This window comes from Diceros bicornis, chromosome 4 (genome assembly GCF_020826845.1).
Source record: "Diceros bicornis minor isolate mBicDic1 chromosome 4, mDicBic1.mat.cur, whole genome shotgun sequence".
Classification (NCBI taxonomy): Eukaryota; Metazoa; Chordata; class Mammalia; order Perissodactyla; family Rhinocerotidae; genus Diceros; species Diceros bicornis.
This window is the reverse complement of record NC_080743.1, coordinates 71,474,666-71,763,023: the sequence shown is the minus strand read 5'-3', so window position 1 is coordinate 71,763,023 and position 288,358 is coordinate 71,474,666. Positions and strand designations below refer to the sequence as shown.

Here is a 288,358-nt window from a genome sequence, read left to right as displayed (position 1 = left end):
TCAGATCTATGTTTTAGAAAGATCACTGTATTGGTGGCATGGAGGTTGGTTGGATGAGAGACTTAAGGGCTGGGAGAACATTAGGAGTCTGTTGCAACCATTCCAGGGAGAAAGGAACTAGGGTAGGGGATGGAAAGCAGGGTTCTGGCTGGGGGTGGGGAGAGGTTCTGGAGGTTGAGGTATCAGAGCTGGAGCTGAGTTTGACTCTAGGGTCAGATTAGGGGAGGCCAGTGCCTATCCAAGGCAGGTTTCAGGAAAGTTTTGCCTCAGGGTGGGGGACTTTCCCAGAAGACCTCTGGAAGACTCTTTCAACCCTTTAACCGATTCTGATATAGCTGTGGCATTCTTCGGTTTGCTCAGAAGGCAGAAGCTCTAAAAATAGAAAGCCTTATTATTACCGATTAAATTTCTTTCCACCTACAGAATTTTCTGAAAGTAATAAGGAGAGGAAGCCTGAGTCTGTGCTGAAGTGTTCAGGGAGCAGAGATGTATTGAAAGGTGATGAGAGAAGAGGGAGGGCATAGAGAATATGAGGCCAGGCAGGTGAGGAGGGGGTTCGAGTAGTGAGCACACTGATGGGTAAGGGGACCTTTCACCCCACACCGACGTTCCAAGGGAGGTGCTCACGATGGGATAGTAAAACAATAGGCTTCCTATCGAGGCCATTGCCTCAGCTGTGGGAGGACAGAGGCCATGGATGCAGCGACTTTGCCTCAGTGTCTCCCTCAGGGCAATGCATGCACGCTCCCCATAATTCTGACAGCTGTGCAGCTTCTAGTCCCTTCACTCTTTGCCTCCCCATGCATTTCATGCTCACAAAAATCCACTTGCAAGGCTGACTACAGCTTGACAGTTTCTGAGGAGAGCACCCATGGTGACTAAGGGTCTATAAAGTCATATGAAGAGAAGAGTCTGAAGAAGAGAAGAAATGGAAAATACTATGTACATTTTAATTTTTTAAAAAATTGTGATCCCCAAGTTGAACCAGCATTGGGTCCTGCAACCTGGATTCACCCTTGTAGCTCTGTCTTAGAATAATTTAGAATGGCTTTAATGCCTCTTTCTTATGACATGAAAAGCCCAAGTCACTTTCTGTGTGTTTCTTGCATCTTCTCCTCTCCAGTGTGACTTAGTTCATCGTCCTGGGTACCCTCTTCGGTTGTTCCCTGCAGGGAAGTGCTCATCACCATGGAACGCTTCGCAGGCAGGCTGGAAACCTGGCTCTTCTCCTAACTGGCTTGGGCTACTGACCTCTTCAGTGGAATTATTCCAAAATGCCATTTGTTCATAGGTAAAAAATGATTGAATAACAGCATTTTCGCATGGTTTGTCATAATAATTCCTCTGAGTTTCCTCTTCTGCAAAATGGAGATAATAAAGGAGTTGCTGTTTAATGGGTATAGAGTTTCAGTTTGGCAAGATGAAAAGAGTTCTGGCAATCGGTTGCACAACGATGAGAATGTACTGTTAAAAAACAAAATTCAGCTGAGCAAATTTTAAAGATCTTATTGGCTTATTCAGTGATTCATGAGTCAGGCAGCATCCAGTCTAGCAGATAGAAAGGAGCTGTGAGGAGCTGTACAGGATGAAAGACTTTTATAGGGAGAAGGGAGCAGGAACAAGGAAGCCATAGTAGGGAAAAAGCAGAGTGGTTGTTGCAAGGTTACTTTCCCTGTAGGGGATGTAGGGGTTTACAAGACGGATTACCTAACTAATGCTGGTCAGGAGATTCCTGATTGGCTAGTTTAAGATTCCATTTCTGGGAGAGCCGAAACTGTAATGAAGTCTGGGTTTGATGACAGGGGCCTTAGCATAAGCGACTCCATTTTGTGCCTGTTGCCTTATTTTTAACAGTACTTAACACTACTGGACTGTACAGTTAAAAATGGTTAAGGTGGTAAATTTTATGTGTATTTTACCACAATTAAAAAAAAGCAGATAATGAAGTCTATCTCACCTGAGTGTGAATGAAGATGGACTAAGATGATGTGTGTAGAGTGCTTTGCACAGTTCCTGGCATGTGGTAAATGTTAGCTTTTAACACAATAAATGTTAGCTTTTATTAATAGTATTATGTTAATAGTTTGTTGTTCCCCAAACTGGCATTCTCTTCCCCAGGCTACAATCAAGTTGTCCTTCTAATAGTTAAAGAATGAGAAAGCTACAGGGGATCATCACCCAGCGGAATCTCCAATATGTTCCTTATTGACACTGCTTTCCCTTAAGCTGGAATCTGCATCTCTTTATAATACTAACAGCTAACACTCATCTTCGCAGAAATGAGCTCATGGCAGCCACACAAAACCCTAGAGAATGGGTATAATTATTGTCATCACTTGCCTGAAGTCACACAGCTAGTCACTGACAGTCCAGATAAGGCCGTTTGTTCCAGAGTCCACAATTTTGACCCAGCCCACCATTGCTTTAGTCTCTAGCTTAGAACCACTTTCAATAATTGGTTCCTCCTTAGCTGTGGCCAACAAAATCTGTAGGCCTTATTTTCCTGTAACGTCAGCCATCTGTCTCAGGTTTGTAGGATGTTTTGTATGAATTTCAGATGTAAGAAGGGCCCACCTGGAGGGACGCTCACATTGGGAGAACTCCAGAGCCCTTCCAGAGGTGGGTCCTTACTCCTAAGACTACTCTGTTCAAACGTGCCTCCTCTCAGAGCTCTGCAGTTGACTCTCTTAGCCCAGAAGTTCTATTTATTTAATTTTGCATGTTTCTTCACTCGCTAATTAATTAAAGTAATATATGCACAGAGTAATAAATACTCAAGCAATATGGAACAATAGAAAATGAAAAGTAAGAATGTTCCTTCCCCCTCCCTCTCTTATGCCTGTGTTTAATTATTTCTGATTCCTAGTTCTTATGGTGTTTATTTCCCAACTTTAATCATCTAAATACTAATCTAAATGTCTTTTCCCAGTTTTTCAACTTTAAATAGTGTTTATTGATTTCTCACTGTAAAAGAGGGAGGATATAACTCATTTGCAATAACTGTTTCCCTCCTCCTAATTTTGCTCTTTTGTTGTTCTTTACGTACATAATTTTGAAAAATATATTTCAACTTGTATTTTTAAAAGATCATATTCCTAGAGCCAGCCCTATTGGCCTAGCAGTTAAGTTTGGCATGCTCTGCTTTGGCAGCCTGGGTTTGGTTCTCGGGCGCGGAACCACACCACTCGCCTGTCAGTAGCCGTGCTGTGGCAGTGGCTCACATAGAAGAACCAGAAGAACTTACAGCTATATACAACTATATACTGGGGCTTTGGGGGGGAAAAAGGAAGAAAAAAAAAAAAGGAGGAAGATTGGCAACAGATGTTAGCTTAGGGCAAATCTTCCCTGGCAAAACAAAAAAAGATCATATTCCTCAATATCTCAACTTCAGACAGCACTTCCTGATTCTGCACTGTAAAATAAGGAATTTTGTAAATCTGTAAAAAACTTGCACTCCATGTTCTAACTTCTGTGAGCTGTTTTATCACTTTACATTGCTGGTTTAAAATATTTACATTCTGTTCTGTAACTACCATTAGGTCCTCTGCATTTTGTTTATATGTTGACTTCATAGATTGAAAACCAATGAGTATTTACTTGATGATTATGGAATTATTATTCTCTTCAGAACCAAGTAGTGTGATTAGACACATAGAAAAGATGCAATTCTATTGTTGAAGTAATTAAACAGAAGGCCATTAGACTGAGGTGGCTCTAACGCCTTGGTAGCCTTATGTAAGCAAACCGAAACCTAAGCCAGAGTCAACTTCTGTAAATGCACTTGCATCTAAGAAAATGAAATTTAAGAACAATCAATCACAACAGACAACTGGGCTTTCCCAAATAAGGCAATCTTTTAAGCTTTAGCACATCAAATCGTGTGCTTGCTTTGCTTCCGTGTCTGCTCTATAAAAGCCTGCCCCCTAATTCCTGTTCATTAGGAGCCTCTAACCACTTTTGGTTTGGCCCTGCAGGATTGGAACCAATGTTGGCTCAAATAAACTCTTCAAAAATTTAATGCGCCTCAGTTTATCTTTTTAACACTACGTTGTTAAAACTTCTCCATTCAAAGGAGAATGCTCCCAGAATCAATGTCAGATGAATTCTGTTTTCATACATTTTGTCTGTGCTCAGAATTGTGATACATTTTCATTTTTGTATATTTGGACTGTGACTTTCTTATACAGCTCTTTGCTAATTTTATTTTTCCTGATATTCCTAACTACTTTTCTTCCTTCTTGTTCACAAAACCATGCTATTCTTTTACCTTATCAATAAGATCATCCAGCTTTTAATGCCAATTACTTGTTACAGGAAATTTCTTTAACATTTTTTAAAAAATTTAATTTAAAATTTTTTCAGCGTTGAACTGGACCTGAAACGTAACTGAAAGTGGAAGTTATGAACACTCCCAATGATAGGTGAGAACATCCAGGAACCCAGCCAAAGTTGTTCTAGGTTTCCCGAATCATAGAAAAACCATGAAATTCCACGTGGCCTTTTGGAGAAAGAATCAGATCCAGGTTCATGTTCTCATTTGCACAAACAACTTATTTGCTCTGTGCCTCAGAATTTTCCTCCATAAAACAATGATGGCCACCATTGATTGAGCATGTACTGAGTGCTAAGCACAGCATTCTAAATGCTTTATACACATTACGTTAGTCCATCTCCAAAATAACCTCATGAGCTAGGTCCAATCATCGTTGCAGTTTCAGACACAAGGAGCTGAGATTTGGCAAGACTAAGTAATTTGCTCAAGGTGGTGAGTAGCAGAGCCAAGACTTGAACCCAGGTGGCCTGACTCCAAAATCCACGCTCTCCTCAGCTACGTTATATTGTTTCTGCTAAAGAAATTCTCAGCTCCTTTTCCACAATAAATGTCAATGATTCTTTTGGTTTTAATTATTGAGGTAACATTGATTTATAACATTGTATAAATTTCAGTGTACGTCCTTATATTTCGCCTTCAACACCAAAAGTCTAGTTGCCATTCGTCACCAAACACATGTGCTCCTTTACCCCTTTCGCCTTTCCCCACCCCCTCTCCTCCTACCGGTAACCACCAATTTGTTGTCTGTATCTATGTGTTTGTTTGTTTGTTTATCTTCCCTAAATGTCAATGATTCTGTGAGCTTTTACTCTATTAAGTATTGATAGTTACTACTTTCAGAGCCATGAATGTTGAGGGAGGGTCCTTGACTCTTGAAGATATTCTTCTCAAAGAGCTCTGTCCTCTTTTTCTATTGTGCTTGGTTATTTTCTAGGCCCTCTAGAGAACTGTCATTTTAGGACTTCAGTTCATTTCACTTCCGGGTTATTTCCACTCTTTCTGGGTCCCATGTTCTCCTCTCTCTTAGATTTCTGTTTCATTTAGCCGGAGTATAGTTTCAAATGATCGTTACAGAAGGGTGCATAGGAGGTCAACTGTCTGGGTCTTTGTGTGTCTCAAAATCTCCCCTACTCCTACTCCCTTGATTGGTTTGGCTAGAATTGTAGGTTTAAGATAATTTTTCCTCTCTGCTTTGACCTCTAGCATACAGTTTTAGTGATGACAATTGGATATGTGTTGCTTTATAGGTAACCAGTTGTATATTTTCCTAAATGTTTAGGATCATTTTTATCCTTGGCATTTCTACACTTTAGCTAGGATATATTTGGGTAGTGGACCTAGTTTGTATTTTTTGTAAGCTCCAGGCATTTGTCTTCTTTTCTTTCAGTCCTTTATTATTTTCTCCATTCCATTTTCTCTGTACTCATTTTCTGGAATGCTTATTAAATGGATGGTCCACTTACTGGATTGATCTTCTAAGTCTCTTAACTTTTCTCTGATATTTTCCATCTCTTTGTCTTTTTTGAATTTATGATCTGGAGGATTTCTTTGAATTTGTCTTCCAGTTGCTCCACTGACCTTTCCTCTTTAGCAATTATGTATTTAATTTCCAAAAACTCTGTCTTGCTCTCGGACTGTTTTACTTTTACAGCCACTGTTTTAGATTTATGGATATAATATCTTCCTGAATCTCTCTGAGGACACTTATTAGAATTATTCTAAAAATTCTCTTCTATTTTGCTTTCTCTGGGGTCAGTGTATTATTTATTCATCTAGATTCTTTTTTGGGGGGAGGAAGATTAGCCCTCAGCTAACTGTTGCCAATCCTCCTCTTTTTGCTGAGGAAGATTGGCCCTGGGCTAACATCCATGCCTGTCTTCCTCTACTTTATATGGGACTCTGCCATAGCATGGCTTGATAAGCGGTGCATAGGTCCGCACCTGGGATCCGAACCTGCGAACCCCGGGTTACTGAAGCAGAGTGCGTGAAATTAACCGTTATGCCACTAGGCTGACCCCCTCATCTAGATTCTTTTGTCATGCTGATTTTTCTCAAATATCTAGTGATCCTTGGAAGTCCACTCATATTTTTCGAATGAAAGAGTAAGTTTATTAATTTCTGAAGCCAGTACAAATTTTCTTTGTGGGCGTAGAGTCTTGTTTGCTTACCAGGTCTCTTTCCTAAATGGAAGACAATTAAGGTAGTAGACATAGTGCCTGCCCTCATGCTACTTACAGTCTTAGGATGCAAACATCATATACATAATGGAATAAATAAATATAAAATTTTGATAAGATTTGATGAGAAATAACAGGGCTTTATGGGGGAGTACAGAGCCTTCCAAGCAGAGGGAATAGCATATTTAAAGGCCCTGGGGCAGGAAAGGGTGTGGCATGTGTTAGGCATTGAAAGGAGAGCTGTGTGTCTATGACACAGTGATCAAGGGCAAGAGTACACGAATTAGGGTAAAGAAGTAGCCAGGTGCCAGGTCATGGGGATCTTGAAGATCAAGTTATGATAAGTGAGGTTATTTCTCAGTGCAATGATAAGTCATTAAAGGATTTTAAGCATGGGAGTAATAGAATCAAATTTACATTTTTAAAAACCCATTCTGGCTATTACGTAGCTAATGGAATGGAGGGGGTCAAGTGGAAGCAGGGAAAGAAATTAGGAGGTTTTTGTAGTAGTCCAGGCAAAAGAAGATGGTAGACCAAGGTGGATACATTGAGATGAAGAGAAGAACTGACAGAATTGGGTGGTAGATGAGATATAAGGGGGCAAGGGGGAAAGCAGTTTCATGGATGACTCTTACATTCTGGCATGAGCAATATGGTGGATAGAGATGCCGTTTGGGAATGGAAGATCCAGAATAAAAGCAGATTTAGAGGGAAGATCATGAGTTTTGTTGGGTTATGTCAGGTGTGAAATGGTTGTGAGATATCCAAGTGTAGACGTCTAGTAGACCAATGAATAATTGGATCTGGAGAGAATTGTGCCAAGGAGGCCAAAAGATCCTGCTTCAAGAAGGGAAGAAAATAGTCAGTAGCATTCAATGCTGTCATACTGTCAAATAAACAGTAGCTGAGACATATTAATTAAAATTTGAAACAGAGATTTTTGATGACCTTGGAAAGAGTGGTCTTATTAGAGTGATGGTTGTGGAGGCCAGACTATGTGGGTTGAGAAGCAAGTGGAAAGAGAGCAAAGGGATAAGGGTGGAGATGGGGGAGGGTTGCTCACACAGCACCTTCAAGAAGTATTGGCTGTGAAAGGGAAGAGAGGGCAGCAGCTCAAGGGAAGTGTAGCATAATATGGGTTTCCACATCAAAATCACTCATTAGATTGTGAGCTCTAGAAGGGCAGGGACCCTTTTATACTTCTTTCTGTCCTCTGGGCCCGCACTATAGCTGAAATACGGTAGTTGATCAAACCATGTTCATTGAATCTATTGGCATATACAAAGCCTTAGCAAAGAGAGCCATTCTACTGTTCCATGGCAGGTAGAGCTGGCTCAATGCTTAGCCCCCAAAGCTGTTGCTGAGAATGATCACAGGTCCAGATAATCACAGACTGTTGACAGCCCATGACTTGTGTAAGTTGTCCTTGTCAGCCTGGCCTCTTGAGGGTTAAGCTGCTGAAGGTTCCACTTAGGAAAGACTGAAAGGATCCAGTAGGCCTGCTGGTTAACCCCAGAGTTGAATGGTCCTCTCAAGGTAAGAACAGCTGTAGACCTTCCTTACTTTCACCGAGTACCTGATCAGAGAAGGTAAGTATATTTCCTAAGGTCATATGTGTTGTAAATAGCAGAGTTAGGATTCGAACCCAGGGCTTCCCATTTCACAGGACATACACTTTACTCTATAAAGGCATATGGAAAATCAGCGGGATAGAAGAGGAATGAGATGGGCCTTAATGGTCCAAGAAACTTGATGCTGCGTGTTTTCTTTTCGAGGGACATGAAAAGCAGATGGTAATTAAATGATCATGGGTGGGAGGGGAATGGAGGCGTGGGGGAGGGGTAGCTGAAGAGATTGATTCATTGATGGGATGAGACGGTCTAATGTAATTCAGGTGAGGGGGCCCCTGAGGCGCCGCATCAAAGGGATGCTTTTAAAATCTTGGTTTCCAGCTCCAACCTTATGGATTTTTCAGGAGGGTGAGGATTCCATGCTTTTTTTTGTTTGTTTTGTTGTTTTCAGCTACTTGCCTTATGAAATAAAATGTATAGAGGAAAGGGGCTGTGATTGGTGATATACCAGTAGCAAAAACAAACAATTCAAAAGAATAGAGAATATTTTTGTTTAAAATTTTAAAAACATTTTAATTATTTTTCTCATTGTAAATGTAATAGGTAATAGGAAAAGGTAACAGAACTTGTAAAATATTAAGAGGTTTGCAGAAGAAAATAAAAAACAACTCAAAATCCCATGACCCGGAGTTAATCATTGTTCGAATTTTGCTGTATTCCAGTCTAAAGACTATTTTTTAAAAAATCCAAAGCTCTTTTAAATTCACATAAAATATTTAAAGGAATTGTAGGCAGTTCCTCCTTTTCCCTGTAGGCATGTTTGATCTTACACTAATGGAGGAAGGGAAGAGACTAGTTTTTCTTAAAAATACATAAAAGGAATATTCTTAGCCATCCATGGCTACACTCTAGTGGACCCCACCTCCTGGTAGCAGGGAGCTCTTTCAGCTTCTAAATCTAAACCCTCCTCTTTTTTTATACCCACCTCCTTTAGTCCTGACAAAAGTAGGAACATCTATGTATTCAGTAAACACAAAAGATAGCCACACTCAACTTGCCTTTGAGGCAGGAGATAAAAAAGGAAACAAAGGTTAAGTAGAAGACATTTAGGGACTTCTGGAAGAGGAATCACTTTTAATAACACAATCATAAAAAATGTTTGTGAACAGGTGTTCTTTTCTTCAAGAAAACCCAAAGATCTCACGGCTGGCTGGGGGCAAGCTGGGCCCACAACCCAAGATGGTGGACTCTCTGGCAGAAGCTAATGTGGATAAAGTACCCAATCCAGTGTCTGGAACATAAATGGATTCATTAGGCATGAATCCCCTTTCATGCCCGTCTAATGTGTTTTCCATTGCACCGGCAGCCTTCTATGACATGCGGCGCATCCTTGGATGGACAGGTAGTATTTTGAAAGAGTAATGAAGTTTGATGATGTGGAAATCAGCATTGACGTTGACCTATTCACAGTGTACAAACTTTCTGGTTCTTCATGTTGGTAAGACTCATGGGGAACATCATCGACCAAGAGGCCATGCCAAACTGAGTTATAAGAGGATTTCTTAAAGTCATCCATTGGTAAGTACAGAAAAACTCTAATTTTTTTTTTTGAAATTCACAGTGTGGTTTTATCGAGATTTTTGTACACGCTTATATCTTTAAAAAATATTGGGGCTACCACCTTGAGTACACGGGGGGATCCTAAATTGCACTAGCAGCAGAAAATCTGGAGATGCTCAAAATACCCTCCAGCTAGCAGGGCCCAGCCTGGAGAGGCTACCCTGAGAGGCAGGAACCACCAATACTGTTTGTTCATTCTCTTTGGTACTTACTCTGTGTTTATCCACGTTTGCATTTTCCTCCACCCCCATCCTGTGTGCATCCCCACCCTCCCCCTTTTCCCATCTGCAGGCTCCCTGTTCTTGTCAAAAGCTGCTCCTCTTCTCCAGATCATGTAATGCCCGTTACCATAGCACCCGGGTACTTCTCATTATTAAGACAATCTCTTTATTAGTAAGCCCGCTCCTCCCAGGAAGCCGGGCGCTTCGAAGCCCATTTGACAAAATGATGAACCTGTGTCACGGGAGGCTTAGGGGTTTGTCAGGGGGGCAGGACAGACAGGCCCAGAGAGCCTGGACCTCACGTCCCGCTCCTGGATCGCACCTCACTGCTCAGAATGAGACTCTCACAGCAACATTTCATTTTGTTGCCTTTTCCTTTCATCATGCACTCATAATAATTATACATGTTATCACACTTCACATTTTACAAAAGGCTTTCAAATACATCCCTTCTTTCAATCCTCACAATATCCCTGTGAACTAAGTATTTTGTGCTCATTTTAAAGGCTGAGGAAACTGGAAACTGACATTCAGAGGGGTCTGACTGTTCAAGGTCATACAGACACTCAGGGGCAAAGCTAGGACTCAAAATCAGACCCTCCGCTGTCTCTATAGCCACTTCTCTTATCATAGACAAACAGATAGATAGGCACACAGATAGACAGACAAATAATTCTATGCCTTTTTGCAGAATGGGTGCTCAATAATTATTTGTTGGTTTAATGGACTAAATGTGTCTACTTTTGAATCAAATGTGATGTTACTGACCCACTATCACTGGCTTTGAATTGCTTTCCCAGTAGAGGAATTCTTTTTCTTTTCTTTCTTTCTTTTTTTTTTTTTGGAGCACCTACTATGAACAATGCATTGTTGGAAGTGTCAGGGGAGTACAGCGTGTCCTATCTCACCCATGTTCTTAGACAGTGAAGGATGTATGAGATATGTATTATGCACACAAATCTATAATCCAGCGCAGAGTGTGATAAATGCCATTCATCCATTCATCAACTATTTGTTGTCTACCAACGATGGCCCGGGATTCAATGATGGATAAAAGAGATATGGGCCTTGCCCTCGTGGAGCTTTCTAACTGTGGAGGGAGGCAGGTGTTAAACAAACAGTTATACCATTATTTAATTATAATTGTGATATGCACTGGAAAGGAAGAATGGATGTACAATACTAACATAGAAATGGAGGTTCTGACCTTGGTTGGGGTGGAAGGATGGAGGCGTGGCATGGAAAGGAAGAGACTTCCATCCAAAGAGGTGAGATGATGTGCCTCTTTTCCCCCCAGATGGAAACTGAGGTCCCTCCCTCATCACAACTGGCCAAGCCCTTAGTGGAGGCTGAGGAAACTCATGAATTAAAAAGGTGAAAGAAAAGGGCGTGAAGGATGCGTTTTTAGTAGCATCAAGTTCAATGATATCAGTCTGTGGGTATGCTTCACGTCGAGAACACCCAAACGTCACATGGCTAAGCTGGTTGTGGATCAGAACAGAGAGGTACTCAATGCTGGAGTATGGGAGTGGAAGTTTCAAGAGCAGGGAGAGAGAGAAAGATACAGAGAAACATAGAGAAGAGAGGGGGGCGGAGAGTGAGATAGAAAGAGAGACTACTTAGCCAGGGAGGAAAGGGAAGAGGTGGCATGTAGGATGCCCGAGAAGGATAAGCAAGGATTCAGCTAAAAGGGATGGGTATTGGGGAAGTTGGTGTTCCAGAGGGTGAAGCAGCTTGAGCAAAAGCAGGGAACAAAGGAGCATGCAAGGTATGTTTAGGGAAAGAGTTTTCTGGAGACTGGAATGTGCTCAGTCAAGGGGAGGGCTGAAGGGCTTGGAGAAGTGGGATGGGACCTGGTGTAGATACCTCTGTGGGCAAAGGGGAGCCATTAAGAGTATTTGGTTCGAGGAGTCACATCAGAGTTACGCATTAGGAAGATTAATGTGTCAGGAGTGCACAGGATGGATGGACAGGGAGGGAGGAGGGGTGGCAGCTGCTCCTCACATTGCTGCTCCTCTACCTCACTCACAGGGTCTTCCTGGTCCACCACTGGCAAACTGATCAATAAATGGAAGTTTTAAAACAGTTCTCTGCCCATCCTGCAATGGAAAAAGGGTGATTAATTTTTAGCACTAAGCGTGATTGCTTTTCTTAGTTACCAGGCATGACTGATCCCTCGCTGAAGTATAGAGAGGGTAGATTCCTGTCTCTCGAACAGTTGGGGTAATAATGGATGTTCAAGAACTACTTGTTGGATTAATTGAATTTCCTCCCTCTTTTGCTTTAGCTTTTGGTGGCCTGAAGTCCTTGGAATCTATTTTCTCCACCGGGATGTCTAGGGGAAGTCCTCTCTGTCGCTGTTGCCTTCTCCATCTCTGGTTTCAGAGCCCTTCCCCGCTTGGCTGGCTGAAGCTGCAAAGGATCTAGACCCAACACGTCAGTGCAGGGCCAAGGTGGGAGGAGGGCAACGCCAGCCTCACATATAGGCTTTGATTTGGCGTCAGAAAGGCTCCAGTCCCTAAATATCTGTGCCCCAGCCTGCTGATGTGTCTGAAATTCCACCTTGCCAGTCGCTGATGTTTGGGCAATTTCAGAAATAGTGTTGCCTACTAACAGCTGCTCATGGGTGAAGTCACAGGCAGCCAGAAAAGCCTTCCTCTCAGCATGCCATTGCATCAGGAAACTGCTTCTGGATCTGCCGCTTTTCCCCCACCAACCCTTCAAATTCTCCAGCTCGGTCTCTCTATCTGGAGATCTTCTGGGACTGCTTTTGTCAGGCTGTGCCTCTTCACCTGGCCCTCTGTATACTAAATGTTTTGAACTATTTTTTGTCTCTTGGGCCTACTTTCTCCCAACTAAGTCTTTCCAAGGCCTGTAGCTGCAGGTCAGCACCACCTCACTCCCAACTCACCCCTACACTCAATCTATTTTCCAGAACCTTCATCTGACCAGAGCCTGGGCTTCCTGCTTGCCAGGGAGAGAGGTTTGGACAGTTCAAGGGTTGCATCTCCAAGGTGAAGTGAAGTATAATGGGACGAGCACCGAATTTAGAGTCAAAAACATTGGCCCCTAAGCTTAGTGACTGTGATTTTAGGAAATCAGTTAGGCTATAAAAAGGCATTAATGCTGGCTTTACGGAGCAACCCAGAGGTGCCAATGAATGATCTCCACCACTGTAACATGGCATATATACCCAATTAAGATTTGGCCTTCATCAGATACCATTCTGTAAGGCTGTAATTCTCAAATTTCTCTGTTCGTAGGAATCGCTTGTGTGGCTTGTTAAAGATGCACATGTCCAGGCACTCTGCAGCCCCAAAGATTCTGATTTAGAGCTTGAGGCAGAAATCTCTGTGTTTAACAAGCCTCCCAGGCGAGTCTGATGCAGATGGTACCTGGACCCTTTGAGCAACCCGGCTGCAGGGGGTATGTCTTCCTCTATCTCCCACAGAACAGATACCGCTAATTCTCAGCATCTCATTGTTTATACCAGCCACAATGGGGCTAGTCCCTCTTCTCAGGCTAATACAATACACTAAGCACAGAGAATCCTCAAACTCTGTCTGGTATTGCTAAACATTCTGACTTTAAGATCTTCCTTGTGCCCTGCCCCACACCTCCACCCTCTACCCCAAATCAACGATTTCTCTATCTTGAACTATTTCTATTCATTTTTGCTACTGGACAGAGTTACCTGAATGCTGTTGGTTAATACGTCTCTTACTCATTTCCATCTTGAAGCTAAATGCTTTCTTTTGGGATTAGCTGCCTGGAAATAGAGGCACTTACACAGTGTGTGGCTTTTGGCAGTAAGAGAACTGTGTCTCAGTTGAACAGTAACTCAAAAGGCCATCCATGTTACAGAGAAAATCATTACAGCAAGATAAATTATGTCCTAATAGCCAACATCCTTTCTGACTGCAGCCCCCTTGGATTTTGCTTTTAACAATATTTCATAGCTGTTTATAAATAAGCTACAAAAGCAAGTTGTAGACTACCAGGTGTTATACACATGGGAAATTTCATTACTACTGCTTATATAATCGCAAGACCTTCCTACGATATAAATGCCTGAGAACAGAACGAGGTCAGTTTTGCCTAAGTCCTCCTTTGTGGCATCTACACGCTTAGCTCAGTGGATCTTTGGAGTGGACAAAATAGTGGTTTGTATTGCCATACAAAGCCCATGACCAGGAGCTCTTAAATGAAAACCCAGTCAAATATAACAGACACTTGCCCTTATGTAAATATAGCTCTACAAGTGCTGGGGCCTTAGGGCTGTGCTGAGGTTAATGGTGAGGTTTCTGACGTCCCTATCTGCCCCACCCTGCTCAGCTGCCAGCAATGATAATCTGCCTCCTGCAGTCACTGGAGGGTATATTTAGAGTCTTCTCCCCAAGAGTAAGTGGGATCTGAAAATAGATTGCTTGGCTTGTGTGCGATTGGGTGGCAGCCTCCAAATCTATACCTGAATATATGTAGCCAGTAGCCAGTTCAATCCGTGTCTGTTTAATAGAATCCAAGTAACAGTGGCCTGATCTTGGAGGCTGGGCTCTCCTCCAGTGTTTCTCCTCCCTCTCAGGGACTTGAACAGGCCTTCCTGAGGTCTAGGGCTGACATCCACCTCTTTGGCTGGGACTCCTTGGATCTGGACCCAGCCTGGATTAGAGTGCCCCATATTTGCACTGCTGGCCTCTCTCTGGAAGGGACCAGATGTTTCCCTCGGGTCTCAGCCGTATTCTTCTCTCAGCATGATCACTGCTGTTCTGTATTCTGAGAGCTCCCATGTGTTTGCAGCTGTGGTTGAGTTGTTTACAACAGGGAGGGTTTTATGATCATCCTTTGACTGGGAACCAAGAGATGGAGACATCTATGTAACTGTTCCTTCTACCTTGAAAATGTTGTGACAACGTTATTTAGTTTGGAGTTAAGGGTGGTTATAAGTTACCCTTAAACTCGTAGATTATAGCTCCATGAGAGCAGAAATAAAGCCTGTCCTGTTCATAGTTGTAATCTCAGCATCCGTTCAATAAGCATTTGTCAAACGCTTACTGTGTACAAAGCAAAATGCTAGATTCTTTGATAATATAAAGATGACTATGAGGTTGTCCCTATACTCAAGAAGATTTCAGTTTAACAACTAGTTATGATATGAAAGGAAATTAAACTGTAATAAATATTAAGTAAGTTTTTTTGGAGAACGGTGGAAGTACTAACTATTTGTAAGCGAAGACTGACAGAAGAAATGGTCTTTAGGTAGTGCCTTTGATGAGTAAGATTTTGACGGCAGAGGGGGCAGGGTGTGAGCATGTCATGCTGAGAACACAATGCCAGCAAACCTCAAGTCAGTATATGCTAAGTCTACACAGCAGATGGCCTCAGCCACCACGTCTCCTGCTAAACAAGAGCTTCTTGAGTTCTTAAGCCCCAATTGTGTATAGTAGCAGATGGGCAAAGTGGATCTTTTTGGTTCCTTGGAATTACCCTGGGAAGTGGTTTCTCATTTTCGGCTTATGGGTCCTTCTTATCTTCTTATTATAGAAAGGTTCTCTTAAGTCAATAGTTCCAAATTCATCTGCACATTAGAATCACTTGGGGTTCTTTTAACAGTTCCGAAACCCAGACCACATCCCCAGACCAACTGGAGGTGGAGAAAGGCATCTGTAATTTTTGAAGCTTCCCGAGTGATTCTAATGCACAGACAAATTGGGAACCACTCCCTTAAGGCAAACTTAACTCAGTCAGCTGGCTTCACTAGTGACTGGAGCAATTAGCATGATACAAACACGACTGGTTGCTAAGCCATGGATGACACCTCGTAGATATAGCATTATGCTTTTGGACATATTTCAGGCCTTGTAGAAATGGCCCAGTTTTTGATGATAGCTGAGACAGTTCTAATTTAAAGTTAATCAGCACTCTTTCTGAATTAGGCACCTCATTTCTGTCCTCAGAGGATCTCAGTCACCAAGACTGATGTATTGTACTAACGCCAGTGGTGAGACTATCCACACATGAATTTGTGATTCCCGGAAAGGAGCCCATGAAAATGAAATTTGGGCTGTAAAAACTGTTGGAACCTAGGAACATTCACTTTCTCATGTCCAGTGCCCTGGAGCTGACGTCAGAAATCTCAGCATAATCAACAAACTTTTATTCATTCATTAATCATGCATTTACTGGATTTCCACTATGTGTTAGACTCTGTTGTAGAGGCTGTTGGGGCTACAAAAGTGACTCAGGTCCAGTTGCCAGTAATTTAGGGTTTGCTGTCTAATAAGATGGGTTTTCAGATGCATTCATGATAATAATACAAGGAGGCATGTGTTGAGTGACACAAGAGTGGTCCCAACCACTATGGGAATCTAGGAGAGAGAGAGAGTGGATCAACCAGAGGACACCCAAAAGGCCCCATGAGAATGGCCTTGAGGAACGGGTAGCATTTGAACAGAGATCATAAAGAGAGGAAGGCTGTTCTGAGCAGAGGAGCAGAATGAAGACATACATGTAGATGGATTACTGGGGTGGCACCATTAGAAAATGGCAAGTCATCTGAATTTGACTAGCCTGTGAAGGGAGAAAGCCAAGGACGGAGATTTCCAGCAGTACACAGTTGACATGGCACGTTGAACACAGAATCATGGTGAGACAGTGGAAGCATGAAACTCTTGAAGGCCAGATCATCTAAAGGGGAGACCTGAACATTTTACTCCCTAGCTTCTTGAATGCACTGAGCTCATTCCCTCCTCAGAGCTATTAGACCTCGTGTTCCCTCTGTCTGGTACACCCTTTCCCCACCCCCTCCTTTCTCGCCCAGCCTGAATCCTCCTCATCCTTTAGATCCGAGTATAACTGTCATTTCCTCAAAGAAGTCTGCCCTGACCTTTCAATTTAAATTAGATTCCCTTGCTATAGTCTCTCATCTCATCCAATTATTTTCCTTCATAGCACTTTTCACGGCTTATAATGATATATTTATGTCTGTGACTATTTGTTTGATATCCATCTCCTCCATCAGACTGCATAAGCTCCATGAGGTCAGGGACTTTATATATCTTGTCCCTTAGTGTCTCCCCAGTGATTGACAGACAAACAGCTCTCAATAAATGTTGGTTGAAAAATAATTGAATGAATGACTGACAGCAAAGAGAAAAAACAATATATAGACACCCCCACACACACACATATAATAGAAACATGTCGTTAATAAGAGAAAGATTGTGGTCTGGTAAAAGACACATTGGCTAGGAGTCAGAGTTGGCCTGGTTTTTAAATCCATTTCTGTCACTTCTCAGTTGTGAGACCATGTCCGAAATCCAATTTGTTAGAGTAGCTATCTTTCCTTCTTTGACTTCACAGCCTTGGTCTCAAATTCCTCATTTATAAAATTGGGATAATATAGTCTGCCCTATTTAACTTTAATATTTGGGAAAACACATTGAAACTTTATATACTGTTATGTAGGTAAAGTACTACACAAATATAAAAATCATAATCCTTATCATCAATGTGGAGATATTTGCATCTAAATTTTATACCGAAGGTCTGTTGGCAATTGTCAAAAAAATGACTTTGGTTTTTCATTCGTGTTTGTTGCAAAATATTATTTTCTATCGCTATTAGTCAAAAGCAAAAAAAAAAAAAAAAAAACCCTGGTAAAGCTATATCCTTTCATTACCAGTGTGAATATAAGCTATTATGCTGAGTCTGTGTCAAACATACTGGTGAAAGCACATGCCCTTTTCATTTACTCAAAGGGACTAATGGCTTTAATAAAGCAGAACATATCATTTAAGAGGAATAGAAAATTAGATTTGACAAGAAGTAAGCTCAGAATTCTTATGAATGAATCAGCTAATTCCGACTGTGGACATTGAGCATTTGGTCTTTCATTTGACATCCTAAGGAGAATTCAGTAACAGCTGGAGACACTGGAGTGACTGAAATCAGTGGGAGTGTCTGGGAAGGGCTTAGGTTAGGATAATGTTGTTTTATCAGTAATGGTCTTAAATAAGACATGGTGGTGCCAAGTAAAAAACGTGGATTAAAAAGAAAAGCCACATATATTTCTTGTACTTTAGGCAAAGTTTATGGCTTGTTATGGGGTGTTAGACCATATGGAAGCTATCTTGAGGAAAGCATGCTGGGATGTTTTTGGTATAAGCATATCAAGCATTTTTTAATGCAAAATTATTTATTGAGCACCTACTGTGTGTTCTAGCATTTATGTGGGAAAACAGTTTATATAGGGAAATATGTGGGAGAAGGTAAATGGTCATGAACAATGAAGCAGAAGTTGGTATGAACATATCGTGCTCCCACAGTGAACAAAATAGCCGGACCAGAAGGGACCAGCAGAGAAAGGGAAGAAAGAACAACAAAAAAATATGACTTTGTTGTATTTCTATAGAACTTGCCAGTAAAACAAACAAACAAAAACCCAAAACAAAACACATACGCAACCCTCATCACATTTCACATCTCATCATCCACAAAACAAAAGCAAAGCCCAGAAACCTCAGTGAGGTCAGCAGCTTGGGCGTTCTCCCCAGAGAGTAAATGAGCCTGCCCCAGGTCACACAGCTGGAGAGTGGTGGAGCGTGTGTACCCTGGGCCTTGTGATTACTGTCCCAGAGCACTTTCCTCTACATAGAACTCAAAAGGTGGGTTGAGATATGGTGCTGAGGCCTTTCCACACCAGGCTAGGGAAATTGGTCTTTACTCTGTGAGGAAAAGAAGTAGGCAATGTACCCAAGTCAGCAAAAAAGGAAGAAGGTAGAGTCTACCACAAACAGCCAACAGATCATTCTTGACCTTGACCATGGGCGAGGCTCTAGAGAGAACTTTCTACAGGATGGCTTTTGAGTACTTGGAAGAACGCTTGCCAGCACTGGTTCACCCAAAAGCCAATTGTGTTGGGATAACTTGTTTCCTTCTCTGACAGGTGTATGATAGAAAACTAGTTTGCACTTCAGTAAGACACTTGCTTCAGATACCTCTGCGGAGAAGATGGACAATTATGGAATGGGTGGTGAATTAATTTGCATTAAATTTTAAAGTTGAAGGGGATTTTAGAACTCATTCAGCCCTGCTCTACCATTTTACAAATAAGAAAAAGGAAACAAGGGGTAATGTGACTTGCTTAAGTTACGTCATCATCATCATCATAAAAATAGCTTACACATATTGAGCATTTACTACGTGTCTGGCATATTCTAAGTGATTAACATGCATTGATTCATTTAATCCTCACAACGAACATATGTGGTAACGGAGGCCCTGGGAGATTCAGCAACTTGCCAATATCATGAGGCTGGAAGCAATGGAACTGGGATTTGTATCCAGCAAGGCTGGCTTCCTTTTTTTTGTGTGAGGAAGATCAGCCCTGAGCTAACATCCATGCTAATCCTCCTCTTTTTGCTGAGGAAGACTGGCTCTGAGCTAACATCTATTGCCAATCCTCCTCCTTTTTTTTTTTTTTTCCCCAAAGCCCCCGTAGATAGTTATATGTCATAGTTGCACATCCTTCTAGTTGCTGTATGTGGGACACGGCCTCAGCATGACCGGAGAAGCGGGGCGTCAGGGAGTGCACGGGATCCGAACCCGGGCCGCCAGTAGCGGAGCGCGTCCAATTAACCGCTAAGCCACGGGGTCGGCCCCAAGGCTGGCTTCTGAGTTGGTGCTTTCTCTACAGATGTAGCCTCTCCAGGACATATAACTAGTAAACGGGAGAGCAAAGTGTCCATGGCACTAATGAATGGAGTTTCTGGTGATATCTGCAAGATGTTGTCTTTGCTACGTCCTTTTCAACATATTTATCAATGAATTGATAAAATATGGAAAGCAGATCATCAGATCTTCAGAAATCATGAAATGGGGGGAGGAATAAGAAATACGCTGGACGATAGAAGCAGGATCCCCAAAGATCTGAGATGATGAATGAATCCAAATGTTTTTATTTCAGAGGAATATAGGAAGATTTTGCATGTTGGCCCCCAAACCAATTGCCCAAGAATGGGATGGAGAATGTGTATAAAAGAGAATACAATTTGGGGGAGGGGAGAATTTGTCAAGTCAGTTCTGCATGAATTAACATGTGGGGCTGCCCAGAAGCTAAGGCAAGTAAGCAAATGGTCCTCCTGTATTCCCGCACTGCCCGGGCCCGTGATGGTTCTCACCCAATGCTCTGAGACGGGCACCCACCCAAGGGAGCTCCAGGTACTCCAAGGCTCTTCACAGTGGTGGCCTGGACCTTTCTTCCTCCTTCCTGACCTGCTTTTGCACTGACCCCCATCTTTGTCCCCTCCTCCCTTATTCTTAGTTTTTGTTCTGGGTTTTCCTAGCGTTTGAATCTTGATGTTTTCCCTTGGGACCCTGATTTAACTCACCTTTCTGGCTCTCTCTGTGCCGTGCTGCAGCAGGAGAAAACCTCTCATCCTTGTTCCAGCTCCTCAGAGCTCAGCCCCTGACACTGACCCCTGATGGGTGTGCTGACAGAACCCGCATTGCCCTGCCAACACATCCATCTTGAGGAGAAGATTTGGACCGTATCTGGAATATTGCATCCAAGTCTGGCCAACCCCCTTCCCCACCGTGAGGGTATCTATGTCAATTGAAGTACTTTCATGGACAAAAGATAGCTTGTGAATAGACTTGAACAGTTGGTGATATGTGGAATGAGTGAAAGAGGCAAGAGAGCTTAGAGAAGGTAGATGACGGGCATGGGAGATTTGTCTCTGAATTTGCAGGAGGTCCCACTGCAAATGACCTCACAGGCTTCTCTTATGTGGCTCCAAGGAGTACCCTAGAGCCTGTGGGCAGAAGCTGCAGAGAGGAGGCAGATTTCAGTGCAACAAGAAACTTTCTCATGATAAGAACCGTCTAGAAAGGGAATGGGATAGTAGTGGGCTCACCATTATTGGAGGTGTTCAAGTATAGGTTGAGCAGTGGCTTGTCAGGAAAGTGTATGATAGACCCAAACATCAAAGGGGTACTTAGACTCTGATCTGTGGGTTGGTTCCACCCAAGGATGTCTCTGGTCAGTGAGGACTTAGTGGTGCTTTTGGAACAGGTGGCGCAATGACAGTGGTATATAAGGAGAATTCATCCCCCCAGTGAAACATCAGAGAATGACCACCATGTCCAGCCAACAGGTCCTTCCTACCTGTCTGTCTTCCATGTGAGTGAGCTCTGGCTTCCAACTACACTTGCCAAGCTTCCATTGTTAGAGCACAAATGCTTCCAGCCCCAAAGCAGGAGAGGCCCACCCCAAATCTAAGGGCCGCTCTCTTTTAGTTTCCGTAGCTGGGGATCAAGTCTCACACTTTTGCAATCTTGTGCTTATGAAAGAGCTCTGTTCTCTCTTGGCCCCTACCCCCACCTCCTTTCCCAGATCAAATACCAAGTGCTTTGGATAGACAGAAGCCGGAGTGGGAAAATGCATTTTAATAAAACCCCATTGATTTTTGTGGGTGCAAGTCAAGGAAAAGCTACCTAAAGCGTCTTCCACCCCCTGCCACCTCCCCCCGACTCTCCTGACCTGCTCTGGGGCGGTCAGACATCGATTGGTTTCCTAGATAATAGATCGTGCCACCGGTAGGGACCTCTGGGGGCGAGCAGGGAGCTGAAAGAGTCGCACGCAGCAGCCCAGCCCTGAGTTAATCAAACTAGCAACAGGATCTCAAGCGGCTGCGACGGCGGTGGCAAGAGTAACAGTGGCGGCGGCGGCGGCGGCGGCATTATGCGTGATTACTGACAGGCACCAGCTGCTGCCGCCACAGCCGGCTCCGACGCACTATGTGGACTCTCAGATCTAGAGGCAGATTCCTGACTAATCCCAGAGGGCTGGGCCAGCCTGAGCTCCCCGGGCTGCTAGGAAGCGATGACCACTCTTGTTAGCCCAAGTTGAAGGAAGCCCGGCTGCGCTTTGAGCCGGGAGAGGCCGTGATATTTAGAAGACGCACGAGAGAGGAATATGAACTGAAGAGTAAACATGTATGGAAATTATTCTCACTTCATGAAGTTTCCCACAGGCTTTGGCGGTAAGTATTTCACTTGGGCTTCACTGCGTGGACCTGTCTGGAGAGGCGGAGGGGAGATCGGGAAATATGGATAACTGGATTAGTACTGAATTAGAAGGAAGGCATATATGTTTACATGCACATACAGTGTGTTTTCATGTGAATGTGTGTATGTGCGTGCATGAGAGAGAGGAAGAGGGAGAGAGAGAGGCACAGAGAGAGAGAAGGGTCCGTAGGTGAGGATATGTGCGTATCAGAAGGAGTGAACAAATGAGAGGATATGGGGATATTCTAAGGAGAGTGTGTAATCAACATGCTTGAGAATGTGTCTGAGACAAAGATAGAATAAGAGCATTGTTATCACCAGTGTGTTTGCGTGGGTGTGAAAAGTGGGAGAGTTGAAGGGAAATTACTATGATGTACCTATGATCCAACTTACAATGAGAAAAAATATAATTAAAAGGTTTTGCCTAGGTATTAAGGGTCCCTGGGATACTTCATAACAAGAGCATGATGGTTTTATTTAAAAGCAGATTTCCCTGTAATTGGATTTTTAAAAAGAAAACATAGCACTTTAATTTGCCACCATGTTTTCCTTCCTCTGTTTTCTCCCCTTTTGATTTGCTAATAGCCTCTTGTCCCCTCCCCTGCTGCTGCCCCCAATTCCATTGCAAAGGTCTCACTTGCACTTTGACGGTCAGGATCTAGGTGTAGGGGGTCTCGGCTCTTATAACAGAGAACTGCAAGGTGAAGATCCAAGTCACCAAGCCAGGCAGGGTAGCCGGGTCACACTTCGCAGGAGCTACCTTGACACCCAGGCATATGTGACCCAAGGATCCCTGGATTCAGTGACAGAAGCAGCATAGTTGCCCAGCTTTGAGTAAATGGAACCAACAGCTGACCAACTGGCCTCTCGCTTGTCAGCTGGTGGCATGTAGATCGTGTTCTTGGGAGCCGAAGGGGAGCTTTTGCCCTGCGGATGCTGGCAGGCAGGACAAAGCAGAAATTCTTGTTAGGTCTTGAGAACTGAAATGTCCCTGATCTCCTGACCTCCTTTGTGGACAGACAGGCGATTCATCTGAAGGCTTGGGAGCAAAGCTTGCCTACTTTGCTGGGCAGAACCCTCCATGAGGCATGGTGGGACATTGCAAGGTGGATGTGGTCCCTGGCTGGGAGGCATTGGGCCAGGGGGCTTGCTCATTCATTCAGGGTGCACTGGGTAGTTTTTACGAGCCAAGCATGGTGTTAGGTGTTGGGAATATAGATGTGAATGAGACAGTCTCTGCCACTTGGACCAGAGTAGGCTTATTACACAGACACGTTATAATACTGTGTGGTGTGTGCCATATCAGATGTACAAGGAGGTTATTGCTTGGACACAGTGGGTAGGGGGCCATGATGTGTTCCTGAAAGAGGTAATGTTTAAGTTTTTGGGGCCAGTCTTGTGACATGACCCAGTGAGAGTGTTGGCCAAGGCTGTGACCTGGACATCTGATCTCCAGTTTATAGTTGGGTCCTGGGTGTGAAAAGCTTTCTCAGCTCCCATCTTGGTCCCATTCACAGCTGAGAAGTGCCTTTTCCTTTTCCCTGTGATTCAGTTGTCTGAGGAGCATGCTGATCCACGAGATTCTCAGGACCCCTGAGGTCTGTGAGGTTATGGCTTCATGACTGCCAAGGAGACCCTCTGTGACACTTGGGGTGAATAAAAGGGTTGAAGGCAGAAAGATTTAGGGAGAGAACTAAGATAAAGATTGAAGAAAGAAGGTCTAGTCCAAAATTCAATGGAGGCTGCCTGCTGGCATCTTGAAATGTGAGCATCAAAGAGCTCAAAGAGCATCTTACCCATCTCATTTTATAAACATGTAAACTGAGGCCTCAAGGAAGGCAGGCACTAGTCCAAGTTTATGTGGGGTTGAGTGAGAGAGCCCCTCCAGAAAAGCCCTTGACTCAAACTTATAACAGTGTTCCTTCAATCTGATAGAGTGAAAAAAGCATGAAAGACAGAGAGAGAGAGAGACAGAGAGAGAGAGACAGAGAGAGGGAACTGAGTTTGGTTCCTAGCTTTTCACTTATTAGCTGTGTGACCTTGGGCAAGATATTGAACCTCTCTGAGCCTCAGTGTCTTATCTCTAAAATGGAGTTTATAATCCCATCCTCAGATTATTGTTGTGAGAATTAGATGCACTAGTACATGAAAAAGCAGCTACCATGATGTTGTCCATATCTTTGCTACTTAATAAAAGTTAATATTTTCATCCCCTCTGTTTTGCTTAAGTACTAATATGCAAATTAATTTAAAAGTCAAACATTACTGGGCCAGCCCCAGTGGCCTAGTGGTTAAGTTCAGCACGCTCCGCTTTGGCGGCCCGGGTTCGGTTCCCGGGCTCAGATCTGCACTGCTCTGTTAGCAACCATGTTTTGCTGGCAGTCCACATACTAAAAAATAGAGGAAGATTGGCATGGATGTTAGCTCAGGGTAAATCTTCCTCAGCAAAAAAAAAAAAAAAAAAAATTCAACGTTACTGTAGAATAATGAATTAGGAATCTGGTGAAATAAAATTAAATCCACAAGACCCACATACATTGCTCGTTCAGATTTTCATAATTGCAGGGGCTCCGGTTTATTTAGTGAAATTACATTTCAGATAAAAGGAAATACAACAGTGCAGCCATGGAAGAAAGTGGGCTGCTATAATAGGGGGAACGGGAGAGGAGAGGACCATTTAGGTTGTTTAAATGACTCCCTCGACCGCTACTTTTCCTTGTCATTCCTGAGGGAGGAGAACAATTATTTTGTTTAGTTCTGTTGATTTTTTCCATTTTGTTTGCATGTACCAGTTAAGTGGCTGCTGAAACATTGAACCAAAGACATGGCCCCCAGCTGCCGGGAGGTCTGTCTGAGAAGTTGCCGTGGTGAGGGAGGGAGGGAGGGAGGCAGGACTTGCCCGCAGGTACAGGAGAAACATGAGGATTGGAGTGGGTGTCACCTGCAGCCTCTGCCAGCCTTTGCCCCAACACGGAGAGTTGCACTGCACATATTAAATGATTTGATGAGTCCCCCCTGCCCTTTTATTTATTAGCAAATGGAGCCACAGGGGGCTCCTGTGATTTGCCTGAGGATCTCTAGGGAAGCAATGTCACCCTTGGGAAATAACACCTGGGATTTGTGTCTGGGGCTGTGTGTACCAGATGTCAGACTATCATCCGATCAGTGAACACGAGACTAGGCAAACTGGCCAAAGGGTGGTGACCACCTGAGTTGCAGTGGCCCCCCAAAGGTGCCCACTCTCCCAGCTGCGGACTCTGCCATATGATGAGGAGAGGACCCTTCTCTTCTCCTTCCCTGCCAAGTCCTGGCTTTGCCAGCTGCTCAGTAAGAGATTTGCTTGCCTGGATGAGACAGTTGCTGCCTCTAAGAAGATGGCAAAACAAAGCCTGTAATCCCCCCATCCAATTGTGCAGTAATCCTCAGAGTGAGAAGGAGATCGGAGAGAGGGGACTTCTCTCATTTCATCTAATGAGCATGCTGTAGCACTTACTAAGTGCCAGCTAACATTGTAAGCACTTTACCGATATCAACTTATTTAATTGTCATGACGACCTTCTGAGTAGGTACTGTTACCATCATCATCATATTCCTTTTATAGATGAAGAATCTGAGGTACTGTGAGGTGAAGTAACTTGTTTAAGATCCCATAGCTAGAGAATGGCACAGCCAAGGATTTGAACCCAGGTAGTCTGGCTCCAGATTCCATGCTCTGCTGAGCTGCTTCTCGTGGCTTCTGTGGGCCACAGAGTCCTCTCCAGGAAGCCTTGAGGGAGTGACGATCCCTAATCCAGCCTCGGCACTGCCCAGTGGTTGCAGACACCATGGACTGGCCATTGAGGAATAAAACACAGAATAGATTAGCAGTCACTCAGGAGCAGTAGTGACCTCTGAAGAATTAATTGGTGGCTTCTCCTGGGGGCCTACTGATTTGCAAGAGTCCTACCCAACCGACCCTGACCATTTATATAGAATACTCTGCTTTTCACCTAAGAATAGCCATAGAGGAGGGATTGAGTTGGAAGTGCTTGTGTGTGTGTGTGCATACGTGTGTGTGCCTGTTTGTATGTATGGGAGGTAATATGAGGATGTGGGAGGAGGGTGTGTGTGTTTGTGTGTGTGTGTGTGTATTTTTATGCCAGAACATAATTTTCCCCTCCACAGATGTGTGGGTGGCTAGCAGGGTCCTATCATGGGCGTAAGTGGTTAGGGTTTATGTAGGAAGGAGTAACTGTTTATGAGATTTAGGAAGGAACATATTTAGTATAAACTATTTTTTGAAACATTTACAATCTCACCAAGAGATAGCTGAATAGCAACTGGGGGAAGAAATTGTGCACAGAGTAATCTAAATTCTCCACCTCTTCCTTCCCCTCATTATGTAGCTTCTGTATCTGCAGAGAACTTAGCCACCAGAACTGGGTGGCTGGGATGCCAGGGGCTCCGAGAGGAAGCTGCTATTTTCTCTTCTTATTTGAAAGTAGAAGACACAGAGGCCCAGGGAATGTAAGAAGTTTATTTTCTAGAATGTCTAGGTTTCGATGGCTCTCATGAGATTGACCCAAATTCTGGCTCAGTGATCTTCACAAAAGAGAGAAAATAATAACTAACATTTATTAGGACCTGCTATGTGCCAAACTCTCTTCCAAGGGTGTTACATGCACCATCTCATTTAATGTTCTCAAGGGCCCCTGGAGATAAGGCACTATTCTTATTACCATCCCCATTTTACAGACAGGAGTGTCGAGCCACAGGGAGGTTGAGTAACCTGCTCAAGATCTCCCAGTTGGTAAGGAGTGGACCCGGGATCCCAATCCTGGCAGATGCCAGGGCTGTTGTGCTTAAGCCTGGCACTGTGCGTGCTGCTTGCTGGGGGCGTGGGGCGGAGAGGAGGTGGGGTGTAGGGATGGAATCCCAGATTTGCCTCACATGGGTGAGTTATGTGTAAGAACAACAACTAATATATTCAGTTCTTACTCTGTGCTCTTCACAACTTAGGGATCATAATGCAGTTTTTTTTCTTTTGAACATGCGTAATTGCAGCAAATGAGTATAGTGACTGCGAGTAGGGGGCAGGGAACTGGGCCCTTGAAGGTGTTAATACAACAAAGGTCAAAATTTTTCTGGGTGGACCTCACTTTATTCTTTTCCTCTTAAGAGCCAGATAATAAACGTTTTAGTCTTTGCTGGCTATAGGATCTCTGTCACAACTGCTCAAATCTCCTGTCGTAGAGCGAAAGCAGCTGTGGTCAGTGCATCAACTAATGCACAGGGATGTGCTGTGTCCCAGTAAGTTTGCCGAGGCCTGGGCAATCGTTCTGGAGAAGTTTTATTACCATTTCTGATTGTTTGCCGGTTAGCAGTGATTTCCAACACTAGCTCTAAACAGCTCTTCCTTCCCCAGCTTTCCCATCACAGAGCTGAATCTTCAAAGCTAGACGGAGAGGCCTGCAGGTCCTCTGTTACAGATGGGGACTCTTGAAAAAGGAGGTGTGCCTTTCGCAGGACCTGTAGTTGTTTGTGGTCTTCAAACTAGGTTCCCCTGAGCCCCCTAGGGTGGGGGGGCCCTGGGGGTGGCAGGAGGAGGAGAGGGAGGCTAAGCTACAAACAGTCGTCCCCCTAGCCTTTGGTAAAGTAACTCAGTAACTACCAACCACATAGGGTCAGGGTTAACATTCCATAGTGTAGGGATTAAATAAAATAAAGCCTGGAAAACTGTAAACACACAACAAAAATTAGTTCCCCTTTCCCATTTCAGAAAAATTGGAGATGATAGTAATAAATTCAGCTAGAATTTTGTGTGTAGATTTTTCTTAGAGGAGGTATGCCTGTCCTTAAAGTGTCAGACTATGCACCATGAGATGCTGACAAAGTGACGTAAGTAAGACATGGATTCTGCACCAGTTCCAGAAAATTATGTTTTAACAAATCATTCCAGGGCAGGTGCTCATGAGATCCAGCAGAAAGAGAGCTGTGACCTGGGACCTCCCACCCCCATAATCTTCAGGAGTTCCTGTCCCCAGACCAGTAACCTCTATGAATCATGATCCCCTGAGTTTCCTCGATTGCAAATTAAATGACCTGGAGCCCCTTGCTCCCTTTATCAGATACTGTAACTGGGAAAAGGTGAGGGAGACAGCAAGAGTTTCTAGTTTCAAGACCAATCTCAAACTCCTGATGTGATTTCAGAATTCAACATCTGAACTTAAAAAATGGAAAGGCGCGTGATCTTTAATTCAAAAAGCATTTATAAGAAGTCAGAGGAGTGGCAAAGAAAGTGCTTAATAAATATATTGGGATGTTTCTTCTAGGCTGGTAGTCTGGGTTTCATTTCTGTTTCTCAGCATCTCCTTTGTCCCTCCTTTTGCTGGTCACTAGTGTCATGAGGAAGTAGTCTCTTGGAGGGTTTGGGGCTCATGGTACCTGTGTTTTCTCAGCCCCAGTGATGCTGGGAGCAGAGCAAAGGTTAGAGATCACCAGCAGGGAAAGACTATCCTAGACTGCTCTGGGAATGCCCATCAATCAGTCATTGAGCACACATTGGCTAAGCATTTGGCTTGTGCAAGGGTTGTGCAGGATACCAAGAATTAAGACCAGTCCCTGGCCCTGAAGGAAGGTATAAACTAGTTGTAAGCTCTGAAGTCTGCAGAACATTTAGAGATGAATTTTTTCTGGAAATGTTTCTTGAGGCTGAGGTTAAGTGAATGAATCCAAGGACTTTAGGTATTCAGAACCTGAGAACGAATAATGCTGTGTGCATTATCCAGTGGTAACATTGCGCTAGGAATGTAGTTCACTATATTTTAAGATGACTGCAGCTTTTAGAAGACAGTCCATATTTAGAGGCTACGGAGAGCATATCTGCACAAGAAGTCCAGAGAGACAGAAAAAGAGATTGAGATCCTGGATTCAAGAGTTGGGTGTGAACAGAATTAGTGTTCAAGGACTTCAGGAACAAGGGGTGAGGTGGGGGCACTCAGCAAACGCCTGAAACACTCAATGGCATTTGTCTTGGTGAACCGACTGGTACAGGGTGTACCAGTATATAGAAGTGGTTTAAAGAGACAGACAGCCATTCCTTGTTAGTGGATCCCCTGCTCCAGGATCCTCTGGTGCCTCTTATGTGTTAGGGATGGCATAATGTCCATCTGTACTGGCAAGGTTCATAATTTGGTCCTGGGTGGGAAAGGTAGTGTGCAAGCAAAACACCATTAATTATGTGCAGAAAGGTTGACAGAAATTGTGCCAGACCAAACTCAGTCTCTAGGTTTATAATAATTCACACGTACTTGAAAAGGCCGCTTTATCGTTCTGAACCTCAGTTTTCTAATCTGTCTAATGGGGATAATTCCTGCCCTACCGACTACTCTGAGTCAGTTTGAAGCGTGAATGGAATAGAGAGTGGCATCCAGGAAGGACCACTGTACCCACAGTCCCTAGCACAGGGCCTGGCACATAGTAGGCATTCAACAGATATTTTTTCACTGACTGAACCCAAAACTGATATGGAAATAAATAGCGTATAATTATAGAGAGTTTTATGAATTTAAGGAAGTTTGTAGTGGATGAAGTAAGCTTGGACCTGGGAGCCAGAAGACCCAGTGTTTTTGTCCTGACTGTGTGGCCTTGAGCAAGTCATGCAACCTCTCTGGGATTATTTTCTCTTCTCTAAAATGAAGTGGTTCTTCAAGTCCTGTAAGTCTGGTTTCTAACCCCAAGCAATATGGCCTTATTAATTTATGGCATAATTAATTTGGAATGGTGATTAAATTGGTCATGGTATGATCTTGTTTATATTTGCTCATTCACCAAAAAAATAACCAGAAAAAGGTTGTTAAGCAAATAAGGTTGTAGAAGTGTTGAGCCTATTTAAGTTACATCTGTTTTCAAGCAATTTAAAAAGCATAGTGGAGCATCATTAGCATATTAACGGGGTGTTAATTACAAAAGAGTCTTTTAAAGCAGATTTTATAAAGTCCCCACTTAATAACCATTAGCTTGTGGTACTTGAAACACAAACTCTTCACGTGTATTACTTAGAAGTAATAAAAATGTAATTTAAAAGTAATCTGCCAACTTGTCACGAATTTAGACTGATTTTTCTCTCAATTGATCCAAATGAGTGAGGTTTTGCTATAATTATATATAATGCTGGTAATAATGAGGCTGATTATCAATCTTTGCCTGCTTTTCACTACCTCCATCACTACAGATTTTAGGGGAGGGGGCGGGGGTGGAAGGAGATGGGAGGAATGGAGGGGGGAGTAGAGAAGAGGGAGAGAAAGGAAGGGATGCCACTCTCCCCCTCCCCCCATCCAAGCACTAGAAGAAGCAACCGCCACCCCGCCACCCCTACGCTGAACAGCCAGCCAGCCCTCCTTTTTGGACTGCACGAAGCAGGAGGAAGTGCCCTGTGCGGGCTCTGAAAGGCTGGCCGGCTGGGCTGGTCGGGGCTGCACGTAGGAGTCAGCCCATCCGTGGGCTGCTGCATCTTTGTGTCCTCACATTCCTGCTGGGAGGCTAAGGGGGCTGAACCTGCGGGCGGAAGGAGAGTCTCTTCTCCCAGACGCTCTCCACTTCCATCACTGTTCCTCTCTTGTCCTCATTGAGAAAGCCAGAAAGGGCTTTGGCGGCAGAGAAGGCTTCCCATCAAAACATGCGGCTTCTACTTCTGCCTCCTACTCCCTGACAGTTCAGCATCTTTTGGCTTCCATATCTATTAAAATGTAGAGTTCTGTGCCTATAAGATACCTTCCTGTCCAATCTCAGGGTGGCTGTGCAGCTCTGATGTTTATGTGAAAGTGCTGATAGCAATTTAAATGTAAGATGCATATTAGCAAATCCCTGAGTGCCTCTTCTGTGGAAGGAAGAGGGAGGAAAAGGTTGGGCTGAGCTGGGAGCTCGGGATGGGGAGTATCCTGGTCAGAAAGTGCCAGGGTCAAAATCCTGAGAGAGGCCACGAGTTGAGTTGGGAAAGACAGGAGGAGGGGCAGAAATTGGGCTGGGGAGCCATGAAGGAAGAGCTGTCCTGACTAAGAGCTCTACAGAGTTGCACAGCAGTATAGTACCTGGTGGGGCTGGGATTAAAATCCAGATCTGCTGCTTTTTGCCTAGATTCAAGTGCCACTTGTATAATTTACTAGCCATGTTCCCTTGGGCAAGTTGCTTACTTTCTCTGTTCCCCAGTTTTTGCATTTGTACAATAGGGCTAAGAGTACTAACCTCAAAAGTGTTTGTAGGTATGATAATATATGTAAAGTGTTTAGAACCATGTCTGGCTCATGGCAATTGCTCAATAAATATTATCTGTTGTTGTTATTGTTACTCAGAGGAGGAGGTGACATTAAAGTGTCAGTTAAATGCCTTCGTATGGCAAGCCCCTGCCTACCTCCCTTAGCAGCCTGTCTGCATATTACGAGCCAAGCAGGGAAAGGATGTGTGAATAAGTTTCTCTTAGACTAGGAAGAACAAGCCAGGTGTCTGAATATTCTATGATTCTTAAGCTTATGTACCACATCCCTCCATTGGAGAAAAGGAGCCAGGCTTGAGTGTGCGATTGTGCCACCCACCCTGGGAGAGAGGAGAATGGGACAGGGCCCTGTGATGCTCCCTGGACTTCCAATGGAGGGTCCTGACTCTGAAACATAGCCAGTCTTTACCTCTGTCCCCTTCCCCATGGCTGGGTATTAGCTATTATCAATGATTCATTACAAGTTTCCATTCCACCGTGAAGAGGGTTGCTAATGGGATAGCCAACTCTCCACCCTGGCACAGCAGCAGAGGGGTGGAAACGCCAAGCCATTTGCTCCCTTGTCTAGCCAGTCAGGAAGACTCATGTTTGACATTTTACTTCCATTGGCTGAGGATGAGGTTGCTAAGCAACTTCCTCACCTTGGTAAGAATTCTGTAGTTCTAAGCACCCAGGCTTCTCTTTCTCAAGAAGTCTCCCTCAGCACACAGACACACACACAATTCGCTATTCAGAGATTTCAGTGATTTCGGTTTTGGTAAACATCAGGGGCATAGATTTCTTATGCAAATAATTTCTATTGATGAACTCTGCATACAGTTATATACATTAATTAACAAAAAATTATCCCATTCATTGATTGGTCAACAAATATTTTTTGAGCATCTACCACGTTCCAGGCACAGTGCTAGGCACCATGATGATAATCGTTAACAGCAAGGGAGTGAAATAAAAAATACATGACAACCAGTAGGGCATCAGGCATTAAGTCAGTATGGAGCATCTATTTGTGCCTGGCTGCATTATGGGGAGATCTGGGGGGTCCTGGGGGAATGATTGGGGTGGCTGGGATGATGGAGGAGGCACTCTGGGCTCAGAGCAGGGGCTATTGACTAACCAATTCAGAAAATTCAATATTATAAACAACTTACAGTGTATCGCAATGCCTATCCTTAACAGCATTTAGTATTGGCCTGGCTTGGGCTAAACCCGTTACGTACATAATCTTCTACAATGGCGTTCAAGCCAGACGAGGCCCCTCCCTCATAACATTTACAATATAGTCAATAATTGCAGCTGCTACCACTGGGCCAGTGGTCCCAGGTGCTCCCAGCAGTCCCCCGAGGTAGACGTGTACATCTCCACTTAAGAGTGAGGCAACTGCGGTTCAGAGAGGTCAAGTTCCTTGCTCAAGTTTACATGACTGGAAAGCAGTGGAGCCTCGAATCTAGGCTAGGACTTCTTGGCTTCAGAATCTTGTGTTCTGCGTAGACCACACGCCTGCCACCGTAGTGCCCTGAGGACTTTAGAAATCAGTGTAGTGTATGCACCCTGCAGGTTGCGTACTGGCTTTGGTTCCTGGTGACACTCAGCATCGCAGCCTGCGATTTGGAATCCCCAACAGCCTGAAAGTCTAACATGGTCCGGTTGATGATGACAGGGGCTTCTGGCAAGTGGTCCAGACTCAGACCATTCCAGACCACTGCCACCTGCGCTTCCTTCTTCTCGACGTCGGTGAGCCATAGCCTGCCTCGATGTTCAAGGAAGAGCTCTGGAAGGGGTCTTGGAGGCCACCGAGTGCTGGCTCCTTACTGGGGAGCATGAGGCCCAGGAATAAAAAAGAGTTTTCTTAGGTATATTGCCAGGAGAGAAGAGAAGCTCCTGAGAATGTCCACTAGCCGTTTCCCACAGAATAAGTTGATTTTTATAAAAATCATTGCCTGAGCAAAGAGAATGAATTCTACAGAGTACAGAATTTGTGCATTTCCCAGGCGTCTGGCAGTGGGCATGATAAGAGTGGCTAAAGAGAATCAAGAAAGTGTAGGTCAGGGAGCCAGCAAGGCCGATGGGATGCACAGGCTGGGGAGAATTGGGCTGAAGGGACCAGAGAGAAGCGTTAGAGAAAAACTTGACTTTGGATTTGGACTAAATACCAGGTTTCTGGAAAACTTGTGGTTCCTTTTGGTACTGGCTCCAGTTTCCAAGTAGCTATGAAAAAAAAGGAGCAGGAGAGAAAGAGGCTGATGAAAATGTTGCGGACAGGTACGCTTTAGTGTCTGTTTGTGAGAATGGATTCATTTTCCAGTGAGAAACACTTTGTCATTAAAGGCATTGTTTTCCACCTTTTCTGAAAGCAAAGCTATTTATTTCTAAGAACCACTCGGTCATTGTGAGAGGCAAAGAACCAAAATGCATGTGTGTAAGATGTATTTGTCTTTTTGAGTTTTATTTTTTTAAAAAAGTAGTTATAAAGTAGCCCACCTCTTCTGGGTCATTGACTTAGCAGAAATAAACCACATTTTTAAGACCCTTGCAAACCAAACTTTAACTCACTATTTCATTCTATCTCAACCATGTACCATTCTCATCACTGAGGAGTCAAGGCATATTCTGATTGTCTTAATTTTTATTATTATTAATAATAATAAAAACCGTGTACTTTTAGTTTCAAATCTCTCTCACATCATCTTATTTAATTCTTGAAACAACTTGTGAACTCTCCACAGTCCGTATTTATATATTTTGGTGCAGGTCGATGTTTCTCTTAAACATTATTCCTTTGCATACTATTTTCATGATGGTCTACATATCCAGTGTCCTTGTACTTAGACTGTTTCTTAGGTCAATTTACTCTTTTTTTTGAAAATTTAAATAGCTATTTTTAGGAAGATAGTTTTATCTTCCTAAAATGGAAGCTCGGTCACTTGCTAACAACAGAAGGAAACAGTAAAAATAAATATAAAACTATTAATATTTTTAAAAAGTTTGCCTCTATATCACTTAAAGTACCACCTAAAATGTCGCTTACCCCCATGTCTTACACTTTGGGGGCTCCTCGGTGGATGAATGTGTGAAGCAAAATCTTGTTCCTGTCTGTCCCATAGCTCTGGGCCTGGTGCCGGGCACTGGGCCTCGCCCTGGGGTTACAGAAATGAAAGGCACAGTCTCTCTGTGTAAGGCAGAATAAAAAGGAGAGTTGCAGGGCCCTTCGGTCTGTTTTTGGAAAGCCGAAGCTGGAAGGGAAAGTCGGTATCCTTCAGATGGCTTGGCTGTGGAGCAGGACAGCTGCTGTCCCAGTGGAGTTCACGGCTCTGTATCCAGCAAGTGGGGGCTGGCTCCTACCTCACCTGTCACATGTTGTCTTAGTAACAAGCTCAAGGTATACATTGGCCTCTTTAAATGTCACAGCCTTCCGGGGCCTCAGAAGAGTCTAAAATTGTTCTTTCCAATCAGTGGCCGTCTGGGAAGATTTTTGGCTTTTCTGGCTCAAGGTCTTGGAAACTGCCCTCCTCTCTTTCCTTCAGATGAACTTTCAGCGTGAGATCACTTCATAATTGAGTCATCTTGTACTTTGTGATGTGATGGCTCTCCAAATCATCTTTGCTGTCCTTGACAGCGCACACAGGGGACAGCGTGGGCTTCAGATTGACAGTTTGAGTCTAGGCTCTGCCATTTGCTACCTGGGCAGTGCCAGCTACCGTGCTAGGAGTGAGGAAACAAAACCTGACACTATTTTTTCCCCTCTCGGTTTAGTGGAAAAGACAGGGAAATAAACAAATATAGTAACACAGTATGGTAAGTGCTAAGATACAAGTAAATGCAGGCTGTTGTTAGAAAAGATAAGGGCATCAAACCAGACCGGGAACACCAGGGAAGGCTTCCTGGAGGAGGTAACACTTGAGTTAGACCTTGAAGGATGAATAAGAACTTGCTAGACAATGGAGGTGGGAGCAAGTCATCCTGGAGAGCAGCATGGGGGTGAGACTGAGACTAAGTTTTCTCAACTGTAAAAGGCTGAAATGGTCCTCACAGGCTTATTGTCAGGATAAAATGAGTTAATGTATGGAAATTGCCTGATGCTATTCAGGACATGTAGTAAGTGTCTAGCCTGTTCATTTGAACCCCTTCCTCATTCATCTGTGGACTCACAGCATGTGGTTCATCCTTAGTTGTGGTACTTAGAACACGATGATTGGGATTTATCTGTTTATGAGACAATTGTCCCTGATGGACTGAAACTCTCTAGGTAGGATGACTAGAAAGTCACAGCTTCCTTGGATATGGGAGTGACTGTTCTCTCCGCAGTAGACCTCAACTAAACTAGCAGAAGCTCCAAAGAAAACCCCAGGTTGACATTTTTCCAGCAGGATGTTTATGTTTAAGAATAGTCCCACAGTGAAAACACCAACTTGAAAAGATATCTGCACCCCCATTTTCATTGCAGCATTATTTACAATAGGCAAGATATGGAAGTAAGCTGAGCGTCCATCGGTGGATGAATGCGTAAAGAAAATGTGGTATATATATATATGTGTGTGTGTGTGTGTGTGTGTGTGTATGATGGAATATTATTCAGCTATAAAAAAGATGAAATCTTGCCATTTGTGACAACATGGATGGACCTAGAGTGCATTTTGCTAAGTGAAATAACTCACACGGAGAAAAACAAATACCGTATGATCTCACCTACATGTGGAATATAAAAAAAAAAAAAGGTCCAATTCATATATACAGAGAACAGATTGGTGGTTGCCAGAGGTGGGAGGAAGGTGGGAGGTGGATGAAATGTGTGAAGGGTGTCAAAGGTATAAAATTCCAGTTATAAAATAAATAAGTCCTGGGGATGTAATGTACAGCATGGTGACAATAATTAATAATACTGTACAGCATATTTGAAAGTTGCTAAGAGAGTAGATCTTAAAAGTTCTCATCACAAGAAAAAAGATTGTAACTATATGTGGTGATGGGTGTTAACTAGACTTATTGTGGTAACCATTACACAATATATACAAATATCAAATCATTGTGTTGTATACCTGAAACTAATGTAATGTTATATGTCAATTATATCCCCATAAAAAAAAGAATAGTTCCACGGGTATATTTCTGATGCTTCCTGCTTCCCTCTGGAATTTGAAGGGAAAACATCTCTCCCTGCATCCTACTCCTAACACCACACTTAGTGCCCACTACTGTCTCCCAAAGGCTTAGGACCATACTCTGCATGTAGTAGGCACTTGAGATATTCCTTGGATGAACAGTGAACCACACAGCGACCCAGCACCGTGCTTCCAGGTGGACTGCCCTATTGATTTTCATCTCTGCTTTGCTGCTGCAGATCCTGAGGTTTATAGCTCCTCCCTTCGAGAGAGAATGTTTCATGCTGGGCTCCTGAGGTGACAGTGGGGCATCCTCCTCCTCTTTCATCTTGAGTTGCAACTGACTATAAGAGATCTTGGGCTCAATCTATCTGGGAAAAATGGTACCAGATGACCATCCGTCCAGAGCCCATTCCACGGACACTTGTGGCCACAGCTCCTTATCCCTGGAAGCAGAAACAGTCTGCACAGGCCTGTCTACACTTGCCTTCCCGGGCCTCGGTGGCCATTAAGCCATGCCCAGCCGCCCTGAGTCTTCTTCCCTGAGGGCTGATAAATCTTGTGCTGTAGAGACAGGCAGGATAAGACCCTTATGGGCATAAGGCTGCGAAAGATACAGGCGGTCAAGAGTATGACAACAGCTTCTGCCTTCCCCGTCATCATTATGGACTGTGACCCCCGAGAGGAGGAACTGTGTTCTCTTTGGCTCTGAATCCCCAGCAACTGGCACGGTACCTGCACCTTAATAAACGCTCATTGCATGTGAGTGAGTAAATTTCTCCTGATTTGCAGGCTCAGCCCTGCCCCAATTCTCAGAGCCTTATGAGTCTGAGGCAGGGAATTCCGGAGCAGCCTGGGCACGTGCTCACTCCACCCCCGCCCCCTGGGGCTTTGATGTTGACTCGCCTTCCTTGTCTGGCTAGCCCAGGCCCAGAGGCTTGTAGGCTGTGCCCCTTGTGCCCCTGGCTGTTGATCTGATGAAGTCAGAGGTGGATTCCAGGCAGGGCACCAGAGAATGAAAACTTCAATGAGTATTTCTGTCCTAGAGCAGGCCCTCTCCCCTCTCTGTTCTTTGCTTGCCTTTATTCTACCAGCGCAGTGTGGGTGTGAGCACCTTGGGTTCACAGGTATGCAGGTGTGGCTGGAAAAAGGGTAAGGATATAGGAAACAAAAGTGGGGCCTCTGTCCTCACAGGTGCTCCATCACCCATGCTCTTCTTCTCCTTACAGGCTCCCCCGGCCACTCTGGCTCCACGTCCATGAGCCCATCGGCAGCCTTGTCCACAGGGAAGCCAATGGACAGCCACTCCAGCTACATGGACACCCCAGTGAGTGCCCCACGGACTCTGAGTGCGGTGGGGACCCCTCTCAATGCCCTGGGTTCTCCCTATCGAGTCATCACTTCTGCCATGGGCCCACCCTCAGGAGCGCTGGCAGCCCCTCCAGGAATCAATTTGGTTGCCCCACCCAGCTCTCAGGTAGGTGTCCTTCCTCTCCAAGGACTTTCCAGGCATCTTAAACAGTTTCACCCAGGATGTTCCTGGAGTGGAGCCAGTACTCAGCAGGTGCTTAATGTGTGCTTCCTGAAGGGACTGGGTTGTCTCTGCAGATTTCTCTCCTGGTGGGCCTTCATTAAGTGTGTCCTCAGGCAGGGCAGACCCAGAGAACTGATGACACCTCATGGTCCAGGAGACTGTGGCCAAAAGGGAGCCACCCTCGTGGTTATAATGGTTCAGCCCTGGCTGTGATTTCAACATCTCTCAGGGATGTTTGTCATTCATGGGGTGGGCCCCTTTATTCTTCTCAATTCAATACTGAGTATTTTTCAAGTCAGTGAAATGCCCGGTGCTCTACTACATCCTACAGGGGATACCAAAATGATCAAGATATAGTTTTTGCTCTCCAGGAGCTTACAGTTGAGAGGGGAAATAGGCAGGTATGGCACATGGATAAATCTAGAACAAGGCAGTCTGTGTTACGTACATATTATCTCTGAGATAGAGGCAAAGACTGTGGGAATTCAGGAAGGAAACCTCACCTTAATTCCTAGTGCCTTCTGCTACAACAGAGGAGAGGAGGTGTGTGCATGGTACACACTGCATAGCTGCTCTGAGGAAACCAGAGGATGGCCACATGCCTTTTACTTCCTTCTAGCAACATCACACTGAGATCATCAAACTTCCTTTCTTGTAGTGGTCAGATATTGCTGTAATAATGCTGCATAACAAATAATCCCCAAATTGTCATGGTTTACAAAAATACACTTTTTTCCCTCACTCACAAGTTTATGTGTTGGCTAGGATGGTTCTGATTCCAATAGTGGGTGAGCAGGGCTAGGCTACAGGCTGAGTTCAGGTCTGTTCCTTGTGTCCCAGACTAAAGGTGCAGCATCTAGTTGGGGCGTGCTTTTTTCATGGTATCTCAGAGTGCAAAAGTACAAACCAAATCAGGAAAGTACACTCAAGTCTCTGCTCACATCATGTCCTCTAATATCCCATCGGCTTTAAGAAAACCATATGGCTGACTCCAACACTGGTGGGGCAGGGAAATAGGCTCTTCCTATTCTAGTGGGAGGTCCTACAAAGACACAATGTAAACAATGGGAAGAATTAGGAAGAGTGAAGAATTAGGAACAATAATCTCATCTACCACACCCTACTCTCTCACTGTATTTGTGTCTCAGTATTGGGCCACAGTCTCTCCTGCCCCAACCATCAGCACATCTAGAAGCAGAATTAGTAGGTGCTGAAGCCTCCTTTGAATTTTTAGTTTTGGAGAAGAGGCAGGACTCCCACTGTGTTAGCATTTCTTACTACTACAGAGAGAACTTCAGAGATCATCCCTAGAGTCCCTTCCAAGACACTTCATCTGCTCAGGGTCTGAAAGAAAAGCCATGTGGAATCATAGAATTTTAGAGCCAGTAAGGACTTCAGAAATGTACTGACCCATGGATTAGAGAATCTGGAGAAGACTTTAGAGATCATCTAGTGTAGGGATTACAAGAGCCAGGGGCCAGGTAGGTAACAGAGGTGAGTGAATGAGGGAGCATGTAAATCAATAGGATTGGTGGGGTCTGCAGGGAGTTGCGCCCTTCCCTTGAAGCCATTCAAATTCAAAGACTTTAAAGCACTCCACAGGCCAAGGAAAGTACTTCTGTGGGTCACATTTGGCGAGCCCGTTAACCCCAACTTGTAATCTAATGTTTCTTACCTGTAGGAATTTTTTCAGAGTACACATTTCTCCCCCATCCCATATTTTAGCCCTTGTACAGGTTATAAAAGCCCCACACGGGATTCTAATTGCCCCACCCCTGCCCAGCTGAGAATCACTAATTCTGTCCAAATCCTTCATCCTATAAATGAAGTAGCTAGGCTCAGTGAGCTTAAGTGACATGTCCAACTTCACACAGCCAGTCAGCAACAGGGCCAGGGTTGGACCCCAAGAGTCCTGACCCCTACTCTGTCGTGACGCTGTATTCACCTACTGCTATAATGTATGCTGACTTAATCAGTGACACCACGATCTTCCTGTTGGTTGCCAAGGATTGAAAGATGGATAATCAGTTTGGAATTGTCCCCTCTTCAATTTTTTCAAAGAGTTTGAGAAGGATAGGTAGTAAATCTTCTTTGAATGTTTAGTAGAACTCACCAGAGAAGCTGTCTGGTCCTGGACTTTTGTTTTTGGGAGGTTTTTGATTACTGTTTCAATCTCTTTACTAGTGACTGGTCTATTCAGATTCTCTATTTCTTCTTGATTCCGTTTTGGGAGACTGTATGATTCTAACACTTTATCCATTTCTTGTAGGTTACCCAATTTGTTGGCTTTTCATGGTATTCTCTTATAATCCTTTGTATTTCTGTGACATCCATTGTAATTTCTCCTCTTTCATTTCTGATTTTATTTATTTGAGCCTTTTCTCTTTTTCTTAGTGAGTCTAGCTAAGAGTTTATCAATTTTGTTTATCTTTTCAAAGATCCAGCTCTTAGTTTTATTGATCTTTTCTATTGTCTTTTTAGTCTCTTTTTCATTGACTTCTGCCCTGGTTTTTATTATTTCTTTCCTTCTGCTGACTTTGGGGTTCATTTGTTCTTCTTTTCTAGTTCTTTTAGGTGTAGTATAGATTGTTTATTTGAGATTTTTCTTATTTCTTGAGGTAGGCCTTTATTGCTGTCTACTTCCCTCTTAGTACCACTTTTGCTGCATCCCTTAGATTTTGGTATGTTGTGTTTTCATATTTATTTGTCTCCATGTATTTTTTTTTTATTTCTCCTTTGATTTCTTCATTGATCCAATAGTTTTTTGGTAGCATGCTGTTTAGTCTCCACATATTTGTGACTTTTCCAGCTTTCTTCTTATAGTTGATTTTTAGTTTCATATCATTATGGTCAAAGAGGATGCTTGACATGAATTCAATCTTCTTAAATTTATTGAGACTTGTTTTGTTTCCCAACATGTGGTCTATCTTTGAGAATGTTCCCTGTGCACTTGAGAAGAATGTGTATTCTGTTGCTTTGGGATGGAATGTTCCATATATATCTATTAAGTCCATCTGGTCTAGTGTTTCATTTAAGTCCAGTGTTTCCTTGTTGACTTTCTGTCTGGATGATCTGTCCATTGACATAAATGCGATATTAAAGTCCCCTACTATTATAGTGTTGCTGTCAATTTCTCCCTTTAGTTCTGTTAATAGTTGCTTTATATACTTTGGTGCTCCCATGTTAGGTGCATATATATTAAACAATGTTATATCTTCTTGAGGATTGTCCCCTTTATCATTATATAATGTACATCTTTGTTTTTTGTTATCTTTTTTGGCTTGAATTCTATTTTGTCTGGTATAAGTATGGCTACACCTGCTTTCTTTTGGTTGCCATTGATACCAAAACCAGACAAGAACAACATAAAAAAAGAAAATTACAGGCCAATATTGCTAATGAACATAGATGCAAAAATCCTCAACAAAATATTAACAAATTAAATACAACAATACATTAAAAGGATCATACACCACGATCAAGTGGTGGGATTTATTCCAGGGATGCAAGGATGATTCAATATCTGCAAATCAATCAATATGATACATCACATTTACAAAATGAAGAATAAAAATCACATGATCATCTCAATAGATGCAGAGAAAGCATTTGACAAGATTCAACATTTATTTATGATAAAAACTCTCAATAAAATGGGGTATAGAAGGAAATTACTTCAACATAACAAAGGCTATATATGACAAACCCAAAGCCAACATCATACTCAATGGTGAAAAGCTGAAAGCTATTCCTCTAAGAACCAAAACAAGACGAGGATGCCCACTCTTACCACTCTTATTCAACATAGTATTGGAAGTCCAAGCCAGAGAAATTAGGCAAGAAAAAGAAATAAAAGCTATCCAAATTGGAGAGGAAGAAGTGAAACTGTCACTATTTGCAGATGACATGATTTTATATATAGAAAACCCTAAAGAATGCACAAAAAAACTATTCAGAATAATAAACAAATAGAGTAAAGTTGCAGGGTGCAAAATCAACATACAAAAATCAGTTGCATTCTATATACTAACAACAAACCAGCAGAAAGAGAAATCAAGAATATAATCCTATTTACAATCACAACAAAAAGAATAAAATACCCAGGAATAAATTTAACCAAGGAGGTGAAAGACTTTTACCCTGAAAACTATAAGACATTGTTGAAAGAAATTGAAGGCACAAAGAAATGGAAAGATATTCTGTGCTCTTGGATTGGAAGAATTAACATAGTTAAAATGTCCATATTACCTAAAGCAATCTACAGATTCAGTGCAATCTCTTTCAAAATCCCAATGACATTTTTCATGGAAATAGAACAAAGAATCCTAAAATTTATATGGAACAACAAAAGACCCCTGAATAGCTAAAGGAAACCTGCGAAAAAAGAACAAAGCTAGAGGTATCACTCCATGATTTCAAAATATACTACGAAGCTATAGTAATCAAAACACCCTGGTACTGGCAGAAAAACAGACACACAGACCAATGGAACAGAATCGAGAGCCCAGAAATAAACCACATCTTTATGGACAGCTAATTTTTGACAAAGGAGCCAAGAACATACAATGGAGAAAGGAAAGTCTCTTCAATAAATGGTTTCGGGAAAACTGGACAGCCCACATGCAAAAGAATGAAAGTAGACCACCATTTTACACCACACACAAAAATTAACTCAAAATGGATTAAAGACTTGAATGTGAGACCTAAAGTCATAAAACTCCTAGAGGAAAACATAGGCAGTACACTCTTTGACATTGGCTTAACAGTATCTTTTTGAATATGTCTCCTCAGACAAGGGTAACAAAAGAAATAACAAACAAATGGGACTACATCAAACTAAAAGTTTTTTGCACAGCAAAAGAAACCAACAATGAAATGAAAAGACAACCTACCAATTGGGAGAAGATATTTACAAATCGTATATCCAATAAAGGATTAATACCCAAAATATGTAAAGAACTCATACAACTCAACAACAGCAAAAACCCAAACAATCTGATTTAAAAATGGGTAGAGGATCTGAACAGATATTTTTAAAATTAATTTTTATTTTATTTTTATTTTTTATTTTTATTGAGGTAACATTGGTTTATAACATTATATACGTTTCAGGTGTACATCATTATATTTCTACTTCTGTGTAGATTACATCATGTTCACCACCCAAAGACTAATTACCATCCATCATCATACACATGTGCTTAGTCACCCCTTGCCCTCCTCCGTGCCTTCTTCCCCTCTGGTAACCACCAATCTACTCTCTGTATCTATGTGTTTGTTTGTTGTTGTTGTTGTTTTTATCTTCTATTTATGAGTGAGATCATATGGTATTTGACTTTCTCCCTCTGACTTATTTTGCTTATCATAATACCCTCAAGGTCCATCCATGTTGTCACAAATGTCAAGATTTAATCTTTTTTATGGCTGAGTAGTATTCCACTGTGTATATATACCACATCTTCTTTATCTGTTCTTCCCTTGACGGGCACTTAGGTTGTTTCCAAGTCCTGGCTATTGTGAATAACGCTGCATTGAACATAAGGGTGCATATATCTTTACGCATTCGTGTTTTCATGTTCTTTGGTAAATATCCAGCAATGGAATACCTGGATCATATGGTAGTTCTATTCTTAATTTTTTGAGGAATCTCCATACTGTTTTCTATAGTGGCTGCACCAGTTTGCATTCCCACCAGTGGTGTATGAGAGTTCCCTTCTCTCCGCATGAATGGATATTTTTCCAAAGAAGATACACAGATGGCCAACAAGCACATGAAAAGATGTTCAACGTTACTAATTATTAGGGAAATACAAATCAAAACCACAATGAGATATCACCTCATACCCATCAGAATGGTTATTATTAAAAAGACCAGAAATAACAAGTGTCGGTGAGGATGTGGAGAAAAGGGAACCCTCATACATTGCTGGTAGGAATGTAAATTGGCACAGCCACTATGAAAACCAGTATGTGGATTTCTCAAAAAATTAAAAATAGAGCTACCATATGATCCAGCAATTCCACTTCTGAGTATTTATCCAAAGAACATGAAAACACTAATTTGAAAAGATGTTCATTGCAGCATTATTCACAATAGCCAAAACTTGGAAACAACCTAAGACCCCATTGACACATGAATGGATAAAGAAAATGTGGTATATACATACAATGGAATGCTACTCAGCCGTAAAAAAGATGAAATCTTGTCATTTGAAACAATGTGGCTGGACCTTGAGAGTGTTATGCTAAGCAAAATAAATCAGATGGAGAAAGACAAATACCATGTGATTTCACTCATATGTGGAAGATAAACAAACGAACAAACACACATAGATACAGAGAACAGATTGGTGGTTACCAGTGGGGAACGGAGATGGGGGAGGGCAAAAGGCGTAAAGGGGCACATGTGAATGGTGACACATGGCAATTAGACGTTTGGTGGTGAACATGATGTAGTCTATACAGAAGGTGAAATATAATGATGTGTACCTGAAATGTATATAATGTTATAAACCAATGTTACCTCAATAAAAAAAGATAATAATGTTCAATATCAAAAGCATTGTTTAATATGTTTCTGGAAGTACCAGCAAATGTTATTACATAAGAAAATAAAATTGGATGTATAAATTTGAAGAAAAAAAAAGAGAGGGCTGGCCTGGTGGCATAGTGGTTGGGTTCGTGCACTCCGCTTCAGCAGCCCAGGGTTCGTGGGTTTGGATCCTGGGTGTGGACCTACTCACTGCTCATCAAGCCATGCTGTGGCGGTGTCCCACATACAAAATAGAGGAAGATGGGCACAGATGTTAGCTCAGGGCCAATCTTCCTCACCAAAAAACAACAAAAAAAAGAGGAATAATAAGTGCTCTTAAGGAGTCTTGTGGGGGATGTGGCACTTTATGCAGATCAATTGCAATGCAGTGTTGTATGTGCTATCTTAGATGTAGGGGCAGAACTGAAGGGAGCATAGGAAGGGGACCTGTGAACTCCTTGTCATATGTTGCAGGAGGGTGTGCACCATTCAGAGGAGTGGGGACTGGACGGCGGTGGGGATGGACATGTATTTATGCCATTCTCATCCCCTGTAATCAGCAGAACTGGTGATACCCTACCCTTCAGAATGTGGGACCCTAAAGAGGTTTGTTTATTCATTTTCTTTCATGTGAATGGATTCCAGGAAGGCAGGCCAAAGCCAATAGGTGAGGGACGGAAAGACATGTTGACGTTCTGGGACAAAAGTAAAATTTTGCAAAGGGCGTTCACACTCATTCAAATAATTATTTATGAGGACCTACTATGTATCAGGCACTATTTGACACCATCCTAGGTTCTGGAGATAAACTCTGAATAACGTGGCTAAAAAATAAAAGTCTTGACTCTCATGGCAATTACACTGTAGCAGGCAAAACAGATAAAAATCAAACGAACAAGCAGGATAGTTTCAAATAGCAATCATTATATCTATGAAGAAATAAAACAGAGTGAGGTGATAGACCGTGGCAGGGCTGTGGGTGGGGAGTGGGCAAGCCATCGTCCCTCCAAGGCTGCTTTTAGCAACCACGCTCCGGTCTGATTGAGCCAAACCTGGCCAATAAATCCAGCTTCATAGCCGTGTGAGTGGTAGGGCCGCTATTCCTGGACCGTATGTCTGTACAGAGGGATTGGGGTTGAAAGGTCAGCTGAAAGCTTTGGTCCTGGCCAACTGGGCTGTGTGCAGAGGCCGTGGCCAAGTTTGGCTTTGGGAGCTATATTAAGATTGCCAAGCGCTGGTGAAGCTCAGCTGCCTCAGACACTGAGCAGTTCTGTGGGCTCCGGAACCACACAGCAGCGAAACTTTGCCTGCTTAACCAGATGACACAGGACAAAAGTCCTCTGTGTTAGCCACGGTGAGTTGGACTCTGAATAATCTGGACAGACTATTCCCATGCATCCTGCCGTCCTCGCCCAGGATTGGGTCTGAGAGGGACTTGTACAGGAGGCATGCTCCTTCCGTGACCTGGGTCTTGGGTAAGTAGGATTTGGGGGAGAGGGGAGGCGGGAGGTGGTCTTGTGGGAGCAGCAGGCAGGATCTCCTATTCCACACGCTGTCATTCCGGTGTTTGAGTTTCTCTTTTTGCTTTTGTTGGGTTTTCAATCTTGAGGAGTAAAGGAGAGCTGAACTGATACTATGGAGCCAGGGACTGTGTCCCGTTTTCCAAACCATTTTAACTTATTTCTACCTCAGTTCCTTTTTCTCTGTTGTAGGGTAACAAATATTCACCCCGATTACCTTACAGGGACTTTTACGAATATCAAAGGAGATGTGGATTCGAAAAATCACTTCTTAAGCACTTACAATGCCCTACGGCAGTGAAGGTGGTATTATTATTATTACACCTAGGTGATATATTTTGCACCTAGGTGACATGTATTATACACCTAGGTGACCATTGATTCAGGTGTACTCTGTTGCTGAAAGGTTGTAGAGAAGTCCATTTCAACAAGCATTCATCGAACCAGGCTCTGGAGATAAAAAAAAAAAAAGTATACAACTAAGTCACGCCCTGGGGGGTATCCAAGAGAAGTGAGCAATTTCCAAAGACACCAAATATGTAATTGGGAAGATATTTATGCAGCTTTCAGATAAAACGACCTAGGCCACATTTTCCTGATGGTGTGTGTGTGTGCGTGTGTGTGTGATGCTGTCTATTTGTAAGTGTGATGTTTGCTGGCGGGACTCTGCAGCAGGCCCTACAAGTCTTGGGAACCCTTCTGCCTCTTTGTCCCCTCCTGAACCCTGTTGCCTGCCCTGGGTTCTGTCCCTGATCATTCCTGCTCACATGTTGATTGATAACATTATTATCCCTTCAGATGTTTGCATTTTTACAGAGAATACTTAGATAATAAAAATTGCAAATGTTAGAGGTGGAATAGACCTTAAAGACCATCTTGTTTAATGATTGAAAAAAAACCTAAGCCGTGAAGTGTTTTCTTCGAGTGAACGCATGTTTGGAAGCCTAATATACAAGTCAAATCAGAACAGGGCAGGCGGTGTGAAGCCTTCTTGTTCCGCCTCCCCACTCCCCTGCCACACACGCACTCTGAGTTTGAAAACCACTGATCTGGTCTTCAGATGAGGAAGCAGAGTCGCTAAGGGAAGTAATTTAGTCAGGATCACACAGCAAGGAAGCGCCAGACCAGAACCCAGGGCTCCTCTCTCCCCGGTTGGAGGTCCAGGCTCCCCAGTCCTTACGACGAAGACCCTCGCTACATTAAAGGAGTGCCCTATGAGGAGTCCACTCCCCGGAGAAGGAGAGCCTGCTAACAGCCTGGCCGGCCAGCCACGAATCTGCCTTTGGTGGAATAATTTGGGCAGAAAGCAGCTCAGAGATGTGGGACCCGATGCTCTGTGACGGCTCCAGGGCGTGCAGGAAGCATTCGGTTCCTGGCTGAGTCTGCAAATGGAAGAAAGGCCAGCCAAGTGTGTTTCTACCCTGTTCTCAGGGTGCAGCGAGCCGCCTGGTGAATCCCTGCTCTAAAGTGCTCACTTCAGCAGAGCTGCTTCTAATGGAACAAGACAGCCAGGGCTGGGGGACTCGGGACCAGGCAGCTAATGGGTTTGCACTCTGGTGGCTGCCTTAGATCTCGTCTACCATTGCTCTGAGTCCCCACAAACCCCAGGCCAGCAAAGAGGCTGACGGAGAAGAGAGCCTCATCTTGCCTGTCTCAACCACTCCCTCTCACTGCCATCTGGATTCGTGAAGAGGGGAGTGTGGGAGAGGGGCTGCTAGCTCAGGCCTGGGAGAGAGTGCCCAGAAGTAAGGCTCCTCCAGGGGCTCCTCGCAAGAAGGTGGCAGGAAGCTGTTGGGGCAGGGGAGGTCTGAGGCTCTCCTGTCTCACAAGACAGGAGCCTTCATTATGTCGTGAAGGAGGAATGATGACCTGGGATCCAGGAGCCCGGGCTTCTAGCTCCAACCTGTTGGACCTGGGAAGGCACCTAACCTGGTACCTGCACAGGTGCCATAGCCTTGGGAGTCTCCCTCCTCTAGTCTTTGCTCATGCTACTGCCTCATTTACTTCACTGAGGCAGAGTTGCGAGGGCAGTATTCCTCGGCTCAAAACCTCTAGCGGCTCCTCATTGACTCTCACATTAAATCCACTCTCCTTAGCCAGGTGATCAAGCCTCGGGCTCAGAGCCCGTCTCCCAGCCTTGTCTCCCATCCATCCGCCGGACACGAACACCTGGGCTTCCTTGCAGGCTTTTGTTCTCAAAGCCTTTTGCCCGTCACTGGCCCATCCAAATCTTATGCATTTTTGAAGGCTGTCCAGTCCCAGCTCAAATACCACCTCCTTCAGGAAGTCTTCCCTAATCTCAATTGCTTGTGGTCTTTCCTTCCTAAACTGTCACACCCACTTAATCTCATTGATGGCCAGTTCCTTGAGGCAGTGCCTGCATCTTCCTTTTTGTGTCCCAATAGTATTTCTGAAAAAAAAAAGAATGAATAAACCACTTTAAGGCTCAATTTCCTCATTTGAAAAATAGGAAGACCTCATAGGGTTGTTGTGTGAATTAAAAGAGTCAGTTAGCATGGAGTAAGCTTTCCATAGATGGTAGCACTGACAGTAGCTGTAACAGTAGTTACTGTTCTGTGGTCGTGGCAGGCCTGAGGTGAGGGCGCTGGTCCTGCTGGAGACAGGAGTGGGAGGGGAAGGTGCGTGAGGGTCCCCTGAGCCCCAGGTGATGGTGGCCTCCTCCTTATTCCCATGACCTTTCTTGTCCATCTCAGGATTTGGGGACAGAGTCATTGTCAGCTAGAGGGCTCTTTCTTTGGGGTCATCTGACTAAAACGCTTCCATTCCATGGGGTGGATCTAAGAGCTAATGTCTGCTTCATTGAGGCACTCAGGAAAAGTTGTTGCCTAGAATTCACACTGACAGAAATTCCTTCACCTGTTTCTTAAAAATCAGTACGCATCTAAATATATCACGTCTTGAAATAATAATAACCTAGTATTATGACAACATCAAATAACTTTCTGACACTCTCCCTCCCCTGCTGAGAAATGGAATCATTTAACCCCCTTGGTGAAGGTGGCCTCATTTACCGCAGAATTCCGAGCATATAGTAGAATCTTGGCTTATAATAAACACTCAAAATTCTTGTCTGAATTAACCAGATTTTATTGGAATGATAATAGCTTTAATTTACGGAGCACCTACTGTGTGCCAGGCACTGGGGTGGGCATCTTACATTATGATCTCATCTAATCCTCCCAGTGACTCTGTAAATGAGGTATTACTATGCTCATTTTACAGATAAGGAAACTGAGGGTCAAAGGAGATAAATAACTTCTTTGAAGTCACGCAGGCGGTAAGGGCAGACCGGGAGTCAATCCCAGGCCTGGGTGGCTCCAAAGCGATGTTTCTTCTGCTATGCCAGTGAGTCTTAACCCTGACTGCACATTAGCGTTACCTGGTAAACTTAAAGAAATGCCAGTGCCAATGGCCTTCAGACCCATTGATTCAGAATTTCTGGGTGTGGGACTCAGGCATTAGTTTTTTTCAAACCTCCCAGGTGTATATCCGGGGTTGAGAACCACTGAAATACACCAAAACAAAACAAAATACTGGATATAAGATCTAGATGTATTGTCTTAGCCTTATACATAACAGACGGAGGAGGAGGAGAAGGAGGAGAAGGAGAGAGAGAATTCTTCCATCACATATGTGTTTTCATCCCTTGTACAAATCAATTTTTAAAAATTCCTGGTGACTTTGATTTCAAAGCAAGGTGCTGAAGGCTGTGTCTTTTGTCTTTGCATCCCTCACAGCATTTAACCCAGAACCTCTGCCCACCTGCTGTGCTCAATAAATATTTGCTTAGTGAATTGAAAAGCTAGTAAATTTAGAAGGAACCTAACTCAGGCTCTGTTGTATTTTATGTTTTATTGATCATTCCTTCTGTCCCAAAGGCCTTGAAAGAGAAGAAAATCTTACCTTTGGTTCAGTTTGAGAATTACGGTCGCTTCGGTTAGGCAATATGATTCGAAATTCACATAGACCATCCAGAAGTCAGTGGACTCTTCCCTAAACCCCCAGCTATTCACCAGGCTCCTCTACTGCACACTTAAACACATGCATACTCTGTACCACTTTTGATTGAATTTACTTGTAAACTTTTTAAATTTTTGTGCGTGTTCTGACTCCTCAATGAGATTGTGCATTTTTGAAGAAGGAGAGACAGATCTTCTAGATTTTATATCTCACTTCGCAGGCCTAGAATGTTGACCTGTACCCATGGGCACTCAGAAATGCTGCTGATTGGATGACTGGCTCATATTTATTTAACTTTTCTTTGATGAATGCCAAACCTATAGCAGCAGCTTCTCAGTCATCGCTCCAAGAGCACTGGGAGACGTGGGGTTGGTGGTGGTGAGGAGCTAATGTTAACTTGTGATGAGGGGTGAGAAAAGGGATATACAAGGCTCATATATTAGGCCATTCAAATCTACCAGCTCCCTACCATGTGCCGGGCCCACATCAGGCAGTGGGAAGACAAAGCAGACAGTCTCTGGCTCTCCAGATTTTATAATTTCCTGGGAAGATAATTTGTTCCTTACAGACAAGTTCAAAAACGTGATCTGGGGCTTTCTACCTAATTTTTGGTGCTATTGCAATGATTTGGGCGTCTGGTTTAGCATCTGCAGTGGGCTCACTGAGATGACCGCTACATATATCTTTTCCTCCATCTAACTGTGAACTCCTTAAGAGCAAGCATTTATATTTACCTTTGTCCCCCAGAGCCTGGCACAGTGCCTGGCATGGTGAGCGCTTGCTGAACGTCTGTTGATTCATTAAATGAATGGATTTGCATTTTTTGCTTGGCTCTCTCGGAGTCTAAGTCTTTCGCCTGAGGCCATAGCTCCTCCTGGAGCACTGCCCAACAGGCAGTCGGTAGTTAATAAAAAATTTAAAAACACAGCTGACTTGTCCTAAGTGTGCAATCCAGTGTGGATTTCTAGCTCAAATAAAACACATGCGTAAAAAGAATACAAGCAGAGAGCTCTGATGGAGATGTGTTGTGATTTTCGGTTTAGGTTTTGGCTTCTAGAAATGATTCAGCTCCTCTGTGCCACTTTTTTCCTCCCTTAAACTCATATCCCCATTGGCGGTTTCAGATACTCTGTACTTAGAAACTACTTCTTGAAATAGAACTTGTTTTTTCTCAAGGATGCCCTTGTTGCTTTTGTCTCAGGGATTGAGTTTACCCTGGCTCTGTGTTTTATTGTATTTTTTTGTCTTGCAGCTAAATGTGGTCAACAGTGTCAGCATTTCAGAGGACATCAAGCCTTTACCAGGGCTTCCTGGGATTGGAAGCATGAACTACCCGTCCACCAGCCCCGGATCTCTGGTTAAACACATCTGTGCCATTTGTGGGGACAGATCCTCAGGTATGTACAGAAGCAGACGCCCCTCCCAAGTGCCCCATGCAACGAGGGTCCCAGAGAAGGCGCCTGCTCCACTGCCCTCCCGGCCACTTTATATCCAATGAAAGAAAAAGGGCCCTTTAGGATGGTCCAGCTTGGGTTCAGGCTATAAGCGTTCATAGCCTGCAGTCTTGATGAATTTAAAGTATGATTTCACTTTTGAAGATTAGATTTATAGGAAACATTTCAGAAGCTCCTCTCTGGAGTTGCTGTGTTGCATGTGTATCTCAGATAGGGAAGCTCTTGTGATTAGCAAGTTATCTCCAAGTAAAATTTCTTTAATTTAAAAATTTTTTTATAATTCTAAAAATAATGTACCAATGTAGAAAATTTGAAAGAACTAGAAAAGTACACACACAAAAAAAAAACCCTAAAAAGGTTATCTATAGTGTTCCCAACAAAGATAAACCCTTTAATATTTTAGCATATTTCCTTCTACAGCACTCTAGGTTTTTAACATGTTTTCATGGATGGAAATAAATGTGTTTTCACTGATTTCATCTTCTCCAATCCTCTTCCACTTTTGCCCAAATTATTTCTTTCCTGACTTCTTTCCCTTTCTCCATCATTCCTGCTCCCCACTTCCCATCCCACGAATTTTGATGACATGTGAATCTCTGATGTGATGAATGAGAAGATGGGGAAGTTTCTTTTCTATAGCTGTCCATGATGGCTGACTGAATATTTCCTCATCTTCCTATGGTCACCAAAGGCTACAACAAAATGTCACTCCATTGCAAGTTCCCGGTGCCTGGAACGAACTTAGCTACATGGCTGATGTTTGCTTGCTCTCACAAAGTTGTTGTCAAGTCATGCAGACTTGACCATTGCCATAGTAACAGAGTGCCAACCAGACCCTGGCAGAGAGTTTTCTCTGCTATGGTTTAGCTGAAAGTCTGGGAGGTTCATTCATATATTGAAGAGCCACGGGAATGGCAAATTGGTCCCATGTTTCTCAAAGACAAATACTTCAGAGCTGAGAGCATTAGGTTCTTTGAGCCCAAGATAAAATAGCGTGTTTATTATTGCTGTGAGTTCAGTAAATTAGTATAGTCAACTGATTAGGCACAGACTGACTTTTCATCAGGTGGGCTTTCTCTAGCTACTATTTCATCTTAGGGTGGCTTCCTCTGAAATGTAAGGTCCTGGGATGCGGATATTTACATTTGCTAGTTCTCAGGGACTTAAAATTCACTTTAATATCAGCCTAAATACAACAGAATTGGAAAGCTATGTTGGATCTGTAGCTAAATGCCATCACATATTATACTCAAGAATCAGGCATAAATATGTTTTGAGTTATCTATTACCTTGTATTTTTCAAGCCTCATAATTCCAATCAATTGAGCATAGCTGCCTGTTGTGCTGTAGTGAGATTTCTCTTTAGAAAGAGTATTGTGATTGATCTAATGATGCCTGTGTGGGGATGGGTGTCGTCGCTCTCCTGACACAAATTAGCCATCCCCGGCTGGGTCAATGAAAACTGAATGTGGGAAACGGGTAATAGGGGCAATGAAACATGTAACAGATTATTCTGGATCAAGCAAAACCACCTTCCATCAGATCTTTATGTTATATCTCAAGATTGCATATCATATTATGCTATAAAGATTATATACCAATTTATTTCTCCAACAGGCAACAGCATTTAAAAAATTCATAATTTAGGATCCTGTTCATAGTTTATGATGAAGGATAATACTTTTTAAGTAGGGTTCCTAACTCCTTGGGCCTCAATTAGGGGGAAATATTAGTGAAGCTGAGGTTCTTTTCCTGCTAGATAATACATAACGAGTATAAATATTTTTATATATTATATATACTAATGTCTTGAATGGAGGCATTGTGTTTGCCTAACTAAACACAAGAGTTGCCTTGATAAAATAAATATAAACAAAAACTTAGGCCAGGAATTTTCTAATAATGCTCTCTGTAATTAGTGGGTCCAGAGAATCGCTTCCAGAGGGAAGACACCAGGAAAGGCACGTTTACTCTGCCTTCGTTTGGTTCCTGTGATCAAGCCTGCATTCTCTGCTAGTTATTTTTTGCTTTCTGTCCCAGTGCCCAAGTGATGAGCCAATTTCTCTGGAGGAGAGCCAAGTGGTTCTTTTAAATGAATGTTCCCAATAATCCCAAGAACAACCTATGGAATGTTCTTTTCTTGTGACCAGGAAAGCACTATGGTGTGTACAGTTGTGAAGGCTGCAAAGGGTTCTTCAAGAGAACCATAAGGAAAGACCTCATCTACACGTGTCGGGATAATAAAGACTGCCTCATTGACAAGCGTCAGCGCAACCGCTGCCAGTACTGTCGCTATCAAAAGTGCCTTGTCATGGGCATGAAGAGAGAAGGTGAGGCTCTCCACTACCCCTCCCTACTCTCAAAGGAGAGCAGTTTGTATATAAATAGCAGTGGGAGACAAATTCGGGGTGTAGGAAAAAGCCCTGCTAGGCTAGACTATGTGGGGAGAAGTCTGAAGTGGAGGCTGGGATGACTTTGTATACCATGATTTCTCAAGTAGTGCAATTGAATGCTCCTTGCCTTAGGAAATGTGTGCTTCAGGGCAAAGGGAGCAAGAGCATTTTCCTCCTCCACATTCACCCATTGTCTTCTGGAGCTCAGATGATGGTCCCAAACTGGACCCTCTCCCTTGCTCTTTAGTAGTCAGGCAACAAGGCTCAGAGCAGAGGTTTCAGGGTCCTGGTGTGCTGCCTTACAAATAGAATGTCAGACTGACCTTATGGGTGGAGCCAACTTCTCCCCTCTCATCCTGAGTCTCACTCTAGGGAAACCTGCTGGTTTGATTCCTCTCTCTGGGCTTTTATAAGCTTGATCTGCTACAAATCCTCTGAGATTGCTGTATTCCATGGTCTTTGGGGATTACTGGCATTACTAATAATCAGACTTAGCCTTCTTATTCAGAGAGACCATCATTGTGCATTTTTAAACCATTACATCTTTCAGTTTACAGTATGGTTAGCTGGATTGCTGTAGAGTAAAAAAAAATCTGAAAGTGCTTTCTGTTCATTTATAAGACCAAAAAGTCTTTCCATTAAATAACACAAATACGTTGAATTGGGCACTTAATTAACTAGTGAACTCAAGCAGGTACATGGTGAATCTTAACTAAAATTTCAGAGTGAAAAAGTCCCTCCTCTCTCTCTAGGAAACGGAAACAAGGAATGTAGTCAGTCCCAGGCAGCTCTTCATTCTTAAAGAACTTCTTTTCTGTGAGGAAGGAGTAGGCTGACTGAAAGGACCAATGAAAGAACAGGTTCTTTGAGTCCCTGCTAAATGTGAACACTACCAAGAAGGACAAAAAATGATATTATTGGAATCTTAGCATGTCCAAGATGGAGGTGGCCCCTCAGAATCATTTAATCAACCCTAACCAGTCTATGGCTGAGGAAACAGGCTTGCAGAGGGGAAGTGACTTTTCCTTGGAGAGGTGAAGGCTCCAAAGGCAGGTGATGAGACCACATCTTCTTACTTCCAGATCAGAGCTCATCTCGAGGCTCCTCTTCTGCCAGGGTGTGAAGGAGCTCTGGGACTAAGGATGGCCCTCACTCTGATATCTGACAAGAATCTCAGATTGACAGACCCAAAGTTGGACTCCTGATAATCTGCCCTCCCCAGCCTGTTCATTGCACAGTCTTCCCCATTTTAGGAAATGGCCGTTTTTCAGTTGCTCGGACCAGAAACCATTGGACTCTATTTCCTTCAAATATCACATTGAATGGGTGGGGAAATCTTGTCTCTCCCTCAAAATGTGTCTAGAACATTTCCATGTCTCATTACCTTTACTGCTACCACCATAGTCCAAGCCACCATTATCTTTTGTAATAATCCAAATAGGCTCCTAAGAAGTCTCCCTGTTCCACTTTGTCTCCTTACAGTTTCTCCTTGACAGAGCAAACAGAGTGAGGCTTTGAACAAGTGGGTAAGGTCAAGCCCTTCCTCCACCAATATCCTCCAATGCCTTCCCCTCTTACTCAGAAAGAAGGCGAAGTCCTGGTTATGATTTCAAGGTTGTAATGGTTTGGCTGCCCAGGTCTCTCTGCTCCAGCCCTTCCTGGTCTCTTTGCTTGGCCACCAGGGGTACTCCCACCTGAGGGCCTGTGCACTTCTGTCTGCCTGGGATGCCCTCTTCGTAGATATCTGCATAGCTCACTTCTTCTCATCCTTCAGACCTTTACTCAATTGTTAACTTCTTGGTAAAGCCTTGCCTGACTACACTGTCTAAAATTACATCAGCCACCCGCCGCATTTCCTAGTCTCTTTCACACAGCACTTATCATTATCTAACATATTTATTTTGTTTACTATCTGTCGCCAAAAAGGCAGGATTATTTTCCGCTCTTTCTTTTCCACTGCCCTATCACCAGTGACTAGCACATAGTAGGTGTTTAATAAATGTTGGATGAATAGATGAGTGGTTTAAACTGCATATTGGAATCAAAAGTTTCAGTAATTCAGGCGCTCCTAAAAATGACTCATTCACTCACTCATTCATTCGTTCATTCGTCAAGTATGAATTGAGTGCCTACTTTATGCTCTTGGCGTAATTGCTGTAGAGGGGTGGATGATCTTATTGATCGGAACAAGCAATGTGAATAATCACAGAGACTGTCTTCTCTTCCCCAGGATAGCATTGATACCCTTTGTAGCTTCCACCGCCATGATAGTCAAAACATCAAATTAATGACTCCAAAGTATGTTTCCCATCAGCAAGAGCATGATTGCTGCAGGGGTCGTTTTTCCCTCCCAGGACAGATGATTTAAGTTTCAGATTGACTTGGAAAAAGAGTAATTATCCTTAAGCACATGAGACTGAATTAAAGGAAGGTGAAACACTTCAGTCAGAGAAGCAGTTATTTCTACTTCTTTACAGTCTAATCCTATGTCTCAAAACTCAATCTAGAACTTAAGTGGTCTCACTTATCTGTGAAATCTGCTGCCCCCCTCCACTTCCTGCCAAAATAAGCTTATAAATACAGAGAATAGATTGGTGGTTGCCAGAGTTGGGGGTGGGAAGGTGGGGGGAGGTGGACAAAATGGGTCCAAGGGGTCAAAAGTACAAACTTTCAGTTATAAAATAAAAAAGTCATGGGGATGTAATGAACAGCATGGTGACTGTAGTTAATAATATTGTATTGTATATTTGAAAGTTGCTAAGAGGGTAGATCTTAAAGGTTCTCATCACAAGAAAAAAAAATTCCAACTATATATGGTGATGGATGTTATCTAGACTTATTGCGGTGATTATTTTACAATATATACAAATATAGAATCATTATGTTGTACACCTGAAACTAATATGATGTTATATGTCAATTATACCTCAATAAAAAACAAAAAACTCAACCTGAATATCCCTCAGCTCAGGTCAGAATGGTCCACAGGTTAAATGATGGGAAGGAAGTGTTGTTCTTCCATTAAAAAAAAACAAGTCAAACAGGGACATGCGAATTGTAAGAGCCTGGGTAGTCCTTCTTGTAAATCTAGCATTGTTCTGATTCTTTAATGGAAAACTGGGTCCAGTTTTGACTCCTGCCTTTGTGGAGAAATAAGAACGATGAAAAGCTGAGAAGTAAAAATTAGGAGGGGGAAAGGGGCTCTTAGAGAAATTTCTAAATGAATTGGCACTACTTCCCCTGACAAAGAGAAAGGCAAAGAAGTGAATCAATTCCTCATCTCACAATACGAAGGGCTACTTTCAAAAGGCTACAGGACAGCCTTTCCTTCACCACTGTCTTTCCTGGCCTTGATTTACAGAATTTGGGGCTCAGTTTGGACACCTTCTTGAGGACAAGAATAATAAAATTATGGAACAGATAACTGAGAGATACTATGCAATTTTAGAGAGTTGGACAGGTAGAAGGAGATGAAGTTGGGGTGGGCTCAGAATTCACCTGCCTGGGGCCAGGGGCCAGGACCGTTCGCCTTTTCAGGATACATAATAGTGAAGCTGGAATGGACATTCGCCATTCTCTGGTGTAACACTGTTGTTTCCTGAAAGAAGAAACAGAGGTTCTGAGAGACTAGAGACCTGCCTAAGCTCACGCGGCAAGCTAATGGCAGGCTGGTATAGGACTGGCACTCTCTGACTTCCAGGCCATCAAACAATCCTCAGGGGTTCTGGGGAAGTCTATTTCCATGATTTCTGGTCATGTAATGTAGTTTGGATAGTTAGAGAATGGATTATTTTTGAGGCAATTTGTGGGCAGCATTTGATTTTCCTGTGTGTTTATTAATCCAATTAGCCCAGGGTCTTGGAGGCAGTACAGAGGGCTTAGAAGTGGGCTCGTGAGGCCGTCAGCCTGGGTCTAGATACTGGCTCCGCCACTGCCTAGTTCTGCGACTTCAGGCAGGTTACCTAACTTCTCTGTGGCTGCTAGTACTTCAGAGGGTTATTATGAGGATTAAGTGAAATATAATCTATATAAAGTGTGGAGCATAATTCCTGACACAGAGAAAGAGCTCCATAAAATTTGGCTATTGTAGTATGTGCACAATAAATATACGTTGGATTAATGGATAAAATCCTGTTGTAAGACAGGAGTTTGTTGCTATTCTAAATCACCCAATATCTCCTGAATGTACCCTGATATATGTAGTAGCAGTAGCTCAGAATGTGCCAGATAGATTTCCTCTAACAACAGATACATGACTCTTCATTCAGGACAGAAAGATTTATGGCACAAAAAGGAGAAGTGAATAGCAAAAGATCACTCAATTAATGGCAAAATTGGAATTAGAATCTAATTCCCTGAAGCCAAGGTTATTTTCTTTGAAACTTGAAGGTTATTTTCTTTGAGTATGACAAATCTGTAGAGGACATCAGTTGAGGACCACAAAAGGAATTTAACTTAGGTTGCTTTTCCCCACCTTTTAGCATAAGACAAACAGAAGCCCATTAACCTGCTTAAAAAAAAATTAATACAAGAAGCATTCAACTTTAACCAGTAAATCCAACTGATGATAAAAATACATGTGATAGTTTCTGTATGCTGACAGTGAATGAAGGCTGACAGAGCAGAGAGGAAGAAAGGATGAGAGAGGAAGAGAAATAAGGAGAGGGAGGAAGAGGCCAAAAAGTGAGATAGAGAGAGGACCAGAGAGAAGCCCAAGAGCATAAAGAGAGACAAAGGGAAGGGAAAAATAACTACCTTTCTTTGAACTTCTTATAATTATTTCACTTAATCCTCACAAAAACGATCTTAGCTAGGTATTGTAATCCCCACTTTACATATAGGGAAACTGAGGCTTAGTAGGCTAAATAATATATCCAATGTCATTGAGCTAGGAAGTGCTACCATTTTGAAAAAGATTTTCTTGACTCCAAGGTATGTGTTTTTTGCTCTTCTCTCTCCTACTTTCTCCTCTCTCTTCTGTTTCTTCTTTTTCTCACTCCCCTGCTTAATTCTCTCTTCCCTTTTCCCCGTTACTCCTTCCTTCCTATTGTCACTCTGTTCCAACTACTGAATATCATTCTCATTCTGAGGCTTCTTGGTGTATCTCTACCAGAGACTTTGGAGTCTAAGTGGTGTTTTGCCATCATACCCTTCTCTGACCTACCTTGAGAGATCAATGACATTTCTTGCCTGACAAACTAGATGCCAAGCATCCGGTTCCAGTTCCTCCTGCAGGATTTGTGGCTCCTTGTCCCCTCAGAGAGGAAGATGTGCTTTTGATAGTGGATGGTGGGGAAGAAGGGAGAGAAGCAGAGAGGTAGAAACTGCTGGTGGAGTAGCTGTCACTGAGTTCCAGGTTAGCCACCTGCTTAAAGCATACTTTTCTTGATTCTTGGGATTTAAAAAAATGTGTGCCATTATTGAATTTTGCTTATTGCTACTGGGAATAAGAAAATGGAAACCATAGCTTTCTAGATGATGGAAACTAACCCATCAGAGACTGTTCTCTCAAGGCAGAGGACAGAATTGGGGAATGGATCTGCCTGAAATCCCAATGTACAGATCCAGAGGGTTCTGAGAGTTGGAATGAACTTTGATGAAAACTCTAAATTTTGGGAGCCTGAGAAAATTCCAGCCTACACCTTTGCCTATATCCCCTTCCCCACCCCCCAAATCAGCTGCTGTTTCTGAAATGTCATCTAAGTGACATTCCTCCACCCCTTCACTTACTAAATACCCGCATGGCTCCCTGAAGGTCTTCCCTGACAAGTCAGATCAGGTGATGTTGTGTTCAGGCTGGTGTACTAGGGGCAGACCTAATGGGACGTGAATACCAAGGATGATGCATAGGATCTGACAGAGGGAGTTTTTAAAGTAATGTGCTTGCTACTTAACCATTGCATGCTCACAGTTTATTAGAGGTAGCCAGTAGAGGGAGGATATGGGAAACTGCAGGGACAGTAAGACTCATTAAAAGAGGGCAGAATCAGAGGTTATTAAAGCTTAAAATGCAAACTTCTTAGAGTGGTCACCATAAGGAGCTGGAAAGAATATGGACTAAAGAAGGCATAGCTCTGCACAGGCATAAGCAATTAGCTTTGCTTTCTTTGTTTCATCTGTCAACATTACAACATCCTTGATTCAGTACCATGATGATGCCCATTTCACAGATGAGGAAATGAAGGCTTAGGTAGGGAACTAACTTTCCCACCTTATTCCTGGGCACACGATAACTCTGCGTGTACTTCTGCATGCCAGCTGTGCAAGAAGAAAGGCAGAGGAGCCGGGAGCGGGCCGAGAGTGAGGCGGAATGTGCCAGTAGTGGCCATGAAGATATGCCTGTAGAGAGGATTCTAGAAGCTGAACTTGCTGTTGAACCAAAGACAGAATCCTATGGTGACATGAACATGGAGAACTCGGTATGTGGTCTTAGACCTCCATCCATCCCATTTCTTAGATGGGGCTGGATATGGGAAAGGGGTGTATTAGAGTCCTGGAATCTGTCCATCATGATACTTTGTTCCTTTTTTAGACGAATGACCCTGTCACCAATATATGCCATGCCGCTGATAAGCAGCTTTTCACTCTTGTTGAATGGGCCAAGCGCATTCCCCACTTCTCTGACCTCACCTTGGAGGACCAGGTCATTCTGCTCCGGGCAGGTAAAGGATATTGGGGATCCTTTCTTCTTGGGACAATCTCTTGGGCTGCCATTTTGAAATTACCTTTGGGATCCTAAAACAAGTGACCTGATGGAGCTGTAACCCATCCAAGCTGTGCCCCATGTTGCTGACAGGATAACCCTATTCAGGGTTGTTCTTTTTTATATTATTTGTGGGCTCTTAAATTTGGATGGCCCTCCCAATAATCTTTCATTCCCAAATGAAACATTGTTTGTTAATGGAGGGGTGAGACTCTTTTCATGCAAATTTTACCACCACTTTATAATTTGCATTTAAATTTCAAAGACAGTTAAATCATTTTTATTGAGGACAGTCTGAAGCAGTGTCTCATTATTGTTATGAAATTGGAAAACAGAGATATTGTCATTTCACAGGTGAAGTAAGTGAAGCCAAAGATTTTTGCTTGAGCTTTACTAGACAGATTCCCGGGTTCCTTCCTATTTTAAGATTCTAGGTGCCATATTCTCTCTTGCCTCCCATTTCTGGGACACTGTGCAGATGACATATGCCATATCTCCTCTTTGTCACTGAGCCAGCAGGGAAATTTCTGAAGATTGGCTGAGCATTGGGAACCAGTCCACTTATTTCAGCCATGTTAGGTAATGAGCAATCACTGAGTGTTGACTGAAAGCTACAAACTGTGCTGGGTGCTACTAGACAACGTCAAAGAAACAAAACTAGGTTGTCAGGTCCTGGGGGCTGAGACTGAGAGGTATACTCGCTTTATCTATCATGGCAGCTAACATAGTGACTATTACCTGTTAAGTGTTCAATCCATATTTGTTGATTTACTGGGGAAAAAAAGAGTCCTTGTCCTCAAGCTGCCATTCTGGGTTGCACTGGGGAGACTGTAGGGGATGTGCATAGCCACAAGTCAGGGGATCCCAGTCTTATCCTTTGTTTCTTCACTAATTAGCTGTGTTGTCTGGAACTAGTTTTTAACCTCCCTGGATTTCTGATTTTGCTTTCATTACATGGGGATAATAATAGATGCCTTGGATGATTACCAATGAAACAAGAATGTGGTGGGTTTTCACTCAAGGTCTCCTTCTTATCCTTGCAGGGTGGAATGAATTGCTGATTGCCTCCTTCTCCCACCGCTCAGTTTCTGTGCAGGACGGCATTCTTCTGGCCACGGGTTTACACGTCCACCGGAGCAGTGCCCATAGTGCTGGGGTTGGCTCCATCTTTGACAGGTGGCTCTCTCTTGCTTCCAGTGCTTGTGTGTGTGTGTATATATACACATGTGTGTATACATGTATGCATGTATATGAGTGTACCTGTGGGTAGTCCTGGTATATAGGATGGGCGGCTCAAACAGCTGCACGTGGCAAGAAGCAGAGACCGTAAGGCACATGAGAACATAAACCTGGGGAATGAGAGAGGGTTTAGAAGAAAGGTTGATACAATGAGGTAGAGCCAGTCAGAGGCCAGCATAGTTGCTGGGCAGCTGGGAGAACCTATTATCCCTATGGATTTCCAAAGAAAAGATTGGATCATTGACACTACCTAGTAAGTTGGGAGTGGGGAGGTTGAACTGTTTATCCTAGGGGGCCAAGACCTGGATGAGGGTCCAGAATCTGACTTTAGGAGTCCAGGAAAGGTGAGCTGAAGTTTTTGCTGGATCCTGCCCCAGGATCTCTGGGGGAGGTCTGCAGCAGGAGCAGACCTACCTCAGTCAGGCAGTGACAGCCTCAGTCTGGGATTCTGTGCCTTAAATGGTGCTAAAGGAAAATTAAGCCATGTGACTTAAGAAGATGAATGAAATGAGTAGAGATGAATGCCTTGGGGGTGAGAGGATGGAGAACTGGGAGAGAGGAAGGTAAGGTTGAAAGTAGTCTCTCTGTCCAATTCCAGGGCCCTGTGGCCCCTTTCTAGCTCCATCATAAATGACCTTCCAGGGCCATGTGCATGTCTACCTAAGATGTCTCTACTTCTTCCCTGCCCTTTTCCACATGTTCCACACCATGGTCTTTGGTTGGATGAGCCCTCCTCATGGTTCCTGAAGATTTCTACCCTGTCACTGAATGCTGTTCTCTGTTGTGCTCCTCCAGACATGCGGTGCCCTCATCCTGTTTTGCCTGTTGCATTTCTGCTAATTTAAAAATCCTCTAGGCTGCCTTTCCAGCCCCTACTCAGAGTTGCCTGCCTCCTCCTCGGTGGTGATCCCTTGGGCTTTGCTTATGGCCGTTATTGGCTTTGTGTTGCTGTGTCTTGTTTCCATGTCTGTTTCGTCAATTAAACTGTGAGCTCCTTGAGATCAGGGACTGCATCTTATTCATCTCTGTGCCCCTAGTATCTGGTATATACCCCTCATCTGGAGTGGGTATATAATAAATATTGTTTGCATTCATTTTATCAGCCCTTGGCCTAGTACTCATGATTTTCTCATCACCTGCCGTTGTTTCCTATGAACAGAGTTCTGACTGAGCTGGTCTCCAAAATGAAAGACATGCAGATGGATAAGTCGGAGCTGGGGTGCCTGCGAGCCATCGTGCTGTTTAACCCAGGTGACTGCGTAGTGGTTAGCCCTCCTCCACATTCGTCCTCCAGCGCTCCGACGTTCTCTGGTCCTCCAGCTCACCTGAGACAGAGGAGGCAGGGCCAGGAAACCTGTCCTGGGGGAGGGCAGAGAGTCAGCTCCTCATGGCATCTACTTCTGGAGCCATCTTTTTTTTTTTTTTGTGAGGAAGATCAGCCCTGAGCTAACATCTGTGCTAATCCTCCTCTTTTTGCTGAGGAAGACCGCCTCTGAGCTAACATCTATTGCCAATCCTCCTCCTTTTTCTTCCCCCAAAGCCCCAGTAGATAGCTGTGTGTCATAGTTGCACATCCTTCTAGTTGCTGTATGTGGGACGCGGCCGCAGCATGGCCGGAGAAACGGTGTGTCGGTGTGCGCCCGGGGTCCGAACCTCGGGCCGCCAGTAGCTGAGTGCGTGCACTTTGCTAAGCCACGGGGCCGGCCCTGGAACCATCTTGAAAAGTGTCTTGAATGGGCGTGGAGTGTGCATGTTTGGGGGCAAATTGGGAAGACAAGAGATGACAGTGGTCTAGGGTATTGGTGAAGGAGGTGGTAGAAAGTGGTCAGATTATGCATACATTTTTAGGCAAAGCCAATGGATTTGCTGATGGATTAGATATAGGGAATGAAAGAAAGAGAGGGACTAAATACAATTCTCAGGGTTTTTGGTTTGGTTTTGCTGGAAATTGGAAAAATGGAGTTTTCATTTACTGAGCTGGAGGTTCTAAGGGTGGGTGAGTAGGAATCAAGGCTTTGTCTTTAGACATTAAAATCTGAGACGGATCGTAGACATCCAAGAGTAGCTGCCCAAGAAACAATTGTTTATATTAGCCTGGAGTTCAGAGGAGAGGCCAGGACCAGAGATGTAGATTTGAGAGCTGTCAGCCTGTACCTGGCATTTAAGGCTCTGAGACTGGTGTGAGATCATCCAGGGAGAAAGTAAAGATAGGACAGAGAAGAGGGCTGAGCGCTGGGACATGCCAACACTCAGAGGTTGCGGAGAAAAGGAAGAGCCAGCAAAGGATCCTGAGGACGGACGGTGAGTGACATAGGCAGAGAACCAGCAGAGTGGTGTCCTGGGAGCCCAGGGAAGAAAAACATTTCAAGAAGGAGGACGTGATCAGCTTTGTCAAATGCTGCTCTGGGTCAAGAAAGATGAGTATTCAGAATTACATAGTAATTCATGCACATGCTTCATATCCAGGATTAAGTGATTAGTTAATTGATGCAGAACATGGGTCAACATGGGTCTATCAGGTTTTTGTACCACATCTCATCACTCAGTCCATGCTTAGTGCATAGTAGGCACTCAATTCGTGTGAAGGTAATATTTCTAGAATGGCCTGGATAAAATAAAACTCTCCTCCTTGGAGTCAGTGGTAGGTACCTTTGCCCCAAGAGTTTGGTGGGTAGGTTGGGCACAGAAAGGAGAGCTAGTGGGCACAAAGGACCGGCTTTGTGTATTTCACAATTGTTCCCCATCCAGCATGTCTTTAGTAATTCTAGGGGAGGTGGCCAGAATGAATGGGGACCGCATCTGTGGAAGGGTATCCCCCTGGGATGTGTCACGAAAGGTTAAATCAGTCATCTTTTTCAGATGCCAAGGGTCTGTCCAACCCCTCTGAGGTAGAGACTCTGAGAGAGAAGGTTTATGCCACCCTCGAGGCCTACACCAAGCAGAAGTATCCGGAACAACCAGGCAGGTGAGGGAGTGCTGGAGGAATGGTAATAACAGCAGCAACACTTCTTACTCACCATAATGAATGGCGATGGGCAGCAGGCACTGTCTAGATTTTTCCAAATGTTATTTAATCTTCTTAACAAGCTGAAAGCCACTAAAACATTCGCTCCAGGAAACCAGAGGTCTTGTCTGTCTTGTTTACTGTTCACCACTCTAGCATCAGAGCCTAAAGCTGTGCCTGACAAATAGTATACATTTTTAAATGTTGAATGAATGAGCAAATGGATGAATGAATGGAGGTATCATTATTTCCAATTTCTAACGAAGCACTGAGGCTCAGAAAGGGTACGGAACTTGCCCAAGGTTATAGAGCCAGTGCGCCGTGGAGCTGGGATGTGAACCCAGGTCTGTCTGATTTCAAAGAGCTTGTTCTTGCCAAGACTTGCCAGACTGCACTGCTCTCTGCTCTGCCCCTGTGGAAGCCCCCCTACAGTAGAAGGTATAGGTTTTGGCAGTCAGGAGAGGGGCCTGCTGGCCCCCAGGGTGACATCTGTGTGACCTCTGGCAAGGTACTCAGTCTGGGTCTGGGCTCTTCGTCTGAAGAGAAAGACATTGGTCAGAAGATCTCTGAGACCATTTACTAGTATAGGTATTCCTCAGATGTTACAAAAATACTTTTCTCAAATGTTTCACTCAAAGCACAGCTAAATCAAAGTTTTCCGCCTCTGCTAATTCTAGTTAAAAAGAGAGAATATGATCCTCAAATCTCACAGAAAACTGAAAATGAAACTTGAAAAAACTACTTGAAAGACATTAGTTTTGTTTTTAGGATTAATTTTATATGCTCCTAGTTCTCACTAATGACTTTCATTCCTTTGTGAAGTCTAATTTCCATTCAACCATTTTTCCTGGATCATAAGCCAATGTCTAGTAATTGTCCAGAAGAGGAGGAGTTTTGTGTTTTATCAGAGGCTATGAATACATCCGCGTGGGTGGTCTCAGCCTTTGGTACAATGAATGGGCAGGCCTGAGTATTAGGGAAATTAAGCTCTGGTCACAGACCTCCCAAATGTCGGTAGCTGAACACACTAGAAGTTTATTTCTTGCTCACAAATCAGTCCTGGGAGGGCAGTCAGTTCAGAGAGGTGACTCTCTTCCCCACCATCACTCAGGGACCCAGGCTCCTTCCTTCTTGGGGCTCCATCATGTGCAGAGCCACATTGCATTTTGCGTCCAGATGATGGAGGGGAGAGAGGTGGAGAAGTACAGAGGTGAGGCTCTATGGGCAAGACCTGGACCTGGAAAGGTCCCCCATCCCTTCGTGTACTTCCATTGGTTAGAACTTAGTCACATGGCCCAGCCAGCCACAAAGGAGACTGAGAAGGTAGGCATCTGTATGCCAGGGAAGAAGTGGATACCTGGCAGTCTTTTCTACACCTGCAATAGTTGAGATTGAAAGAGCCCTACCCAACAGGTCAGGGCTTGGCTGCCAGCAGCAGCTCAGCCTCTGGCCTATGGGAGCTAACTGAAAGCCCCGTGGTGGATGATGTCAACCGAATCTCCCAGCTCTAAGGCAACATTAGCATGTTTTCTTTGAGCACATATTGTGTGTAGCGCATTAGGAATAAGAAGGCTCATAGTCATCCTTCTCCTGGAATTGGCTCTAGGTGGTGCTGTTTATCTCTTTAAAAACAAAACTTTCTTTGTCCTTATTATTAAAGCAGAGCATGCTTTGGTAAGAAATAAGGAAAATATTTTGAAAAAATAAAGCAGGTAATAAAAATTTATTATAATTTTTTGGGGTATATTTCTTTCCAGTATCCTTGTATATCAATGTATGTATACATAGAAATATGTATTTAGAGATATGAAATCGTATGGTTTGGTGTATTATTTTTCTACCTTAGCCATTTTAGACATTTTGCTAGATTATTGAAATGCATGAAATTATCATTTTCAATGATTTTGTAATATTTCACAAGGTGGATGTATCTTAATGCATTTAGTCATTGCCCTGTGATTGACAGATTGTTTCTAATGAATATCACTTCAAAACTTTGGAACTTGCCCATTTTCCTAGGAAGCGGATGCCAGGGGCCTGGGCCGTCTCCAGACACTAGGGCAAGATGCCAACACTTGTTGCCTGGACCAGGGCAGAGCCTGGGAGTTCCGGGAGGGAGTGCAGGGGCTGGGCCGCCTACATGTCCCTTGAGTGCGTCCAGCACAGCCTAGACAGAGGGTGACCACCCTAGGGTACAGCAGGGATGCCACTTGGCTCAACCAGGTACGTGAGTGTGCTGAAGGTTGACCACCTCCGGTTTGCAGAAACCCGTTGAAGGGGATCCTGGCATGGCCGGGTCAAGGCGGTGTTCTCGGTGGTGGAGTGCTGCCACTCCGTGGAGACTTTTCAGAAGTACACCTCACAGGGGCCGAGTTCTGCTTTCTCCAGCCAGAAGACGGAGATCACCGGAGGGTGCAGAGCTCGAACGCACATTCTCTCTCTCACGGGGCAGGCGCCTTCAAAGGCTTGGGTCCTCCTCGCCGCAAAGCACGTGTGAGCTAGGAATGCGATGGCCGTCCCCAGGGCTCTGGCTATTCAGGGGTGTGTTTATTTTTATGGTCCTGATCTCAGTTCTTAAATCAAGGCCAGACAGCAGGGAGAGTAATATTGTAGTGTATTTAGCTTTTTACTTATGGTAAAACTTTGGCATTTTTAGAGTATACAAAATACATTTTCAGAGTTAACCTCAGCCTAGCTTTGCACTTTATAGAGATGACATTTCCTCTGCCTAATTCCATAAAACTCTTCACGGCAGAGCCACGACTAGGAGGTCAGACTCCTAACTCAATCGAACTGCCTCTTTGCTGCACAGTGATACCAGTCAGATGCGCTCAGAGGCTTTATAATCGAAATTTTTTGAAGTTTTGTGTTGGTATTGGTATAGACTTTTAATTTTTCCATGTAGGGAAATAATTTGTACCTTTCTAAATGGTGCCACTTTATTTTTCTTATATTGCCCTATTTCCTTAAAACTTCCTGTGGCATGAATATAGAAATATACGCATTTTCAAGGAGTATTAAAATTCAAATTTGAATTTTCATGAAATTATGAACCTTCTCATGAAATAATGTGATGCCCAGTGAAGGTCCAGCCCCACTAGGAGTGTCTGATTTAAGTCCACAGCGACTAATGTGGTTTTGGTCTTTGTACTTTTTGGAAGTTGTGAGTAGAGTTCCTTGATTTCCAGTTATCACTAATAACCTTAAAAATAGGCTTCATTGGCAAAAGAGATTTTGAGATGAAGAAAGGCCACAGAAGCAGGTTGAAAAATGTAACAGATGGAGGGGCCTAAAAACAATGTGCAGATGGGAGACAATTCTTCCACACAGTGGCCCCTCTCCCCTTGGAGAACCTCACAACCAAGGTCCTTAATTATAGAAAAGTGTGTGTGAGTGTGTGTGCAAGTACATGTGTGCGAGGGCATGTGAGACTGTAGGAGAATGTGCGTGTAGGTGTATATATGTGTGTGTGTGTGCAAGCTCAAGTGTGTGAGTGTGTATAACAGTGTGAGTGAATGTGTGTGCACAGGTGTGTGTGTGGAAGAGTGGTGAGGATGTGTACACGTGTTTATGAGGCATGTGTGATGTGTGAGTGTGTATAAGAATGTGTGAGTGAGTATAGGTGTGTGGGAGAGTGTGTATGTGTGTGTGCATGTGTACGTGTGACAGTGGTGAAGGTGTGTGTGTGCGTGCACACGCACGCATGGAGGAGGCATGTGTGAGTGTGTGTGAGAGTGTATGAGCAAGTGTGTATGCACGAGTGTGTGTGTTGCCTCCCCAAGGAGACCACGGGCTCCTCAGGGGCAGAGACTACCATTTTCTCTCTCCTTCTCTTCTAACCTAAAGGTAAGCACAGACTAAGAGCTGGTCATACAAACTGGGGACAAAACTTTGGTAACTGAGGCAAATGGAGGTCTTATTGCATGAGGTGCTGTGGTGTGAGGAAAAGCATAGTCTGCTGAGGAGAGAAGAACGCTAGTCCTGAGAGCTCATCTTGTATCCCAGAAGGAGTGGGATGCTCGGCGCACAGTAGGTCCTCCAGCTAACTTCATCTGAGGGTGACAGCTACCATGGGTGTCTGTGTGCCTGCTCTGGTCTCAGTGCTTCGGCAAATCTTCACAGAGAACGTGAGGAGCCCCAGCTGGCTACGGGTGGAGACGTGAGTCCACAGCAGCAGCTTGCTCTCCTCTGGCCCACCATGAGTGGGGGACATGCCACAGAATTCAAAAGATTTTCCAGAGGTCACAGGGTCCAACTTCCGCCTTTATCATTAACGAGCCCTCTGGTCCATTTCTGAAGCTCCCTAGGATTAGAGATTCTCCGACTCCCTCAGTCTCCCCTTCTAGGCTCTCTGGTCTATCACAGATTGGTCGAGAAGACCAAACGCACTGCCTGCTGCCAGCAGCTGCCTGGTGCGTCCCAGTCCCCAGTTCCTAATGCCTCCTCGCTTCCCTGCAGGTTTGCCAAGTTGCTGCTGCGCCTACCAGCCCTGCGCTCCATCGGCTTGAAGTGCCTGGAGCACCTCTTCTTCTTCAAGCTCATCGGGGACACGCCCATCGACACCTTCCTCATGGAGATGCTGGAGACCCCGCTACAGATCCCCTGAGCCCCACCAGCCACAGCCCCCCCCCCCAGGATGGCCCCTGGGCAGGTGTGTGTGGACCCCGACCCTGCACACGTTCCTCCACCTCCCACCCTGACCCCCTTCCTGTTCCCAAAATGTGATGCTTATAATAAAGAAACCTTTCTACACGTGAGACTTTTATAGGTGGAGTTTTGTATAGGCGTTAAGGGTAACCCTTCTTTGCTATCTAAGGGGCTGGGGATCTTTCTGGAAGTTCTTGGGAAAACTAACCCAGCCTCTGTACATATAATTGGTTTAAATTATTTTTTCACTTGCCATGGAAAGCAAACCAACGAATAATAAAATAATATATCTGATATTGGCACCGCTTGGAGCACAGGATGTGTTATTGTGCTGCAGTCAAGTTATCTCAGATGTGGGAGGAGATGTATTGTGGGTTGCAGGTGGGTGATGGGGCTGTGGTCCTGAGGGCCGCCCCTGGAGAGATTGGGAAGAAACTTTGTCTTCAGAGTCAGCTTACTTTTTGTTTTTTTCCTTCTCAGAACAATAAGCACAAACAGCCTTGTCCTGATTGGGGGCAACTGAGTATAAGGCCAAGAGAAGATGTTCTCTTGATGGGGGAAGGTTCTTGGGTCCTGGGAGTTGGTGCGCTGTGGTAACACAGGAATAGACTTTCTGTCATTAACCAGCAACAACAGCAAAAAGACCAGAGTACACTGTTGATTTTCCGTCATTATCTAGCACTATGCAGCCTGTTCTTAAAAGGGAAAGAGAGAACACCTCTCCCAGCTTTTAGCCTAGGATCATCTAGTGGTCTTGGAGCCCCACTGTTTGCTGGACAGTGAGCTCCTTGAGGGTAGGAACTGTGTCTAACTGATGCCACAGCCAGCCTATACAGCCCATCTTCTTCAAGTCACCTTCCTGCCATCTGCAGGAGCATCCGTGCTATGATTTACATGGTACCCCCCAAGATTGTAGAGTGTACAACCTGAAAAACTGCACATGGCAGTCCTGCTTACCTTCTCCATATCACCAGAACCTGACCTGGGGCCTGGCATGCAGTAGGCACCCAGGAAATTTGTGTTGTTGAATTGGGTTCCACACAACTGGAAAGAATTCCCTAAAGGGCATTGTGGATGGCAGTTGGCTCACTCCCCATCAATAACGTCCTCTCAGAAAATCCCAGGGCTAACTCTCCAGTCCAACTACATCCATCAGTGATCATACAATTTTGAAAAAATTAAAATTGCTTTATTCTTGGGAAAAGTTTAGCGATCCCTTAGCTCGGACATTAAGCAATGAAATTAAAATCTTAATTATGCTGTTTTTTTCCGTTTTCTTTTTTGTCTATATTTTATTGTGAACCATGATGAAAATGATTGGGGTGGGGGAAAACTAAAATTGAATCGTAGGCTCCCTGACCTTGTCCCTCCTCCAGCAAAACTCAGTGGACACATTCAGCTGCCTTACGGGTAACAAGGGGCTTCCAGGGAAATGTACAGGCCCCATCATTTGTGGTAAAGTGAGTCCTATTCCAGTCTTTGATCCCTTCCTCACTGAACCCTGACTCTTGCCTGGAGCAAAACACAGGCTGATGGAGGCCCAGCAGGGAATCTGCATGTCCATCAGGTGTGTCTCCTGGAACTGTTGTCACAGACCCACAGTGATCTCGGCAGGAGCTGGGCAGGCATCTCTTCCCAGGCTGGTCCCATGACATTTGGGGCCCCAAGGCCACCTCCTTCCTGACCCAGTCCCCCTCACACCCCAGGATGAGCAACTGAGTGGATGTTAATCTTCCTCAAGGCTTGGCTCCACAGCAGCCACGAGAAGCTTCAGAAGAGAGAGACCCTTCCTGGTTTGGCTCACCTCACCAATAAGAGGAGTCAGCTCACAGAGAGAATAGGCTGTCCTGTTAGTGCTGGGTACTGTTTTCTGAGTCCTGCAACCCCATACCACCCAGGCTGACTTACACAGATCACAGCATTGAGGGAGCCAGCCTTATGGTCCCTGGGGTTCTCGGGGAGCTGGGGCCCAAGGCTCTGGGTGAAAAGAGTCTGAATCCGGACACAGCTAGAGCCTGGCTCCTAGATCTACCAGCTGTTAGACCTGTGTTTGGGGAAAGCTGCTTTACCTCTCTGGCTCTTATTTCCTTCCCTTATATATAAACATCGGTAATAATACCCACCTTATAAGGATGAAAAGATAAACAGATGCATAAAGCTAGTGTAAGAGCGTGTGCTTTGGCACAAGACATGCTGGAGTTTCAGTCCTGACTTGGACATTCGTGATGGACTTAAGTCTCACACAGCCTCAATTAGCTGATCTGTAAAATGGGATAATTATATTATTTGTCCTAGAATTCTTGTAAGGACTATATAAGATCACGTGTGTAAAGCTTTTATCACAGTATCTGGCATAGAAGATGGGCAAAAATATCAATTTATTTTCTTCTTGAGAAAGTAGTTAAAAGAAAGTAAAAAGAAAGTCTTGAGATTGTAGTTAAATCTTAATCTTGGGTTTTTGAGATTACCAGAACATTCTATTCTACAGCCTGGCCTGGACCACCCAACATATTTAATAAGGAATCAAAAAGTTCTGGTTTCTAGGTTTGGTTTAACTCTTTCATTCCTGTTTGTATCTCCATCAGTGAAATGGGAATAAGCCACCCCACTTACCTCGCGGGGCTGACAACGCACAGTGCACGGGAGAGTCTTGTGTGAGCTGCGAACACTAAGCAAGTTAAAGGGGTTTGAAACCATAGAGCCTGTGTTCTGAGTCGCAAGGTGGAAACTAGTTTAGAAAGGTGCCGTGGTTACAGACGACAGCTCTGGAGTCGGCCCAGCCTGACTCGATTGAAATTCCATCTCTGATCACTGAGTGACCTTGGGCAAGTGAATTAACCTCTCAGAGATTAGTTTTCAACTTTATAAACTGTGAATAATAATAGTACCTGTTCACAGGGGTTGTTGAGAGAATTAAATGAGATGATCTATGAAAGATACACAGCACATGGTGAGCTCTCAATTAATTTTAATCATAGCATCTATTATTATTTATCCAAATATTTTCTACAGGATTCCTGTTCTGAAAAGAAAACCCTAGACCCCATGGAAATCCCCCGCCCCACACCTAACTTCTCTCCTCCGCACCCTTATTCTTCAGCCTGATAGGTCCCCAGAGGTTAGCCTCCATCCTCCGTATTTACACTTCATCAGTGAAATATGGTCCCTTACTTTCCTCAGACGTTTGGTGTGGAAATTAGTGAGATAATGTTATGACAGCACTTTGTACACTATTAGGGATTATTAGAAAGATATCATTTGCACAGTAAACATTTTTTGGCCTTGACTACTCTTGTTCATATCATTCAGTGAAACCAACCAAATCACACTTGATTTTAATTTTATGTTACTTCCTGGCTCAAAAACTTTCAATGACTTCCTTTTGTCTATAAGCCATGGTTCTCATCAGGCGGCAATTTTGCTCTGCATCCCCTACCCCTTGCCTCCGGAAGGTTTAGTAATGTCTGAAGAGATTGTCACAACTGGGGAGATCCACTGGGTAGAGGCCTGGGATGCTACTAAACATCTACAATGCACAGGGCGGCCCCCCACCACAAAGAAGCGTCAAGCCCCAAATGTCACCTGTGCTGAGATTGAGAAACTCCGCTATAAAGCACCACTAATGGGACAGAAAATCAAATGGGATTTCCTATAGTTTTGGAATTTTGGCTAAAGCCCCAAAGTGAGGTCAGGAGGTCCCCTCACACTCTGAAGAGGAACTACTAGATACATCCACGTAGAACTTGTTAAGATAGATGAGCTAATTCTGTGACTTTTACCTAATACTCCTTCTTGAGCCTGTACTCATAGAAGATTGAAATTAAAGAAAAAAGTTCCTGAGAATAAGAGGTACTTGGGGGCAGTGCTATGGCTTTACCCCACCCCTCCAGGGAGTCCAGGAGGAGGCAGGGACCCCATACCCAAGCCAACTGGGGGTGGTGCACAACAGAACCCCTCACTGAGACTGGACTGGGTCTGTACAAGAACGGGAGGCTGGTACCTCACTCCTGGCTGGATGCTTGCTCAGTGGCAGAAGCACAGAGCCACCCTGATGGGAGTGAGGGGCTGCTGGAAAGGCTGGGGATACCTGTGAACAGAGAGAGCAATGCCTTCCTCTCGCCTAGAGAACTCTGAAGACAGGAGTCCATCCTGAGGGTGACAGTGGGGCAGGGAGAGAGGGCAGCAGTGCCTGCCCCACCTCCTGCACTTGGTCTGGTCAGGATGTGGCATTTTCTGTGGGCCAAGTGAATTCCCTGGAAAGCAGTCATGCTTAGAATATCCTGAAGGTACCAAGCCCAAGGCAATGGCCTTTCAAGGCCAGGGGACCCCAGCAGCAAAAGGCTGTGGGTTGAACTACTGTGGGCAGCGACTATGGGGTCAAACAGAGGTTGATATCGTATCAAACACGAGCTCAACAGAGCACGCATTGCCCACACGTGGTTACCATGCAGCGTAACGTTCCCCATGGGGCTCCTGAAGAACACTCTATGCCCTAATGAGAGGCATCTGGTGGGTACCCGCCACGGGAAGGCATTGTTAGCACTACATTCTTAAGACCTTTCCCTTTTCTTCCCATCCTTCCTCCAGGGCCCCAGCTCCCTGGTGGAGAGAGGGAAGGAAGGCACAAAAGATGAAGGGGGAGAAGGTGGAGGAGGAGTGGAAGCATTGCCCGCGTCTTCCTCCCATTGCAGGTCCCTGGGCCAGCCGTCAGGCCCGACAGGAAGAGGCTCTGAGTTCCATGTGAGACTGAAGTGCGGGTTCGACTGGACTTTTCAACTACTAAAACGAGAGATTCGGAGCTTTGCCTTGAGGCCCCGTCAACAGGTAAGGAGCGGAGATACCACAGAGCAGGTCTAGGGGCTGTGGCTGGAAGAAAAGAGAGCCTTTTCCTGTCTGTATGGCTAGGACCCCAAGAAAAACTTGCCACCTGTCTCTTTCTCACACACCTCACGGCACGCTCACCCCCTGATGGTTTAGCCATTTCTCCAACACGCTGCTGCCTCTGTCTTTGCTCAGGCTGTCCCCTCTGCCAGGCACGACTTCTGCACCAGCTGCACCTAACCAGGTCCTACTCATCGGTAAGGCTAGCTCCAATACCGTATCCCTGTGGAGCTTTCCCTGATCTCTCCAACTTTGTAATTTTATCAGGATTTTGTGCCTCCATTTTGAACACATCTACACTGTGCTTCGCATTATTGACTGGTTCTATATACTATCAACTTTACTTGTAAGCTCCTTAGACCAGAGCTCATGTGTGACTCAACTGTGTAGCCACAGCAGCTCTGAGCAGAGCGCCCAGCCTGAAGCTGGCATTCAATAAATGTTCAGCAGGATTGGTACCTTTGGTTTCATTCCCATCAACAGACGGCAGCCCGTGCCAAGAGTACAGTCCCATAGCAAGCCCAGGAGCCTCCCCATTGGAGCCATGAGCCAGAAAAGCAGCCTTGGATGGACTGTTAACAGAAGGTGTAAATGATCTTCACTGTCAGCCCAGTCACTCTTGATGGGCACAGTGGGCAGTGGCTAACTTAGTGGAGGCATGTTCTTTGCCTTCAGGGCACTTATAATGGAGACAAGTAGAAGGTGCAGGATCAAAGGATAAGAAGAAATGATATGTCGATAGCACTTCAGAGTTTACAAAGCACATAAAGGTCTGTGATGGTAATCTGGCCTCGGAGAAGGAGGCAAGGGCGCTCTTATTACCTCCACTTTAAAGATGAAGAAACTGAGACTCCAGGGATTCGGTGACTTGCCCCAGGACACACATGGTGAGTAGTGGGAGGAACTTGGCCACTATCACTGCCGATGCAGAGCCAGTGCCACTAAGATCCAAGACCCCCAGTCCTATATCCTCAGCTAACTTTATATTCGGTGCCCAAGAAATATCATAGAATGAGGGACTGGTATGTACAAGTGGCAAATATAAAATAATAAGGAAGGGTGTTTTTTAACAAATGTGGAACTTGGGCAAACAAATCACATTTAGCTTTGAAATCTTCTTCAAGACTTTTGCTGCAATGATATTTCCTTTGGATAGTTCTCTTGTACATTTGTCTTCAGAGCTGGTTTAGACGCCACCTGAGAAAAATTATCTCATAGTTCTATATTAAAAACTCATTAAATAACCATAACTACAATAACTACCTCCTGACCCAGATTCACACTCACCCCCTTTACCCAGAACCCACTCTACACCGGGCCCTGGGCTCAGTATTGATACCCCCAGTTTTATTTCATCTTTTATTTAATATATTTGGCTCTGAATGATTTTTGGCTTTTTCCAAAAATCACATCTCCCCTCTGTGAATGAGAATTTGCCACCAGTGATGTAATTCAAAAGACTGGGGCTCAGGTCTGGAGGATCCTTCCCCCAAATGATGTCAAGGCTTCAGGCAATAGATAACAATGCCTTCCCTCTAGGAGAACGACTGGGACCCCTGATGTGGGAGTTACTTAGAGCGTTACTGGGAGGGGCTGAGTGGGGAATGGAATGGAAAGCAGCCCCCTCCCTTTTTCCCCTGAGGTAGGCAGGGAAGGCGGATCTGGGAAAGCAGCCTCTGTCAGCCTGTCAAGGGGAGAATTGGAGACCAAACTCTTTTCCAACCAGCAAAGAGCCACTTTCACCCCTCTTCATGGAAACGTGCCCCGTGACAGTGTTGGAGCACACAGCCATCTCGGACCACACTAAACTGGCCTAGTTCCAGGCCCCTGGGGGAAGCTCCTCGCAGTGGCGCAGCTGCCAGGATGCTTGCGACCCGCCCAGCCCCAGAGGGACGCTTGGTGCCAAGATTGTGAGGCATGGGCGCCCTCTGCTGCCAGCTTGGGGCATCACTTTTACCTTCTGGGGAAAGCGGTTTCCAGGAGGCCTGGAACTTTTAAAGTGGAAAACAAAAGTAATAGTTTGGAAAATGAGCTTCCAATAGACTCAAAAGGTCAAGTAGACACCTGGCCAGCTATTCACTCAATGGAGTTTTAGCTTCTGTGGAGATGGGCTCAAAAGAGGAATCTCAAGGGAGAAAGGATGGAGAATCACGTGTAGAATGCTTAGAAATTGGAGTCAGTCTAGGCTGGGAAAGAACCATCTCCTCCTCATCTGCCAGCCTGACTCACTAGCTAAATGGGACACAGACCCGTAACTGCGAAGTCACCAATGTCGCGTACCTAGTAGAAGGATAATGCCACATCAGGGCTGGTTCAAAGCCGGTTAACACTGGGTGTGACAACAGACGTTCCCACAGCAACACTGACAATTAGGCTTCTTTTTCAGACGTAGAAATGGAGACCTTTGAGAGTGACTGAATGTGAGTTTTCAATGGGACCATGTTTAGGGAAATAGCCTGTTCTTTTTATGCCAGGGCCACGGGCAGGATGTAGTGCAGAGTGTAAAATGCTGGGTCAGCCCTTCCCAAATTTGCGGAGACAGATATGGACATTCAGAGCGAGCTGGAGCCGCAGCGTACGTACGCGGAAGTAGCGATGCCAATGTCAGGCTACCTGGTGGGAAGAGCAGAGGATGAGGAGTCATTAGGCTTGGGTCCTCTTCTGGCCTGCCGCAGGCTCCTTGCTTGACCTTCGGCAGGTCGCTGGACCCCTCAGGGCTTCAGATCTCTCCTCAGCAAAGTCAAGGATTCTGACTAGATGATCTCTAAGCTTCTTTCTTTTTTTTATCATGCAGTATGATCCCTTTGAGATTGGCTTTTTATCACTCAGCCTAATACTCTGGAGATCCATCCAAGTTGTTGAGTGTATCAATAGTCCATTCCTTTTGTGTATGTGAATGTAAGTCTTAATTTCTTTTTTTATTGAGATATAATTGACATATAACATTAGTTTCTGGTGTGCAATATAACGATTCAATATTTGTCTATATTGTGAAATGATCACCACAAAAGTCTAACATCTGTCACCACACAGTTTTGAATTTCTTCTTCTTCTGGTGAGAACCTTTAAGATCTACTCTCTTAGCAACTTTCGAATATACAATACAGCATATTAACTATTGTCACCATGCTGTACGCTCCATCCCCAGGACTTGTTTATTTTATTACCGGGAGTTTGTACCGTTGACTACTCTAAGTTTCCTTCTACTGCGTTGAATCAATAATGTCTTTTAAAAATTGGTTGTCATTCTATCCCATGACCTGACGTGGAAGCAAGGGGTCACTCTGTGCTCTCAGCACTGGTTCCAGAGAAAATTCTGAAACCTCCTACTCCTTAGAAAGCCCAGAATCTGAAGGATAAGACAAACAGATCAAAAAAATTATTAAATTATTAACTGAGCATCTGTTGTGGGTTTAGTGCTCTGTTAAATGGTAGAGATATAAGGATGGTTTCTAAGTCCAGGTGAACAGAATTCAGTTTGTCCTTCTCGGTTAATGGCAAAACAGACCCTTCAAGGCACCTCTGTTGCTTATTTTTTCCCCTTCATCTGCTATCTCAGATCGAAATCCTCCTAAAGCTACCCACTTCTTAGATATTTCTAGTAGGTACTTGAAAATCCACCTTCCCTTTGTTTTCTCTACATAGGATATCCATAGGATTTATATGGTAATGTTTTGTGTGTTTTAAAAATATACGTGAATGATTTTTTTTTGGCTATCAATCTCCTTTTGATTCATTCTTCTTTGTTTTACTCAGTACTGTGCTTTGGGATCTAGCAATAATGCTCTATGTAACTCTAGACCATTCCTTTTGATTGCTGCATAGTATTCCAGTGCACTCCAAGGAGGACTGTAATTCTGTCCCATGATGGGCATTCTCATTGAGCCTCCTAGTTTACCTGTTTGGGAGTTTCTCTGGGGCATATCCCAGGCGTAGGACTTGCTACTACTTGTAGAGTAGTGTTCAGACACTCATTTCGCTAAGACTTCCACTCTGCTTTCCAAGCGTTTGCACCAATGTACACCACCCCCAGTGCTTGAGGGTCCCATTTCTACACATCCTTCCTAGCCTTTGGAAAGCTCAAATTCCTAATTTTGGCAATGTGCTGCACATCAGGTGAGACTTTTCTCTGATTACTGGAAAAGTTGAATTCCTCTCTGTGTCCTTATTAGCCGTGCAGATTTCCTGTTCCGTGAATTACCTATTTATATTGTTCTTAGGGACTTTTGGCCAAGTTCTCCTTAGTGATCTGAAACCCCCCCCAACATTCCCAAAATTGATTATTTTTTTCTTTCTCATAGGAAACCAATGGGCTCAGTAAATTGTTCCTGTTATCTCTTTACTTGCATAAATCACAACAAGATTTACATGCAACTTCCTCAGAAAGATAAATTTTACATCTTAGCAACCAAAGAATATGTAATGCATGCATAGATCCTATGAAAAATTTTGGTTAAAAACTTGGACCAGCTTGCTGTTTATCACAGTTGCTAAAGAACAGAGATAAGCCTGCTTGTTTAGTGGGCCTCAGAAGGGGCCGTGGGATTTTGACTGATTGTCATCACTGTCAGTCCTTTCTACCCTAAGAGGGGTGTTGGAATAACCATCTCTCACATTCTGAAGCATTCAAATAGGTACAGGTCAAGCCTCCTAAAAACTGCTTGGGGAAGGGTCCAGTTTTACTTGGATATAGGAAAAAAGAAACGTCGAGAAGAGGACTGCATACGTATGGCAAATCTCGATGTTGTACAAGATCATGTTGGGTAGAGAATAAAGAGAAGACTGAATTACTATTTGAAAGTGTCTTGAAATTTCTGCTTTGTTGCTTATCTTAATTAAAAATTAAGCCTGGCCTAGAGGGGGATGTAGCCCTTTTTTGGGCAAGTGCTTGATATATATATGTCCTTTGACCATTTTCTATTTGTGCTTCATGACTTTTTCCTCTTGATTGGCAGGCTTTCCTTAAGTATTTTATATATTACACCTTTGAAAGCTGTAGATGTTACAAGTTACCTTCTCCCAGTCTAAAACCACTTACTAACTTGAACAGAATCTTTAATTTTGATGTAGTCAAATCCATCCATTTCTAACTTTCTGGTTTGCAATTCTGGAGTCTTGTTGGAGAAACCTCCTTCATCCCAGGTCTCAAAGATGTTGTCTCATGCATGTGGGGAATTAAACTAACAGACTCAAGGAGCCGAGTGAAGATCAAAGTACCTGCTTCGGAAGTGACAGATTTGGACTGGAGAACGTGACGGGCCTCCCTACTCTCCTTTCTTCCTGAATTAAAGATGTCCAGGTCCACAGTACAGGGATTTACCCACTCTCTCCCAGGTGAAGAAGCTGGAGAGTGGGCACCTCCTGTGGTGACAGTGGCCCTGCTCGAGGGTTCATCCCAGGGGTCCTGGGAGCTCACGGCTCACTGCCCGTGAACACATGCAGGTCCAGGCAGCAAGTCAGGTCTTTGCTGATCCACCTCGCCCACGGGGAACCGTGGCTGAGCGAATGTCTGCTCTTCCCACTCTCACAATCAGACGAGTCACTTTGTCTCCCATGAGGAGGAGCAAGTGACAGGGCAGAGAGGGAAGCAAACAGTTTCTTCCAGTGCTTCTGTCTCTGGTGGAGACGCAGAAGCCTTTCATCTTTGGGCTGAGACGGAAACGTGAGATTAGGAAGAGAAGAAAAGTGTAGCCATTCCTTTCACTAGATAATCTGAATATCTTCAATTACATTTGAAGAGAATGAGGCTCAGAGAGATTGAGTAACTGACCGTGGCCACACAGCAAGTAGTGAAGCCAGAATTCAAAACCAGTCTCTAGAATCTTTCTGACTCTAGAAACAAGCTTTTAATTTCTCCTCCCATCACCCCAAACTGAAGTATGGCCTCTGATCCCCTCCATGCTCTATCTCCCTCAAATCCTAGACTCCCAGATGTTGGAGCTTCAGTGGTCACTTCTCACAGTGGCCAGATCTTACTGCTGGGAACATAGAGACCCAGGGAGCAAAGGGACTTGTCCAACGCTGCCAGTAAGTTAGAGGCAGAGGATATGGATCTTCCAAATGGTTGATGAAGAGTTCTGCCTCATTGCTGGATGCTTTTAGTCTTGATCTTCTGTTTCGAAGAGGACCAATGTAAACAGCAGAGACCCAACTCAAACTGGCTTAAGAGAAAAAGGGAATGTCTCACAAAACAGAAAAGTCTAAAGACTGGGCCAGCTCCAGGCACAGCATGGCCCAGGCACCCGGATGGTGCTTCAGGACTCCCTGTGCCATCTCTTGAGTGTGCTTTTCCCTCTGTTGGAGCCATTTTTGGCAAGCTTGACCAAAGATGACTACCAGGAGCATTATGTTGGCATTCTTGCTGGCCAGTGACCTGAGCCAAAAGAGAAGAGAGCTCCTCTCTCCCATATTCCAGCAGAAATCCTGGAGCAGGTGTTCACAACCTCCAACTGGTTGGAACTGAGTCCCAGGTACACCTGTGGAGATGATGGTGGGAACAGCAACCTCTGAATCACATAAGCTGAGAATGGGATGGGGGCGTTTCCTGAATGAAAGGAAATGAAAACTGAGGTGGGGTCACCAGAGGAGGTGGGAATGGATGTTAGAGGCAAAAAAGCAAGATGTCAACACAACTGGCAAATTTAACCTGCAGTCTCATGTGTGTATTTCTCTATTACTGCCTCTACCTTACTCCCAGGCAAGCTATTCTGCACGCACACGGTGTGCCAGACACAAGGGTGGGAGTTTTATGCACATTACCTCGTTTTATCTTCAATGCACTTCTACGAGGTGGTACCACCTTGATCCCCATTTTAATGATGAGGATATCAAAGCTCAATGAAGTTATATAACTAATTCAAGGTCACATAGCTAGTAAGGGACAGATCCCAAACTCAAACTCAGGAATGCCTTAACTTACATCACGTACCTTTCACCACTACCCTCTGTTGCAAATAAGGCAGCTATTCCCAGGGATGGAAGACTGCCTGCCTTTTGCAGATAATATAACATAAGACCCCGCTCCAACCTCCACCAAGCTGTAGAACAGAAAGCACAAATCCACACTTTCATTGCCTATGATTTCTTTCTTGAAATTCTGGATTTCCGCTCCGTTCACAGATACTTCCTCCCTTGGAAAAAGCTGACCACCCACGTGAGAGCTGATATTATAAGGGGACAGCTGTTTTGGGGTCCACAGCCAGAGATATGCTTTATTTGTTTTTCAGCTGAAGAAGGATATTATCCCCCAAGTTGTCTGAATCCAAACTGGCTAAACCACTTTTGTTCAAACTTTCCAAGCAATTTCATCCCTGGGGTGGAAACAGAGCGTGGAATGATTTGGAGCAAAAGGACAATTTTTGGACAATTATGAGTGAGTGAAAACAGGAGGTTATAATGGATGTTGTCTTTCAACCCTTAACTCCAGCATTTTGTAACCAAGAATTCTGTCTCTCCTAGGTTTTGGTGGTGGGAGTGTAACGCTGAGCAATTGTCTGGTACTGCTTCTAGATGTATATTTCAATAATTAGAAACAGTGACGGTGACTCAGGAGCCTGTCAGTTGGGTTGCAGAGCACCAATTTACATAAGAAAAAAAGGGAAAAATGTTGGAAGTATGTACAGATAAAAATTGTACAAAAATTAACAAATATTCCATATATATTTGAAAAGTGACTTGTATTCCTCCTTTCAAAGTTGCATTGTCAAATAACTAATATAAATAAGTCCTATATGAGGAATGAGCTGGAGGCAAAGTTGAAATTTTTCAGTAATGACGAGAAAGCAAAATCTCTTACTTCAAGGCGTGCAGTCGATGGAAGGAGACAGTGTGGTTTATTAGCAAGTTAGGTGACACAACTAGGAAGCTAATTTGTCTGCAACAATGTATTTTGAAATTTGGTCCAAGATGGGATCAGACATGTTCCAATATCCTCGAAGAGCTTTAAAAGCTGGAAAGCACCCAGCTGTTGTCCATGACTTAGACACAGGCTTGCTGGAGGCAGAGGAAGGCTTTTTGGAGAGTCCCTTCCAACTCAATGATTTCTCAGGGCTGTTCCATCTTACAGTGGGTGCATAACATGGAGCATGTGGAGAGTCTTGCACACATACTCACTTATACGCACACACACACACACACACACACGCACACGCACGCACACACGCACAGAATGTAATGTAGCCATTTAGGCAGCAAGGCTGCTGTGGGATGTAATAGAAGACAGAATAGAAGGCAGAGATAGAAATAGGAAATTTCCCCACAGCCTGGAAGAGGGCTGGATTTGGTCAACTAGTAGAAGCGTTTTCTACTCATCTGTGACTGCATCCATCACAGCAGCTGTAGGCATCACAGCCACTGGTTTCTTTCCTGGATCTGTCCAGGGCAGATGAAGCCAGGTAGCAAGTAGGATGCTGACTCTTGGACCTGCATGTGCCACACTGCTCCATTCTTGGGATTATTCTGTGAGCAGACATGGCTGAGGCCTGGCACACTGTTTGGCACATAACCTGCTCTGTAAGTGTCTGCTGAGTGAATAAATGACACCTCTCAGACCAGGGTTAAGGGCTCTGGCCTGGGCTGTCCCAAATCTTCAATATGGAGTCTGAACACTAAGGGCGTCTGCTTCTCCAGGGAGTATTGAACGATGGAGTGTTGGAGCTGGGAGCAAAAAGACTGTCTACACATTGAACATCATGTGCCCTGGGGGAGGAGCCCCTCAAACCTCCCCCAGGTGCTGACAAGAGGTGCCTTGAACATGCCTATTCTTTGTACCCAAGGGGCTGGCCAAAGCACATGCCATTAACAGAGGGGGCCAGAAGGACCAGGTGCTCACCTCAGACTTGGCCCCGATGCTCAGCATTAGGTGGGCCTTCTGAGAAGTTTAAAAAATCAATATTCACGGAACATCTACTATATGCAGAACAGACATTTACTCTATGTGAAATTCTATGCCAAGTTGCTGGGCGACGCACAAAGTATGATTCTATTTATGCAAAAAATAACTGTATGTGGGGTTATCTGGTATATATAAATGCATAGAAAAAAGATAGGAAGGATGCATTCTGTTAACGATGGTGACCTCGGGGAGCAGAGTGGAATTAGAGGCGGTATAAAGTGCACTCTTACTTTTCACTCATTTTCTCTACCTCTTTTCACAAAGAGCATGTATTCATGTATCACTTCTGAAATTTTTCAGAACATGCATCATTTCTTACCTTTAAACATATATAAATGTATACATATTTGTTTATTTTCTGTCTCTCTCATGAGGACAAGGATGATTTGGCATCTGTTTTGTTTACCATTGTATCCCCAGAACCTACAGCAGTGTCTGGCACAGAACAAGCATTCAATATATATTTAGTGATCCCATGAATGAATTATTTATAAAATAAAAAGTTGAAAAAATCTATGTGCTCCAAATGGTGGGCTTAAATATCTAGCATAGAGACTGGCTCATGCTAAATACTTAACATGTGGATTTATTTATTTATTTATTTATTTTTTGTGAGGGAGATCAGCCCTGAGCTAACATGCATGCTAATCCTCCTCTTTTTGCTGAGGAAGACCGGCTCTGAGCTAACATCTATTGCCAATCCTCCTCCTTTTTTTCTTTTCCCCAAAGCCCCAGTAGATAGTTGTATGTCATAGTTGTACATCCTTCTAGTTGCTGTATGTGGGACGCGGCCTCAGCATGGCCGGAGAAGCGGTGCGTGGGTGCGCGCCCGGGATCCAAACCCAGGCCTCCAGTAGGGGAGCACGCACACTTAACCGCTAAGGCACAGGGCCGACCCAACATGTGGATTTAAATTAAATACCTTGGTGTAAAAGGCTTGGTGCCTGCATTTAGAGGTTGTAAAATCCAGACATCCACGCTTATAACCATGTTACAAAACAGACTGTGGAAAGTGGAATAAAGAAGTATAAGCAAAGAGTGAAGGGGCTTAGAAAAGGGAGCTGTAGCTTCCATCAGAGGTAATCAGAGCAGGCTTCGTGAAGAAGGTGAGGTCTGAGAAGGACTTTGAGAGATGATATAGTAGTTTCCTGGGTCTGCCCTAGCAAATTACTACAATCTTCAGAAATTTATTCTCTCACAGTTCTGGAGGCTCGAAGTCTCAAATCAAGGTGTTGGCAGGGCTATGCTTCCTCCAGAGGCTCCAGGAGAGAACCTGTGCCTTGCCTCTTCTAGCTTCTCGTGGCTGCCTAGCATTCCCTGGAGTTTCTTGGCTTGTGGCTGCATCACTCCAGTGTCTGCCTCCATCCCCACATCGCCTTCTCCTGTGCGTGTGTCTGTCTAATCTTCCCCCGCCTCTCTCTTATAAGGATACATGTAATTGCACTCAGGGCGCACCTAGATAATCCAGGATAAACTGTTCTCTCAAGATTCTTAACTTAATCACATCTTTGCCATATAAGATGATATTCACAGGTTCTGAGGATTAGGAAATGAATATATCTTTGCAGGGGGGCATTTTTTCTGCCTAACATAGATGGAGAGGACCTTGAAGCGTAGAGAAGAGAAAAAAGATGTTCTAGGTGGAGAGATTAACATATCCCGGGCACTGGGGCAGGAAATCATGAGTCATGCTCAAGGACTAGAAGATGGTCTGTTCAGCGGAAACCTATATATTTAAATGAGAGGAGTGGGCCGGCCCCGTGGCTTAGCGGTTAAGTGCGCGCCCTTCGCTGCTGGCGGCCCGGGTTCAGATGCCGGGCGCCCACCCAGGCACCGCTTCTCCGGCCATGCTGAGGCCGAGTCCCACATGCAGCAACTGGAAGGATGTGCAGCTATGACATACAACTATCTACTGGGGTTTTGGGGGGAAAAAAATAAATAAATAAAATTACAAAAAAAAAAATGAGAGGAGTGGGCAAATCCATTTCTCAGCATATAACCAGTGGAATTGAAAACAGGGGCTCAAACAGATATTTGTATGTTAATGTTCATTGCAGCATTATTCACAATAGCCAAAATGTGGAAACAACCCAAGTGTCCATTAACAAATAAATAAATAGAACATGGCATATCCATACAATGGAAAATTACTAAGCTATAAGAAGGAATGAAGTTCTGATACATGCTACAACATGGATGAACTTTTAAAATATCATCTAAGTGAAAGTAGCCAGACACAAAAGAACAAATATTATACGATTCCACATATATGAAATATCTAGAATAGGAAATTCATAGAGACAGAAAGTAGATTAGAGGTTACAGGGGCTAGGGAATTGGGGAAAGTTATTGTTTAATGATTATAGAGTTTCTGCTTGGGGTGATGAAAAAGTTTTGGAAATAGATAGTGGTGATGGTTGCACAACGTTGTGAATGTAGTTAATGTCACTGAATTGTACACTTAAAAATGGTTACAATGTACATGTCATTATATATTTGTCCAAACCCATAGAATGTACAACACCAAGAATGAATCCTAATGTAAACTACGGACTCTGGGTGATAATCATGTGTCAGTGTAGGTTTATCAATTATAACAAATGTACCACTCTGGTGAGGGAAATTGATAATGGGGGAGACTGCACATGTATTGGGGGGCAGGGTGCATATGGGAACACCCTGTACTTTGTACTCAATTTTTATGTGGGCCAAAAACTCTGAAATATAAAGTCTATTTAATAAAAAAAAGCTTACAATGGCAAATTTTATGTTATATATATTTTACTACAATGAAAAAAAGGAGGAAAAAAAAGGAGGAATGGGTTTTATGGTTGAATGGGAGGTGGGTATGAGTGCAAGCTGAGGGAACTGGAGTAGATAATGGGGTCCCTACCCAGAGCTCTCCCCAAGGTCCACACAGAGCTGTGTCCCTCACTGGGCATTTCCCTCGGCTGTAGGAAGCTGCCTTACCCAAGCTTATGCCCCCATCCAGAGGGCAGATTGCAACCAATAACTGGCTGATGTCTGGACTCTCTTGCCTCAATTCGGGACCACTCTACAAAGCCCTCCCAGCTCCAGAACTCCCCATAAGATTGGCAGAGGCCTCAGTTACCATCACATGTGGGCCAGCTTCTCCCTCTGGCCCACCCTGCCTTCCTCACCCATTACAGATCTATCTCCCAAGAGTCCTCCCCTGTAAATCTCTGCATGTAGCTCTCCCACCTAAAGTCTGTTTCCAGAGGCCCTAGCCTACAAGAGGAACAATGGGGAATTTTGTTTAGTTTTTTTAATTTAGGGCAGCAGGATGAGAGGTGTGACTTAGGGAGATCCTCTGGGCAGAACCACATATGATTAGTTGCAGGAGGAGAAAGCAGAGGCAGGGAGGGATCCCATCAGAGCAGGAGGAAGGAAGAACCTGAAGTAGGATGTTGGCAGGAAAAGAGAGAGAAAGCACAAAAGAATAGAGGCAGAATTGGCAGACGAGGGCAGTCAGCTGGATGCAGGTTGTGAGGTGGCACTGAGATTCCGGGCCTGGGCCACTGGCAGTGGTGGTGTTGACAGACATGGGGCATGCGGGGCAGGACAGGGTTTGGAGTGAGAGGATAACGAATTTGAGATGCTGCTAGCGCATCATGGCACACGGGCGGGGGAAGAGAGGCCACCATGGTGGGAGGGCTCCCTCAGGATGAGAATGGAGGCTCAGGACAGATCTCTGGGGAATGTCCACATCTGAGGAGAAGTAACCAGTGAAGGAGGTGATGAAAAAGCATATCCACCCAGAGAAGCCGAAGGGAGAAGCTGAGCAAGAGTTTCTGATTCTGCGGTGAGAACCAGAGAGACCGTGGGTGTGTTTCTGGATGTCCTCATGCATTAGCAACTTTCCCCATGTAGAACAAAGGTGGTGTGTCCCTGGTTGGAGGAGAATCTTGCTCCTGAACATTTATCCCTTAACCACTCTTCAGCTATTCTCCTACACTCCACTCATCCATGCCCCCCAGGTTCTGGAGGTCTGTGCAATTTGAAACCCAGACTACCATCCTGGGTTTGACCCCATAGAAGTCATTCCAGGGCCGGCCCCGTGGCTTAGCGGTTAAGTGCGCGCGCTCCGCTACTGGTGGCCTGGGTTCGGGTCCTGGGCGCGCACCGAGGCACCGCTTCTCCGGCCATGCTGAGACCACGTCCCACATACAGCAACTAGAAGGATGTGCAACTATGACATACAACTATCTGCTGGGGCTTTGGAGGGGGGTGGAAAGGAGGAGGATTGGCAATAGATGTTAGCTCAGAGCCGGTCTTCCTCAGCAAAAAAGAGGAGGATTAGCACGGATGTTAGCTCAGGGCTGATCTTCCTCACAAAAAAAACAAAAAAATAAGAAGTCATTCCAGGCCCCATAGAAGCCACAAATACATATCTGTAATAATAAATATCCAGCCCAATCACTGCAAACTATAATCCTAAAACCTATTACTCTCATTTCCCATTGAAATATCACCACAAAATGATAACTTATCATTATCCTTTCCAGACAGGGCCATTTTGGTGAAACTATTTCTGGAGATACTATTTTATTGTTCAGTGATATTTATACAAAGATCTTTAAAACAAAATGTTCTTATCCTTTCAGAGCTAGGAAACATTTGCCTTTCTACACTCTGATATATTTTCTCTTATAGGCAACCAATGGCACTGTAATATAGCCTAGTTCCTATTTTCACATCGGCAGCTGGGATGCTCAGGGTCAAGTTTTGCACTAGATTGCAGGAACACCTTACATTTGGTTTTCTGGCACAATAATTCTTATTCCTCACCTTCACCCTAGCCTTCTTCAATACCTGCCCCTTGGCTTCCTTCCTTTCTCTTAACAGTTTGATGGGTAACAGTGTCATTTATCGTATGTCTTTTCAAATCCTTTTTGGAAGTTGGCAAGAGGTAGAAACTAAATAAGTGGGATGCTGAAGGCAGACTTCGGTACCATGGTGGGCAGACGATTGAGTTATTTGGGGCCATGGGCTTCTTCAATGCTTCTCAAATCACACCACAGAGGTAGTGTGCAAGACTGTGTGCAAAACCTAAACCTGCTTGGCAGTGTGCAGCGTGGAGCAGTTGGAGGTTGCTAAGCCAGCAAGAGGAGCAAAGGCAGCCAGTGGATACCAAAGTACCTTCAGGCAAGAGAGACTGGCCTTGAAGAGAAAGACCACGCTGCTGCCACCGCCCTGGGTGTTCCTTGTGTGGCTCAGGATTCGCAGAGAGGGCTGAGGAGCCAGATGAGGCTTTTTCTCTGTTATCTTAAGCAGCCCGCCTGTGTTGATGACGAAGGTGTTAGCCTTTGGATGCCTTAATTGGATGGCTAATTTGCAGCGATTCCACTAGCCTCCTAGGAACCGGAATGTGCTCATCCACCAGAGCAGCCACATGCCTTTCCTTCTGCTGTGGAGTCTGGCACTAGGGCCAGGCAAGTACCCAGCAGTCTGGCTGTAGCACAGCAGTCAAGAGGCTACCCTGAGTTCTGCCAAGAGGCTGCGAGGCAGCTGGAGGTCTTCTCTGCTGGTTCCCTGGCATTGCTGTAGTTTCTCCTCCAACCAAGCCCACAGCTAACGCCGCTGGTGTCAGGATGACAACGCAAAGGGGACGGGGGTCCTGGAGCAGGGTTCTATTGAGATCCAGATCCGAAGAAGCTTTGGAGGTTGGGTGACTAGTTCTGTGTAGACCATGAAAGCACGGCCGGGTGGATGGGATTCTAGAGTGAGGGCAATGTCCAAGGCAGGAGCACAAGGCTCCTCTTCAGGTTGAAACCTCTCTGGCCTAGAAGCACCACCTTCCATGCAAGTTTAGGGGCTGTCTCCAGGAAGCCTTCTGCTTACCAACCTTCCCAGCCCCACCAGCTCTTTGTACCCAGAAAGGGAGGCCTTATTTACAATGGCATCGCTTAAGAAATGGATTTGGAACCCCTAGGAATCCCACCGTTCCTCTGGAGCCTCTGACTTTGAGTGGCTTCTGGAGTTCTGGCGGAGGCCTCAGACACGTTTCTCCCAGAGGTCTGAGGCGGTCTGTGGAAGTGGCTAAAACACCCTTGACTAAAACAGACCCTAGCAGTGCTCATCTGGCGGCCACTGAAATAACGAAAGGTGTCCTAGAATGATCTAGTCTAGTGACACCCAAATCTGCTGGTGCATCAAAGTCCTTTCAAAAGCCTTTGAAAACTATGGAGGCCTGTGCACTGCTCCCGACCCACTGAATCAGACTCTCCGAGGGTGGCTGGATATTTGTCTTTGTAAAGCTCCCCAGGTGATGCTCATGTGAAGGCAGGGTCGACGTCCAAGATGCTGATTCCACATCTGGGCGCTGGGCCCAGAAAGGTGACTCACCAAGGCTGGCCCAGCCAGGCCTGGAACCCAAGTCTCCCAGGACCCCGTCCAACTTTTCATCACCCGTGACTGTCAGGCTGCCCTGGCCGAGACCTGCACGCCCACCCCCACGGCGCCCTCGGGGCCCTCCTGACCTTACTCAGCCACACAGCCTGCTTTTCCACGTGTCGTGCTGTGCCTGCTCTTTAGTCTGCTTTTTGGGGGGGAAAAAAGTATTTATTTGTCTCTCTGATTCACTCATTAAATCATAAAGCCTATGAGGCCACAGACAACAACAAATCAAACTCTAAGTCATAGTTCCAGAACAAGGGCTGCAGGCCCCACAGGGGCTGGAGACACATGAACGTTGAGTCTTTTCCAGAGTAGGAGACATCGTAGTATAGAGGGGAGGGGATCAGCTCTGGAATCGGTTTTTGAGTCTGAGCTTTGAATCCTGGCCTCTCTGGGCTTCAGTTTCTTCCAGTGTAAAATGTGACTCATAAAGTTACAGTGTGATCACATGGGTTAACGTATGTGAAAGCACCCGCTTTATTAGGTGTACGATATTAGTCAGGATAGGCTAGGTTTGCTGATGTAACAAGGAACCTCAAAATCTCAGTGCATAAAACAAAGCTTTATTTCTCCCACACACTACATGCTCAAGGTGGGGATGGTAGAAGGCGGGACTCTGTTGATGGTAAACACTGTGGGACCCAAGCTGACAGAATCTCTGCTACCATCTCAACATCAGACTTCAGGGTTCACAGTGGCAGGGAAAGCAAACATGGAGAATCACACACTGGCTCTAAAATATTCTCCCCCAGAAGCAATGTATATCATCCCATTCACATTTCATTGGCCAAAGCAAGCTGCAAGGACATATCTAAATTTGAGGAACGCATGCTCAGAAGGAGAAGAGAATCAGAAACTGGTGAGCAATGTCCATCACTCTACGTAAGGACTTGGGACTTCCAGGTGGCAGAAAGGGACATTACCGCACTAAGACTAGAGCCCAGACTTCTGGGCTCCCTTCCGAGGTCAAATCTTGTTCCCCCTGTCCTGCAGCTGCCAATGGACAGTTTTCTGTTGCATGAACTCTTTTCCCTTCTGAGTCATTTGCCTTTCTTCTAGTCAAATACTGAAAAGAAACATTTCCAATGGGTTACAAAAATGTCTGAGCGAATAGAATGACATTCCATTGTCAAGCCTTCCAGGGCAAGGATTGTTCCTTCTTTCAGGGTTCATAACTCCTGTCATATTTCTAAATGGCTTATGCTTGTCAGCAATAGTACTTCCTCCGTAAACAATGGAATTTGAGGTATGACTTGCAAAAGATATATCATTCTTCAATACATGCTTTTGACTTGGGGGTGTAAGTTTACATTCTGGGCCCCTGAGCAGTCATTTGCAAAGAGTTCTCTTTCAGCCAGCCTCCTCCGGAAGCATCTTCACCATTCTCCGTGGGGGAGCCCTGGATTTTGGGGGTGTCACAGCTCTGCAGAAGCTGTTCAGACAGCAGGTCCACTGAAACACTGATCCGTTAAAATAAAATTAAAGAGCTCAGGGGAAAGAGGGAGAGATTCAGCACCTGAGCCTCATCCAGCTGACATAAAATCCTTCCCTAGGAACCAAAAACACACCTGGAAGTTCTTTAAGTGACTGATTGTATATGCAAATTATATTCAGCTCCCGCTGTGACTCAGGTTCCGTTCTAGGCTTCAAGATTCAGCCATGAGTAAAACCATGTCCTGCTCTCATGGAGTTTACATTCTGGGGAAGGAATAGAAAAACAAACAAGGAAACCCACAGGTAAAGAATTCTATTTTAGGTAGAGTATATGATGAAAATAATGCAAAGTAAGGAGGAGAGAGCATGACCTGTGTTGGAGAGGGGGATTGTTATTTTAGATTGAGTGGCCAGGAAAGACTTTTCTGAAGAAGAAACAACTATTCAGAAACGTGAATGAAGAGAACAGGCTAGTTAAGCTGAGATATGCCAGAATATTCTATTCAGAGGGTGTGTGTGTGTGTGTGTGCGCGCGCGCATGCATGTGTATGTAAGTAGCAATGTCCACAGGCAGGGCCGGTTATAGGCTCTCATGTTTTGTGCAGGTTGGTACATACTTGGGGAGCCAGGTTAAGCATGCCATACAGACAAGGGTAACAGCAAGTGTAAAGCCCCTGAGGCAGGAAGTAGCTTGGCTTGTTTGAGGAGCAGCAAGAAGGTAACAGTGACCTGGTGACCTAGTGAGCAAGAGGAGGAGAGGTAGGAGATGAAGGGCCACATTAAGATTGGCCCTGTTATCCAACGTAAGAGTCAAATTCTGAGGCACGACAATACAGCTCTTTTCAAAGCCCACCCTGACCTTCATCACCCACACCACCACTCTGCTGTACAAAAGGGCACAGTTGCAGTAATCTCGCCTACAACTGAGGAGATGCTGGTCATCACGGCTGTGGGGTTCTGAGCAGGACAGAACCGAGCTCCATGATGAGGCTCCCAAGGCAGTTTAGCATCGCTCTGTAGCTGGTCTGGGAAGAGGATGGATCCTCCTTCCCATCCTGCTCACTTCTACCCACCCCACTCCACCACCCAGCCTTAGAATCCTCAGGATTTTTGAATCTATTTTACTTTTGGGAAGTCTCTAAGGCTCTTCATGAGTCCTTCTAAGAGCCTGAGGGATCTGAGGGAAAGAGAGGATCCTCTCCCTGATTGTGGGACCCTGGAACTTGGTAAGTGGGGGGCTCTGGGAGCTTCCAGCAAAAAGTCCTACTGGTCAGCCCTGAGGTGGAACAGGAGTTCAGAAAACAAGCTCCTCCCTGCCCAGCTCATCCACGTCCACCATCTGCTCACGGCGCTCCATCGCCCCCGGAATTGTTTTTCTTGGCATTCCAGGGTAGTAGGTCACGTTAGATTCTTTTCTTTCAAACATTCTCCTGACATCAAAGTGAAAGAGATGTAAGGTAAAAAGAAATAAATCGGGGAGGATTCTGCATGTTTCACAACTGCTTTCATGTCCGGGATGTGCAGGAATGCCGGGGTGGGCACAGATTCCGTTATCTCCCCCTGTTCAAGGAAGCGTGGTGGGTGGGAGTGTCGGGTCCAAATGCAGAAATGATCTGGACAGATAGCAGGGCAGCGGGCTGCATGAAAGCAAGAGTCAAGGGCAAGATTTTTCAAATTGAGATAGCGTGGCGGATAACACAGGGCTTAGACTGAGCAATAAAACATTCAGCCTGGTGGGAGGCGGCTCAATGGCAGGAGGAACGCGGAGTGACAGGGAGTGTCGATAGAGAGGGCTCTATTGCTTACGTGTGACCTATGGCAGGGCACAGCCCCTGCTGCAGTCCTAGTTTTCTCACCTGCAGAGTGACATCTTTCAATGTGGCATTCCCATGTCTCAGATCTTCCTGAATACGTCTGACTTGGGGACAATTTATTGTCTTCCAAAATAGCAAATGGCTAACTAAAGAACTAAAAGCAGTATTATTTTCATAGCTTAGCCTTGGTCCTTGAGCTTCAGAAGTTTACAGGCTGATGGAGAGGATGGTAGGAGCGTGTGCCAGACATTGTAAAAGCCTGAAGCAAGGCATTGGGAAGAGGCACCTGACATGTTCAGTAAAGAAGGGTCTCGAAGAGAGGTTTGCTGGAGTAAGCTGTAGAGGAACTCTCTGGGAACACTCCACAGAGGAGGAAACTTTTAGGAGAGGGAGGCATTGGCGCTGGTGGAAAGAAGCCTGGTGAACAGTCCGATTATCACATCTGAGGGGAGGGAGGGTATCGCCCATGTCTGTGGTCCTGAATAAGCCCATTACAGCATTGGCACACAGGGCTCAATACAAGTTTGATTTTTAAAAATTTCTCTCTCTCTCCTTCTTTTGAATGAAATTTATACACTTTTTATTAAGTGCAAACTTGGCAGTATGCCTCAAAAAACTTCAAAATGGTCAAACTCTGTCACCCAAAAGTCCTATCTTTAGGAATATATTCCAAGGACATAGTCAGGGCTAACAAGTACCATTAATTGAGTCTATGTTCCAGGCACGGCCAGAACTGTTTCAATATATTACTGTATTTTGTTCTCACGTAACCCTCTATGGAAGATAGTTTTATCACCCTCTCGTGTGTGAGAAAAATGAGACCTAGGAAAATTTAGTAAATTTGCCTAAAGTTATCGTAAGCAAGTGTTATAGCCAGGATTTGAATCCAGGTCTGAGTGATTCAAAAGCCTATTCCCAACCTCCACAATTTTCTCCCTGTTTAGGGACAAACACAATGATTTCCATTTTATTTTATTTTATTTTATTTATTTATTTATTTATTTTTGTGAGGAAGATCAGCCTTGAGCTAACATCTGTGCTAATCCTCCTCTTTTTGCTGAGGAAGACCAGCTCTGAGCTAACATCTATTGCCAATCCTCCTCCTTTTTTTTTTTTTCCCCAAAGCCTCAGTAGATAGTTGTATGTCATAGCTGCACATCCTTCTAGTTGCTGTATGTGGGACGCGGCCTCAGCACAGCCTAAGAAGCGGTGCGTCGGTGCGGACCCAGGATCCGAACCCGGACTACCAGTGGCAGAGCACGCGCACTTAACCGCTAAGCCACGGGGCCGGCCCCACAATGATTTCTGTATAAGGATGGATTAAACCAATTATGGTTCATAAGTCAACTATTATGAAGACATGAAAAATAATGTAGAGGGGCTGGCCCCGTCGCTTAGCGGGTAAGTGCGCGTGCTCCGCTACTGGCGGCCCGGGTTCGGATCCCAGGCATGCACCGACGCACCGCTACTCCAGCCATGCTGAGGCCGCGCCCCACATATAGCAACTAGAAGGATATGCAACTATGACACACAACTATTTACTGGGGCTTTGGGGAGAAAAAAAGGAGGAGGATTGGCAATAGATGTTAGCTCAGAACCGGTCTTCCTCAGCAAAAAGAGGAGGGTTAGCAGGATGTGAGCTCAGGGCTGATCTTCCTCACAAAAAAAAAAAAAGAAAAGAAAAATAATGTAGAACACTTCAATGCCATGGAAAACTATTTACCATATATTATGTTAAGTAAAAAATAGGTTATGAAATATTGTGTGCAACATGAGCCTAATTTTATGAAAAAATATGACAGTAGTAAGGTGCTTATAAAATAAAATGTTGATATGTGTTATGTGTTAATATTGGAATTATGGATGATGTTTATTTTCTTATTTATGCAATCTGTAGTTTCAAAATTTTTTCAAAAGAAATGGCATGGCTTTTTTAATCAGAGAAAAGTAAGAAATATTACAAAACCGTTTGCTTTTTATTATAAAATTAATACCTGCTTAGTATTGAAATTTTGGAAATGACCTAAAAGTAGAAGGAAGGAAACAGTTACCCTAATCTCGATACTTAGCTGTCCAGGGACAACTATTTTTGTGTATTTCCTTTCAGTTTTTCGTCTGTGCGTAGTCTGTTTATTGGTTTATTGGTTTATTTTACATAGTTGTGCTCTGGTTTAAATATGAGTTATGTTGCCTTAGTGGCACTTGGGAACAAGAAAATTTCATTTCCTGTTTAACTGTCTTCCTCACTTCACTGTACAATCTGTGAGGGCGGAAATGATTTTTTTCTTGTTCCTGACTGTATTTGCAGCCCTTAGTTCAGAGCCAGGCACTTTACAGATGCTCAATGAATACTTGCTGAATGACTAAATGGTGGGGGAGGGGAGGGAGTGGCTATTAAGTTTGCATAATCTGAGCAGAAGTTTTGCATTGGAAGAGTTTGGAGAGAAGGCTGCCGAGCTGCGGCAGGCAAGATGGGGGGCCATGGAGGAGGATCTGAATGCTCACGGTGAGAAATTGAGATTTGACACAGAAGGCCACTGGGACTCACTTCAGTCTTCCAAAGGGGGATATCACAGGACCAAAACCAGGGACCGGAAATGCAGTTCTGGCATTGGTGCGGGTGGATGGCTGGGGCAGGGGAGCGGCAGAGGGAAGAGGCTGGAGACTGGGAGGCAGGGAGGCTGCCCTCGCTAGTTCCATCCAGAAGACTCTTGCACTGAGCTCTGCCTGGGGAGGCTGGGCGTGGACTGGGGCTGTGCGAGCGCACACAGAGAGGAAAGGTAAATCCGACCTCTGCTTCCAGGGAGCAGGGGCGAGCAGGGAAGGGAAGGCTCAGTAGAGTCAAAGACAATGCGGGAGGGCGGGGACGAGAGCTTGGGAGGCTCCGGTGCCAGCAGCAGAGTGAGGCTGCAGTTAAAGCAGCTCCGCAATCCCCCCACCTCTTTTGGCTTCTTGGTTGCCTGGGTGTACAGAGGAACAAATTTGTGGTGTGGAAGGATTCCAGGCCAGTCATCCATCATCCGCAATGAATTCTCACTAAGCACTCATCGCACTCTCGGCAGCCTCGCCCTTTCCAAGAGAGAGTTCTGGAAGCGGTCCAGGGGTCTGCCCAAGGTGACGTGCCAGATTCTCCCTTGAACTTTGCTCCCTCTCTTGCTCTGTTCCTCTGTTTTCTTTTAATTCAGAAAAAGCAACAACAAACAGTTCCCAGCCCCCTCCCTCCGCTGGCTTCGTCCCTCCCTGTGGTTTGGCAGGCAAAGCGCCTTGGCTGTCCCTGAGATTATCTAACGCCGCGTGCTCAGGGCTGAGCGCCGGCCGGGCTGGGCGGGCCCGAGCGCCCTCCGAGAGCCCGGAGCCCGGAGCCCAGAGCCTCGAGTCCCGCCAGCGCCTGCCCTCTGCGGGAGGGGCTCCTCGCTGCGGCGCTCCCCCCAGCCCGAGCGGGAGGAGCTGGGCAGCCTGCACGAGACCACAGCAAACGGGCCACAGTGGGAAAAGAGGAGGGGGCCCGGGCTCAGCGATCAACAACCTATCCAAGCCTCAGTTTCCTGATCTGTAAAGCATGAGTGATAGAACCCACCCTACTTATTGGGTTGTTTTCAAACTCAAATGCAGGAAGACTTGTAAGCGGTAATGAGTACTGTAATATGTCTTAAACAAGTACCAGGATTTAATATTAATTATTAGTATGAGTGTGCCCAAGCATTACCTTTAAAGATGATAGGAGGGATGGAACTGGAGATTTTCTTCTCGTTGGTTCTTGGAATGCTGTGCTGGCTTATCCTGGCAATTGGCTTGTGTTTCCATGTCTTAGAATGTTTTATGATGGTGTTTTCCATTGATTATTCATGCAATTAGTATTATGGGCCAACAGAAATAAATTATTTCATGTTTCACAAAACAACATACAAAGCACCATAAAAACTCACAAAATTAGAAATCCTTGCCTATTAGGCTTATAAAAGTTAACTCAATTGACATACAGGACAGTTGAAAAATGGGGTTATAATAACAAGGAGGAGGATTTAATGCAAAGTACTAGAAGGCAAAGTCACGTTTCAAGGATTCCATGACCACTTTCTCTGAAAGCGGCGTTCCATGTCGCTTTGGAATGACTTGAAAGCACACCTGGCTAGGTCTTACTTAAGGGCATCGACCTGGACCGGTGCTCCCAGCACACCTGTGTCCATCTCGAAGCACCCATTGCACTATCTTGAAACCCCTGCTTTCCTTGGCCGTCTCCCCCAGCAGTCTGTGGCTGCTTAGGTCAGGGGCTGGCATGACACAACCTTGCAGCCCACTGGAGCCACAGAAAGTGTCCCATGACCATTTGATTACAGAATGGGCAGAGGGCATGGCCAGCGATTACAGTGGAGGTGCGGCACACTGTGGAGGTGCGTGGATGAGAGGATCTGTTACCTAAATGATCCCCTCCCCTCTCCTTTCTTCTCTCCCTTCAGCACGTGGGATGGCTGCAAGATCCCAGCAACTTCAGGTAAGTACAGCAAAGGTGAGATTTTTGCTAGTGTGATTGACTCAAAAGGAAATAAAATCTAATTGTTGCCAGGCTTATCTTATGATCAGTTTAGGTGACTTCATTTTGGAAGGTAACTTGTGAGAATTCACAAAATATGTCTTTAATTCCTCTCCTGTCCATCTGGTGGAAGTCACCCATGACGACTCTGGAGGAAGTTGGGGAAACCGATCAGATAATCACAGCCCAGGGGATCAGTCTTGAAAGACAGAACAAAACTTGCTGTCAGTACTTCATGTAGCTGGGAAATCCAAGAGGATATCACTCCCAGTAGCTGGGTTTTATCACCTGAAAAACTGAAACTACTGTGTCTGGCCTTTGTGCATCTCTCCGCATGATGGAAAATAGGAAATAGGAATTTATAAAATTTCCCACCGGCAGCTTTACCGAGGGAACATGCCAAGTCTGAGGCCTGTGTGCTTTGCCCTGAGTGACAGCCAGCCAGCCAGGAAGGGGAGAGATGGAGTTGCCCCACCCTTTCAGGTGGATGGAGAGGAGCAAGTCTGATGATGGACGTGCCCAGAGCTACAGCATGGATCATCCAAGCAAATGAGTTAATTTGTTATATGTAAATAACTCTTAAATAACACAAACTTGGAATGGACTATTAAAAACTTTTTAAACTTTAAAACACACAGGGAATCAGTTGATATAAAATCTAAACTCTATATATTTCTTTTTATTAAGGAAAGATGTTGTTCTTTCTGAAAGTGATACATGTACATGAAAAACTGGTGTTCGCAGAAAAGTAAACAGAAGGGGAAAAAAATCCATCCTAAGTTGTGCTACTCAAAGTTGAACCATTGTTAACTTAGGTGGTCGACATCATATGTCAAAGTGTTGGAGTGATGCAAAACCTTACCAAATGGCCTCTAAACCGAGCCTGAACACGGGTCTGCGTTCAGCTCTGCCTTTTGGAGGTTGGGATAATTTGCGGGTCCACAGAGGATTCAGCAGTGCTCTGGGGAGTGAACTAGGTTCTCCGGGCTCTGCTAGGCCACCTGCAGAGGACAAGCAGAATTGAGGGCAAAGGCCATCTGCCACCGGAAGGGGCAGTGACACCCCAAGTTCCATTCCTTAAAGGGGAATAGGGTTTGAAAAGGGAACGCAAACCTCTAGAAAACATCAGTGCATATGGGGACCACGAGACAACCAAGACTTTGAATATCCATGACTAGATTGAGCTCCACTGGGGCGGTGATGGTGGAGGACAAATCCAAAGTCCTGGCTTGTGCCTGGAGAGGGGACTCCCTCCAGGGGCCCGTGAAATAGACGAGGCAGAGCTGGGCTCCTGCAGTGTTAGAGACCTGGTCCTGCTGCAAACGCAGCTTGCTCTTACCGTGTCCTCCAAGAGCAAACGGATACATTTTAGGCTGGGGGTCTGCCCTGAGGTTCAAGTCCATGCGGCATGTGTGAGTGAGGGGCTTAGCTCGCGTGGGGTACTTTGGGGCCACACTATAAATTAGGGGAACAATTGAGACCAATTTGTGAATGGAAATAATTACTGAGAGCCACCTCACAAGTTACTCAATGAAACCTGGAGGAAAAAAAAATCAGTCCTGGGCAAGAACGTTCAATACACCACGGACCAGACATAAGGGCTAAGAGGGCTTCTTTTAGGGGTTGTTTAGGACATTTCCCAGGCATTGTAGCCTGGGCATCCCACTGACTCAGCATGAACAACTTGGAGAGAACCATGGCAACCTAGAAATTTCACTTGTCCTGCTTACAAATCCAAGGCGAGCGCTGACAGAGTTTACATAACCTCCAAATGACCACCTGCTCCTGCCTCTGCTCTCTCCAGAACTGAGAGGAAACTCACTTTCGTGTGTGGTTCCTGCCTGCAGACCAGATATGAGCCATTGTCAGAGAATTGCAGAAGGCCCAGGAGTGAAGGAGAAATATACATGCGTGCATGTGCAGGGTCTAGTGCATTCGGAATCGGTGATCATGCAGGAATGTTCCAATGTGACATCCATCTTCACACTGAAAAAAGAGAACGAAATGCAGGTGAATAGTGAGAACAAAATCACAGGGGGAGTGCTTCAAGTACTTGAGAACTTGGGCCGGCCCCGTGGCTTGGCGGTTAAGCACGCGCGCTCCGCTACTGGCAGCCCGGGTTGGGATCCCCGGGCGTGCACCAACGCACCGCTTCTCTGGCCATGCTGAGGCCGCATCCCACATACAGCAACTGGAAGGATGTGCAGCTATGACATACAGCTATCTACTGGGGCTTTGGGGGAAAAAAAGGAGGAGGATTGGCAATAGATGTTAGCTCAGAGCCGGTCTTCCTCAGCAAAGAGGGGGATTAGCACGGATGTTAGCTCAGGGCTGATCTTCCTCACACACACACACAAAATAAAATAAAATAATAATAAAAAATAAATAAATAAAGTACTTGAGAACAAGTAACATTCAAGGCATTTTAAAGATATTCCTTGCATAACATAAATGTGCTGGTTACAACAATTTAAAAATTTAAAGCAGCTCCTGCAATAATTTGATTTGCTAACACATCCAGATGAAGAATTCTAGACAAGTGCTATTCTGGATAATTGGTTTAGGAACACTCCTGCATTAGTAGTCGCTTGGAGGTTTTATGGGAGAGGGTTGACTTAGAGACGCTTTACTGACCTGTCCAACAGAACGGCGGTCCCCTTAGAGTCACCGAGGAGTCCCACACTGAACACCCCTGCTCTGAGCTTTCTGTCGTTGATACATTCGATTTCTCTTCCCTCTTGGCCACCTCTGTTCTCCATCGCCCTTTCCTTTGATTGACAGTGTATTTGCTGTCATTTCTACTTCTGTCATCATAACTGTCTAAAACTTGGTTCCTTGTTCTCTGTTTTTCTCCTTCATTATTCTGTTCTCTGTGCCTCAGTGTCCATATCTGTAAAATGGGTATAATAACAGTACCGACCTAATTTGGTTCTTACATGGATTACATTAGTCATACATGTAAAGCAGTTGAAGTTGGGCCACCACGTAATAAGTGCTTAATACATACTAGTTGTTACTGTGGTGTATGCTATTATTATTATTACTATTATTATATCTGTTTCCTCCTGTACTTCTTGATTTGGATGTTGGCAGAGTTTCACTTCTATGGCCATTGATAGTCAATTACAGTCCCACTTTCTTTTGGTTAGCAAAATTACCAAATCTCAGCAAATTTCCTGCTTTGGGCTGTTTTTGGATATTTTCATTGTTGCTGATGCCTGAAGGACTCTTTGATTACTTCTGGGTTTGTGGCTTTTCTTGGCAGTTGAATTGAATTAAATTGAATTGAGATATTGAGTGTCCGAGCACTGAATAAGGAGAATGCCCCTGAATTTGAAAACAATAAAAGTGTATTTTATTAACAATTTTAATAGTCTGGACTTTCCAGTCATTCACTTTTGTCTTATTTCCAGTTAGTCTGACTTAGTGAGGCATTTATATGTGTCGAGGCTGTATTTTTTGTATGTTTGTATATATCGTCCATCTTGGTGTTTATATCAGTAAAAGGGAACAGGAATATTTATATGTACAATTAAATTATTACTATGAACTTTAGTCAAAGTAACTGGCAATGGTGTGCGGGGAAGACCTCATTCCGAGCTTGTTGTCCACTTTCTGCCTCTTGCCTCCATGCGGAGAGCAGGTGGTTCCCTTTCAGAGTGAGGCAAAAGTTTTCCCCTTTACAAAATTCTTCATTTGTTTATTAATGGACCCATTTATTCATTCATGAAGCAGGTATTTATTGACGGCCTACTGTGGGCATTGTGGAAACAGCAAAAAGCAGAACAGCTCTTGCTCTCATGGATCTTACTTTCTAGCAAGAGAAACAATCAACTCCTAAATAACCAAATAATAAATCTGATGGGGATAAATGCTATGAAGAAAAACTGGGTAAGCAGACACAGAATGAAGAGGGAGGTAGAGGGTGCCCTTTTATCTAGAGAGGTCCAGGGACGCCTTCTCAGATAAAGCAATAATTGAACAGAGACCTAAAGAAGTGAAGGCCTCAGGTGTGTAGGTACCAGGGGAAGAGTGGGACCAGCAGAAGGGAAGCAGATGCAAAGGCCCTGAGGTGAGATCATGTTCAAGAACATATTGCGGGAACTAAGATACCCAAATTTTTAAAAGGCAAGGAGGGATTTGAGATATTTACAAGGCCATAGTTAAGCAGATTTGGAACTCAGATTTGGAATAGTGAATGTTCCAGATGATAATAAATCACATATTTATGGTTTAAAGTAGGCCAGGATCAGCAAGAAGGTTTTATCTTGTTTGTCAAATCCAACTGATTTGAAGTGGCTGTTTGGAGCTCGCTGTGGAGGAGGAAGCTGAACTGCCTCTCAGCTCACTGCTGTGATCAATTAATTGTGTTTCCGTGGCAGTGTGTGTGTGTGGGGTGGGGCAGGATGGCATGGAGGCCTTGTCTTTGCCGTCGTGGAAGTAGGACAGTCAAGAGAAAGCATTTGTCTCACATGCAGTTTTCCAAGAGGTCTCCTTGTTAGTGACCCTGGAACAAGAGCCGGGGAGATAAGTATCTACAGTAATTCCTGCCCTTTAACCCTGACCATGTCGACCCCACCTTGATCTGGCCTCCTCACACGCCTGTGCCCTGCTTTGACAGCTAGAGTGAAGAGGGAGGAGAGAAGGCAGAGGAAGGTCAGAGAGGCACTTGAGAACTATTTGTATCCCCCCAAATTTATTGGGAAGGAGACTAAAGCAAAGGATTTAAATTCTTACTGTTCGTTAGGAAATGAAGTGAATTCTTAAAACAGGAATCCATACCTAAGTCGGCTAGGGGTGGGCTGTGTTTATTCAGGCACACACCCCTTCAGAGCCATGGTCCACAGTCCCCAGAAGAGGTGAGGGTGGTTGACCAGTTAGCCTCCCTGGTCCTGGGATCTGGTAGCCTGAGGTCAGCTGGAAGAGTGGCCCTGGAATGACTGGCCCAACATAGTTTCTGTGCCCTAGTCATTGGAGGTGGTTCTGTTCTTACACGCCTCTAAAACCAGAAAGTCTGAGAGCTGGAAGAGACTCCCCTTCCCCATCCCCACCCCACCCCTCCAATCAATACAATCACTTCCATCAGTGACCCAAGAGCTACTCCTGGTCATCTGAGGAGCCAAGACTTGGCTGGCTTAAGTAGGCAGCCTTCAAACTAAAAGGGGACTGAGGTGGGACTGAGTGGCCAAATGGAGAAAGAGCTGGATAGAAAAATCAGAAAGAAGAGGGAAACGAGGATGCTGAAATTTGTTTAAACCCATAGGAGTTGTGGAAAGAGAACACAAAGATTTGGTTAACAGTAACTTGCAACTTCAAGGCTGCCACGCACCCCAGTGGGCATGAAGGCTGGGAAGATGGCTCTCATGCCTTTGCAGTGATCTGCCACCAGGGGGGACTCAAGTTCACAGCAATGTTCCGGCGCTGCTGAAACCTGGGTTGGCATTCTGGTCCAAGACGGGCAAACACTTCATTAAAAGGAATCCTAGTAAAGAAATTTGGTTGTCTGTGCTTCCCAATGATGACTGCTATGGAGATTCTGTTTTCCAAATGCCATGGCCAACACTATTTGTCATTTCAGTGGCTCCCGAAGAGAGGGCTTTGATTTGGTGTTGGTCTGCGGAGTCCAGCTTTGTTTTAAGCAGAGACAGGTCCACCATTGACCTCCCTTTCTCCCTCCTCATTCCCTGCCAGCGTTCTCTTGCCACTCCTCCCCCTGCACTGATCCAAATCTACTGCTGGGCATTTTTTAAAATTTTTTTTCACAGGAAAATAATTTTTATTGAGATCCCACCAGCTGCAACACTCTGCTCCTGACATTAAGCCCCTTCTTTCTTCGCAATTCGATTCTTCTTAAGTGGTAACCACCAGGCATTTTTGTAGGTTTGAGTGGGTCGGGAGTTCTGTGCCCCTTTCTCTTGTGCACAAGGGGGCTTCTTTCTCTTTTCTCAGTTATGGCGCTGCCTGGAAGGAATCATGTCCGAGAATCAGGGCTGTTTGCCAGACCAGAACAGTTTCAAAGATCTGTGAGAGTCTGACTCTCTCACGAGGCCATTGTGGGGCACCAGGTAGTTTTATTTTCCTGGGTTCCTTTGGATGGTGGGGTTGAGTGTGCTCCATGAGAGTCGGCAAGAGGAGCAGAGGCCAGCTAGGCTGCATTCTTCATCCCCTGCCCCCAGTGAGCACAGTCATGGAGCTGCCCTGCTGCACAAGGCCAGAGAGAGCAAGGGTCAGAGGCCCAGCAGAGGGCCCCAAGAATATGAGATCTGAGGCCATGGTGGTGCCCGTTCCTTAGCTTCAAGCCCAGTGACTTTACCATGTAGGTGCACAGTAGGTGTTTGTAAACAATTTTTCAGGTGGGCTCTAGGAGGGTCGGTGATCCAATTATCTCAATTAAATCTCTTGTTAGTTTTAGACCTGAAAAAAGTTATGTTTTAGTCGGAGTCTAGTTAGGAAGCTGCAGCCACCTTTGTTACTTGAACAGAGAGAATTCAATATCAAGAATAGTTGAGTAGGCATAGCGCTGTTCATTAGGTCAGTGAAGAGGCAGGAAGACAACACTAAGTGGTCAGAAATTGCAGGAGACCCCACCATCATAGGGCTGAGGGGAAAAAGAGAAGAAGTTGGAATTATAAAAATTAGGGTTTTGGAGGAGAGGTCTGGTGGACCTGGGACCCAGACCTCTGAGGATGGGACCCAGCTGGTGTGAGTGTCTCTGAGGTGGGCACCAGGGAGCTAGCTCTGCCGTGACAGGGAAGATGCAAACTGGAGTCACCTGCTGTCAAGGGATGGCGTTGCTATGAACCAGGTGAAGAAGCATTGCTGGGGTGTCCCTCGGGGCAACAAGTAGCAATAAGGAAGCCCAAGGAAGCAAACTTTTAGGAAGAGGTAAATCCCTTCTTCCACCAGTCTGACCTCACAGAGCCCGACATGGAATCACCTGGAAAAACAGAAATGTGGCTTGCAGAGTCCTAGCCCTAGCCCACAAGCGTGGTTTAGAGCTGAGAGACCACAGCTTAAAAACTGGTGCAGTGTGCATGTCTGGAATAGCAGAAGTGGCATTCAGAGTGGGCAAGGAGAAGTGAGAGGGACTCAACCAGTATTTTTTTTCCTTTCCTTTTTATTGTTGACACTTTAAGACTCCCAGGTTTGATGATCAAACACTAAGATGTCAGACTGGCTGCCTAGCACCAGGAGGCTTATGTGGGTTCCTGCACAGTAAGAGGGCTCCAATCTAGAGAAAGTTCTGTGGAGGCTGGTGAGGCACTGAGGTCTCTGGGGGCTGCCCTCCAAAGCTGGGACGGCCGTGGGAGAACTGCGAACAGGAGAGGTGCTGCCCTCTTGTGGAAACCCGCAGTTCTGCAGGAGGGTAATGGAACCTGCAGTTGGCTAGCCAGCTTCTCACCTCCCCACCTTGAACTCCAGGAATGACTGGCTGGGAAAGGTCAGTTTGATCCTCTGATGCAGATAAGGGAGCTCTCAGCTCTGGTTTGTGGAGACAATGCTTTTCTTCAAAAGGAATAAAAGTCTCATCACTGAGATCTGGATCCACCACTCTGAGAACCTAATGGCCTATTTGACCAGGAACAGATGCCTAAAGCTGAAAGAGACGAGCCATCTCATCTAGACATCCACTTTGGGTCTTGGAGTGTCCTTTAGAATAGAGGTTGGGAAACTTTTTCTGTAAAGGCCCAGATAGTAAGTACTTTAGGCTTGCGACCACACCGTCTCTCTCTCAAGTACTCAACTTTGCCGTTGAGTTGAGTAGGGCAAGGGCGGCAGCCATAGACAGTAACCAAATGAAAGAGCAGGTTGTGTTCTGGCACAACTTTATTAGGGACACTGAAATTGGAATTTCATGTAATTTTCACATGTTGTGAAATATTGTTCTCCTTTTGACTTTTTGAAATTATTTAAAAATGTAGACACCATTCTTAGCTGGCAGGCCTTGCAAAAACAGGCAACGGGCTGGGGTGGGCCCATGGCTAGAGTTGATGGACTCTTGACTGACAGCCTTCAACAGTCCAAGTCATTGAGTGGTGCCATTGTGAGCTGAAGTCATTGAAGCGACTTCTGCATCACCTTGTGATTCCCAGGAAGGAGCCGTGTCCCCACAGAATCTGGCTCCTGGGATCCCACAGGCCATGGGGCCAGCCTGAGCTCTTGGCTCACTGTTTTACAGGTTTAGGGGGTTTCTGTGGGAGAGACCCTGGCTCTAAATATTACCATTTTTCTAACTAGACAGAGAACCTTGTTCTCATTTAAATCCGTAGTGCTGGGTTCTGACAAATTGAGGTGTTAACAGATCTGAACCTAATACATGGTTTGAGGAGTAGCATAGGGTACCATTTCCTCAATGACAAGAAGAATCACTCGTGGATACCTTTTAACAACATGCCCCCTCAATGCACTGAAAATATGATGGGTTTAATGACAATGTGATTTTCACATGGTTTCCCAGGAACTCAATCCTGTACCTGTACTGTAACTTACATTAAATGTGTGGGGTTTTTTCATGGGTACTTAAACCTACAAGTTGGAGATTTCGATGGAGACAGGATGAATATGAGGAACTTTGAAGGATTTAAAATGGCTTTTTGTGGAAAAAAATGTTTAGAGCAGTGTTACCTGTTGGGTTACAAAGGGAGGAGTTAAGGATCCATATTTGTGTTTTCTTCGATGTGCATAAAGAAATCTGGAAGGATACATAAGAACCGAATACCTGGTAGATGTCGAGGAGTAGCGGGGCAGGCTGGAGGGCGACTCCACTGCGTCCGTTTTTATTCCCCGGTTTTTGAACCCTTATCAGCATCTGCCTTTTCCCTTCTTCCCTCCCCACCTGTCAGCAGGGCCTGACCCTGCTGGACTTTGAGGACACAAAGCTCTGTAAGACACAGATGTGTGTGTTTCCAGTGAAGGAGGCAGGCATCTAAAGCAGAACTGGGAATATCATGTGGTAAATGCTAAACAGCCGGTGAAGGGACCCAGCGGAAGTGCTAATTACCTGTCTGAGAGCATAAGAGGTAGGTATTCAACAGGCCAGAGGAGAAAAAGAGGAGGACGCCGGGCTGAGGACATAGGCTGTACCCAAGCCCAGAGTGTTCTCGAAAAATGTCTGGGCGAATGTCTGAGTCACTGGTGGGAGTAGAGTGCTGGTGCGTGGAGTTGAGTGGGAGAGGGAGAAGAGAGAAGGGGAGTGGATGAGATGAGGCTAGAAAAGTCGATTGGGGCCACTTTTCTAGGGACAAGGGCATCCATGAGAGGACCCAACATGCATGTCTGAAAACCAGTGACGAAAGCGTGGAGCGGCAGAAGCTACAGACTGGAAGCCACGTCCTCTGTGCAGTGAGAGGTTAGATGAGCTGAGCCCGGGGGTTCCCTTCCAGGTCCAGGGCTGACTTTTCACGACTAGGTCAGCATTTCTTCTCTTTATGTGATTGCTAGACCATCCAGCTGCGGCTCAGCCAGGTGCACTCTGAGCCCTGTCATTAACGCCCTGCCCTCTAAGGAGGTGAGAAAGACTATCTGCCCTGTCACTCAGGGGAGAAGACACAGCCTGGGGTGAAACCACTTGCCTGCGCCTGGGAGTGAGTCAGCGGTGAAACCAAAGCCCGCTACCCAGTGGGAAGAAAGACGAGACGCTACAGAAAACTCTGATGGATGTGCTCCTCCCTCCGCACCCTGCCCAGATGTTCTGAGAGACTCTGGCTGAACTCTGGGGCACACCCATCCGTGTTCCTGGCAAGCATGGCAGGCCGGAGTGTTTGCACTACCTGGCTTTTAGCTGCTGCTGGCGCCGAACCAGGATGGGGTTGCTTAGCCCTCGTGAGGACTCGGGCTGCCTGGAGTGGGTAAGGCACTTGCAGGTGGGTGCCCTGCTGTCACTGGATCCCAGGCAAAGATTTGATCCTTGAAACTTGGCAGCTCCTAACAGGGGCAGAGTACTTTTCAGGCTGACGTTCAGGGTGGATCTCGCTCCACTTGCGTATGAAATCAATGAGATAATGGATGTGAAAACATTTTGAAAAGTCACCAAACTTCTTATTGCACCCCATCCTCATGCTTTCCTCCTGCATTCCTCCTTCTCTTACTGTCCCATCAGTCCCCCAAGCCTCTTGGATTCTTTTTCCCCTTCCTTTCTCTCACCTCACAACCAAACAGACACTGATTCGGTTTCTGAGACGTCTTTTACATTCATCCCCCTTGGTTTCATTTCTGCTCTCCCTGCCCTGGTCCGGGCCCTGGATTTCTTATTTATACTAGAGTAATAAAGTTTATCTGTTCCACTTCCCCTTTCTTCTTCCTTTGAATTATCAGCCACGCTGCTACCAGATTTAATCATCTTAGACCACTCGCCTGATCATTTCACTCCTCCAGTCCAGAACTTCCAAAGGCTCTCTATCACCTACAGAGTAATAAACTCTAAGGTCCAGTATTCAAACCTCCTGGCTTGTCCTGCTTCCTCATGTTCACAGAGATCCTGCAACTCACCTTGGCTTTCTGCCCTCTGTGCTTCCACTCAAGTCCTGCCATCTGCCTGGTATGCCTTCACTTTCCATAACCTCCTGACAAGTTTTTTTCCCCATTCTTCAAGGTTCAAAAAAGATTGTAGATAAATTATTTATAGGATAAGAAATGTGGAAATGATTATATTTTAGATGCATCAAAGAATCTTTTTAATGATCTCATTAATGGGTTCATGCAGCAAATATTCATTTTGTGCAAGACACTGTGCTGCGGACTGGGGTGGAAAGGCTCGCCGTTTACCCAGTTGGGCACAGGGATCCAGAGCTTTCAGGATTAAGGATACACTTTCTTTTTTGCTAACTCAAACAAATCCACAACCACATCTCTAATACTGGTGCAAAGCTATCTGTAGAGTGGCTATTTCCCTTTTTGCTTTAGGTACCAGGAAGCTCAAGGGCAAATTTGATTCTCAATCACAGTATTCATTTGCTCATTCAAACATTCAGATGTAACGGGTTGCCAAGTATGTATCACAACTGTGGTAGATCAAACTATGTTGAGCAAGACATAGGCATAGTTCCTGCCCTCAAACGGCAACTATTACCTCTTATATTTAGTATATCCACATTATTTGTTTTTGCTGTTTCTGATCTTGTAGTTTTATTTTATTAGTTTATGGTATATATCTTTAGTTTTATGGTAACTAAAATTCTTTTCAGAAGGGAAGAGATACCATCAATATATAAAAGTAAAAATGTTCTGACTGTTAATGAGGTCACAGATTTGATCTCTATTGTCATAAGTTATACATTTTTGCTCTTTTATTATAGACTCTTTTCTAAAGCCACCTAGACACATAACTATAACTGATGCACAGTTTGATGTGATCAGGCAATTTTGTAAGGCTTTACTTTTCTCTGTTTCATCTCAAAGTGACATTTAACATTCTATCACAATTAAAATATTAGCCCCAGGTTATTATTTTGGGGGGTGATTTGCTTTTCTGTTCCCAGTATGTAATTTTAATTTTTTTTAAAAAACCCATGACAATATTGATAGTATTTGTATGTTACCTCAAATCCATTTTGGAAAGTAGGCGAGCTATATTATGTAAATAAATTAACAATTGAATAAACAGGGCATACCCATCAGGAGAAAAGAGAGCGTGTAGGTTCAGGGGTCAGGGGTGTCTTCACAGCAGCCACTCTGGTTTCATGTCCTTGGTGGATGGAGATGCAAATGGGGTCCTTTCCTTCCTGAAAAATACCTGTAAGTAGCTGGGGTCTTGATGCTGAGTTGGGGGAGGTGGTCTCTGCTCCTGCTCAGCATAGAGCTGCCTCTGCGCTGGGCATCGCCTGCCTGGGGGGTTTGTTCAGAGCTGCCATACCCCAGCCCTGGACACCCCAGTGCTGCAACAGGCTTTGGCCAGGCCCCCAAGTGTTCCACGGGGCATTGTGTCCAGGGACCACCTCCTAGTCCACATACGCGTTCACTGTATGGCAACTGAGGTGTGGTGGGCACCTGAACAGTGACTTGGGCCCAGGATATCAACAGACCTCACCTCTTCACAGCTCTCTCTCTGTTTTGGTGCCTGGGGAGTTCACTCCTTGTGTCCCCACCCCCAATATTTCCAGGTTCTTGGTATTTAGTGTGAAATATCACACATAGATGTCAAAGATGGAGCTTGTCCGAGCCCAGGAGTGAGATGCCCATGCAGGAAGCCTGCAATTTGGGGATGTGTTATGCAGCATGTGGGATTGTTCCAGAAGAAATCTCTTCTCAGATGTGAGTGGAATCAAGAACGAGTCACCACCTGAACCTCACTCAGTGCCAAGCACTGTCTTCAATTCAATTCAGTTCAGTTTAATTCAAGTCACATTCTCTGGACACCTATGCCCAGAGCTAGGTACTAGGGCTACCCATGTAAACAATACATGGTCCTAGAGGTGCTTATGGTCTGATAGTGATGATGATGATGTTGATAAAGTTCATTGAACTCTTTCTATGTGCCTCTCACTGTGCTAGGTATTTTGCATGTATTATTTCATTTAACACACAAGAACACCCCAATTATTCCCTCAACTTTTTAAAAGGGGGAACTGAGGCTTGGAGAGATTAAGGGACTTGCCCAAGTCCATCATAAGTGACAGAGTCAACCATCAGTCCCAGGTCTATGGGATCCCAGGACCCATCTTCTAGCCACCCTGCAGTGCCACCCTCCCAGCCAGTGAGCACAGCTCATCCTGGGCGCAGAAACGCGTCAGGTACCCAGTGACAACTGCTACCGCTAGACACACGGACTCGGAGTGCTGGCGTGGCTCCTGTTTGCTCATGAGAATAGGGCAAAGCCGAGATGATTGTCCTTCAGAAGCCCTATCTGCTCATTAACAGGGAGGTTACAGGGAGACTTAAAGGATACTTGAGCATTGAGTTAACCAGACAGATTATTAGATGTTTCACATCCATCATCTCTATTAACTCTTGAGGAATATCTTATTCCTTTCTTTGTACAGATCAGGAGACTGGAACATGTCGAGGTTGAGTGATTTAAGGTTAAATAGCTTACAAATGTCACAGCTTGGATTTGAACTCAAGCCTCTCTGTTTCCAAAGCCCAGGCATGCTCTTTCCAGGACACCGAGTCATGCCATGGAGTAGACTAAAACTTTACGGCATTCTCTATGGCGTCGACAGATATTTGTTGGGTCTCTTTGGTATGTGAAGCTTTGTGCTGGGCACGGAAGAAACACAGATGAATCCGACATGGATCATCTTCTGAAAGAGCTCCAACAGGGAGATAAAGTGGACATGTAGATGATTCTACTACCAGATCCAAAAAATGCGGTCCTTTAAATGGTGGCTTTGTTAGCCTGGATGAGTCTCCTCTGTGCCTAGGGCCATCCTTGCCGTGTTGGCGGGAGAATCTGGCTTATGCTTAGGGAGCAACCCACATCTGCATCCCCTGGTTTCTCTTCTATTCCAGCAGCTGGTTTGGGGCGCCCTCTTTCACCCCAGAAAGTGCTGAGGCACCTGGTCTTCCAGCTCCTTTGAGAGATCTGAATGTTAGGAGCAGGAGATTCCTGGGAAAAGAATCCAGAGGTCAGGAGAGTTTGTAGTTCCAGTGTGTTCCCCACCACACTGGTCTCTGGCCGCCCCCGTTAGAGTACTGCCTTTCTGTCTAGGCAGTAATGTGTCTGCTTTTTTTCCTCTCGCTTGAAATGCACTTTGACATTTTTTAACAAATAACACAATTTTCCCTTTGTGTTTCCCTTAATAAAACACAGAAATGAGAGCAAGAAAAGGAAAGTAAAAAAACATGTTCCTGTCATCTTCACTCTGTAGCAAGATGTCCTTCTCCCTCCCTTTCTCTCTCCCTCCCACCAAGCATGGGTCTCTGACTCGTCCATCCTCACTCCTCTCCCCAAATCTCAGCCACAAAAATTCATGAGTCTGGTAGTGTGGCTTCTATGTCTTCTGCATAGAAAGGGCAGCTCCAGAGCTGGTCTGCACCTCTTACCCCCACCTTCCACAGTTTGCTACTTGACTGAAGACAGACGATGGGAGAGAACTGGAACAGGATCAGGGGCACCTCCCACTTGAAGAAGGACCCCCAGGTTGTGAGGTCCCTGCACACCCTCTTGGGGTTCCACAGTCACTCCTTATTCCTTGGTCCTTTCCTGTCTTCTTCCAATGATGGCAACTTCTAGACCAGCCTGGCAAAGGCCCCACATTTCCTCCTCAAACCACAATAATAGTTTAAGACATAGTCCCTGGATCTCTTGGAATCTGCTTGAAGTTGAAAGATTCCTGATGTTTGGAATAGCTGCCTATCTCTTAGCAGGGATCCATGTAAGTTTCCACACTTGGGGCCAAACACCAATTGTATAATTGCAATTTGGGGAAGATGTGGCCTACTAGCAGCTCATGTGGAAAAGGACTGAAATTTTCTTAGTAACATATACAGTATGAGTCAACAGCAGCCACTGAAAATGCTAACACACAATCAGGCCACGGTAATGGGTGATGAGGCTCTGAACACACTATTACTAGAAAGTTGCAACAGGTCTGGGTGTCACAATTTATAGAGAGAGAAAAACTGGAGCAGGTCCAGAGAAAAGTGAACAAGATGGAGAGGGCAGCTCTGCCCATATCTGGCGGGTCTTGGAAGGAGGACTTGACATTTTGAATGGCCAGCCTGAGCAATCAATAGACCAGAGGTGGCAGCTATAGAGAAATGAATTTTGACTCAATATAAACTAAATAGTTGGACCAGATAAGCTTTAAGGTTACTTCCAACTCTACAAGTATGTAATTTGGGGGGGTCTCTTCTAAAGCCTGTTTACCTCACTTCCACAAATTCTCAGAAAAAAATACTTCTTTCTGATAAAAGGGAGAATATGGCTTATTCTTCATAAAGGGCTTCGGGACAGTGGCTTTGTGGCATCTTGTTTCATTAAGAAGGTGAAATAGTAGCATTTGAGTTTAAAATGGAAAACCATGAGACATGATCAGGAGGATCTTTCACAGATGGAAAGCTGTCTGTCCACCTATCCATGTCACTGAGTTGGATAAGGTCAAAGTTAAATGATACTGGGGTAGGAGTGGGATTCATGATCCCCAGTTCATTGGGAGAGGTAAAATAAATCATAAAAGACAAAACTCCAAATAAATTAAACAAGGTGTATCTTTATTGGTTTAGACACATCACTTAGACACATCAGCCAGTCCACACCTAGACAGATTCTGCAAAGCACATGATAAGGATCCATTGGTTCTACTGCCCAACCTACTGTCCAAACCCAGTCTGATTTCACAACTTCAGCTTGTGAGGTCCTTACAGACTATAGTATAGCCTCTTCATTTCAGAGAGGAAGTATTGTTGCCTAGAGAGGGGTGAACTGATGGCCCATCTGACTCAGTGGCAGAACTGGGAAGGGAACTGAGGTCCTATGATGGCTGACCCAACCTGTTTTCACCTTTACTGCTGTGCTGCCCCATTGCAGTGAACGCATCACTCATCCATCAGTTAAGTAAGTGGTATTTGTTAATCGTGTATATGTGCCTGGCTCTACACCAAGGACCCTAGGGCTCATAATGTGACTATGAGACACAGTCTTCATTCTGAAGTTGCTCAAGGGCCCGCTGGGGAAAGACATTCCCACCAACCACTTGTATAATCTATACTGATCAGGCTGCCTTCCAGATGCAAAGACCATTTGAGAGATTTGGGTCCCAGATCAGATGAGAATCTATCTACTTTCAAGATATTCTCTAAAAGGAATATTCTTACCACTAGTGAAACATATTTCATAAATTTAAGACCTTTAGTGAAACCAAAACTCTGCTGGACATTTAAAAATATTCTTTATAGTTGTATTTGCCCCACTTCATTTTTTTTCTTGCCTAACTCCCATTTTATATATTATTCTAAGAATGCTTGTAATTCATTTTTTTTTCCTACCTAGGGTAGCAGAAAGGACAAAAGACAAGTGTCAGGGGACATGCCACTAACCATCTGGGCAACATCAGAGAAATCTTCCAGCCCTGGTTAAGCTCCAAAGATTCATCTGAAACAATGGATAAAACTATTTGTTCTGCCTACTGCACAGGTTTGTTGTAAAGATCAAGCAAAATCACGTATGTGAAAGTACTCTGAAAAGTATAAAGCAGCATTCAAACGTAAAAGTATTAAACTCTCTGCCCTTTTCCCTTGCTTCTCTGAAGTCATATTTCGTGTTTGGCTTGTGTCTGCTGGCAGAAAGCACTTATAACGGCCAGTGGGGTCACCTCCCCTAAGCACACTGAAGCAAGTGCTGCCAGCACTTTTTCTTTAAAAATAAGGAAGTGGTCCTGTCCTTGGAGAAGGCAATAGAAAATGCTTGCTTAGTAGCGTGTACCCGCTCAGGCTCACTTTGCCAAAGAGCCTGCAATTCCAAGTCAGTTCCGTTTAGTTCAGAAACTGAGGGGCTCCCAGAGAATCCCATTGAAGGAACCTTCCTGTGGTCTTCAGGCGCGCTCTGTGCTCCGTTTTCCTCACCTGTAATATCGGGATAATAACTGTCTCCACCTCATAGGGTTGTCGCAAAGATTAAATGAGTGACCTATGTAACCAAGCCTGGCGCAAAATAAACGTTGGATAAATGTATCCAGTGTTATGATTTATTTATTGAGTATCCACTTGGGACCAGGCACCGTGCTAACCTCCTGGGATCCACAGGAGACCCTGTTTCTGCTCTATCACTGTAAGCTAAGGTGAGGAGGCGTAGTGAGTTAACAGTCGCCCCCAGATACTTGATCCTCCAAGGATGCCCCCTTAGCTGACTGCCTGCTCAGTGTCATTCTAGGCTCATCGTTGGGGGATCGGATCCCACCTAGTCTCTACCAGGAGCCTGATTTAAGCTTTCGCCATGGATCCTATGGCATCTGCATACCCCATCGGTGAACCGGTTTCGATCTGAAACCGTGAACGGGTTTCCACCCCCACGGAAGTTGGGAACTTGCGGGAGCCTCTGGGTGACGAAGAAGGGGTTTGAGGAGCTCGGAGCTGCAGGGCCCCGCAACCAAAGGCAGCAAATAGCTCCTTGGCATTTCCGCGGCCCGGGTGAGGATTGCGGCGCTTTTATCACTTGCAGTGGTTGGAGAGCGGCTAGGGAACCAGCGTGCGGGCACGGAGATGTCCGCGAAGGCCCAGCGGGGGCGCGGGGCCGCGGGTGGCGGCCCGGTCAGCGCGCCCTGAGGGAACAGTTACACGTGGAGGGGTGGAAACTCTGCGTGCGCCGGAGGTCGCAGCGGCGGAGGAGCGCACCCGGCGGTGGCCGCGAGGTGGGCCGTGCAGCCCGGCTCGGAAAGAGAGCACTGCGGCCCCTCCACGGGACGCGCTCCCAGTCCCCCTCCCTGCGAACCCCACCCCCTTCCCTCCGCCTCGCACGCAGCGCCGCGGCCCCTGTCGGAAGCGGCCGGATCCGCCCCAGCGAAGCAGGGCCCGACTCGCACTCAGGACCCTGGGCCTCCGCCTTCTCTCCTTGCCTTGGAGAAGCATCCGGCCTTCCCTTCCCCCTGAGGAACGACGCGGGCGGGCAGGACGTCCCGAGAAGGCCGGCCACCCACAGCCACGTCCCAGCCCGGCCCCGGCGCGCCGAGGAGCGGAGCCAGGGGCCGGCGCTCTCTCGGGCTCCCTCCCGGGCGCGCCGGAGCCGGGGGCGGCCGCTCCGGCTGTAGCCTCGAGGGCCTACCCCTCCCCCGGCCGAAGCTTCCCGCGGCGCTCGGCCACTTCATTCCGCTCCTGCCACGGGGAGCGAGCTCGCCCATCAGGTAAGGAAGGCTGCCCGTTCGTAGGCTCCAGCTCGGGCGGGCGTGTTTCTGAAAGTTGATTTGAAATGCGTCCAAGAGTGAGCAGGGCCAGCCACGGCTCCTCCCCGAGGCGACTTTTTTGCTCCTGCAGACATTCCCGGCACCGGCCGACCGGCGGGAGGACCTCCCTGCGCGCCCCTCGCGCCCGCTCCCGCGCGCCCCCCAGCAGATCTCAGCGCCCCGAGGCCGAGAGCAGGCGGGACGCTCTCCGGGTCGCCTACTCTGCCCCGCCTTGGCCGGGGCAGGTGAGGGACGTAACGGTGCCGGTCGGAGCGCGGGCTATAGACCTCGGAGTCCCGCGTGCCTGGGCCCGGCCCCGCGAGGGAGAGCACCCACTCCTTTTATCCCCATCTTACCCCAGTAGCTGGGTTCCTGCAGAGACGTCTCTAGGGCCCACTTTAGTATAGCTTGGGGAGGAGTCGGACTCGGGATGTGAAAACTGGGACTGGGGAGAGCGTGGGGTAGGGGCTTGCGGTGGGGGGCAGGGGAAGGAGAAACGCAGTTGGGGGGCGGAGGCCTAAGTACATAACGCGTTGACTTCGAGTGAAATCAGATCAGTCAGAGCAGTTCGCTGTGACTCGTCTCTCCCCTCCCACCCCACATTTCTCTTGGTTGGACTCTACCCTCCCGGCTCATTCTGGTCACCCTGGACACTCCCTCTGTCTTTTCCCAGGAGTGCAGTGGCTGTGGGCGCCGCGTCCCAGAGGGCACGGCGCCAGAAGCGCCGTTTCCTCTCCTCTACAGGTCCTCCCGGCGCGGCCCGAACATGCTGGACGGCCTGAAGATGGAGGAGAACTTCCACAGCGCCGTCGAGACTTCGGCCTCCTTCTCGTCGCTGCTGGGTGAGTGTTCAGGCCATGCGCCTCGGGCGCACCATCCTTCCGCCGGGCCCCAGCTCAGCAGCCCAGCTCGCTGAGACCGGGTGGGCAATAGGGGAGCTAGAGCCCCGCTTCATGCACTCAGTTGAGCCCACTCTCTGTCCTTCCTATCCCAAACCGACAAGCCGCCCCGGGCCTCACGCGCCGGGCACCGAATTCCCCAAAGCCGCAAGGGGCGGGCGAGCTTGCTCGCAGGCGTCTGAGTGGCAAGTGATTAAAAATACCCAGGGCTGGATTTTTAATCACGGAGCTGATCGACGTCTCATAAATGCCGCCCTCTTGGCGGCGGCCTAGGGCCGAGCATACGGAACCCGATGCCTGGAGCGCCCAAACTCGAGGCGGCTTCTCGCCCCCACCAACTCCAGCCCCAATCTCAGCCTCGGGCACGGCCTAGAGGCTTTTCCGGGCCGGTGGGCAGCGCAGCGCAGGGATTAGCCCGCGCGGCGGGGCCCTCGCCTCGGCTTTAATTAACTGGAGCCGGATCTCGGGTCCGGCGGGTCCCCCCCGCCTCCCCAATCCCTTCGCAGCGACCGCGGAGGAGCGGCGAGCCAAGGGCCTCGAAAGAGCTTCCACACGCGGATCTCCCAGTGCTGAGGCCAGGGATTCCCACTCCCTAGCCCCTATCCCGCCTTTGGTACTTTTCAAGTTTGGGGAGTAGGTGTTTTAATTTTTTTTAGCGGGAGGGATTTTCGTTTTGTCATTTAAACCTCTTGCCTCTTTCCCTCACTCGGAACCGCTAGAGCGGGGTGAGGGCAGAGGACGAGACAGTTCGGCTGGAGGAAACCGTATCCAGAGAGGAATCCCCCCAACTCCCTAGATGAAACGAAATCACGAGAACTGCGTTCCCGTCTTTCACCTGCCCTTTCGGAAACTTCCCAACTCGATACGGCCTCGGAAGAGCCCGAGGGCCAGAGCTGGCACTGCCCTGGCGCCGAGCGCACGCGGACCTCTGCATTCAGCAGGCGTCGCGGCTCGCCCTGTGCGCTCCGCCAGGGCCACGTCCGCTCCCAACGCCCGGGTTGTGGTCCTGGGCGCCGAGACTGGGCAGAAAGAATAATTTTTAAACTGAGAACTTTCTCGCTACTTTTCCTAGCTTTACCTGCTCGTGCCCCGAGGCGGCTGGCCTTGCTCACGAGCTGGTGGCCGGGTCCCCAAAGGGGAAAAGGACAGGAGTGTAGCAGGGAAATCGGGAAGGGTCAGGCCCTTTGGGACACCACGCGCAAGGCTATTGTTACCAGGGGACAAGGTCTTCTTTAAATAGCTGTGAAATGTGCCGACAAAGGCGGCCAAGCATCCCCCACCCTAAGAAAAAGCACCCCCACCCCGCAAACCAAAAGAACAAAACACACAAAAGTCTACGGGGTAGGAAAGAGGATTCCCTGTTTGCGCCGAGTCGGGTTGGGGTGGGTTTCACCCTCACGCCTGGCTGCTGAGCGCGCCTGATTCCCGGAATCCTGGCGGGGACACTCCGCGGCGTCTCTGCACCCTGCTTCTTTCCTCTACTTTTTCCTTCTATTCTGAAGTTTCTTATTTATGAAAAACCTATCTGCAATTTGCACGCCAGCCAAGACGCAGCAGTTTGGGCTTCATTGGTCTGAACAATACTGAGTTTGCCTGGGGCGAGACGGTATTTTTCTGTATGCGCGGGACTTTTTAGGAAGAAAAAAAATTTAAAGTTTTCCCTCAAAAAAATAGAATTGCGTTTTAGCAAAAGACAAAACCAAAACAAACAAACAAAAAATCCTTTCACACACTCACAGTTTTAATAATAGTCAATAGAGGCAAGCATAGTGAGTGATTTAATGATTACGTGATAAAGCCGGGAGCACAAATTTATTTGTAGTCTAATTTTACATGATGCGCTTACGTTTGCGCGCATACCTAGGTAAGTTTGATAATTAAAGACTTCTTATTGATTTCCGCCCTCTCCCATGGTAGAATCTAAACCTTCCCACAGTCCCTGATTAGTAGAAACGCCGCTTGATTTGATTTTGCTCTGCTCTCCAAATCTCGGCTTGGTTGATTAGCAGGCGGCTTCCCATGGTGGGTGGGGGGCGCGAGGGAAATCCGTGGGTGTGGAGTGATGCGGAGCGGGTCCCGGCCGGATCTGGCCGGGATGCTGGGTCGGCGCGGCTCACCCGTGAACGTCTGTTGCTGCTGTAGGCAGAGCGGTGAGCCCCAAGTCTGTCTGCGAGGGCTGTCAACGGGTCATCTCGGACAGGTTTCTGCTGCGGCTGAACGACAGCTTCTGGCATGAGCAGTGCGTGCAGTGCGCCTCCTGCAAAGAGCCCCTGGAGACCACCTGCTTCTACCGGGACAAGAAGCTCTACTGCAAGTATGACTACGAGAAGTAAGTGTCGGCGCCCCCCGAGCGCGCCCCCGCCCCCCCCCCCCCCCCCCCCCGGCATCAGCGGGCGCGGAAGGCATTGTCCTCCTTTACCCTCGTCCGCTTCTGGAAGGCGCAAGAGGCACCGCGTGCCCAGAGACGCCTAATGCCGGCTCACCCTCATCTTGTGCACTCCCCGGGTGGCAGGGAACTGCACCGGTGCGCGGAACCACGGCCCGGGCCCCTCAGAGGCGCGAGCACTGGCTCCCCTCTATGTTCTGCTCGCCTAGTTTTCAGTCCCCACCCCCGCCCCCCAGTCCCCTACCCCGACGTAGCCATTCCCAGAGGACATTCCTCTGTCGAGGCTCCGACCCCACCAAGCTTGTCCTCTCCCGCTTCACTGGGGTGCCCTATGGGCTTCCAGTGGTCCTTGTCTCCTCGCCGGTTCGCACTCCATCTTACCCACGTGTCTGCGCCACCCGCGCGCTTATGCCTAACGGTGAGGTTGTATGGATCCCCGTGTGCGCGTTTGTTTCCCGCTTGGCTTTGTCCACTGAAGTCCCGACAGATTGGGCTCAGGAACGGCGCTGCTGCCTCTCTGAGCTCCGCGGGCACCGTTTGCCTTTTCTCTCACTGTGTATCCCCCCTCCTCCCTTTCTCCAAAACCCTTGGGCGCAGGGGCTGTTAGGCCAGAGTTGGGGCCTGATTTGAGGCGCCGTCCTCCATCCTGCGCCTCCTCCCTAATTCCATCCGGGTATGCATTTCTGCCGTGCAGCAGGTTCAGTTCCGTTCTGTGGACATGAACGTTCTGGTGTGTGTTGAGGAGACTTAGGAGGCAGGTATTGAAGAAAGCGGATTATTTCGAATGTAGAGTTCTGTAATGCCTAAAGCCTGGTTGAGACCAGGGAGCAGGAGTTAGAAGGTTTTCCTGCTTCTCGTCAGGCAGGCCCGGAGTTGCTTAGTGAATCTAAGGAGAGGGAACTGCTTTTCCTTGTCAAAATGGCTAGTTAATAGGGACACTGACTTCACAGAACTGTGCAGAGTACTGAAGGAAAGAAAAGTGGTGAAAAAGGCCTCTGTGTTTGTACACTAGGACTGGTATATGTGACTGAGGGGGCGCGCGCGCGCGCTCACAATCCCGCATTTGTTGCTGGTGAGAAGGGACGGCACCATATGAGGATCATCAAGGGAGGGCTAGTGTGCGTGAAAAGCAGTTTCTATCATGTTATGAAAAACACAAGGAAAGGAGATGTGCAGGAGAAGTGTTAATATAACAAATAGCTCTGAGAAAGAACAGAAGTATCTTTTCTGCGTTGCCTGGTTTACTAAAAACTGACAAAGCCATTAGACCTAGTGACCACACACACAAAATTCTCTGCTACTCAGTGCTCCTTTGCCATAATATACTTGATTTTTACCCACATGTGGAAAGAGTCCTGGGCATTTTTTTGTTGTTTTGAAAAGATAACTTTCCATTTTCAGCACTAAAAAATACGTGTTCGATTTTGGGTGGGTTGCACAATACGGAAATATAAAAAGAAGTGAAAAATGCATGACCACTTCACAAGATGGTAATTTTCAGTTAATATTTTTGTGAAGAAGATATGCCTGTATCTGTTCTTGGTTGTCTGTTTATTGTCACAGTGTCTGAGTGAAAAGAGCAATTTTTAAGTAATTAAGCAGATTTTGCCCACACAACTTCAAGTATCACCAGAGCTTCTGGTTGATTGCTCTCTTTTTCTCTTGCTTTTTATCGGAAGGTTTTGGGTTTGTGGAGACCCAGTCTTTATCTTTCTGCTTATAGGTTACTGAAATGTCCACATCCTTCAGCCACAACACTAGCAAATTCGAAAGTATTGGAGCTTAGGAAAGGATTTGGGCTGTGAATTTCGATTCTGTTTGTTAAAAAAAAAATCACAAATCAAAGAAGGCTTAAGGGTCAACACAGCTGTCTGGCCAGTCAGATCTTCTTTAAGGAAGTCAGGCTGTGTCAAGAGGAGAAGAAACAGTTGTTGTAAAGTACTTAACACAACAATGTCCCTTCCATTTCAGCCCTCCAGGTTTGGCACGGTTTGGGCTTATTAGCCCAGTGGGGTCAGTTCTGCCCTCACAAAGCTATTTCTGCAAAAGGAAAATTGCAGGGATCAACTTGCCAGCTGTTGGCCAGAACTAGAAGATTTTATAGAGGAGTGTGAGCTTCATTGTTCGGAGAGGTGTTGATGTTACAATGAGTGTTTTTAATTTTAATTTTAACATATATTTTGGAAACACAGATGTCCAAAATAGAATGGCTTCTACTCTTTAGCTCATGGCACACTCTCAGCACTGGTCTGTGTCCAGCCCCTCAATTGTTTCTTTAAGATTAATTTCATTTCTTTTTTCTCCTCTGTCTCATACCAATCCCATTTTCCTAAGAAAACAGGATTTTAGTATGTTTAATACTTTTAATGGTATTACTCTGCATGGTAGTTGCTGTAGGTGGGAAAGGAGAGGTTTGTTTGCTTGCTTGTTTGTTTTAAATTAGGCTCAAGATAAAATCCTTTATTTGACAAGCTTTTATGGAGTTTCTACATGTAAGGCACTGGGCTAGGTGATGAGAGGATATTGAGAAAAAGTCTCAGAGCCTGCTTTCAGGAGGCTTGTAGTCTAGCGCTTTTTGCATTTGTATTATCCTATCAGGTATTTCTCGAAAGCCTCTTCTACTTAGAGTGCAGGACTAAGTGTTGAATAGAAACTATGCAGAATGACCAGATATTTATCCTCCAGAGCTATACAATTCAATTTCAGATAATAGTCATGAAACAGTTACAGAGAACACTTTTCCTTTTTAACAAATAAATTTGTAAACATAATTTTGCCCTTTCCGGTGGATCTTTTTAAAATTTGAGGCCCAGCCAAGGCAAATGGAGAGGAAAATAAGATGGAAGTTAAAGTGGTAGGACAATGCTGGTGGTAAATTATGGAACACTTAATAAAAAATGCGTATTCATGCAATTCCCTTGTCTCCAAATTCATGAAGTTCAAATGCTATTTCTACACATTAAAATGAAAGAACACATAGCTAATGTGCAGTCTTTAGTGAAAGTCATAAGCATAATTTAACAAAGTGAGTTTATCATATTTATTTTAGCCATTTCTATGTACATTTCTGGTTGTTGGGCAGTTTTGCATTTGAATTACTAGCTGCCTGTACATGGTGTCAGGCAGCCAGTTAAAAAGTGAAAATTCCACACTATCAGCTAGTTGTTACACTTTCTTGATGTCAAACACTAAATTTGTCTAATTAAAAAAAATTGAATTGACGGTGGCATCTTAGACACACAGCCATTCACTTGAAGACTTTGGGATGTTTTGTTAAATATTTGTCTCATGCTCTATGACACCCTTAGAAATAATTTATCTTCTGATCATCCAAAACAAAGGAGCTTTTAAGGCTGACATGTAGAAAACTGATTTATGAATGTCCAGAAATTAAGAACTGGAGGTGATCTTTATTGTTCATGATATGTCATCAAAGAAAAATAACTAGTTAGGTGGGATGGTGCATTTACAGAACTGACGAAGCTGTACCATGTTGTAGAAAACGTCAGGATGCTATAGGTGTGGATGTTTGAAAACTGGACTCAACTGTCTTCAATGTTCTTGCAAGTTAGCAGACAACCAAAATATTTTCCAGCCTAGGGGACTCCTATTATGTAACTGGGTTCCCTAGTTAACTGAGTCCTGTATGATTGGGTCAGTTCGGAGTTTTCCCTGAATTTGTTCCAAACAAATACTGCAGTCAGACTTACCTCAAAGACAGAAGAGGCTGCTAAATAACAGGAAGGTGGTAATACAATAGATAATTAAGCCTCTGGAAGGGATCCCACATTTAAATCAAGTTTATATTGTTTCTTTCATGTGCCTGGCAGCTCGGTGCGTCAGGCGGGGCCCTCTCCCCTCCCATACGAAGTTTATCATTATCCCTTAGATTGTTCTGGACATCCTAGGAGCAGTGTGGGATAGTATTGCTGTCATCGGGGCTGTTCTCATAACATCATAACTCCCCACATGTCAGCAAATCACAGGCCTTGGGAAACCTTTCCTCAGAGGGCCTGTCTGTGTTTTCCCCCCTTTCTTTTGGAGCAGACCAATTTTTCCGAAGAAAGGGACCAAAATGGGGCAAAATGCCTATCACACTTAGAGCTTTCTCTGTGTCTTTCTTCAGACCTGCTGATTGGCAGCCCCGAGGAGAAAATGGCTGAGGTAATGGTCTCTCTTAGGATCAGTAATGAACTAATTCTTCATTTTATCGGGTGGTATAGGATGTGTGTGTGTAGGGAGGAAAGTTAGTTTGGTTTTCATTACCGTGACATTACTTGGAGATCAAAATTGGGCACGCGGTTACTCATAAAAGGAGCCCAGAGATGAAATTACAGAGGCAATTGTTAGATTTTTGCTCTACTTTATCTTTTGTTGGCCCCGCTCCTGGCACAATAAAATTTAAGGAATATAAAAATCAAACCCAGCTAGGTAATAAATTGATGTCTGCATTAAATTGAAGGGGGCCTTAGCTTGGGATAAGAACCGTCCATGGGCCGTGACTGTGTTTGTGCAGGCCGATTTATCTCCTTTTTTATTTATTTAGAGAGTGATTGGAAACAGTGCTTGCTCAGAGGTGTTTTCTCTTTTTATATGTATTGGTCCCTGGGTAGGGCTTTCTTGGAATCTAAGACGAAATTTTGAAGTAAAATTAGATAGCAGGAGTAGATATTAATAGTATTCTGGGAATTAGATATGAACACTACTTTTCAGAGTAGGCTTGTGGGATTCTTTTGATCCTTACATAAATGGAGCATATTAAAAAAATTTATTTATCCAACCTGGTTTTACATAGTGTAGAGTTCTGGGACTTTTGTCATCTACCTGACTAAGGAGTTGTTTTTGCTATTTGGATTTCAGCAACAACAGCTTTTCTGACAGTTCATTGTTTGTCTTGCTTTTTAGTTTCATTTTTCTAATATATAACTTTTGTATTAACCAAAATACTGTTACTAATTTTAGAGAGACCTCTTCATTGTTGCTTTTTAATTCTGGAAAATTTGGGGGGAGTAATGAGCAGATACTATTTCTCTAATGAGAACAATTCCATTTATTAAATTATCAGCTAATTGTTTTTTACGGTCAGAGAAATTATTTTAGGTCATAGTGTTTAGAAGTGAGAAAGTAGAGAAGGATTTAAAATACTCATTTTATTGCCAGAAATTCATTAAAGCTTCCTAGAGTAAATGCATAGACAAAACGTCATTCTTGAATTATATCAAATTCGAAGTAACCAATACTGAATCATGTTAACTTGATTATTAAGTACAGTTGTACAACGCTGGGTAATGAACTATGGGGGGAGAAAGTGCAGTCACATCCACCATGGAAATATTTAAAAATATTTTCTGCCTTACCTATGAAATCTTAGCTCTACTGTAGTGCCTTTCGATTTTTTTTTTTACGTCTTTCTAGCATGGATTTTTAAATGCATTTTCACATCTTCAGAAGGGACTTCTTAGCAAGCCACTTTGAGAGATAAAGTGAGGTCAGGAGGTTTGGGGGCTCCAGGGGACGGAGAGCGCCTCTCCCACCCTCTGCCTGGAGCAGAAAGCTTCCTGTATACCAGGGCCCTGTGCTATTTCCGGCATGCCCCACCTTCCCGCTAGGAATACCCTATATGTTTTTCTGAAAGTCTCTTAGGGACATGTGGAAAAGTGTTGCTGCCAGCAGCCTTTTCAGATTTGGTTTGGGGAAGTTGGTAATTTTAGGAGCAAAGTGTAGAAAAGGTTCTGGAGAAAATATCCATTGAGAGTGGAGAAAAGAGGCCCTTCTCTCCTTTGTGCCTCTTTTCTGGAACCGACAGAGAAACTGGCTTGGTGCTCTGAAGGATTTCCATTTTCTCCACAGTCTCTTTGACTAGCACGATGTGGGACGTTTTAGTCAATTTATCACAATAGAATTAGTTATGTTATCATTGACCACTGTCGGCTGTGGCTTTGTGTCTCTTTGTCACATATTAAATGAAGCCCAGCCAACCGTCTTGCTGAAATGAAGCGAACACCTTCCAAATGTCAAATTGTTATTTTAGTCAAGCACGACTATCTGTCTCTGTATTTTTAACCAAGATGAAATTAATAAAATCACTATGGCCCTGGCATTAATTAGCAGAAGGATTAGAGCTATATCGGCTGAAAAGAAGGTGTAAACACTGTAATCTCGATACATGTTTGTTTTCACACCACTGAAAATAAATAAAACGAGACTTAGGGTGGGGATTAAGTTTCTTTTGGCGTTAGACAGCAGATGCAATTGGAATGCAGCAGAAACAATGAAGTATTAGTGAAGACGTTATGGAGGGAATAAAACTATGGCCCTATATCAGTTTCCCACCTTGTGGGTATATTTGGTCTCATCACGCATAGCCCCGTCTGGGTAGCTAAAAAAGGATTTTTGAAACCTACGTCTGTGCTGTTCTTTTTAGTGGTGAACCAAGGCAACCGAGTCATCTGTGGAGCTTGTCACCTGGCTACCATGCTTGGCTTAGCTAGAATTTAATGAAACCATTGCCAGATTCCCCATTATTGCACCATCATGTCATGACAACTGAAAATACGAAATGGACTGTGCTTTTCCTAGTCCTTTAACTAAAGTCACATGAAAGAGTTTGGTCTCTTCCAGCCTTTCGAGATTCCTGTTTGGGGATCCTATTTTTGGATAACAGTAAATATGTCTGGCTTTTCTGACTCTCTAGGCCTCCAGTGTCTCCGCACCCTATCATATTTGTGTTTTATCATTATTATCATATAACGGACAAGCCCTGATAGATCTCTGGCCACTGTGGATTAGACTACCTTGTCTGACAGGCCCAATCAAACTCTGTTCATATAACAAATATCTTTAGCATCCAGCATGGCTGGGAGTGACCCATGCTGTATCTACATTTCACATGGCCGCCTCCCCTTCTGCCTCCCCCTCACTCCCCTCTGCCTTGTGGAATTCTATGAACTTGACTCTTGCAAGCATCAGCTATTACTTCACCACCATGTTATCAACTGCCTCGTTTTTTCCCCAGACTGTCCTTATGGACTGTGAGTCCTCTTTTGATTTGCTCACTTGGAGGAAACTAATTAATCTTTTAGATGCACAAGATAGCAGTCCTGCCACCTGGCCACCTAGTTATGGAGCAGGGCTCAGCTCAGTAGTTGACGAGGGGCATTACTTTCAGATTTGCATGATCCGGTGACCATTGCTCTTTGGGTGACCCTTTAGGGGCCCGGGAACATCTTTCCGAGTGTGCCTGGCACCTTAGTGGGTGCTGAGTTATGTCCTGCCGCTCTAAGTAGGTGTTTTTGGTGGGTCCGAGAGGTGCCCGAGTCTGATGCGATCACCAGTAAACCACGACAAGGAGTCGTTTGTGAGAAGCCTGGCAGGCATTCTGATAGGATGCAGATGCTTCACTCACTCTCCACTTTTTGCTGCTTCTCTGGACATCACTCTCCTCCAACCTGGAAAGAACCATCCTTTATGTCTCGAGCACCAGGTTCTGCTGCTGTGTTGAGAAGGATCTTCGGTGCAGCCTCCTCCCCTAGTTCTGTCCAGCCCCTTCAGTTACACCACAGCCACTCCTTGACTCACAGTTCTGTTGCCTCCTCCTTATCAAGCCTCGGGAACTTTTAAAAGGATTTTTCAAAACAAAACACCCCCTCCTGAACTCCAGATTAGCCTCTTAAGCTCATTAAAGTTCCTTTAAATACCCAAATGTTGGGCTCCTGGGGACTATCCCCCCAAACCATATTTTCATTCTTCACATTGTTGTCATTCACTGTGCAGCAGATTAAGGCCAGCTCCCTCTGGGCCCAGAAACCGTCCCCTCTCTCTCTGCAGGAGGGTCCAAATATGTCTTTGTTTGAGTACTTGGATAGCCTGAACCTGAGTGGGAGCTGATGCCAGCTTGACCTAGGGCCGCCAGCTCCAGGGTGGAGAAGAGGTTGATGTCTTTGGGGACAGGATGGGGCCCAGAAAAGGAAATAGGCGGTTGAGGGCAGAAGGTGAGGTGTGTACAGTTTTCAGGAGCTTGGTAGTCATTGGGCCCTCTCCCAGTGGCTGGAGAGAACCAGGAGGGCGAGTGCTCGGATGGCCTAGATTTAAAGGATTGTCTTTGTCCTAGAGACTCAGAGTGGCTTTGGGAGCCCTTTTGTCTGGGACCCAGCAGAAATACCAGAGCCCAGTTTCTGTTCCTCCCCTGGGCGTTGCTAGCCCATCACACTCCAGAGGTGGAGTTTTATGGCCACACCTGCCTTTTGCCTTTATTTCACCCTCCTTTCCAAAGAGCCTCCTTAATACATCCCACCGCCTCTCTGTCATTTCAGGCTTCCTTCCCTAAAGCTGGCTCTTGGGGAGAGCTTTCTGGTTTTGACAGTGGAACAAATCCTTTTTAACATAACCATCGAGAGTTTCCTCCCCTGCTGCTGGGTCCCCTCACCTCTTCTCCTGCTGCCCCTCCTTGCATTGTGGCAGGGATTCCTTTGTGTGCACGTGTTCCTGGTACACACACACACACACACACACACACACACACAACACAACACATGCATGCACAGTGACAGCCGCCATCTTTACAGGGATACGAGCACAGCTCTTCAGAGATGAAAACCAGTTGGCAGTGCCAGGAGGTAGACTTTGGAAATCCAAAGAGGAAGAACATCCCAGGAGACCCTTCCCTGCATCTCTTTGGCTGGAGTGTCCCTTGGTCCCTGCACCTCTCTTTCCCCTAGGGCTCTATGCACCTGGAATCCTTGGATTCAACTACGGCACTAGTTTTCCAACCCCATTTTCAAGATCTCAGTTCAGCCTTGCCTTCTTGCCTGTCTTATGCTCTGAACCCATCTTGACCTTTTAAATTTCAAATTATTCTGTGTGCAGGCTAGGGCCTGCTCTTAGCTAGCTGTCAAAGTGGACAGGACATTGTGAAATAATTCACATTGGGATGGACATGGTAATGTGGTATTCTTCCAAAGAGACATTTAACTTGAAGGGTGTTGAGTCAAACTATCTTATGGTAGAATTTTAGGCCAGTAAGGAAGAATTAGAATGGGACCAGTAAAGGAGATAATTTTTGACAAAATATAAATAACACTTTGTAGGGAGCTTCCCTGTTTGTCTGCATGTAGAGCTGGCTGTGATTACACACCTACTCCTTTTCTTCTGGGTTTTATTTTCTTTATGCTTTGTTATTGGTCAGGGTCTTCCATTTCAAAAGTCCATATCTATAGATGGAGGGGGTTGGACAGGTGGAAATAAATGGTTTGGGCACTGCACAGCTCTCTCCATTACTGGAAAAATAATTTGAAATACATTTCCTACTATCAAGAGATGTCCAAGCCACAAAGGAATATTATAATAACAACCTCATAGGGTTATTGTGATAATTAAATAAGATAATGAGCATGAAAAGCCTTTTGGTAAAATACGGAGAGCTATACAGGGTTGGGTATTATTATTGTTGGCTTTTTTTATATGAGTAAAAGAAGACATATGCCTTGCTCTGCTGCCCACTAGCTGTGTTACCTTGGGCAAGGGTCTTACTTTCTCTGTACCTGTTTCCTCTCTCTAAAATGGGGATAATAATAGTACCAACCTCATAGAGTCGTTTTGGGTTAATATTTGCAAAGCATACAGATCAATGCTTGGTTCTTAGAAAATGCCATAAAAGGATGTGTTGAAAAAAGTATCCTTTTCAATTTTCAAAGAGCCTTCACATATATTATCTCTATTGGACCTCACAACAATTTTAAAAGTTAGATAAGGAGATTCCCCCCTACCCCCCACATTGTATAGTTGAGGAAACTGAGGGTCAGAGAGGTTAAGAACTTGCCCAAGGTCACGCTGTTGGTAAAGAGAGAAGCTGGGATGCTGTCCCCAGCCACTGACTCCTGGTCCAATGGCCTTTTCTCTAAATCACACCATCTGCTGCTTGAATTCTGGTGTTCACACCCCAGTGAGATCACAATTCTTAGTTTGTCCTGTTGAACCAGCTCTTGGAAAACAAGTCCCCACCTGCTAGATACTTGAGCTTTCAGGCAGCCTTCTGACGGTCAGCTGTTTATATATTCTGTGGATTTAAAGGAAGTTTTTTGGATTTGGGGATTGCCTGAGTGTTTGTGTGTGTGTGAAAGCTGCTAGTGTACACTCATCACCCCTGTTTATCAAATGCCTCCACCAGTGCAGAGCCATCCTATTTTATCCTCTCCTATCCCATCCCATCTGCATTGGTCTCCATTGTCCCTCCAGCATAGCTGTTCTTCCCCACAGGAAGAATGACAAAAAGGCAGACAAGCGTCCATTTTCCTTCTCTGCAGCTCCCAGAGTTTGCTATTGGTGAATTGTTCTGGGAGCCTGTCTGCACATTTGGCAGCAGAACTGTTAAATATCAGATCTGGACCCTTCCAGACATAACTTCCATTGGGACTAGCCAGCAGCTGTCCATCCATTCCTTGGATAACCCTTTCCAACTTTTCTTCTGAACTGTGTGTATTTTCAAACAAGCCCCAGCCTCAGCTAGAAAAGATCCCACTGTGCCCCCATGTGAGGCTGATTTCCAGAACTGTTGACTCCCTCTTGTTTATTACTTGGCCTGGCTGGCTTGAAAAAGGGATAACAGAATCTTGGTTTTTAAGGAAATCAAGTATTCTTGTATGGTATTATTTCTCTCACCACTGCCGACAATTGGTTCTCTTAAAACTAGTTCTAGTCAGTTTTAAGGAGATGAAATGTACATCTGAATTTAATCTCTGTAAACTGGTGTTTAATGAAACTGGAGATTTCAGGTAATGCTTGAGCAACTAGAATGCACTTTACCTAGTTGTATGTGGATTTCCAAAATTTAGCATTAAATGAATTCTTATAAATACTTGGTTCATTAATTAAATCACTCATTCATTCATTTAATCATCTAACAGACTTATTAAATTCCTTTATGTGCCAAGTATGTAGAAATGAATAAAACAAAGCACTGATGTATTAACAGTCTAGCAGAGATTGCTTAGGGATATAAATTTAACAGATGCTTAAAGGAAGAGTAAAATTGTTCTAAGAGAGGCATGGCCAGTGGGACAGAGAATCACTTATCTAAATCCATTGGTTCTGTATTACTGTGTGCTATTCATTATCTTCATAGTGCTTATCACAATTTGAAATATATATTTATTTGTTGGTTTTCTGTCTGTCTGTGTCACTAGATTGGAAGCTCTTTGAAGACAGGGACCTTCCTGTTTTTGTTTTAACTCCTGTATCTCCAGAATCTTGCATGATTCTTGACACATAGTAGGCATGAGACAAATACATGTTGGTTGATTGGATAAATTAATCAATGAGTGACTTGCTTGGAAAAGCTTCATAAAAGAGGTAATATGTTAACTGGCTTTTGGAGATTGAATGGGAAGGTGAGACATTCAGGTGGAGACGTCCAGGAGGCAGTTGTACAAGAAGATCTGGAAACTAGCCTGGACACAAATCTTTAGGATATATTATCATATAAATATGAGAAGAGGTGAACGCCCAAGGGGGTACTTTGTAGAGTGAGAAGAGGGCCAAGGATGGAGTTCTGGGGAGCACCACCATTCAAGGAGCCTTGGGAGCGTCTGTGATGGAATGACACAGAGGCAGGAGAGACAGGGCAGTGGTGGGGAATTTCAAGAAGTAGGGCCACCTGTTTGCCCATGGAATTGGCAGTTAGTCATTGGTGATCTTGTCAAGAATAGTTTCATTAGAGGCACAGAGGGGACAGGACAGCATTTTAATGAGTTGTACAGTAAACGGAAACTGAAGAAGTAGAGGTAGTTATGTGTCAACTCTTTTGAGAAGATGGATAATGGAAGAAGGATGAGAGGGGAAAAAGATAGTGCCTAGACCTCCTTAGGGGTCTCTCCACTGCAGCTTCCCACATAATTCTTTCCCAAGGTCACCCTGGCTGTGGGCCTGAGGATGGCAGCAGAGTGAGACTCCAGCCTATGTCCTTCAGCTTCAGATACCAGTTGTCTTACTGTAAACTTCACTTGTCTGTCATCTTCCTGTTTCTGCCCCTTGTCCATGTGGAGTTCTATTCGGTTACAGCATGGTCCAAGGTGTACACTGTGTGGCTGATTCCCCAGGACAGGTGTGCAAGGCTCCCCAGGCCAGGATCTAGTCACTTGTGCTTGACAACTAGATTATCCACATGCCTGTCAGTTGAGGGGCTCTTGGGTCCTGTGATAATCAGGAGAGCTCTCAAGAGAAGGGAATCCAGGATGGGGACACCATTCTCAGAGTTAACTAGACCACGGTGGCCAGGTCTCTATACCTGGCTATCACTATGTTTTTCATAGTCTTATTCACATGGTTGTTTCCTATGTTTACTTCCCCAGACTGGAGGCTAGAGTGGCCTAGTGGATAACAGTGGCTTTTTCAGACTCCTTGAGCTTTAATCTTGCCTTTGCCTCTGCTTTGGCTGGATGGGCTTGGGCAAATCATTTAACCTCTTTGAGATTATCCCATTATCCCCTCAATGCCTCTACCTTGAGCCCTTGGAGGTGCAGAGCATGATCACAAACTGCCTGGTGTGTGCAGTGGGGGAGTGTTAATGTTTTTGACAGGGAGTGGGAGAGCAGTGTGTGGTTGTCAGGTGAGACTCCTTCCTTAGATCTAGGGCCGTCATATCCATATGACTCTAGGAAAGAAAAGGTGACAGGGATGTAAGGGTAGACCTCTTAACTTAGAAGGGAATTAAACTGAAATTGGTGCTACCAAGGAAGCTGAGTGTTTTCCAATGGCTTTGCCTCTGTGGCCAGGATATTCAGTGGAAAATATATCAGTGATAGGTTATTTGATATCATAGACACCCAACTGATTTACGGAATGAATTTTTCTACTTGTCAGCTAGTGTTAGAGCTTAGTTTAGACTGAGCTCAATAATACTAGAAGAGAGAATTGGGTGGAGAACTGTGATACAAATTGTGATACTTAATGATATATTATTTTTCAGTTTCCCTGTTGACAGTTAAAGAGCAAGAGCCAAATGGACTGCACTCTTTTAAGGGGCAGCATGGACAGAGTGGGATTGTTGGAAAGCCATTAGTAGCCAAACCTAGTTAATATCAGCTCAGGTAAATGCTCTCCATCACTAGCCCCTTCCCCCCAACTCAATTATTAAAGGGTTAAAGGACTTCCCCAATGAACTCCCTTAAGAGTTTAATGATGTGCAGTATTGCAGAGGTCGAACTGTTGCAATGAGGTGATTTCAGCTTCACCCTGACATTGCTGGTTAATCAGAGAGCAAAGAAGTTTCCAAAGCTCACATTACCTGTAATGTGGTGAGACCCACCAGCAATAAAGTCACATGCTATGGAATCCAGGAAGCTCATATTCCTGACTTCTTACCAGACTGAGCTAATTTCTGGGGATAAGATGGAAGGAGAATAGGTCCTGTCTGTGGCCCTCCAATTGGTTGTGGCTTCTGTCCAGATAGTACTTATTCTTTCTTAGAATTGAATAGTGTTTTTAGGAGAAGCTAATAGGGCTAATATGCATCCAGGGCCTTAATGTGATGTTGTAATTGTGCATAAAGGGGTCAGTTGGTCCTCAATGGTCACTTGCAGGCTTCTTGATCATGAAGCATGTGGTTTGAGTTGCCCTTTTTTTGGGTGATAACACACACACACATACGGACACACTCTGTCCTCCTGTGTGACTGAGGATATGCATATGTACTATCAGTGAGCAAGGTCAGAGGTGTAAACTGTGACCAGGGAACTGAATCAACACCTCTTGGTTTGACTGTGGGGACCCAACTCATATCCTCAGACTCACCAGCACCAAGGGATAAGTAGCTGAGCTAATCAGCCACAACCAAACTTAAAATCCGCAGGCATCAGTACACAGTGAGTGTTCTGGATATGCAGGTCTGTAACGGAGAGTGCATCGAGGGGTGAGGATGTCGTCATACACTGGCTGGCACTTTCTAGGTTGGTGGCATCTATCTTACTTGCCAAGGCTCCATGCGCCTCACTGACAGCCTAATGGATGAATCATTCAGCACTCAGAAGTCCAGTATTTCAAGGGTCATATCTAATTTTAAAACCCTATTTAGTATAGGATCTCCTGGGGTTTTTTGTTTGTTTTGTTTTTTTAAAGTCCATTCCTTATTTGGTTGTTCTAAAGTTGGAGTTCAGATTATTATCATTTTTCATGTATAATTAGTTTTCAATTTTCTCTTCTAAAAGGTGAACCTATCTTGCCTCAGTTTCTTTTGTCTCTGCTTTGAGTTTACCATTTAATTAAGAATATTGCTATATTTAGGGTAAGATTTAGAATTGTGGCCTTAACCCTCAGTTTTGGCCAGCCTGAAAGGTACATTTTAATTCATTCACTTATTTACCTATTCAGCTAATATTTACTGAGCACCTACCATGTGCTAGGCATTGTTACAGGCTCTTGGGGTAGAGCCGTGAACAACAACAAGGAGAGAACCCCTGACTTCATGAAGCTTACATTCTAGAGTGAAAGAAAGACAATAAACAAAATATATCTTCCCCTAGATATCCACAGTTTGCCTTTTCCTCCTACTTAAATATCCATCTATTTAATATTGCGACCCACCTCTACAGTTGCCGTTGCCTCATAACTTCTATTTTCTCTTTTCTCAGCCACTAATCACCCTCTAGTATATGCTGTAATTTACTTCTTTTTTATGCCAATATCTTATTACCTCATTAGAATGTAAGCCTCATAAGAACAGAAGATCTTTGTTTTGTTCACTGACGAGAGTCTGGAACATAGTTTTGTCTGCTCGTCTAATGCCTGGAACATAATAGGTAGGCAGTGATCCCTGTGTGGGAGGCCTGGAGTGACTGAGTGATGGATAACGCATTCTCATACCAGTGGTGAACAGAAGTGAAGATGGGAGGATGATTCCAAGGTATTCCACCTGAGCTGGGTACCCTTTACCGAGATGGCAAAGATGTGAAGGGAGTGGTGGCAGTGGACGCAGCAAGACTTTTCTTGGATGTGGACAAGGTAATATATTTGCCTCTTAGCTCCATTATTTTATTCCTTAAAAACTTCCATAGAAGCCCCAAAGGAAGGGGAAGTGTAAAGGAGGCAAGTGAGGGAAAAATCCAGCCATGTTGGTATTTGGAGACTCTGTTTGGAATAGAGGTTTTAAGCCTGAGTTTTGCATCAGGATATCCATGAATCCCTTGAATTGTTTTTCCAGAAGTGTGTGTGTGTGTGTGTGTGTGTGTGTGTGTGTGTGTGTGTTTTTCTGGGAGAGAGGTTCCACAGATTTTACCAGATCCTGGAAGTTGCCTATGATCCCCAAATGGTTAAGTTAGTAATCTGGAGGAAAGGGAAAGTATTAGACACATTCTCACATGAAGATAATTACGTTATGAGAATGGATGACAGGAAGACAGACATATTGCCCCCCCCCCAACCTCCACACGGACCAGGGTTCAAATCCCAGCTCTGTTACTTGGCGGATTAACCTCTGAGGAATCTGCCTCCTTATTTCTCAAAGGCAGAAACTATCTCTTTACGTATCTTATAGGGATTAAAGATTATGTGTGTTTATACAGCATCTAGTAAAGATCCTCAATGGATGGCAGCTAATTATACTAATAATTTTCTCACTAATGTTCAGCAATGCCAGCCAACTGTAGATTCTGCCCATATGAGCAATTTTATTTTCATACCAGTGGTTTCTTTCATTACTTTTAAACCTCAGCATCACTTTTCTAAGAATACTCAGTGGATATACCTAATATTTTAGAAGGATATAAAGGCAGACAGATTGCCTTCTAAAGTAAAAAAACACATCAGATTTAAGAAAGAAAAATCAAGAGCAAGAAATACTTGGTTTGAGGACAGGAGCTTTAAAACAGATAAAATCTACTTCCCGTTGTTGGTTTGTATGAACTGACAATAACTGTAAGCTGCAGGCATCCAGTATTTATTTGTTACATAAATCCTAAACTGAAAGATAATTAGCAAATTTGTTAAGTAGGCTTATGTTTACCCTTCTTTGCCAACGATTATGATCATTTATTGGCAACTGAATGTTGAATTGAGTTCTACTGACTTGATTATAGCCATCAGGAGGAAATAATGCATTTGAATTTCACAGACATGTGAACTTTCCAGGTCTCATATATTTAACAGAGGCTAAGTCTCTCTCAGAAGGTAGCCATAATGACAAGACTTATTAAAGTTGTTGATCATTCTTCATAAACAAGGCTTCAGAATGGACCCTAATTAATCAGTTTGCTAATAGTAACAGCGAATGGGTGTACACTCCAATTTTCAAATGTATCTATGACACTAATTAATTTATGCATACATTGTATGAGTGTTTTAGCTTTTACGAGGGAGTTCTAAGTCTTTGAATTTGTATTTTCTTTTTAAAATCACATACAGTTTCTCTCAACCCTTCTAATATTCACTTTGAAGCTACCTGCAAAACTACTGGCAGTGGTCATTGAGAGCCTAAAAGAGAGAAAGGCCTAGAGAGTCTGTGATAATAAATGCTATAATCATGTAATCATCACCACAATCTCATTCGAGATGAGGAAATTGGGGTTCAAGGAGTCTAAGTGATGGTCCCAATGTCACAGGGTTTCTAAGTGGTGTAGATGGGAATCAGGCTCAGACTTTCTAATGGCAAGTCCAGAGCTCTTTGCACTGTGTCACAGATACTTTGTCTGGATAGTGAAGCCCTGGAGATGCTGCCTTTCTAATAAGCTGTGGAAAGGTCATGCCAATCCCTTCCATGAAAATTTAAATTTGAGCAGTTCTGGGACTGTTGCTGAGCACATAGGTTTAAGTCACTCCCTAAGAATAAGTGAAGTGATCTTCCTGGACACAGTTGCACAAGACTCCATCTGATTACCTGACAGAATGAACATTGATTGAGAAACAAAATCAGCAATGATGGATGTGTTACCTTGGTAAATTGTCCCTTTCACTATTTCTTCCGGGTTTGGGCGCACATAAATTTGACCATTAATTACTGTAATTGTATCCTGAGCATAAGAAATATTTATATATTATATGTATATTTTTTGTGTGTATGTATGCATGTACACATATACGTGTGGAACCAGTGGATTTTAGATGGAAGGTACTTCATAGGTCATGGATAGTATAATAGTTAAAAACAGGAGATAGACTGTCTGATTGCTAATCTTCATTTTTAAAGTACATCTTCTGTAGACAGCATATAGCTGAGTGTTGCTTTTTTCTCCATTCTGTCAATCTCTTTCTTTTAATTAAAATGTTTAGTCCATTAGCATTTAATGTAATTATTGATATAGTTGGATTTTTGTCTACCATTTTGCTGTTTTATTTTCTATTTTGTTTTTGCTTTCTATTTATGCACTCTATTTTTTGTTCTCCATTTCTCCCTTCATGCCTTCTTTTGGTTAATGGAATTTTTTTTTTTTTTTAGAATACCATTTTAATTTACTTCTTGGTTTTTTTAACCAACCTCTTTCAATTATTATTAATTTTTTTTAGTGGTGGCTCCCAGGATTACAATATGCATCCTTAACTATTCACAGTGTACTTAGAGTTAATATTGTACCATTGCACATAACATGTGAGAACCTTGGAACTATATACATCCATTTACCCTTGCCCTCTGTTCTTTTTGCTATAGTTGTCAGTGTTTTTTTTCCTCTGTTCTTCAGATTGGATAATTTCTATTGATCTATATTTGAGTTCATCAACACTTTCTGTGTCATCTCCAATATGCTTTTAAGCCAATCCAGTGAGTTTTTTATTTCAGTTATTGTACTTTTTAGTTCTAGAGCTGCTCTGCCCAGTACAGTAGCCACTAGCAACATGTGGCTATTTAAATCTAGATTAGTTAAAACTGAATGCAATTAACAATTCAGTTCCTCAGTTGCACTAACCACATTTGTAAGTATTCAATGGCTACATGTTGCTAGTGGCACTGTATTAGACAACAAAGATATAAAACCTTTCCATCGTTGAGTAAAGTTGTATTGGACAGTGCTGTTACAGAATCTCCATTTGATTCTTTTTTACAGTTTGAATTTCTTGGACGATAGTTCCTATCTTTTCATTCTTTTTGAGCACGTTTTTTTTTTTACATCCTTGAGCCTAGCTATAATAGATGCTTTAAAATCCTTGTCAGCTAATTCCAGCATCTGGGTCTTTTTGGGATTGGTATCTGTTGATTCTCTTTTCTCTTGAGTATGTGTCATGTTATTGGTTTTAGATTGTGTCCTGGACATGATACTTTATAGATAACCTGAATTCTTATGTTCCTTTGAAGAATATTTGTGTTTTATTTTAAGAAATTTCCAGTAGGCATTTAACTTGGTTGAACTCAAACTGCAAACTTTGTCTTCCCTGTAGTGAGAAGAATCTCAGTTCAGCTCTTTGGATCCTTAATTGGGCCACTTGGAGTCTACCCAGTGCACATGGGGTTCAGGGGTCAGCTAGAGATTGGGCAGAGCTTATATATAGAATTTGGGGCTCCCCGTCTCTGGGTCTTTCCAGGTTTCTCCTCTCTCTCTCGGCTGCTGCATTTGCCCTAAACTCTGTCCTCTGGTCCTTCCAGCCAGTGACACTGTGGCTTTTCCATCTGAGTTTCTTAGTTACTCTGTGTGACTAAAAGCTGTAAAAACTGGAAAACCCCCCGGTTCTGGTCCCTTCTTCCACATGCTGACTGCCTTCAATGTCTATCTGATTTTGATCATTGTCTGGTGTCTTCACATAGTTGTTTTCTATATTTCGTCTAGAGTTTCTAGTTATCTGTGGAAAGGTTGGTCTGATAGGAGCTACTCAGCCATTGCTAGAAGAGGAAGCTTGTCCCAGATCTTGACTCGGCCACTTACTGTGTGACCTTGTTACTATCTCTTGTGTCTCAGTTCCCTCACCTGCAAAATGGGAATAATGATCCTACCTTACAAGATTGTTGTGAAGATGAAATAAGTACACTTAGAGTTATTCCTGACGTAGAGTAATTGCTCCGTAATTGCATAATATTATTATGAGTTTAATCTTCTTGTTTTGTGTAAGTGGAAGTCACATAGCTGATGGTTGGCAGAGCTAGCATGGGAACTCTAATCCCCAGCTGGGCTTACATACACTCTGTACACATACACAAGAGATATATTAGTCTTAGAGATAGCTGTTTGCCTGTCAATAACATTTTTGATTATTCGATGTTCTATAACTCTTTATAAATTATTTTTGGTTTCCAAGGGATGTTTTGGGAGGTAGGTGAGAGAGCAGTCTGACAGATTCTACTAATAACAGCCTTTTCTGTCAGACTCACCAAAGTTTTTTGTTTCCTCCATTTCATTACCCTTTATTCACCCGCATCACTGAAAGGCTTTTTGGGTGGAGTTATTTTGGCATGTGGGCACTTACTACCTTTACCACATTGTTCTCTTCTCTTTCCCCATTTAGTGAGACTGTTTAATTTCACTCCCTTTACTTTATGCATGAATTAGCCTTCCCTGACACACGTTGTGCTAGTTGCCCTTCACTGAATGGCCTTCTGGATGCTGACATATTTTGGGGACAGAGAGGCCCAGCCTTGCTTAGAGACCAAACCAGCTATCTCAGCTCTTTGCGCATCTGCAAAGGTGTGGGTGGGAGACCCCTACAGCTCTCAGCTCAGGGTTCTCTCTCACCATGGGGTGAGATGCACCCTGATGCACGTTGATACAGTCATAAGCATCATTTTGTGTTTTGAGATTTCTACCCCAGAGAAACAAATTGCTTCTTCTCTCCTGACAACTGCATTGTGAGCTGAGGTTGTCCCAGGAAGCCATGTTCTTTCCGTGTGCATTTGAGATAAGACAGGAGACCCAAGAGAACGAGGGAAGAGGACATGCATTTCCCTTTGTTATTCATCAGGAAACCTAGAACTCATTGGAAAATTAGTCTACCTTAATTCTCTCTGTGAGTATGACTGAATTGCATAAAGCTGAATCTCTGTGTTGGTCCATTTCCCTGGAGATTCATCCACACAGCTGTGCCTCCAGAAGGATGCCGGCCATCATGGGCACAGTTGCACATGCCCTAAATGTGGCCCCACCACGTGAATCACCCCTCTCAGTCTTTGCTGGGTTCCTGGCCAGCCACTGGAACAGACTTGTAGGTGGCTGCGAACACTGCAGAGGTGTAATGGGGAGCTTGCTTTCCAGACCCGTGGGGCTTGTATTGGGCTCCCTTGTCCCCGTGTGTTAACTGTTCACACCTGGGAGGTAGCACTGTGGGGCTGGCTTTGTGTCCAGCGACAGAACAAGAAACGTGCACATCTCTGTGCCCTGCTTCAGTTGCACGCTGACAGGTCATTGCCGGAGCTGGGACTGACATCCCGACGAGTGAACACTCTGTCTCCAACATTAATCACAGGAGCAGATACTTGGCCCAGTGGGCAATTGATCAAAATACAGAGGTTTCTGTGTAACATCGTGAGAAAGAGCTAAACAAGGCACAGCTTGGTGTTTTTGTTAATGAGTTTTCTTTCTCCCAGTTTGTGTCTTAGGCTCTTCTCTCTCCTTCCACTCTCATTGCTCTCCCTCTCCCCCCAGACTCGACCCTAAAGCCAGAGTGAATGAAGCCATGCAGTTTCCAGGCCTCCATCTTAGATGGAAATATTTTTCCATTAAAGTTCCTTGTTGGACTCTCTAAGGAGAGGTGGTGGCTGTGGCAGCTCCGGCCTCTACCCACCTTTGAGAATTCCCCAGTAAAGGCCTCTCAGTGAGAAGGATTTACAATTGAGACAATGCGGCTTTCACAGCTTTTAATTACACTTGACTCCTTCCAAAGCCTCCCGCTGGCAATAGCTACCTTGTTGAAAAGGGACTGGATTTGGGCTGAGGGCAGTGTGGGAGGCATTCCCTGGCCGGGCGGTGTGTCCAGACCCCGAGTGGCTCTGACAGTCCAGCTGGAGTTTCTCTCCCTGGCGGTGGAGTGCTGCAGGGAGAGCAACCCGAAACTGTCCGTGGGGAGGTGACTCCTAAGTGTAGAGTGTTCAGAGTAGTAGAGGGTGACTGCCCTGTGTCTAATGTCTTTTTTGGTGGGTGCTGGGATGGGGTTTGGAGTTCAGTGCTCAGCTCCAGGACTCAGCAGCGGTCCTGCTCCTGGTTGTCCTGCATACCCAGAGGGCTGGCGCTCCCTCTCTCAAGTCAGGCTTGACTCTGTTGAGGTCAGGATGACCTGGGGCTTTTTCTGGATGTCCAGATCTGCTGCAGCAGCCCCTTGAAACATGGCCTGCACCTGTGGTTGGTTCTGGATGATGTGCAGGTAGAGTTAGCCCATGGTTTGGGTTGAAATGAGGTCTTTTTTCTCTTTTGAGGTGCTTCTTCTTCCTGCTTTTGGTGCTTCTGTGGTCCTTTCTCGTAGTCCTCCCCTTATCTCTCTTTTGCCTTCTCCCAACCAATGCATGCATCCACTCCCCTAACTTTTGCTGGCATCCCTAGGAAAGTGACTTTTGAATCTCAAACGTAGCAAGCTCACCTCTACCCTACTCTCTAGACCCATGTTTTCAACGGCCTAGCAAGGAGATTTGAAGCTAATTGAGTTGTTGAGCCAGAGTGGGTATAGTAGGTTTTCTCCATCTCAGCACTGTTGACATTTTGGGCTGGATAATTCTTTGTCGTGGGGGGCTGCCCTGCGCACTCTAGAATGTTCAGCATCATCCCTGACCTCTACCCACTAGATGCTAATCTCAGTTGTGACAATCAAGAATCTCTCTTAACATTGCCATATCTCCCCTGAGGGGCAAAATCTCCCTCAGTTGAGAACCACTGGGGTATAGTGATGTTAGTAACTGAAATAGGAAGCTCATGGAATTGAGCATGTTTTGGGGGAAACAGATGAGTTAGGTTTTAGAGATTTAGTACCAAGGGTGTTGGCAGAATACAGAGCGAGGAGGGTCTGGGAAGAGGTGGGAAGGAAAAGATGCAATCACTTGCAGAAAGCAGTGCTGGAGATCAAAAGGCCGGGGGTCCAGTCTAGGTTCTCCTCTTAACTAGCCGGCCCAGTCACTTGACTTAGTTGGGTCTCAGTTTCTTCATCCATAAAATGAGAAGTTGGCCTGGATGAATTGTAAGGCTCTGTTGCCCTGTGACTCTTTCTCCGCTAGTTTCATACCATTGGCCAATTCTAAAAGGCTGCCTTCTTCGTGGATGGAGCTGTTCCTTCAAAGGGAAAGAAAGCAGGTGATGGAGGAACATACTTCCTGGGAGTCTGGAAAACAGTTGTGGTTAATATTGCCCTTATTTGCAGATATTCCTCGCTGAGCCTAAGAGAACCACTCATTGCCTAGAGGGTGCAGAGAAATACTGAGCCTCAGAAGGTATCATATGGAAATCAGACTCACTGACAGCTCAGGCATGTCCAAAAACCAAATATCTTCCCTCCCATCTCATCTGCCCACTCCCCCTCCTCGCTCTCTTCAGTTCCCTTAATCATCATTTCCATCCAGCCTCTTCCAGCCTGTTGGAAAGATCTGGGAGGCTGGTGATGGATTTGACTGAACAGTGTGTAATATAAAAGGGCAGAGCTGAGCCTGAAGGGACTGGGGGCTGCATGAGCTCCAATATTGCTTCCTCCAAGAGGGCAGTGCTGGGGAGCCCCGCTGGGATTACTCACACAATATTACTGCCACCGGTGAGGGTGGAGGGAGGAAGGGGAGGCGGGCAGACATGGGGGAGGGTCTTAGGATAGCTGTGGATGAGGCTGAGAATAACAACAACATAATAATGGCAATATTTTAATAATAGTAAAAATAGTAATAATTGTGTTTTCCAGGTTTATTAACTTTGGGAAGTCTGGTTTATTAACTCTCCTGCCTTATTAACTTTGAGAAGTCTTTGCTCGTCGCAGCATATGCCTGAGGCCTCCTGGCGTGTTTGAGTTCATCAGTCTCAGGCTCTCCAAGAGAAAGAGGGGCGCAGGAGAGAGGGGAGGAGGGGGGAGCAGTGATATTTGAAGTAATTAGAGAGACTTTATTGAAATCAAATGCACAGGCAAGAAATGGTAATTAACTGAGAGAAGAGGATGCTCTGTTCTCTCTCATCCAAGGACCGAGGGGCTGTCATAGATAATCCTCATCTTGGGGGCACTGGATAGCTTGTGAAAAGGCAGTGTTGGAAAGAATATTTTTTTAAAATAGAGATCTAAACTGAACAGTGCAGAAAGGAAGCATACTTTTCCTCTTCTCGTTACCGTTGATACAAAATACAAAAAAGGAAATAAAATAAAAAAGACAGAATGGTTTAATTGGAAATTCAAGTTCTGTCCCTGAAGTTATTCCCTAGTATAGATAATCCAAGACTCACTAAGTAGGAAGAAACTGATTATACTGGTCTGGGGAGGTGAGATAGAGAACTTTTAATGAGAATTAGGGTGAGGAGTGGGATCGTGGGGGGAAATTTCGGTATTTTCTAACTGATATCATGGTATTGGGATTAGGAAGCCAGTAGGTTGGGTTCTGTTAGGGGCTGTGCAGTCCCCTTTGGAGGGTTTTAGAGATGACGGCGTGGTGGCCATTTGGGGCTAAGGAGTGGGATGGGCTCCATGGAGAGATGGTCAGCTCAACTTAAGGAAGACTTTCTAACACTGCTTTTGAACTTAGAGAGGGTGAGTCCTTTATTATGGTGGTGGCATAAAAGACATTCAAAAATCCTTATATTAAACATTTATTTACTATTCTACTATGTTTTAGCACAAAGAAGAAAATTGGCTTAACTAGATAACTTTGAAATCAAAAGAGCATTGGATTTGAAGGCAGAAAACCCAGGTTTAAGACACCTTTTAAACCTCAGTTTCTTCATGTGTAAAAGTAGGGCAAATAATGTCTCTGACAGGGTTGCTATAAGGATCATACAAGATAATGAAATCTGAGTAACGCTTTGTAGACTCTTAAGAGCTGTACATCTTTAAGTTTAAAAACAATTATTGTTACTATTAATATTTATTGTCATTTTATGAATACGAGGCTCCATGGTTCTGCAGGTGCAAACATTCTTTTTCTCCCAGCATCTCTGGTGATTTTGCTTTACGTTCGCCTCCTGGAGCTGGACGATAAAGAGTTGCTCTGTCAACATTGACACAAGGATTGCTCAGTGTCTGGATGTATTCAATCAGTGATTTCACTTGCAGCTTCTTTTGTCAGCGTTCTGAGACTCATGGCCAAAATGCACTGTGGACACGCAAAGGCTCTCCTGTATTACAAGGATTTACTTCTAATTAGGAGAGTATCAAATTGAGAACCAGGCCCCTCATCAGGGTAGAGCCGCTCTTGGGCTGGTGAAAGGATGCTTAGTTTGGAGTCCTGATTTGAGCTATGTGGTCCAGGTCCCTGATAAAGCCTGGATGTGCAGGCCCAGGTGGGCCTTGGTCTTCCCACGCTGACTCATCTGTGCTCATGCCTCTCACCGTCTACAGGTGTTGCATCCAAGAAAGCAGGGCTTTTTAAGTAATTATCCCACTTATTTAACATGCATTCTCCCAAATCTACTGAATGCCTGCTATGTGCCAGGCACTAGTCTTATTTTAACAAACCATTCTTCTCACTGATTGACATCTGAATTAGACTGTTGATGCAGCCACATCATAGACTAGGAAATGAGGTGGGGGAATTTAGCTCTCTATCTTCAGAACACAGATGATAAAAAAGATAGCTATAAGCATTTGATGAGCACTTTTCATTCATTTAAACTTTTGTCCACTCAGCAAATGTTTGCTGTACTGTAGTTGGGCCTGTGGGAGCGAATAAAAGAAATAAGATCTTGGCCTTTTGGTGTTTTGTGATCTAATGCAGGAGTTGAAAGCGCAGATGGGAAAGTATTGAGAACAGTGAAATCAACAAATACGGAAGTGATGGAGTGTAAATTAAACACACGGGGACTTATTGTGAAGGAGCAAAGGGGGCTCCAAAACGGGCTGAAAAGGAAATCAGAGAAGGTTTTCTAGAGGAGGAAAGTTTTGATGCAGGTCCTTAAGAAGGCCGTTGGCAGAGATCAGCATTTCCCAAGTGTGCTGCTGGTGGTGATACAGATGTGACTTTATGTGACATGGAGGTACACATTTTCTATTTTAATAGTAATGTCTTTACTTCTAACATGTATAGAAAAATCACACTAAACCAATGATATCATGGTAGTAATATAAAGTTTCTATATTAAAATAAATCTGTGTAAGTAAAATAAGTGAATTGATTACAATAATAGGTTAAAATTGTGCAGGTGATGAGACACTTGGCATAAACCACGTCTGTGATGTGAAAATTCCTGAAGCTTAGGAAACACTGGCATAGGTGTTATTATCACCTTACACAGGTGTGGCGCTTCGTAGTTCACAGGACATTTTCATATGTTTTATGTGGCTTATCATCATACCTGCCCTATATGGAGGACTGGGCAGGTATATTACCCTGGCACAAGTTAGAATTTTAATATGTATATTTATTAATTGGATTTTGACTGCCCATTTTACATATAAGAAAATGATATGGAGAAGTTGACTTACCCAAGGTGAGACAAGTGGTATGTAGTGGACTGAGATTAGATCCTGGGCCTTTTGATTCTGAGATAATTATTCCATGGTAGAGGAGTAAGGGAGGCGTTCCAGGAAAGGGAATGACATTTGAAGAAATGGAGTTAGAATTAGAAAACCGTGTTCTGATCTAAGGGGTCCAGCAAGAAGCTAGTGTACTGAATTAGGATGTGATTACACAAGAATTGAAAAATCAAGAAAGACAAGGGTGGGAGTAATTGGAGGAGGGTTTTCAAAGTCTAGGTATTAAAGAAATGTATTGGATTCTTTATTATTATTATTGAGGTAAAAGTCACATAACATGAAATTTACCATTTTAACCATTTTAATGTGTACAGTTCAGTGGCTTCCAGTACATTCACAATGTTGTGCAACCATCACCACTATCTAATTCCAGAACATTTCTATCATCCGCAAAAGAAACCCTGTAGCCATTAAGCAGACACTCGTTACTGCTCTGCTTTCTGTTTCCATGGATTTGCCTGTTCTGGATATTTTATATAAATTGAATCATATAATATATGGCCTTTTATGTCTGGTTTATTTCACTTAGCATAACATTTTCAAGGTTCATCCATGCTGTAGTATAAATCAATACCTCGTTCTTTTTTATGGATGAACAATATTCCATTGCACGGATATGCCACATTTTGTTCATCATTCATCAGTTGATAGACATTTGGGTTGTTTCGATCTTGTGGCTATTGTGAGTAATACCGTGAATATTCACGTTTTTTTTTGAACACCTTTTTTCAGTTCTTTTGAGCATATACCTAGGAGTGGAATTGCTAGGTCATATGATAATTTTATATTTGACTTTTTGAAGAATCGTCGAACTGTTTTCCACAGCAGTTACACGATTTTTCATTCCCACCAGCAACGTATGAGAGTTCCAATTTCTCCACATCCTCACCAACACTTGTTATTTTCCATTTTCTTTTGATTGTAGCCACCCTAATGGATGTGAAGTGTTATGTCATTGTGGTTTTGTTTTCTTAAATTATTTTATTGAGGTGATGTTGGCTTATAATATGGTGTAAATTTCAGGTGTACATTATTATATTTCAGTTTCTGTGTAGATTGCACCATGTTCACTGCCAACAGTCTAGTTTTTATCCATTACCATACACATGCCCCTTTACCTGTTTCACCGTCCCTTCACCCCCTTCCCCTCTGGTAACCACCAGTATGTTCTTATCTATGTGTTTATCTTCCACATGAGTGAAATCATACGGTGTTTGTCTTTCTCTGTCTGACTTATTTCGCTTAGCATAATACCCTCAAGGTCCATCCATGTTGTTGCAAATGGCATGATTTTTGTCTCTTTTTATGGCTGAATAGTATTCCATTAAATATATATATATATACACACACACACACACACACACATACACACACACACACACCACATCTTCTTTATCCATTCATCTGTTGATGGGCAGTTGGGTTGCTTCCGTGTCTTGGCTATTGTGAATAATGCTACGATGAATATAGGGGTGCATATATCTTTTTGAATTTTTGGTTTTGTGTTCTTTGGATAAATACCCAGTAGTGGAATACCTGGATCATATGGTATTTCTATTTTTAATTTTTTGAGAAATCTCTATACTGTTTTCCATAGTGGCTGCACCAGTTTTCATTCCCGCTAGCAGTGTATGAGGGTTCCCTTTTCTCTATATCCTCCCCAACACTTGTTATTTCTTGTCTTGTTAATTATAGCCATTCTGACAGGTGTAAGGTGGTATCTCATTGTAGTTTTTATTTACATTTCCCTAATAATTAGTGATGAACATCTTTTCATGTGCCTGTTGGCCCTCCATATATGGCCATCCTTTGGAAAAATGTCTGTTCATATCCTCTGCCCATTTTTTGATCGGGTTGTTCATTTTTTGTTGTTGAGTTGTATGAGTTCTTTATATATTTTAGAAATTAACCCCTTGTCAGATAAATGATTGCAAATATTTTCTCCCAGTTGTTGGGTTGTCTTTTCATTTTGTTGATGGTTTCCTTTGCTATGCAGAAGCTTTTTAGTCTGATGTAGTCCCATTTGTTTATTTTTTCTTTTGTTTCCCTTGCCTGAGTAGACATGGTGTTTGAAAAGATGCTGTTAAGACTGATGTCAAAGAACGTACTGCCTGTGTTTTCTTCTAGGAGTTTTATGGTTTCAGGTCTTACATTCAAATCTTTAATCCATTTTGAGTTAATTTTTGTATATGGTATAAGATAATGGTCAACTTTCATTCTTTTGCACTGTCCAGTTTTCCCAAAAACATTTATTGAAGAGACTTTCTTTTTTCCATTGTATGTTCTTGGCTCCTTTGTTGAAGATTAGCTGTCCATAGATGTGTAGTTTTATTTCTCAGCTCTCACTCCTGTTCCATTGATCTGTGTGTCCGTTTTTGTGCCAGTACCATGCTGTTTTGATTACTGTAGCTTTGTAGTATATTTTGAATTCAGAGAGTGTGATGCCTCCAACTTTGTTCTTTTTTCTCAGGATTGCTTTGGCTATTCGGGGTCTTTTGTTGTTCCATATAAATTTTAGGATTCTTTGTTCTATTTCTGTGAAGAATGTCATTATTGAAAGAAATCAAAGAAGACATAAGGAAATGGAAAGATATTCCGTGCTCACGGGTTGGACGAATAAACATAGTTAAAAATGTCCATATTATCTAAAGCAATCTACAGATTCAATGCAATCCCAATCTGAATCCCAATGTCATTGTGGTTTTGATTTGTATTTTCCTGATGGCTAACCATGTTGAGCATCTTTTCATATGCTTATTAGCCATTCATCTTTGGAGAAATGTCTATTCAAGTCCTTTGCCCATTTTTAATTGTGTTTTTTGTCACTGAATTGTAAAAGCTTTTATATATTCTGGATACTGGGCCCTTATCAGTTATATGATTTGCAAATATTTTCTTCTATTCTGTGGGTTTTTTCACTTTCTCAATCGTGTCTTTTGATGCACAGAAGTTTTTCAGTTTGATAAAGTTCAATGATCTATTTCTTCTTTTGTTTTATCTTTAAAATAAGGGAGTCCATGTGGTTGAGTGTTACAATGGTGTAATGGTCAGAGACACTGAATTATGAGGTAATTAAATGCTTATTGGGGAACATTTGGAAATATTAAAAATATAAAGAAAATGAAAATCATCTATGATCCCTCTATTCACAGATTACCTTCTTAGTATTTTTGGTGTCTTTCTTTCTAGTCTTTTTTTTTTCCCTTCATTCATGTGTGTTTAAGTGTGTCTGCCTGTATGATTGCTGTTTGTCTATTTATTTATACTGTATGTACATTCTTATAACCATCTATTTTCATTTGACACTATGTTGTGAACGTTTTCTCATATCATTAGTCTTTGAAAGTATGGTTTTTATTGGTTATGAAACTTAATTATAGCATAATTTATTTAACTATTTATATTATTATAATTAACACTTAGGTGACCTTCCTAGTAATACATATTTTATTATATCTTGGATTATTTTCTTACATTACTGAAGGGAGGATTATAGCATAAGATATATTAACATTTTTTAAGCTTCTTGAGATCTGTTTCTTCTTTTTTTTTCTTTCCTGGCCTTGAAAGGGGCCTAGGTAGGTTCAGATATCAGTGAAAATCAGTTTGGAAACAGTATTAAACTGGGCAGAGCCTGGGCATTTGTTGTTGAGGGGTCAAGGGCATGAAAAAGGGGCCGTGCTTTGACTACCTGCTCTACCTGACTTAAGGTGTGGTCACAGAATGTTTCACTACATTGCTTTTCTTTTCTCTCTTTTCACCTGGGTTTATCTGCCCTTGATATGAGCTATTTTTGGAGAATATACTCAGGAAGGCCAATCATTTTTCTCCCTCCCAGTTCTAGGTCTGAATCATAGGATCAATGTGGTTTTCTTCACCTGCCTATCCCTTTTCTCTCAACCACGGCTTATGTTAAAATGACAACTGCGTATTGTAGATTCTGTTGCTGAAATGTCTCTTGGATTTGCTCTGATTTTTTCCGTCCCAGAGAAATAGCTACGAAATTGCTGACCTTGCTTGTTGCCTCCTGCTGCTCTCTCTAGTCCTTCCTTTTTACCAGTTTTGACTAGTTGCTGTGGTAAAATAATCCAGTCTACTTACTCACTTGTTTAAAATACCTGCACTGCTTCTCCATTCCTTTCCGGATAGAGTCCCTTTCTCATCTGCATATATTCACAACCTGGCTTCTGTTGGGACATTAGGGAAAGATTCTGTATTATATTTTTTCAATGTTAGGGTGTTGTGGATATTAAGTTACCCTATCTATTTAATACAATCGTTTCAAGGAGAAATGATAAACGATAAATGAAAGGGTAGGCTTTTTTTGTTTTTGAAGCAGAGATCTGTTTCTAAGTTACTTTCCAGAAAGGTTCTACCAGCTTGTACTCCCATTAGCAGTGTGTAAAGGTGTCAGGCTCTTTTCACCTTTCCCTCACTGGTCATTTGTTTAAAATAGATTTTAGTTTTTAGAGCAGTTTCAGGTTCACAGAAAAATTGAGAGAAAGGTGCAGAAATTTCTCATATACCTCCTGTCCCCACACATGCATAGCCTCCCTCATTATCAACATCCCCCACTAGAGTGGTATATTTCTTACAATTGATGAACCTACATTGACCCATCATAACCAGCCAAGTCCATAGTTTACATTAGGCTTCACTCTTGGTGTTGTAAATTCTATGGGCTTGGACAAATTTATTCAGCATTATAGTAACATACAGAGTATTTTCACTGCCCTAAAAATGTCTGTGCTCCATCTATGCATCCCTTCCTCCCCATCAACCCCTGGCAACCACTGATCTTTTTACTGTCTCCATAGTTTTGCCTTTTCTAGAATATCATATAGTTGGAATCATACAACATGTAGTCTTTTCAAATTGGTTTCTTTCACTTAGTAATATGCATTTCAGATTCCTCCATGTCTTTTCATGTCTCGATAGCCCATTTATTTTTAGCGTTGAATAATCCATTGTCTGCGTGTATCACAGTTTATTTATTCATTCACTTACCGAAGGATATCTTGGTTGCTTTCAAGTTTTGACAATTATGAATAAAGCTGCTATAAACATCTGTATGCAGATTTTTGTGTGTAGACATAAATTTCAACTCCTTTGAGTAATACCAAGGAGCACAGTTGCTGGATCAGATGGTAAGAGTATGATTAGTTTTGTAAGAAACTGCTAAATTGTCTTCCAAAGTGGCTGTACCATTTTGCATTCCCACCAGCAATGACTGCGAGTTCCTGTTTGTCCACATCCTTACCAGCATTTGGTGTTGTCAGTGTTTGGATTTTGGCCATTCTAATAGGTATGTAGTGGTATCTGTTTTTCATTGACCATTTTTTATTTACAAATATTTGCTGAATGATGGTATTAAATTGCATGTTAGATTACGTATGAATTTGAGTAATTTTTCAAGTATTTAATGGCCGTTTGTATTTTTTGGGCTTCGTATTTTTCCTTCTTTTGTAATGCACTTTTTCTTCTCTTTCATGAGTATATATGAATTAACCCTTTATCATATTTATTGGTTATGTTTTTCTCAGTTTGTCATTTGCTTTATAATTTTTTATCATGTACATCCATTTTATTTTGTAATGAAATGTTCCCCTTTTCTGGTGATTTCTTCCATGGCATTAATGCCAGTTAGTAAACAAATATGTATGGTGACCCTTCTCTGTGCCAGGAACTGTGCCAAGCCTTGGAGAAATAAGAGTGAAAGGCAGACGTGATTCCTGTCTTCATGGAATTTGGAATTCCTGAGATCACCTATACTTTATTCTTGCTTTTAAGATTTCATTTCTTACATTTAACTCTCCCATCCATCTAGAATTATATTATTGTAATTGTCAACTGAGGAAACGACTTTATTTTTCTCCAATATCCAATTTTCCTGATTTCTTTTGTAGAATAGCTTATCTCTCTTCTCCACTTGTTTATAATTCTTTTTTTTCGTATGCTGAATTCTCATACCTGAGGGGATTTTTCAGGTTACTTAAATGGTTTCATTGATTTATCTATCAATCCTAGGGTTGCCAGTGTCACACTAAGTTTTGTAATTTTATAATATAGGTTTTAATATCTCAATAGAGCAAGGCCTCCCTCGTCACAATAGACTTTTTTTGTTCTCCTCGATTCATTCTTCATGCTGTACTTTTTATTCATTTTGTCAAGTTAGAGAAAACAATATGATGAGGATTTTGACTGGGATTGTCTTAAACTTTGGGAAAGAATTGTCTTGGTAAACCAATCTCTTCGTTAAGGAACAGGACATGTCTCTCCATTTATTCAAATCTTGTATGTCTCTCAGTGAAGTTGCATTTTCATCATAATGGTCCCACATATTACTTTTTAGGGTTATTCCTAGATATTGTATATTTTCTTGCTGCTGTGAATAAAATTCTCTTTTCTCTCTATCATAAATTTTGTTTGTTACTAACACCATAGAAAAATATTGTCTTGTGTCTCTATATGTTACCAAATCTGTTAATCTTAAGAGTTTTTCATTGTTCTCTTTGTTTTATTCATTTTCAGATAATGACTATTGTATCTTATTCCTTCCAGCAGTTTTATGTCTAGGTGTCTATCTGTTGTTTTAGACAGAACTTCTTACGTATGTAAATAGTGGAGGTAATAAGGAACATTCTTATCTTTTCTCTGGATTTTAAGGGGAAATGTATGCCTTTTGATATTTTAAGTATGATGTTGGCTGCAGGTTTAAGGTTGATATTCTTTATCATGTTAAGAAATAGCTCTATTTCCTACTAAGAGGTTGGTGGGCATTGGTGTGTGTGTATGTAAGGTAGAGAGAGAGAGATCTCAGCTGAATTACATTCAGCTCCAAATAACAGAAAACCCAATTAACCCTGGCTTAAACGAAAGGGGAGTTTGTTTTTTCCAGATTAAAAGAAGTGTGGGGGTAGGCAGTGCAGAGACGGTATGGCGGCTCATCAACGCCATCAGCAATCAGGTTCTTTCTGTATTTCTTCTTTCCATCCTAGCACATAAGCCTTTATCCTCAGGGCCATAGGAAGACTGTGCAGGTCCAGCCTCTCAGGCAGCAAGAGGAGGGTAGGGCCAAAGGTGAAGGGTAAAAGGCCAAAGAGTCACACCAGCTGAGTGTTTTCTCCTTTAAAAAGCTCTCCTAGGAGCCACCCAGGGGCTTCTCCTTACATCTCATTAAGTCAGATGGACAGTCCCTAACAGCGGAAATTGTCTGGGAGAAGAGGCCTGAGGATGTGGGTTGGGTCAGCCAGCTAACAGCAGCTGGCCCAGATTGGAAGCAAACAGCTTGGAGCCCCTGGAGAAGAGAAATAATATAATACCTTAGCCAATGCTCTGAACGGGGAGCCAGCGGATTTTGTTTGAATTCGGACTTCTTTTTCGACCCTCTATGCAGGAATGAGTAAGTCACTTAACCTCTCTGTTCATGGGGTGATATCTGCCTGGGCTCCCTAGGAGCATTCTTGTGAAGTTCAGAAGTCAAATCCAGAAGTGGTCCTATTTTCATTTCTTTTTTGCATTAGGATTTTTTTTTTTAGTTAATGAGTAAACTACTCTTTCTCCCTGATTTTTATGGTGTTATTATTAAATTACTTTTGCCTGAACAGAACTGTAAGTGAACAGGATGTCAAAAAGGGTAGCATGAACAGCTGTTAGCACCCGGGATGATTCCTTTGAAAGGGAGTAGAAATAAGGTGCTAAGAGAAAAAGCCAGAAAGTCATCTCAATTTCCCTCCAACCAGGGGAATGAAGGAGATAGAACATGTCACAAAGCTATTTAGTACTTTTCCCCAGTCTGCTTTACTTCCCTTCTCTGCCTTGGGATAAGAGAAGTGCCTTGCTTTGCAGTTTTGTTGGGAAAAGCACCCTCGATCATGTTGCTTTTGTGGCAACTATTAATTGCTTCCTGAATTTATGCAGCATAAATAAAGTAGGTTGCCAGGGAGTGAATTACCCAGTGGATAAATGGTGGGTCATTAATGTAGTGTTGACCCTGAACTCTGAGGATGACGTGAGATCCGCGAGAGCTCTCAAGAAATTTACCAGAACCCATTTCAGCTGGAGGTGATGTGTTTTAAATCCCCCTGTAATGCAATGAGGGGAATCAAATTAGATAATCGTTTGCAGAAATCTTCTGGGCCCGGAGCCCCACTCAGAAGGATTTTAGCCTCTTGTAGGATCGTGCTTCACATTTTGGGGCTATACATGTATCCCACTGGTTCCCAGAATGGCTTTATTTTTCCCCACATGGGAAAGCCCAAATTGGCCCATCTGAAATGCCTTAGTGTGCAGGCATTCTCTGTGCCCCTATATTTTATAGTTATTTTGTATTAATAAGTAAATTTCAATTTTGCTGTATTCTGAAGCCCAAGATACAAAGGGAAGGGTAAGTTCAATATGTCAGTTTATCTATCCTGCCGTCCTCTTTATATTTCCTCCTCTAAGAATATTCAGGGTGTCATTCCTTGGTATCACACCGTTGGAGGAGTTGGAGTGTCTGTATTAATTGTGTTTGTCAATAGTTCCATTTCTGTGGGCTTTAAAAACTAGAATTGGAAGGATTTGGGAGTTTCATCTCTTTACTCTTCTCATTCTGACTGGATTCCACAAATTCAGAGCACTTCTTGATGAACAGAATAGCATTGGTCGAGGGCTAACTGCGTATCATGTATGTGCAGAGTACTGTGGTGGGGGTGGGGTAGGGTTCAGAAATGTATGCGAGTTCACTTTCTTCTTGGGCATTTAAAAGTATCAGTACCATACATGATCCTATCAAGGTAGGTTTTGCATTTTTTTCCTAGTTTTTCCAAACTCATGGTCACTGAACCAGATCCTAATCAGAATTGTAACTATATCAGAACCTTGATCCTGATGAGGGTGGAAGCCTTGCCCCGACCCAGGTGCACCTTGGCACCCAGGTGGGAAGGTGCTGACTGGTGCCAGCTGCTGAGCTTCCCTCAGGATCTCCCTCTCCTGCACTTCCATTTTCCCTTGTCCTGTGATAAGACAAATACATCTGGCTCTCCTGCCAGCTTCACGTGTGTAAATCAGGTGTCCCTGGGGGCCCCAGCTGCATGTGCGTGCAAATGCAGGAATATTAACATTAAAGATTTCCTCCTGGCTCCGCCACCTTTGCGGGACCTTAGGACTCTGCAAAGCCCCCCAGCACCCAAGTATTTCTGTCTGTGGCTCTCCAGCAGCCTGTCAGCCCCAGTTTCCAAGTGGAATTCCTCTGACCTTTCTCTCCTGTTCCTGCTCCGCCCTGCAGTGCTCTCTACTCATGAAGCAGCTTGAGGGAGAGTCACAGACCCTACTACTAAGGGTGCCTACCTGCCAGGAGGCTGCTGGTGTAGGTACCAAGGGGCAGTGCGGGGCCTCCCGGTGACCTGCAGTGCTAGTTCCACAGGGAAGCCAGGTGTTGTGCTCTGGCCCTGGGCTCTGAAGCAGCAAGGCTTGTGCTCCCAGACCTCTCCACTCTGCCCTCACCCATGTCCCGTCAGCTCTCAGAACAAGTTCATGGGGCTGGGAAGGGGACAAGCACTGTGTGACCCCCTCCATTGCCCAGTGTCTACCTGTCTCTCTCTCAGACCTGTGTGTGCACTCTTTCTCTCTCTCTCTCTCTCACACACACACACACACCCACACCCACACAACAAAAAAACCACCACAGGGCCAGCCCCAGTGGCCTAGTGGTTAAGGTTGGTGTGCTCCACTTCGGCTGCCCAGGTTCAGTTCCCGGGTGCGGACCTACACCACTTGTCTGACGTCAGTGGCCGTGCTGTGGTGGTGGCTCACATACAAAATGGGGAAGATTGGCAGTGGATGTTAGCTCAGGGCAAATCATCCTCAGAAAAAAAAAAAAGAACAAAAAACACGCCATCACTGACTAAGCCACCCAACTGAAAAAGAAAAACCTTCCTCCTTCTATCAAAAAATAAAATGCCCCCATGCCATCACATCACACAGGTAGACTGTGGACAAGGGGGGTATCTCTTCACTGATAGCCTGGCTGATTCTGACACTCTGCTGCAAGAGACGGACAGAAGGTCCTCACTTGAACAGCTCTTGTCTGCCTCCCGTGACGGCATCTGAGGCACTACCATGGAGAATAAGCCCTTTGGGTCATTAAGACTTTCCATTTTCAGGACCTTTGATTTAAAACCAGTACTGCTGAGAGGGGTGCTCCTTGAATCATTTTTAAGGCAACACCTTGGTGAGGGTTAACTCCCGGCTGCTGGAATCCAGATTTTCTAGGAGAGGGGCAGAAGTTTTTGGGGGTCACACGTGTCAGGAGATGTGTCAGGCATGGGCAGGACTCTCCAAAGCCACTCTTGCCTCCTTCATGGTTTTGAGGTTCTGCCAAGGGCCCCTGCCGGCACGAGGGGCCAGATCTCAAGGTTTTTGGACAAAGTGCAAGATTGCAAACCCTGTGCTGTGCTTCAGACTAACACGGAGTCAGGGTGACGAGGATTTCATTTTACGGTGTTGGATTAAGGACCAAATGCAAGATGGCTTGGATAATTTTCTCTTTGCTGGGTCCTTAGCTACAAGTAATTTATTCTAACCTTCTTCCATAATGCCAATTACAGCTGTTAGCACGCACTTCAAAGGCAGGATTCAAAGTACAGAGCTATGGTTAGGATTTCCTGTGCCGATGTCCCGGGGGACTTTAAATCAAGGTTGGGTTGGTGGAGATGAAAGGAAGTGGGGCTTTTCCTGAGTGCTCTTTGCTTGGTGTGGATGTTGGGGGGAGTTCTGGGAGGGTGGGTGGAGCCAGCCCAAAGAAGGGCAAGACTGACCAGAGGGAGGACCAGTCCAGAGTTGTGGGTGTGGCCTGTGGTGACATCACCTCCATAAAGGTAAAGGCTGTGCCTTACTGGAGCCCTGATTTTCACTAAACAAGGAGGGGAGAGGACAGAATGAAAGGAAAAAATGAAAAAGGAGGACTGGCCTATTACGAGACAGAATTAATTGACAGACATGTCTTGTTGGATGTGTCAAGAGGGACAAACAGTGGAAACCTTGACTGTCCTTTCTTGTGGAGGGTGTCTGATCAGTCACTTCACCTGGGGGTGGATGACAGAAAAAGGAGCTATGTAGCCAGTCCACCAGGAGCCTCTGGGGTGTTGATATCCAGGGCTTTGGTCTAGGGGTGAGTGGGACTGCCTGTGAACACTGGGCTCCTAACTGGTGTAAAATGGACACAATTGACTGTTGTCTGCTGGCTGTGCCCTTAGTTCATCCAGTAATTCTCATCATTATTGAGTGCTTATTGTGAGGAAAGACAACATGCTAGGCTATTAGCGAAGAGGGAAACTGCTAGTTTTGCATAAAGGGAGAAGGTCCTAGAAGTTGTGTGGGTCTGGAAACTACGAACATCTGCGACCTCTGTTCAAACACTGAGATGAAAGACAAGAGAAAAAGGAGTGGAATCCTTAGAATGAGAGGTAAAACAGAAAAATGAAGATAATGGAAGAAAATAGAAGAAATGAAATGAGGTGAAAGAGAAGCTAAGAGGCAAGGAAGACAAGCAAGATGCAGGACCAGTGAGAAGGGGGTCAGCCTGTTCACTAACGTTACTGCACTCTGTGTCTTGTCAGATCTTAAAATCAGGAGAGGGTGAAAATGCTACTGTAGACCCGGAGGAACCCTACATTTCAAATGAAAGCACAAATGTTGCTTGAGCCCATTTTGAGGCATCCTGGGATGTTTGATTCTTAGATGCTGATTTGGTGAACCCCTGTATCCGTTTTGCCATACTTACTGCTTTGGCCTCCAAGGGACAAGCTTACAGTGTGTTGTGAAACTCAGAAAACTCACATGTGGAGACTGTCGTCTCCCCGACCCCCCACCGCCACACCCTGCCAAGGCATCTCCCACACAAATGACTGAGACAGCAGTTATTTCTCAGGGAGGTGTCAGCTTGTGGAGGTGTTTGCTGTCATGCTTAGGGAGCTGGCTTCATGGCCTCTGTCTGTTTGCTGTTAACTCTCCTTCTCGGGGCTGTGGGGTGAGGGCTGACCCTGGCCAGTTCTAGCATAACCACTCGCTGCCTTCATCACCTCAGCGACTCAGTCCAACCCTGGTTTCTGAGGGCAGCTGAGGAAATGGTAAACAAGGGTTCCCTCCCCCTGTGACTCTGGGCTTGTGTCTTCAGATGAAAAAGTGGGAACATGTTGAGATTTTCGAAAAAGGGCTTTTCCAGCTTCCTTAAAAATAAGCTTAGCTTTCATGTATGCTCCCAAGAGACTGACTTGTATGCTCTGCCTCAGTGGACTCACTTGGCGTCTGGCTTCTCTTGGGTTTGACCACTAAGAGGCGCTAGTAGGAAAGCTAAGGGCAGAAAGAGAATGACACTGGGTATCGATTCCGCTGGCTCCTTCCCCGTGCAGTCCCAACGTGTTGGCTTTGTCCTTTCACGAGAAGCCATAGCTGCTGTCAGATGTCCTTTCCACACAGCTCTCTCTCTGGGTTCTGGTAACTGCTCCCTGCCCTTGGCCCATCAGTCCTAGGGATGGTACAGCCCTGGGCTTCTGTGCCATCCTTGGTTGCTTTCCTTAAACCCTTCCCACACCTTTGTAAATAGGACCTTTTAAAAACTCTTGTCTATTACCTATCCCAACAACAACAACAAAAAGGATAGGATCTGTATGTGTGACTGTGTGTGAAGTTGGTAGGTCATTTCTGAAATGGTTCATGACACTAGGCGGCTTGTTCTGCCCATTTTGTCTGGCTTGTTCTAAGTGGAAATACTTAGAATGGGTTGGGATAATGAGAGGAGGAGATGGGTTTCTAGAGTTTAGAGTATGTGTGCCTATGATGTGAATCCACTCAGCCATTAAGCTGGGATGCAGGGTGGCTTCATGGGTATCTGACCTGTGCTCACAGGGGTCCCATGCTTGGTTTAATTCTCTTTTGTCCCATCTTAATAATTTTTTTTTATGTTTTGCTGAGGAAGATTGGCCCTGAGCTAACATCTGTTGCCAGTCTTCCTCTTTTTGCTTGAGGAAGATTGGCCCTGAGCTAATGTCTGTGCCAAACTTCCTCTATTTTGTATGTGGGTCACAACCACAGCATGGCTGCCGATGAGTGTTTTAGGTCTACGCTCAGGAACCAAACCCAGGCTGCCGAAGCGGAGCGCGCTGAACTTAACCACTAGGCCATGGGGCTAGCCCTTTAATAATTCTTAATCATTTTAAAATTATTAATTCTTAACAGTTAATTAAAATGATTAAGAATGAAATTCTTAATAATTTAATATAATTATAAAATTATAATTCTTAATTTTTGAACAAAGTGCCCTGCATTTTCACTTTGTCACTGGGCCTTATAAATTATGCTGGTCCTGCTGGGATGAAGTTGCCTATGGACTCTTTTATTTCCAACTGGCGCAAGTTGAGCCTGACTAATCCTCTGCCAGTGATGGGGATGTAAGACCATTGACTACAGTGCTACTTCTTCAGGGGACATTTTTTTTCTGGTGTGCATCCTCTTTGAGATGGAGAGTAATGGTTGAAAGATAATTCCTCTATATTTTGTTCAGTCCACTTTTTTCCACCCAAAAGTCTGAAAATAAGTTTCCATTATTGTCGCATAACAAACCAACCCAAAATTAGTGGCTTGAAACAACAGCAGCCTTTTATTTTGCTAATAAGCCTGCAGTTAGGGCCAGGGCTCAGCAAGGATGGCTTATTGCTGTTTGTAATGTCAGCTGGGGTGGCTGAGCTGGAGACGGAGGATCTGTTTCCAGGATGGCTCACACATGTGGCTGGCAAGTTGGTCCTGGCTCTAGCCTGGGGGCTCAACTGGGGCCGTTGGCTCAGGTCTTGGTGCCTCTTCCTATGGGCCTCTATACAGGGTTGCTTGGGCTTCCTTACAGCATGGTGGCTGGTTTCCAAGAGTGAATGATCCAGGAGGCAGGAAGTGGAAGCTGCCAGTCTTAAAATCTGGGCCCAGAAACTGGCAAAGCGTGACTTTCACAGTCACTTCCACTGTTACAGCACCCACCCAGATTCACGGTGAGGGGACAGAGTCCCAGCTCTTGATGAGAAGAGACTCAGAGAATTTACAAGCAGATATCTTTAATCCACAACAATAAGCATACCTGTTTTATATATGAAAAAATTCAAGGCAAAAATGCAATGAAATCGTTCTCAGAGCAGCCACAAATATGGAGCAGAGCCAGACTCAGTGCCTATAAGCTCCTGATTTCCCAGACTGTGCTCTGTCTAGCATATCATACTGCTATTTTGCATAATCTAATAAATAGCAATAACTCTTCTCTGTCCTTATGGCCCCAGTTTTCAACCTCAAAGCACATTAGAATAGTAATAAGGGAGATAGTCCAGTACTTTTTTTTTTTAAGTGGCTGTAATAGAGTCTAGACATTTAGAAAACAAAGGAAAACACCCAAACCATAGAAACAGAAGCAGTTCTCCTTTGTCTTGGTTGATTAGGTGAGGTGGGGGTATAACAGTACAGGGCAGCCTCTTGTTCTGGAGGCAGAGTGGGTAGCTCAGGACCACCTGCTTGTCGGCCATGATGGTCCTAGGAGTCCTCTTCTAGGTCACTTTGAGGCTATGAATTAAGATTGGAGGCTTTTGGGGAGCTCTCAGCCATCGTGAGTGGCACACCACACCCCAATGATCTCTGAGAAGATGCTGGGGGAATTGAGCCTTACAGCAACAGGTGTCCCCATCCTTTTTCAAAGAGCTTGAATGCTTTTGTGCAGAGGGAGCCCAAAGATGGAGAGCTCACTTTCCCGGGAGCCTCTGGGGCAAGCACACCCTTCTGTTTCTTCCTCAGTGCAGAGTCTGCAGGTTAGAACTTGCTCAACAATTGATGACAATTCTGGGAAAGAGGTTGATGATCTCCAGAGTTTGGAGTGTATGGCCCTTTAGTGTGGTAGTTGGGATGCATTGTCTATCTTCAGGCATGTCTCTGCAGTAACTTCAGGGACATGAAGCTGTTAAAGAGCTAGCCAGTGGACCTCCACATCTGTCAGGTATAGTCCCTGGGGTTCTGAGGGGCAGGATACAGCTGTCATGCCGTCTCTTAGGTAGAAGCCGAATGGGCTTGGGAACTTCCAATGGTTTCAGAATCCAGTTGAGTAGAGGTTTCTTGCCACACAAACCCCTATGAAGCTGGGAATGTGGTACAAGGACGACTGTGCCCGAGACTCTTTTTACACATGGGAGATATTTTTCATGTGATTATGAACCTCTGATAAAGTATTTATTACTTCAGGCCTATGTGCCCGTCATCTTGAAAAACTCAGATAAATAGATGCAGTCTATTTTGACCACTCTGATTCCAGTCAGGCATTCCTAGGGAAGAGGAAGGGGCCCCGGGGAAAGAAAAAATGTGAATCCTGTTGATTGAAATGCTTAGTTCTTGGGATTCCATTACATCGGCGGATGAGATTCCAGATAAGTCTTAAACTCCTTGAATGTTAGAACTAAAAGAAGTGGGAAAGTCAGAACAGAAATAGACTCTTGGCTTTGGGGGATGTTACAACAAATACTGTCACAATGGCAGCTTTTGTATAGAAAGTTCTTTCATTGTCCTGTGGATGATCAGATTTACCCAAGATTATTCTAGGAGTCATAATCAAATATGATATCCTTTCCCAAGTCCTCATCCGCAGAGCGTCCCCTCTATATTGCAAGTACCTGAGTGCGGGCAGATGAGAGAGCTGAGCTCTCCAAACTCTTGGTCCTGCCATTCAGCGGTAATTACTTTACCACAGACCTCAGTGACCCACTGCTCACACATCCCAGGGATTTCTGATGAAAGTACCTGCATAACTCCCCAAATCGTTCACTAAGATAAGACAAGATCAAAAATACAGGAGCAGAGAGAAGGGAAGCAGAGAGAGAGGTGTGTGGGCCCATCTGCACCTCTGCTCTGTTGGGTGCAGGACCCCTCTGTTAATTCCTCATTCTGTACAGAGACTGATCTGCTTTGTCTCCAGTTCCCTCAGGGGGTGTGATACCCCTGATAACTCACTTTTACTTATTACTCCATCTCGAGTGCCCTGTGGATTTTGGTGGAGGCAGCTTTGAGTTTGTAACGCTTCATCTGATGCTTTTCTATTGAGTAAGAAACATAAGGAGCAGGCAAAGGAGGTGCTTCGTATCCCCTCATGCTACTCATTAACTTTATACTTTGAAGTACGCCAAAACTTCCCATCCAGTAAAAGAGCTTGGGCAGAGGGGAACAGAAAGTTAGGAAGGTGACAAGGGACTAAGTCTTGGTCGGAGAGCAAGTATCATAGTCACCCATCGCTGATGAAGAATCCAAGCTTATACTACTTAAAGGTAGGACAAACTGGTGGGGTGTCAAGGGTTCCTGACTTCAAGAAACTTTCAGGCCACTGTAAGAGACAGAGTCCAGAGAGCCTGAAACTCTGTGAAACAAAACAGAGAACAATAGCCTTTAGTCACCAAACCTGGTTCAAATGATGACTGCCACTTACTGGCAGTAGAGCATTGGGCAACATTTTGTATTCCTGAGGCTTTTGTTCATCTGTAAAATGGGGGCAATATTTGTGCCATGAGATTGTTGTGAATCTCTAATGACACAGCTTTGAGGAGATGACCATTCAGGTAGGTGGACAAGCATTTTTCTCCTTTCTATTTTTGTTCATGAGGCAGTGGGATGAGATGTCTTCTCTCTGGACCCTTAACACACAATGATTTCTGCAGAGGTTGGATGCTGTGATTTGGTTTCCCAAGACCGGCCTACCAACAAGTGTCTAGCTCTGGACACAAGGAGGTGATGATTTTCGTGGGTCATGGGGAAGGTGGATGGTTCCCTGGTCTTCTTGATCACCTGGCAACGTCAGGTCCCCAGTGGTCTGGGATTCCTCCCTGGGGAAGCTGCTGAGAGCCATGCAGCGAGTGCAAATTACCCCAAGAGTTTAGAGCATGAGCATGAGCTGAATCTATAAGAAGGATTGGAAGGGACTTGGCTGGAGGTGGTGGGGGGAGGGTTCCTCCAGGAAAAGGGGAAGAAACCACCATACAGACAGTTGCTGCTGTTGTTAGATCTGAGGCAGAAGGCCTGGGAGGAAGGTCACAAGATGCCCTTGCGTCTTTGGCAAGAGGTAACAAATGAGCTGACAGTCTACCCTCCAGCCCCCCACCAGGACTTCCTCGGTTTTGCCACTGGGGGCTCTTGCTAGGCAAAGGTGCCTTCCTTGCCAGATTTTTGTTATTAAAGCTGATCCCATGTATCAGAGAGTGGAAAGCGAGCCTTGGAAATCGGCATCCAAGTGGGATTCGAGGCTCTCTATAGCAGTGTGTGCCAAGGGCTGGGGGTGGGGATGTGCGGCGAACTTTTCGCTCAGCATCCAGGAGCAAGCCCTCAGCATCATTCACTCTGTCAGGGTATCTCGGTGGTAATCACTTCCAAATGGCGATGGGCTGGGGAGGGGGCTCCCCTCCAATCACCCAAGGAATGTCTTGACTCAGGACGGAAAGGGAGGTTTTCCATAAGCAGCTCCTCTTTCCAAAGGGGGCCGATGGTAGAATATGAGACGCCCATGAGCCTCTCTTAGCGTCATCTATAATAATATCCATGTCAACAAAACAGAGGGGAGGGAAAAATAACCCAGGGTAGAGGCAAGTCCCATCGTCTGACTTGAGAAGTGCTCTCAGGATGAGCGGCTCACCCTTCCAGAAATGACACATTACCTCTTGAGCATCTTCTGAGGCAGAGATTGTAAGAGTGTGTGCACAAGCACAGACTCTGTCTCTAAATGGATAGACAGGCACAGTAAAAGTCACTCATTACACACACACAGACCCCAGCTGCAGAACACAGTGCAAGGGGACCCACATCACAAGTCCGGGGGACCAAACACATGTTGGTTTGGTCCAACCTGTGTGATTTTAATCGAGTCACTTAGCCTTTCTGAGCCTCGATTTTCTTACCTGAAAAATGGGGATTATAATTTCTATTTTATAGAATTGTTGTGAGGACGAAGTGATACAACTTTCGAGAAAGTGTGAATCACCAAGTAGGTGCTCAGTATAGTTTTTAAAAATTAAAGAGATTCAGAGTCTTTCTGTTGTTTTACCCTAGAGGCTTTGCTTTCTTCAGTTCCTACCAGACACTTTGCAGAGTCACACATAAACATCCTATCCAAAATTTGTGTAGACTTGATTGCATTAAAAACTATTTCACCAGTCTCTTGCTGCAACTCTCGTTGCTTTTATGTGCAGTTGAGGACCCTGAGACTCATAGAGCTGGAGTGACTTGGCCACGTGGCTCGTACGTAGGGTGTCCTGGGCGTTCTCAGCTCTCTTCCAGGGTGTCTGGTCCTCAGAGGGCTGACCGCGGGTTCTGTGGAGTCCAGTGAGAACCCATCAGTGGCTGCTGGACCAGCATTCTGCACTGTGGATGCATTGAATACCACAGCATTGATGCATCTATTTTAGACTTGGACTAATCATTTCCTTATGAATATGCTGACCAGTTTTTCCTCAAAACTATTTCTTCCATGGGTGATTCCTTTCCTTCTTTTTTCCTTACCTTGGTGAGCAGACTCCCCTGGCTGCTTGACCTCGGAAAGTGGTTCTGTGTCTCAGCCTCTGTGGAACCAAGGAGAAAGGGGGGAATAGCATTTGTAACCATGGTTAGTGGCCTTCATAGTCTTCTTTTTAAAGTTAAAATTTAAAATGTGCTGTTGCTCAGGGACTATTTTCATATAAGACCTGAGTCCAAATGTCGGTTCAAATATAGACGGCTGAATGAGGTTCATGCTGTTAACTCATTGTGTTCATTCTCAGTTCCTCTATCTTGGGCCAGGCTCCTATGGATGGAAACTCCTTGGAGGTGTGGGCAGAGTGCCAGGACCAGCCGACTTAGGTCAGAGTGGCTGCTTAGTTGCAAACTCAGATGGATTTGTTGTAAGGTATTGTTGAAGTCTATTACAGATGAATCAACTAGCATCTAACAGCATCCTTATTAAGTATGTACACTATGCACACCACCCAGAATTTCTTCTGGGCGTAGCATGATCCTGAGGATGGAGGTCCTGATGGTCTTCTTTATTCTGTCTATGGCATGGGCACGTTTGTGCTAATAACTATCTCAGGTTGTCATATGGCCTTGGGCTTACTCAAACCAGCCCCCCCACTCCCTTTTCTATCTGCCACCTTGGATATCCAGAATTCTTGTGGAATGGCAGTCAAGTTTTCTGGACAGCAGGTATCTATAAGATTTAAGCCTTTTTGGAACTGGATGCAGTGAGGTTTGGATGGACAGAGCTATGTGGGCCAGTGATGTAATGTAGATTGATTTTTCACACAAAAGTTGGAGTCTTTCTCTCACTTTCTTTGTCTCTTGCTCCCTATTATCTTTCCTCTTGCTTTCTCTCCACTTCCAGAGCTGTGCCCTGGCATTGCTTCCTGTGTTGGTCAGCAGAATGAATTTCCTGCCATTTGTTTCACTGTCATTTCTGGAACGAGAAGAGAAGTTTGGCCTGCCTTGCCTACACCGCCTGATTCCCTTGCATGAAGCCACAGGGAGTTCTCATTACCACTGCCCATATGCACAGACACAGCATCTGTCTTCTGCCTGGGAGGACACAGGGAGAGTTGTTGCCAGCAGCTCAGGGCTGAGCCCTGTCTCCTGCTGACCACTTCACTCTGTGTGCTGCCTGGGCAAGGGGAGAAGAAGGAGGAGGGTGGTATGGCACACACAGCTTCCAATAAGGATTGGAGTGGAAATCTTGCTGATGGTGGGAAGTCAGGCAGAGGAGGCTAAACCACCAGCCATCTTGTCTCCGGGAAGTATTAGGGACTGTATACTGGATGTCAACAGGCTAACGGTGAGACTCAGAGACTGTCTGCACTGACGGCATTTGGGAAGGAGCTGTCACCATGTGATCCAGACAAATAGAGAAAGAGCAAGCTGCAGTCAAATTTAGCTTTTACACAGTGTATTGGTTAGCTATTGCCACAGGAATGCCGCATAACAAAGAATTCTGAAATCTAAGAACTTAAAAACCCAAACGTTTATTTTTCTCACTCATGGGTCTCTGGGTTGGTAGGGACAACTCTCTTTTAGGCTGTGGGTCACCTGGACTTGGCTTCAGGCTGTGTTGTCTACATTCCCTTTGGATCAGCAGCCACTTAATCATGTTCTCTTGGAGGATGATAAAAGCCAAACCACACTTGCACATTTACTCACATTCTCTTGGCCAAACACGTCATACGGTGCAGTCCAAATCAATGGAGGAGGGGAATTTACTCTACCTCAAAGGGAAGTGGTGGGAGAGGTGTGAATATTTATTGAATGAAATCTAAAGTGTCACACAAGGTTATACGTTTATAAAATCCATCAACCCAAGTTGTGGAGATTGAGAATGGGCAGGTGGGAGGAAGGAGGAGGAGGTTGAAAGAGTGAAGGATGTCTGATGGGTAGGTGTGGGTTTAGCTGGGAGTGGTAGGGGTACAAGCCCAGGCAGGGGTTGGGCAGTGAGAGAGTTGGCTTCTTTGTATGCACATCTGGGTGAGAGGGCTGTGCTGGTTTCTCATGTGCTGTGGCTCTTGGTTGTTCAGTCCCTGTCCTACTCTCTGCACCATATCTCTGGCCCTAACCCTGGAGTCTTGGTGCTTACTCTGCTGTAGTTTTCAAGGAGCTGTGAACATGGGCTTTATGCCTGTCAGTGAGACCAATACTAAAGATAGAGAGAAAGCAGGTTTGAGTTGAATGCTGCCAGCACTTCGATCAGATTTCTATATCTCTGTATTTCTTTTGAGCAACCACAGGATATCCAATTTGACTTTCCTGCTGTGGAATGTGCAGTTGTCCAGCTCCACCTAGGAGCCGTGTCAGAAAGAACAGTGGTTGTAGGGACTTCTCTGCTTCCTGAAACTTACACAGCTCCTTGCTCTTGCCTCACCCCTGAATGGAGAGCTTCATTCTTTATATGCAATATTGGCCTGCTAGGTCCTTTGAAACTTAAGCTTCAAGGTTTTCCTCTTGGTGTCGTTTTTCCCTTGTGCTAGTTTTTCAGAACACTCCAGCCCAGATAGCATCATGTGTCAGAAGTTTTCCCCCTTCTTCTCTCTTCCTCCTCTCCCCCATGCTCAGTCATGAATTTTGAGTGGAGGGACCCTTTCTCCAGGACCCTGTCACTTCTGGGTGGCAATGTGTGTTGATGAGTCAGTCAGATCCCGGCTCTGATCCTTGGACATTGTGCTCTTTAGCTGAGTTACCCCTACCTGTAGACCAATCTAACTGCAGACTTCTATCTCCTTCCTTCCTGTCATCCCTTCCACAAAAACCTACTATGTGCTGGGCGTCTGAGACATACACACATAAAAGAAAGACAGACATATTCTTTGCTGTCAGGGGGCCCACACTCTGGAGGGCCTAAGAGACAAAGAATGGAGATCAATATAATGCGAAGTGGTAAATTTAGTGGTGAAATCATGTGTAAGTTATAACTGGAACATGAAGTAGATGCACCTCAGCCTGCTGATGGTGATGGGGGGTGGTGGCGGTGTATGGAAAGTATCCAGGAGAAGGTGAAGGCCAGGCCTAAGAAGAATTGGCAGAAAAAGAGAGGAGAAACTTTCCAGGTTTGTGGGACAGTATAAGTAAAGGCACCAGGCAAGAAAGAGTATACTGTGCGCTAGGGAGAAAGAAGCAGTTTAGCATGGCTTGATTACAGGTGTCAAGATGGGGACTGGCAGGTGATGAGACAGGGAAGGTCTGCTGGGCTCAGATTGTGGGGATCCTGGATGTCATGCAAGGAGCTTGGGTTTGGGGACTCATTGAAAGTCTCATCTGAAGCAGGGGAGTGACATGGTAAGATCTGCATTGTGTTTATATAAGAGCATTAACCGTGTATAATTAATTCTTAATTATCTGGGTTGAAGGAATAGAAGTAAGACATAGACCCAATAACAAATAATTTCCATCTTTCACTGCACGTCCAAACCGGTCCTCCATGCCCCTGATGACCAAGTTTAGAGGAGGCGTGTCTTGGGTGAGATGGTCCCAAAACAGGAAATGTAATGCTTTTGCAAATAATTGAGAGAAGGCTGAACTAATTCTCATGGCTATTGAATTCCTTTTTCTTTCTGAGACTGGACTATTATCTTGGGAGACAAGACTTTTTTTGGGAGGGAGAGGCGAAGTTGATATGGTCCTTCTAATCCCTTGATGTGGGTTCCATTATTGTTCCCATTTTACAGATGAGGAAACTGAGGCCTGGAGAGGTTAAGTAACTTTCCCAGAGTGACCCAGTTGGTAAAGAGTAGAGCTTGTCTTCACCACCTCAGTTCTGACCACTTCCAGAATCGAGCTTTAAACCAGTGTGTGGCGCAGTGTCTACTTGTGACTGCCTCCTCCCTCCAGGCCCAGGGTCTGCACACCTTGGATGGAGGGAGTGATAAGCTCTGCATTTTAAGAAAACAACAGCCTCTGGTCTGCGATAATCCACCCATATACCAGATGGGACATCCTGTGTAGAAGACATGGCAAGTTTTACGCTCTGTTGCTTCTGCCTTGACATCCACCCTGAGCTCAATAACTTGGACCAATGCTGTTTAGAGAGAGAATTTTTAGGCAGAGGGGCTTTAGAATCCGGTGGGGCACTGAGCGTGGGGGAAGTGGCTTCCTTCTCTGTCCTACCTTGGCCCCTTACATGCCTGTCCGGTACCTGTCTGCTCCCTGTCATGCTTTGCCTCCTCAGGACTCAGAGGGCTGGTGGTCTGAGTGAAGAAGGTGTAGGCGTAGGCGTAGGCGATGTCTGGAGGAACAAGTCATTGGGCTGCCGAAGCCAAGTCCGTGACCAGCACAGTCCCAGGAGGGCCAGCAGTTTGTGGTTACTTGGCCACTCTTCCAGCTGAGGAATGTGCTTCCCCTTCTCATCTGTCTTGTGCTTTTGTAAATTTTGACGAGGATCCATGAACAACCCAAATCACCAGAGTGGGTACAAGTTCAGCCGACCACAGAGCATTCCCAGCCCCCAGTACATTTGAAATAAGTCAGATGCCATGGGTGAGCCATAAAGGAGATAATCACTTTTGTGGGTAAATGCAGCAAGAGTGCTGTAGGCTGTGGAGAGCTGGAGGCACAGGGAGCAGTCCCAGATTTACCTTCGCATTTGGGAGGGTCTTTGCGTTCTCTGTATGCTTGGTGTCATAATCTTGGCACAAAAAGAGTGTTCTCGCTAGCTCTACATTCCTGGTTTTGGCTCAAGATGTATGAAAATTATACATTATCTTTCTTCTCAGAGCTTGAGAGTTTCATCATTATTATTTATAAGATACCCTTCCAAAGAAGATTTGAGGCAGTTTACAATAACAACAAATGCTATGGACTTAATGTCTGTGTCTGCCCCCCACCTTCAAATTCTTATGTTGAACCCTAATCTCCAATATGATGGTATTTGGAGATGGGGCCTGTGGGAGGTAGTTAGAGTTAGATGAGGTCATGAGGGTGGAGACCTCACGATGAGATTAATGCCCTTATAAGAAGAGAAAGGGACCTGAGCTCGTGCGCTCTCTCTGCCACGTGAGGACACAGCAAGAAGGCGCCATCTGCAAACCAGGAAGCAGGTTCTCACCAGGAACCAAATCTGCCAGCACCTCCATCTTGGACTTTTGTAGGAAATAAATGTTTGTTGTTTAAGCCACCCAGGCTGTGGTATTCATTAGAGTGGCCTGAGGTAAGAATAAAGATACAATAGAATGATTGATACAAGAATGAAAGAATGAGAACAAAGTAACGAAAGTGGGTGGTATGAAGCAAGAGGTGTTCCAAAAAACACAGGCTCAGAGGAGTCATTCAGGCAAACTTAGTTCTGAGCTTCCTAGGACCCAGGGAGAAAAGCAACCGTGCTGAGTTACACAGGGCTCAATTGCTAGCCACTAGCAGCCTCCCTATGCATCTGGAGAGAGAAACCTTCCCCTGGCGCTTTTCTCTAAGGAGGGGGAATCATAAGGATGATTACCCTAGGGTCCCCAGGGAACTGAGCGGGCAGTGATTTTGTGAAAATGACTACCAAAAATTCAGTAGTAATTGCTATCTCATTCATCTTCATGGTACTCAGGTGAAGTAAAAAACGATTGGGCAGATATTTTTGTCGGACAATGGAGGATGCTGAGGGCAAGGAATTGGTACATCATTGGGTCATCAGGGTGTGAAGAAAGAAAGGTCTGACCAGCATCACCAACATCTCAGAACATTCTCTTCTTTCCTTGGTACAGTGTGAGGTGAAGGGGGTGGGGGGTTTCCTATTGTCTCTGCTGCTTGAGTGTCTGTGTGGCCTTGGGAAAATCACTAACTGTGGTTGAGCAAAATATGGGTCTTGCTGTTTCCTCTTCTATAAAATGAGAAGACAAATGATGTTTTGAAGATTCCTGTGTACTCCAACATTCTATGATTTGGTATTTTTCCCTCTTCCCTGAGAGCCATAAACTTAAATGGAACCAAGTGAAATAAGTCATCTCACAAAGAAATACTTCACCTTGAAAAAGTAAGTGACTTTCCAGGGATAAATAACTCGGCAACACTGGAAAACAAAGGAAAAAGGCAAAGAACTGATTTAATCTGTGTTCTTTATTTTTTGTCTTTTCTGTGTTCACCATCCCATTGCTTTTGCTCCTGATTTTGTTTTCCTCTTAAAGTACATCTTGGAACCTGGCTGTCATTTTTGACACTGGAGGAGCATATTTAGCTAAGCATTCTCACCTTTTTTTTTTTTTTTTACGTCAAATTCCATCAGGTTGGAAGCTGCTTGTCTGTGTAAACAGGAGGGACGGCGCTTCACAGAATGGGTGTTGAGTAAGCAGAGAACAGTGTGGTCTGATGCACTGCATTTCCTGGCTCCTTGTCCTCTGTGTGTGCGTGTTTTAAGTAAACTTCACGTCTTAGCAAAATCGTAGTGTGTTATAGTATTGCATTGGCAGAGGAGTATGTGTTTAGGGGGAGTGTGTCTTGGACTTGGGCTAGTTTTGGGGTGAGTCAATGCTGTGTGTGTGTATGGGTTGGGGGTGGGGTGCATCTGGTGTTGCAGTATTCAACCCCACAGGTGCCGGGGCCGGCCCGGTGGCTTAGCGGTTAAGTGCGCGCTCCACTACTGGCGGCCCAGGTTCGGATCCCGGGGGTGCACCGACGCACTGCTTTTCTGGCCATGCTGAGGCGGCGTCCCACGTACAACAACTAGAAGGATGTGCAACTGTGACATACAACTATCTACTGGGGCTTTGGGGGGAAAAAAAGGAGGAGGATTGGCAATAGATGTTAGCTCAGAGCCGGTCTTCCTCAGCAAAAAAAGAGGAGGATTAGCACGGATGTTAGCTCAGGGCTGATCTCCCTCACAAAACAAACAAACAAACAAACAAAAAAACCATACAGGTGCCAGGTGGGAGGATAGGCAGGTGGGTGTAACACCCAATAGAATCGGAGCTGTAGAAAGTCCACTTGTTAAAGGGGAGGGGATATTACATGGACCATCAGAGGTTTCCACAGATGGCACAAGGGAGCTGTCCCACAGCTTCTCACCAGGTTTGGAATTGTGTGAAGCCAGTCCTGAGACTTGGCGGTTTTGAATCAGCATCATGCATATTTGCTCAGTGGGCAGTGAGGAGAATTTTACTCTGATTTCGTATGTAAGGAAAACAGATATCTGGGCTCTAATTCATTCTGGATCAGAACCTACTGCCATCAAACTCCTGCCCCTTGGATTCCCTTGCCCATAGATGCCACCCAAGAGCTACTCCGGTTTAGCTCCCCAGGGCGCTAAGTCCCTCTGTAATTTGCCTGGGTCCACAGGCATCCTGGGATTCGTGGATGAGGAGAGGCAGGTGGGATGGGAAGGGGGAAGGGAGAGTTCTGGGCATTTCTGCAATATTATATGCAAGTGCTGTGCAAATAAAATGCAAATTAAAACTGAGAGCGCTCTAGCACTGAGCAAAGGTGATGCAAATTTGCTTTTAATTTCTCTTCTGTGCAGTTGCAAGCACCGTGGAAGCGTCTGGAGAGTTGCTGTGGGGAGCGGGAAAGCAGGGAACAGCAGGGAGAAGCTGAGGCTGCTTTGTGGTCAGTTGTGGACTTGAATGTGGGTCTTCCTGTTCGATGTATGCGTCAAGTGAGGCTCTTCTGAGAAGAGTTGACAAGAACTGCTTTCACTCTGGTTGTCTCTGCACTTAGAAATGAAGGAGGCCCAGGAGAAGGAGAAGAGAGCTTAACAGGAGTCAGGTCAAGGTTCTTATGGGGAAGAAGGATGTGTTGGCACTTTCTTGCCTTTCTGGGGAACTCCATTGAGGAAGGCCCTGGAAGCTGCCTTAATCCAAGTGAACATTAGCAATGAGAGAGCCCTTCGACAAGGTCAGTAGGAGAGTCAAGTAGACATTCCTGAATCAGGCCTAAGGTTGTGAGCACCTTTAGTTGACGGCAGCCCCTGGTCATCTCTGAGCTCAGAATGATTTGGTGAGAACTCAGGATGTCAGCCAAGAATTGTATGCATTCAGAAGATTGGACTGGTGGAGGTGCTGGCCTGCTACCGCCTGTTGGTGTAACACTCAGCAGGGCTTCTGGTGAGTCGTAATCACCACGTGACTGACTCTTCCTAAAGGGCTCTGAGGCCCAACGGCTCCTATCCCACAGAAGGTTCTTGGGCACTCAGTCCCAAGAACTGTCCCACTGTCTGAACCAGTGACCTGACAGTCATGCTGGGTCAAGGGCAGACCTGAAAGCAGGGCTTAAAATTTCCCTGCCTGGGAGAAGGTCTGAGGGAGAAAAGAAAGGATTTGGGAGATGAAGTCAGGAAGAGCTAACTGCCGTCTCTTGGAGCTTGCTAATAGTATAGCTCCTTAAAGAATACTTTTCTTTCTTTCTTATTTTTCCCAATGTGTTTCTTGGTTGCCCTGTTATCAGTCATATATGCAGAAGCTCCAAGAGAAATATGTTTTAACATCTTGAAACTGAATTATTAAATGGGGATTAACTTGATGTTGACTTTTCTTCATGGCTGATTTGCAGTATAAACTGGGTTTAAGGCATCTTTTGCTAAACCTTCTGGATTTCAGTAGATCGCATTGGATGAGCCATTCATTAAAGATTTCATGCTGATGTTATTTGTTTAGGCTTTGATGCCCTTTTTCTGTTTTCCCTCCCCTTTTATTCAGTAATGATATCTTTCAGGCAGAGAATACCTTCCATCCTGTGGTATTAAGGGCTTTCCATGATAGAGAGCATGGCCCCATGGCCAGCAGCTAGGCAGGAAATCAGAGGACTTTGGTGCCCTCCCTGCCTGATCCCCAGATAGCCATGTGCTAGGACTGGCTGCAAGGATGGGATGGGTACCGGACTCCCTGTTTGGCAGATGCCTCCTCTAACTGCTCTTTGAAACCTGGCATCCATTAGCAAGGCAACTCACCTTTTCATTTTACCCTTAAGCACCCAGAGAGAAGTAATGGCTTAAATTCATATGGGTTTGTAAATGTCCATTGCCACATTTTTCTCAGAGAGTAGATTTTGAAGGGAAGAGGAAGGATGGGGTGCCTGGGGCTGAGATATACCGGAAGGACACTAGCTTTGTTAGAATCATGGGTCTGAAACATACTACACTTGGACAAGTTATTCAGCCTCTTTGAGTCTCATTGTTTTCATCTGCAAAATGGGAAAAATAAAAATCTCTCTTGGAGTTGTTATAAGGATTAAGTAAAATTATTCTTGTAATGAGCTCTGCTTATAATAGACGCTCAATATCCCTTCTCACATGCAGACACACTTTACAGAGCTGAAATCCTTGTGTTGGTATCATCTTAATATGTGAATCGTACAAATCAGGCGCCTTTGATTCTGCAGTCTCTCTTTTTCATCATTGTTAGTGGCTGCCCAATATAATGTGTGGTAATTTGTCACGTTTATTATTGTTGGTTATTTTGGTCATTTTCAGAAGCTACAATCCCTTCAATGGGCCTTGAAGCCTCTCATTTCAGGGGCAATTAGACCTTGTGGAGATTTGTAACAGAGAGTGCTGCCTCGGTTTCTTTTGGAACACCATGATGAGAGATGATCTCAGATGGCATGGCAGCATTTCACATGGACCAGCCGTCTCAGCCCTGGCCAGAGGTCAGCTGCCGAAGTCCAGAATGGCACTTAGAATGTCATTCCCAGCCCTTTGGGCCCCATGTTAATCGGTATGTCCTTGCAGCTGGACCTCCCAACTGTATGTGTCTGGGCCCTGGCCTGCAGCACTATGGATGTCCTGCTCTCTATCTGGGCAGAATTCCTCCCTTTGACCCTGCTGACAGCAGCCTCAGCCCTAACTGTGCTTTCCCACTGACTGGGCCACACACCTTTCAGCTGAAAGTCGCACTTGAGCCTCCAGGGTCATTTCAGTCTTCAAGTGACAGAGGTCCTCGCCAGCAGTAAATCAGCTCTCATCTTCCCAACTGACTGTATAAAAACCAGCCGTGGGGGCTGGCCCGGTGACATAGTGGCTAAGTTCGCACGCTCTGCTTCAGTGACACGGGGTTGGCGGGTTCGGATCCTGGGTACAGACTGATGCACTCTTGTCAAGCCATGCTGTGGCAGCCTCCCACATATAAAGTAGAGGAAGATGGGCACGGATGTTAGCCCAGGGCCAATTGTTCTCAGCGAAAAGAGGAGGATTGGCAACAGATGTTAGCTCAGGGCTAATCTTTCTCACACACACACACACACACACACACACACACACACACACACACAAACAAACAAGCCCTGGCAGGGAAAAGCACACCTGTGCTGAGGAGCATGCGTGCTCCAGTGAAAGACAATGAGGTCAGCTGAGGGCTTTGGTACCTGCACCTAAAAAGATGCCTCTCTGGAACATTTTGGGTTTCAACACTTATCTCAAGTTTAGCTCTTTGAAGTTCTGTAAGGCTACTTCTTCAATTGTCTTCACCTCATATATCTTTGTTTTCCTGGCTTAGGAAATGGGAAATTAACTTTAAGAAGGTAGACACTTGACGTGCATTGTTGCATTGAAGCCTTCTCACAGCTCGATGCAGTTATGGGTTTTATTATCCCCGTTTTACAGATGAGGATATTTTATAGGTGAAGAATCAAGCTCTGAGAGGCTGAATGATTTGTTTGAGTTCCCATAGCTATAAAGCATTGATGCTGAGAATGGGACTCAGTTCTGTTGACTCCAAGGCTTGCAGGGTGAGCCTTCTCCTTGGCTTCATGGGCTGCCCTGAAGACTGGTTGTGCAGGGCCTCAGGAAGGGCCACTTGGGACCCAGCCCCGGAGGTCACAATGAGAGCCTGAAATTGAGGCCTGGAGTCTCCTGGGAACCCTTGTCTATTTCTACCAGTGTCCAACCACTAGCCCACCCTGACCCGCACTGTCTCCATCCAGAATGTAGATGCCATAAGACCTTTGCCCACCATTTTGCTTTTCAGTGTTGAGTGTTCTGTTTCTTAAGTGCAAACTGGGACCATTTTGGACTATTTTAGACCATTTTGGCCTCACTGGGAGTCCAGACTTTCAGGACTGCTTTCAGCCCCGTGTTTGCATGCTGAGATAAAGGACACGACATTCCCTCTTTGGGAAGCTTTAGAAAATACTGATGCCCAGGTCCTACCAGACCAATTACACCAGGATCACTTGGGGTGTGCCTTGAGCATCTCAGTTTTTAAAACTCCCCTGGTGATTCTGGTGTGCAGCTGGGGTAGAGAGCCTTTATTTTAATCTCTGAAGGAACGAGATTTCCAGTACCTGGGCAGACACAAGAGCAGAACTGGGAAGGGTCTGAGTGAGTGGGGGTAGACAGGGAGTTTACATGTTCATTCATTCAGGACCTAGCGTTCCAAGCACGTGCTGGATACTGGGGCTCTAGAGACACCTAAGACACCCCATCTTCACAGTCTGATGGAGACAGACACACAGAATTAACTGGGTTAGCCCAGACCAGGGCACCTGTCAGTGATTTGCAGACTTCCGTGTACATCTGAATCACCTGAGGAGCTTGTTACAAATGCCGAAGCCCCTTGGCTAACACACTTGCTAACTGTGGGTTTACCCTCCTGCTAAATTAAGCAAAGTCAAACCCCACAGCCTTTCTTGGAACCCACACAGTAATGGAAAGGAAATCCACATTTTTTAAAAACATAAAGATACATTGCTTGCCACACTAGCCACCTCAGGAAGCCCTGTTCTTTGTGATGTTTATTCATACATACAAGAAAAAGGGAAAGGGAGAGGGAAGTGAGAGGGAAAAAAATCAGAGGCCTGGACCCCACTGTACGAGGTCTGACTTATTAACTTTGTGGTGGGGCCCAGTTATCTGCTGTTTATGCTACACTCGAAGTATAAAGAGAGTGCTCTAAGGGAGCACGGGGAAGAAGCAGTTAGTTCTGAATGGAGACAGTGAAGAAGGCTTCACAGTCAGGTGATATTTTGGAACTGGCTGTCTAATGGAGAGCTGTGGCTTCTCCACTGAGCCACGCACCTCCCGTGTGGTGCTCCGACACTATGCCTGCATTTTGCAGGGTATCCTGGTACCTCTCCTTTGAGATGGTAAACTCCAGCGTGCCCTGCAGGACCTGTCCTGTCTCCTCGTCTGCCATTCCCTACCTCACTCTTCATGGTCGGGGTGCATCTCTGTGCCTTGCATATGCTTTTCCCCATCTATAATGCCGTTCCCGCTTTTCTTCAACTGATTGACTCTCACTTGTTCTAACACAGGTCAGGCCCTTTCTTTTGCAGGAAGATTTTGCTATAGCTGAGACTTGCGCTTTGAGGAACATCCTATATGTTTGATAGTCACTGTTTCATCATAGCTTTTGAAGGGAAAAGTGTTAAGGACAGAGAGAATTTGATGGGAGGAGGAGGGGGAGGTTGGGAAATAGCATTCAGCAAAGTGGAGAGTGTAAGCAACACAAGATAGTTCTCAAGGATGGGCAAGCCCCTGGCAGACCTTGGGCATAGGGTTTGGTCAGGGTAGGGTATGAGGCTGGAATGGGGGTTAGCAGGCTAAGGTTGGACATGAGGCTCTAGTGTGGGTTTTTCAGCAGTACTGTGATATGGTCAAATCTGTTTTAGAAGGAAAGAAATGCACTTTTGATGGCAACGTGGAGCATCTGGTTGCTTCAACAAATCTCTATAGATTGGAAAGACATTTTGGAGTTAATTTATAAATAAAGAGGAAGAGGCTATGCCTTTCGAATATATGTCCCTTATAAATATGTTTGTGTGTATATTGAAGCAATTTAAAAGGACTCACACGCAAGTTCGATTTATCTGTTGCTATTTATATATATATTTTAAGTGAGATTGCTAAATTAGATCTCTAATCAGTTCTCTAAAGGTTACAACTGTTTCCAACCAACCTTTTCTGGCCAAAGAAATACTTAGAATGAGAGCGGAATAAATGTGCAATATCCTCTCCTGTTGTTCGGGATGGCGCCCCAGACCCGCAGATTCCAGGCCCATCTGTTCAATTTGCTCCACCAGCCACATGAACTTTATATTTATCCCGGCTCTCCTCCTGTCTGCCTCTGGGGAGGTAGTTCTCTCCTGGGCACGTGGCTGAGACCTGGCACTAGGAGGGTCCTCTCCTTAAAGAGCAGGGTCCCCTCGGCTTTCCGGTTACAGGTTTGATATGCACTGTTGCATCCTTTCTTGAGGAGGAAAGTATCTCCACTTTTAGACACAAGTAGGTGACATTTGCTATTATCCACTGATCGTGCACTTTGATTTTGTTTTTGACACAGATGCCCTTGGCCTTGGGAGGGCCAGGAGCTTATATCTGAGAGTGGGAAAAAATGAAACTTTAAGATTGTCAAGGCAATGTCATTGGATTATTTCTCTTTAAAAAGTAATTATCCGATTATAAAAGGACTACGTATGTATTACAGAGAATTTGGAACACATAAAAATCATAAAGAAGAAATTAAAATCATCTATCATCTCACTATCTAGAAATAATCACCATCAATGTTTTGGTATCCAGCCTCTCATGCCTTTTTTTTCCTACCTATATATTTTGGTAGGGATCATATTATGTATATTATTTTATCATCTACTTTTGCATTTAACAATTTATCATGAACACTTTCCCATGTCATTAAAACTTCTTTTACATTTCCAACATCAGTTTAAACGGCTGCATAATATTAAATTGAATTTATGTATCACATTATCTAGGAATTGGACATCACTGATTTTTTTTTTCTTTAAGGATTCAGAGCTGAAACCATAGCTAGGCTTCAGATTGACATCCATGTACGCTCTGTAATTGCATGCAAACATTCATGTGCATTTGATTTTTATGGGGAGAAAGACCATAGCTTTTATTAGATACTCAAAGGCTTAAGTGCTGAAGGGTCAGAAATGGATAAGAAATTTACTTAAGTTAAATTCCTAGAAGATAAATTGCTAGGTTTAAATGGTCTGTACATTTTTGAGGCTTTTGATGATATTGCCAGATTGTCCTCCCAGAGGGGCCGTGGAAGTTTACACTACCACCAGCAGTAGCTAAGAGTGCCTGTTTCCCTGTACCCTGGCCAACCTTGGCCAACCCTGGGAATTATCCCTTTTGAAATTCATCATTAAGTTGTTACTGGCTGTATTGGCTCTTTGCTTTTAATTTACCTTCAAGCATGGTAGAGTTAGTGCTACATTGGAGTCATAGCCACCTAAAAATACTGTGGGGGTTGCTGAGGTTCAGGTGAAAGAGCCTAGGTTTATAACTAGAAGATCTGGGTTTGTGTCCTAAGTCATCGTGACCACTTCTCTTGCTGGTATGACCAGACAGTGGGGTGGTTAGGAACTCAATTACTAGGCTAAGACTATTGTGTTTCCACCTTGGTCCCTCTGTGTTACCTTGCATAGGTGTATAAGTTCCCTCATTTATGGAATAGGGATGTAACATAGTGCCTGTCTCATTTGTAGGGCTCTAGTGAAGACCAACGAGAAAACTCTTGTATGGCACATATCTTAGTGTATGGCACATACCTTAGTGTATGGCACATACCTTAGTGTCTAGCACATAGAACATGCTCAATAATCATTAATTATCATTATCAGATATGTAATATTCTTCAGGTCACTTCCTCCTCCAAGTCTTAGGTGTATTGCTGAGAATCACAGCCTGTTAGAGCTGGGAATGATCTTCATGCTCTTTCAGCCCAAGTCTCTTCTTCAGATGAGAAAACTGAAGCAAGACTGGTGATGTGACTTGCCCGTATTGAAACAGGGATAATCATACCTCCTAGTGCAGAGGGTCGTTTTGAGGACCAAATAGTGTATGTAAAGCTCTTTTAAACTCCTACATGTTAATTCAGTGTTAATTAATTGTGCACTGTCTGTATAGCCCATGAAAAATAAAACTCAAATTGGCTAACTGGAACCCTTGGTTAACTGGACTCTTCTTAAGCCCTTGTTTCCCTGAAGGCATCTGGTCCAGTATCTTGCATGTGACCTTGACCCAGTAGGTGTCTTTGATGTTGACAATGAGTGTGAGAAGGGCATAAATCCCAAGACACTAGGGTAGTGTGGAGGATCAGGGTTTTTTTTTTTATTTGTCTGTCCCAGTTTTCTGGGTGTTATTCATTTCTGAGCCTCAACACTTTGTACACATCTTGAGGGAATGAGCAAATGAATGATATCTACCTAGAAGAATTAAAAGAGAATAATTTTCACCATCAGGTATTTTAAAGTACAAAGCAATCAGGTCTCTTAGCTGGTAGTACACAGATTGATGCCACAGTCTGAGTACTCCAGCTGCACAGGTGGCCCTCCAGGTGAGAGGCTGCCCATTCTGCTATGAATGGGCAGTATAACCACCTCACTTGTGTAACCTGTATTTTCCTTCCCTCTCTGCCTTTTGATACATAACAACTACTCCAACAGCTGACTCATTTTCCCAAAGCTTGCTAGCACCTTTAACACACCTCTCTGTGTAGTTCTCAGAGCTTTGGATATAAAAGCAGTGTTTTCACAGTGTGCAACTGTGGGTCTAGAGTTGCTATGAAAGAGATGTTCCCAGTATCTGTGCTCATTTTGATCTACTTCTTAAAAAAAGAACCCCCCCACAATCCTGAAGAAAGATGATATCAAATTGTGCTTTTTATAGTTGGTTTATGTTGGCTGTCCTACAAAGCCAAAAGCAAGCACGACCACCTTTGCAAGGCATCCCTGCTCTTAAGTCTACTGTGAGTGGCCATATATCATAGTGGCTAAGAGTTCAGGTTCAAATCCCAGCTCCACCACTTACTAGCTGTATGATTATTGGGAAACTTATTTCACCTCTCCAACCAGTTTCTCATGTATAAAATGGAGATGATGACAGAACTTACCTCACGGGGTTGAAATGAGGATTAAACGACATGAAATGTTTAAAACAGCACTTGCTGCAGGTAAGCCTTCAGGATTAGACACCGTCATTATTTTGAATTTAGGTAGCACTCTTGGCCACACGAAGAGTCACAGATGATTAGACATTGTCCAGTTCACTTGCCTCATTTTCTAGGTGAAGGAACTGAGGCACAGAGAGGTCAAGTGATGGGCCCAAATTCAGCCAGCTGGTACCTCACACAGATGGAAAGAGGCAGGCCCAGGCCTCGAACCCTCATCTCCACCTCTAAGGCAGGGACAGGTATGTGCTGCTACTTTACATCAGTGTTTCACTACCTTTGATCAGTTTCTCCATTCTGATGGTCATATCCTTAAAGCCAGCACCTGTGTGTTATATCCCTTATGATCCCCTTCAGTGCCTGGGACAGCATAGTAGACCGGAAGTTGGCATTCTTCATTAGCTGCTGAGTTACTCAGGCACTGGGCTGCGCAGATCGGAGCTGTTGCTAAGATGGAGAGTGTTGGTGATATCTGGAGTTTGTAGGGTAACTGTAATAACAATTCTTAGATCTTATATTAGTAACTTTAAGCCATTTCTAACCATTTTAACTGTGGGCAATGGAATGGCAGGTATAGAAAGTGGTGGTATTTAAGCAGAAGCTGGTTATAAATTTAGCAGAGATATTGGAGAAAGAACGCTAGAATGAAGGAACTCCATAACCCCTAGTCCAGTGGTTCTCAAACAGAAGCACCCTGTTAAGGCTTGACTGTTGCAACATCGCTTTCTAGGCTCCACCCCCTGAGTTTCTGATTCAGAAGGTGGGGGGAAGGGGTAAGAATGGACCTTTCTAACAAGTTCCCAGGTGATGCTGATGGTCCAGGGACCACACTTTGAGAACCACTGCTCTGATGTCTCTTCCAAGACTGTGAGTCTGTAATTTTTCACACTCCTTGAGAGTACAATAGGGTCTTGTTGTCTGTTGTGTTTTCAGCACTTAGCACAGTGTCTGACCCACAGTAGGTGGAGTGGGCTGAAAGTGTCCCCAAAAGATATCAGGTCTTAATCCCTGCAACCTGTAAACCTGTGCTTATCTGGAAAACAGTCTTTGCAGATGTGACTAAGTTAAGGATCTGAGATGAGGAGATTATCCTGGGTTTTCCAGATGGGCCCTAAATGCCATCACAGTGTCCTTATAAGAGAGAGGCAGAGGGAAGTTACACACACACACACACATACACACACGCACAAAGGAGATGTGATGACACAGGCAGAGATTGGAGTGATGCAGCCACAAGCCAAGGAATGTCAGCAGCCGCCAGAAGCTGGAAGAGACAAAGAATAGATTTTTCCCTTGAGCCTCTGGAGCATGGCCCTGATGATACCTTAGTTCCAGCCTAGTGAAATGGATTTCAGACTTCTGGAGTCCAGAACTGTGTGAGAATAAATTCCTGATGTTTTAAGCCACAAAAGTTTGTGGTAATTTGTCACAGTGTCCGTAGAAAATGAGTGTAGTAGGTATCCGGTAAACATCAGTGAAATGAATAGGGAAGCTAGATGCAGGTATTAGGATGTCCATTTAACTGATACATAAACTGGGGGCTTGGTGTATCTGGTCCAAGTGTACTGTATATGTTTACTGAAAGGGAGGCCCAGGTCTGTCATCTACCTCAGTTTTCTTTCTACTAGCCCAGTGATTTTTCACTCCCAATTGCACAGTGGAACAATTACAGTGGAACCTCTAGTCGTGGGGCCTATGCTTTGTTATTTTCAGAAGGCTCCTCATGTGATTTTAATGTGCAGCCAGGGTTGAAAACTGCCTGGACCAGGTTCTTCATGGGAGCTGGCTGATCGTTAGGCTGACCACTGGGAACTTAAATGTGTGAGCAGCTTCAGAGAGCACCAGGTACTCCTATCAAATTAAATCCTACAGCGGCCCTCTGAAGCAGGCAGGGTGGGTGTCGTTGTTTTTCCAGATGAGCAATGAGGCCTAGGAGAAGTTAGATGACTCGGAGTGGCCGATCCTCACCCCAACTCAGCTGTCTGACCCACACCCAGTGCTGCTTGTATTACATGGCACGGTCACCACCCTCGTCAGTTCTTTGTGACTGTGTGTACCTGAGGACATTCACGTGGATTGTCAGTCCTGAGATTTTAGACACTGGAAACAGGAGCACTTTTATATACTGAATCAATTAAACTGTGTGATGGGAGACGAGGTAGGTGAGATTTGAGCCCAGGGAGCCTTAGCGACACTCCTTCAGACGGAATTTCAAATTCATTCTCACATCAGTTCCTGGGGCACTTTGCATCTGGCTCTTTGGCCAGGCTTGGGTGACAAATGGCTCCAAACATGTGTGCGAGTGCTCACTAGCACACAGGATCCCCCTCTGGAGATAACTAGATCTGCAGTGCCATTTTGCTTGTGCTAATATCAGGGCGGCTGGCTCTCATTTTTCATCAACAATCAGAGAAAAGCAGTTGAGCGCACATTTCAGTGACGTTGAGTCAGTGGTTTTTAAGGTATATCAGCAATACCCCTGCCCCTTCCAACTTCAGATGGACAGGACACATAGCCGTAATTTCATAAATATGACCGCAAAAGATGAGATGAAGGCACAGGCCAAGGAGGCCGGAATCTCTGGCATGGGTGTTTTTTAAGACACCCTCTGCGGGGGCCAGAAGTCTGTTTGCTCTGTGCGCTGGGCCCAGCTGCTAGCTCCAATGATTCGCTCTGCCAATCGGATATTACCTAGTGATTTTTATGGAGTTAAATCTAAAGGAAATTTGAGGAGGAGATTACTTCCTCTATTTTAATTAGAGTTCTGAGACTGTTTGCCTCAAACGCAACTGCACCACCGCACATCTGTAGCAGCCTGGCTGCTGGGACCGCAGTAAGGCATCGTGCATTTTAGATATCTGGAGAGGGTTATTTGAAGAGCTGGGTCATGATTGCTGCTGCCGCCTGGGCGTGTGTGAGCACAGGCGTATACACACACACACACACACACACACACACACACACACACACGGTGTACCTCATACAGATGTTTGAACAGTCCCTGGAGAACACACATTTTCTGTTGTAATAAAGGAAAACACAGTCCTCAGCTGTAACCTAGGAGACATGGGCTCCCACCAGAATTGGAATCTTTAACCACATCTTGGCTGCTTGCAGGACCGGCCCGGGAGGGCCTTTCCTAGCGCGGACTTCACGTTGCCTTGTAGTTCCCGGTGGCAGCCGTGGCGGAGGAGACAGCTGCCTGCTGTTCGCTCGCACATAAGTCCCTGGGGAGAAGTAAGAGCTAAGTGGTTGTTACAAAGGGGCAAAGGGTTTGACTCCCACGGCTAGTCACAGAAACATTTCTGCCTCTTCCACACGCCACTTCTCATCCCGAGACACCTTTCTGCCCCTAATCTCTGCGCGTGTTTTGGAATCACAGAGCTGGAAGGGGACTCCAGGGGCCACCTACCTGTTCCTCCACTGCCTGTCAATTCTTCCTCTGCACTCGCCCGGCCGGCAGAGCTGTCCGGCAGTCACCCCCTGGGATGGGCATAAATATTGTTATCTCCATTTAATAACGTGGTGCTGGAGCAAGGTAGAGCGTATTTGTTCCAGGGGAAATGACAGTGGTTTTAAGCCTGGTGACTTGAAGGTGATTTAAACCCCCTCATCTGGATTTGTTTAACACACTTCAGTTTTATTATTTGGTTTTCATACAGGAAGTTAATGAATAACTCCGTCCGGCTCTATAGCTATACAACCAAACAAGCGACCCTGGCTGGGAGTTCATTCTCAGGACAGGCGCACCTCGATGTACACAATAGCTGCGGTCCTGGGAAATTATACATCAGATTTTTAAAATAAAAGAGTCTTTAGAGGAATATAGTGGTCAGTAGATTTGTTGTTATTATTGTTTGTTTTTTTTTTTTTTCAGCAAAGCCAAGATGCATGGTTACATGGTTAGATTTCCCCTAATTGACTTTTTACAGATTTGTTGGGAATAGAGTATTCCTCCAGAAGACTCTGTGTTTTTGTTTTTTTGTTTTTTTTTTTTTTGTGAGGAAGATCAGCCCTGAGCTAACATCCGTGCTAATCCTCCTCTTTTTGCTGAGGAAGACCGGCTCTGAGCTAACATCTATTGCCAATCTTCCTCCTTTTTTTCCCCCAAAGCCCCAGTAGATAGTTGTATGTCGTAGTTGCACATCCTGCTAGTTGCTGTATGTGGGACGCGGCCTGAGCATGGCCGGAGAAGCGGTGCGTCGGCGACGCCCAGGATCCGAACCCGGGCCGCCAGCAGCGGAGCGCACGCACTTAACCGCTAAGCCACGGGGCCGGCCCAAGAAGACTCTGTTTTAAGCCTGGGGATGATGGCTCAGGGGGCAGCAGTGGCCCTTGTAGGAGGTGTTGCCTGGGAGTCAAATGAAGAATACTGGTAGATCCTAGAATGTTTGGGGTGGGACACCTGGACAGAAGGACCCCCTTTCACCCTGCCCTGATGAAGAACTGCAGCATACCAGTGCTCTGGAATGCAAAGGAACAAAAGAATTCGGATGTGTAACCCACTCTGAGGTCCCAATTCCAACCAAATCTTGTCACTGCCTCCTTTTTGGCAAATTATTTTCTGAATTTGGGCTTCTTTAAGGAGGGATGTAATCTATGCTCCACTTTACCTACCAGGAGTGGAGTGGGAAAAAGAAGTGCTTTGAGCCCCTTAGAGAAATGGACTCTCTCCTGTGTGAAGGGGGTTCCTAAAGTCACTGATCATGTTCTGCCCCCAGAACAGTCTTTAGGGTATGATCACTTGGGCTGGGTCAGATGGATTTTATGGCAGGAAGTCCACCCCACACTACCCAAGGCAGCTGGCTAGGCAGTGGAATAGGAGCTCATTCAGAAGTTAGTGGTTTGCTCTTTTAAAAGCGCCTATGCTTCCTGTTATGAAGACAAAGACAGTGGGACTGTCTTCATTTATTTTTCCTAATAACCTCTTCTTTATGTTAATTCTCATTGCGCTTTCATTGTCCAGGAGTACAGACTTGAGGTAATTTAGACCAGTCAAGGGTCCATCATAAAGTCAAAGGAACTGGCAGGTCAGGCCCACCCTGGCTCTTCCCTGGCTACTGTCTTCCAGGCGTGATTTCTGCAGTCTATCAGTGCACTTCCTGCACAGATCCAGGGCCTGCTAGGAAGAAAAGAAGGACACTGAGATTTATTGAGTGTCCACATAGCAGTTGCTTTTACGTAAGTTAACTCATCTGATGCAAGAACCCTCCAAGGTCAGCATTATTGAATCTGTTTTACAGATGAGGAAATTAAAGTTCAGGGGTTTTAAGTGGTTTGTCCGGAGATAGTGAAAGTGGTGAAGGTAGGAGTCAACCCAGCCCCCTGGACTCTAGATACTGGCTGTCCTGCCAACTCCACCTCCTTCTGTACAGCGACTGCTCAGGGGTCCTGCCACCTCTTGGATTGCAGCCATTGAGTCTGGACAAGTCCTGGGCTCTGTTTTCTTTACTGGCCAAAGAGAGGGGCTGTTGTTTTTCCAATTAGCTAGTCCGTACTCTGACTGACTCCAGGGAGCTGTGTCACACGGCTGGCAAAGGTGGGCTGTCTTGTAGTCCCTGCCCTTCTGCCCACTTCTGTTTCCAGACAGCTGAGCCACCTCAGATAGACAAGGGCCCATCAGGCCAATGAAAACCTTTTAGAAGCTTATACTGCTTCTCTTAGCCCGTTGCTGTGTTAACAACCCATCCTGGCTAGCAACACTTCCCTACTTCTAGCCTAAGTGCCAGTCCATCAGGTGGAGCCCATTCCTTTTCATTTGGTCCTTGGTGGAGATGGCTGGTCCTCATGGGCTCTGTACTAATCCTTCATGAAGAAGCCCATGTGCATGCACTCACCTTAGAAATTTAAGCCTTCTCTTGTCTTCTGGACAAGAGGACTGTGCTCCCAGGTGGCCCTGACACAGAGCAGCTCTTAGGCCAGAAAACGTCTGCAGCATCTCTGAACTATCCCTGATTTCTTTTCAGAATGGTCCCTGATTTTATGGGTGTCACGACAAGGGACAAGAAATCAGAGTGTTTAGAACTGGAAGGAATGTGAAGCACAGTCTCATCCAACCATCTCATTTTATAGATGAAACTGTTCCACAGGGCTCAGATTCACCCAGCATGGGTAGATAAGAAGGAGCTAGAATTTCTGCAGAACTTTCTCCACCGGAGGATTGCATTCCAGGTGCGTGATGGGCCATAACTGTGAAGCAGAAGTAGGAATTCTTTTATTTTCCTCATGGATCCCTGCATCCAGGCCGGAGATCCTGCTGCCTGCTTCACATTAACATTTAAATCAGGGAAACGCATTTATTCTTTTTAAGAATAGCATTGTAGATGTGTGGCCAAGGTATAAATGACATTCTTCCAAACATCAAGCACTCCTATATGTCAGAGCTTGGCAAGGTCAACCGCCATTTTTCCTGTCACCCATTTTCCAGATGGAGGGGCTGAGGCACTCTGGCTCTCCTAAAGGCAACAGCCCTGGGTGTTGTCTCACGTCTGTGGCTCCTGGTTCTGGTGGCCATTGCAGGTTGGTCAGAACCCTGAAAACTTCTGCCATCTCTCCACACGCCTTTCCCTGTGGGAAAGAACACCCAGATGGAGGCCGCCTTTCTCCGCACCCGGGTGCTCAGGCGAGTGCTAGGCGGCCAAGGCTTTGTAAACAGAAAGACTTCCGTGTTGGCAAACCAGCTTGTGCTCAACAGACGTGCCTATAAATCTTGCTGAAAACAAATGCTTTAACTAGAGGAGAAAAGTTTAAAAGGCCCTGTGGGCATATTCTAATCACTGCTCACTAATATCAGCCGGCTTGGATTTAGAATGTGGTGTTCCCAGCGGAGGGGGCCCGGGTAGGCACCATGTAATATGCCGCTGGCTGTAATTAACTCTGACCTCCGCTGCCTGCCTGCTCACTTGCTCTTAATATTAGCTTTGACTCCCAGAATGAGCCATCGGTGTTTGTTGTTGGGATGTATTCTTTAAAATTCTTCTTTAGCAGCCTTTAGCTCCTGTTCCACCCCCAAACACACACACACACACACACACACATGCACACACTGAGCCGAGGTGATCAGATGGTATCAAATGAAATGAATAACCAGGTAGATTTTTGCAGTCATTGAAAATTCCATTTATCTTGGTAATGCTAACAATCTCTGCATTTACAGCTCACACTTTACAGTGTGGAAAGTGCTTTCATATACTTATTTGTTCCTCATCACAACCCTGTCAGGTGGGCAGGGCTGTTATTATATTCATCTAATAGCTGAGGAAAAGCAAAGCTCAGAGAGGGGGCGGCTTGCTTGGCATCCCCTGTGTAGTGAGTGGCTGAGCCCCTGATTCTGACTTAGGTCTTTTGATGTCAGCTCTGTTTCTTAAATACCGGGGTTCAAATGGACCATAGAGATGGTTTGTAATGATGGAGGTTGAGGTGAGGGGGAGCAATTTAGATCTTTTCTTTACTTCCCGCCAATGGAGGTGATTATTCAGCAATTTCTTTCTTCTGCCTCCTGGCAACAAAGGGATATTAGATATAAAATAAGCATGGGCTTGTGGTGCCTGATGTGTTGTGGACAATGAGAATGATGAGGAAAATCCCACGTAAATGTCTGTGACTGTGAGTGTGTGTTTGTGTGTATTTTATTGGTCAGAAGAGCCATACATTTGAAAAATGTTTTGAGAACCTGCGACATGCTGGGCTGTGTTCTAGCCACTCAGACATGATTTCTCTGCTCACCAAGTTACGTTAGAGTTGGAGGAGACAAACCAGGAATACAGATGCAAATAAGAAAAGCAATGCTATGTAGGGTGATGGATAAAGTGACCAGATGGGTACTTTAGGGTGAGTGACCAGGGGACCTATTTGAGCTGAGATCTGAATGCCAGAAGGAGCCATCTCTGTAAAGGAGGAGGAGGAAGAGGTGGTTTTTCCAGGCAGAAAATATGGCCTATGCTGGGAACAAGTTTGACGTAGTTGAGGCACAGAAAGAAGTCAGTGTGGCTGGAGCTTGACAAAGGAGGGGAGAGTGGCGTGACTTCAGGTTGGAAATGGTGGCAAAGATCAGACTGGAAGTTTGGCAAATCCGAGTAGGGATTTTGGATTATTCTAAATCCATTGGAGAACCACTGGAGGGTTTTACACAGCAGAGTGAAATCTGATTTACATTTTCAAAAGATCCCCTGGATCCTGTGTGGCAGAGTTTAGGAAGGCAAGAGATGGAGGTATCAGGCGAGATACTGAGAAATAGAAGAACTCTGGACATGATTCAGAGGCCTCACAGGACTGGTTGACTTAGATTATTGGGGGAGAGGGATGGACAGGAACCAAAGATGACTCCTAGATAGATGGTTCAAACTGCCATGTGGATGATTTGGGGAGTAAATGGCGGCATGGCAAACAGTTCTTTTGGCCATGTTAAGTTTAAGATATCTGTTATATATACAAGTGGAGATGTCAAACAGGCCATTGCATGTGAGTTTGGAGTTTGGAAGAGTGGCTAGAGGTAGGGATTTGGGATGCATCAGCCTGTAGATGATATTGGATGGATGACCTAGGCAGAGTGTGTGGAGAGGAAAGAAGTGGAGGCCCAGGACCCAGGGTTCAGTTTCCAGCAGGAGGCAGAAATGTCAAGGCTGTGGGCTATGGGCTGGGGGCTGGAACATGCCTTGTGCTTCCTTCTATCCATTGCCTAAGGTGTCTGTGCTCCTAATTCCAGTCAGCTGTTTCTCAACCATGGGCCATTGATCACAATGGGTTGAGTGGGAGGTTGATTTATCAGTGAAAACCCATTGCCATCTCTGGGGAAAAAACCCTTAAGTAATATGGATAATCTAACAGTCAGCAGAATTGCTGATCAGTCAACATGTAGCTTATTGAACATTTACTATTGGTTAGGCAATAGAGCTTCATTTTCAGAGGACAGTGTATTGTGGCTTCACACATGCACACACTTATGGGTGGATACTGTTACCTGTGGGTACATGTGGCTGAGTGGGCGGTCCTTAGCAAACAGTCACTGTAGACACATAAACGCACACATCCACCTCGCATGCACGGTTGTAGCCATCATTTGTAAAGCCTTCTTTCCGCTCTGTCTGTGGTTAGCCTGCAAGTTCCCTCATCCTCACCTCCAGCAATCCAGGAGTCTCTTGCAGATGGAGCTGGACTGTCTTGTCAAGCTCTGTGTTTGGCATGTTTCCTGGCCTGTGTGCTGGCTGTGGCCGCCACTTAAATCTGTCAGACCATAATCCACGAACATTTAGGCTATAACTCCAAGCAGATTTCAGCTCTCAGTCGTGTCAGAGGCCCTGGTCTGTACTTTGGGGTTGGGTATACCTTCTCAGCTGCAACTTTTCAGTGGAGACAAGGGTTCAGGGAAGCCACATGCAAGAATCTTCAAGAACTAGCAAGTCCTGGAGATTTTTTTTAGAAAGCTTAATATCTTGCATGTCTGCATCTTCTTTCTCAGAGGCACTAAAAGTGTTTTCTGCTCCTCATCCCATGCATCCCTGAGCGAGCCCTGGGAGTTCAGTGAAGGGTAGGAATTAATTATTCTTGTTTTATGGAGAAGGCCCCTAACAGACAATCCTGCCTGAGGTTACAGAATTAGCAAGGGGTGTTGATGGGACTCCAGCCACCAGGGCCAGTTCGCCATGTCTTGGAGTGGAGAGGTGCCTTCTTCTGCAGGAAAAGTGTTGATCTCATTAAATTTGCAGATGGTACATGTGTAAGGAACGCAATCTAGTCTCCAGACCTTAAATTCCTGTTCTCCGCTAAGTGTTAAAAGGGCCCATCTAACACACAGATCCAGGAATTTGCGTAAAGGATAAATGGGATGTCACAGGGGGGTGAAAAGGAGTGAAAGCTGCATTTAGTCATAATGAAGATCAATAATGTTTGTGCTGGCTCTCAGATATAGAAGCCTGCTTCCACACCTTTTGCCATTTCCACCTAACCCTATAAATTCTGCAGTAGAAAAACAGACTGAACCACAAACCATGCGTACTAATTTATCAAGCTGGTTTTCTATGCGAGTGCACAAATACTAATAACACTAATGATAACCATCATTTTAAAAATAACGGTGACAGTGGCATAGCCAAAAAAAAAAAAAGTAACGTCAAGTTTGAACTCTCAGGATCAAGGTAATAAACAGCCTAATATAGTGTTGAGTAAATATGAGAGGTGTCATTTGAGGTGGAGTGGTGAGATGTGGAGGTGAATCCTGAAACTCCACACCCTTCACCTTTAAGAAGTCAGCCCTCAAACCACTGAGGACTGGCCTCAGATGATGGCTCATCAGGGAGGGGGGCATCGGGGTGGAGGGCAGTTGTTTTTAAGGGTTAGGGTCAAATTTAAAAGCACCATCATTTTCCTTGGTTGCTAAGCCCCCCTGAGCCCGAGATGAGGAATTCTGATTGGCAGAATCTGTAGGAATTTAGACAAGGAGAACAGCACGGAAAACCGGGAAGCTTAGGACGGGAACGCTGGCTGCAGAGCAACTCGGTGCTTCAATAAAGCCCGAATCTGCTGAGAATACATTTTACGAACATGCAGCTAAGTTGGCTGCCTTTGTTTGGGGGTTTGTTAAGCATTATCTAAAGAATGCCATGGTTCAGCCTGCTCGGTGTGAAGCCTAATTCTTCCCCTTTCTGGAGCCACGGCCTGGTGTGTTCAATTTTTCTCTCTCCATAGGGCTGCAGGCTCTCTGGTACTCCAGCCAAAAAAACACTCATATTTTAGCAAGCTTAGTCCCAGTCTGGTTGCCAGGCAGTAAAACGAGCACTTGCCCGCCCCGGGGAGAGGGGACTGCGAGATGGAAAGGGGTCATGTAACCGGCTCGCTCAAGCCCTCCCCCCAAATGTCCACTTAGGAGTCTTTGGGGCAGTTGATATATTCATTGGTGTGGAGAGATGCAGCTGCATAGGTCCAAACTGTGGTGATTTGTCGGAACTAATAATACAAATTATTTTTATTATTATAGAGATGCTAATAGTAGGGTAAGTTTGTCCTACACCACTTCTAGAGGGTATTAGAGATACTCGCTTGACTAATGTTGTTTTGGACAAACGGCATGGACCCCATTTAACTGAAAGGGAAACTGAGGCATAAAGTAGCTGAGCTGCTTGCACCGAGAGAACAGATGAGCCAGTCATCATTTCCCCTCAAGGGAGGACAGCATTGCTGATGGAGTTAATGCCGGCTTCTCTCAAGTTCGTTTGTGGTAGAACAGCCTGCAAGAGAGAGAACTAAAGTGCACTCCAGCTCTGGAAATACTTAACTGAGGCCGTCATTAGGAATAGAGCACAGCGCTGGGCACGCTGGCGCGTCTTCCAAGGCTCAGCTGGAACAGGAAGCAAACTCGGGCCAATGCTTGCTGACCGCAGTGGTGCTTTGCAGGGACGAGGCCTCTTCCTGCTGGATGGAATCTCTACCCATTTATTTCTCACAGATTACAGAGACCCTGTCAGGGAATAACTGATTTCTGCCCCTATTGGACAAGTTTGGTGAGTCTGCAGTCCGCAGTGAAAAGCTCCTAATTTTGCTCTGGAACTCATTGACAAATAAAAATGCACTGAATGCCCACAGGATATACAACTGATGGTGGAAGTTTACCCTCCTGGGCTGAGGTTCCCTGTGGTGTCACATAATAAGGTTCGCCCCTCAGCCCGGGGCTGCTGCCCTTAGGGCCCTCAGCACTAGGTCCAGGGTTAATGCTCTGATGCCTCCCTTGTGGCCTCTGTGCTGCTGCCTGGCAGGTGAATTTTCTCTAGGGGAGAAAGAGGCTTTTGTTCATTGTACTTAAGGCGGTGCTCTGCCCTGAGGGCCTGTGTGCTGAATTTTGTCCAGTCCTGCCACCTCCCATCCAACTTGTCCGTTAAGCCAAGAGGTAGTCCAAAAGTGGGTGATATGGACTGCCCTTGGGGTTTCTGGAGCCTGTGAGGTTTGGAGAGACTGCAGGTGAAGAGGGAGGACCAGGAAGAGAGAAGAGAGAGAAAGCAGCAGGCAGGCAGGGAGAAAGACATCTGTGGCAGCGAAAATCCAGTGTTAGATGATGGACTTGGCATTATAGTGGTGCCAAGAAGAAGTGAGCAAATGTGAGAAAGAGGTTACTCTGAAAGGAAGGAGAAGACTGCCAAAGAGAGAGCCTGGATGATAGTCACTGTTCATTCTTTCGTAGAATGACTGCTGAGCATCTCCTGGGTGCTAGACATGGTGCTAGATTCTCATCATACAAAGATAAATAAAACATAGCTATGTGTTAGACGTTGATAGCTAGATGCCTTCGAGACAGTCAAGCTTGGTGAGGTTATGGACCTCTCTGAGAATGGGAAGTAAACTGGGACAGCACATCAGGGTGGTTTTATGAGTGGAGACCCTGGAGTCAGATGGCCTGGGTTTGAATCTCGGCTCCACCGCTGATTAGCTCTGTGACCTTGGCAAGGCATTTAGCCACTAGGTACCTCCATTTCCCCATCTTTAAATGAAGGGTAAAAATAGTTTATATCTCTGACGTGAGGACAAACTTAGCTGATATGTGTTAAATCCTTAGAATAGTGACTGGCACATAGTAACTGACATTATTAGCTATTGTGGTGATTCCCAGAAATTCACATGAGCACTTACACACAAAGCCGTACAATTTCTGGGTGTTCATAGACCTCTTGATTCTCAACCATAGACCCCTGGATAAGAATCTCACTTTATTTCTCCATTTATGTCACCCAGCCAATTGGGAGAAACTGGATTCTTACCCCAAAAGACAACAGATCTCCCCTTTCTCTGCCATTCTAGCAGGAAGCCTTTTAGGTGCTGCCAGGTGGGATGGGGGGTGGAGGTGGGGTGCACCCATCAGAGAATCTCACCTGCCTGTGGCCACAGTGCATGGAGCGAGGCACTCCAGGAATCTGAAGCCCAGAGAGGGCTGGTGGAGCAAAGGAGGACTTGGGTTTTCCTGGCAGCCAGGTCTTTGCAGGATTCGTGTGGAGCAGTGACAACCTGGAATGAATTCATCTCTGATATGAACATACTTTTGTACATGGTGAGAGGGAGTGTGAGATGAAGGAAGATCCAGTGAGCGATGTTATCCCAGGGCTGAATACCCTGTTTGTGGCCCCTGAACAGCCTCCCAGACCCTGGCACGGCCCTGGAATGCCCCTTCCTAGGCGGAGGATTTGGCAGAGATGCCCTCTTGAAGCTGGCGCTCCTGGTAGTGAGCCCTGGCGGAGAGTGGAGAGGTGGGCAGATGCCAGGACAACTTCATCGAGTGGACATGCCACCCACAGAGCCTTTCTGGACCCCCCCCTTCTGTCACCAGTGTCTTCCCACTCTGGCCTGCCCTGCATTCAAGATTCCTCCAGCCCCAGCAAACTTGCCACACCTTCCCCACTTTCACCAATGAGCCCATACAAATCCCCTCCTCAAGCACTCACCATTCCTGTCCAAAACAGTCAAATCTAAGTCTCCAGAGCTGTTGCACTATTGCACCCTACTTGCAGCTTCTAATGCTCGCTTGTTCATTTACTGCTCAATGCCCTGTTTCTCCTCCTCTAAGTAGAAGTTAAGAACAAGAATGATAACAGTAGCAAATTCCGTGTATAGAGCTCCTATGTACTTTATAAAGGACGCTCACGTGCATTATCTTACTAGTATTATCCTCCCTCTTCATTTCATGAGTATATTCCTTTTTCCAAACACTCTTTTAAGGGCTGAGGAATTTATTCTAACCAAAGAAGATTGCCATCAGTCACATTTTTTAAAAAATTCAGCTTTTCTTTACAAATACTACGTGATTAGAATAACATGGTCCGAGGTGATTTTAGTAGCCGACTCAGGACGGAGTGATTATGACCTCAAGTTTTGAGTCCTGTGTTCACCCTGAGTTAGAGCGTAAGGTGGTGGGGCTGCTGGCTATTCATCCTCATAAGTTATCCATCAATTTACATGGGCCGATTGTTCCTGGGACCCATGGCTGCGTGCTTGGGGCCGGGCTTTGCCAAAGACAGTGAGGACTAGGTTGAGGGTGGAGGGGCAGCTGCCTCTTGGGCAGGGCTGTCTGGCTGGAATCTTATTATGTTAAAAGAGCACTTCATTGGCAAGGGTCTGATTTTAAAAACCCGGCAAGCTCTTGTTATCAGAAAAGGACGGGCTGTCTCAGCGTTCAAGACCTCTTGATGGGCAGGAAAAGGCAGAGAGGGTTTCCAAAATATGCTGTGATCCGGGAGTTTAAGTTTGGCAAGGAGAATCAGAAAATGCCTTCTCAGGACTGTAGTCGGGGACGACTCACTCTGAAGGAGCGCCCTTTGATTTCTCCCCTCTCCTTCCTGGCATCTCTCACGCCCCTCCTCCTCCCCCTGCCTCTTCCTCCGCCCAGCCTCTCTGGTGTGTGCATCCCATCACTCACGCTCCGGCTCCCCTTTGTGAAACATCAGCGATGTTCCCAACACAGTTGTGGTTATCTCCTGGCCTGGCCCCAGTCTGCTCTTGTTCTCTGAGTTGGCTGGTGTTCAAACTCATAGAGAGGAAGACACACACACACACACACACACACGCACACACACCCCAGCACCGTGAATGCACTGGAGCACAGTTCTCCCAGTTGTTTTTCCTGAATGCTGAGGAGCTGGACATGGGACAGGGGGATGATATGGCGTGTGTAGGATGAGTGCCCAGCCGGGGTGTATGTGAAGGAGGGTATTCTGAGGTGACTAGACATCACCTGGAAGTCACCTGGAAGGAGGTGACTAGACATCACCCTAGTCATGTTTAGTGTGACATCCTCTGGTGTTGTTATTGGGGTGTTCCTCCCTAATGCTAATGAGCAGTTGCATTGGGCTCTCTAGCAGAGCCCAGACTGCTGCTTGTTGGGGAGTGTTATTCACACTTGCTAATGAATAACCGGCCGTTAGTGTATTAACCAGCAAAGTCAAACAAGTGACTACAGGGACCCAGAAGGAAGATACTTGCACGGTAGAGACCCAGCCTCGGACTTGGGCTGTCGGGTGCTGTGAAGTTGGGAGGAGTTGAGTTCTGTAGCTCTTCAGTGGCAATTTCAGATGTCAGTCTGGCTGTGTTTGATCAATGAGAAGCCTCATTTATTGGAAACCATAGGAATTCTTCCACCATTAACCCCAGAGTTCCTACAAATCCTGTTCTAGTGTATTTAAATGAAAAATCAAAACAAAACCAACAAATCCTCACTCTGGCAAGATGAAATGATACTAAAATATTATTCCTATCATATTGCTAAAAACAGGTAAGGAAATAGTAATTGCTATCAATTATTGAGGGCCTACTATGCTTCAGCCACTGTGTTTTGCATATATTGCTGTAGTTAATCCTCCCAGTGACCTCTCGAGATGTTATTATCTCCATGTTACAGATGGGGAAACCGAGGCTCAGAGAGGTGAAGTAACTCACTCTTGCCTGTGAATGGGTTCCCACCAGTGTTTCATCTCTAAGGGAATTTCATTTTTTGCCTCCCTGGTGTGTTACATCCGTGACCGCCATGGCAACAACGCCATAAAGTTTCAAGGGACTTAGCAGCCCCGAGGCTGTGGCTGGAGACTGCGTCCCACAGCTCTTTATGAGGGTGGTGGCCATCCATCAGTCCTGCTGCCACTTCTGATTTCCGTAGTAAATACTCACCCCTGGAGTCCAGCGCTGGGAAGGTGGAGCAGCTAAGGGCAGTTTGGTCATTCCTCAGTTCATAGAGAGAATCAGCAATGAGCCCTGACTTCTAGGGCCAAAACCTAAATCCCGAATTAGTTCAGTTCACTTCAGTATAATTCAATCTGACCAACAGGTATTAAATACCCTCTGATGCTGGGTACTATGCTATATGCCAGGAATGCAAAAATGAATGTTGTTCCTCTAGGAATATGATGTAGGGAGGGAGACAAATAGAAACCAGTGTTTATAAATACAGTGACATAAACCAAAGTAGATGTAGAAACTGTTCTTAGAACATGAAGATGAAAGTGCAAATACATAATATGTAGAGGTGCTGAGGATGGGAATGGGGGATGTCCAGGGAAGGCCATAACTGGACCTGAAAGGTATAGAAGAGAAAAAAAGTCATCCCAGGAACCCAGGCAGGTGTGCGCTGCCCAAGACCCAGGGCAGATACACAGTCCAGCCAGGATGAGATTATATGGTCATGTAACCTCTCTGTGCCCAATTTCCTAATCTGTAAAATGGGGATGATAATTCTGTCACACTCAGGGTGGTTATGAGGAATAAATGACTTAATCAAGTGCCTTGAGGAGTGTCTTGGTCATGTAGGGCTTTGGTGGGTGTGACAATGCTAGTATTGGTTGTCTCTTGTCTCCATTTGGCACTACTTCCTGGCATCTCTCTGTGGTCCTGTGTGTTCTCCCAGTGGTGCCGGATTTGTGGTTGGCTCTCCATTGAATATCCTCTTGCACTCTCATCTTGAACTCTTACTTAACTCCTGTATTGTCACTTAGCTTTTCTTGTGTATACGCTCTGAACCTCCAACCAGATGTTGAACTTCTCCTGGTAAGGGGCAGTATATGTTTTTGTGATGCTCGTAGCATGGGGTGACTCAATACAGTGCGTGCTTAATAGATATTTGCTTACTACAAATAAAACAGTATAGAACAAAGTGCTGCCATGTGTTTGGTGGGGACAACATTCATATCAAAAGAGACAAGAGTGAGGCAGGTAAGTTCTCATTGTACGGGAGCCCGGACAGGAAGGTGAGTCTCAGTGGACAGAGAGCCCTGATCAATTGACCTCAATTTCTTGACAGATTTCTCCTCTTCGAGTTGATTGTATATTTGCATTTGCTGGATGAATGGGCTTCATATGGATGCAGACAGAGTGTCTCCAGACTTGCTGTTAGGAGGTGTCCACTAGGTGGTGTTGGGTTCTCTGTGGAGTTGGCCAAGCAGGCTCCCCTCTAGAGACCACACATGCTACTCACCCTTTGGAAAGGCCTGGGAATGAGGCCCTCAGCATGACAGGTCACTCTGTGATCATGATGGCTTCCCACATCCATCCTTTAAGAGCTCGCTCAGAAAGAGTTCTCTGGCCCCCAGACACAGCACATTTGGCCTTGCCTAAATGGCAAGTGCAAGGACTGCTCCTTATACAACCTCCATCATGCTCTCACCTGAGTCAGAGCACCTAGTGTTGTGGCTCCTCCCAGCTCGTGTCTCCAGCTGGGTTGGTGCAAATCCAAACCACGAAATGTTTCTCCTGGGACAGATGAGAATGTGGGTGCAGTGAATGGGCTGAGCCATAGAAAGTTCTCCTATTTCCTCTTCATGCTGCCAGGGATGTGCTTATAAATGCTTCTCTGTGGCCCACAGAAGAATGTTCACGGAAGATCTAAGTCCCGCCTTCTTCCCAGCCATCCACACTGTTTGGGGACTTCCTCAGGCTGCATTCTAAGATGAGGGCCTTGTCAGCCCCAGGTTTACTCTCACTGGCCTCTTCCTAAACCACACTATCAATAACTATCGCTTGTAGACCCCATGCAGATCCTTAGCAAATAGCCTGACTGCTCTGGGCTCCTGGGGGCTTCTGGGTTTCTCTGTGCCTCTTATTTCAGCACTCACCGGACAATGGAACACAGCCAGCTGACTTCCCAGTCCATCCTCATCCCTCCACCCCTTCCTGCCATCATCTCTCCCCACCCCCGCAGCCCTGGTCCTTCCAACTCCCCTACAGTGGTTTTCCGTCGATGTTGATGGAGGGTTGCATACTCTTGGACGTGGGGTGTGCACTTGTTTGAGCCCAGTGGAGGTGAGGACAGACAGGATGGAAGGGGGAGAAGAACAAGTCAGGGTCCCTTCCACAATCTGATTGCCACCCTCACTTTGGCCCTGCTGCTTTCAATGAGCGAATGAGGCTAGTTGATGCTTCAGCCACCGGTGTAACCAGATCTCTGTGGGCTCTTGAAAAATGGAGCTCTCTTCAGCAGCAAATGTTTGCAATTAACTTTAACATATGGTGGAATTTGTTTTTGTGTCCGTAAAGCATGATAGGCAGCGAGGATCTGGCAGGGAATGGACCCAGCTTGTCACGCCCTGGGCCTAGTTGGTGGGCGGGATCTTTCCACTCAGTTGGGAACACTGAAACACTCAGTGAACTAAATAGTCATCGATGGGTCAGCTGGGGCCCTGAGCCTCCCTTTGGGTTGCCACATCCTCTTCCTTCCAGGTGTTTCTACCTGTCCAGAATCTGGGTGAAGTGTGCTTCTCTTCCTTTTATGATGGGGCTCACCAGCCTCTGGCTTTAGTGACCCTTGCTTCTCAGTTTTGGCCACTGCCCAGCTCCTGTGTTCTTGGTACACTGTGCTTTCTCCTGTAGGGATGTCCTGCAGGATCCACAGGATTGCCCCAACTGGAAGTTTCCTGAGTTTCCTATGAATTTCTGTTGCCCTGTTGTCAGTGTACCCACATGAGCCACGGAGAAAGCTGGATGGGCATAGAAGACCTTATAGCAGGGTACAAGGTTTGAGCTGACCCTTGAAGGCTGGGGAAGATTTGAATTGGTGCAGAGGACAGAAGCCATGCCAGGGAGCTGGGGGGCGCGATGAAACTGTCTATAAGAATACACCAGGGTCTTCACTTTCCTGCTTTTGCCTCACCTTCACGCATCTTAATACTCTTCCTCCATGAGCGTGTACAACTGGCTCGTAGTTACCATAATGGACAGCATGGATAGAGGACATTTGCATCATTGCAGCAAGTTCTACTGGACAGTGCTGATCTAGAGGGTCACCAGGGGAGGTGTCTAGTGGGGCTGAAATCCTGATGTCCTTTGGTGCAGGGGCAGTTCCCACATTTATTCTATTAGTTCACTAAACTCTGACCTGGTGATCTCTACTGTGGGGATGGAAATGTAGCTGTACAAACAGGCCTTTGGGGAACTGGTTCTCAGCAAGATACTTCCAAGCAGCCCAGCTCTCAGCACTGGGATAGATAACACCCTCTGGAGGCAATCTCTGAAGAGAGAGTCTAGGCTCAGTATCTGACTCTTTTGTCCCAAACCCTCCATGGGACTGAAGTGTGTTTGGCGAGTTAATGGGAGTAAATGATGAAATAGGAAATCTGCCTCTGGGTGGCTCTTGGCGAGCCTTTGGTGGCTTAGCCACGAATGAGGTAATGAGTCTAGACTCTTGAAGAGGCCATGTGCTCGAGCTGTTGGGAATTTCTCTCTGTCCTATTCCTTGACTTTGGGTCTAGTACATACAAAGTACAACTCCCCGTCTGGGGATTCTGTAGCCTGTCATATGGTCTTGGCAGAAGCTTTCAAAAATTTTTGTAAAAATGTACAGCCCATTTAGACAGCCAAAGCCAGGTTATGTGGATAGCCGTAGCCTATTTTACAAACTGTTTTTAGAGATAGCCCCTCATTTACTGCTGAAACTGGTGACATGGGTATCATTAATCCCATTTCTCAGTTGGAGAGATTCAGGCTCAGAGAGCTTAATTAGTTGACTGAGGTCACACAGCTAGTAAGTGGTAGAGTGGGATCTTGAACTCAGGCCTTTCCGTGCTCTTTCTGCTACACTATCATTGCCCCTTAAATGATATTATAAAAAGACATTTTAACATATCTTCCTCCTTACTTCCTATTTGTACATATTGGCTGTACATGTGGGAATAGTTAGTAGCCATCCTACTGGGACTGTAACAATATCTCTCAATGCCATTCCTAAGACCTCAACATTTTGCATGTTGTGTAAGGTGCGGGGCTTGGTTTATCCAGTCACTCCTCTCACTCCTGAGCCAGTTGCTCCACCATCTGTGATTGTGGCTTTAACGTTAACCTAAGAACATCACAAGAAGCGTAAATCTGAGGCAGAGGAAAATTATTTGGAATATTATACTGTCAAATATCAGTGCTTTGATTTATGTGATGTTTTGACTTAAGCTTGGCTTCCCTTGTGATCAGATCAAATAAACCAGGGGGTCCAGACTTAGGCTCCTTCCAATCTGACTTTCTGAGAATTTCACCTACAGCGTCCAGGAGGCTCATCTTACTCTAAGTTAAGGCCAACGCTCACGCATGTGTGCTAGATCCTGTCGGATCCCCTCTCGTTTACTTGTGGGTGTCGCTCCAGCTCTTCTCCCTCACCTGTCCTCCCCATCCTGAAGATTCCTCCCATACCAAATAATTCTCATCAGCAAACATTCCATAGTTACTTCCATTAAAACAATCCTTTCAGCCCGGGGTTCGCAGGTTCGGATCCCGGGTGCGGACTGACACACCGCTTGTCAAGCCTTGCTGTGGTGGTGTTCCACATAAAGTAGAGGAAGATGGGCACGGATGTTAGCCCAGGGCCGGTCTTCCTCAGCAAAAAAAAAAAAAAAAAAAAAAAGAGGAGGATTGGCATCGGATGTTAGCTCAGGGCTGATCTTCCTCCAAAAAAACAAAAACAAAAACAAAAACAATCCTTTGACCCTCTAACCCCCTCCATCTATCACTCCATTTCTCTGTGCCCTTTTATAAAACTCTTTGAAAGGACTGTTCACTCTTGTGTCCCCATGTCCTCCCACTCCACTGAGGCTTTCCCCCTAGCTGTTCCTCCTCACTCATCTCCACATTGCTGAGCCCAGTGGTCAGTGCCCAGTCTTCGTGTTACTGGATCTGTCAACAACATTTGATGGGTTTCATCTCTTCTGTTTCCTTGAAACACTCACTTCACTTGGCTTCCACTCGACCTTCATGTTTTTTCTCCTGTCTCCCTGGTTGCTTCTTCTCAGTCTCTGTCTTTTCTTACCTGTAGTATTTCAATAACTTCCTGATTGGTTTTCCTTCTTCTGACCTTGCCCTCCCCACGGATAGCTCTCAATGCAGCACTGACAGTGATCCCATTAAAACTTCATCCTAGGTGTATATCTCAAAAAATTGAAAACAGGAACTCAGACAAGTTCACGGACATGCGCATTCATAGCAGCACTATTCCCAATAGCCAAAAGGTGGAGATAGCCCAAATGTCTATCAGTGGATGAATGGATAAACACAATGTGGTACATCCATACAATGGAATATTAGTTAGCCACAAAAAGGAATGGATTACTGATACTGCTGCAACATGGATGAACCTAGAAAAGATTATGCTAAGTGAAAGAAGGTGGACACAAAAGGTCACATTTAGTATGATTACACTTATATGAAATACCCAGAATAGGTAGATTAATAGAGACAGAACACGGATTGGTGGTTGCCCACCTTTGGGAGGAGAAACCGCTAAATGTGTAAGGAGTTTTATTTTGGAGTGATGGAAATGTTTTGGAACTAGATAGAGGTGGTGGTTACACAACGTTGTGAATGTACTGAACACCCCTGAGTTGTTCCCTTTGAAATATGTTATGTGAATTTCACCACAATAAATTAAAAAGGAAAAAAACAGAGCTTCATCCAGCATTGTTGCTCCTCTGCAAAACACCCTCCACTGGCTTCCAGAGGAAAAGTCGAAGTCCTGCTGTCATCTACAAGGTCCTCCCTGGCCTATCAGAGAGGGACCAAAGACTCCCTGCTGACTTCTCTAATCTCAGCAATTAAAATTCTTCCCCTTGCCCATTCTGTCCCACCACACTGGAATCCGTGCTGGAGTCCCCAACATGCTGGTCGTGCTTCTACCCCAGGGCTTCTGCACCTGCTGTTCTCTCTGCCTGGAATGCTCTTCCCACAGATAGTGGTGAAGCTCACTCCTTACCAGCTCCTTCAGATCTTTGCGCAAACATCAGCTACTCAGTGAAAATTACAGCCCCTCACTCCTGGCACTTCCTGTCCTCTTTTACACCTTCATTTTTGTTCACTGTATTCATCTGACATTTTATTTGGTTTCTCTTTGTTTTCCATCAAATGTAAACTTCAAGGGCGGGAACTTTTCCTTGTGTGTTCACTGTTATATTCCTAACACCTAGAACAGTGCCTCAATATTAGCAGCTAGAATAGTAGGCACTCAATACGTGTGTTGTATGTATGAATAAAATCCTTTCCTTAAGGGATCTATAATTTGGGTTTCCTAACTTTCTTTTCAACATTTGCTAGTTTAAGGACCTTGTGTCCCTTTGTGAGGAATGCTGTGCAATTCATAATTTTTCCCCCAGGCCTGCCCCTAAGTTAGTTGGTCGTGACCTTTGTTGTTTTCTGGTTGGTGAAGATGTGTTGTGGTATATGTCTACCCTCTTTTTCTCTGCCCCTCTCATGACTGCAGTTTGGGGGAAGAATATTTTTCTTTGTGGAGGTACTGACCTGTTCTTAGAGGTATTCAGCCCATGACTGTAGTCTAGATAGCAATAGTTTCAGTGACAATAACAATTACCAAATTTTCTTCCGGTGTGGCTCTTCTTGGTGCAGTTGGGATGGAGGCTGATGCTGGTGCATGCAGCTCTTTCTTCACAGTGGAGAAACGTGCAGGGCTCGGAGAAGCACTCGTGTTTGAGTGAAAAGTAGTTCTTTACTTTGCCGCAGAAGTCCTTCTTCCTGGCGGACTAGGGCAATGTCTACAGGTCATTTGAGAGGCAGCTTCATGACAGTCCTCTGCCTCCTCTTTTGCCAGAAGGAAAAACAAGCCCCTGCCTTTGTGTCTACTTGTAGGTAATCTGCCTGACACCCAGTGATGAAGGCAGGCATTTCTCCTGTAACTGGCAAGAGGAGTCTCTAGCCTAAGGTTTTGGCTTGGAAGAACAGGTCTTCAACTTCCTAATTGTTCTTAAAATTGTAACTGGGAACCTAGAGGTCTTCAGGAAGCAGAGAAGAGGTGGGCTACTTTATCAGCACCCTCCCTCTGGCCCTACTTTATAGATTCTGAGAGCTCATTGCCCTGAGCAGAACAGGGGCACCCCAAAAAGTTCAGGCTCTCTCTAAGACTTCCTCTGGTTTGGGCTCACTTGACCTTGTCATTTTTTATTCCCATGATGGGGAGGGGTTGTTATGAATTATTTTTTCTAAACTTCTGGTTGTAGTATGCTATGAAATCCCCAATCTAAGGGAGCTTGTATGTGTGCATGTGTGTGCATGTGAACATGCGAGCACACGTTCACGTCTGTACACATAACTTGTCACTGTGATTCCAAGCCAGGAATTCTGTTTCACAGAGATTTTTGTGGTTCTTTAGCTCCTCATGTCTGTCCCTGTTCTCTAATCCTCTGAATGGAGCTGGATATGGGGAGCAGAGCCATATGAAAGGCATCCAAGATGAAAATTATATCCCAGACTTGCACGTGAATGTTGTGGTTGGGGGTGGGAGGTATGTTGGCTGGCGCTGCACACTTGCCACCATTCCTCCTGGTTTTTCCATTTCTACCCAGTCCCCACTTGCTTGTTTCTACCCAAGTTCCAACGTTGATGCTCTCTTGGGTTAGACCCAGCCTGGGTCTTTGATCTCAGCGCCTGGGCTCTCTTTCAAGAAATGGGAGGCACTCTCTGGTCTTTCCTTCCTAGGTAAAATATAGTTGATAACCTCATTCATCTAGCTTTACCCTATCGGGAGCTTGAGTTGATAACTGTGGTAGTACTGCCTTGTAGTCACGTAGAGCTTATAGTTTGCAAAGTACCATCCTACTCTTTGATTAGGACAACCCTCAGAGCTAAGTTAGACAGCGATATAATGGAGCATTGGTGAATTTTGGCATTGAAAGACTTGATTTGAATCCTGGCATCCCCATTTAAGCTGTGTAAAGTTGAGCAAATTACTTAAATCTTCATGAGCCTCTATTTTCTCATCTGTAAAGTGGGAATAAGTTTTGAGCAGATGTGTGACATGATCTAATTTAGTTTTTAGTGGGATCACCCTGGACACTGAGTAGAAAATCAACTTGGCAGATGACAGTAAGAAATAGGTGGTCCACTTAGGATGCTGTTGAGGTAATCCAGGGAAGATATGGTGGAAGCATGGCCTACAGTGGGAGAAGTGGAGATGATGATAAGTGATCAGATTCTGGTTATACTTTGAAGGTAGAGCAGAAATGGTTCTTCACAGTTTGGATATAATATGTATTAGAGAGAGGAGTCAAGAATAATTCTGAGATGTTTGTATTGATCAACAGGGAAGATGTAGGTGCCATCTATCAACAGAAAAGGGGAGACTGTGGTTGGTTTGAGCTGATTTGAGCAAGGATGAGGTGGGTGAGAAAGGATCAAGAACTCGGTTTTGGTTTTGTCAAGTTTAGGATTTTGATTAGAAATCTGAGTGAGGATATTGAGTAGGTAGTTGGGTATTCAAGTTAGATTTGGGAGAGAGATCTGGAGTGGAGATAGAAATTTCAGAGTCATTTGGCATATACATAATATTTAAAGTGATGAGACTGGAAAACCAGATCAGCAACAGAAGTGAGTATGGGTGGAGAAGAGGACTCAACATTTCAAGGTTGGAGAGATGAGAGGAACTATCAAAGGAGACCAAGAAGGAGTGACTAGTGAGGTAGGAAGAAATCCAAGAGAGCAAGGGGTCCTGGAAGCCAAGTGATCAACCGTGTCAGGTGCTGCTGATGGGCTCAGTATGAGGGGGACTGAACAATATGGAGGTCATTAGTGACCTTCACAAGAAAGTTTGTGACAAATGCCTGATTGGATTGGCCTTAACGAGTAGAAGGAGAGGAACTGGAAATAGAAAACAGAAATAATTTCTTTTGAATTTTTCTACAAAGGCTATCAAATAAATGAGGAAGTAGCTGGTGGAGAAAGTAGGATCAAGAGGGTATTTTTTTTTCCAGTATGGGATAAATAAGAAAAAATATATGTAAGAATATTTACAAAGAGGGAGAATATATGATGTAAGTGTGAAGTGCTGAAGTCTAGTGCCTAAGTGGAGAAGTTGCCCTAGATAGGCGTGCAGGACACACCAGACCTTGAATGGAAAGAGAAAGTCCCTTTGGCAAGTTAGCATCTAAGCCTGGAGCAGGATCACATTTGGCTTCATATAACTGTATCCTGACTACAGTGAGTTAATTAAAAAGAGCTTTTATTTTTCTCACTGAAAGGAAGCCAAGAAGTAGGAAGTCCAAGGATGTTGCAACTGCTCAAGAAGGTTTTCAAGGAGTCAGTCTTCTCTCCTCTTGCTCTGCATCCTTAATAGGTGACTTTCATTCTCTTAGTGTCAAGATGGCTGTTTCATCTCCAGGTGTTACGTTTTAATTCCAGATAGAAATAAGGGAAAAGGTGAAGAACAAAATGTATGTACCAACTGAGTCTGTCTAATTTTATCAAGAGAATAATGGGTTTTCCGAAACTGCCCACTCTCAATCCCATCCCCGGTAGAATTCCATGTACTGCCTCACATGGCTACTCCTACCTGCAAGGGAGTCTGAGCAGGTGAGATTTTCAATTAGGAACCCAGCCATCTAGATTTTGGTTATAGGAGGTAGAATATGAAAGATCATTGTGTCTTCCAGTGTTTAAAATTAAAAAAAATTTTTTTTAATTGTAGTAAACTATATATAACATAAAATTTACCATCTGAAATGTTTTTAAGCATATAGTTCATTATGTATTAAGTACATTCCCATTGTTGTGCTACCGTTACTACCATCCATCCACAGAACTCTTTCATCTTGCAAAACAAACTCTGTACTCACTAAACAATAACTCCCCATTCCCTCCTCCCTCCAGCCCCTGGAAACCACCATTCTACTTTCTGTCTCTGTGAATTTGACTCTAGGTACCTCATATATGTGAAATCATACCATATGGCTTACTTCACTTAGCATTATATCCTCATTATATTGTAGCATTTGTCAGAATTTACATCCATTTTACGGCTGAATAATATTCCACTCTAATACATTCCAGTGTATATATCACATTTTGTTTATCCATTCATCTGTTGATGGACACTTGGGTTGCTTTCCTCTCTTGGTTATTGTAAATAACACTGCTATGAACATGGTTGTACAAACATGTCTTTGAGTCCCTGCTTAAAATTATTTGGGGTATATACCTAGAAGTATAATTGCTGGATTATATGGTAATTCTATTTTTAATTTTTGAGGAACTGCCATACTGTTTTCTATACCAGCTGCACCATTTTGCAGCCAATGGTGCACAAGGGTTCCAATTTCTCTACATCCTCACGAAACTTGTTTTTTTGATAGTAGGCTTCCTAATGGGTGTGGTGTCTTCCAGTTTTTAACGAGTGGGGAGAGAGTGGAAGTGAATGGGGAAGAGAGTTGAAGGAGAAAAAGGGTAAAAGAAAAATTGAGGGGTAAAAATAAAAATAAGAAATAAGAACTGTCTCACTTCCCCTGGATCGGACTTCATTGAAACCTTTCTGGAGCTCTCAAGACACCTGGAGTCTAACTTGAAAGGAAGGCAACACAATCTTATGGGAAAAGGGCCACAGTGTAAGTTCAGGACACCTGGATTTTTACTCAAGGCTCCATCACTGCTGGATTTGGGGAGTGTGCATAGAACGCCACACCCTGCTGTGTGGTGAGAATAATAGAATCAGAAAATAGAATCTGACCCCTCTTCTCACTTACTTCAGGGCTGAGATGCTCTACAAGATTGCCCCTGCTTTGAGATCTTTGAACTAAAAACATTCTGGAAATTCAGATTATCCAGAGATATTTTCCACCCTTCACGTGGAAAAAGAAAGTCCCACATGGTGGCTCCTTGTGGCTTTTATGCCATGGTGGGAGATTTTCACTCAGATTGTCAGTCAATGTTTCTCTTTTCTTGTCTCCCCTAGGAGACTGGATGATCCCTGAGAACAGGCATTGTATGTGAGGAAAAGGAGAGTAGTAGCAACTGTCCATGTTTTAAACATCATCACGTGCTAGTCACTACACCAGATGTTTTAGGAACAGAATCGTTGGTCTTCAGAATACATCTAGTTCCTAATAGAGTGCTGTTGGTATCAGTTGATTCTATGAGGAACTGTTAGGTTGTGATAATATGGCTTTTTTTTTTTTTTTTTTTTTTTTTTGGCGTACAGCACAATGGTAATGATGAAAAGTGATGGTGACAAAAGCGAACAGGATTCATTGAGAGCTCAGTGTTGCCCCCTGCTGGGATCTCAGAATCTTTCCCATCAAAACATCATCAATAATGCCCTTGTCCTTCCTACTCTTATTACGCACACATACAGACACACACACACACCCACACAGCCTAGGAAACATACATTCTTTGTAAGAGTATACATTGTATTGGCCTCCTGCCATCCAGCCAAGCCAAAAATTGTGGAACAATAGGAATCTGTGCCCGGAATATCAGCTAAAAATACCTCATCTCCCTGCTCTGATGTTTGCTGGGTATGTTTAAGAGTGTCCCAGGAGGCTAATGAGGATGAGGGGAAAGGAAAACCGACATTTTCAAAGGAAACCAAACCTTTAACTACGTGAAAAGGAAACATATATTTTCCGCATGTCTGTTTTACGTTTCTTGCCGTTTTTGCATGTCTGTGTGACAACATGGAAAGTCTGTAATATAAGTCGTGCCACCTTGGCTTGGATTATTGGAATCCATGCTTTCACCGCAGTCTTGCTCTGCGGCCTGACTCACGGACAGCTTTCCATGTTTCTGCGAAGATGAAGGGGGGGAGGGAAAAGAGAGAGCTTCTGAGCCGGAGAGATTTACTGTCTCACACACACTGTCCACTCATTCAGCTGGTTAGGACACTGCTTAAGAGCCTGGGGGACACAGTTCCATCCCTAGTTGGGCCAAATGTAACCTCTTTTATTCCTTGACCATTGACTGCGCCTCAAGCTCTGGCGGGTTGTTTCAATGGTCTTAACTTGCTCTGTGGTCAGGGGTAGGTCACTGCTCCTTCTCGGCCCTTGGTTTCTTTCCATTTATAAAATGAGAGGAGAGGTTGGCTGGTCTCTTGGGGGGTCTGACAGCGAGGGGAACAAGGCAAGAATGTGGACGTCTCAGTGCAGATCCACGCAGTGGTCAGCAGCCTTAGTAAGAAGCAGTCATCTGAGAACTGAAATGATACAGGGAAAGGGTCTGTTCCAAATATTTGCCAGATAATGTCAGCATTAACCAAATAGCAACTGTTGGCTCTGGTTGGCTAAACAGGGAGCTGCTGACTTCCTGAACATATGCTGGGTGTTAGGCAGTGAAAGTGGGTGTTGGTCAACACTAGTTGGCTAATGTCAATATTTACCTTGGGTTAGGCTAGACCATAACCATAGTTGCCTGAATGTAATGCACCCCTAGTTTCCTCTCAAGTATTTGTCCTTTCATATCTGTCTGTTGGTCTCTTCTCCAATAATATATGAAAAGCTTGTTGAAGTTTGATTCAATTTGTTAAAATAATGAAGAACAGAGCTTGAGCTACACATGAAGTTCTATTTTTGGCTCAGTTGGCTGCCTTGAAATAAATGATCTTATATAAATATTTACATGGGCAGATATGTTAAATTGATTTCGATAAAGGGAGTTAATAGCTACTGCTTATTGAGAGCGGCTACTGTGTGTCAGATACTTCAAATACATTATCTTATTTAATCTCTTGTAAGAGATTAACATCTTGTAAGATAGTTATGATCTCATTTTGTAGATAAAGAAGCTGAGGCTCCAAAAGAGCCTATAACTTGCTCAAATTCTCAAAAGTAGAGCCAAGATTTGAATCCAGGTTCTATTAGACCTCAAAGGCATGCTCCTCCCACTATGCCTTGCTGACTCTGGAATAGATGCTTTTTGAGAACAAGAAAACTACTTAGTCTACCATTTCTAGGTAAAAGCTGTCCATTGCCAGCAACATTTGCGATAGGCGATGAGCCATGTGCGTTATTACCCTGCACTTCTCCGTGAGGCCAGCGCCTCACAGAGCCTCTTGGACGTGCAGGCATCATACTTAGCAGTTCTCATCCCATTGTATGGCCCTCCTTACTGCTCCCCAGGAGCCCCAGGGAGACAGAGACTCTGATTGGCTCCGCCAGCCACTTATTGTTTTCCATTTTCTCCCCACTGCAGAGTCTTGAGTCTGTCTCCTATAGAAGATCCTGCCACTTCTATTGTCCCTGCAGACTTTCCCACCGCCCCAGGACCATGGGCTCAGTTGCTTATTGTGGTGGTGTTGGCTCAGCCTCAAGGACAGAGACCTTGAGCCAGCTGACAAGGTTGCTTGTGTCACTACTTCTAAGGCCACAAGCCATGCTTTTGGTTCCCAATACTTTTGAATACTCTTCTCTCACCATCTCTCCTTCAGTTTAGCCACATGGTCTCCCAGACTCCCAGCAGCAGATTTCCCCGACAGACAGTTTTGGCTTATGGCCAAAGCCTGTCTTGGTGCCTGGATGACCTCAGTTACCACGTCAACATGGCATTGAATGAATGCTGCTATGCTGCCCCCTGGTGGAGAGGGTGGAAACTGAGTGATACACAGATTACTGCCTTGTTAAAGAGGTGCACAAAGACCCTCTCCTATTTTCTAAACCAAAGGGTTTACATAACTGATTAAAACTAGTTTCAGCAGTGCCAATGGAAAGAGGGCATGATCTATAGTTGCCTGCTGTCTAAGGCTAAAAGCAGCTCTGATTTCTTATTTTGGTGGGGCAAAAACAGTACACAAGCAGTTGACCTCAAGTTGGAATTATGGTTTTTCATGTGTATTTTGTCTTCCATTCCTCCACTTAATTGTCTATGGTGTGGGGGCTTTGAGAAGCTCCCTTTGAGGTCTGCAGGACTCTGTGTCAAGGTTAATGAAGATCTCAGTCTTTCCAAATGTACCCTTGGTTCAGGAACCTTCTGGAGTGTCATAATGGGGGTTCTCCTTATATTCCTTCCCAATCCTTGTGAGTCTCAGAGCCCTTGCCCTGGGATAGCTCTGGGTTTGCTTGAAGCTGCCGTATTCTGCAATATTCCTGTATATGAGAAGTTGTGTCATCAGCCTGGAGGGTAGATGTGGGGATGACATGGCATCTAGTATATGGTGTCTAGAGAATGATGGGGCAGGGGGTGGAAGGGATTGGAGGAAGCCATGGGAACTCATGGGTGAAAAAGTCAGGTGTGTTGCTACTGAGAAGAAAATTAAGCATCAGTTAATCTCTTGGTTTTTACTTTGATATATAGAGCAAGATGGCATTTCATCCAATCATGCCAAAACTGTTAGCTGGGTAAATCTAGACAGATCCTGTGTGGATAGACTGCATGCAAACTTTAGCCTGAGGCCATTACAGCAGGTGGAAACTCGGACCCTGGCACCATTATATTGTCAGGGCTGGCCCCCAAGTTTATAGCCAGCACCGCTGAAAAGCTGACCTCTGACCTTCTTGCATTGTTCATGGCCTTGGTTCTGAACTACTTGTCCCAATCCTTTTTTCTCCATGCTCCTTTATCTAATCCTGATTCTCCCAGTCTCTGACCTCGTGATTAATCATTTTTGTTTTTACTAATTTCTTTTTCATATTTAATATTCAGTTCTTTTTCTCCATCATCATCGTCATTGTCATCATCATCATCATTACCATCACCACCACTACCACCATTTTAATAGTTGCCATTTTATTGAGGATTTGCCATGTGCCAAGCAGTTTTAATGTATTAGTTCAATTAACTCTTATTGAGACTCCATGAAGTGGGTCCTTTTTTTATTCCCATTGTATAGATGTTAGCTAATGCTGCTGTAGCCTGCTCAAGATCACATAGCTAATAAGTAATGGAGTAGGGACTTGGACCCAAGTTTATTTGATTACACCATGTTGTCTCCTTGTCCTACTATTTCCACAACTCAGTCTCTCTCTGGCTTCCTTGGATCTTCTGGGTCCAACCCCACTGGCCTACATTTCTGCCTATTCCTTGAAAACAGTGACCCACTAGGTTCCCCAGTGAATAGGGTTCCAGCAAGAATTGTCTTGTTTCCCAATCTTTTTGGAGTCAGAGTAGACTCTTTTATGGTGGTATTGGGTCAAAGAGCATCTCCCAGACACTATTTGTTCTTAACCTAAATCCATGGAGGACAGACCTCTTTTTGGGATCCCTTCAGATACTTTGGGGCTCAGGAGCTGAGTAGCCTGAAGGGATCAACTTGGTTCCTAACTCCTGCCTTTCACCTACATGTGGGCAGCAGAGTCTCAGGACCTTCTACAAAGCCATGGGCCTATCTGGAAAATCTCTCACAGGCTGAGACAGCCATCTCAGCTACTTGATATTTATACTTATTTCTCCTGTGAAATCAGTGCTGGAGAGGGTGTAGGAGAGAAATGGAAGAAAGAAACTCTGAGCCAGCCGTCCCAGAGTCTCTCTCTCCTGTGGAAGAGAGGCATCATGAACCAAGCTGAGCTGAAATATGGTGAGATTCTTTCTGAGGTCATAAGATAGTTCTATTGACTCCTACCCCACAAATTTAGTGAGGTAATGGATACAAGAAATACCACAGCTGCTGGCACCAATGCCAGCATTGGTATGCAGCATTATACCCAGGTATAATGCCTGGGTATTCAATAAAGATTAATTCCCTTTTTTTCTATCTTCTACAGCTTCTTTTCCTTTGAAGTAAAATAACTTGGGGGCTGAAATATATTCTGATGATGGAGACCCCAGTATTCAGAAGGGCGGAGTGATTTTCCTAAGATCACACAACCGGAACCCAAATCCAGGTGTCCATATGGTGTCTCTGCATGTTGTCATCTTTCTAGTGTAATTCCTGCAGTGGAGGGGCTGCTGTTGCTTCTCAGAGTTCTGTGCCTCTTTCTTGATCTTCTTAGACTTGTTCTCTAGGAGTTTCTCAGGTGTCAATCTGAGAAATCTTCTTTGTCAATCTTCATATCTGCTTTTGAAACATTCTTGTTTCCTTAGCTACAGTGTAGGGTTCTTAACCCTGTGATAAAATCATGAATCATAAAAATGGAAACGACTTAAGGAATTATCCAGCCTAGTGAGTTTCAAACATGCCTTAGGAACAAAATGCTTTATTCAAACAAAATATTTCTTTTCTAGAAATATGTAAATCCTTTTTAGAAATATATATATATCAAGAGATAGAGGAAGGGAGAGAGGGGGCGAGAGAGAAAGAGAAGGAGAGAGATGGTTTTAGCTGGTGTGTCTGTGTGTTTCGTATGTGTGTCCATACCCATTCATAATCCCTTTTGGCCTGAGCTGTTTTATATTTATTTATACATGAATGGTGTGGTTCTGGAAAAGACTTTGGAGAATTACTATGGCCAGGCAGTGTCATGCCAAAACACTCTCTGGAGACCTGGATTTTGGTGCAGGCAGAGGGGGCTTCTCTGGTTGAAAGGTGAGGAGTGAGGAGACATAGGGAATAGAGACCTACCCCTCCCCAACCTCGAAGTCCTTAGTATAACACTGATCTAGGGCAGTACTTTTCCATTAAAGATAAGAAAACTGAGGCCCAAGGAAAGACGGTGGCTTTTCTGAGGCCTCTTGCTAAAGGAAGAACCCTTGAGCCCAGGTCTTCCTACTCCAAGTCCTCTGTTCTTCCCTGAATCAGGTTGCCTTTCCTTTTCTTCTTTGCTATCCTCCGTGGCACCTGGCATAGGGCAGGGGGGCTGGAGGTCAGTTACAAGAAACACTGCTTTGCTTGCATTATCTTGGCTCATTGTGGCGAGAGGGTGTGTGTCTAAGGAGCGTGTACTGCCTGGCAGCCCATGAGCAGTGCGGCCCTGGGTTCGTCCCCTGGGTCAGTGCTGCGCTCTTAAAAGATGAAGTCATGCTGCTGTCACAGCTGGGAGGAGTCGGCAGAAGGGCTCACACTGCTGAGGAAGAAGTGTCCTCTTAGGATAGGGCTCAGGAAACTCTTAAGCACGAGAGCCACCTTTGGGGCAGAAAAACATCCACAAAGGTCAAAAGACACAGGTGGGGCAAGTAAAAATGCCTAAAAATTGTGTATACCTTATATAGGTCACAAAGGACTCCACATACATGTTCTCATTTAATCCTCACTCATCCAGGCATGTAGGCATTGTTATTGCCTTTTACATCTGAGCAAACTGAGGCTGCAGACGATTAAGTGATGAGCTGCAAGTCACACTGACTGCTTGGAGGTGGTGGAGCCTACCAACTCAGACTCTCCCACCCAAACTACAAGTTGTGCATCTTATAGCTTGTGGCTGTACAAGAAGAGATGTAGGCAAGACATTGAATGGAATTTCAGCCAGCCTTTACTTCTCTGCCTGGTAGAGAGAGTGGGAAAGGGCCAGATGAAGGAGGAGAAGGGGTGGGGGGAGAGGGCGGGAAGGAAAAGAGAGAAGATTCAGTGACTCCTAGCCTAACCCAAGTGGATGGGTCTCTGCTTTGGGCCATTTTGGCTGTTTCCCTCTTACAAACTCCAAACACACTCTCCTGTGGCGGTTTGTTTGGAACTTGCTACCTGCTGCAGCATGTGAGCTCCCCGAGAACAGGGCAGCCTTCTTTATCTTTCATCCCCATGCCTTCCCCACAAAGGGCATTCAACAGAGGAAGGAGAGCACTGCCTGAGGGCTTAGTCTCTGGGACAGGTACTGCTCTGGATGCTTTCCCACCAGCTGGAAACCTTATTCCCATTTTACAGGTGAGAGAATTAGATGCAAAAAGGAGATAAGGAATCATTTGAAGAGCTTTTAGGGGTAGGAGAATTTAGAATGGTGGGAAAAGTTAAGAGTTGTTATGTATGCCTAGAAGAGCTGGGCATTCCTGAAAACCATGCCTGGCTTTCCAGGGCACAGCCAGTCTGCCAGGTTCCCAACCCGAGTGAGGTCTCATTAGCATTCAGAGGGGTAAGTAACCATGGGGGCCGCCATCCAGGGCATTGGGAAGAGACAGGCTGTGTTTTAATTACGACCTGGACTTTTGAACAAATCCCTTTCTCTGCTTGTCTGAGCCTTAGAGAAAACAACTTGCGGGAGGTGTGTAGTCGGCAGCTGGGTCCACAGTGGTACCCGTACAGCTGTGTACACATCTGGCACACAGGTGGTGGACTGCATGTGCCTTTTCTCCTCGAACTGCTCTGGGGTTAGTGAGGGTAACAAGAGCCAAGGTAGTAAGGTGAGGTTGACCTGGTCTTTGTCCAGAGAGGGAGAGCTGATGGAAGAATGGAAAGAAACAGGACTGCCCCGCTCTTCCGGGTCTGTAATCCCCACTGACCGTGACCATTTCAGGATTTGAGCCCAGACAAATCGCGCCACTTCCTCCAGCCACTCCTGAGTCAACATGGTGCGTTTTCTTTGTTGAGATCCCCCCAACCCTCCCTTCTCCTACTTGGGGGAAATTTTTGGAGTGGGGGATGAAATTAAGAAGGGAGGAGAAAGAGGAGGAGATTAACAGGGTAGAAGTTAGACAAGCACAGATGCTACCACCTGCGGCTGCAGAGTCTCAAGTGCTTGTTGACTCCCTGGGAGCATTTGCCTTGAGTCTGTTTAACAGTTCATTCCAGGGGAAGGGGAGGAGAAGGAGGGCTTGGGGACAAAGGGCCTTTGACAGGCTCCTGGAAAAGCATTGATTAGTTTGCTCAGGTTGGCAAATAGTGACTAGGGACTCAGGGCTGGCGATGAACTGGGTGGATTTTCTGCCCGATGCACAGCATCCAGCAGAGGGGGAGGGAGTAAAGGCAGATGTTCAAGGGACTGGTGTGCCCCGAGGTTCAGACATAGAGAGCAAAACCACACTGGGCAGCTGGAGGAAGGGGGAGCAGGGGCAAGGCTGCTGGCACCTGGAGTTCTGTGTTTGGGCTGTCGCATACCTTGTCAATGGTGAAAGAGACACACCAGCCCCTTGGACTGTCCCCCAACCTCACCCTCTATTCTGAAGTTGAGAGCCAGAGGGAAGGCATATCAGGATGGGTGTTTTCAGGGTGCTCCCAGTGGCCCAGGGCATCAGGGATTGGTGTGGTGGCCCAGGGCATGGGTTGAGAGCGAGGCAGCACATGTGCTTCTGATCCTGAGCTGAATCAGCCTGCAGGCTGGCCTCTGTCCTGGGAGGCTGTTCCCTCGTGGATTCATGGGAGGCAATTTCATCCTCTTCTCCAAGCCTTGGCTTCTTTCACTCAAAGAGTTTGAATGGCCTCCCTTTTTCTTGTGCCAATCTGTGTGTAATGCCTCCTTGGGAGCTCCTCCTCAACTTCCTCTTCACTCCACCCTCAAAATTCTTCCCTTCCTCCAGGAAGCTTCCAAGATAAACACACTATGCGCATGTGTAGACTTAGAGTCATAACTAGTGCAGCTTGGAGCTGGGAAGTGATTACCGTATGATTTCCTTCATTAAGTAGTAGATAATAACAACAATAAACAAACACATATAGACAGAGATTGGATTGGTGGTTACCAGAGGGGAAGGGGGGAGGGAGGAGGGCGAAAGGGATAATTCGGCACATGTGTGTGGTGATGGGTTGTAATTAGTATTTGGGTGGTGAACATGATGTAATCTATGCAGAAATAGAAGCATAATGATGTACACCTGAAATTTATACAATGTTATAAACCAATGTTACTGCAATAAACAAACAAAAAAAGAAAAAATATATTATAAACAGACTTTATGCCGTTCTATTTGGTACTCATGAAACATTGCTTTGTACTCTCCTCATATTCTGTTTCCCAAGGTAAATCCCTACAGGTGGACATTTATCTGTTCATTGGTTTATTTGTTTGCTATTTCTCTCACTAGCATGTGAGATCCATGGGGTTGGGGACTTTGTTCTGTATCATTTTGTGCCTACGACAGTGCCTGACACATAAGAGACTCTCAATATAGACTTGTTTAGGTACATGAATGCTGCTGGTGGTGGTTTCTTTTCCTCCACTCCTTGTTAAGACACAGAGTGTATGGCATAGTGCATAGTGGATACTTCTGAATAAATGAAAGAATGAATGAAAAAAAGAATAAATGAGGAATGAATATGTAAATCAGCTTTTGGAATGAATGAAAAGAAGACTAAATGAGTGAATGAGATGGGATTGGCCACTCTTAGGCCATCATGGTGGTTGGCTTGTCTATAGGAAAAGGCTCTTCAGTTATTCATGGTCCGTTGGCTCCTGCCAAGGTGGGGCTCATGAGCAGAGCAAAGTGGCATGAGCTCCCTGGATATTCTCCGAGTCAGCTTGTGTCTGCCTTTGTGAAGACACAAGTGGTTTGGACCTTTATGAACTCACTCCGCCCATTCTGTCTCTGCTCACCGCCATCCTCTCTCTTATGCCATCTGACCTTTCTGTGTCTATTGACCCCTCTGGTATACGGGTACAAACAGAGAGTGGTTTTGAGAGAGACTTTTTCCCTCTATTGTGCTATTACTTTAAAAAAGAAAATAACTCTTTATTTTGGAAATAGGAAAATGAATGCTCTAATGAGTGAATCCCAGAGACATTTTTAGGGTATATTATCTCTGTGCTTATGCCAAAGGCTTTGGCGAAGGCAATTATGTTACAATTTAAAAAAGAAAAAAGAAACAGAGAGATGTGCTTTAAATTTTAGACTTCATAGACTACTCTGAGCTCTTATTTATCTAGGATGTCAAGGAAGAGAAGAGCCACCTTTATTGAGAACCTACTGTGTGTCAGCTCCTATGCTCGGCTCTTAGCACATGTTATTTCAGAAGAGGATGAGCAAGTTAGATCCACGGGTCAAATCAGATCAACTTTTATTGAGTATACCCACTGTGTGCAAGAGGTCGTGGGGCATATAAATATATTCCATAGGCCTTGTTCTTGAAATACAAGTTGCTGGCAAGATTAAGTTATAAACATGGGAAGAGTTAAATAATAACACAAAATTAGGATATTTGAAGTCAGCAATCGGATGCAATGATCATAGGACTTTTGGAGCTGGAAGAGGTTGTCTGGCCTAATGTCTTTAACAACAGCCAGAGAAAAGGAGGTACTAAGGGGAGAAACAGCCTCGGCAGAGCTGGCAGCAGAGCCCAGGCCTCCAGATCCTGTTACCTTTTGTGTCTTGATACATCTCCAGGTAACTGCTGAATGACCAGCACAGACAGTTCATGGTAAAGGTGTTCAAAGTAGGGGGCAGTTCCTTCAGACTGGGGCAGGGGAGGTCAGCGCAGGATTCAAGGAGAAGGTGGGAGCTGCTATGTCCTGAAGGGCAGGTTGGATTCAGGTACATTAAACAGAGAGGGAAGAGCTTTGAAGGAGGGCAGAATGGCATATATAGGCCCAGAGGTAGGAAATCAGGAACGTTGTGTGCAGGAGTGGTGACATTGTCATCATCCAGCGGCTCTGACCACCAGGAGCCTGGGAGCTGACCCCCAGGCTTCCCTGTCTCCAGGTTGTGGGTTCTGTCCCCTCCTCTCTGGCTTCCCTGCTGCTGTCTTAGTGCTGACTTTTGTCCCTGCTACGCTGCTCTCCCTCACTCTTCTCTCTAACTCCATTTCCACTCCCCCTTTCCTACTGCCCAGAGTTCCTTTTCCAAAACAGGGCTTTTACCATGTTAAAAATTGTTCAACGACTCCCTCTTGCTTGCCAGATGATGTCTGCCTGGGTGTGCAGTTGGGTCATGACGTGCCCCACCTGCCACCGCTCTCGAGGCCCCCCCCCATCTCCAACCTGGTGGAGAACACACCATGCTCTGAGCACACCATGCACTTTCACGACTTCAGGCCTTTGCATAAGCTGTTCTCTCTGCTGGGGATCCCTGCTCCCACCCCTTTATACCTGCCAACCTGCCTGCTTTCCCCTCTTTCATTTGACCAAGATTTATTGAACACATAGCAAAATGCAAGTCCCCCTGCTCCTTCCCTGACCGCTGTTTCCTCCTCCGTGCCCCCGGAGCCCTCTACTTTAATTATTTGGACGTGTCTGTCTCTTCCATTAGCCTGAGCTCATTTCTGGGAGAGAATTTTTCTTTTATTCACCTTCGCATCACTAGTACCTACTGCTTTGGCTTGGCGTAGATGCCATCTATGTGGTTTATTCAAAATAAGTGAAGTGAAATAAGAGTTAAGTCCTGAGAGAGAGGCTGAATCCACGGAATGTCAGGCTGTGAGTTGAGATGCAGTTTGATTTCTCAAAATCCAGATTACACATCAGAATGCCCCAGGGAGCTTGTTAAGAATTCCTGTTCTGGGACCCACTGTGTTACACGCTGATAAGACTGGGCCTGGACATTTTGGTTATTGTCATTTTGTTTAAATAATAAGCTCACCCAGAGCTTCTGGGCAGCCTGCCTGGCACCAGTCTGTAGACCATCCTTTGGGGACACTGTGTCATAGACCACACCAGATACACCCTGGGCTCAGACGTCTTCCAGTGCCTCTCATTCTGCTTTTCTTAAGCCTTTGGGAGAGTAACTCAACTGAATTCTTTGGTTCAACCTCCTCAGGGAATAAATCATCTGGGTTTGAAGCATGTTCCATTCCAAGCATCCTTGTCCCAGTTCTGGAAGTTTCTTTTGCTGTTGACTTGAGGGGACACCTGGATCCAAGCCAGACCTTTCTCACAGACCTTGCTTTCCCTTTCTCCCTCCCCTGCTGCCAGGCTGTTTGCTGTCAAATGTGGGGGCTGCTTTGAGGCCATCGCTCCCAACGAGTTTGTGATGCGGGCCCAGAAGAGTGTGTACCACCTGAGCTGCTTCTGCTGCTGTGTCTGTGAGCGGCAGCTCCAGAAGGGTGATGAGTTTGTCTTGAAGGAGGGGCAGCTGCTCTGCAAAGGGGACTATGAGAAAGAGCGGGAGCTGCTCAGCCTGGTGAGCCCAGCAGCGTCAGACTCAGGTGAGTGCCATGGGGTGGGCAGAGGGTGTGGGAGGTGGAGAATGGAGTGGGGTGACAGTCTGCATCGCTCTCTCACTAGAGGGCTGGCCACCAGGGCAGCCTAGCTCTATGGCAAGGCAGCTCTGTGCATTCCAGGAAGTTGCTTTGTAAGCTTGGAGTAATCTCTTATCAATCAGGTATTGCCATAATGATGCTGCATAACAAACTACCCCTGAATTCCATGGCATACAACCATAAACACTTATTCACATGTTCTCAAGTCTCTGGGTCAAAGGGAGTGACTTGCTTCAGGCTGAGGGTCTTCAAGTCGCTGGGAATCTGCTGATCTCAGCTGAGCTGAGCTCTAGATCGTAGACCAGGTTCAAGTCTGCTCTGTGTGATTCATTTTGGGGTCCAAGCTTGAGATGCAACAGCTATAGGGCATGATTTTCTCCTGGCAATGGCAAAAGTACAGGACGGCATGCCCAACCAGACAAGCACATTTCAAGCCTCTGCTCATATCATGTCTACTAATGTTTCACTGGCTAAAGCCAATTAAAAGCTCAAACCCAAAGTCCAAGGGAAGAGGAAATACACTGCACACACCACAAGGCCCTGCTAGGGAGTAGATACATAATGCTGTTAAAGGGAATGAGGAATTGGAACCAATAATTCAGTCTGTGACCATCACTGAACTGCTCTAAGCCTTTGTTTCCTCATCTGTCTAATGGGAAAGCTGGACTCTGTCTAAGTCTTGGTGGGTCACATAAAGAAAGGAACTAGAATCTATTTGTTCCACCCACTGAACCTTCACCCTCTCTCATTGGGTGGGTTGGGGGGAAGAGAGGAGATAGGAGAGATCCACAGATTTTATAGAGCAGGCTTTACAAGGCCAGAGAAATTCAATTAAAACTGCCCAAGTTAAGCATGGAATGCCTTTTCAGGGTGTCAGTCCCCACAGGGCAGCGCCTGTCTTAGTCTGGCCTCCCTTTTCCTCCAAGAATCTGTGAGATCCAATGAGATGACATCCATGTGATCTTACTAGTTCTTGCCAGTGCCAATTCCAAACCCCTTAACATGGCTTACCAGGCCCTCTGCAATCTTGTTCTCCCATCTCTTCAGCGTCTTGGGAGCCTCTGATCCCTCTCACTCTACACTCAGCCTCCTTGTACTCCAGCACTTATCAGTGTCTCCCACTCACTTCCACATCCTAAAAGTTGATTACCTCTCTGCCTCTCTCCCTCACTCTTTTGTCTTGCTGGCATAGCCTTTAAGCTTCTCTCTAGGGGCTACTTCCTTGAAGAAGACTCTTGTTCCCATGTGCTGGGTGAGTTTATCCTTAACCTCTCCTGCGGAGACATGGATCCCACTTTGTGGTGGTTGTTTGTTTGGCTGTTTGTTGTTCTTGCCAGAGTGCTAAGCTCCATGAGAGATGGTGTGTGCCTTTTTTACCACTGTATTCCCAGGGCTTAGCACAGGCCTGGGACACTGAGGTTGCTTGATAAAATCTTTGTTAAAAATGAATAAACATATGACACAGAAGCATTGTGGCACGATGCTGGAGTACAAGAGCTTGGAGACAGTCAGGTGGGGGCCCCATCCTGTACCACTCATATCTGTGTGATTCTGGGCAAGTTTCTGAACCTCCGAACCTCAATCTCTGCAACTGTAAAATGGTGATGATCATGCCTTCCTAACAGTTTTATTTGGGGGAATGAAAGGGATCATGCATCTAAGAAGCCTGGTGTTCAGTAAGTGTTGGTGCTTAGCAAATGCCTGCTGGTGTTGGCTCTTCATAGCAGTTGTGTTTGCTTCCTTTACCTCCCACTTGCTTCTTCTTGCCTGACTCTGCTTGCAGCCCTAAATAAGGTGACGCCAAGACAATTCCAACTCCTCTTGGGCTCATTGATCTTAAGTTTTCCTGGATGTTTTAATTTGAGGGAAGTTTCTTCTTGTCAGGAACACTGCCACTGACATACTGAGTATCTCCTTCTGGGATATCTGGGCCCATTCTGAACTGAGCTTCATGGCCTCCGCTTAGTATAAGGCCAGCTCATCCTGTCTTTCTCTTTAGGTGCCCTGCTGTGCCCACTCACTTCGGCCTCCACTGCAGAATACTGCCAAATCTTCAAATTCGCAAAGGGCTTAGGTGCTATGGTGATCAGAACACAAGCATGGTCTTAGAAAGACATGCACACCCAGAAGGACATACCATTCTTTCTCACATGGAAATAAATGCTGGGGTCTAGCCTTTCTTGGTACACAGTTGTGTGGGCTTGATCACTAAGTTATCCAACTGCAGATTTTAATTGGCTACAAACTCAATTGGAGCCATTAGTGTATTGCCACCCCACCCCCGACCGTGTTCAAAGACAAAAAGAAAAAGGTAGATCTAAGCAGCATTAATAGAAGTATAATGTTCAGAGCAAGGGAATTGCAACAGGTCCACTTTTCTGACCACATTTTCAGCAATATGTTCAGTAGTTCTGGGCATTTCTTTCTGAGGCTGATGTTGACAAACTGGAGCTTTCTGGTTCATTGATTCACGTATTCATTCAGTAGATATAACTTGAGCGCTTGCCCTGTGCCAGGCATGGAGTCATGATATAAATGACAAGAATAGTGGGGTTTGGGGAGGTCTCAAGACCATGTCAAATGACGGAATTGTAGATATTTAGGCTAGAAAAGTAAATACTAAATGAAGACATAATTGTTGCCTTCAAATGGTTGGATCAGACCTATTATTTTTTCTAACTTCAGAGAGCAGAATTAGAATTCATTCATTCAATTATTTAACAAAATCATTGAGTACTTACACTGTAGATAGAAAAGTAAAGGGGAGCAGTTTTGACTCAACATAGGGAATGTTATGATATCATTAAGTTATTAGATCTAACAAAGAGTAAATCTACTCAAAAGATAGACTCCTACGTGTTGAAACTAATATTGGTGAAGTGGGAGGGGAGGATGGTTCTGAAGACCTCTGTTGTCCCTTTCAACTCTAAAAATCTATCATTGATTTTGAAGCTTTAAATGAAATGACATTAAAGCCTCAACCAGAATCAAATATATTGTCTGTACCACTCATTTTGTCAATTATATAAATGCTGTCTGTCTTGCGTCATAAAATGTTTTGTACGCCAAAGCCTGCCTCACTAACCAGAGGACAAGCTTCTAGAGAACAGGGTTGTAGCTTTTAATTCCTTTATTCCTTTAACAAAGCTTAGCATGATGCCCAGAGATAAGTAACTGATCAATAAGTACCTAATGAGTTGAATGAAATCTTAAAGGAAAGAAGTCCACCTCATCTTAGGGGTTTATAGAAAGCAAACAATTTTAGAATCTGTCCCAGTACAAACACAATTTCTTCTCTCATTTCTGTCCTGAGCGCTTTACATATTGTAGGTGCTTGATAAATATTTGTTGAGTGAATGATCTGTCATCTTTAACGTTTTTATCAATGAGTTGAATGAAGACACAGAAGGCAGGTTTATTCGATTTGTAAATGACACAAACCTGGCAGGAAACGCTGGTGTGGCAGCTGATAGTCCCAATGTTCAAAAATATTTTGACAACCTAACAGAACAGTACAAAGTCAGCAAGATGAAACGTAACCATTGAGTTCCAAAACCCAATAGTAATCATATGGAATGGGGCCTGTTTCAATGGAATTTTATGTGGGGTTTTAGTTGACTGTAAAATCAATAGGAGCCAAAACAACATTTATGCTGCATTAAGAGAACTATAATGCCCTTAACACGTAGTTATATTTCCATTATTTTCCTGCATTGGTCAGAGCATGTTTAAGATATTTGGTCTCATTTTAAATAATGCATTTTACGAGGTGACTGACAAACTACAGAGAGTCTTGAGGAGAATGATTAGCTTGTTAAATGATAAATAGTAAAGAAACTCCAGTATATTTAGCTTTGTAAACGTAAGGCTAAGGGAGATATGAGATTCATACCCAAAGGTGCAGTCCCATGTACTGGGAGTGAAATGACAGATTTTGGTTCAATATAGAGTCGAACTGTGTCTAACAAGGGTGCAGACTAGACTCCCTTTGTGGGAAGCGAAACTGCTTATCTCTTAACATTTTAATTACACTTGGTGGAAGACAGGGTCAGTGGCCTCTAGGGCTGCTTAAATCTAGGATTCTAGAATCTGTGGTTTTATGATTCTGAGTGTTCCAACTTGCACAAAAGCACGCGACCCACTTACAGATATATGAGACACCAAACTCAGGAGATATTCAGCTGCTGGATCTTCTTTTCTGGTGTGACCAGAAAAGCCTCTTTTGTTCTGGTCCCTGCTTTGCTAGTGGCCTTGAAGCTGCCTCCCAAGCAGTGGAGTGGAATTTTTAGCCAAAGTCAGACAATTTTCTTTGGGTTTATTGGGCAACTTGGATGCCCAGCGCCTCCAGGTGAGACCTAGCAGCATTCATGCCTCTGCTCTTCTCCATGACCAAAGAATCCCTGGCTTTTGCAATTGGTAAGCAATTACCAGTTAGAGGTTGTCCAGTTCAAACTCCCACCAGATGCTCTTCTAGCCTCCGTCTGAGCCTCTCTGAGCCTGGGGAGTTCTTGACCTCACATTCTGAGTGTGGGTTGTCAGAATTATTATTTGAACCCCAATGTCCGTCTCCATGTGTAACCTCAACCTTGGCCTTGGTTCAGCTTTTAGGAACTCACAAAATAAGTCAGTCTCCCCAGCATGTGGCAGCCCTTGGAGTTGAAGACAGAGACCCTCACACTCCCTAAGTCTTCTCTTTTTCTTTCTAGTTCCTCCCCACTCTTCCAGCCGTTCTTAGAAGAGACTTTTTGCTCTATCTGTAAAAGTACTACAATCTCTTTAGAATGTACCACCCAGAGGGGATAAACTCTTCCACGTGTGGTCTGAACTAACACAATGTTATTATTACTGCTTGTCATGGACATCATATTCTATTGATGTGGCCCATGATTTTCTTAGCTTTTTTGACCTAGGGGGCGGGGGTGGGGGCTTGGGGGCTGACTATAGGCAACCATGGCTCCTAGCCAGTCTGTGTTGCATTTCTTATTATCTAACCCTCTTATCTTCACATTTTCTTTTAACACCAGAGGTCATCTGAGAGTGTCTTGTGCAGCAATTTTTTAAAACTTTTTTTATTTTGGAATAAAATTTGAAATGTACAGGACAAGCAAAGTAAGAACAGAAGTTCCCATATACCCTTCATCTGACTTCTCTTAATCTTAACATTTTACATCTAAATGTACATTTTAATAAATGTACCCTGTAAACTAAGAAATTAACATTGGTATAGTATTATTAACTCAACTATAGATTTTATTCTATTTCATGAGATTTTCAATTAAAGTCTTTATCTATTCCAGGATCTAATCAGGATACTATGCTGCATTTCGTTTTATGCTATTTTTATGTTAAATTACCTTTTCTCTTCATTTTTGGGATCACTGAGGAATGTCTAGTCAGAATTCCATTTTTCACCCCTCCCTGCAACAATATCTTGTATGTTTTATTTCCTTTTATCATCTCTTACCATGGGATCAGACTGTGTTTTTTGCTTGTTTGTTTTGGGGTTTGTTTGTTTACCATTTAGATTTTCTTTCCTGAAGACCAGCATGCATTTTAGATTATACCCAGGATTTATTCCTCAGCTATTATTTTCTCCCAAGGTTCAAACCGTTACATACCCTTGGTTTACCAGCTCTTCTTTGGTCAGACCAAAGTCCAAGAGTAGCTGGCCCTGCATTCCTTCTTGTATCTTCTGAGAGTTGAAACTGTCAGCAGGCTGAGGCAGAGTTCTTGTCGATGCTCTGCTTTTGTAGAGGGATTTTCCCAGAGGAAGCTTGGGTCGTATATAAGTGTCCATCCTGAGGGTCCCTTTCTGCAAAGGAGGTTTTATGTTTTGGTTTAATGCAGCAATTCTGTGGCCTCTGTTTATTGGGTGTTCTGGACTGCACTGGAAGGCTTGTGCTGCTTCTCTTCTTATAGTCTGCGCTCACCTGGTCCTAGCACAGAGCCTGGCAAAAAAAATGTTTGTTTATTGTGCGAATAAATTAACTTTGTCCTGTTCATGTCAGCCTCTGAGGTCCTTGGCAGAGAAGCACCAGCCTCCAGTATGACTTTCTTCTTATTGGAGCTGGATTGAAGATTCCTCACACATACTGGAGTTTGTAAGTCCTTCTTAATTTTCCTTAGGATATGGGATATTGCTGCTTTGGAAGATCCAGATGGCTGTCTTGTCACTCTCATCATGTAATACATCTGTTTCTCCTTCTCTTCTGTGTCAGGTTCATCACACTGGCATTTAGGCACTGGTTTTAATTTCCTTATTCAACTTTGGAACTTTTTTTTTTTTTATTCATTACAGAAGTACTTCAACCTATCTTTGAACTCTTCTTGTTCTCCAATAAATTAGAATAGAGAGGCAGTGGTTACCTCACGAGTTCTGGAAAATGCCTGACTGTCCTATGGGATTATCTTGTCAGTTCATAGTCATGAATTTTAAAATGCAAGCTATACCAGGAAAAGTCAGCAGGAGGTATCAGGAAGTTTCATTCTCCATATTGTAGTGCAAAGGGCTTGGGATCTCAAGATAGACAAGTCTGAATTTGAGTCTTGCCCTACACTCACAAGAAGTGCAACCTTGGGAACGTTACTTCCCCTCTCCAGGACTCTCTTTTCTAATAAGTAAGAAGTGGCTTGTAATACTTCCTTTTTGGGTTGCCGTAAGAATGCAAAGAGGTAATGCATATCAAGGGCCTGAGACTTGGTTGGTGCCCAATAAATGGCAGATAGCATTATTATCTCCTGGTGCAGGGGCTAGTGTACTTCTGGGTAGCTCATGGCTCATAAGCTTATTTCACCAAAGATCCATCATTTCACAAATGTTTCACCCTCTGTCTTTGCTCTTCTGCTTTAGATGCTTCTGGATAGCTGACCTGGGGGCATCTCAGGGTAGTACAGAGAGAGAGCCTGTCATTTTGGGTGTATTAACTGGAGATGGACTGACTGACACCCTGGGCCTGCATGTCTCAGAGGTGCTCTCCAGTCTCTGAACACTATGGCCAGTGTTGCATCCTGGAAAGTCAGTGCAGAAGACCAGTCACTTCTGGAACTTAATAGGAATTTCAAGCAAGAATGGGAAGGATGTGTTGAAATTAGCTGCCATTCTTTTATAGACTAGGAACTGATGCTTAGAGTGGTTTTAATTTGAGCTCTTTTGAATGGCCAAGTATCTTCTTATTCCTGAAAATAATATTTTCTGGAATATAGTTATCCTGGGGATGAATCTCTCTGTGCCTCTTGGTCTACGGGTGGTGGTATGTCTCCCATCTTTGAATGAATTGCTTTTGGAGTAGATTATATTTCTCTCCTGCAACACTAGTCTTTGAGTCCGGGAAGGACATTGAACCTGACAGTTATTTGGTAGAGAATACGCTGTATTCCTGAATAGGCCTGTTAGCATTGCTCTGTTACATGCCATAATCTGTTTATGTCCTTCCAGGGAGTCACCTTACCACCCTTTGATGCACAGATATTTCTTATAGATGCCTACACTGTGTCAGGCTCTGTGCTAACTACTGTGTTTTAGTTGCAGAAAAAGAAGGGCAGAGGAGTTAGTGAATACTGAGCAACACAATCGAGAAAAACATCTCGAAGCCAGCCTCCTAATGTCAATGGTACAGTGGGGCCAACTTTGTGATATGAAGGGGCTGAGAGCTAGAAAAAGGGACATAGCCTGGAGATCAGTCTTGTCATTCTTTCCGTTAAGAAACAAAGGGGTGAGCCATTTAAAAAAAAACAAAAACAAACCTTGAGTAAGTATTAAATTGCTCAGATAAACATTATAGTTGTTAGGAAGTATATTTAAATCATGTTTTATATTTCTCTCTAAAGTAGTTTTTCAAAAGACTCTCCTCTACGAGAGAATTTTCCAGAACATTTTAACTGCAGCTCAGTAAACGATACATTTTTATCATGACCTAGTATACACATTCATATTTGCATGTTTGAAATAAAAGTTTCAACACGTTAATTGACTTACAGCTTACCCTCTGTGCTGATACTTTTTATTTTTTTAATTCTAGTCTTAGCCCATTCTATTAACTGCATAATCCACTGATGGTTCATGCTTGAAGTTTGAAAAGTACTTCTTCAAAGGGCAGTTACTTACAAACTTATCCCCAGGTTTTGGAATTGGTATAAATTCCTCAAATTTCAAGCCACTAAATATGTTTTAATTTTCTACACATACCCACACTATGTCAGGTGCTGAGAATAAGACCAAAAACACAGAAGATATCACCGACCCCGAAGACTTGGTGCAGTGCCTGCGTGGAGTAAACACGCAGTATCTGTTATCTGTTTTCATTGTTGTTAGCATTATTAAGGAGACATGAAGAGCACACATATTTATATCATGACTAGCTCAAAGGTCTTCGTGGACATTTTCTGATTTATTAATCTGGCATCTCTGGATAGAAGGCAAGGGGCAGTTATAATTGCCTGGGCCTTTCAGGTTGCTCTCAAAATCAAGTTTTGTCTCTTGTTAGTATCACAGCCATGAAATTGACTGCCAGAATTATTTGTTGCCCTCGTTCTGAGGCTCAGTGCCTCTTTTCAGTTCTGAACCTTTGTCTTCTAGTGTATTTGTTTTGTCTTCATATTATAGATGGAGAAATAAGGACACAGGATACTTGAGTCAGGGATAAGCTAGAATAAGAACTTAATTCTACCAATTACTGAGTCAGGACACTTGATACTCAGCCTTTGCTATAATTGTGAGTTGGGTAGAGTTTATCTTTGGTGCTTTAAAAATTGTAGGCAATGTACAGATTCAGACAATGTATTGTTTCCTTTCCATTGACTATAATTTAATTTTGGATATGTGCTCACACTTAATAATTTTGATTAAAATGAATAATAAAAACTATAATTTAAAATTAGTGCAATTGCTTCAGAGCATATTTAATCCGTAGCAGTGTGCTGTGTGCATTCATTTCTCATGCACAATCCCTATAAGAAAAAAACTAGTCAAATGGACAATTGATCATTTTGATTTCTGTGTGCTGATGATATTAACAATTATTGAGCCCTTACTCTGCACAAAGCATTGCCTTAAGCACTTTACATGAATTAGCTAACTTACCCTTCAGATCAAGCTGATGTGGAAGGCAATGTTATGATTATTCCCATTCTACAGATGAGGAAGATAAGCACAGAAAAATTAGTAATTTGCTTAAAGTCCTACAGCTAGTAATTGAAAGAGCCAGAATTCAAACTCAGGCAGTCCAGCTCCTGAGTCTGCATCATTAAGCACTTATGTTGTGTTGACTAGTCGATAAAAATGCGCACGTATATTAAACTAGACCGCACATTTTGTTCTCATGATTCACTGACAGCTCTCCCTGGCTGGCTATTGGCAGTGCTCCAGGTACTCAGTAGGACTTACTACCTGAGAGACCCCAACTGAAGAACCTCTTCACATATAATTAAAGCAATGAAAACAAGGTGATTTGAACTGAGTTTATACTCCCTTTCAAATCAGTCACAAGTTCACCTTCTGTTCTAACCTCCAGATCCTCCTTAATAATTAATCACTATCACTATACTTCTCATGGGCATCTCCTATAAGGAAGTAAGAGGCTTTGAAGGATCCAAAGACAACATGATGTGTGAATGTGGAAGTATTTTAAAAGTGCAAGTAAGGTACTATTATTGTTTTTTTCTTTTGTTTTTACAATTGCTCAACAAGCTTCTGTTCTTGTTCCTGTGGCTTATTCGATGGTAGCAGGAAAAACCAATTTACCTTTTTGTCCAGATGAGAGTTCTCAGCTGTGCAACCCACAGTCCTCATTAATCAAATGAATAAAAGTACAACAGTGGAGTAAATCAGTACATATCAAAACTTCCTCTAACAGGCTTCTACAGGCTGATCCGTAATGTCCTACCATCTGTTATGACCCCACTCTCAGGAGAAATGCACTCAGATTTGTTTTTCCAGTGGCAGTGATGACATTTTGCCTCTATCTATCCATCTTTATATGGGGTACTTTCGGGGTACAATGGCTGAACTTTGCAGTATGACTGGTGAATGTTAGGAGTGAAGTCTCTGGCCATGCAAAGCCAACCCGTGACTTGGACCTTTCGTTACCTGAGCTAAATGACCAGAGAGTCACTTCCTTTTATTGTTGTGTAGTAAAGCTGGGGGAGGAGATGCAGGCAAGATGCTGGTTTTCTTGCACTGATGTTCTAGCCATGCCCATCAACTTTTAGATTTCCAACCAAGAGGTTTCACGATGGAGCTGAAGATGCTTTAGACAGTATACTGAGCTAAAGGAGGAATCACCTCCAGTATTTTCCCGCGCCATGGCATCAGAGATCTAGGAGAAATCCCAGAGTCCAGTTTACTAAGGATTGGTGGCAAACCAGGTTATGGCTTCCTCTGAATGCTTTGGTATTTGGCACTGTAAAAGTATATGGAAAACTGGGTAATTTAAGAACGATTTGGATTCTTAGTGGTCCAAATCCAGGTTTGCACGCTGGGAGCCGGAGGCATGCTTGTTTTTTCTTGGTGATTCTGAGCAGAGATTTGAGTTGCGTGTGCGTGCATGCCCTAGGTGGGATCAGTGGACCAAGCTGGTGTTTGAGGTAAGTGTCCAGGTATTCCTTCTTAGGAATCAGTAAGAGTGAGGAAGCAGTGGCTGAACCAACTCAACATCCATGCCATCTATAGGCATTTGCTGAGCACCTGCATCAGGCAAGGATTGGATTTGGGGCATGGGGGAACATATAGAAGTATATGAGGTTTGACGAATGAGTGAATATTTTTGAGCACAGACTACATAGCAGGCCTATTGTAGGGGCTGCGGTGAGAGCTCTGCTCTCATGTTTATATCGTAGTGGAAGGAGACAGTTAATAAGCAAATGAATAGATACACGAGATTATATGCTCAAATGAGCGTTACTCTTCAAAGTAGTCACCTCATAAGACTTATTCTACTTATGTATTTTTAAAAATACTGTAAACTCCTGTGGAATGGACCTTGAGAATTTAATTGGTCTGGAGTGCAGCGTGGGCTTCGAGGTTTTTTTTTTAAAGCTGGCTGGGTGAGTCTACTGTGCAGCCAAGGTGGAGAACCAGTGCTGTAGCAGAGGCTGAAGCTCAGAGGAACAGAGTTGGGGCGCGTCAATCAGCTGTTTTTCCCAATTGCAGAGCTTTGGTGTTGAACTAGGGAGATTCTGAAGTTAAAACAGAAGGCAGCTTTTTCCTTAGAGTGAGCAGGATTGCGAAATTTAACAAACAAAAATTCAGTTAAATCTGAATTTTACATAAACAGTATTTTTTGTATAAGGATGTCCCATGCAATATAAAAATGATCGTTTATTGGAAATTGAAATGTAACTGTGTGTCTTGTATTTTATCTGGCAGCTCTAGATATCGTGAGAATCTGGTGGGAATTGAGGGGGACCAACATGGTGGTGGTCGGCGCTGGAGTCTGCAAGGATGTATAGATAGATGATTGCTTGCTTCATTGATTGATTGATAGGGAGAAATGTTAATTCTGTCCCAAGACACCCGAGTTCTCCATTACTTGGGCTTGGCCCCAACCAAGCACAGGGAGGCTCCCTCTCTTTGGCCTTAGAGGACGGCAGCGAGTGGGAATCTCCCGTTACCTTGGCAACTCCCTCCTGCCATTAGCTCACAACAGTTTGAATTACACCCCTGCTAGGCAGTCACCAGTCCGAGTTCTTTCTCACTGGCTCGCATTTTCTGTCTCAGTGCTCAGGCTGGAGCCAGCGTGGGCGCGAGCAGCGAGGCGGGGCACCTTGATGCCATCCGTGCCGGGCGGAGCCTCGGGGCCCGGCCGAGAGCGCAAGGTGCAGGGCGCCCCAGCCCGAGCTCGCATTCTCCCGCGCGCATTCGGCCCGCTCTTCAAAGGCCTTTTAGAAATGTAAGAGGGCGAGCGCAGAAAACACACACGGACGGCAGTTTTATGAGAAAATGCAGATAAAGAGCCCGGCGGTAGGGCCATATGTTCCCCATAATCTCCAAAGCCGTCACTTCAATTAGAGCCTCCCCTGAGTTCTAATGCCCAATCCTGAGTAAACAAGCCGCTCTGAAAGGAGAACTCGGTTTCCAATTAAAAGTGTACTAACATTTCTCCTTCCCTTAATTCCCGCGGAGCAAAGCCCCGCGCGGGCGGAGGCGCGCCCGGGTCGCGGCGAGGTCGTCGCCAGTCCCCGCCGCCCCGCACCGCCGCGTTCCCAGGTGACGTCAGGCGGGCCCGGGATTAGGGCCCACCCTGCGCTCCCCGCGCCGCGCGCAGAGTTAATTAAAAGTAATGCCACGGTAAATCCGCCGGCTCTCTTCTGGTGGAGCCGCGCCTTCGGGCCAGCCTTGGAGAGAGGGCTTTCGAAGCAGGTGCTGGGGATTTGCGTGTGTGTGTGTTTTAAAAGGGAGGGACATGTTGATTTTTTTGGAGACTGAGATTACCTGACTCTTCACACCCAAGCCTCCAGCCCTGCCCATGCACTCAGAGAGAGACAGACAGACAGACATACAGGCCGCTTGAACTGTGCCTTCCTTCTACAGACGCACAGACATACGTGCCACGTGAACTGTCCTTTCCTTCTGCTTCCCAGGGCCCGTGAGTCCTGGTTCCGTGCTCCAGGGACTCGTGCATACCGTGCTCCAGATATCGCTACATGTCCCTGCCCTGCTCACTCTCTCTCCTTCAGGCCCCAAACATGAGAATTCTAAGGGCATAAATGTAGCCAGATGTGAGGCTATTGAAACAGCAGGAAAGCAACTTAGCACCTACTGGCCTTCTTTCGGAGCCCTTTATAGAGTGCTGAATCTGAACGTTGCCGGCCCTTCAACCTCTATATTACAGCATGCTAAAAACTTGGTTTCTATTGAATTTTTCTGTTCAGAGCTGGTTGAAAGTTGCCTGGTTTCAGATGGGAGAGTGATTGATAGATTAACTTTCTGGCCTACTCTCTATACCATGAAAGAATCAAAGAATTGAAGCCATTATCTGAAAAATTCCAGAAACATCAACAAGCAGAAAATCCTCACTAGATCATTCAGATGCAAATGGTTTTCCTTCTTTCATGAATTATCTACCCAAGTAATTACTTTAGTTTTCAGTTTGGCCTTGGTGGTGAAGACCTCAGAGAATTAGTCTCACTAAGTCCATGATTGTTTGTTTATTCCTTACTCTGATTGATGCTAACTAAATTAAATTGAGGCCAGTTCAGCAAACATTTTGAGGGCCTATCTATCTGTCAGACGCTGAGTTAGATCCTAGTGATTACAAGAGGAAGGGAAACTACTTCTGTGTTACAAGCACTCAGGTTCCTCGGTGGATAAGAAACTCCTGTAACAAAATACTTATAGTAAAATATAACATGCACGTATGTTATAGTGACTTATGAAATGCTGTGATCACAGAGATGGGATCACTAATTCCCCTTGGGGTGTGTATGTGTGTGTTGAAGCAGAGGGATCAGGGGACGATTTGGAAAATGCTTCACAATGGTTGTGCCATTCCAGCTGGGTTTTGACAGAGTAGGTCATTTTCAGATGGTGAAAGGCAAATGAGTATGTTGTTAGAAGGAATGGTGTAGCTTCTAGTGTACGGAGTTGCAGAAGTAAGGTGGTGTCTGGGCATGGGAGGAGGGCGGGGAACGTAAGGTTCCTCTGGGGGACTGAGATCCTGGTGTTGGTGAGTGGCCAGATTGTTGCCAAAACATGAAGGGTTTTGTGTATAGGCTGATGGTTATGGGAAGTCTGATCAGAAGTCTGTAAACACAGTTGCGATGTTACTCAATTTGTTCTTTCAACAGAGAAGGACGGAGGATGGATTGGAATTAGGGGAACATTGCAGGCAGGGAAGTGGGTCAGGAGGCCCTTGCAGTGTTCCAGGTGAGAGGCGAAAGCTTGAACCGTGGCACAGATTAGAGAGAGGTTTCGGAGAATTCATTCCTTCATTCATTCATTCAATACCTAGTGAATCCCTACTACGTGCCAGGCATCATTCTAAGTACTGAGGATACAATGGTGAACAGAACAGGCCAAGCATCTGCCGTTGGGGGGAGCTTAAATTCTAGAATTAAATTATGTTAAATATAGGAAGAAAAGTTGAAGTTGAGGGTGATTTTGAGGTTTCTAAATTGTATGAATGGTGATATCACAAGCAGAGATAGAAAGTTTAGAAAAGAGAGAGAGATCTAGATAATGCCTTCAGGTTGGGCATGTTTTTGTGGACCAGGTGGATATGGACATCTTGTGGGCAGTTGAATGCATCCGTCTGGGGTTCAAGAAGGAGGTCAGGCATGGATTTGAGAATTACAGAAAAGCTGAGGATTTAAAACTAGGTAGTTTTTCACCAGTGTCTCCACTGATACAATTGTCTGAATTTGCATGGCTATGGGAAAACAAACAAAAACAACAAACATCAAGTAGAGCAGTGGTTCTCAAAGGTGTCCCAGGACCAGCAGCATCCGCATCTCCTGGGGACTAGTTAGAAATGCGAATTCTTAGGCCTTACTCATATCTACTGAATCAGACACTCTTGGGATGAGGCCAGAAATCTGTGAGTCTGTTGCCCTGTGAAGTTTGAGAACTATGGAACCACAGCAGCTCATAGAACCCATGAGATACAAGTCATAGTGACTATAGACCAAGCATGAGCAGTGGGCACCTGTGCTTGTTAGTGACCATTGTCTACAGAAACGCATCTGTTTAAATCAGATCCCAGGACACCTGTGGGTTGTTGTGATTCACCAGGGAACGTGTAGACCCAGACATTAATTGAGCCCTGAAGTGTTATACAGTGATTCCCAACTTTTCTTTTCATTCTAGAATAATCTTGTGACATTGTGGGGCTTCTACCCTGTCTTAACCACCTCTGATCCTGACTAAGGCAGTCTTCTCTCTGTCCATATTTCTGCTGTTTCCCCAACCACACTATGAATGAATGGATATGAAAGGACAGGCATCAGATAAGGCTTAGACAAAACAGTTTCTGAAATTCCTTTTAGCTCTGATTCTATGGTATAAAGATGCACACACACACCCATACCATAAGTCTCTCTTTATTACCATTACCTCCAGTGTCATTCATTCAGGCAACACTTGAGCCCATCCTCTGTGATCAGCCTGAGGCTGAGACCAGAGAACATAAAAGATGCAAAAAACACTGCCTCTGTAGTCCGCTTGGACTTCAACACACTTGAATCTATCAGGGACGAATACATTATTGTCTGTGAATAAATTGCCAATGACCTGATGTACATTCTAAGTGTTTAAATGATTTTAGAGAAGGGAGAAATTGATGAGGACAGGAGTAGTCAGTGATTTGGTTATTACATTGTTTTGTTTTTTTTATAATTTTATTTATTTATTTTTCCCCCAAAGCCCCGGTGGGTAGTTGTATGTCATAGTTGCACGTCCTTCTAGTTGCTGTATGTGGGACGCGGCCTCAGCATGGCCAGAGAAGCGGTGCGTCGATGCGCACCCGGGATCCGAACCAGGGCCGCCAGCAGCGGAGCGTGCACAATTAACCGCTAAGCCACGGGGCCGGCCCTATTACATTGTTTTAAAACAAAGGCTTTGGTGTTATGGACACCTGGATTTAATTTCCAGTTCTTCCACCTGATAGATGGTAACCTTGGGTAAACATTTTGAGCTTCTCTTCCCTCACTTGTAAAATGGGCTGTTGTGAGACTTGTATAGGATGATATATGAAAAGTGTTTATCATGGCACCTGACACAAAGTAAGTGCTCAATTAAGAGACTTCATCATTATACATAAGCATCAGGGACTTCTGCTGGTCCTTTCATCATCCTATTCAACACTGGCAAAGGAGAATGAAGAAATCCAAGAAGTGGTGACACTCCAAGGACATTTTCCTGACTCACCACAGTGCCCTTTTCATATGGTTGAGAAGCTGTGTGTTAGGCTGCTTGACAGTGATGCAAGGAACCACAGCTGGCCTTACCTAATCTAACAGCTGGAGTGTGACGAGAGGGAATTCAGTTTCTTGAAGGAGGGATAAAGGACACCAGACACAATCTCTGCAAAGTGGAACGTGCCAAAGGGAATGTGACATTGGTTCTAGCACTTTCCTCAAGAATTCATTTAGATTTATGTATATGGGGCAGTCAGTGTATTTTGAATCGTGTTTGTTTTCTTCACAAACAACGAACTACAACTTGGGGAGCTCTTCACCTTTGCGGAAGTATGTGCCTCCCCAAAGCAGGTGAGGCAATGATACCAGACTCCTCCTCCCCTGAAAAAAGTACAAAGAAGTATTCACCCTCCACCATTCATTCCTTTGCTAGTGTCTCATGGCTTTCTGGGATGCTATAAGCCTACTCCATATTATACGTACGAGAGATCCAGGGAGATCTGGTTTGCTTTATATGTAGGGCTGGTCCCACCACCAGGAAAAATGAAGCTTGAGTAGTTCAAGGGAGAATGTTAAGATTCAGGTTGCCATCTAGACAGCAAAATAGGGGGATTTCCTTAGACGTTGCCTAAGTCACAGTCTTGTCATCTTCCTTCTATAGCTGTCTACATTCAATTATTATAATAAAATTAAATTAGAAAAAAACGTTATAGAAACAGAGCATAAGCTCAGAAGTTTCTGTTCACCATCATAAACATGTTCTCAGTCAACATTGTTCATCGTGAGCACTATTGGCATTTTGGGTGAGACAATTTGCTATTTTGTATCTATGGCCTCCATCCACTAAATGTCAGTAAGGCCAGCGATCATTGTCACAACCAGGAAAAGAGCCCTCATACATTTGCAGATGACCCTGAGGGACAGAACGTTCCTGATTGAGAACAATTGGTCAATTTAGTGATAATAACCAGACAGCAGATTTGCTGGTATTTTCCCCTTTCATTTAAAAACGTAGAAGATTGAGTTGAAAGGAATCTAAGACATCATCTACCACATCTCCCTCACTTCATAGTTGAGGAAATTGAGGTTAAGTGCCTCATCCAAGGCCACATTATAGTTATTGGTGAAGGCACGTTTAGCATCAGGGTCTCTCCCATCCACTGCAGGGCTCACCCACTGACATGGTCAAAGAGATATCTGGGACTAATAATGGAAATGACTGGAGGGCTATCTATAAACTTCTGGTAATGGATGACCTTCCCAAGGTCCTGAGCCTTAGGGTTTTCTAGAATGACCAGGCCCTTAAACAGTTTATCTGGTTCAGGGGGACTTAGGTGCCTAAAGCAGGGCCAATGCTGTATTACATACTCTAAGACACTTTTATTGTTGCATTTTAACATTTCCAAAATTGGAAGGTGACTCACAGTCGATGTGATGAGAAGGCATTGTATTAAAGTTTAATTGGTCACATTTTTTTCTTTCTTGGTCGCCCATTAAATAATGATGGTTTATCATTAAACCATCTTATATTTGATTAAATATAGTAGATAATTTCCAGAACAGGTTATAAAGATCATTTCAATTTTAACCATTCCTTGAGGTGTTGTAGTATGTGGCAAAACCTGTCTTTTTAATTGTTTGGTCTATATGTGACAAAGCAGCACAGATATTGAAGAGAGGCTCTACAAGCAAAAATGATAAGCTGTCCAATTTCTCTCTCCCTTCCCTGGAATAAATTTCCATTACAGTCTTTTCTGGCCTCCAGTTTTTGTCTGTGGCCTTTTGGATCTGGCCATGGTGCTGACTGCTCACAGAACTTTAGTATTGATTTCCAGCGAATCCTGTACCTAAAGTCTAAATCCTGGAGTAAATAATTGCCATGTCTCATTACCTAACTGCTACGCTGGCATAAGCCTTCAAAACTGGTTCCAAGGAAAATAACAAAGGGAGTGAGAAGGTGATTTGAGCTAACTTAGGTTTCAGTATGGCTAGTGAAATGGAGTGTGTAGAGATGCTTACCTGGCAAATGAAGGGACAGTTGCCAAACCTGTGAAATTTCTTGTCAATCTCAAGAACTGTATCAGCCAGGGGCCAACCAGGAGGGCAGAAACTGTCAACATTTAAAACAGAGAGAGTTTAATATAGAGAAGTGGTTACATGGTGATGAGATTGTTGTGATGCAGACAGATCAGGAGGGCGAGACAATTTACAAATTTGCAACAGTGGGAAGCTGCAGAGTGACAGGTGATATAACTTCTGTGGACATCTAGTGGAAGCTAAAAACTCAGTGGGGCTTTTCAGGTGTGACTTGGAGCCATGGAGGAGATGCAACAGCTGCCAGAAACACCAATCAAGGCAGAAGGAGGTTGAGGAAATACCTTGGTTTCTCCCATTCCTCTGCCTTCTTTATAAATGCCTCCCATTGGCTGAGCCCAGACAGAGGCAGCATCCTGCAAGGTCAGCCTCCAGTGATACAGAGGAAACAAAGGAAAGGCAAGGAAGGAATCTTGAGTGCCAGGAAATGGCCCTTAACTTACAAAACCCATAACACAGATGAGGAAGAAAATTAGAGGCATCTAAAATGGTGGAGAGAAAATTTATCCATGGATTAAGTCATCTGTTTTAAATCTCCCAGTCACCCTGTTTTAAATCTCTGCTTATTACTTTTCACTATTTAAATTCTTTTTAAATTCTAAAATGTTCTAATTTGTTCTTTACTTATTTGATATATTTCCCCCCAAAGAAAGGTAAATTCTATGAGTCTCATCTGTTTTATTCGCCACTATAGTCTCCAAACCTAGAACAACAGTGGGGTCAGTAAATTTTTGCTGAGTGAATGAAAGAATACCTTTAAATGGTATTGTAATTATCTGCTCGTATGACTGTCTCCCTAGTTTGAGACCAAAGGTTTTTTTCCCATTTCCTTCCTTCCTTTTTTTTAAACAAAGCAAAAAATTTTGGCTATTTCTCATGTTAAAAAGACCCTCTTGGATAGGGTATATGATATTACTTTATGATTCTGTATGTAACTAAGAATATTAACATTTTAAATTTCTTAGATGTTTACTCTATGCCCAGTACAAGAAACTGAGATGTGGAGAAATTAAGTAATTTGTCTCCAAAATAGCCAGCATTGAACCCAGGTCTCTTTGGCTTCAAAGCCCCTACTCTTCATCATGTCACTGTGTTGCTTCTGCATAACAGACAAGGCCTGTGTTGGTCAGCTCCGTTTACCCCTCTTTCACTGTCCATGCTCCTGCTCGCTTTGCTGTGTCTAGAATATTCTTGCCTTCTCTTCCTTTATTTTAAATTAATTTTGTTAAATCCATCCTATTTTCTCCACAGGCCTTCTTGAGGAATCCCATCTTGATCCCCTTTAACCACATTAGATGCCTCTCCATTGAATTCTCCCCAACATCACACTTTGATGGGGAATTCTCCCCATCAAAACACTTCTCCTGTGGCTTTGTAAATGCCTGCTAACTTGTCATCTTCTCTACTAGACTGTAAATTCTTTGAGCCAGGAGTTTGTCTTGTTCATGGATGTATACTAAGCTCTTTGCAAAATAAATATTTTTATTTATTTATTTATTTATTTTTTTTTTAATTTTTTGTTTATTGCAGTAACATTGGTTTATAACATTGTGAAAATTTCAGGTGTACATCATTGTACTTCTATTTCTGCATGGACTACATCATGTTCACCACCAAAATACTAATTACAACCCATCACCACACACATGTGCCGAATTATCCCTTTCACCCTCCTCCCTCCCCCCTCCCCCTCTGGTAACCACCAATCCACTCTCTGTCCCTATGTGTTTGTTTATTGTTGTTATTATCTACTACTTAATGAAGGAAATCATACGGTATTTGACCTTCTCCCTCTGACTTATTTCACTTTGCCAAAATAAATATTTTTAAAACAGAAAGTAGAATAGTGGTTACCAGAGGCTGATGGTTAAGGAATTGGGGGTATTTTGTTTAAGGGTACAAACTGGGAACCAATAGATAAATAAGTGCTGGAGATCTATGCACAGTGTAGCAATTATATTCAACAATACTGTATTATAAACCTCAAAGTTGTAACAGACTAGATCTTAATTGTTCCCACCATAAAAAAGAAATGATAATTATGTGACATGATCGTGGCGTTAGCTAATGCTATGGTGGTAACATATTGTTGTACACTTTAAGCTTACACAATGTTATATATGTCAATTATATTTCAATAAAATTTTTTTAGTTAAAAAAATTTTTAGGTGAATACATGAATGATGGAAGTATTAGGACCCTTCTGTATATTGAAAAATATTTATCCCTGGAGATAAAGCATCTATAAAACTAAGAACTCCTTCATTGGGAGAATAAAATTCAGCTTTATAGAAGTTTGATCCATACACAATTTCTCAGGTGCACATCCATTATATAGAAGAAGACATATGATATAAAGAGAAGCTATATTAACTTAGAACCTGCTAGCAAGGCTAAGTTGCAGCTGATGTTGTAGCCCGTTAGCCACCTACATCGTCCCTAGGCTCAGCTGTATCTACAATGGCAAAGTATTTCCCCATTGTCCAGCTTTCTGAGAGTCTCTTGCTCCAGCTCTCTGGCATCAGTGGAGACGAGACATCAGACTGCAAGGGAGGAGGACTCATTTAAAGACTTGGTCTAGGACATTAAGCTAAACGGACACATTTGATGACATTTGTGTTTTGTGAGAGGTGCATAGCTTTGAATCATCTGGGTCTTACAAGCAGAAGGGCTGCTCAGCACTTTGCCTCAGTGCTGGAAGAGGTGATAATGAACAGAGGTGGAAGAGAGCAACTTGACGGGAGGATAAAGGAGAGATGAATCGTGCTGCAGAGTACTTTCGGGGGCTCGCCACTCTGTTACAGCTTAGGTATCCATGGCTTTGGTGTTTAGTAGCCATCACACTTGACTAAGAGGAGGGAGAATCGACTCCCGTTCTTGGTAGGGTGCTTCAAGATGGTGCTTACCAAGGGCTATCTGTGTTCATGTCAATCTTAGGTCACCCTATAGTCATCCTCACCTTTTCCTTCACTCACACCATTATTTTTAAAGGGCAGAATGTGATTTTTTAAATATAATTTTGTTTTCCCCTAATGAAAATAATCAGGAATCATTCTGAAGATTTGGAATAGATGAAAAGGTATGAAAGCCTCTGTTGACTGAAAGTAAGAATGTATTATAATTGCCAGATCTCCCTGTGTGTACATGCTGGGGTAGTGGTAGGGAAAAAGAGAGGAGGAATATTCTAGATCAGTGATTCTCAAAGTGTGGTTCCTGGACCAGCATCAGTATCACCTAGGAAATTGTTAGAAATAGAAAGTCACAGACCCCATCCCAACCTACTGAATCTGGGGGTTGGGCCAGCAATCTGTTTAACCAGCACCCCAGGTGGCCCTGACACATGCTCAAATTTGAGAACCACTGCTCCAGAGTCTAGAGTATAATTACAGTGGTCATAGGTTCAGAGTAACAGTATTCTTGCACTAACTCTTATTTCAACAATAAACTCTATACTTTACAAGTAATGACAGGATAGAGAAGAAGAGTTTTTAGTGTTAAAAATTCAACGCTAACTAATTGCACGAAGTGTCTGTGATGGTGCTGTTAGCAATGATTTCATCAACATCAAGATCATCTTGGGACACCCAATTTCACTTGAGGGTAATAACCGTAAATACTCTCTAAATGGTTGTCATGGAGTTCACTGCACACAGTTCTACCCATTTGTAGTGAATTTAGGAAAGCTCTTCCTGTGAAAAATATTTGTTTTCCTCACCAAGTCTTCTGTTCTCACCCGTGAAGAGCCATGGCCATGGGAATGTCTGTTGAAGGTCTCTCACTTAGGAAGGGCAGCCCAACCTGACAGGGCTGAGGGCCTCCTTGCCAAGGGCCCCTCCTTTCTGCAGCTGTCCTTGGAGATAATGTGCTCCAGTCACCCAAGGACTGACTGGAGGACGAATTGCACCATGGTACCTGCTCTACAAGGTTGTCCTCTCTCTGTCTCGATTTCTATTTTCTTTTCTTTAGTCTCCCTCCTTCCCCTCTCTATCCCTAATTATCATAATTTGGGGTTTCTCTTTTTCATGACCCACTTGCCTATCCTCCTTATTGACATGTAAGAGGATGAGTACTGATAAAACAGTAGAACGTCAATGGGATCGATGTCAACGTGGAAGAAAAATTCAGATCGAAGTTTAAGGGAAGTAAATTTCATCCCAGCTGAGCCCCAAGTGTGGAGGTAGCTAATAATTCTATAATTCTATTCTTCAATAATTTCTATATCCACAGAAAGTTGGTTGGCATTGGTGAATAAATTTGTGAGAGATGGAAAGACAGGACTCTGCAATGTGTCTGCTAGTGCAGCGCATTGCCAGTGTGACTTCTGGCTTCGTTCTGTATTAATCGGACATAAACTGTTTAACAACTAATTACTAATCTCCTGAGTGCTTAGCATGGTGTTGTGTTTTGGAGGATACAAAGGTGATTTAGATTTAGTCTTTGTTTTCTAGAAACTTATTCTAGTTATATAGAAGATACACAAAATTATAATGATGATAATTAGCCAGCATTTATTAAGTTCTTACCATGAGCTTAGTACCATAAATACTGTACATAAATTGTCTCATTTAATTATTATAATTATCCTGTTGGGTAGGTGCTTTTAACCCCATTTCACAGATGGGAAAACCAAGACTTAATGCAGAGGCACCTTGGCCAAGACCTCTAGCTAGTAAATGATGGAGCAAAAGATTTGAGTCCAAAGTGCTGCCCTGAACCACTCTGCTCTATTGCCTCCAGAATTATGTCATAACAGAACTCTTTTATAGTCCAGTGCAATTATTTTTCAAAAAATCAACACTTAGAGTTTATAATATTGTTTTCAGCTAAAGTGGTTGGAGAATAATATAAAACAACATACAAAATTATCTTCTAATTTGGATATCCTTGCATAATTAAAGTGTTGGAGGTAGACAAACATGTGCTTTGGGTATTTGGAAAGGGAAGAAATTGACATGGAAAGGAGCTGAGAGAGGCTTTAGGAGAAAATAGATTTTGATCTTTTGGGAGGTACAGGATTTTGGAACTGAAAGAAGCTTTCTCCACCCGCCGGTCATTCTTTAGCCCATTGCTCTGTCTTATTTTGTTCCTAGCATTTAACATTGTCAGAGACTAAAATTATATTTTTCTTTATTCATTGTCTGTCTTCTCCCACTGGAGGTAGGGAGGCAGAGACTTTATTGACCTTGTTCACTCCTCCTTAACCTGTGTCTAGTAGGCATACTCAAGATGCAGTTGTGGAGTGATGGAATATTTCATGAGGAGTGTGTGTTTCATAGTTAGTGGGAATATATAGAAAGTTCATGAGCAGTCAAGAGGCATAATAAAAATAAAAATATGTAAAATATCTTACATTTTTATAATATTTGACAATTTTTTTTCAAAGTGCTTTTACCTACTCCTACTATTGAGTTCTAACAATCCTGTCAGGGTCGCTTGGCAGGTCTTTATTTCTCTGATTTTACAAATTAGGAAGGTAGAGCTCAGAGATGTTAGGTCATTTGCCTTAGGTCACACAGCTGGTGAGTGGTAGAGGTGAGAACAGAGGCTAGGTGTCTGACCTCACTTTTCCCTGCTCTTTTGAGCCCATCAGTGGTTTGTGGAATGGGCTAGAGTCTGAAGGCATAGACCTAGCTGGGTATTGGCCTCAGCTTGCCTCTTCAAACCAGCAGAGTGCCTGATCAGAATCAGGGTGTCTCCACCAAGGGCACAGGCAGTTGGATCAGCTGTGGTTATCCAGGCATTAAGTCCACAATGAATTTGTCCAGGGAGGATTCACTTCTGCAATGAGAACATTTAGAATGTTAGCCAACTCACCCAACTCCCCAGCCACCTAGAGGATCATTGTCTGGGTCTTTTTTAATTTGGAGAGATAATTAACTCTTTGTCTTCCAACCCTGCCTAGAAACAATTTCATTTTCTCAGATAATTTTATCCTCCTGAAGATTAGTAATTAATGCAGCAAAATTAGGCTACACCAAAGAGATATAGTATTCTATCCACTTAAGTCAGTTCCTAAATTGGAGCAAACACACTCAAACCTTATTAATATAAACCTAATACAATATCATGCATATCACACCGCATTCCTAGTGGACCACTGGGCAGCTGGATTAATGAACTTTTATTGAGACCGAGTGCTGAGCCTCAAACATCTGATTCTGCTTGTTTTGAGCTTCCTAGTTTCCTATTCTGAGGCCGGCGAAATCAAAACAGTACAAGTGAGGGTTTTTGTTTAGTCTGTTTATCCATGCTTGCTTTGAATCCAGTAAGGTTGCTGTAGAAGAATCTTCTGATATCCCAATCATCAGTATTTCCAGTATATGACTTACCCGTGCATAGGGACATTCAGCATTTACGCCTGTGCTTGTCAGTTTGGATTGCATGTGGCCACGTTTTCGTTAACACGGGGAGAAGAAAGCAATGGAAAAACTGAGAGGGAAGGATGCAGAGTGTGTGTGTGGGGGGTGTGTGTGTAGCTGGGAGGGGAGCCGGAGTGGGAGCGGGGAGGCAGGCAGGCTGGGTAGGTGTTAGCATAAAGCCTGTTCAAAGCCTGGTTGAATGTGAAAAGGTTTGAAATTGATGCAAATCCACAGTAATTCCACCAATCAGTACCAATACTGCCATGCTTCCCTACAAACCTCCTGAACACAAGGTTTCCCTTTCGTGAGCACCAGCCAGCTGAGGAAAACAAAAGGAGAGGCATCTAGGCTGTGGCGGCCGCCAGCGTCCCAGAGTGAGGACCCAGCACCCCTTGGGGGCCCGTCTGGACGTCTGAGCTGGCATGCCCTGGCTCTGAACTGCCGGTCCCTCCATCTGCCTGGCACAGAAACCCCCATCCGCAGTGGACATTGCTGAACAAAGGTGTCTTCTTGGGACACTTTACCTGTGGCCTGACTCAGAAGTGCAGCTTGGCATCTGTCTGCTCTGTTCTTGAAATGCCTAGTGCACTGTGATTGGAGGTCTTCCCAAGCTTGCCTTCCTGGGGAGGGAGGGCAGAAGTAGTGGGCACCAGGATTTAAATAGGCTCTGTCCCTTTTGGACTGAAAAGAATGGCTTTTCCAGCAGGAGCTCAGGGTGGACGATGCATCCCCCAGAAGGCCTTCCCCGTGAGCCTTTTCTTTCCTCACTCTTTAATAACAGTGACGCCGCCTGCAATTGGGCAGCGCCTGATACTCTGCAACCACCAGGTATCCTTGGATCTTCACAACAACCCACGAGGCAGCTCAGGCGGGCAGATGGGGAGTTGGGGTAGAAGACAGAACATCTGAGCTGTGTGCCCTTGGGCAGGAGATCCCCCCCACCCTGAAAGTTTACTCATCTGTAAAAAAAAATAACACATTTCCTGCCTCATAGTGTTGTAATAGAAACAATGAAGCCACGCAATTGTAAAATGATGCCACGTGAAGTATTAGGTAAGCATAAGGAATTTTTATGTCATCTTGTAGATGAAGAAACTGAGTCTCAGAGATGTGAAGAATTTCATCCAAGGGTATACAGCTGAGTAGCAAAATTAGGACTAGAATCCAGGTCTCCTATTTCATGGCCAAAGTTACTTTCCACCACTCCACCTGCTCTTCCGATATAGTGATGTTACGATGGTCTGTGGGAGACACAGCATCCGGATTTCCCCCACTCTTGGGCCAAGACATGCACAGGTGACTGTCTCTTGCTTATGTGATTTGCTGGTTCAGAAGCCTGTTTCTCTCCTCCCTGAAGGGGTGTGTCCGGAGCCTGGCTTGGAAGTCAAGCCTTGCATGAAACCTGGCCCTGCCACCTAAGCCCTGAGTATTGGTGGAGGTTCCTGAACCTCTCCGAGGCTGCCTTTATTCCTTAGGTAGGGGGGAGTTACAATCAACATTCCATGCCCTGTTGCCATGGAGGTGAAATGAAACGTGTACCTGGACAAGGCCCTGGCACAGAGCTGGTGCTTGGGATGTGGGCATCTTCTTCTTTTTCAGGCTCCCCGTCTAGCGCTGGGTCCAGAGACACTTCCTCAGCCCAGTCTTCAGTGTGGACCTGGTGGCCTGGTGTTGTCACCCACATATGGGCACAGCAGTTCAGCGGCTGGTGTCTGTGCCTTCTTTGGTCCACAGTGCCCTGCACTCGGTCCACACACTGTCCCCCTGTAGCTTCAGCCACAGAACTCCCCCCCCCCCCCGTGTCTCATCATCTCTGATGACATAGACTCCGGAATATCAAGACCCCTGGCACAAGCCCCAAGTGGCCTCCGCATCCTGCATTTCTTCTCCACCCAGAATGTGCACCCTCTGCAGAGGCCCTGAGGTCCGGAAGGTCCCCCTGCTGCCTACTGATCTTTACATGCGCATTCATTCTCTTGCCTTTTCTCCAGTCCAAGGGCAGGCTGAGTCCTTCTCAGAATGCCTGCTTCTTCCCCTCTGCCTTTCCAAATCCTCTCCTCCCTCCTCCCTTACATTTAAGCTCCTGCCTTCACTAGCTCCTCTGGCTCATTGACATCCTGCTTTTCTAAATGCCCACATTTTTATTGACAGTTTTTACTATACCTGAAGAACTTAACCAAATACTATTGTATATTCTTTGTTTTACACATGCTAACTCTCTCTAACCCAGTTTTCTGTTCCCTAAGAGCCAGGGCTGATCTCTGAGATTTTTTTTTATCCCGTCTCAGTGCTTTGAACATGCTGAGTGCATAGTGGCATCAAGGAGACTTTATATCTGATAAGCCTCCCTTCCTTAGGTCAATGTCTTGCTTCTAGGACATTAAAAGTTCTGCTCTCTTGACATAAAATGCCCTCTCTCTCTCTTTTTCTACCTGGCAACTTCCATTCATCATTTGTGTCATTCATTTTCAACTCAAGTGACACTTGCACTGTGTCACCTTCCCCCATCCCCTCCCCTAGATCCTCTGAGCAGAGTTATTATTTTGCTGCTGGATCTTTCTCCTCTTGTAATCTGGGATCTCTGTGAGAGCAGAGACTGAATCTTCATCATCTCCCAGGATTGTCCCTGTGCAGGGCCTGACCCATGAGCCCACAATAAATGCTATTGAGCGAATGACTAAATGAACAAGTTCAAAGTCTAATCTTTTACAGGTGCCTGGTTTAGGTCTGAGTTGAGACCTCCTTGAAAAACTATGTGTCAGGCAGTTTCAAAACAGTAGTTGCAGGGTTTTGCTTTTCTAGAGAACTTCACTTACTGCCTCTTGGATTTTAAATGCTGCATTGCACTCTGAGTTGAGCACCGCTATACTCAGGGAGGATGGAATGCTGATCCTGTAGAGCAGGGCAGAGACTGAAATAGCTTCCTATATATCCTGTGTTCATAAATTCCTCTCTCACATCTTTCTCTCCCCCTTCCACCCACAACAAGTCCCAGACCCTTCCTCCACTCCCCCGGCCTGAAGGACATTTATGAGGCTCATCACTGGGGAAGCATTTGAGGCCTGTTCCTGCCTCTCCCTTCCCGAGCATGAGAGTCTCTGGCCCCCCTCCCTCACCCTCACCTCCTGGGCCAAGCTCAGATATCTCTTGCCCTGTTTATGTGCTGTTGGGGTTTTTCCAACAACCTGAAATGAATCTGCAAGGCCCCACAGGTAGTGCAGCCCGTCTCAGGGCCATAAACCATGGCTGGGTCTTTCATCTGCAATTGCTTATGTCATAAACAAGTGGGAGGACCAGGCAAGGGGGAAGCAATAGCCCTGAACAATTCCAGATTTTTTTTTACAAGAAAGGGGAAAGAAAGGCCCTGAGAAACATGTTCAAACTTTGTGCCAAGCAAATTCATTTCACTCTGGTAGGCTGTGCGTGGAGACAATCTCTGGACTTCCCCGCTAGGAGTCAGATTTATGCTGCGTTTGTGTCTAAATGGCCTCCAGGGATGCTGACATTTGTTGTCGGAGACAGCGAGTGGTGTTCCTTTCATCTCCGCTGAGGGGTGTCAGCTTAAATTATGAGGGATTGCTTGGCCTGCATCTGGGTGTGGGAGCCTCTGGCAACGGAGAGGGGCCGCCCCTCCCTCCACTCCTACGTCTCTGGTCTCTGCCGTTTGAAGATTTTTCTTCATCTTCTGCTCTCCAGTACTCCTGCTGGTTCTGGGGAAAATCTCCCAGCTATTTTAGAACTTTCTTTTCTCTTAGACAAATCGATAAGTGTACATTTTAGGTACTGCATATTTTCATGGAGAAGGTGGGCTCAGTCAGGCCTGCCCCTGCTGAGAGAGAAGGCGGGAGCCTCAGTGAACACCCTGGGAGCAGCCTGGAAATTCCCCACGAGTCAGAGGGCACTGTTATGACCAGAATACTTACAACACAGCAGACAGAAGCCAGGTGATGGTTAGTGATGGGCTGCATTCCCCTTGGCAGCTGGGTCGTGGCCTCTGTCTGCACTTTGAGAGGTGCCAAAAGGCGCCTCCATCCTTCCATCTTCAGAATCTCTCTCATTCAGATCTGCTAGGACACCTGAAATTCCACACTGGTGACTCTTCGGTTGGAGGCATTTCCTGTTCGATGTATATACGTTATTGACTGTGGGAGGGAACACATCAAACCATGTTAATCGCTGACTCCCCTTGGTGTATCAGATCAGCAGTGCTTCCTGCCCCTAGAGTCAGAGCCTGAAAGAATGGGACACAGGATATGTCTGTTTTGATGGAGTACAGGAAGTCAGGAGAGGTCTAGAGCAGGGATCAGCAAACTATAGTATGCAGGCCAAATCTGGCCTGGTGCCTGTTTTTGAAATACAGTTTTACTGAAACACAGCCATGCCCATTTATATTGTCTGTGGCTGCTTTCGCCCTACAATGGCAAAGTTGGGTAGTTGCAATAGAGCCCGTAAGGCCTACAAAGAGTAAAATATTTACTCTCTGGCCTTTTACAAAAAAAGTCTCTAGGATCCTGGTCTAGAGCATGAAGTGCTTCTTGGAAGGCAAATGGAGGACCTGAAGAGACAGAAGAGAAAGTGAGATATTGAATAGCAGAAAGGAGGAATCGGAGGGAGAAAATACACCACAAAAACAATGGAAACACTCGAGACAAATCTTAATCTCATCCTCCTCCCTCTCCCCCTCCTTTTCCTTCCTCCCTTTCTCCTCCTCTTCCTTCTCCTTCTTCTTCTGAAAACAAATGTTTTCATCTCTCTCTTCTTGTAGGGATGTGGAGAGAATGAATGAGCAGCCAGGTATAGTGCTCTCTACATCCTCCAGAAGTGGACACCAAGTGCTACCCTAGGAGATGGTTCTTTTCCCCTCCTCTCTGTTGTTCCATGATGGAATAGCAGCTCTTGGGAAATGTGCGTGTATCCCAGGTGAAGAAGAGTACAGTGGCAGCAGTAGGGGAAACCAGGGGCCCTCAGCCATCCTGCTGGGGTGCTGAACAAACTTCAGAAATTACATCTTCCTTCTGGAACCAGCCCCACTCCCTCTCCCTCTCTTTCTCTTCCTTCTCACAAGTACTCACACTCACATTCCACAAAACTAACTCTCAGTATTGGCTAGGGTCATGTCTGCAAGGAGAAATGAACACTTGCCTTGTAAAACCTTACCTCCAACTCCCATCAATATGTGACTATTATTAACAGAAAACATGTGTCTTGGATCACGAATACGTCTTTTATGTTGAAATAATAATGACGACGATGATGATAATTTACTGAGCACCTTTCACATTCTAGACAGTGCTAAACCCTTTAGACATGCCATCTCATTTAATTCCAACAACACTGTTACTTTTCCCTATGAGAAAATCGAGTCCTGAGAATTTGTTCAAAATCACACATAATAGGGGGTAGAGCCAGAATTTAAACCTGAGTTTATGTGACTCGAAAGCCCATGCTTGTAGATACCATGCCACATTGCTTTCCTGAATGGTGTCATCATATATGAGCCATTATCATGGACTCTAGCATTATTTTAGACTTGATGTTTTCGTTAGTTACGTTATCCTAGTTATCAATATATATTTGCATCAACCTATGTGAGGAATGACTGTCAAAGAATCATACTGACTCTGGAAGACATTTGCAAATACCCTTTGATGGACATAACTGGTGTAAGACGCGAGGTTTCAGAAGATACTACAGTTTCATTTTAAAATATATTCTATACTTTTGACCTCTTACTCGTTTGTTCTAGACTCAGCCCCTTTTAGTCACCTGCCTTGTGGGAGATCTACATTGTCCTTGGGGTGAGGTGTCAGCCCTGTTTCCTCAGAAATATCACGAAGGCATCACTGGTGCCAGAGGAGCATCCTTTTGACCCTGAGGAGTACACTAGCAGAGAGAATTATTGACCTCACTAAAGACTGGGCTTTCGGGGTGGGAGGAGTCTCTGAGCAACAGGATGTAGGGCGTAGCAAGGGTGAGTCTGTGCAGTCAATGGCTTCCTTTTTTCTACCATTTCTCCTTTTGTGGGGTCTTCTCATTTCCCTGAGACTTTTATTTCTTATGTGCTTATTCTTTCCTTGCCGTTCTGAAAACCTTCTTCTGGAAAGATCCTGAAACGCCTTCGTTACAGAGATGCAACTGAGATCAGCTTACTGAATTACCTCCTGGAAAGAGCAACATCAGAGTTGAAGATGCCAGAGTAGCCACTCCTTGTCAAGAGGATTCTTCTTCTTTAAGCTCTTGGGTTTTTTCGTTTGTACTATTGAGGGGAGTGAGGCAGAAGGGAAGAGACATCCTTTCCACAACATCTGTTAAGAGCCTCCTGTGTGTCAGTAATCAGGGGAGTGGAGTTGGGGAACGCCTTGGGACAGAGGTTTCCACGGAGGCACGAGGACGGCTGAGCTTTGTGAGGACCCAGAGAGAAATGTGGCTCCTGGTAGGGTAATCTGGGCATGCAACTCCCTAAGGCTTTTAATGCTGAAAGTGGAAAGAAGTCTGTTGCACATGGGTATTTCCCAGACCCTGGAAGCATCTTCTCAGAAGCATGAAGCCTGTAGGATGCAAGAGGCAGCCTGGGAAAGAATGTGACGTATACTAGAGGCTTTATTTCCTTCAAAAGTTATCCCTTGTATTGCTCGCTGCTTAGAGAGTTGGAGAGATTCACATAAATAAGTAAATAAATACAGTTACTTTAACGGAGAGTTATTTATTTATTTATTTATTGCTGGGAGAGATTCGCCCTGAGCTAACATCTGTTGCCAATCTTCCTCTCTCTCTTTTTTTTTTTCTTTCCCAAAGCCCCAGTACATAGTTGTATGTTCTAGTTGTAAGTCCTTCTAGCTCTTCTATGTGCACCGCCACCATAGCGTGGCTACTGACAGATGAGTGGTGTGTGGTTCCACACCCAGGAACCGAACACGGGCCGCCAAAGAGGATCCTGCCAAACTTGAACCACTAGGCCATCAGATAGGAATAGAGAGTTATTTATTTTATAGACAGGCAATTTTGACTAACTGTCTGTGTTATCTGTCTATGCTGATCCTCTATGGCCTTTTAAACAGTAATATTTTCTACCTCCTGGCAGTGGCTAGAATTTCAGACATAATGTCTAGGAAGTTATACACAGCTTCTCCAGGTCTAGGCTTGAAAAATGACATCTAAGGAACAATATTAATAACACTTATTGGGCATTTATCATATGCCAGGAAGCATTCTGAGTGCCTTATTGGTGTAAACTCCTTAAATCCTCCCAACAACCTCAATGAAGCAGGTTCTCTTATATGCTGAATTTGCAGATCAGGGCGTTGAGTCATAGAGAGTTAAGTAACCGGTCCAAGGTCACACAGCTAGTAAACACGGAGCTAGGACACACCGTCCTGTGATAAAGTCCTGAGCTGTAATGGTGGACTTTCTGGTTCTTGTCTCTGGATTTTAGAATCTTTTTCTTAGCTGCTTCCTGGAGGCTTTCAAATCAATACCACACAGGTTATTGCACTCATATCTAAAGCCATTCTGGGAACATGGACCCGAGGGCCTTGTTGTGGAATAACATACAGCTCCAGGATGTGGCTTTGAAGGACTCAACACATTGTTTTCTGCTTCCGTTAGGCAAAAGTGATGATGAAGAAAGTCTTTGCAAGTCAGCCCATGGGGCAGGGAAAGGAACTGCTGAGGATGGCAAAGACCATAAACGCCCCAAACGTCCCAGAACCATCTTGACAACCCAACAAAGGAGAGCATTCAAGGCCTCGTTTGAAGTATCCTCCAAGCCATGCAGGAAGGTACAGAAGGGAAGAAGGGAGAAAAGGGGCCAGCCCCCACTTCTCTGTGTGCACCCCAGACTCCTCTGGGGTGTTGATGGGAACCTTGGTGTCAGAGCTGTATGTGTGCATGTGGGCTGTTCAGACAGAGCTTGTGCAGGTGGCCTTGAACCCCATTGCAGACTCCAGGGATCACTGAAGCTGTGGCCAGGGATATAATAGAATCTCCCTATGCTTTTGTGCATACATAGCCACTCCAATTGTTTGCTTGCTCACACCTTTCATTTCATGGTGAACAATGCGAAGAATAACAATAATAGGTATCAGTTGGGGTATAAACTGAGATGCTATAACAAAAAGAATAAAAATATAGTGGCTTGTAGTATATACTCTTTTTTGGTCTAGTCTACGCTGCTTTTGGTGTTCATCCATGTTGTAGTTCATCCATTTTTGTTGTCGAATAGTTTTCCACTGTATGGATGTGCCATGGTTTGTTTGTCCATTCACCTGTTGGTGGGTGTTTGGGTTGTTTCTAGTTTAGAGCAGTTACAGATAGGGCTGCTGTGAACATTCGTATTAAAAAAAAATACAGTGACTTAATGAGATCAGAGTTTATTTCTCTCTTATGTGACAGTCCAGAGGTGAGCATTCCAAGACTGGCGGGGCAGCTTTCTTATCCATCACAGGGATCCAAGGGGCTGCTCCAATTGTCACCATTTTTTCCAGCCACCATGGTGGAGAAAGAGGAAGGGGAGGGCAAGCAGCTGCTTTTTTAATGACCTACCCTGGGACTGTTTACATCACTCCACTCATACGTGTTGGCTAAAGTTTAATCCCCTGGTTGCATCTCTTACAAAGGGGCCTGGGAAATGAGTTTATCTGGGTGACTACATGCCTTGCTAAAACTTGGGGATTCAACTACTAATAGGAGGAAGGAGAGAATGGATACTGGGGACAGTTAACAATCTCTGCCACAAATAGCTGCATCCATTTATTAAGTACCCACTGTTTCTTGACTGCCTGCCATATGCTGGGTACTATCATTTATACAATAAAAATAAGAAAGGCTTTTTATTGAAATTCGTGAAGGAAATAAATTTTAGAAAATGTTCTCATTGCTTTTCTTGCATTCTTATCTGTATTAGTCAGCTTTTGCTGCAATAACAAGCAAAATCTTAGTGGTTCCCAACAAACGTTGATGGCCTGCTCCTATGTTGTGGGTTGGCTGTGCCCAGCTGGGCTCAGGTTCAGGCCTGCTCCACCTGTGTGTCATTCAAGGGTCCAGGCTGAAGGAGCAGCAGCCACCTGGGGTATGCTGTTCTTATGAGGATGGCAGAAGGCAAGAGGCCAAGACACACTGGGCAAGCCCACTGAAAGGCTCTCCTTGGATATCACACATGTCACATGTACTCACTTTCCGTGGGCCAAAGCAGGTCATATTGCTAAGCCCAATGTGAGTGCGTGGGGGAAGCAGACAACATCCAGCTCCCCCCACCCCCACCCTGCTCCGCACCCAGTGGAGCAGGGGAGGGAAGGGTGGGCTTTTGCTCAACAATAATACAGTCTACCAGCACTTCTGACCTTTGAAAGCATTCACCTGCAGAATCTTTCTTTCTCTGCCCTTGCTGTTCTCTAGGCTCCAGAGGAGGTGCTGGTAGCAAGTGAAATAGCCCCAAAGTAGGCTTACACAGGACAAATTATCACCTCCCTCATTTATTTACTTATTTGACATACACTAAACTCCCAGCCTCTGTATGGCCTGTGCCCAGTGCCTGTCCCCGGGCAGCCTCCAGGCCACCAGTGAGGAGGAGATGTGTGCACATGGAGCTAACACCTGGGAGAAAGCTCTGAGGACCATAACAGAGGGCAGCCGGGAGCCGAGGGAAGGGAAAGGTCACCTCTGTCTGGGGAATCAGGCAAGGCTTTGTGGAACAGGTGGCTTCTGAGCTGGGCCTCTGAGGGATGGATAGGGTTTCAGCAGGTGGAGGTGGGGCCCTGGGGCACACTGCTATTTTAGTTGGCTTAGCAGAAAGATATATTTTAAAAATCTGGTCTAATCATCCCACTTCTCCTAAGCCTCAGCCCAAGTAGCATGATAAAGATGAATTACTTCCTGAGGCCTCCAGTTTGCTCTACCCTCCAGTGTTTATTCAAGGAGCTCCTTTGATCCCATCTCCCCCAGAATCTAACCATGAGGGGGCAGTGTCTCTCAGGCCCACTCTTGGGAAGCCTCCGCTCCTTGCCTCTTCCCTTCTCACCACCTTGCCAGCCCCTCACCTTGGGACTCTATGGAGGGCAGATGTTTAAATACATCTCTTCATTATAGGGTCCCCATTGTCCTGTCTTTGCACGGTTCTGGCCCTGGTGCATGTGCCTGCATTAGAGCTGTCTGTCTTGCTCTGCCAGATTCCAGATGGCTCTTGTCCTGTTCTCTTTGCGCAGGGCCCACTCAGAGTAACAGTTAACATGAATATTCATAAAACACCAAAAGTCACCTAGAGCTATGAGAGACAAAACCAAAAATTGAGGTCAAGGAATTTAGACAGGAGAAGAGAGCAGGAGGGAACCATTTGTTTTTGCAAAGTGATTTTCACCCTCAATTCTCCTTAAGTAGGTTAATGCATATGCATGGAGTATAGCTAAAGCACACCAATAGATTTTGCTGGTGTTTAAGAACCATTTGAAGGCCTAATTCCAGAGTAAGAGAGACCCAGAAACACCTCTTGGAATGAACATCTAAATTAATGGTTATTCCTCCCTCTGCTTACCTGGTGAAGAGCCCTCTCTCCACGTGAAGGGAAGCCATGTTCTTGTGTTTGGGCCTATGCTCAACATTGAACACTAGCCACCTCTGATATAAGATGCGGCCTGTTGGCCTCCCTGTGCCCTGCATAGGAAATGTTCTGCCTCCTACTCTGAGATGCCAATGTTTCTGGATTTCTAATGTTCCATTTTTTCAAGGTGAGGGAGACCCTGGCTGCAGAGACAGGGCTGAGTGTCCGTGTGGTCCAGGTGTGGTTCCAGAACCAGAGAGCTAAGGTAATCCTCTTCTTACTTACATCTGTCTCCATGTGGCTGGCTTTCCGAAATAATAGCAGCAGGACGTTGTACTTGCTGACAGGTTCTCCAACCTGAACTCACTGGATAGAGTATTTCTCTTGATTTAAAAATTCTGTTATCAGTAGTCATTTCAGCCACAGCAGCTCTGCAGAAGGGGTGAGATGGGCCATTTGTTTTAGTGAGATGGCTTTTATTTTCCTAGTGGCCATGACTTGTGAATCTGACCAGCCATCTGCATGTATAAATGTTTTTGTGTGCCTTATGGTTAAAACAGTTTCTTTAATTCACATTCCTTTAACCCAGATACCAAAGTTCTTTTAAAATTTCTAAGAGAAATCTACCTAGCACACATATGACTGGTCTAAGACAACATTATGGCATGGTGGAATGAATGTCTTGACTCACCTCTCCCAGTGGCCAATCCCCCATATAGGCCCAAACCATCATCGTGTCCCCTGGATCCTACCAAGGTCGGTATTCCCCAGCCATGGTCTTTTATTTATTTTAGACCTTTTACTAATTTATTTTCCTAACCCTAAAAATGCATATGTCCTGTGGGCCATTTCTCTAGGGCCCTGATCTTTAGTGAGTGATAAATTAATATCTCATAATCTGATAAGGTGGCGTTTCCCTACCTGAATTCCTCAGAACAGGGTCATTGATGTGTATTCTGTCATGAAAGGACTCCATGGTTCAGTAGGTTTGAGAGACCCTGTCGGCTATGAATTCATAAAGCAGATGAGTTTGAAGCTCTGAGAAATCTCACAGTAAAGAAATTTTTGTTTTGAACCTAGTGTTTTCTCATTCTCTTGGATTGACATCTAAATTAGTGATTATTCCTCTCTGTTTACCTCCACTTAAAGGGACACACACACACACACACACACACACACACATTCAAAATATATATTAATGTCTCATGGAAACCTAATGTTCTACAGGACACACTTTGAGAAACGTTGGGTTAAAATGTTCCTTCCAGGAAGTATGTGTGTTAACAGGGTACTTTGGGAGACAAGGTCTTTACCTAGAGGCGTGAATCTCCTGGCATGCTTCTCACAAGGGCCGGCAGACAGGGTAGTGGGCAGGGAACAGCCTCTTGGCTCGTCCCAAATCACGCCCTGTCAGAAGCCTCTTGCTGCACATCTAAACTGGGCTGCAGACCCCACACCCACACTTATACCTCACATAAAACTGTCACAACATAAGCAGCAAGTTTTATCTGCTGAGAGGAAATCCCTGTTCTTGCTAAGGCAAGCCACATGGTTTCTTCCCAACCAGCTGTGTTTCCACTGCTGCAAAGTAAAAAGCCCTCAAGCTGCGATGCATCAAACTTGAGGCGCTGTCCCTCAACTGTGGCTCCTTTACTGAGTAAAAGCTAGGGAAACAGTCCCTCTGCTTTATACACAAGCCCTTTGCCCTTTGGCGGGAACCTGCTGCAGGTCACCTGACTTCTAACCTGTGGTCCTCTCCTCATCAGATGAAGAAGTTGGCCCGGCGGCAGCAGCAACAGCAGCAAGATCAGCAGAACACCCAGAGGCTGAGTTCCGGTAAGCTGGCGGCTCCTCCCGGCAGTCCTCGCTGGAGTCCAGGTCTCTCCTACCAGAGGCCTCCAACTACCCAGCTCTTTGAATGACATTTCTGGGCTCCAGGAAGCCCTGTTCACACCCGCTAGGAAGATGGGACCTTCCTGAGGACCCAGCCGAGAGGAACTGTGGGAGGGTTGAGGGCACTGAGCTGTGGGCCTTGAACGGCTGATTGGAGGTGGCACTAACCTTACCTAAAGCCTCCTTGCCCTGACACTGCCACAGTGTCGGGGGACTGTGTCAGGGCCACCTGCAGAGTCCAAGACATGCCCAGTTTCTCATCCTGCCTGGTCCTCTCTTTCCAGGCAAATCAATTTAATAGAAGACACCTCTGTGAATTAACTTCTTTCCAAAATAACATAAAATAGTAAAAATAATGATAGTGAAAAATCTCCTTTGTTGGAGCACTTTTATAGTTCACGAGAGCACTCACACATGCTGGCCTGACTCTTCCAAGCACCCCCTGCCCCGAGGTGAGCAGAAAAGTTATCATCATCCCCATCTCACAGATGAGCAAACAGAGGCTCTGCAAGACTCACTGTGGTCCTAGAGGAGTAAAGGGTGGAGCTGGGACGGGAACCGTCTCTCTGATTCTAAGTTCCACTAGGCCATTTCTGTCTCAACTCACCCCTCCCTGCATGTTCCTTCATGTGTTGTTGTTGTTTTTAGTAGGGGTGGTGTGAGGATTGGAGAGGGAGTGAAGAAGGTTAGGTTGTGGGAGACTTCAAGGAAGTTAAATGAAAAAAATCAAGAGTAACTCTATTAGCACAGTGTCATTCTTAAAGGGATATGCCCCCAACTCAGGCATCCAGCAGAATTCCCTGAATCATCTGTCGGTGCCCTAGAGCAGGGATTCTCACACTTGAGTGTGAACATAAGTCACCTGGCATTTGGTAACATACACTTTCCAGTTCTTAAGGTCTGGGTTTTTAACAAACTCCCATTGCTGCTGGTCGGTGGACCACACTTTGAAGACTATGGAATGTGACATTGGTTCTCAGGCCCCTAAACAGAGCCCCTTGTCCTGGCATGGACCCTGCCTTGTGCTTGACACCTGGGCTAGGCTCAATCTAGACTCTGACTCTTGCAGCAAAGTTTCCTTAGCTTCTTACCTTCTAGGCCAAACAGTATCTTAACAGCAAGTTGGGTGCTCAGGGAGAGGAGTGAAACAAAGACATGGGCGCTGGGGAAGGGTGGAGCCTCAAGGGAAGTCAGGAGACCTGAATTCTGCCTCAGCTCCACTCCCAATGCCGGTTGATCTGGGACCAGGGTCTTCATCTCCTTGTGCCTCAGGCTATGTATGCCTAGGGTGGGGTAATAACGCCTGCCAGCCCTATGGCATAGGGCCCCTGTGAAGTTCAAAGAGGGTCACAGATATGAGAGGGCTTTAAGAAGAGCCATGCAAGTTGACTCCGTATAAGCCAACACGCTCAAAGGGAGAAGGATGCATCAAGGCTTTATGAACACAAACTCATAGTGACAGGGACTTTGAAGAATTCTAAGGGCGTCTCCTAGGGTAGACTTAAGAAAGCAGAGCCCAGTAGAAAATAGAGTCTCTGAGAGTTAATGGAACTACGTTCAGAGAACCACAAAGATGTGGATGCAGGAACTGAGTCCTCCTTGTATCATAAAATTCTGTACACACACATAGCAAGTTGTAGTTCTAAAGCACACACGATCTCATGGAGTCTTCATATCAGTTCCCTGAGGTCGATCGGGCCAGTGTCAGGATTCCCACTTGACTGATGGGCTCCTAGTGGGATAATGCTGGAAAGATCTTTAGATCATTCCCTTCAGTGGATGCTAAACCTGTGTGTAGCATCAAAAGCTTTGTTTTAATGATATATTTCAAGAAAGCTCTCCAAGTTCAACTGCCCACCCCATCCCTATCTGCCAAGGTGATCTCTGATGGCACTTGCTAGGGCCTTGCTGGGAACCACTGATGTCACCTTATCCCCTTCCGGTCTATAAATAAGGAAACCAAGACCCAGGAAGTAAAATGATCTAGCCATAGTCACACCGCTTGTGTGGTCACCAACCTCCAGGACGGCCCTCCATGATTCTTGCCACCTGGTGTTCACGCCCTTGTGTAGTCCCCTCTGACCCTAAATAGGGCTGACCTACGATGTGACTTCCAAGGCTAGGTCATAAAGCGTGGTAGTTTCTGCTTTACGCCCTCTTGGAGAAGCTCTGGGGAAGCTGGCTGCCATGTTGTGAGGACCCTTCTCTAGGGAAGCTTGCTGCCATGTTGTGAGGACCCTTAAGCAGCCCTGTGGAGAAGTCCACATGGCGAGGTAACTGTGGGCTCTCAGATCCAGCACACCCCACTCCAAATCCAGGGATCCCTGCATTCTACTCACCTGCCCTTCTCACTTTCTTCTCTTCATGTGCAGTAGCAAAGGCCAGTGCTGTGAGGGACACATGGAATGGAGGATGTGAAGTTTAGAAGATGCTCTGTGGCCCTCTCTCCCAGCGTGGGATGCTGGGCTGTGTGTGGAGAATGACCTGCCTTCTTCTTTGTCTCACAGCTCAGACAAATGGTGGCGGGAATGCTGGGATGGAAGGGATCATGAACCCCTACACGGCTCTGCCCACCCCACAGCAGCTCCTGGCCATCGAGCAGAGTGTCTACAGCTCAGATCCCTTCCGACAGGGTCTCACCCCACCCCAGATGCCTGGAGACCACATGCACCCCTATGGTAAGAGGGACTCAAGCCACACAAGGACCTCTCACATCTTGCTTGTGTGGATTTCTCATTGCTTTCCAAACACGCCTATGCAGTAGATGCTCACTGAAGCTGCAAAGCAGAATAAGCGCCCCACAAAATACTGCTAGAATCACCTCACCAATGGCTATAGAAGGAAGACCAATGCACATATTCATTAGCGATGTTTCCATTTATTGTCCTTTCCAAGCTTCTCATTTGTTAGTTTTAAATAGGAGGTGTGTGCTTTCATTGTAGACCTCTTTGTTGTGATTGGGTTTCCTAAGTCTTTCATTTCATGCCAGGTATCACACATGTTTATAAGCAATATTAACAGTGATATAGACAGAAGTTCTTAATTAAGCAAACTTTTACATAAAGACAATATATAAAAGCACAGAAAACAAATGTTCTGATTGGCCTATCCTGTCATGGATACTAGTAGATGCTCTAATGTAATTCCTGAAACATAAACTGACTTGTGAAATGAAAAGTACCCCCACTCCCAACCCCCCCAAACTGGGGTTGCTTCAAATGCCAGGGGTGTGGCTAGCCGAGGCTGCCTCACTTGCTCAGCTTGCTCTTTAAGCTAATGGACAGCAGCTGGGGACTGGGCACCCTGATGGGGTGAGTGGTTTCTGGACGCCATGCTTGTATGCAAAGCAGATCAGTAGCCTATGTAATGCATTCATCTGTACTGCGAAATTGGCAATAAATAACCCTGATAGATAAAAATAAAGTTTTATTCAGCAAGCCTTCAAAACATCAATATCAGAGACATATGCCTCAGCTCACAGATTTTTGTCAAGCAACTTCTTTTTTGCCGTCAATTAAAAAAAATTCTATTTATTATTAAAATCACCTCTATCTTCCCATGTCTTGCGTTCAGCAAACACTGATTAAGATCTGGCCCTTTGCAGAGACTTCATTGACCAACCTCCTTCATTCATAAATGCATAGATATACATGTGCACGCTCCAGTGATGACCATCCTCCTTGCTTCTTTAGAGACACATGTAACATCTGTACCCGTCTTAACTCCACAGCTCTGGGAAAACAGGGCAAATGACTTTTTTGCAAATTTTTAAGTTTTCGGAGTCCTAGGGGTCTTGTTACATAAAGGACCCCTATGATGAATCATTTAGTAAAATGAATAATTAAAACAACGTGACAAGTTTTATAAACTCCCCTGTCACCTCTTCTATTTACTTGAAGTCGAGATAAAATGTACATGCCTCTAGGTTCTGGTCACAGTGATCTCGCAGCTGTTTCACAGTTTGCCCCACTGGCTTCTCTGTCAAGGGTATAAATTATTCGAGGGTGGGCACCTAACCTTCTTTTCCTTTGCAGGACGGATTTGAGGAAAGAGTAGGCACTCAGTATAATCCTGCTGTTTGAAAGGACAGTTATCACAGGAGGTTTCATGAGCCTCCTTTGCAGAGCTGATGTTTGTTTTCTTACCATCCCTCCTTCAAGAACCATTTTTGTGGCTGAGTCCTCTAGGAGACCTGCCCCCTCTCTCCAGCCTGCAGTGCTGTGGACTGCCCATGCCCCATACTCACCGTCTAGACGTTCTGCTATTGCTTATGCTGCATTCAATTTAGCCCTTGGTCATCTCCTAGTTTATATTGTTTTCCGTTGTTACACCTTACACATGAGCCCACTAAGGAGACTAGAGATCATTTGTGGACAGGGGTTATGCTCCTTCCTACTTTTCTATGTAGATCTCCCCCCTCCTCCCACCCCCTCTCCAGCCCCCGCTAGAAAGCTTCACCTGGTGGATGTGCTCAGACCACACTTGCTGAATTTAGCTGAATTTCCTAGCACTAAAGTGAGTCACTTTTTCCAGACTCTCATGCCAGTGTTTCATCTCCATTTCAGGTGCCGAGCCCCTTTTCCATGACCTGGATAGTGACGACGCCTCCCTCAGTAACCTGGGTGACTGTTTCCTAGCAACCTCAGAAGCCGGACCCCTGCAGTCCAGAGTGGGAAACCCCATTGATCACCTGTACTCCATGCAGAATTCTTACTTCACCTCTTGAGTCTTCCCCCAGAGTTCTGTGGCTAGGCTCCCATATGGAACAACCACATTATGTGAGGGGTCGGCTGGCTTTAGGATGGGGAGGCCAGGGAAGAGGTGGGTTGGGGAGGGAGTTTTGTTGGGGATGCTGTTGTAAAATGATATGGTGTAGCTCAGCATTTCCAAAGACTGAATACATTATGGATTGCATAGTTTAATGTTTCTAATAAGAGTCTTAGCATTAGGTATGAAGATGTGTTTATCGTTAAGGACAGGGACTTTTAATATAGACATTCTCATGCAAACTAGATACCTAGAGACTCCTAACAACTTCCCACCATTTTGGGGAAGCTCTTGTCAAGAGGTGCATATGTCTATCCATCCATACACTCGTAGACAGACAGACAGATAGATAGATGTGTGCGTGAGTGTGTAACCTTTCATACTTTATCATCAAAGTTTATTCCTAATTATAACAGACACCAACTGTACAGCAAAAGTAACTTTATTTTCAGTGTGAACTATATTTAAGGAAATGCTTGATGCACTTAAGTTATAAAATGAGATAATTTACTTTTATAAACTTTATTTTTAGTTTGAAGAGACTTGTCAGCAGGGCAGAGAGGGCTGCTCCACCTAGCCCCATAGCTTTGAGTGCTTGAGTGAATTCTGTTTTCAGAGAGCATCATTGAGGTCTGGAAAGCAACTCTGTGTGGCTGACAGTGTTCTCTCTTGGATTTTTGCTCTTTTTGAGGTTGAATCACTGGGCTTGGGTGGGACAGAATAATTCCTGATCATGTTCTTAGAAAATGTAAAGCCTAGACTCTTTGGCTTTCTTTTAAATTCTGACATGTGGTTGTTGGGCAGCACTAGGAAAGTCAATTCTGCTCTTGAACTTCAGCATCTGCAAGTGTGGGATAAGGCTGATAGTGTGTACCTACCTCACTGGGGGACACCGAGACTTAATTCACCCCCAGGACACGTGAGCAGAGCTGAGGTTAATATCTGATATTTGTTTAAAATACAACCAGACCAGTCACTTGGCAAAGGAGACACCTGGGTCACAGAGCAGGAGGGCTCCTGCAACCTGAGCCCTCAGGGCCACTCTGCCACTCAGTCCTTTCCATAAAGGCTGGGCTGCAGATACCAACTCAGGGCAGCTCAGGGGGGTGCCAGAGTCCTTCAGTGGGGAGGAGGCTATGGCTGAGGGGATGAGGGGAGAGCATTGTAGTGTTCTAGACCAGGGGTTGGCAAACTACAGCCTGCAGGCCTGTGTTTTATAGCCTGCCAGCTAAAAATAGTTTTTACAGTTTTAAAGTGTTGTAAAAAAAGAAAAGAAGAATGTGCGACAGTGTATATGGCCCAGAAAACCTAAAATATTTACTATCTGTGCTGTCTGGCTCTTTCCATAAAAAGTTTTCTGGCCCCTGTTCTAGAGGGTGTGTTTGTAAACAGCCTCCTGGAGCTCAAAGAGGCAGAGGGGGTCCAGGTGGAAACTCACGGCTCCTCCTTCCAGCTTGCTTTTCTGACCCTGAGCACAGAAGACCCGGCTGCCATTGTACACAGGGACAGTTCCACAACCCGTTCTCCAATTGTGGTGCTAGGATGGGATACTTCTGTGCAAGGAGGCTTCCTGAGAAACCAGAATGAGTTGATGGGGAAGACGGAGGGTCAGCTTGGACTCCTGTGAGAGGGGCTGGGATAGGCTTGGCCTCACTCCTGGGGACATCATCGGTCATCAGAGCCTTGGACACAGCGACTCGTCCCCATCACTCTGTGCAGGGCCAGAGGGAACGCGTCCCCTTACGGTAGCGTCTATGTTGTGTGATTTTTGTGCTCTTGTTTATAATTTATGCAAACCGCCAAGAAACCCAAACTAGTCTAGTGAGTGAAAATCGTGCAGATGCTGCCTGGCTCTGTGGGCTTTCCGTGGTAAAAATCAGTTGGAGAATGTAGCAGATACTATGTGAGTGAAAAACGAATAGAGATCCTTATTCCACTCCTTAATGGCATACCAAGATGAAATTAAAAACCTCTTACAAATGAGCTGTTGTTTATTCAGGGGCAGGGGTGGTGGGTAGGGAACCAGGGGATCTGGGTGTTTTGTCCACAGGGGCATGAGGATGAGCTCATGGTGAAGCTTTACATGGAGGGAAAGATAACTACAGGAAAACATGAGAAAGGGGTCTTTACCCTCCTTCCAAGATGTACTCAAAGACTTCAGTCCTGACAAGAGCCCTTACAGAAGGAGACACTGGGAACATTCCATCCTCACCGTCAAGTTCACTCGAGGCAGAGCAGTTTACGATATGCGTTGCGAGAGCATTTGCTTGGAAATCAGAGCAGTCATGGAGCAGGAGAAAGATTGCTCGTGTGGGCTTGAAGACAGATGCCTAGCCAGGCTGGAGGCAGAGCAACAGACAGTGGCTCTCCTGGTAGATTCTCCCAAAGTTCTCAACAGCTTTAAATGTGATATATGAATAGGTGATAATTATGACTATGAAGAAAAGAAGCAAGGAAACAGCATGGATGTGAGACCACAAGACATACACAAAGGGCGGCGTCACTTTTTGTATGTTCTCTCACCCACCTGCCATGGTTCAGACCCTTCCACCCCCACCTCTGGCTCACCACCCCACATGAGAAGCTGGCTCTGCCTCTTGCTGAGAGCCTAGAAGCAGAGAGATGTGAGTGATAAGGCCGGCTTGACAGGAGGAGCCCACCAAGGAAGCCTGTGTCCTCCACTGGGCTAGCCCTGGTTCATTCTCCAGCTTCCAGAGAGAGCTTAGGCCTGAGACTGTTACCCCTCATGTTTGCCTAATTGACGACTACTTGTCCTTCAGAATCACCCCGGACTTGGCCTTCTCAGAGAAGCATGCAAAGCTGGGTTAGGTGTCTGTGTGGAGTAACTGGGCTAATGCTACCTGCTGCAACAAATACCAGCCCCCACGAACTTGATAATCGCGCAAACACAATAGAAATCTATATTTTTGCTCACATAAAAGACCTGAGAGGGAGTTCGAGTTAGAAGGACACCTCTCTTCCATGCATAATGATAGCTCTGCTCTTGGCTTCTAAGATTTCACTGGGGATTGGTTATTTCCATTCTTCTCTCTTTTCCCGTTCCAGCTGAAAGTGGGCATGTCTTGATCCAAATCCCAGCTCCTCCACTCACTAACTGCATGGCCTTGGGCAAGTTCCGTCACTCTGCTGAGCCTCTGACTCCTCATCCACTGTTCTGGCAGGGTACTTGTCACTCGGCTGCCGCAGAGGGGTTATGAGGACAAGTGAGATAAGACATGCAAAGCAGTTAGCACTGCATTGGGCGCATGGAGAGTGCCTGATATGTATTAGCTGCTGTGCTGGGGGCCAGACTTTGCTCTCAGGGTTTGGTCATTGTGGAAAGGCCTACAGGAGCCTCGGACCATATTTGCAAAAAAAGAACACACTCTGGTTCACCTGAGATAGGCAGGCTCCTAATCATCTCACCATAACTTCTTTAAATCTCAGTGTACGTCTTATATAGCCTGAGTTACACTTGTGGGGGAGTGGTATGTTTTTAGTTTTGTTTTGTTACTTAAAGGAATGCAGATAAAATTCCAATTCCAGACACACGTTAAGAACTCTGACCCCCAAGGAGAAGCAGTCAGAGCTCCTCCAGCCATCTGTTGTCACTTTAGGGCTTAGACAATAGAGCTGGGATGAGAGTGAGAGCCCGGATCCGTAGGCTGACTTTTCTGAACGGGAGAGTTTTGAGTTGACCTAACATGAATCAAAAATGGGAAGAAAGTGGAATTAATTTGTCAATTCCAAACCCAAAGACAAAATAAATTTTTAACTGAACTGCAATTAAAATCAAAGTATTTCTCTCGTTCTCTTCCTCTCTCATCCCTTCCCCATACAAATACAAATATATTCAGTCAATCCAAACTGGGCTGCAAACTGACACGATTTAACTAACATAAAACCCAAATTAAGACCTTGTTTTCCTGAATTCTTTTGTTTACCATGTTGTAACCTTCTGTTCAAAGACAAGAAGGAGAGAGCTATCTTTAGGGCTCAAAAGAAGGCCTTGAGTTGTTTATACTAAAAAATAGTCCCTTTACACGTGGATGATGTGGACAATTGGAGATTCTCTGGCCTTGAAGTTTATGCCATATTTGAAGTTCCCTGCATGCATAACCTTGAGCAAGGCTCTGAGCCCCCATTTCTTCATCTATAAAAAGGGGCCAATAACACTTGCCTGTCTTACAGGTTGGTCATTGTAAGCATCAGAGGAAATAATTAGGAAAGAACTTTGGAGACCATGAAGTGCTATACGAATAGGAGGGCTTCTTAGTGTCTTGTCTCAGGAGGTGCACACACGCAGGTGGGCCCCTTGGGGACCATGGCGTCCATGTGAGCAGTGCTCCTGCTGGGGTGGATGCCCACAGCAGGGAAGGGATACCCCAGATCAGACGGAGAATAGCTTGTTTCCTCTCCCAGCAGCTGTGGATTACTGCTGCCACTGCCTGATGGGCCTTCTCCCCTCCAGGGGAGGATTCTGGGGGAAAAAAAAAAAAGCCTAGAGTAGCTCAGCCCCTAGTGGATGGTGCATTAGCTAATCTGTCACTATTTTTCATCTCCCCTTGCCACCACCTGTGCTAGAAAGGGAAAGGTGGAGCCTGTCCCTGATCTGTGGTGGGAACGACCCACCCTAGATAGTTGTGCAGCTGACCAATTTATCTGGCCCCTTTAACACCTTGTTCATTCATTTATTCATTCATTTAATTCATTTGATAAATATTTACTGAGCACCTAGAATATGCCAGGCTCTGGGATGGGTCATAGCAACAGAGGTGAGTAGAAAGAGACATTAGCCCTGTGCTCATGGAGATTACAAGTTAGTGGAGGAAATAGCGATTAATCAAAAATGCTAATAAATTTAACTTGCATTGTATTAAGGGCCACAAAAGAGAAGTCTTAGAGTTGTAAGAGAAAGGAAGGTAGGGAGGTGTGACCTAGTCAGGAAGGTCGGAGAAGGTTTCTCTGAGCAAGTGATGATGGAGCAGAGATTTTATTCTTGTCTCCTAGTGCCCTCCCCCATCAAGTATAATTCTGTTTCTCCTTTCTATAAGGCCCTGTTCTAACTGCCATGGGTGGAAAGAATCTGATAAACTAATGCCCTCCAAGGTGTTCATTGATAAGGTCTAAAGAAGTTGCTTATAGTGACTTATAGTGCAAAATGTCTTCAGAATCAAAGGAATGGGACGCTGTCACTCAATCAACACTTGTTTATTAAGCCCCGTGGTGGATATTTGCTGTTTTCTGGCCACTCAGCCTCCATTCACTCTAATTCTGAGAACATCACCTTGATTTTCTCTGGGAACTTGACCTTCCTCCATCGTGTGTAGACTTTGTGGGACTGTAAATCAAGGTGACTGGGCTGCTGTAACTAAGAAACTAGTCCAACAACCCTCTTTCAGGACTTGAGTCTGAGGGAGTGGCATGAAGTTGGAAGCTTATTTGGAGTTGGTTCATTTCTGGAGGTGCACCTGATGAGATGGCCAAACAGTTCCTGCCGCCTGGACCGCAGAGCTGCTCTGCTCCCCACTGGTTGCCAAGACTGGTCTCCAGATACCCTTTGATTCCATGAGCAATCTACTCTGCTGTTCTAATAAAGGCCCATTTTGGCTCAAGTTAGCTTGAATTGGTTTCAGTTGCTTGCAATCAAAAAACTCTAACAGAAGCTACATACCTACAATTTTTGTGGTGTTTTGCATTGTACAAGGGGTGTGTGTGTGTGTATTAGATCCTTACTACAACCCTCTGGATTAGATTGGGCAGGTATTTCTTCCTTCATTTTATAGATGAGAAACCTGTAACTCAGAGAAATTAAGCCTAAGGTTGCAGAGCTAGTTAGGGGCAGAGTTGAGTTTCTAATTCATTTCTCCTGAGCTTTGGTCTTCTGCTTGTTCCCCCAGCTCTGACTTCTAAGGGGCAAGGTCTGTAGCAGTCTTAGGAGCACATACATGCCCAGGTACTGTGAGAGGTACGAAGAAGTCACAATACCTCTCCTGCCTACAAGGAGCTTACAATCTAGTTGAAAGTGAAAGATGTGCACATAAACTCAACATATATTCCCATATATGACAAGTGTCAGACTGCTGGCAGAGATAATGTGTGCTATGGGTGTTCAGAAAAGAGAGAGGTTATTGGGAAAAGGCAAGAGAAGAAGAGGCTTTACTAAGAAGATGGGGCTTGAACTGAGCCTTCAAAGATGGGTAGAATTTACATAGGTTGAGAAGAGCAGGGAGGGTCCTTAAACAAAAAGACCAAGTGGGTAAAAGTACAGAGGAAAGGATGCAAGGCATGTTCAAGTACAAATGCATGAAGACCGTTCTAGTTTCAGTGGAGGGTTGACTAATGGTAGAATTTGAGGCATCGAAGGAGGTTGATGGTGAAGGTGTTGGTGACAGGAGCGTGTTGCCAATAATTCATTAATACAGATCAAAGGCATCCTATTTTAAGGTTTAGCTGAGGCTGCTAGTCATTCCCCGTAATTTATTCTCTCCTAAAATAAACCCTCCATTTTTGTTAGCTGGTACAAGTTTCCTTGGAATAAAACCTACATTTCTCAAACTCCAGTGTAACTAAGTGTGTTCATTTGACTAAGTTCTGACCAGTGAGATAAGCAGAAGTGTCATATGGCGTCTTTGAGGTACCTTCCTTAAAAGACAGCTGGCATGTGCTCTTTCCCTCTTCTATGTCACTTTCTTCTTCCTGGCTATAATGCAGTTGTGATGGCTGGAACTGGAGCAACTCTCTGAGGTCATGAGATGAGCTTGTGAATGCAGGTTCCACATGGTAAAACAACAAGGTAGAAGGAGTCTGGATTCCTGAGGGCTTCTGGAAGCCCAGCTGCCATTCCAGCCCTGAACTATCTATGTCCTAATTTATATATGAGGAAGAAATAAACTTCTTTGTTTTTTTAAGTTACTGTTGTGTGGTTTTTTGACTCACCTCCATATCTAATCCTAACTGATACACAAAGCCAAACCCAGTTAGGATGAAATCTAAGCCCATTTTGTTCCCCTCATGCTACTAAGACAAAGACGAAAGGTCCAGATAACATATTCCCAGGTAATGGGAGTCAACTGAGGCAAGGCGGATAGAGGGTGGAATGATTATCTTGTAATTTTATACTTCATATATATGTATGACCTGAAAAGCACAGACTTTAGAGCTGAGTCCTCTTATCCTCTTAGGAAAATGAAGTGGTTTATTTGCCCACCTCATCTCAACAAACTTCTCCAAATATCCCTATATATATTTGGGCATCTACAACCAATGTGGAATTTGATCAGATTACCCAGCCTCCTGAAGGAGAATGAACAGGCAATTCTACACGCTATTTCCTACATATCCATTATTTCATACATACTGGGTATGTAGTATATACACACATATATTTACGTTATGTCCATATACAAATGTATGTACATAGTATGTATACACACATTATTTACATACACATGTGTACATAGTATGTATACAAACATATACATACACACATGTTTATGAGGAGGTTTAGCCAGAAGTCACACTCCCATGGCTGGCCAGGTATTTGCTCTTAATCCTAGCTCTAAACTATCATTTGGACAAAGCCTGAGAATGGTTATATGTGTGTGTTGGGAGATGGGAGTTAAAGAGAATCAGAATGTTCTTTTCATTTCTTATGATACAAAGAATGCTTCTTCCAACCATCTGCTGTTATTTGAAGTTGAAGTATTACTCTAAGGAAATTTGCTCTACTCTAAGGTAGGAAAGAAGGCATAAAGACACTGAAAGTATCAGGCCTGTCCCATTCTACCTTGAATAGAGAGGCCTGAGAGCAGGACCAATTTACTATATTAGGAGAGGATGAAGACATTTGGGAGGCCAAGTGGAGTTAATTCATCACAAATCATACATTATGCCACTAACAAGCTGTTTATTGATTTTGGAGAAGAACCTTCATTCCCTGGTCCCATGTTTCTGTGAGGAGAATTCCACTAGAGAAACACTCCTGGCCTCTCTCCTCACCCTTAATTTGCTTCTCCCTGAAAGGAGGAGGAGAAAGTATATGGTTGATGGTTTGGGAAAAGGAGCTGAGAATGCTTGTCTCAGCTCTGCTGCGTCTGTGTGTCTTTGGTGTCTCTCCGTGGTATGGACTCTGCGTTAGGTATTCTCGGTTTATCCATGTGGAAATTTCCTGGGCCAGAAATGCAGTTTGGGGGACAGTTCCATTCAAGGGGATTATAGTTAGGCAGCCTCTGACCATGGCTACAAATCTAAGCTTCATCGTTTAATTAGATTTACCAATAAAGCAGATTTTTAAAAAGATATCTATTTGGCTGATTCCTTTGTAATATTTGCCAGTTAGTCACAAACTTGAGAAGCAAAGACAATGATGTTATTTATTGTTCCCTTAAAACTCCAACAATGAAATACCCATTAGGCATACCATAAAAAGTTCAGCAATTGTGTGGTGGATCTAAATAAATTGTTTATTCAGTCATCTACTCAACATGTAAGACAAACTTTTTAAGAACTATCTCTTTGCCAGTCACTAGACTAGGGTAGTGAGTATGAATTTCGGTTTGAAAACTCAGCTCTGTAGGAAACATATCTCTCTTTATTTTCTATATGGCAACCTAAAGTCTAATTTCAGTCCCTTTCTCACTAGGCTGGGTTTCCCTCTCCAATCTAATGAGCATGTTGTAGTTTTGAGTCTTGGGCAGGGCCAACATGGCAGAGGAGTTAGAGGAAGGGGTCCATTTGGTGTTGGCCCTGTGCTGTCACCCAAAGGTGCCCATCAGCATAGTCAACAGCATCAATATCTTTCTTCATAGCTATCATGGTCCTGACATACCTTGCAGTAATTTCTCTTGGGTCTTCTGAGAGCCATTCTTTTCTCATTATACTGAGATGAGGACACCAGCGTGGAAGGAGCATAAGGTTTGGACTCAGATGTACTCGCGTTATCCTGCCACTTACAGCCACGTGTTTTTTCTCCCTCAAATATCTGTTTCTTTATCAGTAAATGAGGATAAAGACCCCTGTTTGCCAGATTGGTATGAGGAGTACAAGTGCAAGATGAGTTGCAGCATGGAATACGGTGGCAATTATTGTAGTCACTCTGAGTGCAAAGTAATGGCCTGGTGCAGGAATGGGAATGGGAACAGGGAGAAAAGGGGACTAATTTGAGGAATGATTTGGTGGCAAAAGCCACAGGACTTGATGACTGATCAGACAAGGAAAGAAGAGAGAGGGGAGTTAAAGACATTTTGGGTCTGAGTAACTGAGAACATGGTGATGCCTTTAAAAATAGGGAACATGGAGTAAATTCTGCCACATCCTATCCTCCTTTGTCCAGAAAGATGGCCTTTGACAAATAAAAACACAGAACACAGAAGTGGGTTTGAACCAGCCATTGTGTATTTCTGGGATTCAGCCTGGCCAGGGGAGCAACTCACAGGGAGTTTTTTGAGGGAGCCTGCTTGGCATGAAGCCATTATTTCAGGGCTGCTCACGAGAACTCTGACATACCAGGAAGCTAGGGCGGTGGGGTGGGGACTCAGAAATGAGGGGTCTTTTTTGGGAGCTTCACAGGGAAAATGAAGGTCTCCTCATGTGCAGGAGGGTGAGGAGAGGAGAAAGGATGGATTCAGGATTGACCTTCTTGTAGAGATTGGAACATTCCATCAACAACCCCTCCTTTGTCCTCAGATCTTGCCTGATGGCCAGCCTGAGATTTGCTGGGAGATTACCTTTCAGGTGGGGAGTTCCTCGTGATGTTATCAGGAGAGGGCAAGAGCCTGCCCTGAGTGATCTTATGTTATTACCTTGCTTTGCAAAGGCAGGCGGAGACCATGGCTTGGAGTTAGAGAGTTTTCTGGCCAAGTGAACAGTGTGGGGCAGAGAAATGACTCAAACCAGGTCTCCCGCTGATCCGAACATCAGATGGTGAACTGAGGCTGTGGTGTAGATCTGTGCTATCCAAATGGAATATAATGTGAGCCACCTGTGTAATTTAAAATTTTCCATTATCCAAGTTAAATAAGAAAAGAAGCAATGGGTGGGTGATATTAATTTTAATAATATATTTCATTAAATCCAATATATCCCTAATATTATTTCCAACATGCCCCATTACCCACATTTCAAGTGCTCAATAGCTACATGTGGGTAGTGTCTACCATACTGGACAGCACACATCTAAACTTTTTGGGCCCCCCAAAAATTTCAAATGCTGAATGAGTGGCAAAAAGGAAGCTGTTGTAGTTCTAGCTCGGACTATCTAAATGAGTGGCTCCATTGCAACTGAAATACATTAGCGTTTACCTGCATTTTACTGGCCACAGGCACCGTAAGTTGAATTCTCTAACTTTCTTGCATCATCTCTCTTTTTTCTTCTTTCTACCTCCATTTACCCTAATACCTGCCAGAAAGAAAATACTAAAAGGATGGGCGAACAAGGACTTGGTCAAGTTTGCGCATCATTATTCAAGCGGAATCATGGCAAATGGTTGTGGAATCTGGGTAAATCTGACCATCAGCCTGCGTAAAATATTTTCTACGTTTCATTACCTGGTCTCCACTTTTTGAATTCACTGGATAATTGCTTGCTCCTTGGCCTATTTATGCTCCAGAATGAGGGCTACATTTGGATCCAACTGACTGTTCTATGCGAACTGCCCGTAATAAGGGAAGGCAGATTGGGGACAGACATGAAAGTGACTAGTTATTTCCTGCTAGACGTACCTCCTCACGTGCACCTCTTACCCCCAGTTCCTAGCACACTGTCTGCCATATAACAGACATTTGAAAAATATTTGCTGAATAAGTAAAATGTCCAAGAGGTAAACACCTGGCCTTTGCTGCTGTAAAGATGGAGAAACACATATATTTCATTTAGACATAGAGCCAGCAGGGTGGCCTGGTTAGTCCCTGGAAGAGATGGGTGTCACTGGACCAGCTGTTCATTTATTCCTTCAACAAACATACCATGAGCGCCAAATATGTGCCTGGTATTACATTCTGTACCAGGGTAGAATGATGAATCAGACAAGCCGCTGCCGTTGTTTGAGAGAGAAGCAGGTACAATAACTAGAATCACTACATGGTATACATCAAAATAGAAGCTTGTACCAAATGGCATGGGACTATAGGAGACGACAAACTGAAATCTGCTTGGGGAGTCAAGGAATGCTTCGCAGAGGACATCTGAGTAGCGCCTTGAGAGGTGAGAGGGAGCTGGCCTGGAGGCAAGAAAAGGAAGGGTGTTCTAGACTTGAGCATTAGCATGATCAGAGAGAGGGGAGGGTTTGGGAAAAGGGAGAGAGGCTGTAGGAAGAGGGCAACTAGTCTGGTGGGGCTAGGCCAGCAGTTCTCCAACCTTTTATTCTCAGAGCCCATTTATGCTTCTAAAAATTATCGAGGACTCCAAAGAGCTTTTGTTTTTGGGAGCCATGTCTTTGGGATTCACCATATTAGAAATTTAAACTCAGAAAAGTTAAAAATATTTACTTATTAACTTGTTTAAAATAACAATAATAAACTCATTACATGTTAATGTAAATATTACATTTTAGAAGAAATAACTACATTTTCCCAAAGAAAATAATTTAGCATTGCCTTTGTTTTACGTTCTTGCACATCTCTTTAATGTCAGGCTTCACAGAGGACAGCTGGATTCTCATATCCGCTTCTGCACTCAGTCTGTTGCAGTTAAACCAGGCTTTATGCAGATACATCAATAGGTATATGTAGGGAGGGGTGTTTTAATAGCCTTTTTTTAGATTATGTGGATATTCTTCTTTCTTATTACATCCAAACTTGACACACTGTAGTTTGTTATAGGTTATTTTACTCTGAAATCATGTTCTCTGTTACATTAAAATCCAGTGGTGCCTTAGCACCTAGATCTTGGTTTTGAATATGATTCTCTAATAAAAGGAACTGGGGTTCCTGGGAGAAATGGCTGATTCTAGAAGGACAGTGGTAGGAAATATACAAGATGAGCCTGGAGCATCTTGTAGGGACAGAAAGTAAGAAGGTGCTTAAAACACACACACACATACAATGATGGGGATATGTCACAGGATACAGGAGCCAACTGAGAGAGCCGCCAATGGCCAAAGCTAGAACAATTTGGTTTTTTTTTTTTTGGTGAGGAAGACGGGCCCTGAGCTAACATCCGTTGCCAATCCTCCTCTTTTTGCTGAGGAAGATTGGATCTTAGGCCCTGACCTAACATCTGTGCCCATCTTCCTCCATTTTTTTTTTTTTTTTTTGTATGTGGGACACTGCCACAGCATGGCTTGATGAGCTGTGCATTTGTCTGTGCCTGGGATTCGAACCTGCGAACCCTGGGCAGCCAAAGTGGAGTGCATGAACTTAACCACTATGCCATGGGGCTGGCCCCCCAAAGCTAGAACAATTTAAGTAGTGAAATTAATAAAGAAGTATTGGATTATAACCCAACGTATAATATAAATATCCATGAATCCATATTGATACAAATGAATGATTGACTAGATAAATAAAAGGAGGAGAAAAGATAAATCTCCTGTGTGATGAATTCCAAATAATTTATGCACATGCTCTGCCCTCAACGAGGGGGTTCTTAACTCTGGACTCCTTAAGTGTGGGCTGCAGATAGTGATTTCCCTCCCAAGAGGACAGTATGAAAAGGGAGGAAAAAGTAACCTAATGGTGGGGAAACCTGACAAACACTCTGTCAGCCAGGTGTCTGAGGTCAGCTTCAACAGTCACACATCAGGTTGACAGTATGTACCTTTGATATGGTGGGATGGAAACAACACTTTACCTCTGTGGTCTTTAATCCCCAAACCATAACTCCAGGCTAATCATGAGAAAAACGTCAGACAAATTCCAGCTGAGGAACATTTTGCAAAATACCTGACCAATGTTTTTCAAAACTCTCAAAGTCATCAAAAACAAGGCAAGTTGGAGAAGCTAAATCTGAATAAAGTATGGCTTTAGTTGATAATTATCGATATGGATTCATTAATCACAACACGTTCATTGTTGATACAAGATGCTAATAACAGGGGAAACTAGGGATGGGTTATATGGGAATTCTCTGAACTATCTTCATAATTTTCTTTTAAAACTATTATAAAAACTAAAGTTTCTTTTCAAAAAATCCACTGGCGAATCTTGCACTTTGAATAATTCTTTTAATCCATGCTTGATTTTGTAGCATCATTCATTGGTCTTTTGGAAAATACTGATTCTCTGAGCTAGGCAGCTCTTCTCAATGTTGACACATTTCATTACACCATATTTTAAAAAATCATATTTGTTAATATCACCATTGATCTCGTCGGAAAAGTCTTTAAGTTTGGGGAGCTGTCAAGCTCACAAGCACATACGAGTTTTCAAAAGTCATTTTCTTTTGAATGCTTGAATTTGATCATTAGCAACAAAAACTGTCAGTTTTTTCCCCTTGAAGTTATGGGTTAACTTTGCTCATTTTTGAGAAAATGTCTGTCAAATACCTAAATCTGCATAACCATAGTTTGTTTGTTATTTTTTTCAAGTAAAAAATGGTATTCTGTGAAAAGAGCAGCTAGTTCATTTCACAATTTGAACGACCACATCAGTGCTTTGTATGGACACGACCATCAGACTTCAGTAACAAGAGCGAAGGGCTTTCTTCACACTTCACATAGCATCACACAGAATAGTAAAAAGACGAGTACTCAAGGGCTGAGATTTAATAAAATTAATCATTTTCACTGGTTCACCTATTATATTCTTAAGTGAGAGTGGCTTCTTTTTTTTTTTTTTTAACAGGAGTGTGTGGAAGTGAAGAATGTGATGCCTACTAGTACACTTTGGGGCTACGGACTTGACTGGTGCTAAGGTTACAGCAGTTTTACCAGCTGTTGCTTTGAAGAGTACTAAGCAGAGCAGCGACAGGGTATGTTTTATACCAGATCCCTCTGGCTGCAGTGGGGAGGATGGATAGGAGGGGAAGAGACACAGGACAGAGAGATGGGTTGCCCCATCGACTGACACACGCTCTGCTCCTACCTGCTCTGGGCTTGCTCTCTGGCCAGGTGGACCTGCCAGTCCAAGGGTGGTGCCCGTCTGTGTGCCACTCTGGCTATTCTGTCAAGGGACACATGTGTCAGTGAAAGGCAGGGAGTGGGTTCTGGTTCCATGAGCCTCTAGCCAAAAGGCCTGGTCCGTTTTTCCTCAGATGGCATGCTTCTAGAGCTTTGGTGCATCAGTGAGTGTATCTGAAGGAGGTTCTGCCAGCCTTCTCTGGACTGTTCTCCAGACCCTGCTTTGAAGCCCCACCTGTGCATCCATAACATCAGTGTTGTTTTCCCCATTGTCTACTGCAAGGGAGGAAGGCTTCTCTTTTCCTATGTGCGCCGTGAAGCCTGAATGATCTTTCTGAAGGCAAATTTGACACCATCGCTGCTGGCTTTAAACATCTACAGCCTTGTCTTCTCCCACTTCCCTTTGCACTCCAAGTTCTCCCCAGACCTCCACTTCCTCCAGCCTGCCACACTCTCTCCTGCCTCCAGATCTTTGCATAGGTTATTCATCTTACAACCCCTCCCACCCCCCCAACACACACACATGCCTGGCTAATTTACTCATCCTTCAGTTTTCAGATTAGATGTTGCATCCTCCAGGAGATCTGTTGACCCCTCCTCCCATGTCCACAGCCTCTGCCCTTCTTATGGGCTCTTGGAGCTCCCACAGGACTGTATCATGGACTATAGGGGGATGGGGCCTGTCTGTCTTGTTTACTTTTGCATGCCCAGCTCCTAGCTGGTACCAAGCACTTCCAGGTGTTAATATCTGCCAGTATCAGAGGGCTTGCCCTATCTCTATACTGGTATTGCCTTGCTCTCTACTCCATAAGAGCTCAGGGCCTGATGCCCTGTTGTCTCAGGTCAGAAAACCAACCACAGAAGCAGACTGCCGTTGTCAGTGGGCAGAAGAGCAGCGTGGTGAGAATGGGTTCTGAAGTCAGACACTCCGAGTTCATAAGACTAGCTCTGTACCTTACTATTCTTGTGACCTTGTGAAACTCCCCAGGCCTCAGTAGAATGGGGATGATAGCAGTACCTACACCTAAGGTGGATGCAAGAATTAAAGGACACCATGCATGTAATTCACCTGGCCCATAATGATCATCCAAGAAAATGTGGCTCTTACTATTTGATTGTTAGTACTACTATTATCTCTCACCGCTGTCTCTCTTTCACCCTTCGTTTTAAGGAGTCAACATCCCACATTCCTGGGGACTTTTGGCTACAGCTGTGGTTGTTGCTGCCACCCACCCTGCAGCCTGAGTCCCATTGATCCTAGAAGGTTGTCAGTCATGTCCCAACTCCTAGCCCTTTGGGTCTGAAGCACATGTGCTGACCTAGGACAGGTGCTGGCTGGTGGAGGGGACCGGTGTCCCAGCAGTGTCTCTGCCCAGGAGCCAGTCTCAGGCAGACCACCTGGGGGCATGTGGGCTTCTCCTGCAGGTATGGCACTGGGAGGGCTCCGGTAGTTCTTCTGAAATGGGTTCTGCTGTATAGATGGAAAGACTGGAGCCACATGGGTGATTATTCCTGACCCTGTGGTCCTAGTGGCTCACCTGTTGGCTGACTGCAGCTACGCTCAGGCTGGATGACATTGCTGAACCTCCAACATTTCATACTGGGGGTGGGGGTAGCTGAGGAGGGAAGAAATAGTGAGTGGCACAGGTGAAGGCCTTTCTCCTAAGGTGAAGAATGGGTTTGAATTCCAACCCACCCCCCGGCCCCCAGGGCCCTCTCAATTTCTTGACCTGGGCCCATTCCTGACCTGGCTCTGCCCCCTGAGGTAAGCAGGTATCTTCACCCCATCACAGTCTTCATTCACACTCATTCAGCAATACAGGCCATGCCTGCTCCCGAGAGGCTGGTGAAGCTTATTGTCAACACCCTTTCTGTATTCTTATCTTTGATTGCTGGAGAAAGACTTTGTCTGCCACTCAAGGGGTTCTGATAACAGCCAGCAGGAGAGGAAGGGGTTTATAGCCCTGGGGGCCTCCTGAGGCAAGTGATCCAGAAACATGTTTACAGGAGGTCTAAGACCTTGGGGCCAAAGCATTCCGGTGACCAGCTAGCATTTGCATAAAGCTTTAATAGGTGACCAGCCACTTTCCAAGCATTGTTGTACTTGATCCTCACCACCACCCTGTAACAGGGCCTCTTCCCCTTTAAATTGGAGAAAACAGATTCCCAGGGCTTAATTGACTTGCCTAAACTTTTAAAGTTTGTAGCCTGAACTCAGCCTCAGGACTGTGCATCTCCGAAGACTACAGAATAGAGATTTAAGGCTCTAAATATGCGAATGCCTGGAACACAATCTGCTCTCTCAGTCCTTCCTTCCTTCCTTCCTTCCTTCCTTCCTTCCTTCCTTCCTTCCTTCCTTCCTTCCTTCCTTCCTTCCTTCCTTCCTTCCTTCCTTCCTTCCTTCCTCCCCTCCTCTCTTCCTCCCTTCCTTTCTCCTTTCCATCAAATACTTAATGAGTATATGCTAAGCGCCAGGCATTGTAGGTGCTGAGAATGTAATGGGAGAAGAAAACCATCCACTCTTGGAGTTTGCCCTGCAGAAGTTCTTCGTGTTGGCGGGGAACCCCTTGAGAATTCCATTTGGGAAAGTAAAATTATTTTCCAACATAGTTACACATGGCACTTACATTTTACAATTTGCATTTATCTTAGAGTGCTAATTTTTTTTTTTTTTTACAATTGGCTAACAGTGAAAATGTTTCTTGTTGCAATTTTAATTTGCATTTCTCTGATTACTAATGTGCTTAAGCATAACTTTCATATGTGTGTCCGCCATTCCTGTGTCTTCTGTGGAGTGCCTGGGCAAGGTTTGGATCCATGTTTTGTATTGATCTGTAGAGCACTTTTACTAATCTGGAGATCATTCTTTGTTTATATATGTTACAAATAACTTCTCCCAGTTTGTGGTTTTTCTTTTGACTCTCTTAATTCTACCGATGAACAGAAATTCTTATTTTTTTTACAGCATTTTGAGGTATAATTGATATACAAAAAACTGCACATATTTAATGTATACAATTTGATGAGTTTGGACTTATGCAGACACCGTCATACCATTACCACAATCAAAGTAATAAACATATCTATCACCCCCAAAAGTATCCTTGTGTCCCTTTGTGTGTGTGTGTGGTAAGATCACTTAACATGAGATTTACCCTCTTAAATTTTTTAGTGCACAACACTGTATTGTTCATTAGAGGCACTTGTACAGCAGATCTCTAGAACTTGTTCATCTGAACAGCTGTAACTTTATACCCACTGAACAGCTCCTCATTCGCCCCACCCCACCCCCTGGTAACCACGATTTTATTTTCTGCTTCTGTATATTTGGCTATTTTAGATACCTCATATAAGGGGAATCATGCAGTATTTGTCCTTCTGTGACTGGCTTATTTCCCTTGGCATAATGTCCTCCAGGTTCATCTATGTTGTTGGAAATGGTAGAATGTCCCTCTTTTGTAATGCTGAATAGCATTCCATTGTATGTATATACCACATTTTCTTTATCTAGTTATCTGTGGATGGATACTTGGGTTGTTTACATATCTTGGCAATTGTGAATAATGCTGCAATGAACATGGGAGTGCAGATATCTCTTCAAGATCCCAATTTTAATTCTTTTGGATATATACCCAGAAGAGGGATTGCTGGTCATGTGGGTAGTTCTATTTTTAATTTTTTTTTCTTTTACCTTTTTTTTTATTTTGTGACATTTTAGTTGTATATTATTGTTTGTCAGTCACCATATAAGTGCATCCCTTCACCCCTTGTGCCCACCCTCCACCCCCCTAGTCCCTGGTAACCACCAAACAGTTCTATCTGTCTGTGTGTTGGTTTATCTTCACATATGAGTGAAATCATGCACTATTTGTCTTTCTCTTTCTGGCTTATTTCACTTAACATAATACCCTCCAGGTCCATCCATGTTGTTGCAAATGGGACGATTTTGTCTTTTTTTATGGCTGAGTAGTATTCCATGGTATATATATACCACATCTTCTTTATCCAACCTCAGTCGAGGGACACTTGAGTTGCTTCCATGTCTTGGCTATAGGGAATAATGCTGCAATGAACATAGGGATGCATAAGCCTCTTTGGATTGTTGATTTCAGGTTCGTTGGGTAGATACTCAGTAGTGGGATAGCTGGATCATAAGATATTTCTATTTTTAATTTTTTGAGGAAACTTTAAACTGTTTTCCATTGTGGCTGCACCATTCTACATTCCCACCAGTAGTGTACAAGGGTTCCAATTTCTCCACAACCTCTCCAACACTTGTTATCTTTTGGTTTCTTGATAATAGCAATCTTAACGTGTGAGGTGAGATCTCAGTGTGACTGGTAGAAATTCTTAATTTTAGTGTAGTTAAACGTATCTATCTTTTTTTATGGTTGACACTTTTATATCTTGTTGAAATAAATCTTTACTATTCTGGCGTTACAAAGAGAGAGAGTTTTTTTCCTTTCACATTTAAATCTATTATTTGTGATTTTTTTTTTCCTATGGAGTTCTAGTTAGTTCCTTTTCTCAATCTGTTTTTTTTTTTTAGATTTTCAGGTTTTTATTTTGATTTATTCAAGCTTACTAGTCATATTTTGTGTTCTCGTCTGATAATTCCAATTTGTAATATATTTGCAAGTTTGATCTTGCTGTCTGCTATCACTGCAGGATTTCGCTCATGGTGCATGTTTCCATGTTAATTTAATAGTTTTTAATTGAAAGTCTTTCTCTTCTTTGGTACTTTATCTTTGAAAATTCAATGCCTAGGATAAAGGTGGGTTTCTTTGGAGTGGATTTGCATTTGCTTCTGTCAATCTGGGACCATACTGAGTTCTGAGCTTGAAGTTTTTTAAACCATCCAGGTTGTATGAGGGCCTGCTCGAGCTTTGATGTTTACTGGCGATAATTCCCCCCACCTCCATTCAAATAGAGAGTTTGATACACTCGATTATATTTTATATTGAGCGTGTGGCTCTCTGGGGTCCCGACTTTATACAGACATCTTCTATTAGATTCCCTAACTTGGGGGGGGGTGCTGAATTTTAACTGTTTCTCAATCCCTAAAAAAGTTGAGAAAACTGATGCTCAAATCATAAACCTGTCTTGGCCTCCACTTACTGTTCTGAGTTCACTCCTTCACTTTGATATTGACCTGACTATTTCTTACTTTTTTACCAGCTTGTAGTTGCATTTAAGAGGATTGAAAAGTTTTTCTAGCATTTTTAGTTATATTTAATGGGAGGGTTGATTCCGGTATGTAATCCCTCACACTGCTGAAAATGAAAGTCATTTGCAGTTTTCGTTTATTATATTTTATGTCTAGAAATTCTATTTTACTCTTTTTCAAATCTGCTTGGTAATTTTACTAGTCTCTTACTCCTTGCTCACATTTTCAATTCTCACTTTATTTCTTTAAACATATTTAGCATACTTATTTTATAATCTGTGCCTGATAATTCCAACAGTTGAAGTCTTGACAGGTCTGATTGACCTATTGTTTTTACAGGCTCTCACTCATGGTGACTTGTTTTCTTGTGGTATTTTGTGATTTTTTTTTTTTTTTTTTACTCTGAGCTTATATTTTCAGGAACATATCTGTGGGAATTATCTGAGATTGAGTTGAAGGTGGGTACCTTCAGAGAGGATACAAATATTCTCTTGCCAGGTGATAGGTACATACCAACGTGGGCTCACTTTCTAACTCCATTTTTGACTTAAGACTTTTCAGACAATTCTGGTAATATGAATTTGGACTTCAAACACTCATGAGGGTTGGCTAATAGTTATGAATTTTCAAGGAAGAATTATTTCTTTACCCACCTCCCAGGTTTCAGACCATTAACTTTCCTTCTTCTTCCCAGGTGGGAGATTTCTACTCCACTCTTCACTGAGGCTATAACCATTTTTGGTTCCAGCTTTACTTAGGGTTTCTATTAGTCTCCCCAACTTGTGCACCCTCACGTTCATCTCCTGTTCTCTCTGTCTTGTGAGGGATATAATCTACAACTCATGGTTACCTGGTTAAACAAATGTTTTCAGAGAGAATGTCAGCTTCAGGGCTCTGCTCATCTCTTTTCACATTTTTCCCTTAGGTTTGACCTCTGAGGCATCTCTACTTTTCTATATGTTCTAGAATGCACCTCAAAATACTAAAAAAAAAAAAACTACCTTTTTTTGTTATTTTCAGTGAGAAGATTGTCCAAGTATTTAGTACACCACACTGTCAGAAATGGATGTACTCTGCCCACTCTCACTAAGAGTCATGAGTATGTCGAATGATCCCTGTAAAAGAAGGAGCTCCATGGTTCCCCCAGGACATGTGCCCAATCCTTCCTATTTTACCACCTGGAATCCCCTGTGGGATTTTCTTCCTTGTCTGACTGGAAGAGATATATCCAGTTGCTTGAGATGCTCTGGCTACTGAAAGGACACATCTCTCTCTCTACCTCTCTCTACTGTCATTGTGCTTGGTACTCTGACTGGAGTGGCGAGAAGTTCTAGAGCTTGTGCTTATTTCACTCATTTCCAGTGAGTCCATTTTCTCTCTGCAAAAAACACTCATTTGGAGAAAAAGAACCAGTTCTTAGTTTCACAACTGAAATGTTATAAAAATAAGTCTTTAATTAGATATTCTCTTACATTTCCATAAGTATAGGTTAGGCCCATTTGCAGTATGCTGCCCTTGACTCTCCACTGACCCATTCATCTCATACACATGTGTACACACACACACACATGCACACACACCCTCCCCAAAGGAAATCAATAACATGTGGGCCTTAGGATCAGAGGAGGGATTAGCTAAGTCCACAAATACATTGAACATCATAACACCCACAGAGGAAGTCATGCGATTTGGTGTTCTAGAAGCTAAGTACTCTGACTCCTAACCCAGTGACAGTGCATTTAATTCAAGAGGTAACGAGTGTACACCGTGCAGAAGCTACTATGCGTGGTGCTGGGAGGCTACAAGGAGAATTGCTCTCTGATCTCACAAAGTGGCTGAGAAGTTAAACACATACATATGTTTCTCTACCAAATAGATTAAATAAGGACTATTAAACAGATTCAAGCAAGTTTTCATGAAATGTGACAGAGGAAGATTTAATTCCAAGTGAGATGATGGTATTTTAACTGGGTCTTGAATGATGGACTTCAACAAAGATTAGGGAAGTACATTTTAGGCAGAAGGAATAAATAGCTTGGGCAAAAGCAGGAAGAGGTACAGAATGTTAAAGATGAGAGGGTGCATGAGGATTGAGTATGGTTATGCGCTGCCATGCGGTGGGAGGAGCATGGAGTCTGCAGTCAGACCGGTACTGACAAAGGCAGATGTGGTGAACTTAGGGCTTGGCTCCTCACTTCTGAAATGGAAATAACAATACTTACAGTGTTATTGTGGATATTCAGGGCAGTTCATATAGCAAGCAGACACTTAAAAAGTACAAAGATGAGCTACAGTGTAACCCTTACTTTTAAAAAAAGAGAAAACCAAGATCCAAAGAGATTGTGACTTGCCCAAAGCCACATGATCGGTTAGAGGCAAGACTTTTTTTCACTATATTTTTACTGTTAACTCACACACACCCACTCTGGTTTTTTTCTTCAGAAAAGTTGTGTTCCCTTTGATTGACTTGTACAGTGACTGTCTACACATACAACTGCTCAAACATGTTGACCAACAGATGGGTAATTCGTTGGTTGTTTGGCCCAGCCAACTGTATTACAGGCAGCACTTTAGGGTTTTTCTTAACTCTCTTCCCCTTTTTACTCCTGTTGTGAGTTCCTTTTGACTGAGAAAAACTCGACTGGATTCTTGTATGCATTCTTAGTGCTAAATGGAATTTTAGCACTTAACTTTTCATAGAAAAACCATATGATATCCAAAAAGAAGGTTTGCTTTGAAGCATGACATGAGCTCCATGTTTGGAAGGCACATGAAAGCGTGAGTCTAGAGACTGCCTTCATTCCTTGGCATTCTGTGGCTCATCATATCACTCCAGTCTCTTGCTTCCGTCATCACGTCTCCTACTTTGATAGTTAAATTTCTCTTTGTTCCCTTTTAAAAGGACACTTGTGATTATATTTAGGACCCACCTGGTTATACAGGATAATCTCCCCATCTCAAGATCCTGAACTTTATCAAAGTCCCTTTCGCCACATATGTTAATATAGGTTCCAGGTTCACAGGTTCCAGGTATTAGGACATGGATATCTTTGGGGGCCATTATTCAGCCTAACATATACTCCAAAGTATTCTCTTGGTGTGACATCCTCCCCTAGGCACAGGAAGATATCACAAAATCTTCCCCTTGCAGGTGTACAGAGCTAGACAGTGTTCACACGTATCATCTTGTTCCATCCCCTCAACAACCCTGTGTCACTTCATACATGAGGGCAAATGATGCTCAGAGAAGTTACGTGGTTTGCTCATTGTCACACTGTGAAGCAGCAATCTTGTAGCTGAGTCTGGGGACTTTTTCTCTGTACTTTAGTGAGCAAATAGGTTTATAGCTGGCCCCTCCTCCCCACTAGATCTGTAAGGCCCAGTGCTCAAAAGTTGAGGGTTCTCAGAACTAAGAAAAATCACAGGTTCTTGAGTTTCAGCTCTTTGGGAAGATTAAGAGAAATGGATTATGAGATTCCTCAGTTCTCCTAGAAACTCTTATAAATAGGAGAGAGATTGATGATTTTCCCTAACGTTCTCAAGATCTGATCTTTGACCTCACATGTATGTGGTCGTAGATGGAGCCAATTCAGTTACAGAAGTAGAACACGATTTACTTAAGAAATCAATTTTTTAAAGGCTGTTGTTTCTCAAAACAGAAAAAAAAAAAATTTCCAAAAGTAAGACTGCTCAGATTCATGTGATTTAGGCATAAGATGATGGACCCTTTTCTCAGTTCTGTGCAGCCCATGCCATCAAGTAATCATTTTAGAGAGGTTTAGACAAGAAGCTGAGGTAAATTGTACACGGTATTTGGTCTATGTCTGCACTCTATTCAAGCCAAATAGTTCGTTAAAATGCCAAAAGGTAGGTTAGGAACATTCATAAATGGACTTATCCTATAAGTTAGTGCATTTTTAAATTGAATTGATTGGTATCCATACAGCCCCAGGCAACTGATTGATTGTTTCAATCAATAAGAAACAACAAAGTCAAGCTTATTCACATTAACTCAGTGGAAAGTCCATCAAACATCTGGGTACCAAATAGTGCACTGTTTTGATTTTATTTCTCACTGTCATCCATTAATTTGGTGGCATGTTGGCCCAACTGTAGTAAGGCTCTGAGTTATTTATTGATGTTTTACCACTTTCCCAATTCCCCAAATATTTGCACAGTCTTTCACTTTTGTATCTGAATGTGACAGGGCATCAAAGTGTGGGACACTGTGTTGACTGGGTTAAGAGTACAAACTTTACAGTCAGCTTCCACTGGGTCCAAATCCCAGCTCTGTTCTATAGTGTTAATGGGCTCTGTGGCCTTCAAGAAGATAGTTTTTGTCTCTGAGTCTCAGCTTTCTTATCTGTAAAATGGATAATAATAATAGTACCGTACCCACATCAGAATTGTTGTGAATATTAAAAATGATAATACGTATAAGGCACTTTAAATAGTGTAGGGAACATTAAAAAAAGCCCTCCCAAAAAGTTAGTTATTAAACTTTAAATGTGTATACTTATGAAGCAGTGAGGAAAATGAGTTACCCATAAAATTCAATAGAAAATAAACAGGTAATTTTTAGACTGACTTATAGACTAATGATGTCAGAGATTTCCAGTCATTATGCTTGGTGATGTAACTATTTTCCTCTTTCCAATGGTATTGGTACCTCAGCTTTCAGCACGTGGTTACCAATATGCCCCTAAACATTTATTATACCCACTAAAACAATAGGTAAATCCAAATTACCCAAATCAACAAACTTTGAAATTTTATCTCTTCCAGACTACGGTGAGTGTGCTGGGTGTTATCCAAACTTTATCAAACAGGTCTGGGTTAGGCGAATTGGGAAATCTGAGGATCAGAAAAACCTACCCCTTGTAGCTTTTCACTAGGAAAGTTTTCTAAGATTCTCTCATCTTGACAATCTGTTCCTGGTGGATAGGTTGGTCATTAAGATCTCTGTCATTCTTATTTATGTTGACAAGACAATAACATACCCAGTTAGTACATGTCTCACCTTGGGTTCCTCAGAAAGCAGAGCTGAATCGAAGATTTAACAGAGGAGAAAGGTCACAGGGAGCAGGAGTGAGGTGCAGGCAGAGCAAAGCATGGGAGGAGTGAGCCCATCACCAATATAGGTGACTGCTTGCTTGATCCCACCAGGCAGTCCGAGAAGCCCTATGAAGTGTATCTCAAGACCATCCATGTAGGGAATAAAGGGGAAGCATTGACTGAATGGCTCTTGTCTTCCATTGGTCAAAGTTTTGCCCATGGGGTGTTAACACTCTTGCACTCCTGGGTTGTGCAGGTTAGGGCTCCAGGTGGGTTTCTGGGTGTCTCGAGGCACAGCGTCAACAGAGAAGGCTGGAGGTGGAAGGCAAGTGGCAAAGGTCTGAGATGAGACACTATCCAGTCACATCTATATGAAGCTGATTGCAGCAGTTAGGCCAAGAGGATCTGAAGAGACACAAAAGGGGTGTCCAATACAGGGCATTAAACACACACCCCAATGAACATTTTTATTGAACCCAGTACACAACACACCTGGGCTAAAAGGTGGAAATGTTTTATTTTAGACCAGTTATTTTGACATTGCATGGTAGGGCTCTGAGAAAAGGTTTGCAACTAAATGTTGATAAATTTGAATTTTTTCCTCTAGTGGACTTAGTACTGAAACTAAATCAAACTCTTTAAGGCATTTCTTGCCTCCATTGTCCAGGTAATGTGCCTGTTATATTAAGTAGCTACACCCAGTCCAGTACCAGCTGATTTGAGATTGGTTTCAAGCTGGGTTCATATTAGCACTCTTCTGTTTTGATGGGGCACTGATCCCAACCTTCCCATTCCAGGATACTGTGCACTGGGCCTCTGGGCAGTGCTTGATGGACAGCTGTGAGAGCCCCACCCCCACCCCATCTGGTAGGTTGCTGGGATCCATCCAGACCCCTCCCATGCAGAGCACACTCTGCCCTCATGACACTGTACTGTGCCAGCCTCACATGCTGGAGAAAGATGTGCCCAGCATGGCCCTCTGCTCCAGGTGCTCACACACATGACATTCCTCCCACCTCTGTGCCGCTCTGCAAATGTGCTGCCCCTCCTCCATCTGAAATGCTCTTCCCCTACTCTCTGTTGTATTTCGTGAACCAGCTACAGACTCTTACTTTTCATGATGTTGTCCTACACTGCCCCAACACATCATGATTCTTCCTTTTCTCTGAATTCTAGCAATACTTAATATCTGTTAAGTCTCCATTTATACCACAACTGAGGAATCAACAATCTAGTGGTGTACTGGTTAACCTGCTGTCCCATTTAAAAAACAAAAACCTGATTTGCAGTGTTTGCCCTAATTTCCATGAGGTAAATACTGCCATCATGGCCTATTTCAAGCTGCCAACAGTCTAACAACCAGCTAGCAAAATTCCTTAATGTTTCACAATGGGCTCTCTGCAGAGGACATCACTAATTTATTTCTCTCATAGAGTTGATCACTACTACTGTTTTTAACCACTAATTCTAGTTGTTGTACTTAGTAACTGTACTGTGGACATTTGATTACTTGTCTAGTTCTCTGCCAAACAGCAGAGTATAAAGTAAGAACACAGGTAGCATGGATTCATAATCCTGGCCCTGGCACTTGCTGACTGTATGCTCTTGCTCAAGTTACTCACCTCTCTCTGTCTCAGTTTTCCAATCTATAAAACAGTATGTTGTTTTTCTATTGATGCACAATGAATCACCACAAACTTAGTGGCTTAAAACAACATCAATTTATTAGCTCATAGTTCTGTGGGTCAGAAGTCTGGACACAGCATGACTATTTTCTCTGGTCAGAGTCTCACAAGGTTGAAATCAAGGTGTGGGCTGGGCTGTGTTCTCATCTGGAGGCTTGACTAAGAAGGAATCTGCTTCCAGACTCAATTAAGCTGTTGGCAGAATCCAGTTCCTTGAGGCTGTGGGGCTAAAGTCATTGCCCTCCTGCTGGCTATTGACCAGGAGTTGCTTTCATCTCCTAGATGCTGCTTCACCAAGTCGGCTCCTCCGTCTTCAAAGCCAGCAATGGAGAATCTCTCTTGCATCAAATCTCTCTCATGCTTTGAATCTCCTCAGAAAGTGCCCAGTCTCTTTTAAGGTCTCACCTAACTAAGTCAGGCTCATCCGGGATAATCTCCCTTTCTTAAGGTCAACTGATTAGGGACATTGTTTTGTTTTGTTTTTTTGATATTTGACATAATTTTATATTAGTCTGAGAGCAATTTTGTTTTGGTTTGCAAGATTTCACTAAAAATGGTTTGGCTAGGAAAAATAAAAATTGTTTTATTCTGTGGTTTCATATGCATGTTTGGTTGTGCAAAAATGAAACAATAGTTAAAGTTTCAAATGGTGGAAAATTGCTGGCACTGGGTCTTTACTGTTGGTTGGTATCAACAAACATTCATGATGCAAAATGGTCTAGTGCACACTTTCCAGAGCATTTTTTCAAATTATATATTTTTTAAATAAAAATTGTATATGTTTACAACATAATTATTTGATTATTGTATGTGAGATTGTTTTCTTAATTTCTTTTTCAGATAGTTTATTGTTAGTGTATAGAAACACAACTGATTTTTGTATACAGATTTTGTATCCTGCAACTTTACTGAATTTGTTTAATAGTTATAACAGTTTATTTGGTGGAGTCTTTAGGATTTTCTTTATACAAGGTTAAGTTATTTGTAAACAGAGACATTTTACTTATTCCTTTCCAATTTGGATGGCTTAAATTTATTTTTCTTGCCTAATTGCACTGGCTAGGACTTCCAGTATTATCTTGAATAGAAATGGAAAGAGTGTGCATCCTTGTCTTGTTCCTGATCTCAGAAGAAAAGCTTTCAACTTTTCACCACTGAGTATATTAGCTGTGGGCTTGTCATATATGGCCTTTATTATGTTAAGGTACATTCTTCTATACCTAATTTGTTGAGAGTTTTTGTCATGAAAGTGTGTTGAATTTTGTCAAATGCTTTTTCTGCATCTATTGATGCTCATATGATTTTTATCTTTCATTTTGTTAACATGGTATATCACATTTATTGATTTGTGGGTGTTGAACCATCCTTACATCCCAGGGATAAATCTCACTTGATCATGGTGTATTATTCTTTTGATGTGCTGCTGAATTCAGTTTGCTAGTATTTTGTTGAGGATATTTGTATCTATGTTATCAGGGATATTGGCTTGTAGTTTTCTTTTCTTATAGTTTTCTTTACCTTGTCTTGCTTTTGTATGAGAGTAATGTGGGTCTCATAAAATGAGTTTGGAAGTGTTTTCTCCTATTCAATATTTTGGAAGAGTTGAAAAAAAAGAAAAAAAAGTTGATGTTAATTCTTCTTTAAATGTTTGGTAAAATTCATCAGTGAAACCATCAGGTCCTAAGCTTTTATTTTTTGGGAGGTTTTTGATTACTGATTCAGTCTCCTCACTCACTATTGATCTGTTCAGATTTTCTGTTTCTTCATGATTTGGTCTTGGTAGGTTGTATGTTTCTAGGAATTTATTCCTTTCTTCTAGGTTATCCAGTCCGTTGGCATATTTGGTCTGTTACCATTTATAGTACTCTCTTTGATCCTTTTTATTTCTCTGGCATCAGTTGTAATGTCTCCTCTTTCATTTATGATTATACATATTTGAACATACTCTCTGTTTTCCTTAGTTTAAGAGTTTGTCAATATTGTTTATCTTTTCAAAAAAATGATTCTTATGTTTGTTGATATTTTCTGTTGTTTTTCTATTCTCTATTTCATTTATTTCTGCTTTGATCTTTCTTATTTCCTTCCTTCTCTTAACTTTGGACTTTGTTCTTGTTTTTTTAGTTCCTTAAAATGTAGAGTTAGGTTGTTTGTTTGAAGTCTTTCTTCTTCCTTAATGTAGGTGTTTATCACAATAAAATTCCATTTTAATGTATTATTTAATTTCCATTTAATGTGAGTTTGTGAATTTTCCAATTTCCATCTGTTATTGGTTTCTATTTCATTCCAATGTGGTCCAAAAAGATAATTTCTGTGATTTCAAGCTTAAGTTTGTTAAGACTTGTTTTGTGACCTAACGTGTGATCTATCCTGGAGAATGTCCCATGTGTACTTGTAAAGAATGTGTATTCTATTGCTGTTGGATGGAATGTTCTGTATATGTCTACAAGGTCCATTTGGTCTATAGTCTTGTTCAAGTCTGCTGTTTCCTTATTGATTTTCTGTCTGGATAATAATTGTTGAAAAGTGGAGTATTAAAGTTCCCTATTATTATTACATTGCTGTGTATTTCTCCCTTCAGTTCTGTTAATATTTGCTTTATATATTTATGTACTCTGATGTTGGGTGTGTATGTATTCACAACTGTTATACTCTCTTGATGAATTGACCCCTTTGTCACTATGTGTGACCTTCTTTGTCTCTTGTTACAGCTTTTGATTTATAGTTTATTTTGTCTGATATGAGTATAGCTACCGCTGCTGTCTTTTGGTTTCCATTTGCATGGAATATCTTTTTCCAATACTTCACTTTCAGCCTATGAGTGTCCTTAAAGCTAAAGTGAGTCTCTTGTAGATAGCATATATTTGGGTCTTATTTTTATTTTATCCATTCAGTCACTCTAAGTCTTTTGATTGGAGAATTTAATCCATTTACGTTTAAAGTAATTATTGATAAGTAAAAATTTACTATTGCCATTTTGTTAATGTTTTCTGACTATTTTGTAGTTCTTTTGTTCCTTTCTTCCTCTCTTGTAATATAATCTCTTGTTGTGATTTGATAATTTTTTTTTAGTGGTAGGTAAGCTGTGATTCCTTTCTCTTTGTCTTTTGTGTATATTCTATAAGTATTTTATTTGTGGTTACTGTGAGGCTTACATAAAACATCTTACAGTTTTTTTGTGTGTGTGTGTGTGAGGAAGATCAGCCCTGAGCTAACATCCATGCCAATCCTTGTCTTTTTGCTGAGAAAGACCTGCCCTGGGCTAACATCTGTGCCCATCTTCCTCCACTTTATATGGGACGCTGCCACAGCATGGCCTGACAAGCGGTGCGTTGGTGTGTGCCCAGGATCCAAACCCAAGCTACCAGCAGCGGAGCGTGCACACTTAACCGCTATGCCATGGGGCTGGCCTTGAACATCTTATAGTTTTAATAGTCTATTTTAAGCTAATAACAACTTAACTTCGACTGCATACAAAAACTCTATACTTGAACTTCTCCTCCCCCATGTTTTATGTTATGGATGTCACAGTTTAGTTGTAATGGTAAATCCATTAATGAATTATTATAGCTATAGTTATTTTTAACACTTTTGTCTTCAACTTTTATACTAGTGTTAAAAGTGCTTTATGCACCACCATTACGGTATAAGTATTGGGGCCGGCCCCGTGGTGTAGCCGTTAAGTACACGTACTCCACTGCTGGCGGCCCAGGTTCGGATCCTGGGCGTGCACCGATGCACTGCACGTCAGGCCATGCTGTGGTGGCGTCCCATATAAAGTCGAGGAAGATGGGCAAGGATGTTAGCTCAGGGCCAGTCTTCCTCAGCAAAAAGAGGAAGATTGGCATGGATGTTAGCTCAGGGCTGATCTTCCTCACACACACACACTAAATAAATAAATTAATTAAACTTAAAAAAAAATACAGTATAAGTATTCTGAATTTG

General features: G+C 44.3%; 2 protein-coding genes and 1 long non-coding RNA gene across 5 annotated transcripts; all 3 read left to right on the top strand.

Moving 5' to 3' along the window:
• The first annotated feature begins 21,914 nt into the window (after nt 1-21,914).
• On the top strand, nt 21,915-69,415 carry RXRG (retinoid X receptor gamma). Of its 3 annotated transcripts, XM_058538036.1 has the most exons (10): nt 21,915-21,963; nt 37,567-37,814; nt 51,157-51,301; nt 53,509-53,688; nt 60,010-60,170; nt 60,284-60,413; nt 61,498-61,630; nt 62,853-62,944; nt 64,553-64,658; nt 69,156-69,415. In XM_058538036.1, exons 1-10 carry the CDS (start codon nt 21,915-21,917, stop codon nt 69,301-69,303), a joined length of 1,392 nt encoding a protein of 463 aa, XP_058394019.1. In that variant the 3' UTR covers nt 69,304-69,415. The 3 variants fall into 3 exon arrangements, with proteins under 3 accessions (XP_058394019.1, XP_058394026.1, XP_058394036.1); XM_058538043.1 differs by lacking the exons at nt 21,915-21,963; nt 37,567-37,814 and having other exon boundaries at nt 51,170-51,301; nt 61,498-61,650; nt 62,855-62,944; XM_058538053.1 differs by lacking the exons at nt 21,915-21,963; nt 37,567-37,814 and having other exon boundaries at nt 51,170-51,301; nt 60,010-60,199; nt 60,286-60,413.
• Nucleotides 69,416-95,269: 25,854 nt separating this feature from the next.
• Nucleotides 95,270-113,909, top strand: LOC131404722 (uncharacterized). The gene is made up of 3 exons (XR_009219835.1): nt 95,270-95,289; nt 97,241-97,275; nt 113,243-113,909. It is a non-coding gene; the product is annotated as an uncharacterized LOC131404722 (long non-coding RNA).
• Nucleotides 113,910-115,893: 1,984 nt separating this feature from the next.
• On the top strand, nt 115,894-258,495 carry LMX1A (LIM homeobox transcription factor 1 alpha). The gene is made up of 8 exons (XM_058538021.1): nt 115,894-115,969; nt 118,169-118,355; nt 216,673-216,905; nt 248,867-249,039; nt 251,980-252,057; nt 253,559-253,628; nt 256,193-256,363; nt 258,251-258,495. Exons 1-8 carry the CDS (start codon nt 115,894-115,896, stop codon nt 258,409-258,411), a joined length of 1,149 nt encoding a protein of 382 aa, XP_058394004.1. The 3' UTR covers nt 258,412-258,495.
• Nucleotides 258,496-288,358: the final 29,863 nt, after the last annotated feature.

What these genes read in the sequence shown, in the direction of transcription:
- RXRG (XM_058538036.1), top strand. Translation starts at nt 21,915, where the DNA reads ATGTATGGAAATTATTCTCACTTCATGAAGTTTCCCACAGGCTTTGGC. An exon ending in TTGCCCCACCCAGCTCTCAG is followed by an intron (nt 37,815 to 51,156) that starts GTAGGTGTCCTT and finishes TTTGTCTTGCAG; the next exon opens with CTAAATGTGGTCAACAGTGT. An exon ending in TTGTGGGGACAGATCCTCAG is followed by an intron (nt 51,302 to 53,508) that starts GTATGTACAGAA and finishes TCTTGTGACCAG; the next exon opens with GAAAGCACTATGGTGTGTAC.
- LMX1A (XM_058538021.1), top strand. Translation starts at nt 115,894, where the DNA reads ATGCTGGACGGCCTGAAGATGGAGGAGAACTTCCACAGCGCCGTCGAG. An exon ending in CCTCCAAGCCATGCAGGAAG is followed by an intron (nt 249,040 to 251,979) that starts GTACAGAAGGGA and finishes CATTTTTTCAAG; the next exon opens with GTGAGGGAGACCCTGGCTGC. An exon ending in AGACCACATGCACCCCTATG is followed by an intron (nt 256,364 to 258,250) that starts GTAAGAGGGACT and finishes TCTCCATTTCAG; the next exon opens with GTGCCGAGCCCCTTTTCCAT.